The sequence below is a fragment of the Patiria miniata genome, unplaced genomic scaffold (genome assembly GCF_015706575.1).
Source record: "Patiria miniata isolate m_02_andy unplaced genomic scaffold, ASM1570657v1 HiC_scaffold_29, whole genome shotgun sequence".
Taxonomy (NCBI): Eukaryota; Metazoa; Echinodermata; class Asteroidea; order Valvatida; family Asterinidae; genus Patiria; species Patiria miniata.
The window spans coordinates 1,214,240-1,442,945 of record NW_024037068.1 but is presented as its reverse complement, the minus strand read 5'-3'; the positions used below and the strand labels follow the sequence as shown (position 1 = coordinate 1,442,945).

Here is a 228,706-nt window from a genome sequence, read left to right as displayed (position 1 = left end):
CATCATCAGACTTTGTGTTGCGTCTAAGCGTACATGGGCCTCTACGCGATATACGCGAAGAGAAGGATATATCAGTCAATATTTAGCAGAACACATAAATCTGTGTGAAAATGATTACCTTTGTGGTACAGCACGGAACTCCCAATCAGGCGACCCAGGTTCGAGTCCTGGCATTGATACTATTAAAAAAATTATTTTTTACCACCCAAAATGCAACTTTTGATACTTACAGTCGGCTAAAGATATTTTCTATTTGAATATCAAATACATTGGAAATGTTCTATCAATATACCATCAGTTTTACATCTAAATTCCTTCAAGTAGATTTTCGGATCAAAAAAAGGTGTTTTTTTTTTAGGATGTCCGTTTTGCACTCAAGGGAGAGACATTTTGGGGAGAAGGCATTCAAGGACACTGAGAGTGTTTTTTTTCTGTAAGGTAGTTGAAATTTTAATTCTTTCAACTGGGAAATAAATAAATAAATAAATGAAAAATTGACACCAAGTCATCACTGGTTTGACACTTTGCTGCTTAGTGACGCTACACTTTATTTTGTAGCGACAACTCAAATTTTTACATGCTTCACAAAAAAAATTAATAATAAACAAATATTTAACTACATTTGTGTACGTGTATGCAATCAGTACTACTCAGAGATATTCATGATATAGCCATTTTTCCTGTCTCTGTTAGCTTGGTACTTTGTTATTCACCATTCAAGTATCATTAAGAATGACTTCAAATTATTTTATTTGTTGGGCAGGTAGTTGAGTTTTCATAATCACTCTTGGAGGACGGTCAACCCCCCCCCCCAGCTCTATCATTTTTTTTTTCATGGAAATTCAGTAAAAATAACGCGAACCCCGGCGGCCCCCCCCCCCCCCTCACTCTGACATCCAAAAATATTTATACTGGTAATAATATACGCCTGTGCACAAAATACGGACAGAGCCAGCTGGGTTACGGGGGTATTTGTACACTATTATGTAATAGTGTTAATAATCGTCGGATTTGAACAGCGCCCCCATTTAAAGTATGGTACGAGCACCCCCCCCCCCCTCACACACACACCTATTGATTTTACGGTCAAATGTACGGACAAAAAAACCTGTCTACATTTCAACACCCCCCCCCCTGCAAAAATTCCTGGATCCGCCCCTCAGGCAACATTGAACATTACGCAATCATTTACGCAATCATGTTTTGCCATCTCAATAAAAATAAAATATGCAAATAACTTTTTGTCATCTGATATAAGTAATTTTCCAAATAAGTGTATGCCACATGCCATATGCAAATTGTGTGTCTTGGCCAATCCCAGAAATTTCTGTTGACTTTCGACCAATCAGAACCCCTCATTCACTTGTTCATCGAACATCGACAGTTTGTGTTAGTCCGCGGGCGACGAAAAATAGGACCCTCTTTTCCTGATTAAAAAAAAGGTTTATGGAAGTTCATTTTTAGAATGAAGCGCTCTATCGTTGTCATTTTAATAAAAAAAGAAGAAAAAAAAACATGAATGTGCAGACATGTAAGAAATTAAAAAATAAAATGAAAAATGTGTATTTTGTTTATGTGCGGAGAGATAAAAAAGTGATGGGGATTTTTTAACCGCATTACGCCTCGTACTCGTAGCTGTCGTCTGACTTTCGCCCACTCTGCTTGCATTTCAAGATGGAAGCCGTGCATTTACGCCTCGTAAGTACTTTTTTGTTTCAGTATTCCTTTCTTTTTCAGCGATAAACTATTTCCGAAATTGACTCGCATGAGAAAAGCGACGATATTAATGTTTCTAGGTAATCCAGGAGACATTTTAAGCTGTCGTCATAGCTTCGTATTGCTCCGTAATTCACGGCAATATTGGAGGCGAAATGCAGCGCACGGTAACTTGAGAAGCACAATCATTAATGACACACTTGGTTCTTTGCACCAGACTGTTGCTTGACTTGTTGAGTTCTCTCGTAAAGACTTCTACCTCCGAGTATTAATTTTCTCTACATAGACTTACCTTTGAAATTCTAGGAGACCGAATTTCACGAGTCCGCCATAATAGCAGAAGAAGCAGAACGCAGGCCCAGTCTATTCATGATTAACCTCCACAATACCAGGACATTACATTACAGGGTACGGGCAAGTTACTGTTGCTTTTTCAGTATAGAGTGTAGAGACAGATAAATGGAGATTTCCATTGTAGCCATGAGACATTCAAAAGGGGAGGTGGCTGAGTGAATTAATTAAAAAAACAACACCGTTCATCAAGAATTTTTAAAGAATAAGGATGAACTGCAATTCACAAACAAGAGCATTTTGGTAAAACTCGTAGGCCTAGATCAAGTTCTTTGAGGCAGATGTTTTACACAAAACCCATGCCATGACATGCATGAGGCAGTTAACCCATCTCAGAAGAGAAGTATAATGTTATAATGAGACAGAACAGATGACGACGACTGTTTAACTATAAGTATCATAATTAAGATCAGGGATCAGAAATCTAAGGTCAAGGGTCAGAGATCTGAGTATCCTGAATGCGACCTAAGATGAGAATCCCACAAGGTCAAGATCATGAAGTTGTAGGCTTAAAATTGATGAATGACGTAGGAATACAGTGATAATGTAATTAGATTAGATATGGATATGCTTATTAATTAGGCATGGATATGCTTATTAATTAGGTAGGCATATGTTTATTAATCGTATGCATGTGTTTAATGGTGTAAGCATGTAGACCAACATGTACTTCTGCCATATTTGAAAACCTGGGCATGTATTAATGACATTTTATATTAATGACGTATGACGTAGGCGACAGCAGTGACGTCGACTGATGTCATGATGAAGATCAAGGTCAAGATCACGATCCTCTGTCAGCGTAAGACACAATGAGACCGTTCCAGGCTGCACATGATGTATTTCGCGACTGAGGTCAACATCATGACAGACCTTAAGGCACAACTTCCGAAATTATTACCAATGAATACAGAATATCTTGAGATAGGCCTACTTAAATTTGGAAGAATTGTCATATCAAAAGATGCCGCCTAATTATTCCATGTTTACTTTGCCAATGAGTTAACATATTCAAATTGTGGTCTATTTTCACAAGGTATGATACAAAATCAATGCTTTTGATTTTTCTGTTCTTTTGATTCAGATAATACATTTGAAGAGCGCCATCTTGCGGGCACACGTGTCTGAAGATCAGTCAATGGAACAACCAAGTCAAAATGACACTGATTAATATAATAATAATATTGTGCCTATCATGTATTCTCGAAGGGTGACCCAAGCATGACCCAAGCACAAGCAAATAGCAGGTCGACCCGAGGATTCGCTCATACCCCCGTCCTGCAAACAGGACGCTGGGATACTCTGATGAGCTTCACAGAATCTTATGAAGGAAGTGGCCTATGACCTATGTATAAAGCATCTGGCTGCAGCTGTTCAAGACCGCAGTTAGACAATGTGCACAAACACTATCCGAAAACTTCCCATAAAAATGCGCACATTCCATACCGGATGTGATTTCTGTTTCATTGCGGACCATGTGGACAAAATTTTGAGCGTCACATGATGCAATCCGACCGTTCGTGATTCGAAACGGAGCCTGAGCAAGTGACGGGAAGTACAAATTTACAACACAGATAAGTTTTACAGAATTTCCTACATTATTACGTCTTTCAACGAGAATAAAAACATCTCTAAACTGGAATAAAAGAGTAATGAATCAGTCTTAACTGCCGTTTTAAACCTTGCAGAGTCATGACCTTGATGACGCGCAGGTCACTGGTCACTCAAAATCCAACCAATCAGAGCGTGAATTCATCAGAGTATCCCAGCGTCCTGTTTGCAGGGCGGGGGGTACGAGCGAAACCCGAGGAGAGCTTCAAAGTTGACTTTAATTCTGATTGTATTTTTCGTACCATTTACACTCTACTGTATTAGCCTGCATTAAATTTATTGGTTGACATTTCCTTTTGAAATTCATTAGGTTTGTTTCAGACTTCACGTCCAATCATTAGACTAAAACTCAATTCAATACATCAGGTATATCTTGATCTATTGTCTGGACAACGACTTTGCGTTTTTGTTCAATTCATGTTGACTTCAGGTTCTAGCCAATACGTGTTTTCTCATGTCCTTTATTTTGCTATAAACAAAACATGACACCAGATGTACTTGATTCTCTCAACTTATTGTTTATTTCTTCAATTTCTTTTATTGTCATGATAGGATTCATACTTCAAAAATTTTGCATGTACAATTCCGCATGTCTTAACCCGAACAAAAACAAATTTCAAGTGCATAAAAGTTTACCAAAACAAAATAAAAATACCTCGATGTCTTGCATTGGATACAAAAATGGCAAATAAACTCTGCATGATTGCTAATGCTAGACCGACTTTCAGACCCTACGTCTGCTCATCGAATTGAAACCAACATATGAAAATTAAATGAGATGTCTTATCTACAAATATCTCATTTGTGCTTTCTGGGTATAAGAAAATATACGGATTATACAAACACACATAGTATGTGATACTCGAGTTGTAATGTGCAACTTTAAGGACTCTGTGCTTGAACAGTAGGTGGCGCTTCATCACTATCCGGTTTGTAAGTGTGACGTCATTTCAACTTAACCACTCCCACTGCACACGGAGTAGCATTGGAACCATTGGAACCAGAAGTAGTAAAAAGTGGCAATATTGGAACCTGAAGTAGTACAAAGTGGCGTGTTTAGCCAATGGGGCCAGTAATCACTGGTGCAGTCACTTACGAACCGAATACTCAAAAAACGCCAGGAAGGGGGACATGGTTCATGTGCTCTTACATGGCTTTACGACCGAGGATCACACACAAAGGGAGCACAAGGGTTCTTCTGTGGTCTCGATCGAAGGTCCCTTTGTCCTCGAATGCCGGTTTGTGCACTTAGTCTATGGGAAAGGTTTAGATAAGGGAACAAAGGAAAACACAAAGCCGATCCTCGGAAGCATAGCAAAAAACGACTGCGTGCACACAAGTGCATATTTGCCTGCAGTTGAGGACCCCTTATTGTCCCTGTTTTGTTTGTACTTGAACTTTTTAGCAAGACCTCCCATATGTTTTGTACACGATTGCCAAATTGGGGACCTTCAGGAATTGGGGACCCTATTGTCCTCTATTGTTCAATGTCCCCTATTGAATACAGAAACAAACTCACCCTGGTTTGCGAGTGTATAGCACAAACTGCGCACCATTAATTTTATTCTGAATGTGCACAACCCCACAGCATCTTTGTGAGCATCAGGTGCTGTCGGAAATACATTTTATGAGTCCCTCCAAGTAGTTCCTCCCAGTGGTCCCTCCCAACTTTAGCTTTTACCGCTGAGGAGGTACTTATGCACAGATACATAATCTTCTTCTTGTATGCATAGGTGACCAAAATTTTATGGCTCTGCTTACCTGAAGCGAAAAATTCCTTTGGTGAGCTTAAATGGTAAGTACTAAAAAGCATATTTCACAAGTTAGCTTGTGCGCAAGCATACATCAATGATTCTGAGCTTACGGTTAGCACATAATTTCTGTGCTAGAGCTGTTAGCACAGAATGGTGATTTTGAAACGCTCAAGTTTGTGGTTACCAGGGTTGTGATACAGGGCTCAGGTTTGTGCTCATTCAGAAAAAAAAATTGTCACACTCACAGTGCACACTCTTGTCCTGTAGCCACAAAGTACAAACTACTGTTTGTTCACCGAGTCCATGCTTGGTCACATTTAAAAGTGCTTTTATCTTTAAAAAAATACATATTTTTAGCATAATGAATGGTTGACAGTGCTTTAATGGAAAATAAATCAAAACATGATCAGAAGCCTATATACAGACTGTGGAAAAAACACCCATAAATGATAATAATACAAACTTTAAAGCAAAGCAAAATAAACATTAATTCCCTCCACAAGTGCAATTTCATAAACAGAGAAACTTTAAACTGATAATTTATTTTAAAAATTCAGCATAATAACCTTCGATAAAATAGAGGCATTTCTCACCATGTTCCATGCTGTATAGGAAATATTCAACATTTGAACATGTGATCACCATAAGCTGGACTCAATATAACCCTGTTTTAATAATGGACTGTCCCATCCTATGCAGTATGTTCTGTGTTTGGGAAACAGGCGCACGTTGCTATAAATATTCAAGCTTTAACTATTTAAGGGAAAATTCCTTTTATTTGATACTACATATTTTGCATTAGGCAAGAATATGTGGAATGGGAAAAGAGGAAAAAGGCATAATTTTTAAATCCCCAAAAGTTTGTCTTATGACCACCTCCTTCCAACAAAATTGTGATTGTGCCTCATACCCAGTAAACCCAGGGAAAACCAATCAAACCCAAACTATCCAACAAAAAATGTGATTCGGCCCCACACCCAGAAATCCCATCAAACCCCAGCAAACCAAAATGTTATGACCTACCATTCAGAGTGGAAAAAAATAAATTATCAATTGGTGTGCACAATCAAAAGTCACAGCTTAAATGTAAGGCTCGTGAAAACCACATTTAAGGGAAAATTATCTCAAAATGCGACATTACTGATTCCTACCAAGCCGAACCGGTCCTGTTGGCGTCAGCTGATTTTGTTCATTTTCTTGGCGTGTTTATTTCGTAAGTTAAAATTTCCTGATTAGCAGTTTTTTTGTCAGATGGAATGGAATCAAAATTGTAGAAAGACTTGGATGTGCTTTTTCTGGGGTTCCAGTTACTATTTTTGTTTCCATTTTAGAATGGGAAATGGACATCAGGGGCTCCCACCGCAAGATATGCAATATCTCGCAATCTAAGCCTCTGGAATATACCCTCCATTGAACGCCTTTAAAAGTCTCTTTTGGTAAGTCCACGTTGTCACACTTCATCTCTGCCTCCAGACGGAGCTGCCTCCTTCTGATGCTGCCTCCATGGCAACGCTCCCGAGGATGTTCTGCATCTCTTGCACATGTTGCCAGTGGAGGTCGGTGCCCTTTAACCCCTGACCTTGCAGGTAGTGCTTCTGGCACTGAATGGGGACGGCGGTGTGGGTCATGGCAAGTTGGAAGCAGGAAGCGTCAAAGTAGTAGCGCAGGTCACTGCCTATGCAGGACTCCAGGAAGCGACGCAAGACCAAGATGTGACTGCAGATAGTAAATACGGACAGTAAAAATGGATGACCTATAAACCACATGTGGTTTATATCTGCAGTCAATTACTGAGAATAACATGGTGCTTAAGCAGCGCTTTAAATGAGTAGTGGTGTACCCTAATCTGGCTTTAAACATTAGGGGGGGGAGTGTGTGGCCTAGTGGTTAGGGTTCGTGACTCATGATCAGAGGGTCCAGGGTTCGAATCCAGCTGCTGGTCATATATTGTGTCCTTGGGCACACCACTTCACCCCCACTTGCCCCTCTCCACCCAGGAGCATAAATGCGTACCGGCATTAGCTGGGGAGTAACCTGCGATGGACTAGCATCCCATCCAGGGGGAGTAGAAATATTCTCAGTCGTTTCATGCTACTGAAACCGGAGATAAACGCCAGCCTGATGAGCCACATTGGCTCGCGAAAGACTTTACTTTTTACTTGACTTAAACATTAGGGAATGTTTAGTTACAAATGTGAAATTATTCATTGAAGCCGACTGGCATTAATCAGTAATTAACTTGCTTTCAATCCTCTCTTCGCAAGTTCCAAAAATTAAGATTTTACCTACTTTCAATTCAATTGGCCGACTCCTGCATAAGGCCCATAAGACCAGTTTTCTCAAGCAAATCAGCACAATGTGGTCTCCACCCTCACAGGTACCCAATTATACAGGCAACTACAGTAGAGTGTCTTGCCCAAGAACACAAACACCATGCTTCCCTGTCAGGGTTCTAACCTAGGTACCATTGCACAGAGGCATTGTGGTCACCTGACCGTTAGTCGTATCTGATTGGTCAATAAGCACTGTTGGATTGACAGGGCGAGAAGGGTCCATTATTGACTTGGCTTTACTACAGACCTGACTGGTGCGGTCCAGTCCGTCAAGAAGTCTTCCACGATGTGATGAAGGCGATCTGGGGATGGAAGGACTTCCTTGGGGTCTAGGGCGGACATATCTCTTTCTGACGAGAGTGAGAGAGAAAGAGAGAGATGAGAAAAGGGAAATTTGTGATTGTTTCTTTTAATAATGGCTTGTATTAAAGGCAATGAGATCTGTCAGATTATGTTCTGCATGAAAACCATAAACATGAAGTCCATACAGCTTAGCTGCGATAACCTTTCCATTGCATGTACACTAGTTAAAGGCATACTTATAAGATCATTTGCTGTTCATGCATTTTGTTCGTTTCCAACAATAACACCACTCAAAAACCAGTAGATATTACAATTTTTGAAAAAAAACCCGTGAAAAACCATGCACAACCTTTTGATCACGAAACACAAGTTCGTCAATAGCATTCTTGATTCTAAAATTTAGTAAACTGATCGTTGGAATTGCCTACATTTCTTGATTTTTTTTCTAAATAGCAACAAGCCTGACAGAATAGTTTAACGGGGTGCTAGTACGATCTCTAATCCAAGTAAGCTTCTTGATAATAATTCGGTAGGTTACTGTTGGGATAAATGCAAATGGTAGATTTACCTGTAGGTAAGGCACTGTAGTAATAGAGCACTGATAATTCGGTAGGTTACTTTTAGGATAAATGCAAATGGTAGTTTTACCTGTAGGTAAGGCACTGTAGTAATAGAGCACTGATAATTTGGTAGGTTACTTTTAGGATAAATGCAAATGGTAGATTTACCTGTAGGTAAGGCACTGTAGTAATAGAGCACTGGGTGAAGGAAGTTGGAGAGATGGGCTAACACTGGCAGGGCGGTGGCTCGCATCGGCCCAAAAATGTCCTTGCCAGGTCCTGGAGACAAAATCAGAAGAGAAGAGGTTTGGGAAGCGGAAGACTACACTAAGAGACTTCACTGTCTTGTTCACTTCGGTGTGGAGTGTCATGGCTGAGCGGTTAAGAGCACCAGACTCAAGCTCTGCTGGTGTTTCTGATCAGCAGAGTGCGGGTTCGAGTCCCGGTCTCGACACTTGTGTCCTTAAGCAAGACACTTAACCATAATTGCTTCGGGAAGTAAAGCCGTAGGTCCCGTGTGTAATGCACGTAAAAGAACCCAGTAACACTTATCGCTAAGAGAAGGGGTTTGCCCGGCGTTTCTGGCAGTGCGTTTATCTTCAACCATATGAAGGCAGCACTTGTAAGGAAGGAAGGAAGAAAGGAAGTTCTACATCAGGAAGAAGTAAATTCAATATTGGGTATTGCCAATCATTGACAAGGAAATGGATTTATCTAAATGTAATTGAAAAGAACAAAAAACTGCTTTGATGTTGCCAGAGTGATTTGCCAATACAGGCAACATGGTACCCATCTGTTGGTTTCTGTTTTAAGTTTGAATTTTGTGTTTTCCGTTTATTGGTAGCACATGGGGTGCTCGGCTTGTCGTGGTCTAGAGCATCAATTGTTTTTGTTAATTTGCTGACAAAACATCCGCAAGACATTAGTATAAAAACGCAAAAGTGATTTTCCAATACAGGCAACATGGTACCCAACCTAGTGATTTTTGTTTTAAATTTGAATTTCGGTTTTCCGTTTATTGGTAGCACGTGGGATGCTTGCCTTGTCGTGGTCTAGAGCATCAATTTTTTTTGTAAAATTACTGTCAAAACCTCCACAAGATAATACAAAATGTAGTATAAATTGGCTTTGCACAATAAAAAATAACACAGCAATGACAATGGGAAAAGTGTACATGAAGGGGGCAGCTCCAAAGTACTGAGACTTGTTGGGCAGGTAAACATTACTTTTCCGACATGTCACTACTGAGACTGCAATTCAGAGGTACTTGGTTCGCATCCCTGTTTCCTACCCGAGTATTAATTGGCTTTGCACAGTAAAAAATAACACAGCAATGACAATGAGGAAAATATACTTGAGGAGGCAGCTCCAAAATACTGACATTTGTTGGGCAATGTCCTGTAGGCATTATTTTTCCGACATGTCACTACTGAAACTGCAATTCAGAGGTACCGGGTTCGAATCCCGGTCTCCTACCTGAGAAATCTTTGCCGTACTCCATGGAGACCACAATGACTCGGCTGGCATTCCTGCCAGTAATGGAGGACAACTCAGGCAGTAACTTGACTGGAAACTCCTCAATGTACTCACACTCCATACCATCACTGCAGTCAACAAAATACAAATAAACATCAAAAAATAAAAGCAACTAAACAACTTGTGAAAACTGGGCTCAAATTCATAGCGCTGCTTAACAGCCGACTTTGTGCTTACCGAGCCTCCATCTATTTCATAGGGACCGTTAAGCAGTAAGCACAGCAAAAGCACGCTTAACCCCAGAAAAAAACTTTGCTTAAATAAGTGACGTAACTATAGAAATCTCCATGCGCGCACAACCGTTAGCATGTTGACGACATGAGATAGTGCTTAAGCAGCAGCATGATTTTCTGCTATAGTAAGCACAACTTTTCTGCTTACTGTTAAGCAGTGCTATGTAATTGGGCCCTGAATGAAATGTGACGTACACTGTCCAAACCAGACGCTTCTTTGCAGAGTTTGAATCGGAGATACAACCCAAACATGATGTAAGGGTCACTTTAATTATATTTTCATTTTTTTTTCTCAATGTGAGATACTCAATGTCTTTTGATATACTGTAGAAGTTTCAGACCATAATTTCACTTCTAAAGGTGAAATTTCGGTACGATTTTTAAGGTGTAAAGTTCAAGAAATGCAAAGGAAAAACTCTAACGGGCAATTTCTCCATTTCCACTTTTGTAAAATCACAAACTTCAAATGGCCATTAAGTTGTCAAGGCAACTTTTTTTCAAAAGTTAATGTAATCATTAAGGGGACAATCTCTTTTCTTTTAAATAGCTGGGGAAAAAATCAACCTGCCAGCTACCCAGAGGAGTCTGCTTTTGACAGAACACATCACAAATAAGGTTTCATGAAATCATGAAATTGACATTTCATGTAAGCTTGCAGGATCTCTGAAGATTGCAACTGAAGTGTTGGGTGTTAAAAATGAAACGGCTCATCTGAATGGAAAAAAGTATTAAGCAAGGTGTAGTGTGTAACACCGAAACTTATATGTTGTTCCCCATTTATGTATCTGAAATTTATGCAAATCTGGTAACTGAGTGTGTGATTTGTTTGAGTACATCCGATCATTGAATGGCACTATGCATGAGCTGTTTTCAGTTCTGTACCTTCTTGTGGGATCTGTTCAAATTTGGTTTGATTCAATTTATTTGTATCCTGTTTAGTCTCACCCATGTAAGATAATGACATCTGCGAGGACGCTAAACATCTGATAGGTTCCTGAGGCTTCGTTGATTCTCTTGATGATGTGGTTGACGAGTTCTGTGATGGGTAATCGGACCGAGGGCCAGGGCACGGACTGGTAACGAACTTCGAGAATTCGGAATAAGGCACGAGCTAAAAAAAAAAGGGAAAGAAAATGAAATCAAAGAATTGATTATCAATCAGGGATGTACATATATGTACATATATATATATGTCTGCCACTTCGCAGGAGAAAAGTACACACATATGGATGGTGCCTCTACATGTACATGTACTGTTCTCTCCACTTTTGAAAAAGCTGGTGAAATCCTGAGAATTCCACAAAATTAGGTCTTAAAGCCCGAGTCCATCATTTGCAGCTATCCAGAAAGTAACTGGCGTAATTATTGTTGAAAAACATACTTGGTTGAAAGATAGTAAGGGGACTAAACTCCCTGTGAAATTATTCTTTCTAGCAAGCTGTCTTTTTCAAGAAATCAACGAAAGAAGGCCTTTCCAATGTTGCGTCTTAAGAAGCACCGTTGGAAATTTCTGTAAGTAGTTCGTTTTTTTTATTCGGCGAAGCCTGCGCAAGCGTTGGCACGATGCACACGCGCGCGCAGTTGCTATAATTCGTCGGATTTGTGTGCGACATCGCGTAGCTGCAATTGGCAAGTGAGAACGTGTCTCGGACGCTGAATTCAGGCCCAATTCAAAACATGATTCAGCAACTTTTGATTTGAAATCGAGATCCTAGAATGTTGTTTTCCTCGAAATGTACAGCTGAAGCTGAGCTGAAACTTCATCATGTTAGTTGTTCAGCACCCTGCTTCAGATTTTGAGCACTTTTGTTGCTTCAAACGAAAAAAATGCACAAATTACAAATGATGGACTATACCTTTAAAGGCATATGGACTCATTTGTTATTCATGCACTTTGTTCGTTTCCAATAATAACACCACTCAACATCAAGAAGAATGTTCAAAACCTAACCTGTTGAAGTTTCAGCTCACCGGATATTACAATTTTCAACAAAACTGTGCAAACTCACCACAACCTTTTGATTACGAAATATAATTTTGTCTATAGCACTCTTTATTTCCAAAAATAAGTCAACTGACTGATCGTTAGAAATCACCTACATTTCTTGATTTCTTCTAAATGACTGCAAGCCAGACAAACCAACTCCAAGTAAGCTTTTTGATAATAATTTGATAGATTACTTTTGGGATAAATGCAAATGATATGCCTTTTAAAGGGAAAATACAACATTTGCAAACATCAAAAAATAAAACTACCAAATCATTTTGAAATACCTTGCTGGACTGTTAGTGAATGACAGTGTAAAGCATCCTGTAAAATCATGGCACCTGGTATACTGTCATTTTCAAGAAAACTGGTATTTTTGTATCAATTTCCAACGCTGATCGGCCGATCAGCGTTGGAAAAAACTGGCTTTTTTTCAAATACTGGCCCCAATTGACCATCGCACTTGTTTGCAATCGATTACAAACCTATGAACGGGTACGAGCCAGCTAGACTGGTTCCCTGACCTTACAATTCCCCAATGTATGTAAACTGCTCTGTTTCTTCTTATATGGAGTCAGGGAACCAGACTACATATATATATTTCCAACCCCCCAATTCCATCCATTTCTGAAAATTACAGCAAAAGCAAATGATGTATATTCCCTTTAAGGATTGAGGTTCACATAAAAACAAAAGTAAGTGACTACTCCTTTGAATTTTGGCTTGTTCCATTGTACTGCAAAATTGCAACTTGGGTCATTCTATAAAATTAAACTTTGGGTTCACTTTTTTCCTGTCCCTGTTACATCTATGATTTTATAATTCTAATGCACTCCTTAATGCAGTCATCCTCCAAGAGTGATTACATATCTTATAGAGATAGTTATTATGCCCTGAAGACTAATCTCACTGATGTGTCAATTTTAAAGTCTTAAGTCCGACACCAATACATTTTGTAGTTTCAGATTATACTTTATTCCCACTTTCCTTTTAATGCCTAATTCAACTAACTTAATAAGTTTGTTCCTTGCTTCGTTAGAATTACATTTTCATTACTTTGTTTGATTTACTCAGGGCAAATGCAATGATGACGGCCTCAAGAATAGCTTTGGAGGGAACCTCAAATTTTGATGCATGTTCACATTACAACTTGTTTGTAACTAGTGCCTCAGTTACATTACTAAATTATCTACTAAACGTTTACTTTTGATTTAAAGTCTAAATATTGTTTTATTTTATTTCGGATTTATTACCCATGTCATATACAAAGACCTGACAACATGTGTTTTGTCTTCACTTTGCAGGAACTGAAAAATCACTACAGAAGCCACTTTGCCGTTTCCTGAATATTGCATGTTTAAAAAACGACTCGTCACGTCTGAATCCATGGGTCTCGACCAAAGACTAAGTGACAGGTCACGACTGTGCAGCAATGAACCGTGACCCTGACCAACCTACCGGTGTATCTGAATCCATGGATGAACCCCCCAGCTGACTTGCGGTAATCCACAGCGTGGGATATTGCCCCGGCAAAGAACAGGTCCGGCACATCCGTGGACTCGTAGCTGGCTAGCATCTGGGGGTACTTGCTGAGTTTCCTCTGTCCCATCTCTGGTTTTGAATCACTGGGAAAAAACAAATGAAAGTGCATATCCACTGGTGTTAAGTTAAAGTTACTTCCCTGTGCAACTTGCTGGTTTGGATCATCCCCCCCACTTTTTCGAGTTGAGAAACCACAAAAAGGCGTAATTTGCAAACTTCTTAACAAGCAAAATGTATTGAACAGTGCTGAAAAAGGGAAAGTACAAATTTTTTTAAATGTGTCGTTTTGATGCAAGGTTAGGGGCTTAATACAAAACATGTACATCTGTATCACAAACAGCGCCCCCTAGAGTCATGTGGTATCCAGCAAGCCCCCCCCCCCTTTCTAATTTCCACGGCCGGAAAATTGTGTGATTTTAGTCATCCCCTGGCACAGAGTTACCCCACCGTTTACAAGTGATTGAAGACATGGGGATTTGATGCCAAAAATGACTAGTCTGTCATTTGTGAAACCATAGTTGAACCAAAATATTGTGCCTTCTTTCTTAAATTTAAGGGCCCGTATTCCTTCAATTTTACAAACACTATTCAATTTTCACTATATCCACTCAAACTTTACTTGGGAATAGTCTGTTTTACTACACCACGAGATAAAGCAGTCAATGTGTTTTTTTTTATAACACCTCTCCCACATACTCTGCTTGATTTTAAACGTATAACTGATTAATTTAATCTAAATACAATCAAAATGTACATGTACTTCTATTTGCATACAAAACAAGTTGAAAATTTGCTTGTACTTGTCCAAACTACCCCTTCACAAAAGGCTTGAACCCAGCTCTGTAATGCTAGCAATTGGGTACAATACGTGCAAGGCACACACCTGTATGCATTTGCAAATCTTGCTGTTATGCGTACTTTGGTACCGGTACTATGGTTGCCATGGGTATAGTACTTTTGGCCGTGCACAGCAAGCAGTGGCGGCGCTATGGGGGTGGGGGGGGGGGGGCATGGTGCCCCCCAAGTTTGTTCTTTGCCCCCCACGTTTGCCCCTCCCCCCAGTTGTCTCCCAACACTTTATCAACAAATAGATTAAATATGTTTATTTTCTTCGCGGTTACAATTCATAAAATGTGAGACACATTTTGGGCCAATGAAATCATTATAACCATTGGTACGTTGTAGACAAAACATGCCACAAATGCTTTTATACAGCAGTACATGGTGTGCAGCCAACGTCTTTGTACATTTGTTATACACCATTCTGCGGTTTGATACATTTCTCATTCATAAAAACGACTACACTTCGAAGTTGCTCTAGTGGCTTATTTCTGGACCATTGACAACGGGCACGCGTGTGCATACACAAGATTTTATTTTGATATTTCCTTGCTCCCCTATTGGAGCCCCCCAAATGTTAGAGTCTGGCGCCGCCACTGACAGCAAGATAACCAAAACAGTGAATGCCATGTGCCTCGCTCTTGGCCAATCAAGATACAGAATATGTGGTTGAGGTGTTATAATATTGATTATCCACCCTCAAACTATGTTACAATAGTGTACAAGAACACCTTCGTTAAAAACGTAGAGTCTGGTATTTAATCTTATGTGGTTGAGGGGAACTCACTTGTTAAAAATGTCGTTGTCGAACTTGAAGCCCATGCAGCGTATGACCTTGTCATAGGGCTCCCTTAGCGCAAAGTTGTCGGGCATGTTGCGGGTTACGTGACTGTTGATCATTGAGTCCGTCACGTTCTCTTGTAAGACCTCCTCAAGCTCGTACCGGTCCACCAGGATCAGACGGCCGTCGGGGCGCTTCAGGATGGCCATGTCCTCAATGTTGCCCTCTAGGATGCCATCTAGCGACTTCAGCTGGTACGTGTCCAGGAGGCCATTGTTGACCGCTCTGAGATTTTGAAATGAAGTAAAAAAAATATTCAACAATAAGAGATGCAAACAATGACCAAACCAAAAAACCAGGAGAGATCAAACCAAAAAACCAGAAGAAAAAGTGAAAGAAAAAAAAAAGGGGGGGGGGTGTCCCATGGGGGGCATTTCCCCCCCAGAATTTTTTCTTTGCCCCCCCCCCCAGTTTTCTCCCAACACTTTATCAATAAATAGATTAATTATGTTTATTTCCTTCGCTGTTAAGATTCATAAAATGTGGACACATTTTGGGCCAATGAAAGCATTATAAACATTGGTACTTTGTGGACAAAACATGCCAAAATGCATTTACACAGCTGTAGATAATGTATCAAACCACAGAAAATGGTGTATAACAAATGTACAAAGACATTGGCTGCACACTATCTACGGCTGTATAAATGCATTTGTGGCGTGTTTTTTCCACAAAGTACCAATGCTGATAATGCTTTCTTTGGCCTAAAATGTGTCCACATTTTATGAATCTTAACAGCGAAGGAAATAAACATAATTAATATTATGTTTAACTGGGGGGCAAAGAAAAAACTGGGGGGGGGGGGGGGAAATGCCTTTTAAGTACTTTTAAGACCAGCTCAGGGGCCTGGTCGCTAATAATGTCCCTTGCCCTTGTCTCAGACAATTAGCAGCGTCCAGTCCCCGAGCCGATTTTAAATGTACTTGTTTAAAACCGGCAAAGCACACACATTTATTCCCTTATATTAATACTAATACTTTCAGGAGAATGAAAAACTGCACAAAATATGTGCCACTGTAACAGTCATGTCATGATCCCTTTTTAACACCCAAAACTGTCGCAGCACTGCATGAATTAGTGAATTCATTTGGGAATAAATGCAATGAATAGCTAATGGGTTAACCTCACATTTGCTGATATGTACAAATACATGTGCACATTATGTCCCTGCTACCGGTACCTTTTTGTCTATTTTGCATAGTTTTTACCAATATGGTATAAGGTTTATGAGATTACCTGCAATGCGATATTTGATTGAATGAACTGCCAAGAATAACTTATGGAAAAGAACGAAGCAATGGGAGAAAGAGAAAATGTTGGAAAATGAAAAAGAAACAGACGAATACTAAGATGGATAAGCATTTTTAAACTGACAGATGGGTCATTCCAGAAGTTTGGGTCCAGAAGTGTGAACATTTTTTGGTGCCCCCCCCCCCAGGGCACAGGCCCCCTCCCCCGGCACTAACCTGTCTGGATCTAGTTGCCCCCCCCCCCCCCCCAGTTCAGCCACTGACATGTCATGCTAGTATTAAAATGGGCCAAAAATAATAAATGGTACATGTATACTAAAGTTCCTAAATTTATTTTCAAATTGCCTTAGAATACAGGATAAAGCATTGCAAATCCAAACCAGACCCCCTAGGGCTCAGGCGTGCCTTCAACCCCCCCCCCACCCCCCTCATATCAAACCCCCTCCACCCCTCTTTCCTGAAAGCGAGACCCGTCCCTGATGTTATATCAGATGTATTAGGGACACTATACAAAAAGGGACTCAAAATGTATGGAATGAGCCAAACAAATAATTTGAGACTCAATAAAATAGAACTCAAAGATGCATTATGACATATGCACGAAGCAAAATTAAAAAAAATCTTAACAAAAAAACTAGAGGTCTATGTCTGAGAACAGAACATATGGCTTGTCCGCATTATGATTTTATTTTATGAGTTTAGGCTTTTTTGTTGATGTACAGTCAAGTAAATAATTTCCTGTACAAGGTGCATTTGGTAATTTAAATTTCTGCTGGTAGCAAAAATATATAATTTTCCATGGTATAAACAGCTTGACACTTCAGAAAAGAATTTCATTTTCAAGTGCAAATAGCATACCCACATTTATTGTTTTGAACAAAGTTTTATTACAGGTGACAACAGGTCTACCACCATTATTACAAAACTAGGCGGTTACCCGGCTTTGGCAGTTTGTAGAAGCGTAGAGTTGCTGGATGTAGCGATTAATTACCATTAGAAGTCCCACTACTGCGATCATTTTGCACCCGAAACCGCCCCGCTGTTTTTGTCATACAGACCCATATGAACAGCGACCTCTATAGTCATATTGGTGTGTAGCTTGGGAGTTCCCCTTTCAGATGCAATCACAGCGTGTGTACATGTATGCGTTCATGTACGTGCGTGAATGTATACACGTACACAAACTGTACGTATGTATACGTACGTAAAGGAGAGGACCCCTGGGGAGGGGACCCCTGGGGAGGGGCCCCCCGGGGTCGCAATCGCTTAACAAACGTTGAAAAAATCTAAGCTAGACAAAGTCTCACCCACCCACCGAGTTTGAGCACCGTGCAACCTGCACACTTCCGAGAATAAGCCCGGACAAACATCCAAACAGCCGAACAGGCACTTGCGTGTTATTATAGATAACATTTCAATTGCTATAATTCTCCTAATCAGTTTCCCTGTGTGGTTCATATGGCTCATAAAAAAGTGTAAGTTTGATAGTGCATTTGATGTTTGACAAACATAATCACCGTGATACCTGTCTGTCTAAATAATGTTATCAAAACGTTATCATGTTTTGTATGTTTACAAAAGTTTACAAGTTTAAATGCAATACATGTATATACTTTTTAAGGAGTACTGTGGCCTCGTGGTTAAGGGCACTGATTCGTGGTCTGTGGGTAAAGCTACAGGTTGTGGGTTCGAGTCCAGCCGGGGTCATGGTGCGTGTGCCCTTGGGCAAGGCACTTTGTCACTCATTGCTTCTCTCCACCCAGGAGTAAATGGGTACCTGTGAGGGCAGAGATGGTTATTGTGATCGAATTAGCTTCCTTGCATTAGGCTGCATCGAGCTGTATACTCCCCAGGGAGCTGAGATGGTATTTGGAATGTTTCATGTGCCTAATGAGCAGGGGTAATAATGATGTGGCGCCTTGAGCACCAGTCCTGGTGCATACGTGTGCTTTATAAATATCCACTATTATATACGTGTACTTACTTCCCAGCAAAGACATAATGCTGGTATTATAGAAACATTTACATTGTATTTTATAGTATTAGTACTTGAGTTTTGCAGTCAAGTAAATAATAATTTCGTACACAAAGTGCATTTAATGTACATTTTTGCTGGTAGCCAAAAATATAATTGTAAACGGTATAAAGGCGTGACACTTCAGAAAATATTTTCACACCTCAAGTGCAATTAACATACCCACGTTTATTGTTTTGAACAAAGTTTTATTACAGGTCTGCCACTAATTATTGTTGCAATTCACCTAGTCAATTTCCATGTGTGGTTCATTTGAAAATTAGTAATACAAAGCCTTATCCTCTCCGAGTGACCCCTGTTTGCTATTTCCCAGGTCTGTATCGTGACTTTGGGCGTCATCCTCAAGTGGCTATTTGGCATACTGGTTTATGGTTTATGACTAGCGCCCCTTGAACAAAGATATTGACTAATTGGGGAACTGCCAACATAGGGCTGGAATAGCTCAGTTGGTAAGAGCACCGAGACCGTTATCCGGAGGTCACACATTCAAGCCCAGCTCCAGTCAATTTCTTTGTTCAACTTTCAATTGCTATCATTCACTTAGTTAGTGTGGTTCATTTAAAAATAATTTAAATGCCTCAAATTTGGCGTTGTATATTAAAGCAATGTCATCCAAATGTTATTACCAAATACTCTAAACAGGTTTTATTTAGGAAAAAGTATTTCACTAACGTGATATTTTATAACATTTGTTAGATGTTATCAAATTGGTACTTAGGATAGTATAAAAACATGTATTTATTGTAAAGCTTGAGATGTCTGAAAAAACTGTCTTCAACATGTTATGAAGAGGTGTTGATAAAGAAGATAAATCACAAACTGTTGAAATAAATTAACTATCAATAACATTTAAAATTGTTAAGACATCACAGATTAATGTTTGAAACTCTATGGGATTTGGGATAGAACAAGAAGAAGAGGAAAAAGAAAGAAAAAAATCAGAACAAAAATAAAGGCTTTTCCACAACCTTGCATAAAAGCCAAAAACATACTGAACAAAACAAGAAACTGGCCTGATCAATCAGTAATTAAGTAACCATGATTAGTTTATGTCATGATAAGACATCAGAAGTATCAAAGCCGGTTCATGCTTCACGCGAAGTTAACTGCGAAACAAATTGGTTAGGGTAATGGCAAAGTCACAATGAAATTTCAATTGTTGACGTCATGACTTTTACTTTGTTGTTGCTTTTGCGTGCAGTGTGAAATGGCCTTAATACATGTACATGTATAATTACTGAAATATATCTCTTTCCATTATTGTCTCAGCAAGGCACAAGCACTAGTCCAGATATTTAAATTAATAAACAGATGCACCCACCCCCCAAAAAACCTACCTCAAATCACCAACATAATGCGTCTCCCAGGCCATTCGCAGACGGGACTTAGCAACCATGTGAATGACATTGGTCGAGCCCAGGATGTGGTCGGCCGTCTCAAACGCCGAGTTGCCCCTCCCGAGGATGAGAACGCTCTTCCCTTCAAAGTCCTCAGGATCTAAAGAGACAGTACGGTAGCCCTCTGTGTGCTGGATGCCTTCAAAGTGGGCATCGTTGGGTAAGGACACGCCACTGCTTAGAATCATGACTCTAGAGAGAGACAAAAAAATGGAGACAAAAATATACATATGATAAGTTATCAGACTTCAAGGTAAAGTCCATCATTTGTAATTTGTGCATTTTGTTTGTTTGACCCAACAAACATGCTCAAAATCTAAATAAGGGTACTGAAGAACTTACCTCACGAAGTTTCAGCTCGGCTTCAGCTGTATATTTTGAGAAAAACAACATTCTAGGATCTCGAAATTCGAATCAAAAGTTGTGGAATCATGTTTTGAAATGGGCCTGAATTCAGTGTCCAAGAAACGTTCTCACTTAGCTGATTGCAGCTACACGATGTCGCGCACTGATCCGACGAATTAAAGAGGGCGCACGCGTGTGTGCTTCGTGTCAACACTTGCGTGCGCTTCGCCGGATAAAAAAACGAATTACTAACGGAAATTTCCAACGGTGCGTCTTAAGACGCACCGTTGGAAAGGCCTTCTTTCGTGGATTTCTTCAAAATAACAGGATGCCAGAAAGAATAATTTCACAGGGAGTTGAATCCCCTAACTATCGTTCAACCAAGTATGTGATTCAACAATAATTACGTCAGTTACTTTTTGGATAGCTGCAAATGATGGACTGTAGCTTTAACTAGAATAGCGAACAAGATTACATGGTACCTTAAGTTTTTTTTTTTTCTGTTTCATGGAGGTTTATTATTTTGATTTTTAAAGTGTTAATGAAATTTCGAAAGTTTACTTTTATTCCAAAGTACATGTCACTTTCTCAAGTGTACATTTTATCAATGAAAATGCTACCTTGTGATTCTTCAGACATGTAACTGGGAAGTAAAAAAAAAAAAAAAAAAATCAAAATTCCAAGCTATATAATCAAAATAATAATAAGTAACATTTATATAGCGCCCGAAAATCAATAATATGCTCTTAGGCGCTGTACACATTAAAAAGATATTTCACATTTTAAAAAAACTGTTTACCGGTATCTATTATAATAAATAATAGATAAACAGAGAAGATATTTCAACCACAATATGCTTGAGATGGTAATGTAAAAAAAGTACTTTGTAAAATACACAGAAAAACATAAAAACCACAGTGGGACAAGTCTCATTCGAAAAACATATCTTGCAAGATACACACTTTGATTCAATTTCCCCGGCTGTTGCCACGACAACACTGCACAGCCTCATCCATCCTTCCGGGACTTGCGGTCCCGGACACTTAACCCTGTTTTCTTCACACGTCACTTCGCATCATACCTGTCTCCCCCGCTCGGAGCCGAAATGTCAGCTCTCAAACTCGCGGGGGATTTACGTTTCCATTTTGGGGAGAATACCATTCCGTCAGCTTTCTAGAGGGGCAATTGAAAACAGCTACAGACATCATACACCTGAATTCATTTCCACGGCGGAATTTAACGGCGTGAGCTGCCACTGACAGGCACGCAAGGTATTGGAACTGTAGCGGGATTTTTCTGAGCTCCAACCGTAAAGCTATTACATGAACCTCCTCGACTCCTTATAAGTTAAAGGAAAAAAACCCTCTTTGTATTAGCGCAAGGCCGTAAACTAATGGAATATTTGATCGCTGTCGGAAAAGGGAAAAACAAGAGAAAGCGGGGGATGTTGTGCAAAGCTATGAAATACCTGGAAGATTGAGGAGGCATTGCTAAAGATGCTGTTCACTGAACCAGAAAGTTAATCAACGGTGCCTCAATCGACGGCAGCATTAATGGATTTTGTTTTTCAGAAGGGGTATTTCTGTACGGCGTGATAAAGTTCAAATCGCGTGCGATTGGCTGGAAGCCGCAGGCAGTAGCTCGGTGAAATGAAGTCATTTAGAATATATACAGATTGTTTTTCCGTCTTCCGAATCAATACTTTTCTTGCAGCACGGTTTTACTGAAGTGACCTCCAGACAAATTTGTTTTCAGCCTTACCATTTCTTAACCATTCTTACCCTCCAAATCTCCCACCCCCTCCCCATCAAATCTTGATCAAAACACTGACAAAACAGCAACCCAAGGTAAGGTAAAGGTAAAGGTCCCATAGCCATTACTGACGGTGGGGGCAGTGGGATGTTAGAGGTCGTCTGTGTCTTGGGCGCGGCATATGAGTGGCGGGGCCCAGTCCTCTCCTCTCGCCGTCTTACCTTCCCTGAACGAATCAGGTACCCATTTTACTGTTGGGTCGTCTGAGAGAGTTTTCCACTTTTTTGTCCGAATGGGATTCAAACTGCCAACCTTCCACTCCGTAGCTCCAGGCTCTAACCGCTCGGCTATGAGGCCCCTCAAAACAATTAACCCACAAAATTCTGAACTACTACATTGTCATCATCATTGTCATCACCATGACAACAATGACAGCCAAAACTATCAATAACCAACACAATTGGTTCATAAACATTTTAAAAGGATAAATCTTCATTGTTGTAAATCTGCATGAAAGTAGAATGCACTTACCGTATTATATTTTTGCAGATCTAACAATTTCAGAGAAAAAGTCCCGGATCATTTAAACAGACACCATCTATACCAGTCACAGGCCAGTGGATGTCTAAAATTAAACCGGCAAAAAATCCAAGTCCCAATTAAGGAGATTCTACTTGACACCTGGTACGCTGTTAAGATATTGGCTTTTGCTGACTCGACCAACAATTGTGGCAGTGATTGAGACAACTTGTCAAGAGAAAGAAATGAGATGGCTTGGCACAGATGCGAGACCGTCGCCGGGGGACCAGAGGGTAATGATGCAATGACGGAACAGTGTCCAAGGGGAGGAAAGCTGATCGCCTGAAGGAGGAATGATAATGATGAGCCAGAAGGAGCAGTTACCTAAGATGAAACCTGACAAGTAATTATCGGACGTCATCTAACCGACTGCGGATATACGTCCAAAAATATACCTCCCCAGAACATGTACAGGTCTATTATAGGCCTAGAACCATGTTTTGTAATAAGTAGATTATGTGGCCTGCCACCATGATATGAGCCTAAAGTTGTACATATGTAAACATGGTAAATTGCCAGTTTTCAGTACAGTGGAACAAAGCTGAAACTGGAAGGATGCCAGGATGGTCATTTTTTTTTTAGGTAAACCTCAATCCGAAAGTCCTCCTTTACATGTATCGTCTTCATTTTATTTTTTTTAATACACTCAACCAAAAAGAAAGTCTCCCTTAATACTTTTTTGTCTAACTCAAAAACTACTGGGCACATCTTGCTCAAATTACGACTGATCAGTAAAGAAATTCTCTAGCAATCCAGCCATACTCTTTGTTTGGCCCGAAACAGTGATAATGTGTACAAAATTATGCAATTTATGACAAATGGTACCGAAAAAAGTTGCACTTTTGTATACGTGCAAGGTGAGTGTGAACCACAACTTCCACGTAAACAAAAGTGCAACTGTTTTTGATATCATTGGTCATAAATTGCATAAATTTGTACATATTATCACTGTTTTGGGCCAAATAAAGAGTATGGCTGGAATGTTAAGGAAAATCTGTACTGATTAGTTGTTATTTGAGCGAGAGGTGCTCAGTAGTTGTTGAGTTAGACAAAGCAGTATTGAAAGGGGGGGGGGCTTTCTTTTTTGGTTGAGTGTAAGATCTATTTCAAACCATTTCATGAGTTGCTTTATACACTTTATATCCACAACAGCTTTTGAACCTTTGTAATGTTATAATTGTATTTTATTTGTAGAAGCTCTGGAATCAAATATCGGTATACATTTGAATATTTATAATAACATTCAGCAAAGAGACGGTCAATTCTGTACTCTGTTGCTGTGCTGACTTCATGAACATTCATCTCAGAATAAACAAAATCAAGCATGTCCATGGCTCTTCTTGTTGTTTTGTTGTTGCCAGAGGAAGTAAAGGTGCACACAATGGAATTCAATTTCTGGGACAAAGAATGCAATTTCCAAAGAACGACACAAAAAGTGGAAGCACAAACATTCAGTAAATTCCTCACATAGACAAGCCAAATGAATACATGAATGTAGCAAAAAGCAGGGTAGGTTCGACTAGAGGTAGAGAAATTTGTGATTTATATCAGTCGCTGTCCATCTGTAAGTAATTATTTAAAAGCCAAGCCACTCTTATACTAAACATGCTTCATGGGGTTGGATGTCTGAATTTTGTTGAATAAATGCACAAGTTTCTTTCTTCTTCTTCAGATTTGGCAGATAAAAAGCTTTTGATCAAGATGTGTTTGGAGTTAATTATACACTGTCAATGAGGTTAGCAGCCAGTAGTCAGGGTAGTAGCAGATGTGAAGGGTGGTTGAGAATTGCCAAAATTTATTTGTTTTTTTCCCCCAATTTTTTTTAATGTACCATAATAGGGCCTAGAGCTTGAAAGTTCACCCCTTGTGGCACACTTCCGGAACCCTGGAATAGGAAAATCAACATGCAAACATTCCAAAATGTGCAATCACCCTCGAAAATTACCCTCGAAAAAGGCCTTAATTGTAAAATTATTACTAGCATCTCAATTTATGGAAACTAAAAAATCGCAGGACGTGGAAGAGAAATATTGTGCTAAAAATTGGCCTCTCACTTCCGAAAATCTAAAATACATATGGACTAGTGGAACTCGGTGTACTCCAACAAAGATGAAAATTTATGAAATAATTTTGTGGCGGTCATTGGGTGAAAACTGAAACTTAAATAGGAGACTAAAATGTATTTTAGGATAAATTGACAAGAACTTGAAGGACTCAAAAACAAATCAAAATTGATCACTAATAAGGACTGCATTCAACTTCAAGACTAAATCTAGAACCCATCGGCTGTACACAATATAGGTAGGTCAATCTTTGCGTCATTATACGTTTTCATTCTCACGTACATGTATACATACATGTAAGTACGCGATGTGAAAACAAACGTGAATGAACAAGGAGAACTAGGAACGAAAATGCCGGATTTGAAAATTTGTAAGTAAAATTCATTTTTACCCATCTCCAAGTCATTTCTTATCATGTTTTCTTGAGGAATACCAAGATAAAATTCCAACATGAATGTTTCTTGGGGTGATTACGGTTAGAAATCATTCTGTCCGAAATTTTCAGCAAGCAAAAGGGCAGCCCAGTGTAAAATGCCCATAGGCGGGCCGCACTCACCGTGTGACCTTTTACTTTCAGGCTCTTTATATGTACAGGGTGAGTAAAAAGAAAGGGAAACCCAAATGGTGCTCCCTATTTTTTAAAGAATTTCTGCATGTAGCATTTTCCTAATCTAGGCTATGACAGCCCAATTAAAAAGTCTATTAGTGAAAGCATAGAGCAAGGCATGCAAGAATCATTCCAATTGCTCAAGTACTTTTCCAGTTGTGGAATTTTGAACACAAACACCGTTTTTGTAACCTTGTCCACGGATCTCATTTAAGGAACGTGATATTTCAGTAGAATTGAAACCTTGTCGTCTCCTGAAAATGATATCAGAATAATCCCATAAGTCTCCGGGGTAGCCAAGTACCCGGTAGAAGGTAGGGCAAGACTATAAACTCTCGACATTGTAAAGCATGTTATTTTAACATTGGAAGCAGGAGGTTTATAAATAAATGTTATGATAAGTGCCAGTTATCATGGTTATGAGAGTGTTCTGTGTTTTTGGATAATAGTTTTCGGTATTTGTGTTCAAAATTCCATTACTGGAAAAGTACATTTAGCGATTTGAATGATTCTTTCACTAAAAGAAATTGGGCTTTCATATCCTAGATCTGGAAAGTGCTACATGCAAAAGTTCTTTAAAGAATAATGGGCATCATTTGGGTTTCCTTTTGTTGGACTCACCCTGTATAGTGCAATAATAGTGCTGATGGGTTTAAAGAATAAAACAAATTAAGGTTGCGCTCCCAGTGCTATTTCTTAGTGTCCTGAAAAATAGATTTCTTTTCTCAACTGCTATTTTCCTAGCCATAAAAACATTATCCACTTTTGAATGAGACATCAACCCAAAAAAAATCTATTTTAATTTTATTCTCAAATTCCCTGAAAATGCAGGAGAAAGCATCGTAGATTTCAAAATTTTCTCCAGGACGCCCCTCCAAGGCGTGCCTTGGGCACACCTTCACTCACCCCCCCCCCTCCACCTTCATATCAACCCTCCCATTTCATGAAAGCTAGATCCACCCCCCAACACTTAAGGACCCCAAATGTATGGGATGACCCACATACATTAAATACACATGTATGGACAGCAAGATGCTTTTTCAGAATGCGCTGACAACGAGATGATGTTAAAGCAGTGGAACAAAATTCAACAAGAAATTAAAGTGCCTGCTTCTTAAATCCGTCGCCGTTTGATGCTTCATTTGCTACATGCTGTCTCACTATGTTGTCCACCCGACCGGAAATTGATTTTTCATTACACGTTCCCGCTGAACACGACTTCCTTCAGGCCTCGTGCCCCCGAAAAATGTCATAATCTAAAGTCCCGTTTCTAAAACACGCTGACGTTACAAGTGCACGGGGCACTTTTGTGCATATTTGACCCCGTTTTGTGTTCTGACGGAAACTCAAAAGCGCAACTCGGATCTCAATTGTGACAAATTGCATGGAGCGTCCGAGATGCACAGCTGAAAAGTCCTCATGAAATATATATTAACAAAATCAATAACAATAAAGAAAAAGGGGTAGAATTTCAGATTTTTCCAGATTTGTTCCCCTTATTTTGATGAATTAGTTAATGAAATTGCGTCGTGGTTGAAAGCAGGATTATATGCGGTAGTACGTGTGGTTGTTCAATGGAGAAAGATTAAAGGGTTAACAGTGCACCACGACACTGCCTGATTCCGCCCACCGTAAAACCTCAATCATGTCTCTTGGCAGTTGCACGGTATCAGATGTACATTTTGGACAATTCGACAGTGTGCATAATAAAAGTTATAATCATAAAGTGGATTTTAATTATGATAAAACGTATCAGTTACTTTTTACAATGATTTAAACAAGAAATTATTCATCCAACTTGTTTTTGCTATACTACAAAGTGGCTCGAAACACCATGGTGCTGGATGTATTCAGAAAAATCGATTTTTCTTTTTGGTGAACTGATTAATTTTTTTCAGTAAAAAGTAATAAGGAACTGTTGAACATTGTTGGATATAAACAATTATTTCAATAAAATACAGATAACAAGCTATAAAAAAAGATTTAACACAAATTGTCAAGGTTTAAAGACATTCAATTCTGTCGAATTGCCTCTCTCTCATTTTGGTTGTTGTTGTTTACTTTCCATCCTAAGAAATGTTGGCCTGTCACCTATGACTGTTTTACTTTATGTACACTTGCATAATAGTATATTAGCATAATACCGGTAAGTACCGGTACCGGTGTAGCATGAATTTAGCTTTTATGAAATACGGACTCTTTGGTGGTATTGCGCATGCTCCTGCATAGATAATTAGGAGTGGGGCCGGTCACGTGAGAGGGTTTAACCAATAAAAGGGAAAAGGAGACCGGTACATGTATATTGGCACACATGTACTATTTCAAATTTATGAAAAACAGTGTTTTTCCCCCCAATTTATAAAAAAATATTATTACACATATATTAACCATGCCCATATCTGTACACAAAGTATTTCTTGTACAGTATTTCTTACCTGCATTTGTAACTGTGGCCGTGTTGGTCCAGAAACGTGAAGGGCCCATTTCTGGACGAGCGGCTGATATTTTGCACGTTGGTGTTGTACTTGATGTTGAGCTTGAGTTTCTGGGCATAGTCCTTGAGATACTTAACGTACGTGTCGGCGTGTGGGAAGAAGTCCTTGGAATAATGTCTACAGAGAAAAAAGAGAAAATTCAAAGACATACTTTACTCAGAGCTGAGGAGATTGTTTGCATTTCCGAAAGTTTCTATATCGTGGATGTTCAAAAAGTAGAACAACATAAATTCTCGTTTGTATGGACATTTTGGTTTCAATTTTTAACTTGGCACGATATTTCAGTATCCTCCTTATCAGGTAATGGACACCATTTGCAAACGTTCAAAATGAAACTGCCAAACTATTAGTAATGCAAAATATCCTACTTGATTGTAAGTAAATAACAGGATCAAGCATTCTGTCAAATTGTTGTTTAGGCCAAAATAAAAAAGTCTCCGGTTTCTAGTATGGAGCTTGCCCAAAAAGTGGTGCGGCGACGCGGCTTTTTTTTTTTTTTTACCTGATTTTTTTGCTTCAAATGTCGGCTGATGACTGCAAATGGTGCCCGACTAAACTTGGAGTCCAGAGAGGCCACAGAAAAGCTTATTCTCGACCATAACCCAATCTAAAAACACGTTAAAATTTTGCAGCAGCAGGATTCCAGTCAAACCAGTGAGTTTGGCGGTTTTGAAACATCATCTTTCATTGAAAAAAAAAAACTTTTTCATTTTGCCGACGCGCATGGCTACGGCGACGCGCGCGCACACCAGAAACCGGAGACTTTTTTTTTTGGCCTTAGTGTGCTGCCATTTTCAAGAAAAGAGGAATTAACATCATTTCTTTACAATGTCTGAAACGTTTTGTTTTTTTTAAGAGAGAAAAAAAGCCATTTTTCAAATATCCGTGAATGAAATTATTCTTCTCACATGACAATCTGGGATCATAACATTGGAAGATGGAAGTCAAAACCACTTTGAAAATTTCAACAGAAATCTTGCTTTCTCAGTTTTTTTGCTTTGAGTTTTCTCAAATAGTATGATATTTTACTGATCTAAAATTTCGACAGGATATTCTTTTTTAATAACCTGCTTCAGATTTATTGTAAACAGGTTTTTTTTGGGTGAATTATGTCCATTACCTTTAACTGAATAAAAGCTAGTGTTCCATTCTTACATCAAATAATATGGGTTTCATGTCTACAGGGTGAGTAAAACAAAGAAAGCCCAAATGGCGCCCCCTATTTTACAAAGAAGTTCTGCATAGCGCTCTCCAGATCTAGGATGTGAAAGCCTAATTAATGAGCTTTCTTTTAGTCCTGGAATTTTGAACACAATCACAGCTTTAAAACTTTGTCCATTGACCACATTTAAGGTACGTGATGTTTCCGTAAAATGAAACCATGTCGTATCATGAAAACGATATCAGAATAATCCCATAAGTCTCCGGGTAGGCAAGTAGAAGGCGAGCGAGGCTATAATATCTTGACATTATAAAGTATGTTTTTTTAACATTGGAAGCAAGAAGGTGTTCAAATAAAGGTTATGATATAAGTGCAAGTTAGGCCCCCCAAAAAAGTCTCCGGTTTCTGGTATGCGCGCACGTCGCCGTAGCCATGCGTGTCGGCAAAATGAAAAAGTTTTTTTTTCAATGAAAGATGATGTCTCAAAACCGCCAAACTCACTGGTTTGACTGGAATCCTGCTGCTGCACAATTTTAACGTGTTTTTAGATGGGGTTATGATCAAGAATAAGCTTTATGTGGCCTCTCTGGACTACCATATATTTTCACTAAGTTTAGTCGGGCACCATTTGCAGTCATCAGCCGACATTTGAAGCAAAAAAGTCAGGTAAAAAAAAAACCACTTTTTGGACAAGCTCCATACCAGAAACTGGAGACTTTTTTTTTGGCCTTATCATGGTTATGAGAGTGTTCTGATGCGTTTTGATTTATGTGTGAATTGTTTTCATTTTGCTTAAATATCACTTTCTGTTATCCGTGGACAAAATTATAAAACTTTGCTTGTGTTTAAAAGTCCATAACTTGAAAAGTACATGAGTGATATGAACAATACTGCGCCCTCACTTGCTCAAGAATTAGACCCAATGAGAAACAATTCCAAACTGAACTTACGTCATCTGCAAGCTTTCGTCGTCACTCAGCAACGAGTTCCAATCGTGTCTCAAGTTGAACTCCTTGTTGGTCTTGCCCGTGTGTCTCTTATTGATGCTGATCAGTTTCCGGTGTCGCGGGTAGGTTTCAAAGAAGACCCCGCTGGTGTTGGCGCGCTCTAGGATCACGTAGTCCCGCCCTGCCCGATCAAGGAAGAAGCCCATCTGAAGACCGCCCGGGCCGGCGCCAACAACGCAGTACTGCCAGGACTGTCCGGCGGGCGGGGCAGTACCGGTATGCCACCCGGCCTGCAGGTTGCCGATGAGCTGGGACAGGAGCACCAGGAGGAATGCATACCAGGTGGTTGTCATGACGACCTTGTGTCTGATGAAGGCCCGGTTGTCAGAAGGCACTGTCCGCAGACTTTAATTCTGCAAGCAAATCAAGAAATAGTTATGGTTAGTAATTACAAGTTACCGGTACTAACGTTTGTTCTGGTAGTGCAAGTATACCGGGATACATGTCTTTCAATCATCATGTAACACCAGAGTAACCTTACTTCTGTTCCTCAGCAAGATACTTTACTGTAACCACTCCCCTCTATCTAATAACTGAAGTAGCCAGTCTTTTTGACAGTCTTAAAGTTAATGGATATTATTTGCATTTGTCATAATTTCATGGAATGGACTGATTTAAGGGCTATTTAGTTTATAGCAGATATCGTTCCACTAGCTGTTCAATGTTCTGTGTCCATTGGTGCTAGGAAAACACGCAAAAACGCTGTTCGCTTTCAACTGTCAAAGTGTGCTCGCGGGATATGTCCTGCATTGAACCCATAGCGTTAGGTCTCCTGAGTGACAGCTCCATCGTGGGAAAGTAATACATACAGATACCTAGGGTACCCAGGTGAAGTCAACAGCTGGCTCGCAGGCCGTTTAATGGATGTAGTATTTGAGAAAACTGTTTTGTTCTCAGCAAAATGGTCACCATACAAACGTTGTTAACAGTGATACAAAATTCCTCTTGTCTTGAGAATGACAGCATGCCAGGCTCAACGATTTCACAGGATGTTTCAACTACTAGTATAATTTACTTACAATCAAGTGGGCTGTTTCATAATATTATTTTGCAGTTTTGTTTTTTGAGTGTTTGCGAACGATCCTATATGCTTTAATAGAACTGTGAATTGTGAAATGCTTGATCTGGAGCACTGTGCAGTGTCGGAGACATGGACGTTGAGAAAAGAGGGGATAGACCTGTGAAGTGCGTTCGAGATGTTGGGATTGGAGAAGGATGCTGATGATCAGCTGAGTTGCTTCAAGAGAAGTATCAATGTTGAAGTTCTCAGTAAGAGTTATCGAAGAGAGAAGTTTACGAAAGGTTACTGAACAAAGACAGGAGAAGGGATTGGACACATCTTGAGAGGGAATATTCTAGTGAAGGATGTCCTGGAAGGAAGACTTGAGGGAACTTAGGGAGGAAGAGGAAGAATTGCTGGATGGGATCAAGAGAGGGAGGTACGTGGAGACGAAGAGAATGGGCCGAGACCGAGTGGCATGGAGGAATTCATAATATTTACGCATCTGTAGCTCATGTACAAGGACCTGCCTACGGCAGACTACCGATGATGATGGCGAATGGAAATATAAACATGTATATAAAGAAAACCATTTAGATTAAAAGACTTTATTGATGTATCTATGACATGCCATTCAAATACTTGGAAAATCGTCGATAGTACATTCTGCATACTTATTACTTTCACATGTAAAAGGCATAGGATATCATGCATTTATCCCAAAAGTAACCTTCCAAATTATTATCAAAACGCCTACTTGGATTAAAGATCGTTCTAAGGATGTGACTTTGCGTTTGATTTTGTAAACGTTTAGCAAATATTTTACGAACTGTTTAAACGTTTAGGTGTTTCACAAAGGTTGACGCCTGGCCATTATGTCTGCAGACCAGAGTGATTGGCATGATAAATCAAAAGTATTGACATAATACATTGTAAATAGCAGGCAGTCATCAAGTAAAAACTTTGAATGTAATCAAGTACCGAGTGTTTCCAAGGTTTTGTAAATTAAATAGGTTAATTATTTGTTCTACCAGTATGTATGTTTTTTTCATTACATAAAGGAAAATCAGGTTACGAGCTACGTTTGAATGGTGTGGAAAATATGTACATTTGTAAACGGATTGAGATTTTTTTCTCATTTAAATCCTGCAGTACCACTAGGCTTACTGTCGTGAATCCATCACAATCCCCCAACTTTTTCCATATGGAGCTATAGGTACCGATATCCTTAATCCGCCGAAATCCTCCAAAACACGGGTGTGGATTTTGATGGATTCAGGTACGTTAGGGTTAAAAACATTAGCAGATTAGCAGAATTTTACAAGTACTACATATATTTCGTGCCTTTTTATTAAGAAATTTGTGTCTTTAAGTGGTTTGCATTTTTTTCACATAAATTTGTACAGCCTTTTAACAAATGCTTCTAGGCATGAGCAAGCCTCAACACACAACAATAAATAACAGTAAAACCAGACACAATAAAACAGTTCCACAACAGATGGTCACAATCGTTAACTTTCATGCACGCTTGAATGATCATAGTCTCAGTTTCTTTTCGAGCTTGGAAATCAATTATTTCTTTTTCTTCCCAATATTCAATGAATTTTAAATTTCATTATGGCGACACAAAATATGAATAAATCCTATGTCATTTGCATGTTCACCAGGATAATACTAGTTTATGCACTGTTAAAGCTGAATTCAGTATTTATTTAAATTCCAACTTGATCAAGTTCATGTAATCCAATATTCGAAATGCGCTGATGATTTTAACATGTGCCAGACTTAAAATGGATTTGCATGCACCTGGGGTTAAGAAGAGATAACGAAGAGATAGCGGAATAGTTGATATTTGACCATTTTTAATGAAAAGAAGAAATTTGAGCCAATACTGGAATGGAAGCTCTCAAAACATTGAAAGTGGATTTCAACAAAATTGTAGCATTTGTAGCATCAAGCTAAATGAGTCATTTGTCTGGAATTTTTAAGTGGAGATACAGGCCAAAATAGGGCCACTTCATCACATCACTTCATCACATCTCTTGGTGTTCCGACTTCCATAATTTTTGAACTAAAGATGGTATCAGCATGCGGTTTTCACAGCAGTAATGCTGAGATTGTGCTCTTTTGCAATCTGTAATAAATTTTTTTTGACCAGGGTCAACCACTGATCTCTATATAAAGACTGGATAGCGGATAAAGAGCCGCACAATGAATGAATTTGACGCCATATTGGTGAGACCAGTGAGACGGCTGGTGATCTACAACGGACAAGTTGCCGTCTTCATAGCATCATGATTTCTTTTGTAACATCGCAGTTCACTTGATTTATATTTTAACCACCACCACTGATCACGGTTTACAATTTTTCTAACGTCGTGGTTTACTTTTTTTTAATGCCGCAGTTCCTTTTTCGGCGATTTGGAAAAAATAATCACTGCGGAAATGTGTCCTTTTTAGAACATCATAATACGTGAATGTGACCAAAATGCGCGTCAACTCTTGATACAGCGCGCGCGCTTTTTACGCGTAGAACGTTCGTAATATACGAGGCCATCTTCGTGAGACCGGGGCGAATTGGTCAATATGCAAAGTTTACTGTGTGACTGGTGTATGGATATCCGCTATCCAGTCTTTATATAGAGATCAGTGGGGTCAACAAACGACTCATGTAGCTTGATCGCATCACATTTAGACATAACGGTAAAACCGCACAACTTATACGATTAAAAGAACATCATGGATGTTGCTGGCATCTTCCTAAGACATCCCACATTTAAAATTCTGTTACATTTTTTATTTGAACAAATGTTTTTAATTTTTTGTAATTATTTATTTGAACAAAAAAAAATAGATGATATTCAGACGATCGGTTATCAAATATTTGAATATTTGGTATATTTATCACAACCCTAACCAATACAACTCGTGTGCACGATGACCATTAGTAAGTAGCACCATTGCCATGGAAGTTAAAAGTCCAACTTTAGAAGTCGAAGAATAACCCCTATCCCCCTTCACCAAGTTTCATGTCAGAAATAATTAAGCTTGATGTAATGGTACATTGTACATAAAAAGAAAAATATTTGGGTGATTTTTATTATTTCCCTGCATTTTTCATGATAATCACATTTGTGGGGCACTGTGGTCCAGTGGTTACGGTGTTCGACTCGTGTGCTGTGGTGCATGGGTTCGAATCCTGACCATGGGAACATGGTGCTTGTGCTCTTGAGTAAGGCACTTTACCATTATTGCTTCGTCCTTCGGATGGGACGTAAAGCCATAGGTCCTGTGTGTTGTGTAATGCACGTTAAAGAACCCAGTAACACTTATCGCTAAGAGAAGGGGTTTGCCCCGGTGTTTCTGGCAGTGGCTGCAATATGCGCCGCAGCACCTTGTAAACCATTATAAGGTGCTACATAATGGGTCTCATATTTCTCATAAACTTTATTTACCTCGTATTTACCTAATGTGCGCTATATAAGACTCCATTATTATTATTATTATTTTTCATCAACTTAATCAATCAAAACAGTACAATGGAACATGCTGGAGGCTCTATTGCAGAAAAAAAAAATCAATTTCAGGACAGTTTTGTCGGGTTGTATAAAAAAAGCAAGCTTTATTCTGTTTGTTTACATAACTTCCTCATGTAATTATACATTTGTATAAAGTGCAGGTTCCTATGCACGTAATGACAATGCTGTCCTTCTGTACAAACATGTGTGCGTCATCCGTGGATCCAGCCAAACAAGAATTTTTTAAAATTTTTTTTAAAAATAAGTCGGCCACACCTTGCAAAGTACCATACTGGCGCATATGCCGCGCCTCTGCCTGCCCAAAAGTTCAGTGGACCGTTTGCGGATTTTAAGAGCACAGATACCTCTCCTACGGCCGCATAAATTACGTTGAGCGAATGTGGCAGGAGTAGATACGGTAGCATTAAATTAATGTGATCATATGGAAACGCTGGTCTCATCAGCTCGTTGTGCGCTGTGTACATGGAACTACCCATTTTTTTTAAAAAGTTCGCGCAATGCCAGCATATGGGATAAACGGATTTCTCTCAAGAAATCATTACATGACTCATTTACTTCCTTTTGACAAAACATGGAGGAAAGAATATTATATATCTCAGAAAGCAAGAATTTACAAATAATGTCAAAGGCTACACATCACTTTCACAAAGAAAATATGGAAACTTATGAAAATGCATGGCTTTTTGTACGGAAGAAACAAAAGTATATTCCAAACAAATACAAAATAAATTTTGCTTATAATCTTAACAGATTTTGCTCAAAAAGAGTAAGGGGAAAGTTGCCAGAAAATTGCCTTAGATTGAACCACAGAGCATCTAGAATCCAAAATTGTCTGGGGCCTTAAACGGGCTCCGGACCCTACAATGCCACGGCTTCACGCTCCACAATCACAGGGTCCGTTCTCAAGCGATTGTGAATGCTTCAAATTGGCCCTCTGAAAATGGTGTGCATACATGTATGTCTGCCAGGAACAACTGTACTTACCGGTACCGTACATGTTATGGTTAACCGTATATGGTGCAAGTTGGTTTGTATAATACAAAGATCAGTTTTATCCAAGCAGATTTTAAAGTTGTCTGACAATGATCAGTTTTTTTATAGGTGTAGCAAGGTCATTTTTATTGGGGGTTAAACATTTCTTGAAAAGGGCACTTGCACATCCGCAGTCTTTGGGGGAGTAAATACACCCCTTGCCCCCGCTGGCTAAGCAACTGGTTTTACCCAATCAGATTTTAAAATTGTCTGCTCCTTGTCTTCAACATGTTCATTTTTTCTTTTCAAACAAATTTTCATTTCATACATGTTTTTTTAATAGAAAAACCTACCTTTGTTTTTGGGATGCTTTTGCAGCCATATTGCACAAAAGATCCACCTGAGTTATCGATTTTAAAATGTCTAAACTAAATATTCAATAACTAAATGCGGGTGGATCTGTTTGCTCAATGTCTCATTCAAAAGTGAATAATGTTTGTATTGCTTAAATACATGTTGTAAATGTATTTTTCTACTTCATATTAAGTAGATTCATTTCTTGTTTTATATAAATGTACTTTTAAAATAAATGTTTGTACAATGTAATAAACAACATTGAATAAATGTCTATTACACACTGGGGTTATGCATCGGAACCGGGTACCCGACCGATCATGTCAGGAAACGGTTCCAGATTATGGAATCGATTACCCGCAATCAACTTTACAAATTACTTTCTCAGACAATAAAGAAGAAAGTTTTCAAATGTCATTTGCGGAGGATTTAAAAAAATGAAAACCAGGCTACTTGGGAAAACAATACATATTTTAAAATATATGACACTCGTGAAAGTTGCAATTTACACCGTAAAGCTGTAGGCCTAAAGCTCACTCTACACACTTGTATCTTACTGCATTGGCACACCGATGTGGCAGTATTATCGTGCGGACCTTTATGAACAATCTAAACAGCAACTTCCGAGATTTGATTTTCGGATTGGGTTTCTGTCATCGGTACTCGGGTATCCGTGTTTTTTTTCCAATCGGGTACCAGGTTCCCGTTCTATCCGTAAATGCACACCCCTAGCACACACACATTGATTTAATATTTATGCGTTTAAAGGGAAAATACAACATTTGCAAACATCGAAAAACGAAATGATCAAATTACCACGAAATACCTTACTGAATTGTTAGGGACTGACAGTCTAAAGCATCCTTTAAAATCGTGGCTCCTGGTGAGCTGACATTTTCAAGAAAAACTGTATTTTTCCAACGCTGGTCGGCCGACCAGCGTTGGAGAAAACTGGCTTTTTTTCAAAAACTGTTCTTAATTTTCCATATTTAGTTATTCTGACTTTTCTTTGCAATTGATCACACACCTGTGAAGGGGTACAAGCCTGCTAGACTGACTCTCTGACCTTACAATTCCCCAAAGTGTATTAATTGCTTCGTTTCATCTTAAGTGGGGTCAGGGAACCAGACTACAAGAACATGATAGGTTTTCTTGGTTTTTCCAGCATCTACAAGCCCAAAACATGAAACAAGTCAGTGACCTTCGTTAACGACAAGCGCAGGTGGTTCACTTGCGAGCGTTAACTAAAACTTGAGCTGATTTGCCAAAGTCACAAAGGCTTGCACGTCCCAAACTCTACCTCAAATAATCACTCTTGTGTCATCAACATGTTGTCGTGCTTCCATCATCAACTCGTACCGGTAAAATGGCCTCGTCACGTTTCTCAATTTAAAAAAAAAAGAGAATCCCTGAATTTTGTCCGGCGTGGGGCTGAGAGCTTGATTGGTAAAATCTAAATCAATTTGGCAATGCCTGAGGATGTAGTGGATTGGCATATCTATTAAGACTGTGTGAGTATTGAGGACAGACAATTCAGGGGTGAAATTGCTGAGACGAAGTCCCACCTGTTCCCAGCAATTACGTATTGTCCAGTACACTTGTAGCCAACAAGATTTAGGAGATGTACGTATACATCAATGTAAAATCATGCAAGTGTTAGAAAAGCTACATTTAAATACCATTTTTAAATGCCCTTCGTCGCTGACATATTTACATGTACGGTGTGTATACTCAGTGTCGTCCGAAGGCTTGCTAGTAAATGTGAGAAAAAATTCACAAGGGTGGGACTCGAACCCACAACCTCCTGCTTACTAAGTAATGCAGAAGTCTTATCAATTGACCACCAAGATTGCCGGGGTCGGCTGGCCAGTTCGAGTCTGATGTAGCAGCAGGTACTGCAACTAAACTTTTTATAAGAGAATTTTCCTTGGGGAAATACATAATCTCTATGATGCAAATTCCACCTTGATCCGAGGGAAGAAAATACGTTTGTTTCAAACAGAACGTAACTTTTTATGTAGCAAAGGAAATTTGTCTTTATCTACTGGTACATGTATGACAGCTATATGTGTGGTCTCTTACACCAAAAATGTTAAAACTAGAACAAAAACCTTCCCATCCAAAAAAATGATCAATCAATCAATCAATAAACATAAAATTTAATAAAACGAAAAAATATATAACAAAAAGGAAGAAGATGAAAAAATGGCAAAAACCTTCAAGCAACAGGACCAATACCCATTCATCAGTAACTCTCCTAAACTCCCCCCAAAAAAATACAAAAAAAAAAAATATGCTTATGTTTCTATAATTTTATGAAATGTAAAATAAAAAAAAACTAAAACATAAATGTTTGGAAGAAATGAAAATTAATGAAAACTTACCAACTGGACGTCTTATCAAGTTTAATAGTGAAAGATGCAACACAAACTTAACTTGCAATGTGTAGATACCTCAGCTACAGAGATGGCAACGACTGAGTGCCATACCAGTGCAATGCGTTATCTAAATGTACACGTACTCTAATATTACAGGATATTATAGTACATGTTCATGTACAGTATGTAGTTCCCTCAGAGGATCTCAGCTTTTTTGCACTGTGTACTGCATGCAGCTGTGCTGTGTACAATCAGGTGCATGCAGTGGAGGTGAGTGACTAACTGGACTGTGATTGGATGAGAGGAAAAGGGGGCGGTGCTCTATGGCCAATACTGTGCTGTGATTGGTTCAAAAGTCTGTGGCTATTTTGCATGTGTTGTGCAACTTCAAGTGGAAACAAAGATTGACAACTGCAGAGATGTACAAGAAAAATCTGATGACAGCCAAACATGGATGAAGAAGTGTCTTGCAAAGCACAGATTAGAATCCATAACAATAAATTTCTCTGTTCCATCTGACATTGTTTAAAACAAACCTTAAACATAAAAAAATTGCTGGGATTTCCAAGAAAAGTTTAAAGATTTGTTTTTTAAAATGTAATACCTAAGTTTTGTCATGCAATAGAAGATGGCAAAATACATTACACTGTAGCTTTAATGAAATCGCAATGAATGATCTTAAACTCAACAGATGACAATAACAAGGAATGGCGGCCATATTACAATTTGATTTAAATGAGTTTTGACAAGCTCCAATTTTCCATTTCTGGATGAATTTCCACTTAGACTACAGGGTAAAACTGAATATTAGCATATAGTTCGGACATCTTTATTTCTCAAAATAATTAAAAACCAAGAGAATAAAACATGTATACATGTGTATGCTTGTTTTTTTTAATTGCAGTAAAAAAAAATGCTTTAATTGATGACTTAGGTTTTCTTGGGCACTGAAAGAAAGCAAATTAGCCTTTCTAAAAATGTATTTAAAGCAAATGTGGACTCTCATTTAAAATTTAAGTCTTAAAGGCACATAGCAACATTTGCAATTACCTGGAAACATACCCACAAATTAAACAAGAAAATTCTTGCTCAAAGTATAACCAAATATGCTGTGAAATTATTTTGCCTGAAATGATATCATTCAGACATGTCAGAAGAATGCAATCATTGAAGAAGTTTTAATAAAATGTGCCCACAGGCACAGGTTTTCCTGCATTAGCAATTGAATGCAGTTGCCAGACCCCAAAAATTGTGCGTACATTTCTCTGTTTTCTCAAAATGTACATGTATAGTATCCACTGAGCTGAAACTGCATCAAGTTATTGTTGCAAAACACCATTCTTAAGATTTTGAGCAATTTTGCGTCAAACGGGGGAAAAAAATGCATCACAAAGCAACTTGTCCTACATACCTTAACAGATTGTATCATTTCATTCTGATTTGAATAATCTCCTATTTACCACTTTAAGCTACATAACTTGCACCCCAAGTCTAAATAATGTCTAAAGGAAATATCAAGCATTGGACATTTAGGACCAGACTGAGAATATGACTATTTCCAAGATCAAAAACAAGGGTCTCATAAGGCTGATGGACCTTTTTGAAAGACAGCATCGCTGTTTTTTAATTTCTCAGAAATGAAAAGATGTCACAGTCGATACTGCAACATATAATACATGTACAAGTACCCAGTAGCTAAGACTCTGTCCAAAGACTGAAAATCACACTAATTTGTTTGCACCCGTTGTAACTTGACACCATTTGCCATGTTTTCTTCTCCACACCCAAGCCGTCAGATTGACTTAATCCGATCCATTTCTTGGGATTCCGTTACCACGCTCTAATCCATTAACCCAACGCCAGACAAAAGAATCTTGCTAATCCCAACGGAATGAGAAAGACGCGGAACACCGAGAGCAAACAAAAAAAATATCGCACCGATTCAATACCGGTAATGGACACAACCCTGTAGATTATTATGAAGCTAACAACAAGCTCCGGTGATACGAAACTTGTACGGTGTGTTATTATGAAGTGCCCCGAAGGCACATCAAACATCTCGGATGAGGAGAGGTTTGAAAAGGGCAAGCCTCTCCGATCCCCGCATGCGGCTCAATTATCCCTGGCATACAAAAGGAAGCCAGAATCTTGTCCTTGTGATAGGTATCTTGTGCATCTCCCAGGTGGATTCCCGCAAAGGTTGACAGGTTTCTTTTGAGGCTGAAATAGTACACTGAGGAAATATTTTTTTGAGACTCTGTTTTGGAAATCACAAAGCATAAAAATAAAAGTTGTAAAGAAAATAGTCTTGATAGGAATAATTATTTTCACCTCAATCTTAACAATTCTTTTTATCCTGTTATAATTAGTATTTGTTTTTTAAAGGAAACGATACTAAATCACAACAAAATAATAATGTGTATTTATAAAGCGCACGTATCCACTAGTCTTGGTGCTCAAGGTGCAACATCATTATTACCCTGCTCATAAGGCCAATAAAACATTCAAAAGACATCTCAACCCCTTCAACAGCCAGAAAAGAAGAGTTGGGGGAGACCTAGACTGGTTCCTGGTCCATCCACTGCGTATTTGGAATGATCCAAAGTTATTGGGATCGGGGATTAGTCAGGGAGACAATCGCAAGTTAAATTTGAACGAATTCGCGCGCCGAGGACGCCTGACGCTCACGCAAAGACGCTGTGGCTAATAGCTTTGGTACATTCAGGAAGTCGTGCGTAATTCGCGCACGATCACCAGTACAGTACAGCACGTTACACGCTGTGTGACCCATCCAAGGTGCTCTCAAAAGTGGTAAAAACACTCCCTCTTTGTTGGCACACAGAGCCCATACAGCTCCATTCTGCCACTTTGGTGCAATGCAGCTAAAATCAATCACAAACACCATCTCTGCCCTCACATGTACCCATTTTACTCCTGGGTGGGGAGAAGCAATGTGTGACAAAGTGCCGTGCCCAAGGACAGTTTTGTGTGTTGTTCAAGAGTTGAACACACAAGAAACAGGCAAAGCAAAGCCATTACGTTACATACACATGTACGTAGTGTGGACATTCCTTTGTTTTCGTGTAGTGAAGAAATACCTACTCACACTGTGAAAACTCTTTCAACCCAATTTTTTTTCCTATGATTTCCCTTCAGTGTTTCTCTTCTTTTTGCCAGAGATAAACCTAACCCCAAAATGCCTCTTAACCTGTTTTCCAGAGAGGGGAAAACACTGTGTGGAAGTGGGCAAGTCCACACAACGTCGCTGCTACCTGGTTTATGTGGACATCTTTTGTTAGGAAGTCCATACAGTGAATTAATGTAATGCTAAGTACACCCATGCTTCTATTCACCTGTAAAAACAAAACAATGGAGAATGCCACATGTATCTCTGCAGTTTCCCCAGTGACAACTTCACTTCAAATTGATGTAGTTGTCTAACTTGAAAATGCATCCCCCCAAAAAAAGGACAGAACACTTGTTTACAAAGTACCTAACAAGCAAACTGTAGGGCCTAATGAAATGAACATTTTACTGATGACAAGAAATAAATGGCCAAACACTGATACTACACTAAATGTACAGGCCATGCAGCGTACACGCATTCAAATTGTAATCAAGCACAAGGCGGCAGGATACTCTTCTGTCAACGATCCTGTAGTGTTCATTTCCGTAGCTCTTTAGAGGTAATTGTCCCATTCGGCGGCGACTGTTTTATACCAAGGCCAATTAGTCCGTTATTAACATTGATTAATACGACGGAAATACATCAAGCAATTGAATACCCGGAGCATGCACAGTGCAACGTACAATGTCCCTCCCCTGCCGTTCCCAGGCACTTATGTGCTCCATCTATCATTCCTCTTTTGTCAGTCAGAATGACTTAGCCGTACTTAATAATGTTCTAAATTCCTCTACAAAAGAAACCCCAAAACACAGCTTTGAAAATAAAAACAGAGCCAGCTTGCCTCCACTATGTGAATTTTTAGGACAAAGAACCACACCAAACCTGAAAAATGGAACTTTAGAGGCGACAACAACAACAAGATGGCCACAAAAAAATCCAAAAAAAAATCAGGCATAACAAAAAAATAGAAAATCTTTAGGGCCTATAGACTTGTACGCAATGCACCTTTTAAGAAAACAGACTGCAAATTGTTTTTAGGATCATTAGATTCACTTGCGTAATACAGGAATTGAAAATTCAAATGAGCAGCGCCTTGTAGCTTTTAACCCCCAGATGAATTTTCATACACACGATGCCATTTCAATCAGCAAAAACAGCTCCAGGAAAAATACATGTGTGTACCTTGTGAGAAATCCCGAGGTACATTGTACTAATGCATGCGTGTGAGGGGCAGAAGTGTCCATAGCTAAGGGTCATCTTCGTCATAGCGTCCCCGAAGATCGCCAGTCTTGTTTTGCCGCCAACTCGTTTGCTGCCAAACTCGCTTGATCGTGGGCACAGCGCTCATCATGATTATCATTGCCGCAGCCAGCCGGGCCTGCGAGCCACGCGCGCCAGCCAGTAATCAATTTACCCTTGAATGATTGTTTATGGTCGTGACTGCCTACTGGCACTGAGTAATTTGCCGGGGCACGGGGAGTTGCTGTTCGTGGCGGATCCGCCGGACTCGGGACGTGATTCGACATGAAGTGAACTGGTCCACAAGGCCAGAACATGTAACCGCCGAGCAATTTAGGGACTTTTTCTTTCTTTTCTTTAGCTCTTAATTCAACAAACAAAGCATTTATTAGTTTGCAAATAATAATGGAAACATCAAGGGGAGACAGAAGAAGAAAAAGAAAAGATCAAAGAGATAAGGGAGAAAGCATGTGGCTGCAAATTCTCCCAGTGTTTCACTCAAGGATATTAAGAATCAAGATTCTCTTTTTCTGTTTACAGATACCAAGTTAGGATGAATATGGCAGTGATTAATGCTAGGACAGTAATATTATAATGGATGTTTTATGCACTGACACGATCAAGAGGAAAAAAGGATTAAAATAATGCAAATACATGCAGGGAATTATTTTTGTTATAGGTTACAGGTTAATTAATGCCTCTGAGTTTGATCTGATCTTGTCATCGGTGTTTTAAAAGCAACATGGAAGTTATATTACTGCCAAAACTTGACTAAAATTTGGATGTATCAGCGATTGTATTGGCACGGACAAAGTGTAACGTAACTAACCGTAACGTAACTAACCATAATTTTTTTAAAAAGCTTGATATTGAAAAATGATAATCATTGCATATTTTACTTCAAAATACTTGCCATTTAGCAGGAAATGACAGAAATAGTAAACTTTGTTTCAGCTGTTTTCTAAACGAGGAAACTTTTGATGAGTAGAGATACATTTTTTTCCGTGTCCATTCTTTTGTAACGTAACTAACCGAAAATAAAGTTCCTGTTACAGCTAACAGAACCAGTCTATAGTTAATTTGTATTCTGCTCAGGTGTTGTGGGTCTAGGTACCATGCATCTGTGATACCTTATTCAGAATTGTTAGGGAAGCTTCTTGATAACACAGCCCCCAAAAGCTGTGCTAAGTACCTAAAAAATGTAACGAAACTAACCGTGGAATTGCCCAAATGATCAAAACCACCATCCACACAACCACGACAACACGACATTTTAGATCAACTTCACATGGCATGAATCAAAACTGACAGATTTAAGGATGTTACAATACCGGTAATATAGTTTACAATGTTTCCTGCAGTATAAATGTACATGAATGCAATGCAGAACATGAAACATTCATGTGTCATTCATGTGTCTCACAAAACAAACACACCGACAGACAATCCAAATTGACATCATCCTGACAGTAAGAATGTTACAATAAGTTTACTTTTACCATGGAGTTATACACATACACGGTAGCTCCATGCTTTTACAATGCTCTTTTGACATTATAAACAAACTCACACTAATGCAATGCACAGGTTCATACAATGTATTCAACTATGTCTCACTGAATAAACACACAATTCCCAAGACAAACATACCTGAATGCAATATCAGAACATGAAACATTTATCCGTTCCACAAAACAAACACAAAAGCTCTCTCGGGACACCCCTCCCCCCCCCCCCCTCCACCGACAGACAATCAAAATGGACATCATCGTGACAATGTTAAGAATGTTTCAATACATACTGGTATGTAATGTTCCCTTTGGCATTAGAAACAAACACACTAATGCGTTGCCAGGTTACTGTGGGTAGTAAATCTTAGCGAATGGCTAGCGCCCTCTAGAGAATAATGCATAAATATGTAGAAATACTCTGGAAGTAAAGCGCAGTAAAATCAATATGTGTCTCAAGGAACAGTGCAATTCCCACGACAAAACTTTTTGGGAAGCGTAAAGTTAAAATGTCAAACTTTTACAACAAATTATATGCTTCTCCGAAAACAACCTAAAAACAGGCCAATATCGATCGTGCAACTTGCATTCACAAAACTTCAATAAAATAACAGTCCCTTTTCCCCCCATGCCATGAAATGTTCATAATGTACATGTACATGGTACTTATGGATACTATCACACAATGTGCACTCTGTATTGAATCGATGCAAGCAGAATTCTAAAAAAACAAGTCGTCTTCACACACAAAAAAACTCGTGGGTTGCAGAAATTCTCATGAGATGTCTTTGGAAATAACTTACCATGCACACACAAAAACTGCCATAGAGCCCACACCCCAAAATAGACTGACTGGACTATACAGGCCACGTACATGTACAAGTGCAACTACGCTGGTTTAGACATTTTTATACAAATTAAAAAAAGATATCCAAATATTTATGCAAGGTTGGGTTTCTAAAATTGTGATTTTATACCACATGTATTATGAGTAAACAGAGAGTTGGGGAGACTAAACTTTGGTCGAGAAAGATTAAACAAACATCACGCACAGCTTCTCAATGCAGACTTTTGAGGGTCTGAATTGCTGCACTAAAAAGATCACAAAGAATAATACAGAGTTAACAAATCAGGAACAATACAGATCCAAACCGGGTCTCTAGAAGTTGTAAAGTAATAAAACTGACTCTGCTAAGTTCAGTAAACTCACTTACAAACTAGACTTATACTGTATGTTTGTGGGCTGTTTCGGCAACTTTTTTTGTGACATGTGACATGTAACACATCTGTGGGTGGTGGTTTAAGTGTGTGCTAGGTATAAAGGCAATTGGATTGCTTTTAGAGTCAAAGTGCTGGTAACCCCAAAAAACGTGTACAAATGCTATGGGCCGATGACTGAAAAGGAAAAGAAATTAAAAAGAAAAATCTTAATGAAAACAAAGGCTGTTACACACAAGCACCCCCTTAACAGTTACAAAGGGTGACGGAATTATAAACCTCAGTGCCAAAACTTCAAAAAAATCGAGTTGCCACAAATGCAACATGTGTTTCGTTTCAAAGCTCATTATCTGTATTTGATTGAAACATGGTGTATTTCCACCAATGTTCTACTATTCAGCCATTCCTTTTAGTTTTAACTGAAAAATTAATTACTAAGTGCCAAATAAAAATTAATTTGTCTCAGGAGTACGTCTAACACCATGGTGTTTTGAGCCGATTTCTACAACAGCAAAAAAAAATTAAAAAAATTGGATGAATAAATTAAATTTTGTAATCATTTAAGTACTAACTAACTGGTTATACTAATGCTTTATCGATGTTAAAATCCAATTATGATTGTTGAATTGTCGTGCCTATTTCATGGCACTGCCCAACGGGAGAGTTGGGGTAGACCATTAACGGGAGGGACATTCGAATGCATTGACAACGAAGCCCAACATTACGCAAAGAAGCTTCTCAAACGAAGATCAAAAAGTGGGGTGGGATACTTGTTCATAATACACACTATGTACATGGGTCATTCCACAAAGTTGAGATACAAAGTGTGACATTGGGGTCAAATTTTCAAATTGCTTGTACAAGTTTAGTTTATGCATTTTTTGATAGCCCATACACTGTTGTTTAACAATTCATTCAAGTTTATGTCACATGATTTTGGAAAGTTGGTAAATTTGTACACAGTATATATTTACAGACATGTAATGACTATTATTATTATTATTATTATTTATTCGGCATTAAAAACACAAACAACAAACATTCACATATAGAGAAAACCAAAAACCAAGAAAACAAAAACGAACATGACGAAAGCCAGGGGCATATGCCCGGAATTAAAAAAGTTTACCTAAAAACTGTGGCCCGAAGGCCTTCAATTCCAATACCTCTGGCTACACAAAGAATATATATAAATCTATAAAAATCTATAAAAATGTGTTAACAAAAAAAGCATATATTAAAAATGGCAGAGGTATAAATGCTAAAAAGTTATCGTCCCCTAAAATTAACATCAAAATACCACGTTGAGAAAAAAACAAGATAAAAAGCCAAAAAAAAAAAAAAAAAAAAAAAAAAAAAAATAGTCCAACAAAAAGAACGGGTAAAAAAAAGTCCCCCCCCCCCATTATAGTTCAAAGACCCAATTATTGTGGATGTCCACATTAAACATTAAAAAAGTTAAAAAGTTTCAATACACGCAATAAAAAAACAAATATTAGAAAAAATAAGGAAAATAATTCAACAAAACATGAGAAAAATGCCACCCCCCCCCTGTAATAAAAGTTTCGTTGCAAGTAAAAAGACATAATATTACCCTGGAGAAAAAAAAACAGTTGAGAATTAGCACACACAAAAAAAAAAAAAACACGACAAGTTCTTTTCAGAACTAAACATCTATGGAGAAGTTGTGGATGTAACCCGAAGCCACGTCCTGTTACATCCAAACCTTGTTTTGTTCATAATTAATACTTCAAAATGTTTCTAATTCACATCAAACTTGAGTTTATCATCAAATAGCTTCATTTAATAATATCCATACTTATATATACTTTTAAAGACTGCTAACATTGTTATTTCCAACAAAACAAAAAAATAATGGTTGTGGATGTAACATGTGGGACACCACTACATCACAATGCGGTATTCTTCACCTCGATATGAATGGAACTAAATGTTGTTTGTGTTTAGAAATGTTGTCCCCAAATCTCTGTTTCAAGGGCAATTGCAGATTGCAGGTCATGATTTTCATACTTATTTTAGGCATGACCATGTCAACCGGTTGTGGATGTAACACTGAACACCATGTGCCCACAGGCATAAGATTTTCTTCATATTTGGCCAAAACATTCATTTGCACAGACTACCGACCGGTACGATCACATTATTTTACAAATACCAATTCAATCATGAAATATTGGGGTCAATCCGACCTAAATTGCTGCAAAAAGAAAACTTTGCACAAGCCAGTTGTGGATGTAACATACATGTAATATGAAACACGGGACACCATATGTTACATCCACAACCCAATTTAAATTGTGCATGCCATTATGGCAAAACATTTTAACATCTGATATTTATTTTTTTCAATAGAAAGGGTACATCTTCTCGCTATAATTTGTGTAAAACCTCAACTCCAGTCCACTTGTTTTCTTTTCAAAATGAGTTATTTTTTTAACTGTAGGTTTCTTTGTCACACTTTTTCCTCATTTTTCATGCCGGACGCCATAACATTTACAGAATTTGGGTATGAAAGTTATTTTTGAATATCATCGAGCGTGGTATCATTTAAAAGCTTATCTTATAGCCTTATTGTCAAATGACATTTGTTTTAGAAATAACCATTCCATAACAAAGAAAAAACTGCTTTATAATCAGACCTCAGAAAATTATGGCCTGTTCCTCAACTTCATGAAATGACCCACATGTATATAAATTGGGGTTTTTTTGGTTTTTTTGTGGGGGGAGGGGGGGGGGGAGGGGGATATGATCGGATAAAATTCCCTCAACATTCATTGTGCATTGCTGATACAGGTATGATTTATACGGATGTGCCCTGAATTGAACTCCCCACCCATCAATTTACATGTCTGGGCTTAAATTAATTTGGTGGAGCGTGCTTTATTTGAAACCAACGGCTTCCCCCAATCATTCTCAGCAAATAGTAGCTAATGGGCGAGGCTAACAAGAGAAGGTAAATGATAATGTTCATGTGTATTCCCGAAGGTCCTAGTAATACCGGTAGGTTTGTGGACATCCACAATTGATTTTTTTGGGGAACCAACTTGCAGACCTCAACATTATTTTTGCCATATTTGGCCAAAAATTTAAAATAAAATTATATTTTGAAAATATAAAATCTTCCCTGATGGGAGTTTTTTTTGCATGTTATTGGATTACAATTAAACAGTCACAGATAATCAGGTTAATTATTAAAACACAATATTGTTAAAGGATCCCTAAGGTGACAAAGTAAAAAGACCGATCGACAGAAAAAACATTTTAAAAAGCTGCAAAATAAAATTTCGCATACATGAACATGTACTTACAGTACCTACAGTACGTGGATAAATTTTAGGTCGTTATTGTAACAAGTACCAAGTGGTACAACCCACAGCGGCCGGGTCATGTGTAAAGATGGCTATACGACGCCGTCTGTGCACCTGGGCCGTACCGGTACCTCGAGAGTACAGAAAACGAAAATGGGGCGTGATCTAATATGCAAAAAATATGCTAATTGGACGCATGCGCAACAGTGTTTGCAAAACCGGTCTTCAAATGCAAAGCTGTAAAACTTGAGTTGTATGAATGCAAAATATATGGCCGAGTAAAGTGTCCACCAACCAACCAACATCTATAGCTCAAGTCCACGGCGTGTTTCACACTGCAATGGGAAAAACATAACTTCTTTTCATGCTTCCTAAAACCAACATGACCAAATTAAGGGGTCTAGCATGATTTGGAATACACGTGTACAAAAACAATACATCCCCCCCCCTAAAAAAAAGGTGGCAAGCATAAAATGTTATGACTTTAAGGTGATTTCTGCTAAGTATTGCAGTACAGGTTTGCTAACAAGTCATTGGTTGCAGTCCTTCAGAAAATCAATCCTGCAAATTTACAGTAAAGTCTGTCACAAGCCAATATGGCCCACCATGCAGGCCGGCGTTTATCTCTAGTTTCCTTGGCAAGAAATGACTGAAAAATATTTCTACTCCCCCTGTATGGGATGCCAGCCCATAACAGCTTACTCCCTAGCCATATGCTGGCACCCATTTATACTCCCGAGTGGAGAGAGGCAAGGGGGGGGGGTTGAAGTGGCTTACCCATGGACACAACATATGGCCAGCAGCTGGATTTGAACCCCTGACCCTCTGGTCATGAGCCACAAACCCTAACCACTGACTATAGGCTGTGCACACTCCCCCATACATACAGTGTAGAAAACAGCACTGTTCCACTACAACTCAACTGATTCATGTCAGTTGAGATTTATACAAAACAAGTGCAAGTGCACAATAAGCTCTGGCCATGTTGCGTGAAAGTCTTGCATGGAATATATCAAAATGATCCCTGCCAGAGCTTACAAACTATATGCAATGCCCAAAAATTTGATGCCGATGGTACACATACATGTATGGAACACCACACTTTAGATTTATACCTAGATTATAGCAATTGGTGATAAATACCGGTACCACGTGACTATAACCGTGTGCCGTGTGCTTCGGGGTACCATCCTTTGCTAATGCAACGTGAAAGTGCAGACACAGGGCCTCGACAGACAAAAGTTCGCCAAGGTGACTGATGGTGCACAGGTGCATTCCAAGGTCTGTTAGCGACGAAGCCCCCTAAGTTTGTAGCATGGTACGGGTACACCACAAGACTATAACATATCTGCACATACCGGTATCTTGCCCCGATTCACACAATTTTCATAAACAACTTCATGAACTGTTTTTTACAGTTAAAATTTTTGTAGTTACTGGTACATTTCTATGAGACACTTAGGGATTCGTTTTGGTCATTTGTGTGGTTTTTTTTGGGGGGGGGGGGACAGACCGACCAACACCCAAGTGACATGTAGAAGCTCTACTGCCAGAGCTTATAAACACAAGTCCATTGCAATTATGTATGTAATGGTACAGAGGGCATTTTCCATTCACCGATCTTTTTTCATTTACGGATAAAACTTTGAACAGCTAGCCTTACGGCTGATTCTTCCAACAGGTAAGCAATTGTGGCTGTAAGTTCCCTTCAACATGTTCAATCTGACAACAAAAAGGGCAACTCAGAGCCCATTAGCAAGCCAAGTGTGTATCAAGAAGCAGGTGCATTGCACAAGCCCTTATAGATGTCACTTACTGTATCACTTAAACTGTCACAATGGATGAAATCTTGTCAAGAGAAAATAAATTCACTGGTGTCCTGGAAACACTTCAACATCTACCACACTTATCAGGTGCATGATGCCACAAGTAGAGTTAAACGTGTTCAACATGCTGAAATGTCACATGAGATCTCTCAGGTTTTAATCACAAAGCAGTCAAACATCTTTGACATTGTGACAAATAAGTATGGTTAAAGCCTGCAGCCTCCACTCCATGGGCACGTGCGCATTCCTTTACTAACCCCTGGCCGTTATGAACACGTACATGTACAAATGTAGGCCTTAACGACGCTGACCGGCTATTGAGAGCGTACTGCACGTGCATTTCGAAGAGTGCAGACCCTACATACGTCGCTCGCGCGCTATGCACGTCACGTCGCGTAAGAACATTTCTTTTTTCAAAACTGCGCGATGCCTGTACGATATGGATTATGGTAGCCTCGTTTTTTTGCCCAAAAGAACCTGTATCTTTGGTTGTAAAGGGACGAAAGAGGTACGTACATGTACATTAAATACAAATCCTTGCTAAATAACGCTATGTCAAAACCTTATGTTTGAAAGGATCGATTCTTCAAAAAAAAGTTTAAACATTTTAAACATGGTGTATTAGATACATCGACTGCAGTCGTAATGTAAATGTGCCAATATTTAACACATTTAAATGAGACAATTCCAGGGGTTAAGATCGCGTAAGGCATGATGGGAAACAACGCGGCGCAGCAAGATCGTATCCATGGAAACGAGGTTGGGTTAGAGCCGATATGGGTTAAGCATGACAAGGTAGGACTAGTATTTAAAGCTGGTCCCAGAGTGCCAGTGTTAAGTCCAGTACATTTCCATGAGTACGATCTTTACGAGTACTTTTCCATGAGTACGAGTATGGGTACATGTATTTTGTATTGAGTACGAGTATGAGTACGTTATTCTTCTCCATGATAAGAGTATGAGCACCAAAAAGTGTACTCAAGTACGAGTACAAGAACCAGTACGAGTACTTTCCACAAGTAGGAGTAAATATCAATGTGTCACAGATTTTTAGGGCTTTTCTGCTGTCAAACTAGGAATTATAAAACAAATGCTGAAGCCTCCCAAAGAGCAGAAAACTGGTTCTTTTAGTGCCAGTCCTGGTAGCTCTCAACATTGCAAGGGTATGAGTATGGGTACTTTGTCACGAGTACGGGTAATTTTTTTCTTGCGATATGATTATCTTATCATTTATACGAGTACGATTCCCCCAAAATGTACTTGAGTACGAGTACAACACTGTCAAAGTGCACCAACTTCTCTTAATAAAATTAATTGAGACTGGTTATTCACTGGAAGTCTTTTCATTTGTCTAGGGTACACATGAGGTTAAGCCCTTAACAGGGAATTCCTATACCATAGCACTGCCCAGCCCTCTTCACCAACCAACAACCAGGCTATATTCACAAACGACAGTCAATCGGGGAGTCAGTCAGTCAGTAATTCAGTCAGTCACGTACATGTACAAGAGAAATGTAGGCTGCCTCCTCTAGGACCAACCAAAAAGTCCACTCGCCAAACATCTAGGTTTTTTCCTTCTAATTAATCATCTGAATGATTAACAAGTCATTACGCTCTTCAAATATTCTTGTCTTGCATTTAGGTGATGAATATATCCCTGTCGATATGTGACTAAGACGGCAATTTTCCTGGGCATCATTGACAGCGTAGCGGACAATCCCCGTGGGATCGAGTGTAAATCACACTTATACAGACAGATAATTCCCCTTGCGTTTGTCATGATGCAATGCTAGACCCTACTTGGTCTTTATCCCACCTAGTACTCCCAAACCATGAGAAATTGCCAGCTCGGTGTTATTGATGGGATGTGGTATCGTGACCACACGCATGCACGCTTACGTGCCCACAGACCTGACAGAAAGGAAACAGGCTTTTTGGGGATGGTGAGGCATCTTTATCTTAAGAGGGGCACACGTGCATCGATCCTGGCTTCATACAGGCACCAAAAGCTACAAATACTTGATCTTGTGTTAAAGGGACGCTTTCGTCTTGAATTTAAGCACTTTTGGGCCCTGAAATGCAAATTTCTCACATAAAAGACAATTAGTTGGAAAGACCATAAAAAAAGAATGTTAAGGTTCACACAACAGTATCTTCACAATGTACGGTTTCTTTGTAATTGAGTATGCAAGTTGACCTAAAAAAAACCAGCGAGATTTTACAAGAATCTGGCCACCCTTTATGGGATCTACATGTAGTACATGTACAACCTGTGTCAAGTCCTGTATTTGGAATTACTTTGTGTCCTGACTGGGCCCATCCAATCAACGGCTGGATAAATGGGTACGTTGATTGGATAAATGGGTATCTCGAAAGAAAAGAAAGCATTGCAATCTACGACATATATTGAAAAAAATTTGTAAACTGATGATTATAATAATTAAAAAATTTACAGTGTTGACCTCAATCTGTTCAATCCAACGCGCAGATAACAATTTGGTAAATTGTAACACAGGAGTCTGCGATTAGACTAACTCAGAGTTTGGTACCAAGATGTTCACAAGACGTTCACATAAAAAGTAAACGCAGACTGGCCAGACTTACACACTCTGCTATCGGGCAAATCAATGGAAACAAACATGACTGTTCTAAAAAATTGGGCTGTTTGTAGCGCAAGTCATCATTTTTTTTTTGAACACTTTTTCAAATTCGCATGCACTAGCATTGTGATGTTTGTATACAGAGATCTGATATCAAACAGTGAATTGTCGCGTGATATTTTGTGCGGCGCCAGTCGTATGGTTTGGCCAAATTAATGCATCCAAGCTGAAAATATATGTTCTATACACAGGGTGAGTCAAAAAGAAAATTCGAATTAGAAAGAATAGAAAAATATCTGGCTTGCTCCATTTCATAAAAATGTCATAATAGGGATAAAGTTCAGATTATTGACTAGGTTGTGAAAAAAAACCCCGTAATTTGCATACTATATTCCCACGTTATGTCTATTTGAATAAAAAGATTTTTTTTTTTTATATTTGAACAAAATGCAGCTGTCCACCACTGATCATTTACTGTTCTACGAACTGATGGATACCCAAATACCGGTACAATGAAAGACAGACATTTTCCCAAGTGCCCCTCCATGAATGAACGTATGTACATTGTACGTATGTATACTTGCAAAGGAAAACACACAAAAATCACCATCAATGTTTCAGAAAAGAAAGAGTTGACTTGTGCCTCATGATCAAAACACAAAATCTGACCAAAAAACGGTTCAGTCTTGACTCAAAATGATTAAAATCTCATTTGTAATTAAAGCTAAAGTATTTGCAGCCATCCGAAAAAGTAACTGGCGTATTATTGTTGAAAAACATAGTAAGTGGTTGAAAGATAGTAAGTGGACTAAACTCCCTGTGAAATTAATCTTTCTTGCAAGCTATCATTTTGAAGTAATCAACAAAAGAAGGTCTTAAGATGCACTGTAGGAAAATTTAAATTAGTAGTTCGTTTTGTTATTCGGCGCAGCGCGCGCAAGCATTGGCACGACGCACAGGCGCGCGCGGTTGCTATAATTCGTCGGATCAGTGCGCGACATCGCGTATAGCTGCAATTCAAAACAATTCAAAACATGATTCAGCAACTTTTGATTTGGAATTGAGATCCTAGAATGCTATTTTGCTCGGAATATACAGCTGAAGCTGAACTGAAAGTTCATCAGGTTAGTTGTTCAGTACCCTTCTTTATATTTTGAGCACTTTTGTTGCTTCAAACGAACAAAATGCACAAATTACAAATGATGGACTATATCTTTAAATGACTGTGTGCAAAGAGAAATGAAAGCAAGTAAATTCCTAATTAATTCCAGTCTGCTTCAATGAATAATTTTAAATTTGTAATTAAAAATTCCCTAATGTTTAAAGCCAGATTAAAAAAAAACCAGTAAAATAATGCTGCATTGTGCCTGCATAAATAGTCTGGCGCCATCCCATTGGACAGTTAACACTTAATGAAATACGTTCAGGGAACTCAACAAAAAAGGCTAACTCGTGAATAAGGCCCATGGATCAATTTCAGTGATTCCTTTTTTACAGATGAGTGGAAGAACATTCTATTTGAAGACATACTTCATTGGTGTATCAAATGTGATTGCTTTTTAAGAAAAATAAAATCATTAATCCATAATTACTTTCTTTTTGACTCCCCCAGTATAGTCAGCTAAAAAAATTGCTCATGGGTCTGATTAAAAAAACAAACATTTGTTTTAAACATTTCTCCGTATGTACAAATGTACATTGGGCCTGCCAACTATCACGCAATGAGCGTGAGACTGACGCTTTTCAGGTTATTCCCACGCTCTCACACCCACACGGGATTTCTCAGCCTAAAACAAACTAATAAATAATTGATTCCAAACTCGAAAGCGATGTTTAAATGATGATCTTTTGCTCAACAAAATTGGTTTAAAAGTGGTCAGACATTGCCTCAGATTGCACCACAGAGCGTCTAGAATCCAAATTTTTCCGGGCCCTTTAAAAGCGAACCCCACACTGTTAGGTCTTCGTGCTTCAAGTTAATTAGCATGAGTCCTGGGCCCAATTTCTTGGCTCTGCTTATAGTTAGCAAAAAATCCCTGCTTACTATAGCAGAAAATTCCGTGTTTACAATATGGTAAGCCTATTTCATGGGTTAGTGAGGAATTTTGGCTTCTGCGCATGTGTACCGGTACATCCCATAACTAAGGATTCTTTGCTTACATGGTTAACACAGGATTTTTCTGCTAGCGTTGTTAGCACAAAATGTTGATCATAAGCACGGAATTCTGTGGTTAGCAGAGACATGAAATTGGGCCCTGATCAAGCTCCATCGCCAAATTTCCACTCTCAGCTCTGACTCAAAGTTGGCAGCCCTGTTAGCCCAGGTTGGACGTACTCTTCATTGCAATACCACCTGGGCTAGCAGCCCTGTGTACATGTACTGTATACACGTGGATTTTCTGCGACCCACACCTCTAAAATATGGCTGGACAATCTGAAACACTAAATTTTGGTGATCTCTCAGACTGATGAAAGTACACCTTTAAAGAGATTGCTTTTTTATACGCGCAAAAACCTACTTGGTCTGGTGTTAAAGACGATAGTGACTTTGTACGTGGGCGTTCGCCGGCTAACACACACACACACACACACACACAAAATAGATGAGAATTGTCACCTCCCGACCCCGCAAGTTGAGCTGTTGTTTTCCAACTCAGTGCGGTGTGTGAAAAACTCATCAGGAAGCCACCTTCAGCAGGGGAGGTGAAGTGTTTACTTCTTATTCACGAGATGTGACCTGTCACTGTTAAAATCATCAGGCATGAGCTTCCAGAATGGAAGCTGTTTTGAACTAAGCTGAATCTTTAGACAAAGATTTATAGAAGGCATCTGGATTTCTTGAACATACATGTACCTGTCAAATTTACACATGAACATTATGTAGGGTCATTTGCTTTTCATGCATTTTGTTCGTTTCCAATAATAACACCACTCAAAATCCAACGAAGAATGCTCAAAACCTAACCTGTTGAAGTTTCAGCCCAGGGGATATTGCACTTTTTGAGGAAAAAAAAGTGAAAACCATACGCAACATTTTGATCACAATACAGGATTTCATCCGTGTAGTACTCTTTAAAACATTTCATTTGAACATTTTATTTGTTCACTGAACCTTGAAGAACATGAAGAGTAGGCCTACCTTGTACGTGTATGCAGTGAAGGAAAGGGTGTAAAGCTAACCAACAAAATTTGAAATTATTGAAAAGAAATGTTTGTTGCAAGATTGCGTTAGCAATTACATGTAAATGTCATGTGTACACAACTTGCCCAATGCCCACACACAAAAGTGCAACTTGTTTTTGGCATCGTTTGACATAAATTGCATAATTTTATCATTGTTTTGGGCCCAAATACAGAATATGGCTAAGAAACAATTTCTGTACTGATTAGTCGTTAATTGACCGTTACATATTTTTGAATTTTCCCAAAATTATTGGGGGGGGGAAACTTTCTTTTTTGGTAGAGTGCATGGGGGTTGTCGTATAAACTGCAGGTTCCAATAGTGAATTTGTGCAAGCAAACCTGCACTGTTTTTGATGCCTCTGGTAAAATTTGGCCAACTAAAAATAAAATTGAATAACATGTCAACATGCAGATCAATGCGAACCTCTGGAAGCTTGCTTGGAAAAAAGAATGGCTGTTCCGTTTGTATGAACTTTTAAATGTAGAGCATTTCATTACAGGAAACAGTACAAGGCCAGAAATTGTTTCCCATTGAAGTTAGTACATGTACATGTACCGGTAGTAGAGTCATATTGTTTTGAAACTGTACAATTCAACACTTAACATGGCCAAAAGGTACAATTGTTGCTCTTCACATTGGATGCATGTATACATTGTACGTGCAAAGGTTTTGTGGTATTCAGAACGGATGACGGATAAACACGCGACGAGCGAGGCCGGATTCATCTGTCAGCGACAGATATCGCTGCGAACTCATTAATACATTAATTTAGTATACATTGTACATTATTAAATTTGTTCATGATTTTTTTTACACATAGACAGCACATGGACTTACCTGACACTGACAGTACACGTTGTAAATTTCTTGCAAAGTTTTACGTTCCAATTCTTAGGAACGATGTCACGGATATTATAGCCTGGGTACATGCACTTCGGGAATATAAACCGACAATACGTGTCACATTAAAAACACTTTAGACATTTAAAGAACAACATATTTCCTCAGTGCGGTTATCTCCACCGGGCATATTGCATCATACTGAATCAATTTGACTTTTGCAACAAGACAACCAGGAAGTTGCAAAGTGCAATATATTTGCGTCTGGAAACATGACACATGTATGTATACGTGTCTTTTCAAAACTTGAAAATGATATAGTGAAACCATATTCAGACTTAGGCCAAAAAAAAAAAATATTCGGTCTCTGGTCAGACCAAAGTTCTGGAATTGACGTGGCCACGCGGCTTTTTTTTTCGTTTTCTTCAAGCTTGGATTGTACAGACAAGGTGGGTACTATTTTGCTTTTTTGGTGTCCTCATGTACATGTACGGTACATTGGTGTCCTCCATAATTTGCCTTGGTGCTTTCGATCATTTGCCTTGGTGCAATTTCCCATTCCTTGGTGCTCTTTGGTAAAAGAAATTGAGGAGGTGCGGAAATAGAGGGCGCTGTTGGAGCTACCGCGGAACATTTTGGAAAAAAAAAAGATCGACGCGCATGATTAAAATCGACGCGCGTGCTGACCAGAGACCGACTTATTTTTTTGGGGGGGCCTTATAATCACAACTGTATCCTTGTTATTGTTTTCAGGTTTAGGCTAAGTAAAAAATAAACCAGTTTCTTGTCCCCACCCGCTTCCTTTTCCCCCCGCCCACCTCCTTTTCTGTTATTAATTGATCATAGACTAGTGCAGGGCCCGTCGAAAATGTGCCTGTTCAGAAGGGACAGAGAACTGCTCATACAAATAACACACGAGACAATGGTGTTGTTTTCACAGGTTTAACGCACACTCACACGTGGACAGAGATTCCTAGTAGGAAAACATGAGGAAGAAAAGTGTGCTATTGTTTATTTACCCATAGTTGATGATGGAATAGCCCCCCCCCCCCCCCCAGTGAAGTATCCATTGTTGATAATGTCATAGGCCCCCAGTGGAGGTCAGCTTTCTTTATGCTATGGCATAGACACACAAATGACGAGACAAATATAAATGGGGCCAGCTACGCGTCTCTTTTGTCTACCAAACTTTATGTACGTAGTGTTAATTGTGACGTCACGCAACTTCAGTGGCGCCATATACGCATGCGTACACATGCAGGCCAAATCTTTCATGAGACAAATCATGCATGGGGCAAATGTGCAGCTTTTTTGCAGCTTTTCAAGAACCGCTCGTCCAAACAACTTTAAACTTGGCACTGCACATTCTGTGGTCCCGAGCAATACACCCGCTGATTTTCAACTTCATACGGTGCCCGGTTCTGGAGATAATCGACGTACAGACAGACAGACACACAGACACACAGAGATTCCTGGAATTATGGTAAGGATTTGTTATCTTTTGTATTTAGTTCGTTTCCAGCAAAACTGTAGCTATGTAGATGCGCATTTTGCAAGTTGACACTCAAAATGCCGATCGATGCACTAAGCTGGTCTGTAGGAAATGAAGTCATCTGAGAGAGACCTACCGGTAGGCCCAATTTAAAAGGATTTTTCACTCAAATTCACAAACTCTATCTTTCAATTTAATCCATGACAAATTTCACATGCTTTTAACAAAACCAATTGTCATTTTTTTAATACCGGTACCATTCAATTTTAAATTTTGGGTCACATTCTTTAGTCACTGGGTTGAGAATACACAAATGTATTCATTATTACGGATCAAATTCGTCAAAGTTGTTGCCGAATGGCAGCATTCAGAGAATTCGTCTTAAAAATCAATTAGACAAATTTGATTTCTGAATAACAAGGTTTGGCGTAGATGAGACAAAATCAAATACTCCGGGATGAAAATGTGTGCTCATTGTTTGAATTTGCTTGAACTGAATTTGAAACTGTCTGACAAAAGACGAAATTAAACATTGGGAGTGCACTAAATCGATGTTGATGGACGAATTTGAATATATATCATGTATAGAAACGGTGAATTCGAATGATAAACGTTTTAAAATAGCTGGGAAAACCTATATTATACAACAGGTCAATAAAATTGGAAACGGCAAATAAATTGCTTTTAAATCCCCACCCTCACAATGTTCACAACAAGTGTTTGACAATTAGTGGCAAAACAAACAGTTCTGCGTTACATTGTAATCATCCCCGTTATTTTTCACTGTTGCTATGGAGACACTGATGTCAAATTCCAGTCAGTGTCTCTCATGGTAACAAGTCATTATCCAAAGCAAATTAACAACCTCCCTTTGCTCGTAATTGCTTGCTCAACTTAATGCACTTTTGTGTGGATACACTTTTTTTAAACAAAATTTCAATCAATTTTGAGCTGTCATACATGTATGCACACTATTTTGAAGTACATGTACACAAAATTTGTTCTGAAAATTATAAATGGTCTAAGAGCCATTGATCAGAATTTTCACTAATCGTTATAGTGGAATTCCAATATTGACACTATTCGATATGGATTATCCCATATCAGAATTTTCACTAATTGATTGGAAATCCAATATCGAGTATATTCGATGGATTATCCCGTGTAAAATGTTAAAGACCATAAAGATGACACTTTCATAAAAAAAAATACACAAAGTCCCACTTTTCCATGGCCTTCTATCTGGAGCATATTGCTCAAATTTTTAAAACCAAATCTCAGCAGTGCGGGTTTGTCCGGAACATGCGGTTGCTTTTGAGGTTTCACATTGGGGGAGACCACGAATTCTAGCGAACGCAGAGCACAAAGCGACGCCACTAATTTGCGATATTTTCATTTTGAGTCACAAGCACAAGTTACGTCCAAGTTTTATTTAATTATGTTACACACAAAGTAAAAGCACAAACCAGAGATTTGTTTTGACAATGATCTGACGCATTCTCAAAATGTTCGATATCGTTCTTCAACGACGAAAATTTCGATATTTTGATACGATTAAAAAATTGTTATCGGTGATATCGTTATCAAAATAATATTGAATAATCGAGTAATATCGACTACTACGACTTGAATCTGTTCAATTGAATTTTTGTCACGACTATATCCCTATCTCCTTATGACTATGTCCCTATCTCTTTATGAGATTACTGACAGAGTATTGACACAATTGATTGAGTACCGACACAAAAGACCGAGATGCCATAACGGCTCCGAAACAACAGAGTGACGTCATCTTCGGAATTTCATGCTGTTATGGTCATCTCAAAGTCGCCTACTACAAAAAAAATTTGGCTGACCATGTATGACCACTGCCGACCTCATACCAAATATTACGATTTTGTTACGAATTCGTTGAGACTTCGTTACGACAAAACCGTTTGAGTACAGACAGACAACAGACGTTGATCCGTTTTGGATTTTTTGCCGACCATCACGATACGTTTCAACTGTTGAAACTAATCGTGGCTTTACTGCCGACCATGCACCACCTGTAGGATGCCGAAACGACGCTCAAGAAGTTATTTCGATAAAGTCAAGACATCGTTCCGAGTTTCACCGTGTCGTCGAGTCTTGCATCTCAGCGCTGTCTCATCGTGATCGGGAGGCTACATCGCGACAGTGAAACAGGCGCCTAAATCCAGTGTTAGGTAAGGTTCTATATAAGTTCAATAGTAGGGCCCCCTCATAAGATTCTGAGAGAGAACGGCTCAGTAAAGTTTACGCAACAAATGACTTTCTTCTAGCCAAAAGTAATCCAAGTGCGGATGCACGGTGGAATACCCACAATGGAATGTTAACAATAACTCACAGTAACTTTTTACACAATAATTAGTGTGAACGCAGCTTTAGTTGTTAGTGCTCAAAAGTATTACTGGTACTTAGCAAAAAGATTTAACGGCACAAAAGGAGGTAACGCCCAACAATGTTACATAAATGATGTGATTGGTTTTGAGCTAACTTGTGTTTTGCAAAATGTTGGCAAGATTTTCTTAACACAGAAAAGTGGTCCCTGGATGACACGTGGGCTGTATTTGAAAGGCTATTCAATAATTCACTTCAACCATTTTTGTCTCCAGTTTTAGATTATAAAAGGGTCACTCAAATAAAAACAAATTCTAACTGAATCAAATCTCCTACGCACTTTCCGAACTGAAGGCAGAGGCGCAATAGCATTTGTCTGATTATTGTAAGTACATATGGTATTATTGTTCGGCATTTTACAAGTACATGTAACATGAGCGGCGCAAACAATGAAAACAAATACTTGGAATAGCTGTCGCTTGCCAAAAACTCTTTCTTTACAGAATCTCCTATTATATTTCAACTCAACGGATAACAAGAGATTTGTACCTGTTTACAAGCATCCCCTCAGAATCGTGCGCTATCAGCATGCCCCTGGGGAATAGCACTGCCTGGATCTTTCAACTACCGTCTGCAATGAGTACAAATACAAGAACAATTACTGAGGATGGAAAGCCGGCGGGGGCGTCAAAGCCATAATTGTGTTGTTTTTCTTTCCGGTGTAGCAATGAATTGAATTTTCCAATCTGCAAGCCGTACGTTGTTTGCTTAAATTGCTGTAATTTTTAGACATGGATGGATTTGGGGGTAAGTATTTTATAGCAAATATGTTACACTGACCTGTTTAAAGTTTTGTGTTCATAGCTGCTGGAAAAACCAAGGGGAAAAAAGTTGTTCTTGTAGTCGGGTACCCTGACCCTACTTGAGACGAAACGGAGCAATTTATAGACGTCGGAGAATTGTCAGGTCAGGGAACCAAACTAGCTGGCTTGCACCCTTTCACTGATGTGTAACCGATTGCAAACAAAATGTAGACAAACTAAATTTGGTAAATTTGGAAAAAGACAGCCCACCAGGTGCCATGATTTCACAGGAAGCTTGAGACTACACACTGCAAAAAGAAAGAAAGCCCACACTCATTGGAGGGGACATAATTTTGAATTTGATCATCTTATGATGACGCCATTTACATAGACCTTTGGGGAATTGTGTTAGCTACATTTTGATAACCCATTTGCTACCAAAGACTGTAAATCATCCACGATTGACAACAGTTTATGAAAAAACGATGCAGTTTGAAAAGTTGCAAATTTACGGCTACATCATCTACCAGGAGAAATTGCTAAGCATATCCACACATGCCCGTAATTGGCCCCCATCGACTGCACAGTGCTCGAACAAAGCGTGGGAAAAAAAAATTGATTCGCGTGCTCCCATGCATGCAAGCACTAGCTGTGCGATCGATATTTCAGGTAGTGTAACATTGTCACGCAGCAATTTCTACTAGCGTAATCTTGAAATTTGCAACTTTTTTCAAACCGCATCATTTTTCATAAACCATTGTCGGTGTTGGACGATTTACAGTCTCTGGTAGCAAACGGGAAACGGGGTATCAAAATGTAGCTCACAACACTCACCAAAGGTCTATATAAATTCGTTCGTATAGGGCTCCACTTTTTTCCCTCAAAATTCTTTGGAATGACAGATCCTGTGCCAACGGAAGTTCTTGGACATGCAGGTGCTCGTTAAATTTCGGAACTGTAAATAAAATTCATCCAGGCTTTCAAAAATCTAGACAAATATGTGACCTGTTCTGTCAAAATCAGACTTTTCTGGGCCTAAGGTCAAAAATTAGATTTGTGCATATTGTTGAAATATGTACATTTTTCTTTTAATAGGTGGTTTAATTTTTGAAATTGGTCATTCCTGGGCAAAGTTATGCTATTTTGAAGTTCATCGTGTCGAAAAGTAGAAAATGGAGAAAATGGCAGTTCAAGTTTGGGGTCTATTTTAAGACTTGTTTAAAACTTGTTTTAAAACTTTTATTGTATATTTTAGACATGTTCAAGATTACAAATATACAAAAATTTGAAAAAAAAAACACCTTTGCCCAGAAGCGTCTACTTTTGACAGAACAGGTCACATATGGCCATGTTTACGGGTCTAGAACTGCCCAAACTATAGTTGGGACAGCCCCAACTATAGTTGGGACAGCCCCAACTATAGTTGGGACAGCCCCAACTATAGTTGGGACAGCCCCAACTGTTGGGACAACCCCTAACTATCTAGGTGGGCACGGACATCCGGCAATTTTTAATAGGCTTTCCTATTTTGTTGCTCCCAGACCTACCAGTACATGTAAGTTCTTGAAACTCAATTGGTTCTTAACACACAGCAACTGATGAAAACTGGTGTGCAAATGAATAAATGTTTTCATCAGATGACGTGAGCATGCACGCCCCTACCTGTAGTTGGGGCATATAACGTGTAACAGATATGAACCAATGAAAGAAGGAATACATGTAGGCATATACGGTATATTTCCCATTTATGTTAAAGGGAATGTACATTTGCTTTTGCTGCAATTTTCAGAAATAAATGGATTTGGAGGATTAGTATAGCAAATATTGTTACACTAACTTGTTTCACGTTTTGGGTTTGTAGATGTTGGATAAACCAAGAAAGCCAATCATGTTATTGTAGTCTTGTTCCCTGACCCCACTTAAGATGAAACGGACCAATTTACAGACTTTGGGGATTTGTAAGATCAGAGAATCAGTCTAGCAGGCTTGTAGTCTTCACAGATGTGTTATCAATTGCAAAGAAAATGCAGACGAACTAAATATGAAAAATTAGAAGCACTTTTTGAAAAAAGCCAGTTTTCTCCAACGCTGATCGGCCGACCAGCGTTGGAAGAATACAGCTTTTCTTGAAAATGTCAGCACACCAGGAGCCACAACTTTACAGGATGCTTTAGACTGTCATTCCCGAACAATCCAGTAAGATATTTTGTGATACTTGATCGTTTCGTTTTTTTTGACGTTTGCAAATGTTGTATCCTCCCTTTAACAGATCAAATCCAATCCAACCCTTGTTTTTGCCAAACCTCATCAACTGTTGAAGTTGAGTAATTAAACAAGAACAATTACTGAGAATGGAACGCCAGCGGGGGCGTCAAATTTCAAGCCATAAATTCTGTGTTGGTTTTTTTTTCCCGGTGTCTTTATTGAATTACATTTTCCAATCTGTATGGCGTTATTTGCTTTTGCTGTAATTTTCAGAAATGGATGGATTTGGGGGTTTAATAGTGTTTTGTAGAAGTAGAGCTGTTACCTGTCATTCAGTAATCATCAGTCTGAAGTGCGCCCGCATACGTGTACTTTTGACCAGAATTGAATGACTGGCAACAACCGTCGATGCACTTTGGCGAGGTCATGAAAGTTGACGCACGCTCAGTGGAAAGCACGAGTGTCACGACCCATGACCTCAAGCAGATTACAGGAATATGGATGCCAGTACAGCCGTCCAAATTCTGCCCCAAATTACAGGATAATTAAGGCCAAGTAAAAAAAATTCCATTTGGTCTTCCCCGCCCGCTTCCTTTTTTGAGGCTGCATCATTTTTTTTTTTTTTTTTAAATTTCAGGCATGTAACATTTTCTTAAAAGATGTTTCAGAAGTTCAGATGCTTCTAATAGCTTTACTAATGTTCAATTTAGCACTTTAAGAAGGTTTTGTGGTCATCAACTAGTAGACAACTACCCAGAACTATCAAATAAAAAGGGCATCCTCCTTTTTAAGGCACATATCGCTTAAGCTAAATATGGCTATTTTAGCCTATTTTTCAACAAAAAAAATAAAAAATAAAAAGGCCCTCATCCTCCTCTTTTTGAAAAACCTGGACGATCAACTTGTGTTTTTTTTACTTGTCCTAAAACTCTGGGGTACGGAATTCCACTTCTTTTTGGCTAATATTTAATAAGCAGTTAATTATCCACCTGGGTGATTAGGCCGGAAAAAAAATAGTTCTGCTTCCGATTACATGCATTTCAAAAATAGGGTCGGTCATTTTTTTGTTTTTTGGGGGCCAATTTTTGCATGCAGATTGAATGGGGTATTCAATTATATGCGAAGTTTTAGCCTGAACTATTTCCATTGCACTACGAAAGCTATACACAAAATGGCCACAAAAAGTGAATAAAACCTACCTTAATTATTGTCAATATATTTACGTTCGATAATTCGTAAAAAATAATGGAAAATTCAGGTCGTTCGCACCATATGCACAAAGCTAGTCAAGACGGGCAGCTGGCCAAAACTCCGAAGTGTGTGATGCACTGTGCATGTGTGGCGCGGCCAACAGACCTCGTTTTTACGGTCAAAAATTTCGGGAAACACGCTGCATTGTATCACGTCAAATACGAGTAGTGCGATCTCAAAATGAAATCTTGAACACGGAAAATACATACACAGACAAGCTAGATCAATTCTGTGAATTAACTTGCAAAAATGTTCTTTCTCCATCAGTGTTTTCTTGGCATTTTTACGATGTCGAATCCGACCAGTTGACAGTGCACGTGCCCAATGCATAGCCATGCTAGCGCTATCGATCGCATAGTTGGCACAGACTAGTTACTGCATTTTCATCATGTCTTCTAAATTGGCCCCTGTGCGGCGCGGCGGGAACCAGTCGTCGCCGCATTGAGCTAGGTTACGCACGTGATTATTGTCACCGTGACATCGAATTGCGAAGTAGTTATATCGCGAAGCGAATTTGTAAAAATAACAGAGGTTTCTTTTGAAAAAAATAGCGAATGTAAGTAAGAAAACAAATAAATAAAAGCATTTTTTGATGCAAAAGGGTTGTTGAGAGGTATTTTGTGAAGACAGAAAAGACAACAGGTTTTTATTTTTATTTATTCAAACATTATTATTTTTATTTTTTTGGAATTGCCGATAAATTTTTTAGGGTCACAGCCTAAAAATAGGGTCGGTCGGGTAAGGCCAAAAAAAAAAAAGTCTCCGGTTTCTGGTATGCGTGCGCGTCGCCGTAGCCATGCGCGTCGGCAAAATGAAAAAGTTTTTTTTTCAATAAAAGATGATGTCTCAAAACCGCCAAACTCACTGGTTTGACTGGAATCCTGCTGCTGCACAGTTTTAACGTGTTTTTAGATGGGGTTATGATCGAGAATAAGCTTTATGTAGCTTCTCTGAACTCCCATTATATTTGCACTAAGTTTAGTCGGGCACCATTTGCAGTCATCAGCCGACATTTGAAGCAAAAAAACAGGTAAAAAAAAAAAAAGCCGCGTCGCCGCACCACTTTTTGGGCAAGCTCCATACTAGAAACCGGAGACTTTTTTTTTTTGGCCTAACCAGAAGCAGAAGTATTATTTTTTTTGGCCTTATCAAGTGACAAAATAATTCCATTCTTAATATTACTTCCTGTTCAACATGGTTGTGTGACTAGTGAAAATCACGAAAATACCGAAGCAAATCGTATAGTTTAGGACCCCGTTCCATATAATTTAGAAAATGAAACAACATTTTGAATGTTTGGAGACTGATATACAATGTACATTGCAACTAAGTATGTCTTTGGAATCATCTTAATTGTTCGCTAAGAAGTAAGATACCATATAAATGAATATATCAGCTACCTTATTGTGGAAGAGTCTTGTGAACGGAACTTGTACATGTTGTAAGACATAAGAGGTGTTCTGAACTACAAGATTACCAATTTATAAATAAAAGTTTGAAATTGTAAAAAAATACAGGTGTGCTAAACTACATGATTGCCACAAAGTACCAGAATATTTATTCCGGGCAACTAGGACTCCACGGATCGCCTTTTGTAACATTTGACCATGTCCAAATGTTAAAAAAGGCGGGCGATTTGTAGAGTCCTAGTTACTCGAACTGCAGAATATTCCAGTAATTCTGGCATGTCTGATTTCTATGTAAAAAACTAAAACTTAAAGTTAGAATTTTTAATTAGGAAAGAATGTTGCATCCTGACACCACTTTTTTCATCATATCATCTGAACAAAAGGTCAGTCATTGCAAAAATGTTGAAAAGACATGAATCTGGGCGATCGTGAAGTGTAGGGCCCCTGTTTTGTTTTCATCAAATTAGAGTCAGAAATGTTTTTTATTGCTCAAAAATCACCTTTACAATCAAAAGCAGACTTTTTCTCAATTCTATTGACACCCCGCGTTACTTTTGCAATTTTTAGCAGAAACTTGGGGTAGAAATCACAATTTTCCTGTGCGGTTTGTGCCTTGTGATTCATCGCGCCGTGCGTGCTCACAGTACATCACGCAGTGATCGCCATCTTTACTTTTGGGTCGCGTTTTGTCGCCGCACTGTCATCGTCATTTTACCCCCAAATTTCCTTAAAAAAATTTAAAACCCTGCCATCTATCTATGACATACCTGTTTATTGAGAATGTCGCCAACTAGTTTGGTAGGTCCAATAATTTTAAAGTGAATTTTGTTCCCTTATAGAAACTGGGCCCTACACTACACGATCGCCTGAATCTGGGACTGAGAAACATTTCTAATTTTGTTGGAAAAACTTGTTTAGTTGTTAGAAAATGTTCTTGACTCTCCATAGACTTTGTACACAACCGCTGACATGGCTGAAGTGGCTTAGAACGGGATGTGGTGTCTGGATGGATCCTACATTCTTTCCTTGAAGGAACATTCTTATAAGTTCTAAAGTAAAAACGAAAACCTTACTTAGCCTCGTGTCGCCATAAAGAAAGCAAAAACAAGGATAATTCGTTCATAAAATCATAGTTCCTTCAGACGTTTACATCACGGCCACACACTGCTTACTTCCTGCTGCGCTGTCAAGTTATGATTGTGTATTGTGTTATGTGTACATGTACTTCGTTATGGAGAGCGAAATAGTCAAGACATCATTATGGCTCGAATACCAGAGTAGGCCTAATATACAATCGAAAGAACCCCGAAACGAAATATATCCGCTCTTGTATTTCACCCATTAAATATTTCGAACTTTAACTTCAATAATTTCTTCTTCGTTTAGTCTGGGAAAACAAAACCAGGAAAAAAATCCTGGACTACATCCATTTTTGAACATCGCTCCGGCCTATTGTTGTTTTCTTAACAGCCATGAAGGATCTTTTGCTGAACTGGTCTAATTTTCAGGGGGCACTCGAAGATTATTGGATGCATATATTATTTCATAGTCTTCTCAAAGGATTTCAATTATTAAAAAGCTCAAATCTCCAAAAAGAAAATCTGTATCCCTCCGGGCACCCCCCCCCCCCCCCCCCCCCCCGCCATCACACTATGTACAGACACATCTTCACTTTTGCTTTTGGCGTATGTTTCTTGCTCAGTTTGAGAGAGATAAAGATCCTAATAATTTAAAATTAGGTTCAAAGCCCGCTCCAATATCAGTTTCTTTGTTCTACCACGGAGGAATAAGAACATGCAGTGGCCTAGCCAGGGGGAGGGGGGCTGCCGGGGGGGCTGGGGGGCACGTCCCCTCCCACAATTTGCAGTGCCCCCCCCCCCCCCGGTGGACCCCCCCAAAAAAAAAAATCTGAAATTTCGCACTTGTCAAGGAAGAGTCTGTTGAAAGTATTTGTATAAGTTATTAAAAGGAAGAGGAATCTAGATGACATTTTTTTGACTTCCCTGAACCGCAACACGTACCTTTATGAAATGTGAAAAAAAAATTGTTATGAAACAAGAGCGGCCTGTAGCCTCAAAAGAGGTCCAGCTTCCCCCCCCCCCCCTTTTCGAATTTGCAGCACTTACGGTGGCCTGGAAACTTGGGGAAATGTTGTTGGGTCCACCCTTGGTGCCCCCTCATAACATGCTGGTATATCCCACTGAAAAAAATCTTGGCTAAGCCACTGTCTCCAACTTATTTCACAAATTGTAACATTTTAGTATTTTAAATCTTTGATAATGTTTATCTTGTAATCTTCTTATTTTTGTCAGCCAGTGGAAGAGCGTAATAAACAATGTACTTTTCAAATCTTATAATGTACCTGCAGTTCAGGGTTTATTTGATGTTTTGATTTGGATTATAGTTTTGTTATTTTGCGCCCGCCATACCATTCACATGCCTGAACACGCATGCGTGGTAAACTTGGTGATCAAAATGGCGGACATAAACAGGACAAACTCTCCCATGAACTTGTATCGAGAAGATATTTTAGACACCAAAGAAGAGCTAGATAAAGCAAGAGAAAAGCTCATCGGAGAGCAGAAAAAGACCGCACGTATCCTTTGATCAAGTCAAATTGAAATTGGCGAATAAGATGGAATGATTTCACCCAAAAGCCGTAGACGGATTTTAACGTTAATTTTTGCGATTGCTTTCGCACATTTAAGCTTTTTCGTGAAAAAATATCCGGGTCCATTTTGCTCCCATTAACATTAATTAACTTTAGTTGGCATTAAAATTCATAATTAAATTTATTTCAATTTAGGACCGCTCGGGACAGTTCTTTTTTTTTCGAAGTGGCTATCGTTATGGCAGCCGTTGTTTAGCGCCCTCTACGATACTTTTTTGATACGCACGCAGGTATATAATTATTTGTTTCCCCACATTTTAGCGAGTAGTGCGACAGCTCAGTCGATAGTGGGTAGGATTTAGCACCGCGAGGTTGCAGGTTTGCATCTCAGTTTTGCACTCCAATTTTTTTCCTTTTCTAACCTGAGGCTTTGGAGGATTTTTTTTAAAAGGGAAATAAAGTCCGAATTTCATAACGTTCAAATTCACTTTTTTCCTTCTAATTTTATATTTTCTTCTCATGCTTTTATAAAAGTTGCAGTACTACCGTAACGATAGAAAATGGGAAATGCGTTACGGCTGCCGTAACAATAGCCACTGCGTGTTTTTAAAAAAGTAATCCACTTGGTTCATCAAATGTTTGTGAAATTGTAACTGAAACTGCAATTATTTTAAGCATTTTTCTTTTAAAGTTAGGCCTAATCATCTATAAATGAATTTTTTTTTAGATTTGCAAAATGCAGATCAAACAATTTGGAAAGGCATGTGGCCTTTTCCTTTTTCACTATTCACATTTTTTTGGTAAACATGTAGTTTAGGACCCTGTTCCATATAGTTATGTTTTGTAACAAACATCATCTGGATAAAACTTTGATACAAAGTCAAACTCAAAGCAGGAAAAGTCACTTTTTATGTGTTTGGATAAAACACGTAATTTTGTGGAAAGAGGGCAGGGTTTTGATTTGAACAAAACTTGTAAAAACATAATATTATACATGTAAGAGGGGTCGTAAACTACACGATCACTATTATTATTACCTTTTTTTTAAGCGAGTTGTTTCCATCAAATTTGGATTCAGATGTCTCTTGTCTTACATTTCAAGTTAGACGAATCAATACATTGTGTTGTTCTTTCATAAGGCTAAATAAAAACAAACACCAGTTGATCATCCAGGTTTTTTTCAAAAAGAGGAGGATGAGGGCCTTTTATTTTTAATTTTCTATTTAAAAATAGGGTAAAATAGCCATATTTAGCTTATGCGATATGTGCCTGAAAAAGGAGGAGGCCCTTTTTATTTTATAGTTCTGGGGAGTTGTCTACTAGTTGATGACCACAAAACATTCTTAATTAAAGTGCTTATTGAACATTAGTAAAGCTGTAAACTTCACCTATGAAGTTAGCAATAACACTCAATTGAAACTTTGGAAGAAGTAAGAAGAAAGCTAGTATAAGGAGCGTCTGAACCTCCAAAAAAATGTTATGCCTGAAATAAAAAAAAAAAAAAATAGATTGATGCAGCCTCAAAAAGCAAGTGAGCAGGGACGATCAACTGGTATTTTTTTTTACTTGGCCTAATGATTAGTATTTTAAGCATACAAAATATTGACAGATGTCTAAGTGGAGTGTTGTTTTTGAAGTTGCTTCTGTGTGATGGTAAGTTTTGTGAAATAGTTATTCTTTTAAATAATGATTTCTTTGGCTTAGCTTCAAGGGGATGGCCCAGAGCTGCCAACTCTCCCTGATTCTGCAGAAAGTTCCCTGAAAATAAACCAATAGGCCTATTTCCATGTTCTGATGAACAAATTTGAAAATCTGGAAAGATTTCCATACTATACGAAGTTCACTAATTTTCCTCTGTATTGACTAACAAACCCCCAGATAACAATTTCATGTCATCAAAGTCAATTTGAGCAGAGAGAAAATACAAGCATTTTCTTAGAAAACACTTAGAATTTTTCAGTCCAATCTCATAGGGTTTGTACACAGGGTGTTGAGTGAACTTCGTATATGGAAGTCTTTCCGAAAATCTCCCTGATTATGGAAACCTTTTCCCTATTATGTTGAATGTAATTCTAACTATCTCCCTGTCAAGATTGTAGTACACAATCTCCATGATTGCAAGATGCAAATGTTGGCAGCTCTGGGATGTGGGTGGTGCAATCAAATTTAAAATTCATTCTCACTCATGGCCTTAGACTAACACTACAAAGTGAGATAGTTTTTGTGTGGTTTTTCGTAACTGCCATTGCTCAGCATTTCTGGTTGGCAGTATTGAGCGAGTTAACGAGAGGATAGCAACCTTAGACAGGGAGCTTCAGGGGTTCTCAGAGCTTGTGATTGAGAGTAAAGCCACCAACGTTCCTGATGATGTCCTGCCAATGTCGGCAAGGTTCCACAAGGGCCCTCAGAAAGGTTAGCACCCATGCTGTTGTTCTTTGATTTCAGATTACGAGTAAATAAAACTCAAAAGACAATGACTTCTCTCAGGGTTCGACCTTAGCGGTAGCCTGCTTGCCGAATGCGAGTAAAAACGGTGGCAGACTAGTCAAAACCATTCTCAAAGTAGTCCACTTGGCGAATTAAAATTTTTGTTAATAACATGAATGTTTATGACATTTTGGTGCAAATTAAACAATTCTATTGCGGACTCGTGAAAAGAGTGTTTCACTAGTCTGGCTGGCTAGTGACAACAAAAGTTAAAGGAACCCTGGTTCTCTGACAGTTCTATTTGAAAATTAAACAAAAATTTTGTATGAAATACAGCAAAACTAATTAGGCCAAGTATAAAAAAAAGTATTCTGGGCTTTTTGAAAAAGGGAAAAGGCCTTTTTTTATTCTTTGTTTTCCCCCAAGATGGCTTATTTTTCAAGATGGCAGATTGATTCTTCCATTTTCTTGACTTTTTGCCGATACTTTTGTGTCCGAAGGAACCGTCGCCCTTTCTACCAGATTTGAACTTGCATACATAAAGTTTTGCTTTAAACAAATAAAAAGATGAAATATACATGTATTGCAAATGTATGAATAAAAAGAAAGAGGCGGGTGGGAAAAAGAAAGCAAGCGTTTACCAGAAACTGGTTAATTTTTTTACGTACTGTAGCCTAAAACTGAAATGTTGGAAATTTACTAATTGTCTTGTATTTTAACTTTTTCATACTGGCAATAAAATCAAGGGGATCTTTAAAGGCACTGTGGAGTTGCTTAGAATTCTAATAAACCTAATAAAGAGAGAAGACCATCAAGAAATATTCAGTTTTGTGGATGACTCAGTTGATAGAGCACCGGTATGGTGTTCCGGAGGTCACAGGTTCAAACCCCGCTCCAGTCAATTTCTTTGTTCAACTTTGAAAGTTTTGGGCTTAAAATGTCAAAAGTGTTTTCTGACTTTACATAATAAGTAAATAGAAGCCAAAATGTGTTTGTAACAGAGTACAAATTTATGTGATGATTTTGCAACGTTATGTTTCCAATTTTGTTTGTTTAATTTAGTGTAGATGGATACTTTTTTGCTCTTTTTTTTTTTTACTTGAAGATCTTGTTTTTTTCAACTTTCATGCTGCTAAGCTTGTTTTCAACCTAATATAATAAGCTTTTACTTTGTACTTTAAATCTGCAAATCTTACTAAACTTGCTTACTGCTGCCGAAGCTGCTTAGTCTTAAGCCATTTATGCTGTGGTCTAAAAGAAAGCTTTCTATTCCTTGCTCTTCCCTTGCAGTTTCTCGTAAGTTGCTTGTGCAGCCAGCTTGAGCTAGCTTTTTTTGTGATATGTGTGCTCGCATACACACTGTGGTAAAAGCTTTTTGAGTGTGCTGTGAATTTTCCTGCTTTTCTTTTTGTTTCTGAAGAGGTGTCTCCATTGTTTTCTGGGAGTGAGCTGGCTTATAATATATAAAAAGTTATAATGTTATGTTGCCCACATTAGGGTAGGACATTGCTGGTTGGTAGGATTTGTTGGGGAAAAAATTGGTGTTTTTGAGAAACGAAAAGGGGGAAAAAATGTTAATGAAGTTTATTCCCCCCCCCCCTCAAATTTAAGTACCTGCTCCTGGGCTTTTTGACTTCCTGAACATTGTCAAGTCCCTTCGTCTCGATCTCTAAAATTTGGAAGTTGCACTTTTAGTGTACTGACGAAGTACAGGGTGAGTAAAAAGAAAAGGGAAACCCAAGTAGCGCCCCCTATTTTGTAAAGATCTAGGATGTGAAAGCCCAATTAACAAGCTTTCCTTTAGTACAAGAATCATTCAAATCACTCATGTACTTTTGGAGTTATGGAATTTTGAACACAAACACAGTTTAAAAATTGTGTCCACGTGTCACATTTAAGGTACAGGTGTACGTGATATTTCAGTAAAATGAAACCATGTCGTATCATTAAAACGATATCAGAATAATCCCATAAGTCTCTGGGTAGCCAAGTAGAAGGCAGGGCAAGATTTTACTCTTGACATTATAAAGCCTGTTGTTTTAACATTGGAAGCAGAACGTGTTTAAATAAGGGTTATGATAAGTGCCAGTTATCATGGTTAAAGAGAGTGTTCAGATGTGTTTTTTTATATGTATGTAAATTGTTTTCATTTTGCTGAAATATCACTTTATACCTTTATTGTGATCTGTGATCAAAAATATAAAACTGTGTTTGTGTTTAAAAGTCCATAACTTGAAACGTACATGAGTGATTTGAATGATTCTTTTACAAAAAGAAAGCTTATAATTGGGCTTTTACATCCTAGAGCTTGAATGCGCTACATGCAGAACTACTTTGAAAAATAGGGAGCACCATTTGGGATTCCTTTTTTTTTTTACTCACACTGTACAGGCGAAAGGCCAGTTGCACTTTCACTTGTAACTTTGAACATTGGCAACAGCTTTCAGCAGCCTAAACCTGCCATTTTTGAAGATGGATGGATGTTTCAGGGATGTTTCAATGACAATCATCAATTGTGAAAAAAAAATCCATATTCGTTACACCTCATTCAACATATCAAATTTTTTCCCCCCTGAAAACAAATGGGGACACCGACTTTCAAGACTGTAGAAAAGTCAGTTTAAGGTTCAATTTAAATGAAATCTGTAGAGTTTAGACATTTCTGGTTTTTAACGATGCTGCCTATCTCTCACCACTGTTGAGTTTTGTCTCAAATTGGAGTTTCCCAATTCAGAAGCTTGTTCTAAATTCTCTTCATTAGTCAAATTAGCGATTATGCAGGATAACTGAAGTTTTTAGAACTTTTAGAATACATTCAATACAACAATAATAACACTTTGTTGTTACATTGCATAATAACTCCATATCATACAATGTACTTAATGCACTGTACTTGTACAAATTCATCTTTTCAATTTTTTTTTTTTACATACATGTAGTAAGGCCAAAAAAAAAAAAATCTCCGGTTTCTGGTATGCGCGCGCGTCGCCGTAGCCATGCGCGTCGGCAAAATGAAAAAGTTTCTTTTTCAATGAAAGATGATGTCTCAAAACCGCCGAACTCACTGGTTTGACTGGAATCCTGCTGCACAATTTTAACGTGTTTTTAGATTGGGTTATGGTCGAGAATAAGCTTTATGTGGCCTCTCTGGACTCCCATATATTTGCACTAAGTTTAGTCAGGCACCATTTGCAGCCATCAGCCAACATTTGAAGCAAAAAAATCAGGTAAAAAAAAAAAAAACCGCGTCGCCGCACCACTTTTTGGGCAAGCTCCATACCAGAAACCGGAGACTTTTTTGGGGGGCCTAATATACAAAGTAGTTTTTTTAGCATAGTATGTTCTAGATTTGTAGATTACATTGTACATGTACTTTCATTTACAGTCATTAAAAAGAATTCCAGTAGATAAAATTGAATTTGGGAATGTGACAAACTTTGGCATTTATTTGAAAAAAAGATCGTTAATGTCCATTTCCTTACAGTAATGTATGCACATAACATGTACACTGTAATGTAGTATACTAAAAATAAGTCATTATCACCACTTTCATGTCACCTACATGTACATACAGTACTCATAATCAAAAGGGGTCCTATCCACTGTAGTTATACCTTTTTCAACTAAGAAAGAATACCAAACTGATTTACAAAAACACCATGAATTAAGAAGCACTTTTATCATCCCCTTTATTGGTACATCGTTGTACATTGTTTCCTTTGTTCTCTCTTGTTCATTTTATTTCATATAAATTGACCACAAAACACCAAACAGCACCAAAAAAGCTCAGTTGTTGGAGCATTTTAGTTTGAAATTGTCAAGTTGTTTTGACGTGTCTATAGGGTGCCAATTGTTCTAATTTTCTAGTGTGTCCACTTTGGGACCTTTGAATGAAAAAAAAACTGAACTTATAAACATGTACTTGAGGGTCCTAAAAATACAGAGCTAGGAGTGAAACTGTTCAAAATCAGTCAAAAAAGTAAAATCTTCAGTCAAAAATATGAGTTAAATTATGAATCAACAGTGAAACAAAAGCCGGAAAAGATATTGCAACCTGACGGCACTTCGGCGGTTGTGTACAAAGTCTATGGAGAGTCAAGAAAATTTCTAAGTATTTCCTAACAAAATTGGAAATGTTTCTCAGTTCCAGATTCATGTATTATCATCATTTTTGCAATGACTGACCTTCATGATAGGCCTATATGAAGAAAAAATTGGCGTCAGGTTGCAACATTTTTTTCCGAAAAGCCTTTTTTCAAACCCTGACTTTATCTGAGCTCTTACTTAATTCTGTATTGAACCCAGAGCCTTTTTGGAAACTACAGCCTGAATCCACAGCCACGGTTTCAGAAATTGTTGAATATTAACCAAAATGCAATTGTAGTGATTAGTGAACAGCAATGTGGTGCCTTGCTGGATTGACTAACGTACTTTCATCCTTGCATTTGCTGTGACTAACAAACTGTTACAAATTGCTGGTAAAAATGTTGGTGGATTAATGAGTATTCCTTTATGCAAACGTCTACCCCCGGACAGCCTCCGATGTGAAAGAACTGAATCTATTTGCGGGTGTCTTTGCTGCTAAAACCAGTAAGAAATATTTTTCACTAATACAACCCCCTCCCTAGAATTCTTGTTTAGCATTGTACTTAGCTACAGTTTTTTTCCCCCAGAAAGTAGAGCTTGAAATAGCTACAATACACACAAAATTTGAGATTCAATTTAAAATTGACAGAGGAGTATTTTGCAACTCCTCAAGTTTGTGTTTGTTGGTAGTTTCTTTTGGTGAAATTTGGTGAAAGTTTTTAAAATCAAAACTCCCAATTTTAGGAAAGGTGAAACTACAACCCCCCCCCCCCCGAAAAAAACACAACATGTGTGAGGCTTTCTGGCAAAATGAGACAGAACTGGGCAGAGGTCAAAATGAGGGTTTGCGGGTATTAGGAAAGGGTAAAATTCTCCTTACAATACTGTTTGTTGAACTTCAATCAGACATTCCATTGACAAGTTATGGCTGTTTAAAGTTTGCATTTTATCAACATGTCAAAAAGTAAAATACTGAGTAAAAGACCTTTAAAGTTTCGAGTTTTGTATTCATGAAAATGAAAGACGCCAATTGTTTTTTCCTTAAAAAACACTTTCTTTCATTCCATGATTTTTTACTATTTAAAATATGTGTAGTAGACATATCAAAGACTATAAATACATGTATCAATACTTCTGAAAGTCGAAAAGAAAAAAAATTCCTTTTCATTTTTTTGAATTTTTCTCCACTAGGCTCTAAAGTCTTTGCCCAGTTCCATCTCATTTTGCAAGAATGCCTCACATGTCACAACATCAACTGTTTATAGACATCAAAGGAAGCAATTCCTTTCCCACTAAACTCTCGTTCATTTTTGGCATTTAAGATTTTAAGTCATAGTGGCTCCAATTTTACGCACTACAATGTACAATGTTATTCATGAATAATATAATAAAAACATTTTATGTTATGCCTCAAACACTTATATTTTTTATTGAATATTAATCTGACTGCTAATATGCTTGCTTTTGCAAACAGCAAGAAAAAAAAAAGTTATAACAAGTTCAAAAACTTTCCAGCAGGATTTGTTTTCATTAAAATTGCATGCTCAAATAAGCTGGTGAATTTAAACAAATCAGAAAAAAATAACACAATTAACAAAACATGATTAAGTTATTTACTGATATGATATTTGGACAATTTATTTGTTGGACTGTTCTCAAATAAATATATTTCTTTAGGTAGTGTACCGGTATGTAGCATGCGCATGGAATGAGATTGTGTACAAAATGCATGTTTATGCATGTTTTTATTTTGCGTATCTGGGTCATTCTATCTGTATAAGTTTAGGGTCCAAAGTTTGACATATGATGCGATCAAGCTACATGAGTCGTTTGTGGGGAACTTTCCTTTGAAAATTCAGGCCAAAATAGGGCCACTTCATCACATTACTTCATCACATCTCTTGGTGTTCCGACTTCCATAATTTTTGAACTAAAGATGGAACCAGCATGCAATTTTCACAGCAGTAATGCTGAGATTGTGCTCTTTTGAAATCTCTAAAAAAAAAATTGACCATGGTCAACAAACGACTCATTTAGCTTGATCACATTACATATTTCCTGTCCCTGCTACCTTGGTACTTTGTAATTTGCCATTCAATATTCAGTATAATTACATAGAAGGACTTCAAACAATTTTGTTATTTGTCGGTTAGGTAGTTTGCTATTCATAATCACTCTTGGAGGACGACTGCATTAAGGAGTGCATCAGAATTATAAAATCATAGATGTCAGACGTGACAGGGACAGGAAAAAAGTGGACCTAGAATTTATAGAATATGATCCAGCTAGAAATGCTTGAAATTGCTTATATTTTCCTTTTTTTTCTTGAGTATATTGTTTGTCTTGAAAAATTATTTCTGAAATGCATCTGATAATTATCTGATTAAATTGCCATTTTAAGATTTCTTGTTTTTTTCCTACAGTATAATTTTAAATTCATAAATACCTAAGACAGTTTACCCATTTCCTATTGGTCGAGAGCCTGTCACGTGGCTGGCTTTGAACGGTTGATAAAGACCGGCTGGCTGGCTGCGCGCTTCGCCGAATAACAAAACGAACTACTAATTTGAATTTCCTACGGTGCTTCTTAAGAAGCACCGTTGGAAAGGCCTTCTTTTGTTGATTTCTTCAAAATGACAGCTTGCCAGAAACAAGCGCGCCGATATCCATAAGGAATTGTTTACCACATCTCCTGAGACTGGACATACCATAATATAGCTAAAGGGGTGTCCCAAAAAACATGAAGTAAACTTGTTGACATTTTTTTTTTAAAACTTGTAATTTTTGACTTGTTTTGACTTTTGGACCGAAAAGTTTTGATTTTTTTTACCAAAAAGGTATTTATGAATGGGAATAAATATGTCCTTGGTCGGTATTAAACACTCTGTTTATTACCAGTTGGAGTCTGGATGCTGATAATTACCCTCGCATTCGGCTCGGGTATACAGCATCCAGACTCCAACTGGTCTTAAAACACAGTGTTTAAAACAGCCTGGTATATATTTATTCCCTTAATTATACACCTCATTTATCAATTGATTAATTAGGCCTAAGTCCTTCCACCTCCCACTTTTATAATTCATCCACAAGCCCCACCCACCCACCCTGCCTCCTTCCCTTAAAATTTTCAGAGAGATGTCATTGAAGATTAGATCTTTTATCCATCTCATCTACTTTTTCATTCCACGTTTATCATTTATTCAGATGTGTCATTTTGACTTTTATTATTTTTTTAAAATTTGTTATCAGTGTAAGTAGGCCGACTTGTACCTTAACTCGGATTAAGTCTTGAAGAATAAAAGTCAAATACTATTTTTCGCAACCCTTATGAATCGTTAATGATCGGATTTCTGGACAGGTCACCATGACGATATTGTCTTACAGTTTCAATTATAGACCCTAATCAGTCAATAATACCCATGCACGCGGCCGACGTATGTCAGACCCTTCGAAATTTTGAATCAATTTTTAATGTGTTTCGGAAATTTGAGCTGGAGCTTAGGCTACAGGTAAAATGTCGTTCGTCCTGGGGCTTCACGCCTAGTAATCGAGGTCGGCGTGTGAACGAAATGTGAGGGGGCGACTTACAGTCAAGCCGTCATCGGCGATGAGGGAAACAAACCAATCACGGGAAACCCATCCCAATGGACTAGATTTCCTTTGAAGTAGTGGTTTTGAAATCAAAAACAGACTGCGGTTTTTGAATAGATGAGTTAGGCCTACATACATTAAAGGGAAGATACAATATTTGCAAACATCACAAAACGAAATGATCAAATTATCACGAAATACCTTACTGTATTGTTACGGAATGACAGTCTAAAGCATCCTGTAAAATCGTGGCTCCTGGTGTGCTGTCATTTTCAAATGGGATTTTTCCAACGCTGGTCAGCCGACCAGCGTTGGAGAAAACTGGCTTTTTTTTCAAAAAGTGCTCCTAATTTTTGCATAATTAGTTATTCCGTTTTCTTTGCAATTGATTACACACCTGTGAAGGGCTACGAGCCTGCTAGACTGATTCTCTGACCTTACAATCTCCCAAAGTCTATAAATTGCTCCGTTTCATCTTAATTGGGGTCAGGGAACCAGACTACAAGAACATGATTGGTTTTCATGGTTTTTCCAGCATCTACGAGCCCAAAACGTGAAACAAGTCATTTTAACAATATTTGCTATAACATAACAATCCTCCAAATCCATTTATTTCTGAAAATTGCAGCAAAAGCAAATGTTGTACGAGATTCAAAACAGGTGTTGGTTGGAACATCAAGATGCATTTGTAGGGTTGTAAAATAGAAGAAAATTGAAAATTTGTTGCAGTAAAATGGATAGTGAAGTTAAAACTGTGTGGTGACTTTGTCTATGGGTCATTCTTTAAATTTGGAGTGCACTTTTTTTCCTGTCCCTGTTACATCTGACATGTGCAATTTTTGAAAATTCTGGACGTACTCCTACGGTAACTATATCTTTGTGTTTGCATTTTAAAGCAAAACAAAACAAAAATAATTTGGGAGGCTGTAATTTGGGAGGCTAATCATCCTTTAATACAAGCAGCTGAGAAGCTGAATTGCGAAGGATATGCGGCTACAACGTGGTAGAACTGTTTAAAAGTGCCTTCGGCAGCCAGCCACATCAACCCATATATGACCACAGAGCACAGCCCGAGATCGAAAGTGTTGGATTTTTCAATGTGAATCGCATTCAGACATATCTTACTTGTGAATTCAAAAAGTTGACTGATTGTTAAATTTCTCTAGTTAAGTCATTAAAGTTATAGCATTTTTGAAATTGCAATATCTGAAACCAAAGTAGAAAACTGATTTATATTTATGATGTAACAGTCTTGAATAAACATTCAAATATATAGGATTTTCCACATATATGATATGTGTTTTGAAGTCTTGATGAAAGTGTACTGTGTATTAAATCTAAGAAACATACTTGTATGTATATGACTTACAAATTTCCCCTTGTGCTTGTGTAGCCTTGTTTCCAGTAGTCACACCCAAGATGAAGCACCTCTCCAAAATCAACGAGTCTAGCAAGAAGGTAAAGGGAGATTTATTTCATAAAAAACAATCAGTTCAGTTTGTTCAAAGATAGCTCTTTTGTAATATAGCCCTTTTTCAAATTTGCAGTACGTTTTGGTCATGTAGGCCCTATGTTAGTTGGGACATTCAAATTTAGTAGAATCCTTCAACTGCCACTTTGTATAATTTACTCAAATTGTGCTATTATAGATTGTTTTTTCCCTAAAATGTTGAGGGTTAGTATTTTTCCTTTTCAGATCACTAAAGACAAAGGAGACACCAAGCCCAAATTGGTTGAGGTAAGAACATTTGTGAGGTGTTCTGGCAAAATGAGACAGAACTTAGCACAGGCCGTAGTGGAGAAAAATGAAAAAAACCGAATGGGTGTGATTTTTTTCCGATCGTCAGATTTATTGATATTTGTAGAAATCTGTGTCTACGACACAGTAAAGAATGGTATAAAAATTGTGGAATAAAAGTATTTTGACATATTTGAAGGAAAAACAAGTGGCACCATTCATTTTCACGACTGCAAAACTCGAAACTTTAAGGTCCTTTTTCTGAGTAGTAATTTTCAACTATTTTGGGATGCGGAACTTCAGTTTAAACAGCCATAACTTGTCAAGGGAATATCTGTTTGAAGTACAACAAACAGTAATGCGAGGAGAATATTATGCCCTTTCCTAATCACCACAAACCCTCAATTTCGACCTCTGCCCATTTCTGTCTCATTTTGCCCAAAAGGCCTTACATTTCATACACACACATCTGTTACACTAGATTTTTCCAACAGCCTATATACATGTAATTAGCGCGTGTATAGCCCTGTGGTCTGGTGCTGTGGATTGTGGGTTTGAGTGTCCTTGGGCAAGACACTTTGTCACTATAATTGCTTCTCACCCATGAGTACAATGGGTGCCTGTGAGGGTAGAGGTGCTTATTTTGTTTGAAATTAGCCATATATGGCTGAATCAAGCTATCTTGGGGGCTAAGATGGTAGAGGGAAGGTGGTTTAGATGGTAGAGGGAAGGTTTTTATGGGCTCGATGAGCAGCGGTGATGATAAGGTAGGGTGCTTTGAGCTTTGTTAAAAGCAAATACTTCTGATTGTTATTCTTATCCGTATAGATTATGTACTTTCTGCTATCAAATGGCATACAGCCTTTACAGGGGTATAAGTCCTCAACCGAGCATTAGTTTCTTTTTATACAACTCAACCTATCAAACTTCCTTAACACTTCTGACATTTCACCATTATAATACTCCATTGCAGTAAAATACTCTTTTGCAAGGTTTAATGTTTTGCACTTTAATAGACCTTATTCACGAGGAGGCCATTTTCGATCATGTTTCCTGAATGTATTTGATACATTGTAAGCTGTTGCATGGGATGGTGCCAGACTTTATATATGCGTTCCAAGCCTCACTTTTCAATTTTTTTTTTAAAGTGGCTTAAAACATTTGGGTGTGTAATCACAAATTTTAAATTATTCATCAGAGTGGAAAGGTATTAATTTGTAATTAACTTTATTTCATTGCTTTCATTTCTATTCGAAAGTTCCAAAAATGAAGATTTTACCTCACTTTCACTTTAATATGGCGGACCCGTCAATAAAGCCTATGGCAGCACAGGCTAAAAAAAAGAAGACAACTTTCCAAAACAACTTTTTATTTGCATTACAGCCGAAAGAGCAGATAACATTTGAAATTCTACACCTTGTCAGAAATGTAATCGACCCCAATGTGCTTCTAAACTCCCTGAGAACAGAAAATGAGACGATCATGTATCAGATTTTCATTTGAAGAGAGTTTTTTTGGGGGGCGCATGCGAGTATTAATTTTCAAGCTGTATCATGGTGTTTTCCCTTTGGGTTCGTTGTTTTATTGTTTTTGCCCATAACCGATCCCATCGCTCACTCTCCACGACACTACTTTTATTTTTCCCCCAGCTTGAAAGACAAGTTAATTTCCTGTCAGCTTTGCTGGAGAAATGACAAACGTATCTAAAAGTCTACATGCAGTTGAATGCCTTCTGGGATATAGATCACATAACCCATTTTGTAAATGTATACGATTTGTTAGGATTACTTGAGGCTTTGTGCAGTGGAGTTCAACGTTTTGAGAATTTTGTGGATATGCCATTAGACATGTCAGAGCGATGGTTCTGAAAAAAACCTGAGTTGGTTGCCAAACATTTCGAGTCATTAAATAGGCCTGAAGTGAGTAGGCCACAGATGTATCGCTTGTCATACCGGGTAAGTGCGAAATGCATAGAACAGTGCTGATTTTCACCATCATCTTGGTTAATTTATTGAGTCATGTGTAATTTGATTCAAGGCTTAAAGGGGCATTTGCAATTATCCCAAAAGTAACGTACTGAATTACTATTCTAAGCTCACTTGGATCAACTTGAAAATTTTCCATCTAGCTTGCTGTCACTTTAATTCAGAAGAAATCAAGAAATGAAGGTGATTTCCAATAATCAGTCAATTGACTGATTTTTGGAAATAAAGAGTGCTATTGACAAAATCCACAACCTGCATAATGATCGGCAGACCACGAATTCAGTGCTCAAGACCACAAGGTATGGCACTCCCCTAGAATGCCGACGGCAAATGAAACCTCTCTTCTATGCATTGACCATTACCAGGAAAATAATTCTGAAGTTCTCTCGTCCCATTAAAGAAAAAAAACGAACAACCTTTTTTTTGTCTTTCACAGAAAGTCACCTCGCATGGACAAGTCTGCAAATAATGCAAATTGTTTTGTTTTTTTAGAATTTCTTTTCATTTTACATTTGAAAATCCCTTCCTATAAAACACAGCTTCATCAGTACATGGGCTACGACCCCCACCAACTGACCCCCCTGCCAGACCTGGAGACACTCACCATCATCAAGAGGGTGACGGAAGCCCAGACAGGTCTGCTGCGCAAGCCTCAGTACAAGCAGGAGTTCAAGAGGCTGTTCTTCTCCAAGATGTCTGAGGCCGTCTTGGTTGTAAGTTGGAGATGTTGTCTCCTTGTGGGTTTCTTCTTCATCAGATATTGTGCACTGTGGATATGTTTTGTTTATTCCCCTGTGCGGTTAACAGAAACATGTATGATTGGCTATTGTCAAATTTAAGAATCCAATTTGAACTTCACTTTGCCCACAATCTTAAACACAACTTATACAGTTTATGATGAAGTCGTACTTTTGCTTTAGGGCCCGTCTCATTTCATATCCAGTATGAGTTTCAGACGCTTAGCAAATAGAATCATTCACTTTGTCCGGAGAAGCTCTGCATTGGGGGAAGATTGCGGGGAAGCTCGATACAATGTCCGCCACTTGTCCCTTATTTCTGGGCATTTTACTACATATTTTTAAAATCCTTGAAATACAAATCAAAATAAAAGACACAATTTTACTAAGAAAAACAACAAAAGCAGTGTGAAAGACAATCAAACAAAAGAAAAAACAAAGTTTAGGGGTCTGTTGCCTGAGAGGCCTTTTTTATATAATTAACAAATCCAAATTTTCATACTCAGAATTGTAAGTGGGTACCAACAATTCCAAATGTATGTGTGATCTTTTTGCTTAAAGGTATAGTCCATCATTTGTAAATTGTGCATTTTGTTCGTTTGAAGCAACAAAAGTGCTCAATATCCGAAGAAGGATGCTGCACAACTAACCTGATGAAGTTTCAGCTCAGCTTCAGCTGCATATTTCGAGAAAAACAACATTCTAGGATCTCAATTTCAAATCGAAAGTTGCTGAATCATGTTTTGAATTGTGCCTGAATCCAGCGTCCGAGACACGTTCTGACTAGCCAATTGCAGCTTCACGATGTCGTGCACTGATCCGACAAATTATAGCAATTGCGCGTGCATGTGCGTCGTGCCAATGCTTGCGCGCGCTTCGCTGAATAACAAAACAAACTACTAATTTGAATTTCCTACGGTGCTTCTTAAGAAGCACCGTTGGAAAGTCCTTCTTTCGTTGATTTCTCCAAAATGACAGCTTGCCAGAGAGAATAATTTCACAGGGAGTTTAGTCCCCTTACTATCTTTCAACCAAGTATATTTGTCAACAATAATTACATCAGTTACTTTTTGGATAGTTGCAAATGATGGACTATAGCTTTAACCATGATATTTGCTTGTGAACATTTTTTGGTTAACCCTTCTGCTATTTAAACAGTCACAGACAGTCAAAATTCACTTCACATCCCCTGCTATACTTAACAAAGACTAGTCACCAGCAGTCAGATCATATGTCAAGCAAGCACTGTGACTAGTCAAACTACATGTAGGTCAACAGACAAAGCAGGCAAGTTGTTTTATCACTCACCCGGAGTCAAAGCATAGCCGAATCAAGTAACTTAAACGGTCCCAGCCAGTCAATCCTGCTTTATACTGGATTGACTGCATAGAGCATTGACTGCATAGAGCCGGTAGGCTGGGAATTCTGAACTGTTATAAACAGTCACTTGATTGATTTTGACTGAAGGACTACTTGGCACAGAATGTATGTTTGCATAGAAGGGTTAAAAAAAAAGTCTTGCAAAGTTCAGGACTTCATGCACCAAGTCCATTGTCTCAACCTTCCTGTATTTGTTTCATCTGTCCAGGATACATTCTGGTGGTTTTTCCTTCATCGTTACCACCCGAGCAAGAAGACGCAAGAGCGACTCTTCAACCGCATCGCCCACAACTACGTCAAGCTCCTGCTGTTTGCAAAGAACCCCAAGCACAGGGATGTCTTCTTCCAAGTAAGTTGGACTTTGGTTTAAACATGTCAAAGGATCATTTGCTTTGCATTCATTTTGTTCATTTCCGATAATAACATAATTCAAAATCGAATGTAGAATGTTCAAAACATAGGCTGTTGAAGTTTCAAATCAGGAATATTACACTTTTCGAGAAAACAAAGAGAGACCATGTACAACCTTTTTATCAAGAGACACAGTTTCCACCATAGTACTCTTTAGTTTCAAACATCAGTCAATTGACTGATCGTTGGAAATCACCGACATTTCTTGATTTCTTCCAAATGACAGCAAGCCAGACGGAATAATTTCACAGGGTGTTTAGTACCAGTGCAATCTTTAATCCAAGTAAGCCTTTTGATAATAATTTGGTTGGTTACTTTTGGGGATAAATACTTGACTAGATCTGCCTTTAAATCGGTAGGTACGTTTTTAGGTACATGTAATAGCCAGTGTTCCTACGTGCCTTTCAAATGCTTCTTTTTTTCTCATAAAGGACTACAGTGACACCCTAGCCCAGGCAATCTACAGTGCCTTCTGCGCCGCCTTCCCCAACTCCTGGCGGCAGTTTGACCCAGACTTCAAGAGCGACCTTTGCTCTTTGACCTCCCAGTGGGTCGTGGGGACCAGGCCGGCGCCAAGGACCTGGCTGCGATGGAACTACCCGGGGCTGGAACCACCCAACATGAAGAGGGAGGAATTCATGAAAACGGACAATAAAAAAGGCAACAGAAATGTTTGACTTTAATCATTAATACACATCTCTCAAAAACCCACAAAGCAACCACCATGGATCAACATGTAAAAGGGAATATACAACATTTGCAAACATCGAAAAATAAAACTACCAAGTTTTTACGAAATACCTAACTAGGATGTTGGTAAATGACAGTCTCAAGCATCTTGTAAAATTATGGCACCTGGTGTGAAGTCATTTTCAAGAAAATGGTATTTTTGTAAACATTTCCAACGGTGGTCGGCCGACCAGCGTTGGAAAAACCTAACTATTTTTCAACTACTGCTCCAAATTTACCATTTTTTCAGTCCAAATTTTGTTTGCTATTGGTTACTTGTTCATGAACGGGTGCAGGCCAGCTAGACTGGTTCCCTTGCCTTACAATTTTCCATCATCTATAAATTGATCCATTTTATCTTTTGTGGAGTCAGGGAACCAGACTACTTGAACATTTTTGTTTTTCATGGTTTTTCCAACCTTTTCGAACACAAAACTTCAAAAATGTCAGTGTAACAATATTTGATCTATTATACTAACCCCTCAAATAGTTCATTTCTGAAAATTACAGCAAAATCCAATGATGTACATTCCCTTTAAAAGTAACGGACACCATTTGCAAAAAAATGTACAGGTTATTAACCACTTCGCGCCGGGATTATTTTGACATTGACCGGACCCAGACGCAGGGTTGTTTTTCACGAACCTCAATGCCAGACGTGTTCAGGCCATCATCTGTGGGTAGCACACCCTGATATTTCTGGCCTCACTCGCTGCGAGCAACAGATATTTCCAGCCTTGCTCGTTGCGTGTTTGTGTCCGTCATCCATTCCGAATACCACAAAACCTTTGCGTGTACATGTATGCACGTCATCCGACGTGAAATGGTTAGAAAAAAACTGAGAAAATTGTGCCAATTCATCTTCATTTTCTCATTGCAAAGTAGAAGTTTCCATTGAAAGTGCATTCCCTTAAGAATGATAGCACACTAGCCGCAATGGTTTCACATGATGTATGATCCTCTTACATATTTACAGCGAAGTTAGAATATTTAATGATATTTTGACAGTTGCATTTTTGAATGTTTGCAAATGGTTCTCACAAAAAGCCAGCCACTTGATGTCCAAAAACATGCTTTACATTTTTTTATGATTTTGTTTTGAATAAATTACAGGTAGACTTTTTGACTTTGACATGTTGACTCCGGAGGACAGCAGTCATTCCAATCCCAGTAGAACCGTCGACCCCACCAACACCCATCAGCAACCACCTCACAACCCGCTAGGCAAAGCCAAACTTTCCCAGACGCCAAGTGAGTCGTCAGTCCCCACCGCCGCGACCGGTTTGATACCCCAGGACTCTGACTTCATGTCGATTTCCACGGTGGCACGGGCTCAGCACGCGCCCCTGCCGCTCAGAGGGGGTGCAAGGGTGCTGTCCGGCCAAACGGAGCTTGGGAAGGGAAGCACGAAAACAGGCGGGTTGCTCCCAATCAGCGAAACCTCATCTGAAGGCCCGGACGGAAGCGAGTGTAAAACCACAAAGACACGGACGGGAAAGAAAGGACGAAACAGTCCGAGAACTGATAACGTCATGCCTAAGAATAACAGGGGGAAGGCCAAGGTTAGTAACAGCAGTAGCAGGCTCACCCTGGAGGCACAAGCATCAAAATCAACGACTCAATCTGTGATCAGGCCGCGGAACAACGGACAAGCGGTAGAGGTTGGTACTCGTCATTCTTGTTGTAAACCACTGAATTTGTCTTTTCACATAAAACCCCATCTCTGAGTGATGCTCAAACTGCCGCTTTCAAGCATGCATCAGAGTTCAGTTGCTTGCCCAGGTGAAAATTCCAGTTGATAGAGGCTTGACTCAGACCCGAACCAAGTGACTTAATTGTGACTCAGACTTTGACTCGGACTTCAATCAAGTTACTCAGGACTCAAACACAGATTCCAGCTTTGACTGGAACCAAAATTACTCAAGACTCACACTCAAACCAAAGTAACTCAACTACAACTCAATCCTGATCAAACATGTTTGGATCAAACAGAAATGTCTCGAGTTTGAAGACGCTTACGAGCCTGACCACCTAAAATTGTTATTTCTCATCAGCTTCACACACTAATGGTTCTTTATCACATTCCTCGTTGACAGTCCCACCCTGTTGGTGAGGGTGCCACTTTCACCAAGGTCATCTTCAACAGCAACGGTCAGAGCCCGCTAGTCCTACACTTCCTAAGACAAAAAGGACTGGACCAAAAAGCCGGCATCGACAACCTCCTCAGGAGAACCGAGATCAAGAAACTGCCTCCATATCCTTTTGATACCACAGCCGTAGATTTTGACAGTTTTTTTTCCCCCAATAATAACACCACTCAAAATCCAAAGAAGACTGTTCAAAACATAACCTATTGAAGTTTCAGCTCAGTGGATGTTACACAGTACACTGTGATCGCGAATCACAAATTTGTCTGTAGCACTCTTTATTCCCCAAACTCGGTTAATTGACAGATCGTTGGAAATCTCCAACATTTCTTGATTTCTTTTAAATGACAGCAAGCCAGATGGAATAATCTCATGGGGTGTCTAGAGCCAGTATGATCTTTAATCCAAGTAAGCTTTTTGATAATAATTCGGTAGGTTACGTTTAGGGCTGTCCCAAATATACCGAGTATTCAAATACTTGATCCTCGACCGAATATTCGAATAGCTTTTTGCTGGTTTGAATATTCGACAAGAAAAATCTGTGTACATGCACACACGACTGTGATGTTAATTCAAATGTAAAGTTGGGTTTATAATTGTCAGATGCCACTTTTCTGTTGACAGTAACTTTTTTTGTAGACGCCTATTTATTGGTCCCATTCTTTTAGATGGGTAAAGTCCCTATGATAGTTATACAGTGCTTACTGCAAAACACTACAGTGGCCAATAATATGCATCACCGCATGCATATTTTAGCCAGCGCGCTTTGTATGCAACTTTTGAACAGCAAGGGCAGCTGCAGCATGTGTAAATCTTGATTGGCAAGTTTCCAATATTTGAATATTCATTCAACAGCAGTTTCGAATAACTGAATAGTAAATTCGGGCGATTCACAATGCAGTGCGCCACCAAGAGTTGGCTATGGGAGTCCATTTTTCAAATTTACGGTCGACAAAACATGGCTCATTTGAATGAGTGTCAGTAGGCAGCTTGAGCTAATTTGTTTATGGGGCATGGCGTTCTGCCGCCTTACAAAAAACATCATATTGATAAAAAGAAAAGAAAAGGGCAAACAAACACTCGAATCATACGCTTACGCAACTGGAAAGATTTCCATATACGAAGTTCACTAAACACCCTGTGTACAAACCCTATGAGATTGGACTGAAAAATTCTCAGTGTTTTCTAAGAAAATGCTTGTATTTTCTCACTGCTCAAATTGACCTTGATGACATGAAATTGCTATATGGGGGCTTGTTAGTCAATACAGAGGAAAATTAGTGAACTTCGTATATGGAAATCTTTCCCAAAACTGCTTACCAGAAAAACGAACAATTTCAAATGTCCCGTGTTGCGAATTTGTCGACCATCTCCCACAATGCACTGGGAAAAATAAACTCTCTGTGGCAAACTCTTGGTGGTGCACTACATTGTGAACCTCCTGAATTATTTAAAAATGGACAGCCCTAGTTAATTTTGGGATAAATGCAAATGATCCTGATTGCCTTCAAGTCTCACAAATTGCAGCTTTGCATGCATGCACTGATAATTATATTGTTTGGACTTAACTCCCTATGCACGATGGACGCCCCTACCTACAAGCAGCTGATCCAGGACACCTTCCATTCCATCAGGCATGCAGACGACACCTACCAGATGATGTATGACGATGGACTCAAGACCCACACACACTTCCTGAAGAGACAGAAGCAACACCTGCAGGAACACATGAGGTAATTTCTTCAAAACCATTATTCCTCCCCCCCCCCAAAAAAAGGGGAAAACATTCCAAGCTCTCGTAAAAATGTAATCAGGACATTTATCACAGGAAGGATATTTTAAGCAGGATGTGCTCATTTCTTTTGAAATTTTGTTGCATTGGTTAATAAAAAGTTTTCCCAATATCAGCAGGGTGACCATTTTAGCCGATTTTCGGCTAACTTTGACAGAATTTTTGTTAAAAAAACGAGTTTGACAGAAAATTTGACAGAATGGATTTTTTGGCAGATTTCTGGCAGAATTCTGCAAAATGGTTATTTGACAGAAAAACAGCAAATTTGAACAAAAAAAGTGTACATTTGTTTAAAAAAGCTTCAATCCTTTCAAACAAACCCTTGCATAATGGGAGAGGTTGGCTGGTCTAGGTGCTGAGGTTCACTGGGAAACGGACTTCGTCGTCACGTGGCCGGATCCGCGTTTTGCCCAAAATTCACCAATAATTTTACATCTTTATGTGACTAGATTGTTTATTATGTAATTTGAACCTCAATTAAGGCAATACTACCAATCTGCATGTGATTTTAAGTGTATTTCGAGTAATTCTGGAGAATTTGGCAGATTTTTGATAAATCTGACAGATTTTTGAGGTGCATTTAGCAGAATTTGGCTCTGACCTTACGGTCACCCTGAATATCAGTGTTGTTATCAAGTATCAACTGAACTACTAGTCATTTACATGTCATCCACTGGGCATAAAATTAATAGCAAAATAGAAGTATGCTAATCTTGTGTATTGGGCTGAGTTGTAATTGAGCCAGTCATGACTTGATTTCATGTAACAATTTTTTTTCATCAACTTAAAGACAAGGCCAAAAAAAAAGTGGGTTTCCGGTTACATCGCCCAAAAAATAAAGGGTCGATCGGTCAGGATTTTTGGAAAAAATGTTGCAACCTGACGCCACATTTTTCTTCATATATCATCTCAATGAAGGTCATTCATTGCAAAAATGATGATAAGACATGAATGTAGGACTGAGAAATATTTCCAATTTTGTTAGGAAATACTTAGAAAATTTTCTTGACTCTTCATAGACTTTGTACACAATCGCGGAAGTGGCGTCAGGTTGCAACATTTTTTTCCTATTTTTTTTAATGTGGTTTGTACCTGCCCATCATGCCAGTCTTTACACACATGTATTTCCACTGAGGTATGTTTTAAATTGTTAATATAAAGACAGATAATGTCCTAAGAACGACTCTTCATACTTGCATCAGAGGGCTCGAAATTAGCGGGAGCCAGTGGCTAAAATGCACCCGTAAATCTTGCAATATGCTCCTGTATGCTCTGATGTCGACAGCAACCGCTAGAGCCCGTCTCTGTTTCACCATGGAGGAATTCCTGATTTCATTTGCACCACGAAGGCTATTGACACTGACACACAAAAACTTGCCTTAATTAATACAGAAATATATTTTAAGGTTGATGATTCTTAAGAATAATAGAGGATTTAAGTTGTGCACATCAACATTCTCAACATTAGTCACAACAGCTGCTGGCCAACACCGCCCATATGCAACAAACCATGTGCTGCAGCAGAATTTCGCCGAAAAATGCAATGCTGTATCGCTTCAAGTACGAGCGCAACAACAGCGAGATAATAACATAAAAAATGGAAAATTACATATACAGAGAAGAGAGAGTACGTTCTGTGAATTTAACCTGCAGAAATAATTCAGGTCAAATTCGACAGTGTATGCTGTGTCAACCATATACTGGTTTCCGTCTTTAACTTTGGCCAATTTAGCGCGTGCAGCGGGAACCAGTCTAACATTGCTTTCACCACTGCGAAGCTTGCATAGGTATTCGTTATCCTTAGGAAAAGACTCACCAAAACAGCTGTCTAAATGACACTCAAAAGTGACATTCTGATATTTCTTGACACATCTGATGAACAGCTAGTAATGATACCTTCTTAAATATGGGCAGGTTTAATTTTGTGTGAAGAGGGCAGGGCTTTGATTTATGAGCATGATGCGGAAATTATGGGGTAAAAGATGACGACAACCAGAAAACAGGCTCAAAAACCAAGATGGCAACTTGAAAGCTCAGTGCAATGAAAGCTCGATGCTGATTGGCTGATAACAAAATAAACAATTTTCTATTTTTTTTCTATCAGCCAATCAGCTTCAGGCTTTCATTGTGTCGGGTTTTCACGCGTGTTGTGAGAACTACAACTCTCCGACTGCAAAAAAGGAAAGTTACATTTTCTTTGAAAGTGCATTTCAAATTTACAACAAAAGTGGTGTGTCCTAAAGATAAGGATTACCCTTGCATGAAGTGTGGACACCCTTATGACATACTGGTTTGCTTTGTAACAAATTGAATTGCGAGTGTTAACTTGCACCTCATTCCTGTTTCTGTTTTCTCTCCATTCAGACGAGAAGAGTCCCTCATGGCACAGCCCAGGGAGATGAAGCGACTGAGCGATCTTTTAGTCCTGGAGTTACTGGTAAGATTCTTGAAACAGTCTCATCCTGTCAGTAAATAGCGCCCTCTGTGGACAGACTTTGAACTCACATATCCTTTTTGGTGGTTCACCTATCCCTTACATGTACATTAAACATGTGGAGGAATATCAACTCAAGTCCATTCATGCCAGTCAGTTTAGGATTTTTTGTTCAGATTGTGAACCCAAAAATTTGCTCATTGAAAGCATGTGGGAGAGAAGTTTGCTCACGGGCTTACTGCTATGTACAGACACAACAATTAAGAATCAAAAATTCAGGACAGGAAAATATCCAAAAATCTGAAAAAAAATTTGTGCTGATATAGCTGTAACATTGAGGTTTCTCAGTGCCTGAAATGATGTCACACATTTGCTCATGATTATGGAAATTTGCATCAGCATAAAAACCAAAAAGGCACCAAAAGACCCTTGAAATGGCAAAACACAAATTTTTAAATAACGTTAAATGGAATACAATTAAATGTGCATCTTCAAGGATTGCATTAAACACATAACATTGCATGGGCCTGTAATTACTTTTGACTGTAATGACTCTGTGATGACTTGACTGCAGCCCTGGGTCGATGAGAGCATTCTAATAAACAATATTTTGCACCTCACACAGTTTTTGGGTCAATATTTGCAGAAAGACCATGATGAAGTCAGTACGGGTGCAGCGCTGGCCGTTGAGGACGCCTTGTTACAACAAGACCAGGTCTATACATAACACCACTACAATAGTGTCTGGGTCCTTCAAAATGACACGCAGGAAAACTTGACCCTTACTTCATAGGAGTTAGAACCTAAATCTGTCCCAACTTCGTTTTTATTATTCATGACCCGCTCTGTGAAAACGATTCATAAAGGAGCTTGACATCATAATGTTGCAGTATTTTAAAAATTTTAACTCAAATGTTGTCATATTTGATGGTATGTTTCATTTTGTTTTGATATTATGAATATTTTCACACGATAATATTTTGCATAAAAGAAAAACATACAAGAGAAATTTACATTTGAAACTTTCATTTGGAAAAACTGTTTTCATTTCATAGCTTCTTATCCATACAGTGGGTTTTTTTTTAATTTTGACAAAAGCAAACATTTAAAACCGTTTTATACCATCTTGAAATCCAGACAAGTTGGCATATTTTAGTACAAACCACATTTAAGCTTTGTATGTTGTTTTCATTATTAAATAAAGTAAAGAAGTCTTTTGCATTTTTTTTATATTGTAAATATTTTGTATGCATATTGCTGTGGTGTTTGTAAATGAAAATCAAGCTATTTATAATTTTTCTCTTACTTGTACACAAATATGTAAATTTGATACAGATCGTGTATTTATTCAGAGCACACCTATAATAAAATATGTTAGGGAAAGTAAACTGTACTTCTTTTGTGAAACGATTTTATTCCTTTTAAGTCAAGACAATAGACCCATGTATTTAGAAGAAAGAAAAAAAAATCTCAAAAATATCACTCAACGCTCCAAGACCGCTTAAAACTGAATACAATCTACTGATCTGAAAATCAGGCAAAGCTTAAAAAATAAATAAATAAAATTGAAAGAAACAACAAACACTTAAGTACAATGCATGAAGGTCAGTACTGGTTGTGGAATCAAAATTTAACACGACTGGAAAAGATGAAAATATAATGTCCTAGCACACAGCCTAATATAAACTTGACGTCTTAAGCCGCCTTTCCATATGCACGTTTTCAGTCTTTTTTTTTCTCCGTTGCATATTTATGCCTATAACCTATAGGCTCAAATATGCAACGGACCAAAAAAAAAAACGGACTGAAAACACGCATGGAAAGGCAGCTTTTATCAGGTAAAACAACACATACAAATGAAAGAACCATTCTTTAAGAAAGTCTATAGATTTAAGTGATTTTTTTTTGTTTCTGTACACAATGTACAATTCTTATTCTTTTCTACAAACTTCCTCACTAAGGAACCAAATATTTACAACAACTTTAAAATCCTAGAAATGCTGACAACAGCACTATTCCTTTGGTACAGTAAGATGAATGTTTCATGAATAATTGAGAATACATGTACTTGATTTCATTTTATGTGAATACAGACACATGTATATTAACATGAAAGTGAGACATGCGGCTTGTTTTTCTTACGTCTGAAGAAAAATGCTCTATCTTTTTGACAATTTACATTGATACCAAGTTTTTAATTCCCGTTATATTCCTGTTTCAGTATGGGTTATTCTATCAATTTGGGGTTCAGAGTGTGACATATTCCCGGTCCCTGTTACCTTGGTCCTTTGTAGTTTGCCATTCAAGTATCGTTATGAGCGACTTCAAATGATTTTTTTAATTGTTGGGTAGGTAGTTTGCTATTCATAATCACTCTGTAAGGACAACTGCATTAAAGATATAGTCCATCATTTGTAATTTGTGCATTTTGTTCGTTTGAAGCAACAAAAGTGTTCAAAATCTAATGAAGGATACTGAACAACTAACCTGATGAAGTTTCAGCTCAGCTTCAGCTGTATATGTCGAGAAAAACAGCATTCTAGGATCTCAATTTCAAATCAAAAGTTACTGAATCATGTTTTGAATTGTTTTGAATTGCAGCTATACGCGACGTCGCGCACTGATCCGACGAATTATAGCAACCACGTGCGCGTGTGCGCCGTGCCAATGCTTGCGCGCGCTTCGCCGAATAACAAAACAAACTACTAATTTAATTAAAGACGCACCGTTGGAAAGGCCTTCTTTCGTTGATTACTTCAAAATGACAGCTTCCCAGAAAGAATAATTTCACAGGGAGTTTAGTCCCCTTCATATCTTTCAATCAAGTTTGTTTTTCAACAATAATTACGTCAGTTACTTTTCGGATGGCTGCAAATGATGGACTATAGATTTAAGGAGTGCATCAGAATCACAAAATGATAGATGTCACATGGGACAGAAAAAAGGGACCCCAAACTTATAGAATGACCCTTAAACAGAAGTGTATGACTCATGACCTGGACTCCAGTCTGACTCGAGTCCCATTTTCAGTGACTCGGACTCAAGTAATGATGACAAATGACTCGGATGTGGACTCGGACTTGACCCTGCGGACTCAGACTTGGACTGGGACTCAACCTGCGTAACTCGGGACTGGACCAAAATCACCACGTATCACTTATTTTTTTCAATGATATGATTACAAATTAGTTTGAAGATGACCCTTTCCTGAGTGAAACAGTCAGTGAAGTGCAATAGAAATGCATATAAGTAATGTACATAAACAGCGCATGCGGCTGGCTTGTTTCCGATATATTGATTCGGTAAATCAATGTATCGAAACATGTACCCCAGCGTCCGCACTTGATATTGCGTAAATAAATGCAAGCTGGATAGTGTTCGGTACTAGATTATCCTTTCCAGACACTGGTGCCTGGCCCAGCAGTATCTTCCAATCATTTTTAGTGCTATATGAAAGTGACTCGTGACTCAGACTCGGCCTTTGTGACTCGTGACTCAGACTCGACCTACATGACTCGGTACTCGGACTCATTGACCCAGCTCGTTGATACAGCTCTTGACTGGTTCTCGGCAAATCTTTGTTCAGCACGTTCTCAACAAAAACCCTCATCGTCCTGAAAGTCCTCCTGCACGTCCTCCTCCACGTCATCGTCCTCCCCCTGGCCAGCGGTAGTCTCCGCCCCCATGCCGCGTCCCAGCGGGATGTCCAAGGCCCTGTGTACAGCCTCAATGGTGCGCATGTTGACGTAGTAGGCCATGTTGACTGTGGGAATGCGGCCGCGCATGTCTTCCATGAAAGCATAGGCCTAGGGGTACAACAGAAAAAGCCAACAATGTCAAAAGTGAACTCAGCTACATCACAGGTGACTTTCTTTAAAACAGGATCGAAAGTTGAAGTCAAAAGCAAGAGTGCTCAATTAATTTTCTTGAGCAAAAGGGTTGTTACAAAACCATGTGTCAATGAAAATTGCATTTTGCAATTTGAATTAAGTGTTCAATGTTTGTTTAGAAAATGCAATTTTTTGAATTCTAGTCAGAAAATGGACAAGAACTTTTTGTTGATTAAGGTTTATACTCAGCATAAAAAAACACACATTTTGTGATATTACAGCTAGTTTTGATGCTGCAAATTTGCAAAAGTTGAACACATTGCAACTCCGTTAAATTTTGCTATAAAACGTTTCACGTCATTACAAATTTGCTTTGTACACGCATAAATGTGAAATATGAATGGCACTTAATGGCATTGTAGTGGTTCAATGAAAAACAAAATGAACATTAATGTGATGATGAACATTAGTTAATACAATGAAAATTTCACTACATTAAATGGGCCTTTCAATGGAGAAATTGTTGTACCGGTAGCTTATCATGATCAGTACAGTGAAAAACACTGCATACTCACTGGTCTAGTTCGGTTACAGAAAGTACTAAACTATGAGTTAAACACCAAACTCTGTCCAGCAGTTGTGTGAATATTTATCATATTATAGGGAGAAGAGTATTCAGTGACGGAAGTAAGTGTTGTATTTTGTACCTTCTTGTAGTTTTCCTGCCTGGCATAGTGTTCAATCATCATGCCAAACACATCCCCAATCCTAACAGCATTGTCTAAGTCTGGCTCCTCCAGCAGGACCTGGCACTGCCTCATAGCCTCATCAGGATCCTCATCATACACCCTATGGGAGGCCGGGAACAAGACAGAGATTTAAGTTACAGAGGCCGCATCCCTATTGGTTGGTTACAGCTGGCTGTAACACATGGGGCAACCTTACACACTACATGTGTGCAGTGTACTTTCAGTGGCGTTTTCAAAACCATGGCTTCGATTTCAGCTTTGGCTACGGCTGGAAGTAACATATGTGTCTATATTGGACTGTGTCTTCGGCAGCTTCCATAGGTGCATTTTCTATACATCCTCAAAAATATACTCAGCACCCCCAAATATTAAATGGCAATGGAAAGCTTTGGTTCTGAAGAATCCACAAATACAAATCTCTCAATTCTTAACAGTTGAAACAAAGAATTGACTGGAGCAGGGTTTGAACCTGGGACCTCCGGATTGCTGTTCCGGTGCTCAACCAACTGAGCTATCCAGCCCATGCTGGCATTTCCCTAGTTTGTCCATTGATGTCTTTGTTCAAGGGTCGCTAGTCAGAAGCCTTAAAGCCATGTAGCCAGGGATCACGCCCAAAGTCACGATGCTAGCAACAATAGCAATGCTGCAAACCTACGAAATAGCAAACGGAACGGCAATCCGGAGGCGGCAGGTTCAAACCCCACTCCAGTCAATTTCTTTGTGCAACTTTTAAAATTATTACAATGCACCTAATCAGTTTTCCTGTGTGATTTATATGAAAATTCTTTCAAAAATCTTATTTTAAGCTCATTTTGAGGTGAATGGTCATATTTTGAGTCATTCGTATTTCTAAGGAGATATGCTACCTGCGTGCGGTGACAAACTTCTTGATGAGTCCAATGCGTGACTTGAGAGCGCCGAGTTTCTCCTCTTGCAGCGAGGCGTTCTTCATCTTAGCTTTGCTGAGGCACTTGTAGGCCTCGCTCAGCGCTCCCAGGGCCTTGTCATAGTTCTGGTATTCATCTATCTCCACCTGGCAATCACAAACAATGTCACATTCAACATCAAAGGATCATCCAGCTGCACCTCTAGCAATGTGATTTCTTCAATCACCTGTCAGCAATGCCCCACAGCAGTATCCATTGGACAAACTGGACAGTCCCTACGATAACATATGAATGGCCTCAAGTTTGACGGTTCATGGGTTCCCAACGAAATCTTAAAATGTAATTCCATGACTTTTCCAGGACAAAGTTGATGCTTTCCTTGACCAATTTGTAGGCTGTTTTGGCATCTTAGGAGCCTTTTACAATACAGTGGTCAGTCATCAAGTCACACAACTCAAGCTGAATCATGTTTTTAAAATTTTTCATGAAATGGCACCAGACTATCTCTGTCATAAATTTGAAAGGTCTCAGATATGCACAATTATTCTACCAGGGGCAGTTCCACCAATTTTGTTGTTCCAAGAATTAAAGGGCAAGAGTGCACTTCATTTTTTTATATCCTGGAATTTATCAATGGAATTTACTTCCAAACAGCATCAAATGTTCCAACAATCTTCCTCATTTTAAAAGGGCAGTGAAAGAAAATCTCTCTTCGTGTTAATTTTGTTTTTTAAGCAGTTGAGATTTGTGTGATTTCTGTGATTTTTTCTTTAAATTATTTTTTTTTCTAGATCCAGTGCAATTTTTTTTTGAACTCTTTTTATTTGTACTAAGCCGTCTTATAAACAGCTTTTCGGGTTATCCTTGGCTTTGTATTTACATGAAATACGTTCGTTTTTTATACCATTGTATGTTTGTTTGTTTGTTTTTGCCAAAATAAATAAATAAATAAATAAATAAATAAATAATCACACTGAATATAAAGGTCCATACAATGTGCATTACCATCATCAAGATGGCCTCCACCTCCCCTCACAGCTTTCCGATCCTCCCATTTGTTCATGTTAAACTTTACATATCACCAAACATAAGGAAACCTGTCACCATCTTCCGAGCTTTCATGGTACAACAAAGCTCTGAACACTACAACAACTATAGAAACTGCATATCACGTATGCACTATAAAATGCAACTAGAACTGAGAAGGCCAAATAGCCCAATATTATGCATCATCACGTATGGGTTGTGCAGGATTCCATGATTTTTCCATGACTTTAAAGCTATAGTCCATCATTTGTAATTTGTGCATTTTGTTCGTTTGAAGCAACAAAAGTGTTCAAAATCTAATGAAGGATACTGAACAACTTACTTGATGAAGTTTCAGCTCAGCTTCAGCTTTATATTCCATGAAAAACAGCATTCTAGGATCTCAATTTCAAATCAAAAGTTGCTAAATCATGTTTCCAATTGTTTTGAATTGCAGCTTTACGCGATGTCGCGCACTGATCCGACGAATTATAGCAACCGCGCGCGCCTGTGCGTCGTTCCAATGCTTGTGCGCGCTGCGCCGAATAACAAAACGAACTACTAATTTAAATTTTCCTACGGTGCTTCTTGAGATGCACCGTTGGAAATGCCTCCTTTCGTTGATTTCTTCAAAATGAGAGCTTGCCAGAAAGGATAATTTTACAGGGAGTTTAGTCCCCTTACTATCTTTCAACCAGTATGTTTTTCAACAATAATTACGTCAGTTACTTTTTTGGATAGCTGCAAATGATGGACTCGGGCTTTAAGTGTTAGCTATAAATTCCAGGATTTTCAAGGTACCATGACTGTGGGAATCCTGCAAAAAGTTTTGAGCAGTACAGTAAGTAAAATGTTGTACAGTTTTGGCAGGTTTTGAAGACAATGTAAAGTTTCATCTTAGCACCAACCTGAGCACAGGCATCATAGAATCCAGCCAGTGAGTCCAGCGCTCTCCCCTTGGTGTAGAACCCGATGATATTCTTCATAATCTCTGGGTCTTTCCGCCAGTCCAGGGACTGTAGATAGTTGGCCGCCATGACGTAAATCTCCTTCTGGCGGGACACTCCAGCGAAGAAGATGATCTTCTCTGTGTCGCCGGACTTTAAGAGCGCCCTCATGGCCTACGACAAGAGGACGAACAGCGGAAGCCATCTTTAATTGATTAGTATCAGAGTTTCTGTGGAAAACAGCTTTCGTCTGAATAAAGTTGTAAGCAAAACTGTAGCTCATTTTCCGGACAAATTTTTCGGTGTTAATCTGTTTAAAAGCCCTGGGCCCAATGTTCTGCCCTTTTTACCACTGCTGATGAATCTCTGCAACCTGAAACAAATTTGTGTGGCTTTTAGCGGATTAAGGAGTCCCTGGGCAGTCCAAACCAAAATAATAGTAGTGTTGTTGTTGCGCCGATTGCAAGTCCAGCCACAAGTATATCACAAGTCAATCCCAATTTCTGTCACAAGTAACAGGGGATTAAGATCACAAAGAAATGCCTCAGTAACAGTTCATTTATATAGTTTGCAATTCGACTAAGGACTGGATGGCTTTTGACGGACTTTGTGTTGTACTTGTGGTAGGCTTGTGAAGACGTGTAAGGATTTTTGACAGACTTGTGGGGACTTGTGGGGACTTGTGAGGACTTGTGGGGACTTGGAATGACTTGTGGGGACTTGTAGGGACTTCTGAGGGCTTAGGAGGACTTGGGAGAACTTGTGGGGTCTTGGAGGACTTGCAAGGGCTTGTAAGGTCTTGTGAGGACTTGTGAGGACATGTGAGAACTTGTGTGGACTCGTGTGGACTTGTGTGTACTTGCGTGGACTTGTGTGGACTTATGGGGACTTGTGGGGACTTGTTATTACCTGAGGACTTTTGATGGACTTGTGGGGACTTGTGAGGGCTTGTTGGGACCTGTGGGGATTTGTGAGGACTTGTGGGTACTTGCGATGAATTCTGAATTCAACCCACCTTGGCTTTGTTGCCAGCCTGCGTGTACTTCTTAGTGGCCAGGTGATAGGAGCCTTGCAAGAAGCAGATATCGGCGACCTTCTCCAGCAGCTTGAGACGGACCTCATTGTTCTTGTTGTCCTTAGAGAGAGTCATCTTCTCTGCCAGGCGTTCTGTGATCGGTACGCTCTGAGACTGGCAGAGGTCCAAGGCCTCGTTGTACTATGAATGGAGGAAACCAAAATAAAATTTTGAAATTGGTTTTGATAAAAAAAATTGGTTTTGATAAAAAAAATGGTTCTGATAAAAAATTGGTTTTGATAAAAAATTGGTTTTGATAAAAAATCTTTATTTAGGGCTGCCAGACACTCTGTCACAAGTTTTGCCCCGATGGTGAAAAAAAAAAAAGAGATTCTGTGTGACAGAAAGCGAAGTGCCTTTGCTACTAAGTGCTCATACAAATGAGCATTCCTCTCTGAAGATGTAAAATAACCAAATTCTCTATCAAATGGCATAATGGTCACTACCTGTGCCGTGTACAGTTGTCTTAATCGTGCCAACCCAGCACTGGGTGTTGGCTCTGCGTTTTTCTCACAGTTTTTGCCATCCATCATAGATTTGAAGGCTTGCCTACTACCGTCTGCACACGGCGCTATACGATCTTTGCCTACTATAATGGCGACGCTGACTTCCTGGTGCCCGGATGTAGGCTGGGTCACATGGGTAAGTGAAAAAGCCCTATAAATTTTTTGTATTTGACACAATGCGTTTGACGCAGTATTTTGATATACTCTGATATTGAATTTTCCATTCAATACTGCAGTTATAGAGTTGTGTGGGTTTGGAGTGGGGATCCTAAATCCTTTTTTCTGTTTTAAAGAAGACCTAGGAAAACTTTTTTTTTTTTTTTAATAATTAATAAAATTATACCCGAAAAATAAACAAGTATTTTCCAATCTTAGCGAACCTTTTTGGCCACCACCATCAGATCCACAGCTTTGTCGTACTGTCCATGCTCCATGAAGAACTCGGCGCAGCGGTTCAGCAGGATGGGGTCTGTTCGCTCGTCAAGGTCCTCCGCGATCAGCTGGAGGGCACCAAACTGCTGGGTCTTGAAGGCCAACTCCAAGGCCTTGGAGAAATGCCCACCCTGGAGGAATTATGAAAAGCTCAAAATGTCATTCGTACTATTATTGACCTTATCCATCACAGCAACGAAACAAGAATGATTGGCATATCATGTATAAATTTTGTCCATTGGATCGACAACCACAGGGGAAAAAGTGAGGTATGTCTTGAGTCAATATTGCTCATCAGGCCGGCGTTTGTCCTCGGTTTCCATGGCATGAAACGACTGAGAATATTTCTACTCCCCCTGGACGGGATGCTAGTCCATCGCAGGTTACTCCCCAACTCATGATGGTACCCATTTACACTCCTGGGTGGAGAGAGGCCGGTGGGGGTAAAGTGGCTTGCCCAAGGACATAACACATGGCCAGCAGCTGGATTCAAAGTGCATCAGCCCTTACTGGCAACAACTTAGAATGGGCTTTATTTTTCCTTGTTTCATAATTTGATACATTTTTTATTGATATTAAGTAGTTGTTTTTCAATAATAAAAACCCTGATACTAACCATTGCCAATTGAGTTTCTCAAGGAAGAACTTGGAAAGTGTCTTACTTTTCCATATTGCAAATGAAAGGATTTTTTTTAATGATATGAGGTGCTTGGTTGTTTTTATAATTAAAGATTCTGATATTCTGATATTGTAAAATGGATTATTGTGATATTGTGATATTGTAATGTTGTAATATTGTGATGTTGTAATATTGTGATATTGTCAAATTGTGATATTGTGATATAGTGATATAGTGATATTGTGATACTGTAATATTGTGATGTTGTGATATTCTGATTTTCTGATATCAATATATATTCTGATATTCTGATATTCTGATATCTGACATTCTAATAGTGACAGAGCCAAGTGCTGTCTTTAATGCTAATCCCTCCATGAAATCGTATTTTATATTAAGGTATATTCATTTTATGGGCTGTGACTGTGTAGGTCTTTACCTTATGGAACAGCATGACAGCTTTGTCCATGGTGCTAGAGTTTGTCTCGTAGTAGCGAGCTGCCTCTATCATGTCCTCATTAGAACTCATCAACGCAAGATTCATCAACTGATCCTCCAGGTTATTCTCCTGCAAAAACCAATCAGCAGACGTAAACATAAACAAAAGACTCCCATGTCTTGGATTTTTCTAACCTGATTGATATTGGGAAATAAAAAAAACAATTCAGCGATGAGAGATTCGGGAACATGAGGTAATACCCATCGAGTATCAAAACCTTGCAGTTGAAAACTTCATTCAATTTGGATGTCCATCGTTATTTCCGCATTGCTTTACCATTATTCTTGTCTTTATATCCCTAGGCAATTTAAAGTTATCTACTAAAGGTTGGTATACAGATACTGAATGTTTATGAGTGCAATGGTAAGAATAACTTCATGAGGAGACAGATGGAATGTTCCATTCCAAGAGGCGAAGCCCAGTGGATGAAAATTCCATCAGTCACTGAATTAAATTATTCTTTCCACTGCATGAATGTTAAACATTCATTATTTTGTTTTATACGACGCCTGAATAAATCCTCGTAATCTGATTGGTAACTTGTAAACTGGTACTATGAAGATACAGCATCAGAGTTATCATTGCTATGTGAAAGCCCAACCAATAGTGTGACCGTGCAATGGAAGTTCTATTTACCGTGGAATGAAACTTGGGACAAATAATTCAATGGCACGTAATCAACGACCAACCAATGAGACGACTGGGATTTGTTCAGGCGTTGTATAGTAGCAAATGTTGTTCTCAGATTTCTTGAAAAATAGAATCCCTTCACATTATCGGATATTACCACAGCTCAACAGCTATTAGAAACCTCTTTTACTTTTCTCTCACATCCTTTACATGTTGTTAACTGTTATTTTCAGTGTAAAACAATTTAAAACAAGGACAATCAATCAGTCTAATAACTGCTATTGGTAACTTACGTCAAAAAGGTTTTGCTTACCATCTATCCATGGAATTGTAGTCAATACTTGCTTTGAAAGATGTAAAATGAAACTTAGCATAAATTTTGTTGTCCGTTTACCTTGCACAGCCGAATTGCCTGACTGTACGCCTGGGCTCTGGTGAAGAAGTGAATGGCCTCCTTGATGTTATCCTGAAACGAAACATTGACATCAATTACAAAGTTACCACACAAATTGATAAATAAAATATAAAACTTTTTAAGAAAAATTTGAAACCAAACAACCGCTTTGGTCCTGAAGCATGCTGTACATTTCTAAACAGGAAATCTCTGTTAAAATTTACAGAAAGGGCAACAATGGAAAAGAAGTTACAATCTTACAAATAACAAATACTTCCAGAAGACACCAGTTGCTTGACCCATATTTATAAGGTCCGAGGACAAATGCACAACAGAGGACAGATGGCTTTTAAAGGTAGAGTATAGCATTTGTAATTTTTTTTCTTCGTTTAAAGCAACAAAAGTGCCCAAAATCTAAAGAAGGGTGCTTAACAACTAACCTGATGAACTTTCAGCTCAGTGAATGCTGTGTATTCCCAAGAAAACAATATTCTAGGATCTCGATTTCAATTCAAAAGTTGCCGAGTCATGTTATGAATCGCACCCGAAATCAGCATCCGGGACACGTTCTCATTCAGTCGATTGCCACTACGCGATGTCACACACAGAACTGACAAATAAAAGCAACCACGCGCACGTGTGCGTCGTGTCAACGCTTGCGCACACTCATTCACGGCTTCGCCGAAATAAAAACGAACTAACAGAAATTTCCAAAAATGCATCTTTAGACGCATCGTTGAAAAAGGCCTTCTTTTATTTGTTTTCTTCAAAATGACAGATGCCAGAAAGAATTATTTCACAGGGAGTTTAGTGTCATTTCTATCTTTAAACCAAGTATGCTTGTCAACAATAATTTTGTCAGTTACTTTTGGATAACTGCAAATGATGTGCTCTACCTTCAAGTCAAAATAGTTGTAAAAGGTTGTTTGGTTAACTCGATGACAAATAATCGCAAAAGTCATCCACAGACATCCAGCAGAACCAATTATAATGTTTGCAGCAAAGTTGTAAAGTAACAAGTCAATACAACACCGTTGTAACAGAAACACTGGGTTTTTTTATTACACAAAACTGATTCTAAAAATCTCTGAACAATGAAAGTCAAAACCAAGTTCAACAGTGCAATTGCACGGTGTGGCCAGCAGTCGTGTTCTAGTTATTTTCTCAAATGGGTTATTGAATGAGTCTGTGGAATGGAGTATAGTAGGCCATCAGCCTCGGTCCAAAATTTTGGCCACCGGTATCAAATGAGGTAAATAATCGTCATCGCGATTTTTGGCAAGGTATACACCTCCAGGGTTGGAAAATATGTGATAGCATTGCAGCGGTGGCAGCTTTTTGGGTGTTATCACCCTTTTTCTCAAAATGTCCATCAAAATGCTTGTTACCACTCTAGGGGCGGTATACCTTGCGCATGCGCACGATAATCATTTATGCCCTGATTTGATACTGACTAAACCCCCAGGCTGATGGCCTATAGGTTCAAATTTTAAATTACATAACTGCTGTCTACACCAGAATCAAGCAGATATGAAGAAACTGTGCGGAGAATCTATTTAATCATAACTTTCAAAACAGCTGAAAATGCAGTGTACACAGTATAAATAAGAATTTTCAACACAACAGTTGAAAGTTTTCTATGAAGATAACGCATGCAAACAACTGTAGTATAAAACACGAGTAAGAGAATAAAAGACAACATATTATACTCAATAGTGCAAACTTGCAAAAGACAATATCTAAAAAGTCAAGTGTTGAAAGCAGAATTATGGAGTTTTGTCGCTGAGAAATGGGACACAAAAGGTCACCACTAACACTGAAACAAAACTAATGGCAAGATTAATATTAGAAAAGAAGAACACATTCAGTTGCTTTTAGCTGAGAAAACAAAATGTTCTTGACGGCTGAACGAGGTTCACATACTGACCATTCTGGTTTCATCATCAATGGCTTCGGAGCTGCCCTTTTTGTTGCTCTGAGTGACAACAGAGTCAGGATTGAGATTATATCTTGCTGACTTTAGTCACTTACTTTACATTTTAGTCAATGTCAAGAAATCCTGTCTCAAGTCAAGTCACGAGTTATTCAAAAGAGCTATGAAAAAGGCAATTCCTTTGTCATTGTTCCTTAGTAGTTACTTATGCCCCAGACTTAAAATATGTAGCACCAAAATTAGTGACTGGAAAGCCAATTTCATAAGCTACTTTTAGATGAACAATTTACTGAAATTGCTCAATCCGTTCAAAGGATATAACCATTTAAACCCTAAAACCTCCTTCATCCAAAAATGCGATTTCAAGAATCGTTGTCACAATTGTCTTCAAACAAACAAAAATAATAAAATTGTACTGTTGTAGTTGGAGAGCCTCTCGACAAGCATATTTTATGCTTTTTAGGCAATCCCTCAGGTCTACATATGGTTCAATTTAATGTTGAATGTGTTTTAATGTGTTTGTTTGATAGTTTCATGTATAGTAACCTTTTGTAGTTTGTCCTTATGATATTCATTGTCGTGTCTAGCAATTTTTATGTATTGAATTTTAAAATTGTCTTATATTTTTATATTTCAATTGTCTCGTGCCTGAGAAATTATCTAATAACTAAATAAATAAATAAATAATATATAAACATCGCCAGCGATAAAACCTCAGTTTAAAAGTTAAAAATATTCAAATATTCATAAAAGTATGCTAATGATAAATGGTCAAAGTTTATAGGTCAGAAGTAGAGTTCAAGGGTCGAGGGTACACAAAGCATTCAAGAATGTCCTACCTGGTTTTCATACTGTCTTGCAAGATGGTAGCATGCAGCTTTGTCGCCAGTCTCGTTGGCAATCTCAGCAGCCTGGGGAAGATACAACAAATACTAAATACGAACTTCATTAGGGTAGTCTCAACCACGACCAAAACAAAAATAGGGAACCTGCCCTTAATAGTGGGGCAGATAGGGGGAAAATTTGGGGGAATTGTGCCTTTGATGATACAAGCATGACATTTGGCACACTGTCAGAGTATGTCCTAAGAAAGATATTTGGCTATAATAGGCATTTGCAGATTTGTCCTTTGCAAAAATATAGGAAGAATAACAGGCAATGGCAGCCATTTTTAAAATGGCTGCCAAAAATGTTTTCTTTTTTTAAAGAGAACATATTTCCGAAACTTTTAGGGAGGTTTTTAGCAAGAAGGGCTAAATTTGAGGCAATTTTCATTAAACTGTCTTCATAAACACACAAGTCAAAAACTGATACAGGGGAGTCAGAATTTATTTTTTTCAGGTTGTTTTGGGGTTTCGGGAGCTTCGCCCAAGTCTTACACTAAAAATACCCCTGCAATGTCAGCACATAACAGCAATAAAATTACTCAGAATGTTTTTCAAGTATGCACCTTCTCCAGGTTGCCACAGTAACAGTAGACTCTGACCAGAGACAGAAAGTCTTGGCCCGCCTCATAGAATTGAAGAGCCGTCTCCATCTCACCGGTGCTCTCCATGTACTGAGCCCACCACCTCCTCAAAGATCTAGCACGAAAAATAAATTAATAAATAATTAAATAAGAACTAAATGAAATACATCTTGTTTTCCAGAATTGATTCTAAGATATTTACTGTTAAGTAAAGACTCTAAGCAAGACCAGTGCATGGGGCTCTTTGACCATGCATGAGTGTTGTGTGGGAGGAACAGTGCGCAAAGTACGGGTGACAACTTATATCTTAAATGTGAGGTGTTCTGGAAAATTGAGGCAAAAGTGGGCAGAGGTCAAAATGAGAGTATTAGGAAAGAGAATAAAATTCTCCTTACAATATTGTTTGCTGCGCCGTGAATGGGTGCGCGCGCAAGCGTTGACACAACGCACGCGCGCGCTGTTGCTATAATTCGTTGGTTCAGTGCATGACATCGCGTAGCTGCAATCAGCTGAATGAGAACGTGTCCCGGACGCTGATTTCAGACGCAATTCAAAACATGACTCGGCAACTATTGAACTGAAATCAAGATTCTAGAATTCTCAGATACAGCATTCAGTGAGCTAAAACTTCATCAGGTTAGTTGCTAAGCACCCTTCTTTAGTTTTTGAGCACTTTTGTTGCTTCAAACGAAAAAAATGCTTGACAAATGATGTACTCTATCTGATTAATGATTGCGTTAAGAAAAACATTTAGTTCTTACTTGTCTTTGTGTTTCATGATGTACGCTTCCAATGCCTGGGGTTCGTCAAACAACATGCGGGGAACCTCAAAACGGTGGGTGTCCGATTTCTCGTAGCTGTGAAGAAAGTGACAAAATATGGAATGTAAATGGTTTATGTAACGATTTCAAAAATGAAAACAATAAAAGTGCTGGTTTTTAATGTATATGCCTTGAACCACTTAGACACTGAACTTGTCAGGGCAGGCTAAGCATTTTGCAGCTGAAGTTGCAAGCGGGTGACACAGAATTCGTTCTGAGGAACACGTTGCGTGTAACTTTCTACTCACTTTAATGAAAACTATTTGACATCCCTTTTGGGTTTATTTATAAATTGAAAAGTGGACTTCTTGAAACATTTGAAACTGAGGGAGCTGTTGCTGTGATGTCATTTCAGGAAGACTCAGTTTGGGAGTTTTCTGTTCAAATTGAGAACCCACACTTTTCTCAGTGAAAACGTTTGTGAGCAAGGTTTGCTCCTTGGCTTACTGCCATGTTCTGACATAACGTATCACCAAAGAAATGAAAATTGATGAAAGCAAAATTTACAAAATTCTGGCAACTGTTTGTGATAAAATAACTGTAACATTGAGGTTTCTGCCCGGATTGACATCACAGTTTTGCTCATGAATATGGAAATTTGCATTAGCATAAGAACAAGAAAGGCACCATACAGCCCTTGAAAATGGCAAAATGAAAATTGACAATAGGGTAACATTGAGGTTTCTGCCCAGAATGACATCACAGTTTTGCTCATGAATATGGAAATTCGCATTAGCATAAGAACAAGAAAGGCACCATACAGCCCTTGAAAATGGCAAAGTGAAAATTGAAAATAAGGTAACATTGAGGTTTCTGCCCAGAATGACATCACAGTTTTGCCATGAATATGGAAATTCGCATTAGCATAAGAACATGAAAGGCACCATACAGCCCTTGAAAATGCCAAAATGAAAATTGACAATAGGGTAACATTGAGGTTTCTGCCCAGAATGACATCACAGTTTTGCTCATGAATATGGAAATTTGCATTAGCATAAGAACAAGAAAGGCACCATACAGCCCTTGAAAATGGTAAAATGAAAATTGACAATAGGGTTAAATGGGACAAAAAGGTGCACTTTCAAGGATTGAACCCTTTAAACCACCCTCAGGCAAAATTAAATATTGAGAATAAGTTGGAGCTTCGAAACCCAATATTTTGCTAGGAGAGTAAACCTTACTTTGGTATGGCTCCATTGATGTCACCTTTGGCCTCTAGGTGTTTAGCATAGTTGTAGTAAGTTGTGCGCAGGTGGATTCTATCATGCAGCTCTGCTGTCTCCATAGCCTGGACATATGAAAATCATAGTATCGGACAATTAGGGAAATACCAACTGTTGAACAAGGCTAGATCTAACTGACATGGCCAGAGTTTATTTGTAAACATAACAAGTCCGTTTAAGATCGGCTGGGGGAATGGATGCTGATAGTAGCCTGAGCCAAAGGCGAGGGATATTATCGGTGACCGGGCCCCCAGCTGGTCTTAAACGGACTTGTTTAATACCGGCCAAGCACATATTTATTCCCATTGATAAATACCTTTTGGTCAAAACTCAAAAACAGGTCAAAAATTATAAATTTCCAACAGTTTTGTTCAAAAATATTGTTCAAAACTTCATGTTTTTTTAAACACCCCTTTAGCTATGTTATGGTATGGGCCTCTCATGAGTAGTCGTAAACAACTCTTTATATGGATATTGGCATGCGCGTGGCGCGTACTGCGTGATGTGGCGCAGAACACAGCGGTGCGAGTGTAGTGTGAATTTAGATAATATATTCTTGACCCTACCTTTCCCCATTGCCCACTAGCTATGTTATGGTATGGGCCTCTCACGAGTAGTCGTAAACAACTCTTTATATGGATATTGGCGTGCGCATGGCACGTACTGCGTGATGTGGCGCAGAACACAGCGGTGCGAGTGCAATGAATTTAGATAATATTTTCTTGACCCTACCTTTCCCCATTGCCCACTAGCTATGTTATGGTATGGGCCTCTCACGAGTAGTCGTAAACAACTCTTTATATGGATATTGGCGTGCGCATGGCACGTACTGCGTGATGTGGCGCAGAACACAGCGGTGCGAGTGCAATGAATTTAGATAATATTTTCTTGACCCTACCTTTCCCCATTGCCCACTAGCCTGGTAGAACTCATTCAGCAGATCATGTCTGGTGCAGTTCTTGTACAGTCTCTCCGCATCCTCCTACAAAGCAAACACACAGTCAGAAAATATATGTATCTCCTTTGTGCATGACCTGCTGGTTGCGCCGTGCAAGGCAATTTACGTTTGAGTATTTCCGAGTAACACTTCTTGTACAGTTACAGTGGAACGTCGCTATACCGTGCATGGCTTGACCAAACATTTGGAGATACAGAACACTGTCCTTGGCTCCTGATTTTTGTTGTAAAAAAATGTCAACAGAAGGGTGAAAAGAGGCTGTTATTTCCCCACGGAATAGAAGGGAAAATCCACGCATTGCTTTAGGTAGTAAGCTCAAATATTGTGTAATAATGTAATTCAATAGTCAGCATGTGTTCAAAGTCATCTTTCAGTATTAAAGGGAATATACAACATTTGGTTTTGCTCTAATTTTCAGAAATAAATGGATTTGGAGGATTAGTATGCTATAGAAAATATTGTTAAACTGACTTGTTTCATCTTTTGGGCTTGTAAATGCTGGGAAAAGCAAGTAAACCAATTTTGTTCTTGTAGTCTGGCTCCCTGACCCCACTTAATATAAAACGGAGCAATTTACAGACTTTGGGGAATTGTAAGGTCAGACAATCAGTCTAGCAGGCTTGTATCCCTTCACAGGTATGTAATCAATTGCAAAGAAAAATGCGGAATAACTAAATATAAAAAATTAAAAGCAATGTTTGAACAAAGCCAGTTTTCTCCAACGATGGTCGACCGGCCAGCGTTGGAAAAATACATGTTTTCTTGAAAATGTCAGCATACCAGGAGCCACGATTTTACAGAATGCTTTAGAATGTCATTCACTAACAATCCAGTAAGATATTTCGTTATAATTTCATCATTTCGTTTTTTGATGTTTGCAATTTGTATTTTCCCTTTAACTACCAGGGCGTGCAGGGTGAAGTTCTGAAGGGCCCTATTTATTGATATGTGAGTATCGGAGCACCAGTAACTTAAAATCGTTTTACCGTACGATCGCCATTATGAACATTTCTGTGGATCCTACGATGTTCGTTATCGCAGCGTTCCACTGTACTGCAATGAAGGGAATAACCCAGTTTTTATATATCTTCAAAAATATTCCATCGATAGATCCCTTGCTGTAAACTGGTCTTTGTTCCTCTGTGCACTTTAGCCCTCCTAATGGGAAGTCAATATTCAGAGCAATAGGCCAAAAAAAAAAGTCTCTGGTTTCTGGTATGTGCGCGCGTTGCCGTAGCCATGCGCGTCGGCAAAATGAAAACGTTTTTTTTTTCAATGAAAGATGATGTCTCAAAACCGCCAAACTCACTGGTTTGACTGGAATCCTGCTGCTGCACAATTTTAACGTGTTTTTAGATTGGGTTATGGTCGAAAATAAGCTTTATGTGGCCTCTCTGGACTCCCATATATTTGCACTAAGTTTGGTCGGGCACCATTTGCAGTCATCAGCCGACATTTGAAGCAAAGAAATCAGGTAAAAAAAAAAAAAAGCCGCGTCGCTGCAGCACTTTTTGGGCAAGCTCCATACCAGAAACCGGAGACTTTTTTTGTTTTTTTGGCCATATGTTGGGGTATTTTATTTCTTATCCACTTACCAACTGTCCCAGCTGTATGCCCAACATGGCTACCTTGGCGTCCAGCTCGGCTTCGTTCTCCACCTCCCGCATCGCCCTTGCTCCCCGCGCATGGCCCATGTTACCCAGGCACACCTTGGCCACGTCCAGTCGCCGGGTCTTCACGCACATCTTGGCCATGTTTTCCCAGACTGTCTCGCTGCGAGAGAACAAATTAATTTTCCAAATAGGCCATACATGGGATGGTGTGGTCCAATGGTTACGGTGTTCGACTCGTGTGCCGTGGTACATGGGTTCGAATCCTGACCATGGGCACATGGTGCTTGTGCTCTTGAGCAAGGCACTTTACCAGTATTGCTTCGTCCTTCGGATGGGACGTAAAGCCGTAGGTCCCGTGTGTTGTGTAATGCACGTTAAAGGACCCAGTAACACTTATCACTCCCCGGTGTTTCTGGCAGTGGCTGCAATATGCGCCACAGCACCTTGTAAACCATTATAAGGTGCTACATAATGGGCCTCATATTTCTCATAAACTTTATTTACCTTTCTTTAATAATAGACATAATTTCCAGTGCCTTGAGTACCTAATTGTTGGTAGATACGTGCGCTATATATGACTCCGATATTATTATTTAACATTTGATTGAATCAGGGTACTTTAACAATGCAATTTGGGGTACAAAGAGACATGAAGCACAGAGCAAGTTTGATCCACATAGGAGTACAGTTTGACTAACTCTGGTTTATCAACTCTGGTGATAGCGGTTCGTCGTGATAACCTTGAGGTGATTTTCCCTTTTAAAAGCCTGGGCCCTTTTTATACCAGGATTTTCAATGTTAGTGAGAGTTACACCACAGGAGGCCAGTCCACGCTCTTTGGATAGGCATTCATACACTCGAATTCTGCAGTTCACGCATGCATGAATGTAAATCGTGTGCCGCAGCGATCACAAACACTTACAGTTGACAGTGCATCAAATTCAGGATTTCTTTTGTTTGTGCAATAATTTAAACAATCAAAAGAAGAAAACATGGTTTCATTACTTGACAAAAACAAATATAACGTTGGATATTATGAAAAATCCATGTGCGTTTAGGCCTCTGAGGAATGAATCAGGCATGCCTAACAAGTCGTTCAGTCAAGCGGTACTAATTGTTCCCTGCTGCCTTAAGGAGATAAATCTTGAGATAAGAGAGATCAGTAAGCCGGTTCTCTCAGGTTTTGAGATAAAAGAGGATTCACGGCATGGCCCTCTCGCGGCGGCGGGCTATCGCTGCTGTGGGTAATCATGTATCTACAACAACAACACGTATCTGGGTCATTCCACCGGGTTGGGAACCAGTGCATGTTACATCCATATATTTGGTTATATTATGAAAAGTATCAATGCATTCTAAACAATTGCTCAACATGATATTTGTCTGAGGGTGTTTCAATACTTGAGAAAGTTTGAAATCATTTGAAAGTACTTTGACAAAAATATGAGCAAAAATGTATTAATTCGGACGTAACATTGACACCGTGTCAATGTTACGTCCAAAATGACATTTTTTGCTCATATTTTTGGCAAAATACATTGAAATGATTTCAAACTTTCTGCAGTAGTGAAACACCCAACAACAAATATTATGTAGAGCAACTGCTAGCAAGGCATTCATGCTTTTCTTAATATGGTCATATGTCACACTTTGTTCCCCAACCCGGTGGAATGACCCATCTAAAATAAACGGTTACATGCTGTTTATATTCAGATACCTGAATATAAAATATCCGTCCCTTCCCAGTGTCCCGGATTCCAGTACTCACTCCAAGCAACAACCAAGACCTACCTCTTAATGAGCTTGATGGCCTTGAAGGCCTCATCCATGTTACCTATGGTCAGGAAGTAACTGAAGTTCATCATGGCCTCCTGGGCATTCTTGTCTCCTTCCTCCAGCCCAACAAAGTCCCTCATGACCTGCTTGGCTACCAGGGACCCTGGGGACAAGGAGGTGACTCCGTCGCTCTTCTCGCCAGCCTGTTGATGGAAGGAAATGTTTCAAAATTGCACTCAATAGAAAGATCAATTCAGGCAATTCACAATGCAGTGCGCCACCAAGAGTTTGCCAAGGAGAGTCAATTTTTCAAGTTTACGGACAAAACATGGCTCATTTGAATGAGTGTTAGTAGACAACTTGGGCTAATTTGTTAAAGATTGGGGCATAGCGTTCTGCCGCCTAACAAAAAAACACCATATTGATAAAAAGAAAAGAAAAGTGCAAACAGATACCTGAATCATATGCTTACAAAAATACCGACCGCAAAAACTAACAATTTCAAATGTCCCGCGCTGCGAATTTGTCGACCATCTCCCACAATGCACTGGGAAAATTTAACTCTCCTTGGCAAACTTTTGGTGGCGCACTGTGAGAATCGCTCGAATTGGCGATTGTATAGTTACGGGTCCCTCTTTAGTTTTGGTCAAATTAGAGTTAAGGTTATTTTTATCATTCCAAAATGACTTTTGACCGAAAGTATACTTCTCTTAATTCTAATGACACAATTTTCTGTAATTTTGAACAGTTTCTTGCGGTAGGAAATGGGATTTTCATATGCGTTTTACAGTTGGCATGGTTGGTGCCGTGCGAATCAACGCGGTTTTACACGTTCTCGGTGTGTCGCAGTGATCGCATTAATGTAAAATTTAGCCTTCTTGCCAAATTTTTAAAGAAATCCAACTGCTTTTATGAAGTAATTAAGTATGAGTGGTTACAATGATAGGAATAGGGTCGGTCTAGTTCCTCACCTTCTTGATGAAGTAGAAGTATGGTACTTTCAGTCCAAGCAGGTGGCTAAAGGCTGGTGCCAAACCAAAGCTGTCTTGTAACACAATGCCGTGCTCCAGGGTACTAAACAGCGATATAATCATTACATCGGGCTATGTGAGGGGAAAAATGACAAATATCCTTGAATAGTAATTGTAATTCTTTTGATGAAAATAACACTATAATACTTTTTCCATTTGCCAATAAATATTTCTTTGACAAAAACTGTTTGCACGTATAGGGTAAAAGAGTAAACATGGCAAATACCATGTGACTTGGTTTTGGCCAATCAAGAGACAGCATTTGTGGGTGAGGTATTATCCATTATACAACGCCTGAATAAATCCGTCATCTGATTGGTGGGTTGTTGATCACATGTCATTGAATTATTCACCCCAACCCACAGCACGGCCGCACCGCCAAAAAAAGAAGTTCTATTCCACGGTAAATAGAAGTTCCATTCCATAGTGAATAGAAGTTCCATTGCTCGGTCACACTATAGATAAATCCAGCTGCAGCCATTTTCTGCAGTGGCATCAGGCTCACGTGAGTTGCGCTCAGTTAGTACACACACACTCCTGGCTCTACCAACCAATAGGAATACCAAAATGCGTGTACGCCTCGTCTTTAAGAACGCGTGCAGCATGCGTGTGAGTATAACACCACCGCAGTACAAGCTTCTAATTCTGTTATAAGATGGATTTTTTTTAATTTTTTTTTCGAACCAGCCAACCGAGATTCGAACCAGCCAACCGATCCCGTTAGCTCGGTGGTCAAGTGGTAAGACATCTGCACTAGAAAGCAGGAGGTCGTGGGTTCGAGTCCCACCCGAGTGATTTTTTCCAACTTTCACTCGGGAGGTAACACACTGAGTATACAGTGTTTAAACGTCGGTGAAGGGCAAAACCTAATTTGACTTCTAATTCTGGTTGCCGGATTCCACTTTTGGTGGCACTGACCAATCAGATGACGAGGATTTAATCAGGTTTTGCATAAAACAAATAATGAATCTTTCACATTTGTGCAATGGAAAGAATAATTTCATTCGGTGACAGATGGAATGCTACAAACATTCATTATTTGTATACTATCCACTTTCCAACACGTAATATATTTGTATTACAATCACATAGACCACAATATATGATGGGATAGTAGAGGTGAGTGAACAAAATGCTTGTGACTGACTTGAATATTATCGACTATCCACCCTCCAACACATACTATATTTGTATTATAATCACACAGATTGAAAGATGTGATGGGGATAGTAGCGTTGAGTTTAGCAACTGGCTTACCGGTGAATCTTTCATGGTCATTAGCAGGGAGGATTTCTTGGTGGCGGGTTTGTCGTTGGACTCTGACAGCTTGGCCTGACAGATGAGCAGCTTGGGTTCGTTGGGGTCCCAGTGGACAGCTTGAGGGTAGCGACCAGCGATGTCATGGGCAGCTTCTGCACGGCCCCTGTAACGCAAAAAGGAGACGGTTGTACAATAAAATCTGGTGGTACAGTAGGAATTTTCAGGGGAGTACAGCCTAGCGGTTATGGTTTGTGACTCGTGATCATCAGGTCAGGGGTTTGAGTCCAGCTGCTGGTCATTATGCTGTGTCGTTGGGCAAGCCACTTTATCCCCACTTGGCTCTCTATGTGCACCCAGGAGTATAAATGGGTACCAGCATTAGCTGGGGAGTATTAAACTTGCGATGGACTGGCGTCATTCATTCATTCATTAGTTTTACTGCAGTAGAGAAAATAAGAGTTTTTCTCCTTTTCGATACCAAGTCCTAGCAGGACGATTTTGAAGTCGTCAGAAAATCCTTGCGCTCAATGGCTGCTTGGCGGCTGCTTGGCAGAGCTTGTCTAGGGTCAAGCCTGTCTGTAAGAGAACTTGCTGTTGTAAAGTCCGACGACCCAATTTTCTGTAATGCGATCAAGCTAAATGAGTCGTTTGTCGACCACGGTCAAAAAGTTTTATTACAGATTTGAAAGGAGCACAATCTCAGCATTACTGATGTGAAAACCGCATGCTGGTACCATCTTTAGTTCAAAAATTATGGAAGTCGGAACACCAAGAGATGTGATGAACTGATGTGATGAAGTGGCCCTATTTTGGCCTGAATCTCCAAATGAAACTTCCCAACAAACGACTCATTTAGCTTGATTGCATCACAAATGTTATTGGAACAATGTTATGGGAGTTTAGCGTTGACCATGTAGTTCTGGTGTTGCCCCAAACCTCCCTGCCTGTTACTCCCTGCAACGCCCCAGCACTGTATGGATCAATGATTTAATCAGCGAGTAAATACAACGTTATGCAAATCTTAATGGGTTCAGCTAACCTTTCTGCATCGCTTATTTCATCGTCTTGACTACTGTAATCTTCCTGGTCACCTCGGCCAGTAGCCAGGTCAAACACGGTGACAGTACCCAGGTCACAATCCCACACGTACAGTTTACTATCAGGGGTCCCGTTGGACTGAAAGACAAAACAAAATGCACACAATCAACGTAGGCAAGGGCAAACATTTTGGGAGTATTCAGGAAAAAAGGAATTCTGGATGAAAAAAAAAACAACCCGCGGGATTTAAAGGTACAGTCCATCATTTGTAATTTGTGCATTTTGTTCGTTTGAAGCAACACAAGTGCTCAAATCTAAAGATGGGTGCTGAACAACTAACCTCATGAAGTTTCACCTCAGCTTCAGCTGTTTATTTCGAGAAAAACAACATTCTAGGATCTCGATTTCAAATCAAAAGTTGCTGAATCATGTTTTGAATTGGGCCTGAATTCAGCATCCGAGACATGTTGTTACTGAGCCGATTGCTGCTATGCGATGTCGCACACTGATCCGACGAATTATAGCAACCACGCGCACATGTGCGTCGTGTAAATGCTTGCGCGCGCTTCGCCGAATGGAAAAAAAAAAAAAACATATCGTTGGAAAGGCCTTCTTTCGTTGATTTCTTCAAAATGACAGCATGCCAGAAGGAATAAAGTTCACAGGGAGTTTAGTCCCCTTACTATTTTTCAACCCAGTATGTTTTTCAACAATAATTACGTCAGTTACTTTGTGGATAGCTGCAAATGATGGACTGTAGCTTTAACAATCTGTTGAACTTTCCACTCAGTGGATATTACATTTTTTCGAGAAAACAGTGAACAAACATGCACAACCTTTTGATGATGAAATACAATTTTGTCAATAGCACTCTTTATTTCCAAAAATCAGTCAATTTTCTGATCATTGGAAACCCCCTACATTTATTGATTTCTTCTTAATGACAGCGAGCCAGATGGAACAATTTCTCGGAAAGAATGTTGCAACCTGACACTGCTTTTTTCTTCATACATCACCTCAATGAAGGTCAGTCATTGCAAAAATGATGATAAGACATGAATGTGGAACTGAGAAACATTTCCAATTTTGTTAGGAAATGCTTAATTTTCTAAACGCTCCATACACTTAATACACAACCGCTGAAGTAGTGTCATAATGAATACTGACCTTATTGGCTATGACGCAGACCTTGGTGCCATTACTGTTGATCTTCCCCATGGTGATAGTGCCAAGTCCTGTTACGGACTCACTCAGGTTGATGGGGCTACAGTGTGGTTTGGCCTCTCTAATAAATGAAAAACAAATCAGTTTTTAACTTAAGGGTATATTTACCGCACGTCATATAATGGGAGACTTTTGAGACGTTGGTGGCAGCAAACACACCGGTCCTTTTTCAGTTGTTTATACGTCATGTTTAAGCTAAAGCACGCATGCTTAATATGACGCAAACAATGGAAGGACTGGTGTGTTTGCTGCCACCAACGTCTCAAAAGTCTCCCATTATGTCACATAACATTTTTTTGGCTTCTGACTAGCGCCCCTTGAACAACGACATTGACAAATTGGGGAACCGCCAATAAATGACTGGATAGCTCAGTTGGTAGGGCGTCGGAACGGTAATCTAGAGGTCGCAGGTTCACACCCCGCTCCAGTCAATTTCTTTGTTCAGGTTAAAAAAATTCCTCTATCAAGATTAGCTTCAGAACACATTTCCAAACAGTGGACCAAGATTTGTGGGTAATTCGGCAGACTGTGGGTCCGAGCCCAGACTTATGGCTGGAAATGTGTGTCCTTATGCATACTTTATCACTTATTGCTCCCCACATGGTCGTTGTGTTAGATTTTGCCAGTTGGGCCAATATGGCCGAGTTGAGCTGTATCTTCCAAGGGGGAGCTGAGACAGCCTTTTGGCAAACAAAATTAGAAGCCATTTTTGAGGTGGAATGATGTCCACGCGCATGCCGCACGCGTTCTAAAAGACAAGGCGTGCGCGCATTTTGTTGACCCTATTGGTCGAAGGTAGGGGTGTGCATTTACGGCTAGTACATGAACCGGGTACCCGATTGAAAAAAACACGGGTAACCGGGCACCCCTTAAAGAAACCCAACGCCAAACATGCCAAAATTCAAATCTCGGGAGATGCTTTTAAGATTGTTTGCAAAGGTCCGTACGATAATACTACCACATCAGCGCATCAATACAGCAAGATAAAAGTGTGTACAGTGTGTACGGTGTCAACTGCAGCTTTTGCGAGCGACACAAATGTGAAATATGTTTTGTTTTCCCATGTGGCCTGGTTTTCATTTTGTGGCCTGGTTTACATTCCCAACAAATGACTTCAAAATCTTTCTTTTTCATTGTCTCAGAAGTAACCAAGTAATTTGTAAAGTTGGTTACGGGTACCCGATTCCATAATCTGGAACCGGTTCCTGACATTAACAGTCGGGTACTCGGGTTCCCCGTTCCGATGCACAGCCCTAGTCGAAGGAGCCTGGAGTGCATGCATACTACCTTAGTGTGACTCAAATTGGTCTATAATGATCCTATACCTACAGCATCAATATTGGTAGATATATATGCATTTTATAAATACACTTCATTATTATTCACAGACCTTCGGGACACATCAAAGACTTTGACAAAGCCGGTGGTTGTAGTGACCACCAAGAAGTGACCGCTGACGTCCATAGTAGCCGGTTCCCCTTCCATCTCATTCAATGGGATCAGCTGCTTCACTGTGCCCTGAATACAAATAAAATGTCCGACATGGGCACCCGTGAACAACCCTTGATTTTGACTGTGTTGGTTTTATAGGAAACATAAGTTGTAGTAGCTTTGTTAAACGCAATGACCCTAAAACCTGTCTCGTCCAAAAAAAAACAATTTATTGTGTGTTTTCACTGTTTTGAACAACCAAAACACAGACACAGAATACTTGTTTCAACAACTGTCAACAACTGTAGTACACAATATCTGTATTTACAACCCTGGTTAGGCAAACAATATGATTTATAAAATCCACTTTTTTGCAAAGACAGGCCTTCAAAAGGACTTTGTTGAATATTTTTAACTTTTACACTAAGGTTTTATCGCTAGTGATGTTTGAAGACAATTGTGACGATGACTCTTAAAATTACATTTTTGGACGAGACAGGTTTTAGGGACATTGTGTTTAATGGTTATATTCTCTGAACGGATTGAGCAATTTCAGAAATTTTTCATCTAAAAGTAGCTTATGAAATGGGCTTTCCAGACATCATTTTTGGTGCTACATATTTTTTTAAATATGAAATATATTTTGGAGGTTTGGATTCCCCTTTTTGGACTCACCCTGTAGAACAGACCGAGGGTGGCCACCCTGAGGTGGGTAAGGGGTTGTTATGATGAGCCCGACCACTCACCAACCAAATTAACGATTCCCTTCAAGGTTCATTTATCATATCATGTCACTTTATTAAAGAGTGGGGTTGAGATTTTATTTGTGACCGACTTGTGGCTGACGTTAGATGATTTGTGATCGACCTGATTATACTTCTGGTAGGAAACATATAATATGGATTTGTGCATGACATCTGACTTAAAACCAAATTATTATTAAAGGGTGTAATAAAGTGAAAGACAATGATGGACATAACAAAATCTACCTGGAAATTTCTGACTTGTATCTTGCCTGGTTCGGTGGTGTATGCGTTTTGCTCGTACAAACACACAAGGTTGGAGTCCGTGGAGAAAGTACCTGAACAGCAAGAAAAGGAATATTACTACACACTTAAAACGAATTGTTTATAAAAGATTACGTCATATTTAAATCATGTAGCCACACTTGAAACTGACCCAAATGTACTTGCATATCGTGTGAAATAAGGCTGTACCAAAAATATTTAAAAATAATTTTCCTTTTTCTTTAATTGAATATTTATGAAACAGGTATTTGTAGAGAAACGACCAGACTTGTATTTGTAGTTTCTTGTATGGAGCGTGGAAGTCTTGCCAGTCCACGTTCACTTTTTCGGTGAACGTCTTGGTACCAAACACTGACTAATAAGTGAGAGGTTTGCGGTAACACCATGTGGAAATATCTCTTTTGTGAGTATGTGTGGTTCTGAAGAGAACCTGTTGTCTAGTCACAGACTCCCGTGTTAGAATTTACCCACTTGCTATCTGTGTGATCTACTGAACAGAAGTTGAGATTAACATTTTAAATTTTATACTAATCAATTCGCAATATTTTCAAAACATTGTAAATTGTCATACTTTCCCTTATTGAGAAATACATTTCTCAGTAAGTAAGGGACAGCATTACAATGCTTTCCCTTATTGAGAAATGTATTCCCTTATTGAGAAATGTATTTCTCAATATGGGAAAGCATTACAATTTACAATGTATTGAAAATATTGCAAATTGATTAGTATAAAATTGATTGCCCTGGATTGGAAGGGCCCAGTCAGGACACAAAATAAATGCACAAAAAATAGGACGTTACACACGTTGTAGATCCTATACATGGTGCCCGGATATGCTGTATTCTCGTAAAACCTTGCAGGTTTTTGAAGTCAACTTACACGCTCTATTGGCTAAGACCTTGGTTAGGTTATTCCTTGCAATCAGCAAATAAAATGACAATGATTACCATGTACAGCTGTGTGTATAATTAAGACAGGAGTGCTCCTTCAAGTGCCACAAATTTAAAAAACTCAATCATGAGGAAATTGGGAAACGTGTTGCCAAATTCAAATTGATTCAGACCCGGTGTCAAATGCCCTTAAAGCAACCACTCTCCTTACCAGCTGCCCTAACAGCGGATGAGATGTCGTACACAACTACCTTCCTGCCGTTCCAGATAGCTACATGTTCCTGAAAACGAGCAAAAAGTGGCATATTATACAACAGTTGTTGGACAAGTCTCCTATTCAAATTGGGTTTGTTTAGAGCTCAGCCTATGTCTCATTAATAAGGGAATAAATATGCGCTTTGCCGGTTGTATACAAGTACAATGAAATGCCACTATAACGAACACCTCTACAAAGAACATTTGGATATGACGAAAATCCCCATTTGGTTGCCAAAAAAGTAAATTCTTTTATAATGCACATCCCTATTAAACAAACGACCACTATAAAGTATAAGGAACATTTGTTATGGACTCCATCATGTTCATTATAGTGGTGTTCTACTGTACATTTAAAACCAGCTAGGGGACTGAACGGGGATAATGGTGCGAGGGCCATTATGTTCTTGTTTAATAGTGGCCAAGTACATAGTTATTCCCATTCATTAATACCTTTCGGTCAAAAAATTGATACACTTCCAATGATTTTTTCAACACTTTCCCATGATTTTTTCAACGCAGTTTACTATATTTGTCTTCAGGAGGACCTCATTTCTTTGAGTTACCTTGGTAGTGTAGATGCCCTTGATGTGAATGTCTGTCTTGACCTCGTGGTGCGACCCTGACCCCAGGATGTCTAAGGTCATGGAGCTGGGTCCTGTCTGGACAGCAGCAACCTACATAGCAGTGGGAGAAATGTAAGTTATACATGATTCCTAATCGAAAATTGCACTGAGCCAAATTATTAGTGAGAGAGGAATAAGTACATTGAAAGTTTGACATTTTAAACAGTTGGGAATAAATACGTGGAAAGGTCAAATGTTGCAATCATTCAGTATGAGTGGCTTGATTTCAGATGCTGTTCTATAGAAGTTAGTTAATATATAAAAGTAATACTGCCTGTGCTCTTCGACACATTCAATTTTGTTTCTTTCAACGAATTTTGACATCTAAATGGTTTATTTTAACAATAAACAATTGCTTTTTCCCCCTATTTTGGGGTGTCTGCAACCCTCTGATAACATAACATAATTCAATAGTCGGCACGTGTTCAAAGTCGTCTTTCAGTAACTACCAGGGCATTCAGGGTGAAGTTCTTAAGGGCACTATTTATTCACAATTGAGTACCGGAGCAATGGCAGCTTAAAATCGCTATACCGAACGATCACTATTAGGAACAATTTCTGTGGATCCTGTGATGATCATAATAGAGGTGTTTCACTGTAGTATCAAAAGATCAATTACTATACCATTTTACATACTATACCACTTTTCTTACTACACCATAAATCAATATACACAGTACATTGGCATTTTTGGAGAGTTACCTGATCTTTGATGTGGGCATTCATATCGAGTGCATGGAGAATGACCACACTACCGATGCTATTGAGGGCCAAGTAGTCCCTACTGGTACCCCACTTGGCCTGCAAGATGTTCCCTTCCAACACAGATGGGGCCTACGACGGGGTATGAAATAAACAAAAATGTTGCCGTTTAAACACTCCAAGGGATTCAAAAACCCCTAGAGACCCCACAAGTCCATTCATAGTCAAATCACCAAACATACACCCTTTCTTCTTTATAGTGTAGCGGTGATACACAACATGCTTTTGCTGTAATTTTCAGAAATGCATGAATTTGGGGGTTAGCATTTTATAGCAAATATTGTTACACTGACCTGTTTAAAGGGAATGTACAACATTTGCTTTTGCTTCAATTTTCAGAAATAAATGGATTTGGAGGATTAGTATGTTATAGAAAATATTGTTGAACTGACATGTTTCACGTTTTGGGCTTGTACACGTAGATGCTGGAAAAACCAAGAAATCATGTTCTTGTAGTCTGGTTCCCTGACCCCAATAAGATGAAACGGAGCATCATACACTTTAGGGAATTGTAAGGTCTGAGAATCAGTCTAGCAGGCCTGTACCCCTTCAGAGGTGTGTAATCAATTGCAAAGACAATTCAGAAAACTAAAATATGAAAAATTAAGAACAGTTTTTGAAAAAAAAGCCAGGTTTTTTTCCAACGCTGGCATTGGAAAAATGCAGTTTTTCTTGAAAATGTCAGCAAACCAGGAGCCACGATTTTGCTTTAGACTGTCATTCCTAACAATCCAGTAAGGTATTTCGTGATAATTTGATCATTTCGTTTTTTGATGTTTGCAAATGTTGTATTTTCCCTTTAAAGTTTGTGTTCATAGATGCTGGAAAAACCTAGAAAACAATGCTGTTCTTGAAGTCTGGTTCCATGACCCTAATTCAGATGAAACAAGCAATTTGCAGACGTCGGGGCATTGTCAGGTGGTCAGGGAACCAGACTAGCTGGCTTGCAACCATTCATAGATGTGTAACCAATCGCAAACAACAAGTGGGCTAATTAAAATTTGTAACTTGGGGGCAGTATTTGAAAAAAAAGTCAGTTTTTTTCCAACGATGGTCGGCTGACCATCATTAGAAATTGAGACAAAAATTTCACTTTTCTTGAAAATGACAGCACACCAGGTGCCATCTGCTTGAGACTATTATTCACCTACAGTAAAGAAAGCTATTTCATATTAATTTGGTAGTTTTGTTTTTTGATGTTTGCAAATGCTGTATATTACCTTTAAAAACAACATTGCTTAATAAACATTGAAGATTTAGAACATTGGGAATAGCTGAAATCGCTCTCTTCTTAAAGAAAAGGAAAACAATTTAAAAGCATTTAAGAAGACTTCAAATGGTTATATCAACTAAGACTCTTTTGCTAATCCAGTAGGACTCAAAAGTCGGAGTTTATGACATTAGCTATACACAGTGACTCGGTCTGTCAGTCAGTCAATCAATCAATATGTCAATCAATCAGTGACTCTGTTGGAGGATAGTAATCTAATGGGCTGTCCTTTGGCTCAAGCTAAATCTGAACACTTCTATAGCTTTACAATACCTGCAGTTTCCACTTGGTTTCTCCGTCCTGTTTCCGTGCCATGATGCCCTGGGATGGGGCAAACTTCCACATGGCAACGCGGCCTTTGTCCGTCCCACCAGCCAGAACTCCTGCAACAGGTGGAGGTTGAAAACAAACGATTCAAATGTTTAGGAAATGCATCATGTGCAAATGAAAAGCAAGTAAGGTTTGCTCTAAATGCCGTGCCACTGGTGTGCGGTACTCAATTGATTTAGAATTGGTAATAGTTTGTCTATAGCATGGCAGTTCCCTAAACGCCGAGCCAAATTAGTTGAACTATGAGAGTGGTTTGTCATTATTACAATGAACTTCAAGCAGTTCAATGCACTTCCTATAAAAAAAAATACCACACAAAAACTCTTGCTCAAACTTGTCAGTCTAAAAAATTCAAGACAGTCATATACTGAGACTATCTATGTAGTGTTCAAAATTAACAAGAGAGCACGGAAAAATTGTTTCCATATTAATCGTCTGTATTTTTAAATCATTCTACAGAGTGGCGCAAAAAAATGGAAACCCACTTTAGACAGGAACTTTAACCTACTTACTTAACTTATTTGAACAATTTTTGGTATAATGTAGTGAAGTATAGCTCTTCAACCATACATAGTGAATAAAATCTTTGAAAAATATTCAAAAATAGTGTTATTAAGCTAATTTGAATACAAGTCGCCAAAATCACTGTTTTCCACACTCAAGTCTAGTGTAGTGTTTTTTGTCTTCAAATCAAGCTCTGGAGCTCAGTCAAGCGGATGGAATAAAGCCGTCCGTCGACAAACAGGTTTGGCAACTGACATTTTTAAACTACCGTATCTCGGAGACAAAATATGCATTTGCAATCATTTTTTCATCACTTATGTTTAAAGATCAATTTTTTTAATACCATTAAATTGAATTTTTGAAATATGCTCAACAAGTAGGTGACAATTGCTGTCAAAAGTGGGTTCCCTTCTTTTTACACCACCCTGTGTAACAGTGCATAGCCTCCCTTGGTGATTAGTGGTGATCCCTTCCACATGTATTTGCACTGGATCAATGAGGGAGGTAGTTTCACTGCACCACTGAAAAGCAGGCAGTATCTTTCATAATGTTCACCTTTCTTGGAAGAGTAGGCAACACAGTTGATGCATTCTCCTGTCTCAAAGCCTTGCTGTGCATCCAGACCCAAGATGTAGTTATCGTCTTTGTCTAAATCCCACATCCTTTCAAAAGATTGTTTTATAAAGTATGTTTACATTTGTTTCTCTCAACATGGCAATTGTACTTTAGAAAATAGTGTGTACAATATTATACACATATATACTGGCAATGAGGTCAGGATAAAGAACAAGCAAGAGGTGTGTTATAAACTGGAGTATGGCACTTGACCAGGGGTTTCCCTTTACTTTTTCCTTTACTGGCCGGCCGGGACAGTAAACCAGAGTTTTCACTGGCCCGCAACCTTTTTCACTAGCCCACATGTTTTAATAGTAACTTTCAATCAAATCACCATAAGCATTTTTGATAATAAATTATGCAATATGAATACAATCGGCAATTATCTTAATCATGAACATAATATTGCATGTAGTTCCTTTTTAAGTGATGTCAATGTTTCTTTAATCGTCCATGCTTTAACATAGAGCAAGGCTTTAATTAACAGGAATCAAATAGGGGGAGAAGTTATAATCAAAATTTATGCAGTGTGCTTCGTTCCGAACTTAAGGCTTTAGGTGTTCTATTTCCGACATGTTTTGATAAAACACGAACTAAAAAAGCGTTATCTTGAGGAACAAGAAAACATTGCACACAGTCGTGGTATTAATGGGAGTTTACCAAGTTAGTAACTGAACTGTTTTAACTTGTTTGAAAATGAGTGAGAAGGCCAGTATTTTCAAAAAAACATCTCTCGCGCGCGCCATGCATTTCTAGCGAAGAATGGTGCAATCAGCGTGCCTAGCCAAGAAACGCTGCGGGCGGGCGACCCATGAACTTACGCTGGTCACGTCAATCCATAACATTTTCCGGAGCACGGTCCACTTTACATTCACTAGTCTTTACATTCAAAATAGGCCCCTCAAATCTCATATTGTCCTCATCTTTTCGGTACATTCGTTTGATAGTGTTCAAGAAATCATCCCAAGAATCCGTTCGGGCACAAGTTTTGGCAGGGAAACTGTCATGAAAGTTTTCTCCTCACCACGTTGTGTGATACGAATACGAAGTTAACGTACGTACGTCCGTACCATGTGGACTGCAGACGAAGTAAATCACGTGCGCTGCATGTGTGCACAATGTGTAATGGCAAATACACGTTGATTCGCCTCATGTTCGTCGTTGGGATTTCAATGCACAGCGCACTGCGAATATACATGGAGTGATACGAATTCGAACTACCGATGTTTTTATTTCGGTCGGCGTGGCAAAAGTATTCATGTGTTGTATCACCCTTAACTTTTTATTTTGATTGATTGAAAAATACTGTAGGGAAAACTTCGTTATGTTTATTTTTTTTAACAGTTTTTTGACTCGCCCGTCGGACTACGGAGAGGAGGGTTTTGACTCGCCCGCCGCTGTTTTCATTCGCATTTGGCGAGCGGGCGACCGCTAAGGAAAACCCCTGACTTGACTATAAAATGCATAATTCACCTCTTCACTTTCAATTCTCTCTTTAGTTATTTGATGGATGATGATGGAGTCTCACGTCGTTGCCGACGCACGAGTACCCAGCAATTCTGTCGAGTTATGTCCTATTGTGGGCTTTTGAATGGGAGTGGAGTCCAATTCTTGATCCACACACTCGACCACACATCAGGCAAGTGAAGCCTGGGATAGGGTCTTATGTGCTTATGCACTACAGCTTCAGATTGATTTAGGTACTCTTTTATACTCCTTGGTGGAGAGCGGCAATTGTAGTAAACTGTCTTGCCCAAGAACACAGTTACAAGATTCAATGCTCCTGAAGCATAATATGGCCCCATATGACAAAGCCAAGGGTTTGAACAAACTTTCCAAAAATAATGCCTCTTGCTTTCATGCTGAAGACCTACCTGATAACACATTCTCCGCTAGCCGTTGCTAGCAGGCCCTTGCCTGCCCAGACCATGTCACAGTCTGTCTCGGACGCTTTACCACTCAGCTTGACCTGTTCAACAGAAACAGAGAGTATTTATTTCCAGAGGCCAACTTTATAAACCTGTATAAGAATAAACAGTATATAAGTATAAAGTATGTCAGGATTATTCAACGCCAACTTCCCTAAATTTTTGAAAAGTTGTCAGGTGACCATCTCAGATTTGGATGAAACTTTTTTTTTAAACTACCTATGTGGTTCTTATAAATACACAAGGCTTATAGCAGTGACTTCAGTCTTTACTGGCTTCATCACTCATGATTAGCTGTGGAAGATGGTAAACAAAACGCGATGCTGCGCGGAAGAGGACAGTGTCTAGTTCGCGGGGCTTGACTTCGTAATGCACATAACACCATCTGACTGGACCACATCGTATGAATGGGCAATTTATAGATCATGTGCTGAAAGTGTTGTTTACTTAAACGCGATGTTTTTCAGCACCAATCCAATCTGTGAGCGCGTTCCTACAGCGCGCATGCTCAATAAGTGTTTACAATGTAACAAAACTGTCCCCATGTGTATGTACTTACACTTCGCACATACAGTTTGCAATGCACAACGCTCAACACTTTTTTCCGAAGCTGTTCTTCTGGAAATGAGATCGCTGAAGTTCGGCGACGTACTACCACATTTCTCGTGGCATGTCTTTAGAATTAATTGAGCTACAGAAATAAATTTGGTACCATAAGAAAGCTAAAGAGTTGTTCGTTTACATGGTATGTAAAACTCAAAAAGTCACCCGTGGGAGTTATTTTTCATTATGCATGGCAGGTCACATATATGGCCCTGGCCCATTTTTCACTTTTTCTATTGTGTTGGACAAGTTTATTGCATTTTTGAAGGCCTTTATCTCAAAATTGCAGCCAGATTCCAGCCTGAAAATTTTTTGATGCAGGGTCCAGCCTGAAAATTTTTTGATGCAGGGTGAATGGCATCCAATGTACATAATTTCACTGTCAGAAGTCCACTGCCATGTTCCTGATAGTGTGACTATCCATAGCCACAAAACAACATTTGATCTGGCTACAGCTTTTACCTTCATTGTCTCTGTGGTCTTGCCATCTGATGACAGACTGTACTGAGTTAGCATGAGTGACTGAGTGACTGCTACCAGGATATTACGATGTCTGTTGAACAGCAGCTTCTTAATTGGCCCATCTGTGGTCAGGACCTGGTTGCAGGCTCCTTTATCATCGATGAAATAGCCTTTGCCTAGAAACAATGAGCAAAATATCAACATTTGTTTTCGTGGAAAACTAAAAGTGTCCCTTTGCAGCCACCTTAGAGGTGTTATCTGTTATTCATAAATACCAAAGCAGTTTACCCATTCCTATTGGTTGAGAGTCCGTCACATGGCCGGTCTTAAACACTTTTTCAGTGTCACATTAACCTTGGATTCCTTTGAAATCCGGTCCCTTTTACCCTTTTATTAGTTGAACGTATACAATCCTCCGCTAAGCATGTGCAGTATTACCAATGAGTGCGTATTTCAGTCCAAAATTCGCACTACATCGGCACAGCTGCATTCTGCGCGTGCCCATCTCCATATAAGGAGTTGTTTACAACTACTCGCCAGAGGCACATACCATAACATAGTGAGAGGGGTGTTTCAAAAACTTGTTGAACAAAATTGTTGGAAACTTAACATTTTTGACTAGGTTTGACTGTGTGACCGAAAAGGTATAAAGCCGGTTTTAAAGGCTATGTTTAAGAACGGCTTGGAGTCTGGACGCTGATAATGACCCAAGCAGAAAATCAGCGTCCAGACTCCAAACCAGTCTTAAACATGTGTTTAAAACCGGCCAAGCACACAATTATTCTCTTATTTTGATTCAGTAAAAATAAGTACTATTTATATCACACTTCCAAGTAGTGACCATCAACGTAAATCAGTGTATTGCATACTTTTGGAAAAGCACATTTACCTTCAGAGCCGCCGACGTAGCAGGTTAAGCCATCCGTATTAGATCCAGGAAGCTTGAGGGAGCTCTTGTCCCACGCAAACATGTCTAGCGCCCTCTGGTCTCCGCTGACGGCTGCTCGGGCAAGGGCTGACGTCTCACTACAGGAAGACCAAACACAAGTACTTTTGGAGGATTTTCGAGGATTGAGGCTGTTTGCAAAGCGCACGATCACCCGCAAAGAGAGGGTAACAAATATGTGGCAAAGCAGCCTCCCCCGAGGAAGGGGGGGGGGGGGAGGCAAAGCCTTGTACTAGATATCATTCTCACTGCTTCTGGGTATTATGTGCAACATCTTGTAAAAGTGTTGGATTTTTTTTTAAACTGAGGCATTGGTCACCTCTAAGCCGAGCAAATTCGAGAAATAGCACATGATTTTGGCGAGTTAAGGCAGTATCAAATTCTACATGGGGGCAATGGAAGGATTTTTGTAGGATTAGGAATGTATCCTAGCCAAAAGAGCCCTCGGGCTAGGGTTAATGTTCACAATTCGCCCAAAAACAAATTGCCGCTTTTCAAGATGATGATTTTTTTTTGCTGATTACCCAAGTTTGGAATTGAAACCATAATTTAAATGTAAAAAGTGTAGAAACTAAAAGTACACGTATGATTGTGGTAACTAGCAAAAGTGCAAAACACAACACCAACATCATGCAATAAATGCAACTACCCAACAACAGTAATCATTTCTACTTGCGTTCATTAATAGTCAATACGAATAGGTGGCTCAGGCTGAAACATCATCCATTGGGAAATTGTGGTGACCTGGCGACTCTTATGTGATACGTAAAAACAGACACTAAGCAATTGGAAACACTCTTTGTCATGTACCATTTTTCTGCTTTCTGAACACCCTTCAAAGCTAGCCATTGAAGCATGCTGCTTGTGTCCCCAAGCAGGACACTTCACTGAAATTTCTCCTCTGCAAACCATGCCAGGAGAGAGGTACATGTATCTGTGATGGTCCACTGAGCGGACTTATTATGTTAACTTACGCAGAAATGTCTGTGTCGATGCCTGGCTGGAACACACACTGTGTTGGTACCTGGTTCAACTCTTCCTTGCACAGTGGGGTTGTTGTGAAGCGCCCTCTTGTGTCACATTTCCACATGATCACCAACCCCGTCTGTAGAACGGGTTAAATAACATGAAAATTGTCATTATCAGGAGCAACAGCCAGGAGATATACGTTATTTTAGGCTTACATGTAGTGAATCAAAAAAATTTGAATTAGTTTGATTCTGTCAAGGATAAATGATTTCCTCCAGAATCCATTCCAAATTAAATCAGCAAACTAGAATTGGGCAAACTCCATACCATCACTGAAACACTGAATGCAAGGTCATGAAAGGATGTAATCCCTCTCCTAAGAACTTTTTGGGGGCAATGGGGCTGTACCCATCACCCTTTGATGTACGATGTTTTCTTTGTTCTCCATAGTTATTTCAATGGGATTTTTATTCTGTACAGTAATTCTCCACGAGTTTTCTTCTAAACAGTACACAGCATGCACATGAAACTTGGAATAAACATCAAACCTGATCCCGAGGTGTGCATATTACTGTGACATCATGATGACGTCATCAGGTATCGAATTACAAGCAATTTTAGTTCAAAAAATGACCATCTTCTATCATTCATAACTCATAAATGATATGAACAATCACATTCAAACTTTGTGATCTGATAGACCATGTATTGGTTAACACTTTTTGTTTACCAATACTGTTTGGACACATTCACACAGAAAGCTTACCCTATCTGCCGTCAGTGCACGGCTCCCTGCATCGTTCCAGACTATCAAGCAGACCTCTCCTTTGTGTAGCTTGGGTGCTTCAAACAGCTCGTGGTGCTGCTCACTCCATATATGGATCTCGCCATTCTCCCAACCGACCGCGACCGACTGCTTGCTTGGGTTCCAGGCTAAGGCTGATGGGGAAAAGGACCGCTGGACATTGGAGTTCTCTATGGGCTCACCCTGTGTACAGACGTCAAGGGAATTTTGAAATAATGTTAAAGTACCATTTAGAGGGCATCTGCATCCAACTTGAGAGTAAACTACAGGGGATTCCACTTGCTGCACATGTGTGTGTGTACTTGTTCTACATTATCCCGAGGACAGACACACAAAGGGAGAACAACAGCTCCTTTCAGTCCTTGGGAGTTGGGTCTTTTGTTCAAAATGGTCCTCTGTAGCAGGTTTGTGTGCTTAGTCTATGGAACAGTGTTATATTACAGGGACGAAGGAAAACACAAAGAATTGTCCTCGGGAGTATAGTAAAACAAGAGTGTGTGTGTTGCAAATGTGTGTTACAAAACTGTGTTGCTGTGCTGCCAAATTGTGTTGCCAAACTGTCTTGCCACTGCCAACGTGTGTTGTCAACATGTGTTTACCAAACTGTGTTACCAAATTTTGACAATCTGTGTTGCAAAGCTGTGTTGCCAAGCTGTGTTAATTGCCAAACTGTGTTGCAAAACTGTGTTTCAAAACTGCGTTGCTAATCTGTGCTGCAAAACTGTGTTTCAAAACTGTGTTGCTAATCTGTGTTTCAAAACTGTGTTGCTAATCTGTGTTGAAAAACTGTGTTGCAAACAATTATGTGCTCAGCAAACCATTATGTGTCACAAGACTGTGTTTCCAACCTGTGTTGCAAAATGTAAATCTGTGTTGCAAAACTGTGTTGCAAACAATTATGTGTTCAGCAAACCATTATGTGTCACAAAACTGTGTTTCCAACCTGTGTTGCAAAATCATGTTGCAAAACTGTGTAGCAAAAATTGGATAAACAACTGCAATGTTTGTACATCAGAGAGAAGACTGTTGGGTTCGTTTATGTGCCAAGCTGTGTTGCCAAACTGTGTTGCCAAGTTGTGTTGCCAAACTATGTTGCCAAACTGTGTTGCAAAGCTGTGTTAATTGCCAAACTGTGTTGCAAAACTGTGTTGCCAATTTGTGTTGCAAAACTGCTCTGCAAAACTGTGTTGCAAACAATTATGTGTTGCAAACCATTATATGTTGCAAAACTGTAATAAACAACTGCAATATTTGAACATCAGAGAGAAGACTGTTGGGTTGGTTGATGTGCACGGTGCCCATAACAAAAAGGGAAACATACATCTAAAGGACCACACCATTAATACCTCTTCATTGTAAAGCTGAACGTAGCCACCCCCTACTTCGCCCCTCGTTGCCACAGCCAAGTACGGATGGGTGGGATGCCATGCAATGTCCACATTAGCCCCTGCAGCAGGAGGCTGCACACGATGGTCAAAATAGACTGTCATGTCTATGCAAGTGCACTATGCTAAAAAAAAAAGAGAAGAAGAAAAAAAGGCAGGTATGTCAGACAATCTTACATTTCTTAGAAATAGAAGATGGCTGCATTATCCTTGGCCCATGCCTTCAATACAAAATCTGGAGAAATTCTGACTTTTTAAAACTTTTGCATCTACATTTATATTTTACACGTTGACTTAAATACTCATGCATATGTATGTGTATGCACATAAAATGGACTTCCACAATTTCTTCTTTAATAACCAGTTCAATGCTAGTGTGAGGAGAGAAAAAGGACGATAATACTATTAAAAGGCAAGGGTTTTTTTCCCCTTTTATTTTTGGCGGAGAGAGGGAAAGGGTCTCCTTCTTTTTAAACCTGAGGTACTAAACCCCCTTTCATGTCTCTAACCCCAAAAATAAATGTTGTCCCTTTTAATTTTAAAACCTGTCAGGGGTCAAAATTTATTGAAAAAAGTGGCGTCAGGATGCAACATTCCAATCATCATGATCATATTGTTTTGAATGCGCTACTGAATAGTAATGTTTGTTTTTGGTGGGTTTTTTAATTAATAATAGAAACTTGATACATGATACTTGATGGAGTAATCCCTTTGCAGCCGGTGACAGCTAAACTGGGATGCTTAAACTAGAAACCTTAATTAAATTTAAACTTTAATTAAATTTAAAGACTAAAGTGTCCAAAACTAGAATGACAGACTGGCTCCGGTTCCCCAACACACGTATTGTCAATGTCCATTCGGACTGGTTCCTGCCTCCCACTATCTTGCCAATGACGGGTACATTCCTCAATCACGGAGACACCGCCGCACACGTACACAAGGATAAATTCATCGTGTTAATAAAAACAGTATTCATAATCAACACATTAAGTGTGATGAAGTAAAGTCTTACCTTTCTAAAGGCAGTCTCAACCCCGAAAAATTAGGCAGATTTTACCATTTCTTTTTGAAAACAATGAACGACGTCTGTGCACTCTCCGAACTGCTGTCTAGCATAGCAACACAAAATATGTTGTATGTCGGGGTCATAGGTCACTTTTGCAACGGCTGATGCATGTCTGTGTCTTGTATTGGTTTTTGACCGCTTGCGCTGTATTATGCTGGTGTTAACCAAATTTTCAACATAACAGTCGTCGAGCGCTAAAACGTGCACTAAACAACGCTTGCACAGTCGAGTCGCAGATCGGCCATCGCATAGGTTTTTCTGTGAAAGATTTCTTCCAACGAGGGTGAGTTTGATTGTTGATTACTAGTTTTCACTGCAATCAGTTGGGTTGTGTTAAAACTTAGCATTTAAACCCTTGAAATGTGAAGGAACTGCCTACATTGGTTTCGATCCAACTCTGACCCAAACCAAGTCGGACCCAAGCCAACTCGGACCCATGCCAACTCGGACCCACTACCAACTCGGACCCACGCCAACTCGGACCCACTACCAACTCGGATCCACAACCAACTCGGACCCACTACCAACTCGGACCCATGCATGACCAACTCGGACCCTACTCCTAGAACTATGAGGCTCCACGTAGTGGAGCCTCATAGGTTCAGAAGCCCGCAAAATTGTTGTCAGCACAAAACACTAATTAAGTACAAAAACGTCCATCCCAACCAGGCCGTATTTCACAGAACCGCTGCACAGTTTGCCCCTAAACTCCATACAATACCTCATGACATACTCACGTTATGTGCACCCAACAAACATCGGTGGATTCTGTCTGTTTTTCGGCAAAAATGATGAAAAATATGCCCTTTCTGCACTGAGCCAACCTAACACTTGAAACGAGCACGCGTACAGAATGATCGCAGTCATTTTCGGTTCGATCGCTCGGAGCGCGCCGCGCGGGGGGTATCCGGTTCGTTAGTAAAAACGTCATACACGCGCGCCCACCATTGATGACTAGCGCCTATTGGCTACAAACGCTCGAGATGCGTTAACTTCCGGTTCCAATCGTACAGAAAAGTGATGGAGGTGACGTCACACTAACGAACAGGATGGTGTAGGAGCGGAACGATAGTATGCACATGCGTACAAGTGCAAGTACGTACCCCCCGCGGCGCGCTCCGAGCGATCGAACCGAAAATGACTGCGATCATTCTGCAAGCGTGCTCGTTTCAAGTGTTAGGTTGGCTCAGTGCGGAAAGGGCATATTTTTCATCATTTTTGCCGAAAAACAGACAGAATCCACCGATGTTTGTTGGGTGCACATAACGTGAGTATGTCATGAGGTATTGTATGGAGTTTAGGGGCAAACTGTGCAGCGGTTCTGTGGAAAACGGCCTGGTTGGGATGGACGTTTTTGTACTTAATTAGTGTTTTGTGCTGACAACAATTTTGCGGGCTTCTGTACCTATGAGGCTCCACTACGTGGAGCCTCATAGTTCTAGGAGTACTCGGACCCATCGTTTACAATCATTTGACAGCGTTTTCAATCATTCGACAATTTCATAAAGTTTGTCCACTTATCATCTGTTAATACAGTTATGCTGTTAAGTATAAATTTTCATTGTAGTTGTCAGGTAAAATATCTGTATTGCAGCAGTTTGTCGTCGTAAAGCGCATTGAAATGCTATTTTGAAATGCGCTTTAAAAGTGTAATTAATTATTTATTTTTATTATTTGTTTCCATTGAAACATATTGCGCTTTAACCAAAAGTAATTAAAATTAAAGTTTAACCAATTATTCATTTTCATATTTTACATCGTTCACGCCATCTTGCTCAATTTAACATTTCATTTTTAATTCAAACCACATAAATTCAAAACAGATCTTCATAGAAAAATAAAATTGGAAAGTATGACATTGAAACATAAACACTTTCAAACATGACATTATTAATTCAATAAATATAAGTAAACATTATAAGTCATTAAATAAAATAAATAAGGCATAAAAACGAAGTCTATTCTAATCTCGGTAATCCTTACTTTTAGGACCCCGTTCCTATAAGGTTAAAAGACTCACCAAAACAGCTGACTAAATGACACTCAAAAGTGACATTCTGATGTTTCTTGACACATTTGAACAGTTGGCAATGACACCTTCTTTAATATAGCAGGTTTAATTTTGTATAAAGAGGGCAGGGCTTTGATTTATGAGGGGTTAAAGACGACAATGACAAACAGAAAATATATTTAAAAAGCAAGATGGCAAACTGCAAAAAAAGGCAGAAAAGTCACATTTTCTTTGAAAGTGCTTTCAAAATGACAACTAACATGAGTTTATCTGAGGAAAAATGACTGCTTTAGCCTGCAAAAGTCACTTCGGTACTGGACAGTCACCTGCAAAAGTCAGTTTTGAACAGAACTCGAAAAAATAGAGGTGTCCTAAAGATAAGGATTACCCTAATCTCTACATGTACATGTATTTAAAAAAAAAATAACCACATAAACACCATTGCATACACTGCAAGAAAAACGAAGGTTCCATATTGAACAAAAAAGGTTAGTCAAAAAAGTATAAAAAGTTACACAGTTAAAAAAACACACAATTCAAAGCCAGCATGTGAACTAAAAAAAAGATCAACTTATTAAAAACCCTACAATTATGAAATGTCAATCATCAAAAAGGAGTATTGGAGCTCTGGGAAGATTATCCTTCAATTAAGGCCTTACAGGTAGCTGCCTGTATACTATGATGTTCCATTGGGTAAAAAAGTTAATCAAAAAAGTATAAAAAGTTAAACAGATTCGTAAAAAAAAAAACAATTAAAAAAACTAACAATTACATGAAATGAAAGGCCTATTTCAAATTAATAACTTCCTCACTGAACAACATTTTTGTGACATATTGAAATCCTTCATTGAGTGTGATTTAATTTGGTTTATTATTTGGCACACACACAAAAAGCAGATGAAAAAGGAAAACATTGCACATAGATATCCATTTCTTCACGTGAATGAGTAATAAGAGAGCAAAATCAATGTAGTATAATCAAACAACAAAACTAAAAGCCCCATTCTGACCAATATAATTACAAAATATCTTCACTATATAAGCACTGTAACATTAAGATGACCTATAAATATAATCTCTGAAACTAATGATTAAGTCATTGTTGGGTCCGAGTTGGTCGTGCTTGGGTCCGAGTTGGTAGTGGGTCCGAGTTGGTCTTGGGTCCGAGTTGGTAGTGGGTCCGAGATGGTAGTGGGTCCGAGTTGGAGTGGGTCCGAGTTGGCGTGGGTCCGACTTGGCATGGGTCCGACTTGGTTTGGGTCCGAGTTGACCTGATGCCCCTACATTTGATTTGAGAGTTGTTGGCGGCTAACTTGGAAAAATGGGGGGGGGGGGCTGGACCGGCTACAGACCCCCCCCCCCCCTTCCTTCTAAGTTCTATCCAAACTATGTATGAAAATTAATGTTGTTTATTTGCCCTCAGTGTAAATTATGACATAATTTTTCCCCCCAAAATGGAAACAATTTTCGGCTTTAATTGTTGTTCAGCATGCCAGTTCAGTTCGGTATTCCAACTCAACTGCCTTAGTCATGTTAGTAGTGCCTAATACTAGTAATAATAATATGGGCACATCAAGATTTGACAATTTTTCTTTCGGGACAAACATTTCATCGTATGCGTTCAAAAGCGTAGCAGAGTACCAGCAAAATTAAAGAGATCGTCGTGTTCTAAAGTGACATTTTTCAAAAAACGTTTGGACATGCGATGTGTTTTAGGTGTCTTTATGGGTGTCCAAACGTTGTGCGAACGAAAGTTTCCATGTCTTTTCGATTGCATAAAAAATGGCACTGAATACAGATTCGGTTACCACGTCCCCCATAGCCTTGTGTGCATTTATCTGCCGCATTTATCCCGGAAAAAAATAATCATAGAATCTTGTTGTACACATGCGCAGTTGGAATAACGAACTGGCTAATATTAATTAAATTAATGTCTTTGATTTCTCTAGCAAACTAGCGGGAAGCCAGCCTGGTCGATATGACGTAGATGAGCAAATGCCAATCAGAGAAAAAACTTCTGTGAAAATAATACGGTCTACTGCCTTTCTGGGCCAAAATCACAAATTTTCCAAAACGTTTGTGATTAAAACTACATACATGTATGTATCATCCATTTACACTACCATGACAACTAATAGCTTCCATGCACCTCGATCGCTCAAGGTGACAGATCAGGCATTGCCGGCTATTGACTGCATGTCACTTTGTGGTTCCACAGCTATTCATGATTTATCACTTTGTGGTGCAACCAACAAGTTTTTCTTTTTCTTGTTCCCACAGGCCTTGTATTGTAAGTTTGTTACTGTCATCAATTCAAGATGCCACTTCTCCCCAGTAATAAATTCAACACAAAGAAGACGCCGCCCCGGCGATCGCTGTCACTCAACAACCTCAACAAGCTTGAGAGTTCCATCCGGGAGGAGGAGTATGGAGCGGACTATGGTCAACCTGCTATGCGCATCGCGGGCCAAGTCATTAAATTTGACTCTGAAAACGGCATCTGGATATCAGGTATGGTATCAACTCAGCTATAATTGATTCATTTGCAAGTCAAATCACAATGAGGGCACATGTAATAAACTAATTTGAATAGCTTGAGACTACATGACTTGTGATTACAGGACCTTTCATCAAACTGTCCAAAATCTCTATGTTGGACCCTGCAGTCTGGGAACTTCGTTCACACTAGCAAGAGTCCAACATGGTTCCTACAAGGGTCCGGGGTTCTACACAGTTCTGGTGCCCCAGCATTTAGTTCAATTCGGGCGATTCACAATGCAGTGCGCCACCAAGAGTTTGCCATGGAGAGTCCATTTTTCAAGTTAACGGTCGACAAAACATGCATGGTCCATTTGAATGAATCAGTAGACAACTTGAGCTAATATGTTGTACATTGGGGCATACAAAAAACACCATATTGATAAAAAGAAAAGAAAACAGCAAACAGATCCTCGACCCATAAGCTTTCGAAACTACTGACAGGAAAAACTAACAATTTCAAAGTTCCGCGACTAGAATTTGTCGACCATCTCCCACAATGCACTGGGAAAAATGAACACTCCGTGGCAAACTCTTGGTGGCGCACTGCATTGTGAATCGCCCGAATTTAATACCCTTCCGTAACGTCACACTATTGTTTTTTCTTGCCACTATTTTGCATTATTCAGCATCTGATGAATGGCCTAGGTGGGTGAAGCCACTTCATATAATTCAGTAATTTAACAGAATCACAGCAAGACACTTAATGCTTGTGTCATGTTTGTTCTCCTTTTTTCCCTTCAATTAACAAAATGGTTGCAGGAAAAATTGACATAGCAGGATTCGAACCAGGGACCTTTCAATCCATAGCTCATCTTGTTAACCAATGGGCCACTGCAGCAGCTTGACGACTACCATTCTTTTAAATGCTTGAAATGTAACTAATTCACTAAATAATAACAAAGATGTGACGTCATTGTTCTTTTTTCATAAATAAACAAACTTGATTTTCCCATTTTAACAAATTCAACAATGAAGATGTGCAAAGGCCTTCGTTCAAGCAATAAAGAGGAATTCTTGGAGGGTGTTAAGTGGGTAAATACACTCGGTAGCGTGCCGTTCGTAGGTGATGAGAACACCTACGAATGGCGCGCTCCTCGTGTATTATCCTTAACCAAAATTACCCTAAACCCACTTGCAGATTCTTTATTGATCAGTTGCTAGTAAAAACTTGTTTTTGCTCCCACATGTATTTAGGAGTATTTTGTTTTGTGTTCCCAACCCTACTTTTGATTTTGGAGTGCTTGCTGACACAATTGGATAAGGCTAGCGTCATTAAAAGGCATAGCTACGTTTAGACTCCGCTTGGTGGAGTGTCATGGCCAAGCGGTTAAGAGCACCGGACTCATGTTCTGGTGTTTCAGAGGCAACAGTGACGTGGGTTCGAGCCTGCCGGCGGACACTTGTACCCTTAAGCAAGGCGCTTAACCATTCTTGCTTCGTCCTTCAGATGGGACGTAAAGCCGTAGGTCCAGTGTGTTGTATAATGCATGTTAAAGAACCCAGTAACACTTGTCGCTAAGAGAAGGGGTTCGCCCGGTGTCCTGGCAGTGGCCGCAGCACCTTATAAACCCTTTAAAAAGGTGCTACATAATGGGTCTCATATTTCTCATGTACTTCATTCATCTAATAATAGACATAACTTCCAGTGCCTTGAGTACCTATACTCCGTTGCGATAATGCCTGAATAGGTTTCTGTAACGTAATCATACAGATACAGATACAAATATGGAACGCATATGATTTGCAATTTTTCTGCTTAGAATTTTCAGATTACAAACCGTTACCTTGATTTCTATTCTTTGTTTCAGAAACGTCGGGCAGCAGTGGCGGCGTCAGTCAGAGGGAATTCATCAAACTACGCAAGCAGAATGAGTCACTAGCCGAGGAGAATAACCTGCTCAAGCTGAAGATAGAAATGCTGCTGGACATGGTATGTTACAAGTTTTAACTCAAAAAGCAACATGACATCGACTTCGAGCTGTGATATTGGAAGGCTAGTGTTGGCCCAAGGCTTGATTTGAATTTTGTTCCCTTAACTCTAACCCTCCAGGGTATTTAGGCTAGAAACCCTGCCAAATGCAGCAACATGCAACACTTGTCTAAGTGACAAGCCTGCCCAGTGCAGCAAGATCCATAAGGTCAAAAGTCTCAAGGCCAAACTGCCTCAGAATCTGTGGTCACCGAATGCAGCAGGATACAACTGTGGCGTTGTTCAATGGGACTAGCTGCCATTGTCTCAGGACTGGCAGTTTATGCACTTGTGTTGGTAGCTGAATGCATCAAAGTGCACCAGACTTTTCCACCTGATGCACTGTGTTGCGTCTGGCAGGGTTAGGGTTAATACTGATGATCTCGATCCCTGGTAAGCCTGATCAAGCCACTGCGGCAGTAGAGGGCGCTATCATCAAGATGAATCAAATTCACTCTTTGGAATTTGGAACTCGAACCAAAAAAAAAAAAGAGACTTGCCTTGTTTTGTTCTGTAGAATGGTCATGGTAGAGAAATCATTTTTTTCCTCTGTGATTCAGATTGAAATTTGATGGTTATTTTTATTTCCCAACCTCAGCTGGCTGAGACCACTGCCGAGAAGCAGGTGTTGGAACGAGACGTGGGACAGTACGGATCTAGAAGCCAAAAGTCAAGCAGGAAGAGATGATATCCTCGATTTGAGAACAAGGACTACAGACCATTATCATGTAGCAGCCATTTGGAGTTTCCCATTCAAATCAACGTAACCAAAGCGAGGCTGGACGGAAAAATAGTCTGGGTCCTTTTTGTACAAAAAACATTATCACTCAGTACTGTTATTGGATACAGGGAACATGACTGAAATGGTGGCAGCATACAACTCAACCAGGCCAATCGTGAATGCTTAACTGGCCTATGCACACTACGAGAATAAACTCATCACTAGGTTGTTGTAGTACTACTACATGTACTTCAGTAGTATTCATGTGCTATTAGTACTTTAAATGCTTAAACCTAAAGTTTTTGCAATTTAATTGGCCGAGAGGGAGTCACATGGCATTTGCTATTTTTACTATCTTGCTAGCTGTGCACAGCCAAAAGATTATAAAACGTCTGCCTCGGTCTGAAACAAGTACTATTCGCATTGACACCAACGTAGCAACCAGAGGTCAGTGTGCACATGCATACGGTGGCGCGTATTGTTTCCACGCACTAGAAAGTTTGGCTCACTAAAAACTTGACAGGAGGTTCTTAATGAGGACTACTTTCAGAAAATAGATGAGTTTGGTGACAGTACTGAAATGTTTAATAAAGATGCGCGACCGTTCAGGTCACTGCAGTGTACACAATCAATCAGGTCCATAGACGTCCTCACACAAAAATGGATATCATGAATTATTCTGTAAATTACACACCAATATTGAGATAGCTAGTAAGAAGGTACCTCAGGGAAAAGCTGTGCTGTCGATAAATACTCAATCAGTAAAAACGATCCAAATTTGGAGGAAAAGTGAGTGTGACATCCACACAACTTTGTCGTTGTATTCACACATTGCAAAGGGTATACGTGTATAGCATCTGAGAATAACACGTAATACAGACCACTGTATTGTGTATATCACACTGTTATTGCCATTGATCGACCAATCAGGATCAAGTAGTCGAGTTTGCTTGACGACAAAGTGCGTTCACTTAAAGGTGCTCATTCCTGATAGTTTGAAATTGCTGTATGAAAACAATTCTTGTATAAAATATGTAAATAAACAATTTGTAGAGACAGTTGTAAATAAAATTTGTTGAAACATATTTTATTGTCAGACATTCTCTTCTTTACAAAGTGTCAATTCCTTCATAGAAGCACAACTCAGGCTTGTGAAATACTGCAAGTAAAACAATGACATAGAAACCATATAAAAGAATGCGTCCATTACTGAGATTATGTACTGAGCATGTGTGTTGCTGATGAACATTTCCCCTAAACATGCCCTGGACAACCGCAGAGCTTATTGGGGACAAAGTGAATGATTCTACCAGCAACTTGTCCGGAAGTCGTCCTGGATATGGATTGAGACGGTTCTTAATTAACAAAATAATATACAAATAATGAATGTTTATGAGTGCAATGGTAAGAATAATTTCATGAGGTGACAGATGAAATGTTTCATTCCACGAGGCGAAGCCGAGTGGAATGAAACATTTTATCTGTCATCGAATGAAATTATTCTTTCCATTGCACGAACGTGAAACATTCAATATTTGTTTTACATAACACATGAATAAATCCTTGTCATCTGATTGGTTGACTTTTAATAGCCAATTTACTTAGGTTAAAAACTGTTTAAAAGTTTGACAAGTTCATCATATTTAATTTATGCAAACTGTTCAACAGGTTGAGAACCATCATATTCAATTTATCTCGATTTAAAACAGCGCCACCACCGGCAGCAGTGACACCGTGCAATGGAAGTTCTATTCACCGTGCAATAGAACTTCCATTGCACTGTGCGCTGCGTGTCGCGCGCGCGCCGTGCGTTGGGACGAATCATTCAATGACGTGATCAACAATCCACCAATCAGATGACGGGGATTTATTCAGGTGTTGTATAATGATTGATGTATGACCAGAATAAGAAATATGGCCAGAATGGGACTTGGGTAAAAAACGACAGTGCAGGAAAAGGGCAGAAAGCACACGTAACTGTTTGTCATGATAGAATCAAAGTGGGGCACATATTCCATTGGGGATTGGAAAGACATTGTGACATATCGTCACCGTTTTCACGAAGAGCCACATATGTCGATTTTGAAGAAAAATTGTTTGAGATAATCGCAAAAGAAGTTTCTCATATTTTAAAACTGCAAACAATACCACTTTGCAACAACTTTGTGAAGCAAGGAAACCATCACACTATTCTGTGTGAGCTGAATTTTTACATGAACCCAGTAATTAGACTTAATGCAGCAGTTAAGTAGTGAAAATTAATTAGTAAAGATATGTGGCTCTTCGTGAAAATGCAAATTCAGGTTTCCGACAAATTGGCCCTTTCTGTTCAATGTGTATTTCCATAGGCGCGCGTGAGTATGCGCGCGCAGCTGAAAATGTAACAAAGATATGTGGCTCTTCGTGAAAACGCAAATCTCATTTGACCTACTTTTACGTATTTCTGTGCAATGGGTTTTGTACGCGTTCAAAGGGCCAAAATGTATGTGGCTCTTCGTGAAAACGCAAAATTCATTTATCGAGATTTTGGCCCCTTGCAACATTAATGTAACTTGGAAATTAATGATGTTTTGCTTACAAAAACATGTCAAAATGATTAAGTACATTGTTTTAAAGCAAAATATTGAAAAAAAATCAAAATCGAAAAAATGGTAATTTTTGACATTATGTGGCTCTTCGTGAAAACGGTGACATATCAGACCACCAGAAGGTACTTCGTATCTCTGCCAATTGTTTTGTCTACATAAAAAAGTGATACACTTTATTGAAGCTTATTCACAAAACCATTTTAAAATACCAAGTTATACAAATCTGCTTCCCAACACCCTCATAAAAGCAGTCGTTTTGTACATCTGCATCATCCGTTGCACTATTTGATACAAATAATCTTAATGTTGAACAAAGAAGTTGACTGGAGCAAGGTTTGAACCTGCAACCTCCGGATTGCTGTTTCGGTACTCTACCAACTGAGCTATCCAGCCCTATGTTGGTGGTTGCCCATTTTGTCAATGTCTTTGTTCAAGGGGTGCTGTACATGTGTGTCTGGTTCTCTGACCCAAAAGATTCTGATTATTTCCGACAAATCTTAGGTCAGGTAGGCGCCACAGCACACGAGAACAACAAGCAGGATCCTGGCCATTTCTAAAAAGTCTTGAGGTTTGCTGGGCAGGGCTTTATCGCATTAAGATCTCTTTTTGAATGGGACGTTTACCTGACCTATTTGTCAGGAGATTGCGAAGTCAGGGAACCAGACTCTACAGATATCAACTAGAAGCACGGTCCATAACGGTGTATATATTGCCTTCTATCTTGGCATGCCTGGTATGGGTGGCGTCATTCCTCCTGGTATACCCCCTGGACCAGACATAGCAGCATTGGGCCCAAGAAGAATCTGTTGAATGTTGACAAAAAAACACAGATAATAACTGTTCATTCTTTGTTGATTTCTCAAGGGAAAAACCCATCTCTATTAACTCTATTGACCCTAAACCGAACTCAACCCATCAAAGTCTAACAGCAGGTGTTGTTAAAATCTGTTGGAATGGGTACAGAACCCCTACACTGATGGTCAACCACTGGGTTTGGCATTCATCCAGAAACTAAGTCCAACAGTGTGTGTGTGCAATTTCCCATGTGGGTGTTGGAATTTGCCAGAACGGGTATGGTTCCTAGTAAATTATGCTAGGGAGTTGGGGTTAAGGAAATCAAATATTATAAGGGAATAGAATCGGATACAAAATTATTTTAATTGAAAATTTCACATCATCTGAAATTGGATTTTGTTTTCTTTTGGAAAAATATTAAAAGGCAAGAAAATAAACACATTACATAGTAGCACCCCCGCCCACTATGAAGTTTGTTCAGAAACAGTCAGTGGTACTTCTTTACTGCTTGTAAGCACTCTGTCGGAAGCATACTAAGCGAGCATGCACTGGTACAGCCTGACTGTCTCTGGCGCTAACAGCGCTCCTCTTTAAGTTTAACAACTCATGCTTTGTACAGTTGCTTATTAAGGCCCGAGTGCAGTTGCCTCCTCAATCACTAAAAATATCATGGTAGCAAATTTGATAACTGGAAAATGTCTGATTTCTCACTTCGTGAAAATCGTTCTGGCTTTAGAACATCATTAACCCTAACTCCCTAGGTTGATTTAATACTAGGAACCTTCCTCATCCTTGCAAATCCCAACACCATATGGTAAACTGTGCACAAAGACAGTTGGACTCTGTTTATTTGTGGTATGCCTAATCCCACGCAAAGCACAGTCAGTTTACTAGTGCAGTACTCATCCTAACAGATTCCAACACACCCTGTGTTGGAGTTTGGCTGGTTGGGGATCGTTAGGGTCAATGTGATCTACAACTATTTGCGGAAAGATTTCCATATACGAAGTTCACTCAACACCCTGTGTACAAACCCTATGAGATTGGACTGAAAAATTCTAAGTGTTTTCTAAGAAAATGCTTGTATTTTCTCACTGCTCAAACTGACTTTGATGACATGAAATTGCTATCTGGGGGCTTGTTAGTCAATTCAGAGGACTTCGTATATGGAAATCTTTCCCTATTTGCCATTACTGCAGTTGTTCAGTTACTTAAAAAAACATTTCCAGGTGAATTTTCTCTCTGATTCTGGGATCTTTTTTTTTTTTAACACGCTTCAACTTTCTCCGATCATTGAAGTCCAAAGTTGCATGACTCCCATCTTCTGAATACATAGTCGCAATAATGATGCAAGCATGGCACCAGGGCCCAATGTCATGGCTCTGCTTACCGTTAGCGAAAAATCCCTGCATAGCAGAAAATTCCGTGCTAACGGTTAGCCAATTTCAAAGGTTAGCAAGGAATTTGGGCTTCTGCGCTTGCGTACATCCCATAACTAAGGATTCTGTGCTTACAGGTTTAGCACAGAATTTTTCTGCTAGCTCGGTTAGCACAAAATGGTGATCGTTAGCACGGAATTTTGTGGTTCGCAGAGCCATGAAATGTGGGCCCAGATGGCAAGCCGTGAATACATGCTTGCCATTCACCGTTGCTCTCTGTTGATGCACACACCACTCACCTGTCGCTGTTTCTGCAGCTGCGCTTGCTCCATCTGGGCCATCTCCGTCTCAAAGATGATTGGCAGCATCAGGACCATGAAGGACGTGCTGGCAATCCACAGGGCGCTGCGACTGAAGTTGTACGACACCTTGACGCCCGTCAAGGAAGCACTCGTCAGGAGGGACACCCCGTTGCGCACGCTCTGCGGAACCATCTCGGTCAGGCCATACAGTCGCTCTGCTAGAGTTTCATCCTCAAAGTCCTATGCAAAAAAAAGCAGGGAAAGTAATCAATAAGGGAATAAATGTGTGCTCTGGAGGCTTTTATCACTCTGTTTAAGACCACTTAGAGTCTGGGTGCTGATAATTACCCGAGCCGGAGGCGAGGGTAATTATCAACACCCAGACTCTAAGTGGTCTTAAACAGAGTGATAAATACCGATTGAGCACATATTTATTCCCATTCATAAATACCTTTTTGGTAAAAAAATATCAAATAATTCGTTCAAAAAATACCGATTTGTTCAACAAGTTCACTTCATGCTTTTTGAAACATCCCTCTAGCAAAATAATGGAGTGTTCAGCTGGCGAGTAAGATGTAAACAGCCATTTTATGGAGATTGGCGCGCGCGTGGCATGTTCTGAGCGATGTCGCGCAGAACGCACCTGGCGCGTTGCGTTTTGAATTTAGAACTATAAAATTCTGACTCGCTGGTAGAGTTGCGCATGCCTACGTGAGGATTGTGAACGTTCAACCAATGAAACGGTAAGAGGCACTGGATTTTTAGGGGTCTACATTTTATTGCGACACTGGAAAAGTGTTTAAGACCAGCTAGCCATGTCTTTATCATCCGTTTAAGACCTGCCACGTGACGGGCTCTCGACCAATAGGAATGGCTAAACTGTCTGAGGTATTTATGAATGGGATTTAAAACATTTGGAAACACAAATTGTCAATGCAAAAAAAAGACTCCTGTAAAATTGAATTGAGACCTCAAACTAAGCTGTAGTACCCGAATTCCTAGATATTTCTTTTGGCACAGTCAGCTGACAGTTGATTGATGCAGTACTGATGCGGTGTTGGACTGGTTGTTTCAGGTGCCAGTCTATTTTCTTGTATTGCAGGTTTTCAATACACTTACCTTAAGTTTTGGGACTCTCATACACAGTATTGAGAGTCCCAAATTTTCGGACTATTTTATAACATGACAATGACAACGACAAAATGCAACACGAAAATAAAGATTACCGCGATGTACCGTGAGCGTGCAAGGCCCGCTGGATCGCACCAACCATCAACCGCATACGAAAATTGTTATTTCTACCCCTAACGTTAGAACTCAGAAAACTGTTTAAAATTACAAAAAAGGTTTCATTTAACATGTTTAATACTCATATTATGGCAATTGTGTAGTGTAGGGCCCCTGTTTAGATTCGATAAAATTAGAGTCAAGGGTGTTTTTTACAGTGTTGTAGTCGAGTACTTTTCTGAGTACTGAGTACTTCTACTGCAGAGTACTTAGGTTGCTGAGTCTGAGTACTTGTACCTCCGAGTACAAGTACAGGTCTCCGAGTACGAGTACTTGTACTTCCGAGTACGAGTACTTGTACTCCCGAGTACAAGTGCGAGTACAAGTACTTGTATTTCCGAATACGGCCATACAGCAAATGGTTCATTGTGCGTAATTGGCCCAGGCCCAGTCAGACCGACAGACCCACTCACGGCTAGCTGTTTGCGTTTGTCTGGACGTACACAGAGGAAAATCAGTAAACTTTGATTTCTCCACAAGCTAATCAACCATTTCAAACTGAAAGTAACGATAAAATAAGGCCGTGGTAAGTCAAGCTATACCATTTTTTCCACCGAGTACTGCTATTGGAGTAAGAGTACTTTGATGATCGAGTACAGTCAGTTCGAGTAAGAGTAGGCCTACTTTGGCATTCGAGTAAGAGTACGAGTACTCAAAAAGTCCTTGAGTAGTACTGAATCGCATAGTCGGTTGGTGCTGTGCGATTCAGTACACCTTGCGTATTCACGGTACATGCATCACGTGGTGATTGTCATCTTTATTTTCCTGTTGCGTTTTGTTGTTGTCATTGTCATTTTACCTCCAAATTTCCCTCAAAAATTCAAAACCCTGCCCTTTTATCTATGACATACCTGTATTTTTAAATGGTCATTTTTTTTTTAATGATAAAACAACACCCTTGACTCTAAATCGATCGAAGGTACTAATGGCCCTACACGATCGCCTGACTAGTTGGTGACATTAATAACAACATACAGGTATGTCATAGATAAAGGGTAGTCCGAGTAACTGGGACCCAACTTATCGCCTTTTTTAACATTCGGACATGGTCTGGCGATAGCAGGGCGCAAGCTAATCCTTATAATATGCCGAGCAACACAATTCTGTCATTGACCCAAAAACCCAACATTGCCCAACAAAACATTAGATTTCACCCTCAAAACGGCCTCCAAATTCAAATTACTAGATACGCCACCTGAGGTACAAGTAGACCATATCCGAATGTTAAAAAGGCGATAAGTTGGGTCCAAGTTTAATACTCGGACTATATTGAGAGAAGTCTGCTCTAGGTTGAAATGTCAATTTTTGAGTAATAAAAACACCACTGACACTAATTTTATCAATACCAAACTAAACAGGAGCCCTGGCCCTATAGTACCTACACCTCAGCGTTAACATCCAGAAGTGGACTTTGCTGAGTACCCGCGTAGATGTAGATGTAGACTACACGATGGAAAACCTACACGATCGCCTATACTTGTCCCATCACCACTTCGCCCCATCACAATGGGCGCAAAATGGGGCAATATATGACTGACACCCGGCGTCCAAAGTTACCTTCAATTTTGGGCTACAGTTTTAATTGGGTTTCCCGAGCTTTTACTAAGCACTAGCTTCACAAAGTATAACAATGGCAATATAGCATTATACTTACATCATCTGCTGGCTCGATGGCTTTGACACTTTTGTCAGAATCTGCCATATTTTGGGGGGTTTATAACCAAACCTACGTAGGCCTACTTCTTTACGTATGGAGCTAACTCGCGTGTACATTATGCATGTATGCACATGTGCAACACATGTTTGTGTATTGAGGGCGCACTACTGTTTAGGCCGCACGTGGTTATTTTGGCGGACGTCGCGTGCAATTAGTTCAAGTATTTTTGTCTGTATCTGTATCTGTATCAGTTGCTCCAGCTAAACGGTAGAATCCGCATCCCGCTAGAGTTGGGGCGGCTGTGCTGGAGCTAGTTGACTTGAGTTTTTGTTCCCTCCCCGATAGGCCGATGACGTGGTCTACTAAGGCTTGTTTAAACTGGTTTAAGTCGGGTATGGTGGTGATAGTGTTTGGCAGGTCGTTCCAGATGGGGATCGTTGACGGGTAGAAACTGGTGCTGTAGAGCTTGGATTTAATTATATTAGCGTTGGGTCGGTGGTATGAAAACTGGTGCGAGCTCCTAAGACTTTTTGTTTTGGGCCTAAGTTCGTGTTTGACTTCAACGAGGTTGTGAGAGATCTTGTACATCATGATTAGTCTAGCTATGGAGCGACGTGTTTCTAGTAGAGGGCAACCAAGCTGGTTCAACATATCTGTGACACTGGCAAGCCTGGTGAAGTTGTTACAACACATCCTGGCAGCGTATCTCTGGATACCTTCAAGTTGATTTTTTTCTTCCTCAGTGAAGGTGGCCCAGCCGCAGACACCATACTCTAGTTTTGGGCGGGCGGGCGAGAGACTGGTAAAGTTGGGATTTAACCTTTCTGCTACAGGATTTGAAGTTTCTTCTGATGATGCCAATATGATCTGCCTAGCGTTGTTGGTAATTTTGTTGATGTGAGACGACCAGCTACAGTCAGCACTCAGGATGAGGCCAAGATATGTATAAGCTTAGGCTTTTTTCCTGATCCCCCATCTGTCACCATTTACGTTTAATTGATCAAAGTGTTGTACATGTATTAGTATTCTATTAAGTTTAGTTATTGTTGTAGTAAATAATCTGTTGCATTTGCATTATATTAATTTGTGACAAATGGAAATAAAACAATACAATACAATACAATATGGGTGATTGGTAGTAGTTTGGAGAGGTCTCTGGTTGATTTTATACGTACTGATAAGTGGTTCTTTTTTGGTGGTGATATGCATGACAAAGCATTTGTCTGAATTGAATTTCATTTCCCATTCACTCTCCTTGCTTATTATGAATGTTATCTGGTCCCGAAGCCTTGGAGGGGTTCAAATCATGAAGTTTCTCGATACCCTCAGCCACAATCTCAAGTGATTCAATGTCTGGAACAGACTGCTGTAGATTAGGGAGGTTGGTTCTTGGTTCTTGGTTGGTTCTTCTCCTAAATACTCCACGTGGGAGTTTATACAGGAGGGCAGAAACACCGGGGCAAACCCCTTCTCTTAGCGATAAATGTTTACTGGGTTCTTTTACGTGCATTTATACAACACACGGGACCTACGGCTTAACGTCCCATCCGAAGGACGAAGCAATAATGGTTAAGTGCCTTGCTTAAGAGCACAAGTGTCCGCCGGCGGGCTCGAACCCACGTCACTGTTGCCTCTGAAACACCAGAACGTGAGTCCGGTGTTCTTAACCGCTAGGCCATCACACTCCATGTGGTTGGATGTGTTTTCCTTGGTGAAAACTGATTTGAAGAAGGAGTTGAGGATGTTTGCCTTCCCAACTTGGTCTGAAACGGTGTCAGTGCCATTCTTCAGCGGGACGCCTACATTGTCAGTTCGTTTTGATTTGACATATTTCCAGAACTTTTTTGGGTTGTGTTGGAGATCTTCCTCAAGCATATTGGAGATATATTGCTGGTGAGCTCTGTTGAGGTTTCTTTTATACATTTTCCGGGCGCTTCTGAACAGTTTGGAGTCCTCAGCAGAGTTAGTTTTCTTTTGTTTATTATACATACGTTGAAGCTTTCTGCTTTGACGACGGAGCGCAGGAGAAAACCATGGCAAGTTAGATCTCGACCATCTCGTAGAAGAGTACTTGGATGGAATGAACTTTTCAGTAAGTGCGTTGAGGGTGTCCCTCAGAAGAATCCAATTTTCATTAACTGTCCTTAGATTCAATTCATGGAGGAAATTTTCACCAAAGTTCTTCAAATCATTACGGAGGTCTTCAAACTTCCCTTTTTTGTACAGGAAGAATTTGCGACGAACTGGTTTGGCCGAAGAGTTACACATCCAGCGTAAATCAGAATTTTCACCATGCTGTGATCTTCACAACCAAGAAGCACCCTGGTGGATTCAACGATGGTGGGGTTGTTTGTCATAAACAAGTCAAGAATACTTTCCTTCCGGGTGGGCTCAAAAACAAATTGGTCCAAGTTGAAGGAGTTACCAATCATGTCATGCGAGCTACGTGCATCGTGTATTCCTCTTTCAATCTCTTTGCAAGTGATGTTCATCGTTCTGCTTGTGTGGTGAATTTCTCTTGATATACCAGCTTTATGCATGATACCTTTTCGATTTTCGCAATGCATTAATTCTGTAATATAGGCCTACGGACAAACAAACCAAAGCCAGACGCTAGTGATCAAGATCGAGCGACAGTAGTCTTGGCCCAGGACGTCAGTGATCAAGAGACCGATAGTAGAAATGTTCGGTGGCGATATTTTACGTTCTCTCACTAATGTCTTGGTCATTTGTGCAGACATGGTGACCAAGAGTCTGCCTTACTCTTTCTTTGTCACCGTTGAGGGGAACTTAATTACGTGCGTGTGTGGATTCCATACAGGATATTGCCATACAGAAACATTCAAGAGGTAAACAGCACATCAACACATTGTCTGGTGTATATGTACCCCTACAACACTAAGAAAGAGTTAGGCAGATATGTTTGCCATTGTAAACCTTGGGCGCATACAAGGATATCAAGCCGCAAGTGTTTGTGCTCATTCCAAAGGAAACTAGTGACGGTCAAACAATATGTTGTGTTCCAAATGAAACCAATTCACACTTCATGCCTTTTTTTTACCATCCAGGAACCAACAAGACAATATACTGGTAGCTACATTCCAATCTTGATTACACATACGTGCATCTCTGGCACATATCTACAATGAGTTCCACCAGCGAAATCACCATCAAGCAAGAGGTTCAACCGGAGCCCAAAGTCGTCAAGGAAAGGAAGCAAAGGCATCATTCAAGCCACATCAAAGGAACGACATTTGCTCGCGAGAGTCATGGAAAAGAATTATCTACAAGTGATAACCGGCTTCAAAGACAACAGCGGGTCCATGAGAAAGCATTCATTTGTGATATTTGTGGCAAGTGCTTCTCAGCGAAGAATAGCCTAATACAGCATGACAGGTTCCACACCAACGCGAAACCATTTGTTTGTGACATTTGTGGCTGGGCATTCTCAGAAAGTAACCTACTAAATCATCAGAGGGTCCACACAAATGAGAGACCGTTCGTTTGTGACATCTGTGGCAGGTGCTTCTCGCGAAGTGGTAGCCTAACAAAACATCGGAGGGTCCATGCTAATGAGAAACCATTTGTTTGTAACATGTGGCAAGGGCTTCTCGCAAAGTAGTGGCCTTATACAACATCGGAGCATTTCCAATTTTGTTAGGAAATACTTAGAAAATTGTCTCGACTCTCCATAGACTTTCTACACAATCACGGAAGTGGCGTCAGGTTGCAACATTCCTTCCTTTTGATCACCATATTTGCAATGACTTTCTTTTATTGGGATGATAATATGAAGAAACAAGTCAGGTGGTTTACAAACACAAACGCCCCGTAACCGTGACTGTTCCCATGACATAACACCACTCTTTTAACATCAACTTACATGTACCTTGGTCACATGGAACGTTCATTGACAGCATTAGTGTTTTCTGTAGGTTTTATATGAATAAATCCTATGATCTCAGAATAAATATAAGATTTCTATTGTTTTAGCCACTGTGACCTTGACCTTTCGACCTCCAATGCAATAGGCTTCTTCGGATTACCAAGAACAATCCACATACAAATTTGAAGTTCACATGTAAAGTATTTCTCAAGTTATCGCGCTGACAAAATTTCTTTTGTTTTAGCCACTGTGACCTTGACCCTTGACCTTTCGGCCCCAAATGCAATAGGCTTCTTAAGATTGCCAAGGACAATCCACAAACCAAATTTGAAGTTCACATGTAAAGTATTTCTCAAGTTATTGCGCTGATATTTCTTTTGTTATAGCCACTGTGACCTTGACCTTTCGGCCCCAAATGCAATCTAGGCTTCTTAGGATTACCAAGAACAATACACAAACCAAATTTGAAGTTCATATGTAAAGTATTTCTCAAGTTATCGCGCTGATATTTCTTTTGTTTTAGCCACTGTGACCTTGACCCTTGACCTTTCGGCCCCAAATGCAATAGGCTTCTTAGGATTACCAAGAACAATATACAAACCAAATTTGAAGTTCATATGTTAAGTATTTCTCGAGTTATCACGCTGACAAGATTTATCCGGACACACCCACCCACGGAAGGACAAGGTGGAAACAGTATGCCCCTTCGGCTTCGCCGCGGGGCATAAAAAGTGGCGTCAGGTTGCAACATTATTTCCAAACAAAACTCACTCTACACAGATCTTTTTCCTGGTTCTGTTTTCAACGTTTGTTTATTCCCTCAACTGTTCATATGGTCTAACATGGCGGCCCATCTTTGCTTTTATTAAACAAGTGTACAATTTTATGGGTTTTCCCTTTATAAAGTTGTTGCATTCTGCTAGCCCCCCCCCCCCCCCCCCCCCCCCCGCCCTGTCGGCTCCCTGTCTTGTTAAGTTATTGAAGGAGTATCGAATCAGAAAAAGAAACCCAGCATTTTTCCTCCGACGTGCTTCCGTCTCGCCTCTTCGTGATCCATGATGCCACTGGATGTTGTGAGGACGACATATCTAGAAGAAAAATGAAGAAAGGAAAACTGTGTTACTGGATGGCTTCATTAAGTGCAACAGCAAGTCAAAATCAGTCACAAACATACCTGTACATGTAGTTTTGCAGTAAATGCATGTCAAAGCATTAGCTATCTTATGGACCAATTAACATGCATTTTTTATTAATTTTTTTAACTGAAAACATACACTTTAACTCGACTGCTTTTCCAGATTACATATACATGAACAAGTTGGGTTTGAACTTTTGACCTTTGGACCTTGTATCGAGTTCGTTAGTGACTTCGTCATACGCGTGCGCACCACTGATTACTAGCGCCCATTGGATAAACACTCAAGTTGCGTGAATTTCCGGTTACAATGGTTCAAATGCTACTTAATGTGCAGCGGGCGTAGTTTAAACTGATGTGATGTCACAATACTGAACCGGATACCGACAACTTGTAACCAGACTTGTGATGGACAAAAAGCAATAAATGGGGTTTTTTTTGGGGGGGGGGGGTTGGGCTCACATTATCTTTAACTTTCACTGATCGGTCCATATACTCAAATGCAAATGAAAATGTACGACAGAATTGAAGAAACAGACTAAGGAACTGTTTAGATTACAGAGCCAAGTTATGCGACAGTAAACCAATCATCTTCAAGCTCCACACTCACCCAAACTGTCTGGACGGAAGCAGGCTACCGGTCCAGGTTTCTATCTCCTTCAGCGATACGTCAAAGCGAGGGCTGATGACACCACACTGAAATCACATACGAGACAACGTCAGTGTTGTAGTCGAGTACATTTCCATTATTACGAGTATGAGTACTTTGTCATAAGTACGAGTACAAGGCAATGTTTTTCCCTTGAGTTCGAGTATTAAACAAAAAATGTACTCGAGTACGAGTACAAGGAGGTTTTTTTTTAATGACAAAAGAGTGTTGGTCGATTTTGGAGGATGCATTGTGTCGACCTTGTAGGCTTTACCCAGCATTGTTTAGGCCAAAAAAAAAAGTCTCCGGTTTCTGGTATGGAGCTTGCCCCAAAAGTGGTGCGGCGACGCGGCTTTTTTTTTTTTTTTACCTGTTTTTTTTTTTTTTTTGGCTTCAAATGTCGGCTGATGACTGCAAATGGTGCCCGACTAAACTTAGTGCAAATATATGGGAGTCCAGGGAGGCCACATAAAGCTTATTCTCGATCATAACCCCATCTAAAAACACGTTAAAATTGTGCAGCAGCAGGATTCCAGTCAAACCAGTGAGTTTGGCGGTTTTGAGACATCATCTTGTATTGAAAAAAAAACTTTTTCATTTTGCCGACGCGCATGGCTGCGGCGATGCGCGCGCATACCAGAAACCGGAGACTTTTTTTTTTGGCCTTATGTTCAGTCATGCATTTATTGAAACCTGCATTATGCTCAAGAATGTCATCGGCACTGCCCAGGTATGAGAATGAATTTCAATAAAATTAAAAAACCCAGAAAAACACGAAACTTGTGCAAAAACACGAAAAAGTGTGAAATCAGGCCCCCAAAAAGCCCCAAAACAGGCTGAAAACAAATACAAACACGGAAATTTGGGTCAAAAAAAAAATAAAAAATTCCTGATTAAACATCAAGATTCTCATGCCTGCCCGACAGCTTCAACTTGTTCACAGTGATTGTTGAAGGATTTTGAAGGAATGTGGCAACGGTTGCCCTTCGACCGAATAAATTCAAGAAATAAGGGATGATTTTGGAGGATTGAGGCTGAATCCAATTTTCACATGATGGCAATTGGAGGATTTTGCAAGATTGAGGATGGTTCCAAGCCAAAAGGGCCTAGGGGGTTAGGGTTCAACAAATGCAGAAGCCTCCCAAACACCAGCAAATTGGCGCTTTTTCTGCATGTAGCTCTTAACTTTTTTTAAAAGTTGTTGTGGCAGAACTTATGCGAAGAAGTGTACGAGTACTATAACACTAGAAAACTTTAACTCAAGTAAATGTGATGTGATCAAGCTAAATGAGTCGTTTGTCAACCCCGGTCAAAAATAATTTTTATTACAGATTTTAAAAGGGCACAATCTCGGCATTACTACTATGAAACCGCATGCTGATACCATCTTTAGTTCAATAAGTATAGAAGTGATGTGATGAAGTGGCCCTTTTTTGGCCTGTATCTCCAAATGAAAATTCCTGACAAACGACTTATGTAGCTTGATCCCATCACAAATATAGTCTGTGTCAATAAGGCCTTTTCACACTATCTCCGTTTCGAACCGTGTTGAAACCTACCCGGATCCAACCCGGTTCAGCCCGAGTATTTTTCGACACGGATCGGAGAGACGCGACGTTCACACTGTCCTTTACAGGAACGGCCGCTACGTGAACCGTGTAACGTTCAATCCGGCTACGGCCCCTGTGAATTCACACTACAAATTCTCGACACGGATCGCATTCGGCACAGGGCGCTGCGAGGATTTTCTCAATCCCATTATGCATTGCGACGCACGCGGCTGCTGCGCGCACAAGGCTTACGGACAGGCCGGTGTGCAGCGTGAATTTACTACTCTGTGAAATACGGACTCATTGGTAGTATTGCGCATGCCTATTAGGAGAAGGACCTGTCACGTGAAAGGGTTTGACCAATAATAAGAGAGTAAACGAATCCGATTTGGGAGTCCGATTTTTGTAAGACACCAGCGCAGCTGTGTGCAATATTTCCAAAATGGCTCCGGTCATTTCGTTAGACGATTCGTTCTATTTAACATTAGAAATGTACATTTTTGGGGTACATTTTGCGGACCTAATACAAGCCCAGACTCGGTAAAGGATGCTCCATACACCGATACATTATTGGATGATAATTAGGGAGCGATTGTTTCGGGATCGGTGTTTGTGACGGCAATAGTGGTGGAGGGAAATATTATGCACGGCGTGTCAGATTTTCGGTAAAATGTCGGCCTCAACTCAACACGGATCTGCCCTGAGTGACTCAATCCGGGGCGGTTCACACTATCATTTTCGACACGGTTCACGCCGAAAAATGCAATTTCGATCCGGGTTGAGATTTTCAACCCTGGTCCCTCCCAGGGTTGATTTCGATCCGGCTAGAGCACGCTACCCGGGTCGGAACCGGGTTGAAATTTTAGAAGTGGGAAAAGGGTTGAAAAAAATCTCGGGGTTGGAACCGGTTCCAACCCGGAGATTTTGGACAGTGTGAAAAGGCCTATAGTGGCATCATGCCAACAGACAACTGACAAGCTCAAAACAAACTTAAACATCATTCTCCAGTTATTTTTTCGCGTTCAACAGTAAAATGGCAACACGTTTGAATAAACCACTTATATTTCAAGAGATATAGCGATGTGGCATTGTCTACTGAGAACAATTCACATGGTTTTGAGAGGATTTGAACTAAAATTCTTGGAGTGGTTTGTGAATGCCATGCAAGCAAGGGGCTTCTCTAAGTTTCGGTGTGAAAGGCAACATTTTGTCAAAATGAAATGAATGAAACTGCATATTTAGAAAAAAAAATCCAATGATATTTTGATGAGAAAATGCAAATGGCAAGTTACACTGAAAGCACATTAATCCACGAGTCCCTGCACTGCGTCAAACCGCCCTCCCTTTTGCTCTCTGTACCGCTGGATATAATTATTGCGGGAGCACTCTATGGTTTAATAGATTCTTTAAGGAATAAACACAATGTAATATAATGCCAATGTAATATAATGTAGTACATTGTAATACAGTGTAATACAATGTAGTACACTGTAAAACAACTTTCTATAGGTTGTGCATATGGTTTAACATGGTGTGTCCTGGATGGTCTGCTTCGTGAACCACATGGGGCAAACATGTCAAATTGAGCATCTTCAGAATTGTTCTGCTGATTTTTCACAGATCCCAAGCACTCTATGGTTTTAAGGATTTCTTCAGGGAATAAATACAATGTAATGAAATGTAGTACATTGTAATACAATGTTGTACAGGTGCTATGGTGTGTCCTTGATGGTCCGCTTCAGAAAACACAGGGGGGCAAATGTTACAAAGTTCAACATTTTCAATTTTTTCTTCACAGAAAAGCCAGGTAACCATCAACGTACCTTGTTGAGACGCCCAGTCAGGTTGACCACAATCTTGCCTCCTCTGTGGTCATCGATGATCTCAAACTCACCGATGTAGCCTGTGACAAATAAAAAACAACAACATTCAGAGGAATTTAATACAGCCATTGAAGTACATATTTACTGCTTGGAAGGGCTACCAAAACAAATTAAAGAGAGAAACAAAGTTACTGCACTTTCTGCTTAACCACTTCAACGTTCCAGCCAGTATGCTCTGACCGTCTTCAGGAGAGTCAGACGGTCAGAGCATACTGACCGAAACGTCGAGTTTATACCTCTGGTTCTTTTCAGAACCACTATCTTAGTTGAGAAATTATTCGCACGTGGTGTTTCCGCAAACCTTTCAGTCATTAGTATCTCCACCATGCAAAGCCTAAATCTTACTCAAGACTTACAAGAGCAACACTCTACCCCATCCAAGAACTTACCATGCTTCATCATGACCATGAGAAACTTGATGATGACCTTGGAGCAGGGTCTGATCATCACTTGGCGTTTGCAGCGCTTCTCTGCATTGCAGATGCACCGGAGTGCGTCTGCCAGAACACTCATCCGAACCATTGTGGCTTGGCTATAAACAAACAGATAAAAACTCTTGTTATATTTTGTTTCATTTCATTACTTGGACGTGGCTTAATTCATTAAAATTGCATTGCAAACCTCCGCCAGGTTCAGTCAACAAAATATTGAAAATACATGTAAGCTTACAATGAGTCAATTATCTGCGATTGAAAAATATTGTATGAATTCAAGATTTAAGATGCTTGGTCTAGCTCCATGTACAGGTGATTGTGTAGTTACGGGCCCCTCTTTAAAGGGAATGTACAACATTTGCTTTTGCTGCAATTTTCAGAGAGAAATGAATTTGGAGGATTAGTATGTTATAGCAAATATTGTTACACTGACTTGTTTCACGTTTAAAGTGAAGATAAACATTTGCAAACATCAAAAAAACGAAATGATCGTATTATCACGGAATACCTTACTGGATTGTTAGGGATTGACAGGTATCCTGTAAAATCGTGGCCCCTGGTGTGCTCACATTTTCAAGCAAAATTGTATTTTTCCAACACTGGTCGGCCGACCAGCATTGGAGAAAACTTGCTTTTTTCAAAAACATGCGGAGTTGTGCCGAAAAAACAAAAACTCCGCACGTAGACCGCGCGCAGTCGTGTCCCGGCCCCTGCTTCACGTACGTGTTTGTATGTGTACATGATGTACGTCCATACTACCATATACAATGCGTTGAAAAGATAAAAGCCAACGCTTTTGAATGATCGCTGTGTGATGTCTGTTCAATAGTGGTTGAATTTCACGGATTTTCAACCCAAAAAATATTTGTGAGTATCATTGAAGCCCCATTACTTCATCTTTGACATGTGGAAATGCCAGTAGGTGCTTTCAAAGGTATTTTTTTCAAGTATTTTGCGTGATTTTTGTGGTGAACTTTGAAATTGTTACTTTTTCCGTTGTGGGACGCTAGTACGACAGACCAACATCCCAAATGTCAAAAAAGTAGTTCTAGCGCCCCAGTTTGTGGGACTAACTTACCCTCATTATAGGCTAATCAGAAAGTGCTGCCCTTTTCAGATGTCTAATTTTCATGAAATTTCATGTTGAAATTTTGATACGCAAACGTGTGCAAACGAATCTGGAAATTTCACGAAAAATAGACATCTGAAAAAGGCAGCACTTCCTGATTAGCCTAGTATAAAGAGGGCGAGTATGCTTCTAAAGCAAAAAAACAAAAACAAATTAGGCCTAAGCCTAAATGTGAAAATCAAAATTTGACAAAGTTCGACTGTTTTTGTACATGGTGGAAGTGTGGCCTTTATTTACGAAGGTAGTCCAGTAAATTGGCCACATTTATGGGGCTATTTCCTAACAAAATTGGAAATGTTTTATCATCACTTTTGCAATGAATGACTTTCATCGAGATGATGTCAAAACTCAAATGTCATGAATGTGGCTTCAGGTTGCAACATTTTTTTTCCGATCAAGAAACTGTTCAAATTAAAAAACAAAATAGCAATTAGCATGAACAGTGTCATTGGATTTGAGAGAAGTTGACTTCAGGTTGAAAAGGAATTTTTTAAATGATAAATAACACCCTTGAGCCTGGCCTTGACTCTAAATTTGATCGAATTTAAAAGGGGCCGTAACTACACGATCTCAAAATGTACTGTATATATCACTGTACAACTGTACAATGTATATCAATTATCATGTAGGCCTAACGAGTGTACGGCATTGATAAAAAAAAAAATAACGCACAATTTTAGTGATCAGTTGGGGAGTACCTTAACCAAAACACATCTCTTGGGGGAATAAAATCCAGATTTATCAATTCCTAATATATTTCAATGGAAATGTTGTTTAAAATACAGGATGTTTTGGGATTTCTATCCCTGTTCGTAAGATCACTTACAGGCGAGCTGTGGGAAATTGGAAAGAGGGTTCAGACAGGCTCCAATTTTTACAATGACAAGTTTACACAGGAAACTCGGGGTATGGAGTCTAGGTCTCAGACTAAATTTCAACCTCGTATAATTTATATTTCGTTCATAATGTATTGTTATGAGAAAGGAAATCCTTGGCACTGAGTATGAATGCAGCAACAGCAACAGCAACAACAGCAGCTGACAACCGACAACAACTTTTTCCCTTCGAATTGCGACGAAATTTGTCGGTAATTCTGTGTGTTTGATAAAATTATGCCCTATAAAATAAGGCAGTGTATCTGGTCTGGGAAAGAATTCCATATACGGACGTCACTTGACACCCTGACCCTGTGTATAAACCGGTACAAACTGGTCTGAAAAATTCTAATTGTTTTTCTCACTAAAATTAAAAAGAAAATGTTTCATTTAATAATATTGACAATATTTTCCCTGCTAAATTTGACTTTTTTGGGACATGTTATCAGGTTATCCCTTTCTGATGGCTGATGCCGGGTCATTGCAGGGAAAAATAGTAATGTCCGTATTAGTTGGAGTAACTTGGACCCAACTTATCGCTGTTTATTGGTAGATCCGAATGTTAAAGAGGCAATAAGTTGGCGGGTCCAAGTTACTCGGACTACGTCCGAATATGGAATATTTTCCGGCCGGCCTGGGCCAGGGTCATCTGGTTGCAATTCAACTCGGTCCAAAATCAACTACTACTAGGTTACACAAGTCAACCCGGTCCCAAATCAACTCGGTCCAAGTCAACTCGGTGCCGCAGTCTGCATCTGATAGTCCAATGACTAGCTGGAGTTACCCAGCCCTGAGTTTTATCATTGGGTTGTCTATTAGGTTGTCTATTATGCCTAATAGACAACCCAATGATAAAACTCAGGGCTGGGTAACTCCAGCTATCCAATGACCAATAAGTTGCCATCAATATTCCAGTTCGGTATTTCCATCATGCATGCAGGAAATTATTGAGCCCCAGGCCACTCGGGGTAATCGAAGGCATATGAACGCACTTGAGACAGGCGCTATGTGCTAATTACAACCAGAAGGGGCATCCGCGTAACATCGTGTATTATCACGTCAGCGATTTTATCCCAAATGACCTTTGACCTGGGCTACTTCATTGAGATACCGAACTGGGAAAGAATGTTGCAACCTGACACCACTTCAGCAGTTGTGTACAAAGTCTATGGAGAGTCAAGACAATTTTCTAAGTATTTCCTAACAAAATTGCAAATGTTTCTCAGTCCCAGATTCATGTCTTATCATTTTTGCAATAACTGACCTTCATTGAGATGATATATGAAGAAAAAAGCAGCATCAGGTTGCAACATTCTTTCCCCGACCTGGCTTATTAATTTTGGGTCAGGACGTTGTTGTAGAAACCAACCACTGCGATCATGATCACCGGCTGCCGCAGTGTTGCCAATCCTCTTTGTTGACAAACTTCAAGTTCGAGTTACCTTGTTGTTAAACCCTTGTGAACAATTTCAGTGTCGTGAAATTTAGCCTGAAATTCAAATACAGTCAGTGGGACAGTTTCGGATCATCGACAGTTCCGGATCACTTGATTCAATAAAAATTAACTCAAGTGTAACCAAACTTTTTTTATTTGAGATTTTTTCTCACCAATTTGCAGGTCTATCATTTTGTAGTTTTTGGGGAAAGGAAATTTGGGAAATCGCTTAAACATTACCTATGATCCAGTTCAGCGAAACATCTGCGTGTTTTGTAACTGACCTGTGAAAGGAAGCGCGTAAAGACAAAAATTAAGTAGGGACACATGGCAAAATTCACGTAAGGGGTCGCGCCATGTTTAATAGGGGACATCAACAATAAAAGACCTTAAAATTATCAGACCTTTATTTATGTACATATCTTTTTTTCTATATGGACCGAGTTGACCATGAGACATAGTTTGTAGTTGACTTTGGACTGAGTTGACTTGGGACCGAGTTAACCTGAGACCTAGTTTGTAGTTGACTTGGGACCGAGTTGACTTGGGATCGAGTTGACCTGAGACCTAGTTTGTAGTTGACTTTGGACTGAGTTGACTTGGGACCGAGTTGACTCGAATCGAGTTGGTTTGGGACTGAGTTGACCAGCACCGGTACCATCATCATCATCATGTCACCTCCACCACCAGTGTCTACTCACTTTGTCTTTGCACATGTACATGTAGCTGTTACGCCCCACCACCACCCCCCCCCCCCCAAAAAAAAATTGTTGGGTAAAGAGAGCTAGAGAGTAAAGTTAGTCTGATTTGGTTTTGCAAATTTGTTTTGCACTCAGGGTATCACTATCAGTCTTATGAATAATCAAATTGTTTTCTGAGTTGGACAGTTTCTCAATTCAATTATAGCACGGAGAATGGCAACTTTGACTGATGTCCAGCACAACCGGCGAAGGGAGAGGTCATTCGCTGGCAAGCCAAGACCTGTCAAGAGTGGCATTGCATTGGCCAGAGTCAAACCAGTCTCGCATCGCTCAGAAGTACTCTTAGATGATCAGGTATTAATTAATGTCTGTATAATTAGTGGAAGACTAGTCCAACAATTAGGGACTCTCATGAACATCTTCATCCCTTAAAAATTCGTTAAAGAGCCATTTTCCCTTGAAATTTCTGCTAATTAAATTTTCACGGATTTTTCAACATATGAAAACATCCTTAGGAAAGTCCTTTGTTTACCCATGGAGATAGACCCAGTGTACCGTTATGTATAACCAATGATAATCCTCAGTGGCCAGGGTCATTAAAAAAAACGTGAAAATAGCCTTACAGGATTAGTCCTATATAAGCCCCATGTAAATGTCCGTGAAACATCTCTTAAAGATTGTTTTCACGGAGAAGTGGACTTTTAATAAAAAATTTAAGGGACCAGATGTTCATATGCAGTCCCAAAACTTAAACTTTAAGGTACTGGTAATGAAAACATGCAATACAAGAAAATAGACTGAAACCTGAAACAACCAGTCCAACAACCCTTCAGTACTGCATCAATCAACTGTGCCAAAAGAATCGTGGCATGTCTGGTACTAGTCTCTATTTTTATGCATTTTTCCCATAGTTAGCAACCAGACTAATGAGTCCTAATGAATAGGTCAGTCTTTTCAAACAGTTGGACCATGGTTTGACATGTGCCAGTCTAGTCCTTAGCCTCATTTTGAAATCACTTGACTTTCCTCTAATGTCCAAAATATTGAAGAAAAGTCTCCTTTAAAAATTGAATTGAGTCTCCAAACTTAGTTGGTGAAATACTGAGGACCTTTTCCCTCGGCTGCCCAATGAAAATTTTGGAGAATTTTGCTGGCTAAAGAGTGGGTAAAGTTGGCCTGCATGATTTTGTTTTGCATGTTTTTCAGCACTCAAGATCCCATCTGGTGGAAGACCAGAGTAACATACATTTATCCCAACTACTGAAGACTGGCCAAATTCCTATTACTTGTTTTTGGTTGAGTTTTGACATTTTTATAAGTGAGAGAAATTGTATTTGCCACATTTTTAGTGAAGGCAAGCTAATATTTTGCCATAAGATTGAATTTGTGTCTGGGTGATGTAAATGTAATATTGGGTTTTGTCGAGTAGTTTGTAAAAATTTTTCTTGCAGTCGCTTGTGAAAACACTGAGTATATAGTGTTGATGAAAAATATGTTGGTGACCACCGAAGTAGTTTGTGATTTTTTTTCTTATTAATCACTTGGAAAAACATTTGAGTATTTACAAGTAGTGTTGAAAAAAATATGTCCACGAAGGGCAAAACCCAATTATTAAATATTTCGCCAGTTCAGATGATTTCCAACCCTCTTAGGAGATTTCTACGGGGTTAGCACAACTGCATTGTTTGCAGGTTTGTTTATTTGATTACTAAAATGCCTGGAGTTTTGGCAAACATGGCAGATATGTTCACATTAAGATTTCAAGCCAATACGCTTAATTGGCAAAAGGTTGATATTTTTAGACTGTAAATGTGAACATCCGAACAGACCCTACATTTTTTAAAGGCCCTACATTGCAAGGGTCGTCGTACAAATGCTGCGCACTTGTATAAGTTTGTGTACTCACACATTTAACTTGCCTTTTTCACAGATTTCCCTGGTAACCCAAACCCAAGATGAGTTGGAGCGAGCCATGGTGTGTCTGACCAATGCCAGGAATGACCTGGAGCTGACCCAGTGGAGGTCAGAGGTCGGTAACCTTAAGGCCAAGTGCGACGAGATGATACTCATACTCACGGTGAGTAGTGAAGATTAAAAGCACTTGAGTTTTGCAACTAAGGCCAAAAAAAAAAAGTTTCTGGTATGGAGCTTGCCCAAAAAGTGGTGCGGCGACGCGGCTTTTTTGACCTGTTTTTTTTTGCTTCAAATGTCTGCTGATGACTGCAAATGGTGCCCGACTAAACTTAGTGCAAATATTATGGGAGACCAGAGAGGCCACATAAAGCTTATTCTCGATCATAACCCCATCTAAAAACACGTTAAAATTGTGCAGCAGCAGGATTCCAGTCAAACAAGTGAGTTTGGCGGTTTTGAGACATCAACTTTCATTGAAAAAAAACTTTTTCATTTTGCCGACGCGCATGGCTACGGCGACGCGCGCGCATACCAGAAACCGGAGACTTTTTTTGGGGGGGGCCTAATATGGTCAAATTAAGAGTTCAAATTGGTTTTAAAAAAATGTCTGGAGTCCATGGATGCTTAAAGTCTCTTTGATTTTGACTCAGGTGGTATCCAAGTTGAAGGCGGAGCTTATGTATGCCAAGGAGGAGCTGGAGAAGGCGGGGAAGGAAGGAGGCGACATCCGGGAGCCCAGAAGACGAGTGGTGATGCTGGAAGATAGGATGGAGAATCTACTCAGCAGATATCGCAAGATGCCCAGAAAAGTGCAGGTATTACTACTGTTGTGAATTTCCATATGCATGAGTAAGAGTACGATTAAGAGTACTTGCTTATGCAGTCCTTCTGTTTTGAGGCGTGCGATCACACCCCCACGCCATCACACGCCTAAATGCTTCCTGAGAAGTGCGAATAATCACACACCTGAATCCCTCAGTACCGCACACCTCGACATACATTTACGGCATAATTATACTTCATAATTTGTGAAAAATAAAGTACGTCAGTGAAGAAAATATGGCTTTATTGTAAACCAAGATGAATATTTTGAAAAACAATACCAGATTGTTCAGTCCCAGCTTGAACCACAGAATCACACACCTAGAAAAATCACACGCCTAGAAAAATCACACGCCTAGAAAAATCACACGCCTAGAAAAATCACACGCCTAGAAAAATCACACGCCTAGAAAAATCACACGCCTAGAAAAATCACACACCTAGAGAAATCCAGGTGTGCGTTTTTCCACACACCTGTGATTTTCAAATCAGAAGGACTGCTTATGAGTATTTTGCCATGAGTATGAGTACTTAACCATGAGTATGAGTACTTAACCATGAGTATGAGTACTTTGTCATGACTCATGAGTATGAGTACTGTGCCATGATAATGAGTATTTTGTCATGAGTATAAGTACTGTGCCATGAGTATGAGTACTTTGTCATGAGTATGAGTACTTTGCCATGAGCACGAGTAATGTGCCATGAGTACTTTGCCATCATAATGAGAACTTTGCCATAAGTATGAGTACTTTGCCATGAGCACAAGTACTGTGCCATGGCCCATGGGCATGGGTAGTTTTCTTCTGTATGTAAATACAAATTAATTTTTTCCTTATGTTCATGCAAACTATCAAATGGAAGCAAAACTTATTTCATGGAATCCATTCACTTTTATTAATGAAATGCCAATATATATCAAATAATTAAAAATACCAAAAGTATGTATATTCCCCCGTGAACCAGACTTCTGAAAACTGAAACCTGTTAATAACATTATTGCTCATGAATATTACTAATCACTTTTAAATTCTGTGTTAATGAAGCCGTCTGCTGACATTGAAAAGAATGACCAGCCCCAGCCAACTGATCAACAGGACGCTCACATTGACAGCACAAACAAAACAGAACCCCTCCCTTCAGAGGTAGAAAAACCACCCCCGGAAAATGAGCAGATCCAGGAAGACGGTGGAGGGGATAGGAGGGAAGTGCCTAAACCAGAACGTTCCATTCTGAAGCAGGGGGTTTTAGGCAGCAGGGGAGCTGGTGATGGCACAGCGACACCCTCTGAGAAACGTGGGAGCGAACGGAGGCTGTCGTTTGGGCAAGGTGAGAGGTGTTGCCGTCTTGCTGCTGCAGCTTTTATTGCTGCTGCTGTTGTTTTTGCTGTTGCTGCTGTGACTGACTCTATTGCTTCTGTTGATGATGCTGATGTGATGTTGTTGCAAGAGTTGTTCATTTCTTGCAGTGGATCCTGTTGTTAAGCTACTGCTCTTTTTTGTGGTTATATTAATTTTTTTATCCTTGCAGTTAACAAAAAACTTAATTTCTTTCAATTTGGAGATGTTATTTGCTGCACTACTGAAAAAAAATACATCATTGAAGACACTGTATTTAATATGATTACAAGTAACATGTCACAGTGATAAATGAAAAAAACTGATATAAAATAGGCAATACTTTTGCAGAAATTTCAAAGATAATTGACCTCTCTTTTGTCTTTTTTTCCAGTTACTCCCACTGGGTCAAGACAAATCCTTGAAATGGGCCCAACTGCTTCTGGAAGTGAGGTATGACCTAACAGAGATAAACAAACAGACTCTATTAAAGGCATATAGGATCATTTGCATTTATCCCAAATGTAACCTACCAAATTATTATCGAAAATCTTACTTGGATTAAAGATCGTACTTGTACTTATTAAACATCCTTTGAAATTCTTCCGTCTGGCTTGCTGTCATTTAGAAGAAATCAAGAAATTTAGGTGATTTGCACCAATCTGTCAACTGACTGATTTTTGGAAATGCACGAAATTGTGTTTCTTGATTAAAAGGTTGTGCATGGTTTTTCACTGTTTCCTCAAAAAGTGTACATTCAACAACCACTGAGCTAAAACTTCAACTCGTTCGGTTTGAAACATTCCTCAGTGGATTTTGAATGGTGTTATTATCAGAAACTAACACATTGCATGAAAAACACATGATCCTATATGCCTTAAAATAGCTCTGCGCTTCAAAGGCCCTTCGTTGTTTTATTCAATTAAGTGTTGGGTGTATCTGTGTACATCTCGTAATGTACAGAGCACTAGCTCGCTGTACAGAATAAATGTCAGAAGTCACCAAAGTGTAAATTCTTGTTGGATGTAAGAAACACAGAACTGAAAACAATCCATTTAAAGGGAATGTACAACATTTGCTTTTGCTGCAATTTTAAGCAATAAATGGACTTGGAAGATTAGTATGTTATAGAAAATATTGTTAAACTGACTTGTTTCACGTTTTGGGCTTGTAGATGCTGGAAAAACCAAGAAAACCTATCATGTTCTTGTAGTCTGGCTCCCTGACCCCACTTAAGAAGAAACGGAGCAATTGATACACTTTGGGGAATTGTAAGGTCAGAGAATCAGTCTAGCAGGCTTGTACCCCTTCACAGGTGTGTAATCAATTGCAAAGAAATGTCAGAATAACTAAATATGAAAAATCAGGAAATGTTTTTGAAAAAAAGCCAGTTTTCTGCAACGCTGGTCAGTCGACCAGCGCTGGAAAAACACACTTTTTTTTTAAAATGACAGCACACCAGGAGCCACGATTTTAAAGGATGCTTTAGATTATCAGTCCCTTACAATCCAGTAAGGTATTTCGTGATAATTTGATCATTTCGTTTTTTGATGTTTGCAAATGATGTATCTTCCCTTTAACATAACAACCAGTTTGGAAAATTGAAAATTAAATTGAACTGTACGAATTCTGATGATTGGATGATTGTTGTTGTCAATAGGGAGTGGATTCAGGAGACAGTGATGATGATGACGATGAGGATGACGATGAAAGCTTTGAAGATGGTAATCAAGACACCAATGTCTTCATCACAGAAGGATCCCTGTCAGCACTGGACGGACCCTATCATCAGCTGCTGGCTCCTATAAACCAAGGTACGCTGTCTGCACATCACAGGAACACAGGGTTTTTTTTAGAGAAAGAGGTTTTCCCTTCTGGCGTCATCATCAGATGTGTCTGATAAACAAGAGGATGTGACATTTAAATGAAAACATTTCACAAATGTTCCCAAACAAGGATGAGAAGTCCAGTGTGTTTCCCAGTGGCTATATAGCCCTGTTCACACTACAAGTATTTCCCGGGAAATTCCCGGGGAATTTCGGTCGGTCTGTTCACACTACCACAGAAACTCCCGGGAAATAGCTTTTCCCTGGGAAATAATTAACCCTGTTCGGGAGCAAGGTTAAGGGAGATAACCCCGGGGTTAAACATTTTTCCCAGGAAAAAAGCAACTAGTGTGAACAAAAGTGGGTTTTAACTGACCCCACCTTGTTCGATTTCCCCTGTATCGCATTTTCGCGATGCAATATTCACAAAGTGGTCCGCACTTTGGGAATAAATCGCACAGTGTGCGATGCAAAACTTATGTGATTGTGAATATAATAGTGTGTTCAGTTTGTCGATCGGGCCGTCACGTTACTGAAAGACTCCCAACTTCGCGTATGCTGCGCCTGGAAAATCTCACCAACTTTTATCCCCTAAAACAGACAACTATTTTGCTATCCAACAACGTACGTAGGCACGGCATTCTCCATGAAAATTTCTTTGATGAAAATCACGTGCTGAGCTGCCGTGCACAGTGTGTGTGTGTGTGTGTGTACACATGTCACCAAAGTGGATCACACCATTTACGGTCTAGGGGTATACTAGCCTGCCTGGCTGCACAGATCCTAATTTCTATCAGAATCTCTGCTACTTTTGTGTTGTTTCCTCTCAGCATAGCTCTCAGAGAATTGCATTAAAAAAAATGGAGTTTTCCAAGTTTAGTTTTAACTTTTAGGTCGCACTAATGGGCATATACATGTATTTTTACACATGAGCATTATGCACAGTTAGTCTGCGCACAGCTCACACATGCATATTTATACAGTACGTTACTTGGAATGTGTGGTGTTAATTATTATTCATAAACTGCACTGTCACAAAAGCGCATGCGTAACTTTGTCCCGCTGGCGTCAGATTCGAATTAGGAGCAGGACGCTCCTAATTTAAAAGTTAAAATTAATCAATTGCTTACTTATCGTAGGCTGATTTTTTCGTGCAATATGTCATTGGAAAACTCATAACTATTAATGTAATGCTAGAAAATTATCAATAAAATTGAAAATCTATTTTTCAGGGTGCTACACCCAAACAGCACGTAATAATTTGATTGGTTACTTTTGGGATAAATGCACTGATCATAAGTTTGTTTGTTTTGCTGTTCACAGATGAAGCAGACGGTGATGGTGATGATGGCAGAGATTTAGCTGCAGAGTATTGGATGTCGCCCCACCACAGGTAGCTCAGTCAACGATTGTGTGTATTTTGGATGCTGCCTTGCACTAGTTTCAGATTGGCAATTCCAGGGTCATACAGATTTCTACACATGAGAGTCCTCTAACATTGACTGTTGCAGTTGCTCGGAATGACTCCAGGGTCCAGCCAATGGAAAGGTTCCTTGTGAAGTCTGCTTTTTATTTGGGTTGACTTGAGTTGCTCTTAAAGCTATTTTGTTCCGGTATGACTCTGGAATACTAGTCAGAAATGTGTCCAGTTTAACAAATCTTATGCCTCTCTTTTTTAAAACCTTTGCGGAATGTGTTGTTGTTTTTGTAGTGCAAATGTGGGGGTGTGGCCTAGTGGTTAGGGCTATTGACTCATGATCAGAGGGTCAAGAGTTTGAATCCAGCTGCTGGCCATATGTTGTGTCCTTGGGCAAGCCACTTCACCCCTACTTGGCGCTATCCACCCAGGAGTATGAATGGGTACCGGCATTAGCTGGGGAGTAACCTGCGATGGACTAGCATCCCATCCAGGGGAAGTAGAAATATTCTCAGTCGTGTACACTACTGAATCAGGAGATAAACGCAGCCTGATGGGCCACATTGGCTCATGAGACAGACTTGATTTGTTTGCTTGTAGCGCAAATTAATTACTGGTTGTAGAGACCAATATCAAAAGGACAATTATCCTTCGGATGCATATAGTAGACCATTGAGGTCACAAATTTGATGTTTTAAAATCTTGCAATTGTGCCAGCAGACAGGATTGATTACTACAGATAATCCTGATCTGATATGACTTGATCTGATCACATGTGATCATTACAGTTATGTTTCACTTTTCCAACAGGTTTGAGTACAGTGAACAACGAGATGTGATCACTCGAGAAAATCCTCTGTCTTATCATAACCTAGGCTTAGCCGTCCAGTCTTCCTTCATTGAACCAGGTAAGGCACGTTGCTTTCATTTACTTCATCAATGCTAGAACTCCGTAAACTAATCTGAAAAACACAATGCAGCGATGTCAGTTTTCCAGCTATAGCCATAATTCTGGCTTTAGCTGGAATTCCGGCTGTTTCATGTTTTTTGAAAAAACTCTGGCATTCCATTCCTTTGCAAGTCCGACAAATGTATCCTCATGTTTAAAAAAAATACAACGTGATATCGTTCAGCAAATAGAAAAATCCATTAAGCGTTGTTTCATCGTCGTTCATGAGCCAATAAGAATATTGGTTAAATGCGCTATTTGTTGCCAGTGTGCTGGACTCATACAGAGTGCAGTTTTCTGCATGGACGCACGGCATTTACATGTGTACAGCAAATGATAGTTTAATAGCTAGATTTATACGCTTTAGTATTTTCTGTCATGTTACAGTAACACCATATATGACAACAAATCTCTTTTATGAGTTTGTGTTGTGTGAAGAACTGGTAGAACGTCCTCATAATTCCTCACGAGTCAATTACAATTCAATCACAAGTCCTAAGTCAAGTCCATCTTCTTAAGTGAACTGTAATTAAAGGCATGCCTTCGTTATTGTTCATCCTCTTTTATTTGCATTGTATTTCTGCCTCAATTAAAAAGGAAAGAAACTCTCCCCTAAGCGATCCCAAAGCCAGCCAGCGATGTTCCTGAATAGTAGTAAGTGAGGAGCACAGTGCACCCCTGTCACATGGACATAAACCACCGCACTTACAAACAAGCACCATCATATTACCTCACCAGTTGCCCACACTGTCAACCAACTTAAACAAAAGGGTGGTTGCTTCGGCGTTAAATTTGTTATTTTTCATCCTTTTTTTTCAAATAAACAGATTTCAGTTCTGCATGAGTTTATTTCTGCATTCAATAGAGGATGTTGAACAATAGAGGACAATAGGGTCTCCAATCTCCGAGAGGTCCCCAATTTGGATTCGTGTACAAAACATATGGGAGGTCTTCCTAAAAAGTTGAAGTACAAACAAAAGAGGGACAATAGGGGGTCCCTGTTTGCAGGCAAATACACACTTGTTTTGTAGGCTCACTCCCATTTTTATATGAAGATGCAAATTGATATTTTGCATATTATCACAAATTTTACCAAGTTGTCATAACATTGTCATTCTTAATTACCTTATTTAAAAAGTGTTCAGTGATCATGACAAATTAAATGTGTATTATACAATTATTGTTTGACTCACATCGCTGGTGCACCTTCACATGCATCCTACATCTACATTTCCCACCAACATCAGCTTCTTGCAAAATTTCATAATTTGTCATACGGGTTTCGCAAAAATGTACCTTCTCCTTACAAGCCCATACCAACACTGCATTTGGTCAGTTATACGCACAACCAAGAAAAAGCAGATCTATGACTATGACATGTGATAGTTTTTCAATCAATGTGTCCATAGTTAAGAGAAGTTTGCCGAAACACCATGTGAAGTGACTGAAGCTGTGTTAGAGTTAGGAATTTCACATGGTGTGTCCATAAATTCATCCTAACTTGTCCTAAGCAGTCTCCTGACGATGACTAGAGCAGGTTAGTTGAAATGTTGAGACCAAAGACAAGTTCTTTTAGAACTTAAAGCAGAACTGTTCTTATCAGAACTAAAACTATTTAGCGAAAGTTGATAATAAGCAGGACTAGTTCTTATCAGAACTAAACATCTACTGAGCGAAAGTAGTTATTACCACACGGGGTTACCGCAAACTGAAACGATACTAACTTGTTCTCATATACAAACCTTCAGTTTATAGTTATGACATGTCCACCTATTTATAAGACAATGAACAATTTTGTTCTTTAGGATACATTTTATTTAGACCAATACAATTTATACATTGGCTCGATTAAACTAAAACACACAGGTGTCTTCATAAAATCCAAATGAGCTACTCGATGCTTAGAGCCAATTTTTTTCCTTGACTCACAGAAATCTCCCTTCTGGAAATAAAGTCAGTTTTTTGCCACATTTTCTTCAGCCCTAGTCACACAGTTATGGTTTGGAGCTACGAATATCCACGGTTTACCAAGAATCAATCGATCACGGTGAACCGTCGAGATTCGTGGAGAAATCGACTTTCTAAGAATTCACTACAGTTTCAGGATGGATAGTCACGACTATCCTACGATTTCTGTACGAGTACAACACGGTATGTCAACTTAAATATGGACGGATCGGTGAAGAATATCGACGGTATTACTAAGAATAATGACGTTGTCTGAGATTGGGCCATGGATGACCAAGGTTCTCCTACGAATAAAGCGTGGATATTTGTGGTACAACCTCAGCAGAACCCTAGCACATCCGGGAATATCCATAGGTCATTCGTTGCGAATTCGTAGAGATTTCTACCACGAATGAGCTACGAATCTCCAAGAATATGTACGAATAGCCACGAATAACACTATGAATCGGTACAGTTGTCTTACGGATGTCCCACGGTTTGCACTCCAGATTGATTTTCATGACGTTTCACCACGGAAGTTTTAAAACTTTCGTATTCCCTCCACGAATGCCCAAGGAAGATGACGGATAACCACGAATGTACTAAGGATGAATACGGTACTCCCTCGGTTTATCACAAATTTCAAACCATGGAGATTCGTAAATCCAAACCGTAAAGTGTGACTGGGGTTTTATTGATTAAATATGAGCTCTTTATAGCCTCACTCCTCTATTAGTAATATAAACTCCTTTTTATCACAACTTTCTTTCTGAAGAAATTTAAAAAAGAAATTCCCATACGCCTTTTTTTCTCATTCACCCTCTCCTTGGCACAATCCTAGAGGAAAATATGTCTTGCGTCTAACAAGCACAAAGTGGCCGAATTGGTCTTGAGCTTGCACTTCATCACTATGAACATCTTCATCCCTTAAAAATTCGTTAAAGAGCCATTGTCCCTTGAAATTACAGTTAACTACATTTTCAAGGATTTTTCAACATATTAAGCCAGATTAGGAGTCCGTGAAAAAACCCTTAAGAAAGTCCTTTGTTTACCCATGGAGATAGACCCAGTGTACCGTTATGTATAACCAATGATAATCCTCAGTGGCCAGGGTCCTTAAAAAAATGTGAAAATACCCTTACAGGATTAGTCCTATATAAGCCCCATGTAAATGTCCGTGAAACATCTCTTAAAGATTCTTTCCACGGAGAAATGGACTTTTAATGAAAATTTAAGGGATCAGATGTTCTTAAGTTCAGTGCTGATAATTAAGTTGTTACCCTTTTCTCTTTGGTAATTTCAGCTCCGCCTGCAGTTGAAGAGCTTCCATGGAGGCCGCGCAGACGAGGCAGCGATCTACCTGACGTGCATGTGAGTTGGAAATTCAAAAGAAAGCAATCAAGAACGAGCCTCTTAGTGTTGATTTTGCAATAAATGCTACCAAAATCTACCTTATCCTGCCGCAGCTGTACGGTTGCTTTATATAACCCTGGTTCTTTTCCAGTAGACCCCTCCCAAACCTACCTTCTCTTGCCCCCTTTTTACTGCAGAACCAACCCCGTCTCTGACCCATCCATCTCCTACCAAATATAATTTCCTGGCTTACCCTTTCACGGGAATTGCGTCTATCCTAATACCCCATTCCACCCTTTTCGAGAAAATGTCTGATTCCCTTTTCCCTGAAATCCTTTTTTCAACACTTACAGAACAACAAAACTTCCTTAAAATCCTGCCCCTACTCAAGTAGTGGTGTGCATTTACGGGTAGTTCGGAACAGGGAACCCTATTGAAGTAAAACATGGGTACCTGGGTACCCGTAAAAGATACCCAACCCGAAAATTCAAATCCTGGAAGTTGTTTGAAGGGTTCCATAGCTTTACGGTGTAAACCGTAACTTTCGCGAGTGTCATATGTTGCACGTTAAAATACACATTAACGTGAAATCTGTTTTGATTTTCAATATAGCCTGGTTTTCATTTGAACATTCCCACAAATGGCATTCAAACCTTTCTTTTTCATTGTCTGAGAAATAACTAAGTAATTTGTAATGATTACGGGTACCCGATCCCATCATCTGGAACCAGTTTTTGACCTCAGCGGTCGGGTACCCAGGTACCCGGTTCCAATGCATACCCCTTTACTCAAGCAAAAAATGTCACCGGTATCTTTCCCCATTCGAAGAAACCATCAATCCCAATCTCAGCAAAGAGAAAATTTGCCTTTTTTTCATAAACCTTTCCATAGACACCTCCTTAAAAATATCAACAAGATAAAAGGAGAGTTTTATGTGTAACTATCCACAAAATCTGCGTCCCAGATAAACAGCGTAGTAAATTGCATCATGTCTTCTGTACATTTGTGTACAGTGAAATCTCGATTTAAATAAGTCAAAACCTGTGGACTCAAAAACTTAACCGCCAATGGGAGACTTTTGAGACGTTGGTGGCAGCAAACACACCGGTCCTGTTTCCATTGTTTGCGTCATATTAAGCATGCGTGCTTTAGATTTAAAGTCTCCCATTGTTGTTGAATAGAAAATCTGGAAAACTCAAAACCCTACTTAACTCAAAATTTGAGCCAACTCCCCTGTTTATAACCCAATTAATTAAAGAGGTTGCTGCGTAGCACTGATAAATTGTATGGAGTAACCATAGAGCTATATCAAATTACTAGAGCGCTAACTCGTCGTTCTGCGCGCGGAGACGCTTTGAAGCCGTCCTGAGTGCAGACATTTTGAATTCATGTGCGTGTATGTAGAACATAATGAAATTAGATGGATTGAATTTTGAAAGTGTACTCTACATGCAACGCGCAAGTAGAACATACGCAAACAACTTAAGCGCGTCATTGACGGTTAAAAAAAACGTGACGGCAAAAAGCATCTGCAGCGAATACGCGCACGCGTTGCGCTGTTTGCGTAGAGTAAAATGACACGCTCATTTTGCTGATCGTGCATTTTGGTTTTGGGCGTATTGGCTTCGATAACGCACTGGTATGGAATACAAACGCATATATATGCAAATAGCCGTACAAAAGCCGTACAAAATTGCTAGGTCTCCATAGGTTTGTGCACAAACATGGATGCGCCCAGCAGGCATTACTTTGTACACGAAGTTAGCGCTCTAGTAATTTAATATAGCTCTATGGGAGTAACATAAAGATTAAACAATTAAAAGAGGAGCCAAATTTTCGGACGGTGTCTCAGTACACAGTCTCCGTGTGGTATCAACGTGGAATTTACAGAGTTACATCTGCCTGGCACGGCAGTTGCTATCCAGCCCTGAAGAAGGACTGACCGTCGGAAAATTTGGCTTGTCTTTTCATCTTTTCATCGGTGAGCAAGTAACCCATTATGGTACCCATTATGTCTCAAGCTTTTTAAAGCTATAGTCCATCATTTGCAGCCATCCGAAAAGTAACTGGCGTAATTATTGTTGAGAAACATACTTGGTTGAAAGATAGTAAGTGGACTAAACTCCCTGTGAAATTATTCTTTCTGGCAAGCTGTCATTTCGAAGTAATCAACGAAAGAAGGCCTTTCCAACGGTGCGTCTTAAGACGCACCGTAGGAAAATTTAAATTAGTAGTTCGTTTTGTTATTCGGCAAAGCACGCGCAAGCATTGTCACGACGCACACGCGCGTGCAATTGCTATAATTCGTCGGATCAGTGCGCGACATCGCGTATAGCTGCAACCGGCTCAGTGAGAACGTGTCTCGGACGCTGAATTCAGGCCCAATTCAAAACATGATTCAGCAACTTTTGATTTGAAATTGAGATCCTAGAATGCTGTTTTTTCCGGAATATACAGCTGAAGCTGAGCTGAAACTTCATCGGTTTAGTTGTTCAGTATCCTTCATTAGATTTTGAACACTTTTGTTGCTTCAAACGAACAAAATGCACAAATTACAAATGATGGACTATATCTTTAATATACATGTAATACTAAACCGCATAATAATATCCCCATGATTAATACTGTCATTTTTTTATCGCCTGGTTGCTGCCTGACAATCTGCTTCTAGATGGAGGGTGTAAGTTTTTTTTTCCAGTTCTTTTGGTCATTCTCCATTCGTTTGTGCATGGTGTGATCTGTTCAACAAATTTTTAATCTGACATGTTTGCACTGGACATAATCACATTTTTGAGGGAAATTAAATGTGCACACTTCCAAATCATGGTTGCATGTACATGTAGGTGTTTAATGGTTCTACTTAATTGGTTCAAAATTGGTTTTAATCAGATTGTCATCCTTGTTTTGTTTTTTGTACTACTTATTATGATAAAGGGCGATACTATAAGTGTGAAAGGGTACTGGTCATTTCATCCAAAACAGTAGTCATTTTCCGGCGTTTTTAACATGGTAAAATTGACTTGGTCAAATAAAGTGTGCAAATGATGATTCCTTAACCATGTAATATGGGCACGTTTGGTCCTAGCCAAAAATTGTATAATTATAAGGGGGAGTGCTTATTTGGAAATGGTTGACCAGTGCAAACCAGATTTTTTTTGTAACTGTTCTGAATTTCAGAAATATTTTTCAGATAAATTAAGCCTATACTATTCATAAGTTTACCAAAATAATAGGTTACCATTACCCATCAAAAATCTACGCCTCCCTAGTAAACGCCCCCCTCCCAATTTTTAGTCCTATAAGTGACCATGGTTAACATTTTTAACAGAAATTGGGCAACACACAACCCCCCCCCCCCTGTAACATTGCCCCCATCCCCACTCGCCCCTGTGGTGAGAACCCTCCCTGGCTACAGGCCGCTGCCATTAATGGCAACTGTTTGGGGCTTTAACCTCTTTCCGCGACTCTGGAAAACTGCCCGTTTGTTTTGGTTAATTTTACAGGGACTGTATGTCAAACTTACATGTACTCCCACGGAGGCCCCCTTCAATGGAAAAGCATTGTGCACACGACGGTGTAAAGCTACTGCCCCGTGACGGATTATCTGAACAATAGCTAGCACCATGACAGAAGCATAGTGTGATTGGTCTATTCAGGCTTTCTTCATTCGACTAATAGAAAAATATCAAGTCATTTTCCAGTTATTTTATTGACTTTTAAAGTGTCATGGACCACTGGTATTTCTGTCCATAAAAATTTACACAGCAAAAGTTGGGATCACATGACAGTCACCCTAACCTAAATAATTTTATTTTAATTTTTTTTGTATTTCCTGGGAGTACTAAGTCCAGTGTAAACACGGCTCAATCAACTTTCAAACTCATTTTTTTTTGTTGACTGCATTGCCATTAACCATTTTGCTGTGTTTTGTAACCAACTAACTGTCTGTGCCTGTGTGTGTGCTATGTTTCCCAGCTTCAACGCCATGCCGACTACAGTCCACCACAGGTTGGTTGATCAAAAGCTCATTTTTTTCTTGCAACAAACTACCAAAACAAAACCCCCAAATATATATATGTGATGCGATCAAGCTAAATGGGTCGTTTGTCGGGAATTTTTAAGTGGAGATACAGGCCAAAATAGGGCCACTTCATCACATCACTTCATCACATCTCTTGGTGTTCCAACTTCCATAATTTGTGAACTAAAGATGGTATCAGCATGCGGTTTTCACAGCAGTAATGCTGAGATTGTGCTCTTTTGAAATCTGTAATAAAAAATGTTTTGACCAGGGTCGACAAACAACTCATGATCGCATCACATATACATGTACATAGGTATATTTCCATGGAATTGTGCTAGAGGATTCTTGCTTACATCAGGTTTGTTTGGAAAGAGTGACAACATTTTACAAATTTCAAATCAGTGTTATCAGTGTAGTTCTACGTTATAATTTTGTTAGCATGGCATTACAACTTACAGAAAAAGTTCTTTATTGCAGAAAAGGAAAAGTTTTCTGTTTTTGATTTTGTCAAAATCTGGTCCTGCCAGAACAGATTTTCTTCTCACAAAGGATCCTTTAGCACTAAACAAATGGTGTGAAAATTTTCTTTTTTTCATATTTCCTCTTTGATTTTATACTCATAATGATAAAAAGTGAGGCAGAAAAAAAGAAAAAAATGTTTGCGAACTCATTTAATAATTTTTTTTTCTCCAAAGTAGGTTTTGACTTTCCTCATGCAGAAAATGCATGTCAGGCACTCAGTTCATCACTGTGATTTCACTGATATTATCGGAATCGTGACTGTTCATTTGTGCCTGTGTTTGTCACAAAAGCTAGTCAAATGCCATTGCATAGATTTTTTTGTGTTACATACTTTGCAGTGGAACTCATCTATTTTATTAAAAGTGGGGTTGGTATAAACTTGGTATTTGGGTGTTCTAAGATAAGTCAAAAAACGTTGATGGTAAGAATTCAACTCGATTTCTGTGGCATCAATAATGTTTTTGGCCAAAATCATTTTATTAAGTTTAATGTGTATGTACAGGGGGTCCTGAAAAAAATGGTGCATGTAAACCCCTCAATTTTTGCTACTTTACAACCAGAATTTTCTGCGGATGTTTACACCATCTTCAAGGTAATAGATTTAGCTTGAGAATACTGTTTGTTTCATTGAGATTGCTTTTGTAAATCCAAAAATATGTTTGAAGAACGGCAAAGCCAAGAAACCCAATTTGTGCCACTTTCTGTGAAGCAGTTAAAATCAGTATAGTCCTAGTCCAAAACCAAATCACTTTACTGTAACAGTTAGTGATTTTAACATTTTTTAAGCAGAGTTTGCAATATTTATTTATATTTAATTGAACTCTTTCATTGAAGTTTTAAAGAAGTGAACCTGTCTGTACTATTAAATTGTTTCAACATAAGAGCAAAACCCTATATCGTTGTGTGAATGGAATGTTTGTCTTACACCCATACATGCCATAGGGATAATCTTATCAAAAGAGCCATACTGGCACTGTCTGATCTTTGAAGCACTCGCTTCCTAAAAGTGGCACAGAGTGGTTTTTTTTGGCTTTGCGGTTATTCAAACATCTCTCTGGATTTACAAAAGCAATCTTAATTAAACAAACGGTATTCTCAAGCTAAATCTGTAACCTTGAAGATCGTGTAAACATTTGCAGTAAATTCCGATTGTAAATTGGTGAAAATGGCAGGGTTATAATTAATACATGCACCATTATTTTCAGGACACTCTGTATGGTCTTTCATGTACAAACTGGCTTCAATAGCCCACGAGGAAAGTGTCAAGGGAGAATTAGATAAAGGTGGGCTTTATAAAATATTGGGTGCATGAGAACACAATGTGAACAGAAGAGTTTTGTTAATTTATGAGCCGAGCTCCATCCATTTTAAAACATTGTAATCATTCGGTGACGTGCCTGACAAAATTGAACATATATGGGAAAACCAGATGAATTTTTGTACCAAAAAATAAATCAAAAGGAAACTTTGCCAGATGTAACAAGAATGAGTTTTGAGACCATTTCAGAAGCATTTTCTGAGCCTTTCATAATTGTGTGATGCACTCACCCCGTAAAAAATGCAGAAAATTGCCCTGGACAAATTGTCGGAGCGGATCCACAAGATCTGGAACAAGATGGAGGACGCCACAAGGAAATCTATCGACTGCAGTAACAGTCAGATCAGTGAGCAGAAAGGATCTATCATCAGACACGTCGAAAGTGAGTAACTCCTGAACAAAATTCACTATCATGATGGAATTGTGTGTGTTTTTTTCCGGAAAGATATAACATCAATACTGGTTTTTATTCAATCTTGCTTTTTCAGGTCGCCTGAGTGAAGACTCGGCAAGCTCTTTTCTGAAGGTGAGATTAGTCACAATTTTGGTTTGATACCAGAAACTGTATTTTTTGCCATTCCGAGGAAATTTCTGGGTTTTAAATGAGGCAAACCCACTTCTCATTTTCTTGCCTAACAGAGGCAACAGTGACGTGGGTTCGAGCCTGCCGGCAGACACTTGTGCTCTTAAGCAAGGCACTTAACTATTATTGCTTCGTCCTGTGGATGGGATGTAAAGCCGTAGGTCCCGTGTGTTGTATAATGCACATAAAAGAACCCAGTAAACACTTATCGCTAAAGAGAAGGGGTTTGCCCCAGTGTTTCTGGCCTCCTGTATAAATCCCCACGTGGAGTATTTAGGAGAAGAACCAACCAAGAACCAAGAACAAAAGTCTGAAATGTCTGTAAGCGTGTATGACATGCACAGCTGTAACATGCAGTGTGGCGTTGGAGAGGAGAATGTGTTAATTGCCCATGTGCGCAGTGGGCGCGATCGACCTCTCTTTACCCCTTTTGTTGGATTGGTTCATATATTGTTTGCTTTTCTTCATCAGAGCGACTCACTCAAGACAAGCAGGTCCTCTGCCCGGGGGTTTGGCAAGGGTCCTGCACCCCCATCTGACAAGGCCTCAGGGGAGAGTGTTGAGGTACCCAAGGGGCGTGGCAGAGTGCTTCCAGGAGGGCCTATGATGGTGTACCATCCACGCCCGGTGCCTGAACCAGAGATGCTACCACTCACAAGAACGGTACGATTGTCTTCCCTGTTATCTCCATTTTTCTGTAATAAGTCACATGCATGAGAATGATAATAGATTAACACATAAAGACGTGTATCTCTTTAAAGCATAGAGTTATATTAAATTACTAGAGCGCTATGCAAAGAGCTGCTTTTCGCCGTGACGTTTTTTGAACCGTCATGACGCGCTTAAGTTGTTTGCGTATCTTCTACTTGCGCATTGCATTTAGAGTACACTTTTAAAATTTAATCCATCTATTTTAACTATGTTCTTCAAACAGGCACATAAATTCAAATGTCTGCGCCCAGAGCGGCTTCAAAGCTTCTCCCACGCGCAAGAATGAAGAGTTAGCGCTCAAGTAATTTAATATAGCTCTATGCTTTAAAGGCATATAGAACCATTTGCATTTTATGCCAAAAATAACCTACTGAACTATTATCTAAAAGCTTACTTGGATTAAAGATCGTACTGGTACTAAACACCCGTGAAATTATTCCCTCGGGCTGGCTGACTTTTAGAAGATTTCAAGAAATGTAGGCGATTTCCAACAACCAGTCAGTTGACTGATTTTGGAAATACAGAGTGCTATAGATGAAATGGTATTCCATCTGTCATGTTTCATGATCAAAAGGTTGTGCATGATTTTTCACTGTTTTCACGAAAAGTGTAATACATGTATCTACTGAGCTGGAACTTCACCAGGTTAGGTTTTGGACCTTCGTCTTTGGATTTTGAGTGGTGTTATTATTGGAAAAAAAATAAAGTGCATGAAAATTGAAAAGCAAACGGTCCTATATGCCTTTAACCAGTTCACACCGGGAATATTTTGATAAGAACGGAACGAGGCGCGGGATTACTTTTCACTCGACCTCAATGCCAGGCGGGTTGAAGCCATCACCCTCGGGCAGCGCAATCACATTTCCGGCCTCGCTCGCTGTGAGCAGGTCGCTGACAGATATTTCTGGGCTCACTCCCAGCGTGCTTATCTGTCATCCGTTCCGAATACCGCAAATCTTTTGCGTGTATACTCGTCATCCAGCACGAACTGGTTAAATAGAAATATGTAGTTGTTGTGCATGCTGTTTGTAATCAAGGTTAATAGTTGACACTGTTATGTACATCAAAGTAGTGCATTAGCTTCTTTGAAAAAATGAAGGATGTCTTCAAATCTTCCCAAAATGAAATGTAAATCATGTGGAATTGATTTGTCCAAATTTTCTCACACATTTTACTGTGCATTTTGTTGGTATTTTTTTGCATCAGAATCCATCCAAGAAGTTCCCTCGAATATCGAGCGACTGGAACGACACGCGCCAAGAGTCCATGGATCCAACGCTGCGATTGGTCAATCAGATGAACGTCGCCAAGGAAACCAACTTGTTGGTGTACAAGAGCAAAGATAAGAAACGGAAGAATCTGACCATGTCTGCAGCGGCCAGACAGCAGGAGGATACTGTCAGGTAAACAAACACAAACAAACAAACAAATTTTACCGGCAGAATCTCAGCAATTTGCTTGTTTTCATATTGAGTTTAAGTTTACCCTTCGTCAACGTTTTTTTTAAACACTGTATTCTCAGTGTTGTCCTACATAATTAAAACTCTAACATACAAATAATGTTTCAGTCTTGACTCAAATTATTGAAATATCATTTGTATTTGAATGCCTGTGTGTATCTAGACTGGATGACAAGTCGTTAGATAGTCATATTTTGTCCGTGAACTTCAGTCGAACTCCAACGGCGCGGCTGGTATAAGACTAGAACGTAATCGGCCGGGTTGCGACATATCTAAGGACTTGACGATTACGGATCATACCGTTATTCATATATGCAAGCAGCGCAATACATATGCAGTGCATGTTTGCGGTGAGATCCAATGGCGCAACGCTATGCAAATGAGGACTCATTCATTCCGGATACATGGGGAGTTCTTCTCAATGCGTCGGGGACAAGTATGCAGATCTGGCGACGTTTTAAAGACCAAAACAGTCAGCTGAAATTGTGAGGTCAATTGTGTATTGAAATAAAATGTATCATTGTGATATATACTGATTTATTTGTGTTGTGCATGCCCTAAAGTGGTTTTTGTAATGTTACACAACACAAAGTACAAACCCTCGAAGTAATGAGAACGATCTTCCGTGGCGGCCTAGAATACGCTCTGGAATCTGAACTAATCAGAGTGCTCGCATAGAATTCGCTAGCGATGCAAATTACTCCCATACGTTGTGTTCAAAATTGAAACGTATTCGCCAAGTCGGTAATTGAACATCATTTGGTCTTGGAACCAGACTACGCGCATTCCAGCATTTATTTTGCGTGTGTGGAGCCAGTAACTGGTACCGTACGCAAAACAATTACTGACTTGGAACCAAGTCTAATGTGTATCTGGTTCTCACTCGGCTGAATAGCTTCAAAGCATTTAGCATTTAGCTGTAAAAATGGGTTTGTTTTGTAAAACATGCATAACTTTTGAAAGCATGGATTAATTTCAGTAATTCTTTTTTTCTTCACATGAGTGGAAGAACATGCTTGTTTTATACGTGCTTCATTGGTGTATCAAATTTAATTACTTTTTAAGGAGGAAAAAAATTCATTAATCCAGGTCACTTTCTTTTTGACTCACCCTGTATACTAACCATTGAAGCACCTGTAGAATCCACAGACCTTATTCACATGGAAGCCATGTTGGACTGTGTTCCCTGACTGGTTCCCGCCCCACAACCAGAAGCCAGTCTGCTCACAAAGCAGATCTGTTCGTGCCAAAAACAAAACCCCCTTTTTTCAGGGTTTTGCAGACATCAAAAGAAGGTGGTAAAAGGAGATTTTTTGGGGTTGGAATAAAACACACAAGTTGACATTTTTAAATAGAAAAAAAAAATGGAATTTGTTGGGGAGCACGGGGAGCGAAACATAAATGCTTCAAATTTTTCTAAAAATTCCCTTTCCCTCATTATATTTGGATTTTAGAAGGAGATGGAAGATAGCTTCCAACCCAGCAATCACGGTAGCAGCAGCTGTTGCTCACGTCAACACAAGTAAGTCTTGAAATTCCTAAAAATTCCCATCATCATAGAAATTCTCTTAACAGAATTTGTGTCGAGCAGAACTTTAGTAATTATGCTGTAAACTAACGGATGGGTGTGTGATCTATTGATCAGAGCTTTTAAACTGTTTTCAAAAGAATGTTGATCCTTAAGTATAAATTCGAACAAAGAAATGGACTGGAACGGGTTGTGAACCTGCGACCTTCGGATAGCCATTTTCGGTGCTCTACCAATGAGCTATGCAGTCCTATGTTGGCGGTTCCCCAATTTGTCAGTTGCGTTGTTCCAGGGTGCCAGTTGAAACCCATGAATCTGTGTGTGTTTATTCTTGTTAAAAGAAGCTTGAAATGCTTTGGTTTAGAGCCGACACTTGCCCATGATTTCAAGACAAATTTCACTAGTGTGTAATTAAAGTATCTTAAAACAAGAACAAAAAGAGACGCGTATATATTTAATGAAATAATTACAAAGTAAAGCCTTTAAGGAGGTTACTGTAAACTCTCAGCAAATTATTTGGAGGGATTTCCTCTACTTATACTCAAGTCTATCAAACAATGTAATAATTTTTGTTTGTGTTGAAAAAAAAAAGCTTTAGAGGCTGTAATTCTGATGAGCATTTCTTCTTCTTTTGTTTACCCCAAACTGCAGGGAGAAAACTCAGCACCCTCAACTTAGATAAAGACAGCCTCAAATGGAAGAGAATATTGGTAATTAATTTATCAAGTTTTTGTTTTGTATTGTTCGAAATTATATTCATTAATACCTAAGACAGTTTACCCATTCCTATTGGTCAAAAGCCCGTCACGCGGCCGGTCTTAAACGGATGAAAAAGACATGGCTGGCTGGTCTTAAACACTTTTTCAGTGTCAAATGCAATTTGGACTCCCATGAAATCTGGTGCCTTTCAACGTTTCATTGGTTGAACGTTCACATTCCTCACGTAGGCATGCGCAATGTACTACCAGTGAATCAGTATTTCATGGTCCGAAATTCACTCTGCACCCGCCCAGCGGCATTTTGCGCGACATCGCGCAGTACCTCCCAAACACACATGCCTTAATAATAATACTAATTTATACTTTTACATTGCGCACATTCCACATGAATATGATCAAATGCGCATCACAATTATTATCCATGTTCGTCAGGAATGAGGCCACTTTTTCTGCAGCAGCTCGAGATCAGTGCATTCTGGTCTCAACCTTGACAGGTACCCATTTCTACTCCTGGGTGGAGAGAGGCAATCGTAGTAAAGTGCCTTGCCCAAGAACACAAGCACCATGTTCCCTGTCAGGGTTCCAACCCCTGTGCTACACACACAAGTCGAACACTGTTACCATTGGACCACAGCGCCCCACACATCGGGGCAATTCCATGGTAACCCACGCAGGGGGGGGGGGGGGGGGGGGGGGACGACAGCCCCCCCCATGAAACCTTGTCGCCCCCCCAGTCGCCCCCCACTGAGATTTTGAGTTTTTAAAAAATTATCATTGATCTACATGACACCCCCCATAAAATGTTCCAGCCCCCCCCCCCCCCCCCCCCCCCCCCCCCCCCCCCCCACTGAAAAAATCCTGGCTACGCCACTGAACCCACGTAACGTTTGGAGAGGGACTTCCATCAAATTTGTGCTCTATAAAGTAAAAGCATTGTGGGTGGATTTTTCTCACCGAAGATTCCCGTGAAATTAAGAGACTAAACTACCAAAAAGGGCCAACAAAATAAATTTCTTTTGGTTTCACTTTACAGAAAAGGACATGCCAAAAATGTCAATACCCTGCATTCGAAATCTTCCTTAGTCTGTGCAGTGCACTGATGGAAAAATCTTTTTAGTGCCCTTACATCATTAGGGTGTAAGTCGTGGTACCATTTCATAAAAAATATAATCAGGCATAAAATCTCATAGAATCTCATGTTTTGGTAACTCATGTTACAGTTTTTCCCACCCACATTTTGTACAAGTTAAAACATATATGAAACTAAAAATTAAAAAAATTCATAAAATATGAACCTTTTTTCCTGCCTTAAAAACAAAAACCCATAATAACCGTAAGTGACCTTTTTTGTATGTAAAAACAAGGTTCCATTATCCAAAATGAATACCTAAACTCCATAATATTAGCCAAATTAAAGATTTGTTTGGGACAAAAATTCATAACCATATTCCATCTCAATGCCATATCACTAGATTGTTGTCCCCTTTCATTTGATACCACAGTTGAGGTTGTGATGCTTGCAGTTTGAGTATTTCATACATTTTTCATTTTTCAGCCATGTCCACATTCTCATGGAATAGTCCATTGACAAAATTTCTAAACTACACATTTTAAAAAGCAATTACATGTATAACATTTGCTTTTGCAGCAATTTTCAGAAATAAATGGATTTGGAGGAGTAGAATGTTATAGCAAATATTGTTAAACTAACTTGTTTCACGTTTTGGGCTTGTAGATGTAGGAAAAAACGAAGAAAACCAATCATGTTCTTGTAGTCTGGTTCCCTGACCCCACTTAAGATGAAACGGAGCAATTTTTTGACTTTGGGGAATTGTAAGGTTAGAGAATCAGTCTGGCAGGCTTGTAACTCTTCAAAGGTGTGTAATCAATTGCAAAGAAAATGCAGAATAACTAAATATGAAAAAGTAGGAGCAGTTTTTGAAAATAAGCCAGTTTTCTCCAACGCTGCTCGGCTGACCAGCGTTGGAATATACAATTTTTCTTGAAAATGTCGGCACACGAGGAGCCACAATTTTACAGGATGCTTTAGACTGTCATTCCCTAACAATCCAGTAAGGCATTTCGTGATAATTTGATCATTTCATTGTTTTGATGTTTGCAAATGTTGTATCTTCCCTTTAAGCCATTTGATTCTGTAACTATATAGCATGACATTTATTTTTTTCCCGCAGGATATTTTGCAAAGGCTATCGTCAGAACGGGTGGATGAACGGAGAGATGCTGCCATGGTAACAACCCTCATTACTCAGAAGTCAGCCATTTGCATAGGAAAATACAGCATCATTGCTACTCGAAATAGTTCAGAATTTAAGAGCGACATCAATATGTCAGACAGAGCCTGATTGGATATTAGGCCAAATGAAATAAAAAAGTAATAGGGTTTTTTTTTTTTGCCAATGACTGATCCAAGATGGCAAATGGTTTTTTTTTTCTTCAAAACATGCACTGCTTTCGTGAGATTTTTTTCCAAGACGGCGGATGTTGTTTTATCTCAAAATTGCCATCACTTTTCTATGACTAGCTTTTTAGCCTCAAAATGGCTAGGCATTTGTGTTGGAAACAAATATTAAGACACAAGATATTTCTGATGGTGAAAGATTTCATCAAGATATTAGATTTCGTCATTAAAAAAAGGGAAATTTAAAGATAATTGATGTGGCAGGAAAAAGGATGAAGCAGGGACAAGAAACTGGTATATTTTTTTTGTTGACCTTGGCCAAGGGGTAGAATCTAATTTTTTCTTTAATAATCTGGTGTTGAGAAAATTTGGTGGTGTACTGCGTGATGTGGTTTAACAGCCATTTGAAGCTAAAGTATTGGATGCGACTACCTTTTCAAACATCCTACTTGATGTTTGTCTCTTTGTCCATATAGCATCTTGGCTCATTGGACTGCAGCCAGAGAGAGGTCTTATCAGCCCTCATGAAAGTGGTGAGTAGGCTACTTCATTGATTGATTCATTGCGTCAATTTTTTCAGTCATTTATTAAAGGTATAGTCCATCACTTGTAATTTGTGCATTTTGTTCATTTGAAGCAACAAACGTTCTCTGAATCTAAAGAAGGGTGCTAAACAACTAACTGTAGCTGTATATTCCGAGAAAAAACAGCATTCTAGGATCTCGATTTAAAATCAAAAGTTGCTGAATCACGTTTTGATTTGGGCCTGAATTCAGCATCCGAGACACTTTCTGACTGAACCGATTGCAGCTACGCGATGGCGCACACAGATCTGACAAATTATAGCATCCGCGTGCACATGTGCGTCGTGCCAACGCTTGCGCGCGCTTCGCAGAATAAAAAAAACAAACTACTAACGGAAATTTCAAACGGTGCGTCTTAAGACGCTCCGTTGGAAAGACCTCCTTTTGTTGGTTCCTTCAAAATGACAGCTTGCCAGAAAGAATAATTTCACAGGGAGTTTAGCCCCCTTACTATCTTTCAACCAAGTATGCTTTTCAATGATAATTACGTCAGTTACTTTTTGGATAGTTGCAAATGATGGACTGTAGCTTAAATCACCTGATCCTGGGGTGGACTTCAGCTTGCAATTCAGCTTCTGCTGCGAGTAAGGATGATAAGCCTCCCAAATATATTTATTTATTTATACAGGAATGTTAACTTTTGGAAAAATGTCGTATTCCTGACTTCTTCCATAACGAACAGAATTTGCAAAACTGTAATCAGAGCAACTATATTGCCAAACATGAAAATAACACCACCTACCTAATTCCAGAGCAGTGTCGGAGGCGAGTCCACAGTAAGTCATCAAAAGTCTATCACAAGTCACACAGCCCCAAGTTAAAAATAATCACAATTTATAACACCTCACCCACAGATTCTGTGTCTTGATTGGCCGAGAGCGAGTCACATGTTACTTTCTAATTTTGCTATCTTTCTGTGCACGGCCAAAAGTACTATACCCGTAGCAACCAAAGTACTATACCATTAGCAACCAAAGTACTATTTCCACGGCACGGTATTTGTGTGCAAATGGATGCTGGTGTGCGCGTTGCGCGTAGCGCGTATTGTTCCAAAGAGAGCGCGCCACAGACTTGGGTTCAAACATTTCGTGAAGGGGTAGTTTGAAAGAGAGAAATACATTTTCCACCAATTTTGTATTGAAATTGAAGTTTGTTTCAACTGTGTTCAGATTTAGATAATTTAAAATATTAAAATCAAGCAGAATCTGTCGGTGAAGTGTTATAAAACAAATATTGAATGCTTTATCTCGTGGTGAAGTAAAACTAGCCTCCCTCAGTGATCCATGGACCATTCTATTTTCCCTCGGCTTCGCCTCGGGAAAATAGAATGTCCATGGATCACCTCGGGAGGCTAGTTTTACTACACCACTCGAAGCATTCAATATTTGTATACTATTCAAATACCGGACTACAGGGTGAGTAAAAAAAACGAGACCCAAATGTTGGGACCATTGTTTTAGGGAAGTTCTGCATGTAGCAGTTTAAAAATCTAGGATATGAAAGCCCAATTCATAAGCTTTCTTTTAGTACAAGAATCATTCGAATCACTTATGTACTTTTCAAGTTACGGAATTTTAAACACAACCACCGTTTTAAGGTTCTGTCCACGGATCACAGAAAAGGTGTCCGTCCTTTCAGCAAAATGAAAACAATTCACGCACATCCCTATGTGATTTGTTTTCGTTTTACTGAAAGAACACTGAACATTTTTGTGATCCGTGGACAGAACCTTAAAACGGTGGTTGTGTTTAAAATTCGGTAACTTGAATAGTACATGATTTGAATGATTTTTTTACTCAAAGAAAACTTATGAATTGGGCTTTCATTTCCTAGATTTTGACAATGCTACATGCAGAATTTCCTTAAAACAATGGTCCCAACATATGGGTTTCGGTTTTTATACTCACCCTGTATAGTGAAAGGACCTGTGAATTAATGTGACCAGACTTGTAATGGATTAGTTTAAGGATTGTGGTGTTTATTTTTGTGATGTTTAATGTTTGTTCCTTCGTGTTTGTTTCATAAATGCAATATTTTGGTTCATGTATCTTTTGTGCATAAGACTAGTAAATTACTGTATTTTTGAATTGGTGTATTGATGTATTTTATATATTTTTTATGTGTAACATACATGTAATTTGGCCATCAGGCCAAGAGATGTATGTGAATAAAACCAAACCATTCAAATGAGCTGTGACAGAGGCATTCCTTTGTAATTGTTCATCCCCTGTTACATGTGACCGGACTATAGTAAAAGGACTTGTGAACTAATTGTGATCAGACTTGTCAGGGATTAACGATGGACTAAAACACTGACCCAGAGGGAATAGCATTTCCAAACATGAAATAACAATGTCTACCTCTTCTTTGCCATCAGGTTCAAAACGACTCGGATTCGCGGGTCCGTTACGAGGCGGCCAAGTCCATGGTATCTCTTGGATACTGGAGTGAGCATGCGCTGGAAGTTATCGTCCAGCACATGGAGGAAGGGAACTGGGATGTGCGGTCAGATCTGGTCAAGACCCTGATCAATGCCAGGCACATACAGCTGGCTAACAAGGTAAGAAAGAAATGTTCCTTGCCTCGTCCATTTTTAGACTGGCACTCTCCAACATCACTCCCAGAGTCCCTGTGTGATTCCAAGGGTCCCTGCGTGATTCCCAGGGTCCCTGTGTCACTCACAGGGTTCATATCTGATTCCCAGGGTCCATGTGTTATCCTCAGGATCCATGTGTTATTTCCAGGGTCCATGTGTTATTTATTCCCAGGGTCTATGTGTTATTCAAGGTTGTCAATCGCTTTTAAAAAGTGGAAGGGGAGGACCATATAACTTGATTAGAACTAATGCGAGCGCAAAGCCCTAACGGGGTTTAGGCCCACTTAAGGGCCCCTCAAAATTTTTGGATTCTATTATGCACTCTGTGGTACAATCAGAGGCGATTTCTGACCACTTAACCAATCCGAGGTCTGTGATCTGCTGTGGCAATGGCGGTCTGCTCAAATTCTTCTATGAACATGTTGGCCAGAACCAGGGATATAGGAGATCCCATAGAGGTTCCAGCCGACTGCTCGAAGAATTTGTCCCGCCATCGGAAGCTGGATGAGTTGACACATGCGAGCAGCAGATCATGAAGCTGGTCAGGGGTGAGGTCGGTGCGGTCCTTGTATGAGGGTGAGGTCTGTCCTTGGCGATGGTACTGGCATCGGAGGTGGGGACGTTAGTGAAGAGAAAGACGACATCAAAGCTGACCATGATGTCTGGCTGGCGGGTGAGGTCTTTGATGAGGGTGGCAAACTGGTCTGAGTTCTTGATGTGGTGCTAGGTGTTTCCTACCAGGGGGTGAAGTATCCTTGCAAGATGCCTGGCTGTGTCGTAGGTGGGGCCTCCCCTGGAAGTTTTGATGGGGCACAGGGGAACACTTCATCGCTTCCAGGCATCATATAACCCCTTTTCACCGTTGGAAGCCCTCAGTCTCCTGACAACGGGCAGAGCAAACTGTCCGAAACGTTGAGTACCCTCCGGTTCTTTTCAGAACCACACATACTCACAAACGAGATTTTGCCACATGGTGCTACCGCAACAACTTACCTTATTATTGAGTAAAACAAGATAGAAACAAGTTGTAAAACTTGACACTGCAATCCTTTTTTATTTTCGTTTAATAACAGGCTCATAATTGTGGAAATTTTTGTTATTTGATTTGCAGCTATATAATGGTTAACCGTAGATTATGCTCAAACCTGCTACAAACTGTAACCAGTTGCAGCTCAAAACTTTCCTGTTTTTTTTTATATACAGAAAAGCCCCCACACCAAGAAGCTGATCTCAATCCTGAGGGATATCTGTGGTTCCAAGGATTCAGGAGACCTAGGCTTTGACTGCGCGGTCTGCCTGGGCTGCTTTGGTGTCGCGGACGCTGGCGCTAAGAAGAAGCTCAAGGGAAGCTTGACCAGCAAAGACACTAATGTCATATCAAGGGTGGGTTTTTGTTTTGGTTTTCAGTTTGTTTTTTTTTGGGGGGGGGGATGGATTTTTTTAATGGACATCATCTATACACAAGGAAGAGGGCCACTCAAGATTTGAGCTTAGAACTAGAAAGGAAAAAATAATTGAAACATGACCTCTTGGTCTAGAGCATTGAACTTGTGGTCTGCGGGTACTTCTGCCGGTTATGGGTTCGAGTCCAGCCTAGGGTTATGTCAGGCGTGCCCTTGGACACTTTGTCACTCATTGCTTCTCCCCACCCAGGAGTATATGGGTACCTGTGAGGGCAGAGATGGTTTATACTGTGATTGATTTTAGCTGCTTTGCGCCGAAATGGCAGCATTGAGCTGTATTCTCCCCAGGGAGCTGAGATGGTATTTGGAATGTTTCATTGGCCCAGTGAGCAGGGTAATAAATGATGTAGCGCCTTGAGCACCAATACTGGTGGATACGTGCGCTGTATTGAATACATTAAGGAGGTACATGTATCTGGACTCGGACCCCTCTGCACCGCGAGACAACTCCATTGCCTATGGCAACTCGCCCACGACAAGACCAGGTGGCCGAAGACCAACGTGAAGGACTGATTGCGGCTGCGGGATGTCAAATCCGTCTACCGCAGCTGCAGTACACAGTTTATATGTATATGTATCTTAACATTTATTTTACTGTAAAGGTGTTGCTTTTACCTATAAAAATTAATAGAAATTGGTATTGGGGTGCCTTAAGGCAAATACAAACATATACCACAGACCCCACGGTGCTCTGTGGGCCTTGTTGGTGACCCTCAAACCCTCTCTCGATTATGTCATGGATTTTTTTCATTCCCCACCCCTCGACCGCACCCCTGATGGGGAGGGGAATACTAGTACCATTTGTGCCTCCCTTTCGGGATACCCCACTGGCCTTGGTTTGCAGTGCGGCTGATCCACATGGTAACCGTACCCTTGTTTGCATCATTCGCAGTCTCTAGAGATCCTCGTCAGACAGATGGATGCCAGGGAACCCGACGTTATCAAGATGGTCCTACATCAAATGCAGTACTCCAAGTCCTGGAAGCATAGGGCGGCTGCAGCCAGACTACTGGTCCTTATTGGTGAGTACAGACATATGGGGTCCTTGCATGGATAGAAGATTGTGAGAGCTCCACCAATTGGACACATTGCATTCAGTATGCAAGACTATCGTAATTTTCGGAATATAAGCCGCGGCTTATGCGTTAATTTTGCCCATGAAAATGTTTACTGCAGCTAATACGCCGGTGCGGCTAATACGCCGACTTCAAATCTTAATTTGCAGATTTTTGCGTGCTGCGGCTTATACTCCGTGCGGCCTATATTCCAAAAATTACGGTAATTTCTATGTAGCATATAGGATCAATTGCTTTTCATACATTTTGTTCATTTCTATTAATAGCATCACTCAAAATCTAAAGATTAATGTTCACCTGTTGAAGTTCCAGCTCAGTGGATATTACTCTTTTCGAGAAAACAGTTAAAAACCATGCACAACCTTTTGATAATGATCTCTCGTGATATTCCGTCTATAGCACTATTTTATTTCCAAAAATTAGTCAACTGATTGATTGTTGGAAGTCACCTACATTTCTTGATTTCTTGTAAATGACAGCAAGCCAGATCAAATAATTTAACCAATCATTTCAATGAAATAATACTTGTTGATAATAATTTGGTAGGTTGCTTTCACAATAAATGCATCTTTGATCTAACATATTTGCATAGCTGCCAACTGTTACTAATTTTTCGTAATTATTACGAATTGTTTGTTAAATTACGAAAATACGATTTGCCACTAAAACATTACAAATTTCCCATTTTCTACCTAACGAAAAAAAACCATACTTGTAAAGTATCGTTTTTGACCGAAAACCTCTGGTGAAATGTCGCGATAATGGATGGACTGGTGACAAGTCTAATAAGAATGCAGTCAAGCACCTGATAGACATCAATGCAGTGTGCGCAGTGGAGTACTTGAGGACCAGACTAAAACTATTTTTCAATGGTGTGTCATTTGTGTGCATCTCGTGGATGTGTGGGTGTGTGTGTATGTACTGTATGTGAGTACTTTTCAGTGACGATCGTGAGCACATTTGGTCGCTTATTGCCGGGATGAGACCCATCAGTGCCAGATTTTAATCATGGAATTTAAAAAGAGTATGGTTGGAATAATTGGTAATAGAGTTTGAGTTTGTCACAACGTCCAGAAAAGATAAATCAGCATGCGTTTGCAAGGTATGTTGGCGGGATATTTCTATTGCATACGATACGGTGGCCCTTAAATTTTTCATTGTGTGTAAAAACATTGATACAAACTCGAAACTCCACATCGATAGCATGCATCTCAAAAAAAATATGCGCACATGTTATTATTGTTATTATTTATTTGACTTCAACAAACAAATACAGACATTAAAACAAAATTAATATTTAAAATAAAAAAAAAATAAAAAATATATATTTTTTTTTAATTAGCTTTTGGCCTACAGTACAACAAGAAGGGTATGCACATGTATGTGTACATGTAAACCATGTACCTGTACTCGATGTTAGTAAAGCTTTTGATAAAACGAGAAGTTGAAAATGACCGCGCGGGTTGATTACTAATTGGGATTTTGAAAAGTTGGCAGCTATGTATTTGTCATACCAGTTTGTGTGTCTTTATAATAGAGGTGGTCCTGCTATTTGTACAGTGTTTGTTTTGCTGAATTGGAGTTGATTGGTTGTTTCTTGCAACCATTAACAATTTTTACAATGATTGTTATATCTATTGTATTTTCTCCAGGAACCAAGAGCATGAAGACAGATGAAGATGTACAGATGGTGTTCAGTATCCTAGAGAGAAGACTGTATGATGATCCTAGTAGGGTGAGTACGGTCAAGCTGCCATGACAGTAGAGGGCGCTATCAACAAGATGAATCAAATCCAAGTCTTGGGAACTTTGGCACTTGGACCCGAGTGCACTATAAAGGGACAAGCATGTCAGTTTGGAAGAGAAAAAGGTTTCGAGATGATCCAAGAAGTGTTTGTATTTTCAAAATTGCAAAAATGCCCACATGAATCTTAGAGAGCTTACCTTATGAGTGAACCCAGTTTTAACCATTGAAACTTTGGTTCGTTAGACACAATCGCCAGCAAAGATATCCGACTCTTCGTAAAATTTGAATATTCTATTTGAACTCGTTTTACAATTTTCTGTGCAATGTGTTTTGCCACAGGGAGAGGACACACATGTTCATGTGTAAGCGTCTGAAAATGTATCGTAGATGTCCGTCCCTTTGTGAATGTAGAAACCTCACTTATTCTACTTTTATGCCCTTTCGTTCAATACATTTTGTGCACAGCATGTTTGCGTCTCTTTGTGAAATAGCATAATGCAATTATGGAGATGCAATTACTGGCGTTTATCTCCAGTTTCCTTGGCATAAAACAAATGAGAATGTTTCTGTTCCCCCTGGATGGGATGCTAGTTCACGGCAGGTTACTCCCCAGCTAATGCCGGTACCCATTTACACTCCTGGGTGGAGAGAGGCAAGTTGGGGTGAAGTGGCTAAACCCCTGACCCTCTCATAATGAGCCACAAACCCTAACCACTAGGCCACACTCCCCAGCCAATCAAATTTGAGACAGCCTTATGCAAGGGGGAACGTGTGGTCTAGTGGTAGAGCACAGGATTGATCGTGAGGTTGTGGGTTCGAGCCCCACCGTGGCCATGCGTATTGTGCCCTTGAGTAAGGTGCTTTACCTCAATTACTCCTCTCCACCAAGGTGTTAAATGGGTATCGGCATTATTCAAGGCTGGGAAGGTAACAGACTCGCTGTGGAGGAGGTGTGGCGATCCCCCGCAGCAGCATATGAGTCTGGCCCAATTGCTGAAGAAAGAGAGATGGGAACTCCGTTCCCGTTAACACAGGTTCGTCCCCTTTACCTTAAACTTTTTAATGCAAGATACTTTTTGTCACACAGGAGGTGCGCAGCGAGATAGCCACTACACTGACATCCCTGGATCTGAGAGAACTAGCCGCAGATCTTGTGGAGAAGTAAGTGGGCCAAGATAATTAGCGTGAGAATTCATCTGTGTTTAAAGAGATCTTAATAGCTAAACCTTCGATCACATCACACAAAAAATTTCTACCTGAAATTTGGACCAAGATCATTAATTAACCAACATCCAACATGCACTGCATACATGTACCAGTGCCAGTGTAGGGCATTTATTAAACTGTGTGAGATGTGTACAATGTATAAAGAGTTTTGTTGAAACAAATATACAAGTAAGATGTGAAAATCTACTATTTAAATATTTTTTTTTTCTTGGCAGGAGGTTAGAAGATGATGATGATGATCACAGAGCACATGCAGTCATAGCAGTGGTAAATATGTTCTTTTAAACATGCTATCAAGATTACTTGTACGGTTGGGTTCTGCGTGGCACTTGAACCCTGGTTTTGAGAGCAAGCGGGCACTCCCTGTGACCTATGGGTTCTATACACTATAGATTCCGCAAGCTGCACTTCGACTGTTGAAAACAAACAGCTTTTTTTTGCTGTTGTTTTTTTGATGGACACAAAACATTTAACAGCGCAGTGGAACGATGTCTGCGATAAATTAATACCCTTAAATCAGTCTATTCCGTGAAATTACGACAAATGCAGATGGTGTCCATTATCTTTAACAGCTCCCTGATATTAGACCCTGGTGTGATAATACTTTGAGCTACTAACCCTGCTTTACCTGAAATTGGAGCCTTATTTGAGATATTTTCACCACCTACTTCCTAGGGCGTCTTGGGCATGAAGGCAGATAAGATCATCCGGACCCTGCTGGAGATGCTGGAGCTTGACTCCTGTGACTACGTTCGCCTGCAGATCATCAGGACTTTCGCAAGCCTGGGCCTCACTAACATCAAGATCATGAGAGCGCTGAAGGAAAGGGAGAGATCCGAGGGACCGCTGGCAAGGTATGAAAGAATAGGCTACCAAATTGAGGCCAATTACATTATGCTGCTTTACACAGAAATCATTTGATAGGGGATATGGTTACCTGTCAAAATGCCATATGATACATATTGCCATTGACTGTTACTCGGCTATAATTTACTGTGCACACAAGCGGTGAAACTGGCCCCAGGTTTAGGGGAAGTGGTGTCATTGAACCACTGCTTCTTATGAATATTCATGATGAAGTTTAGCTCGGACCTGTCATTGGTCAAGGCATGATGCGCTGTTTAGTCTACAAAGCAGTGCTAAGTATTTTATTATGAATACAGCACAGCATGTATACAGGGTGGTTCCAAAAAAAAGGGAACCTACTTTTGACAGCAATGTTTACCTACTTGTTGAGCATATTTCAAAAATTGAAATTCGTGGTATTAAAATATTGATCTTTAAGCATAAGTGATGAAAAAATGATTGCAAATGCACATTTTGTCTCTGAGATATGGTAGTTTAAAAATGTCATGTGCCAAACCTTTTGTCCACGGACGACTTAATTCCATCCGCATGACTGAGCTCCGCAGCTTGATTTGAAGACAAAAAACACTGCACTAGACTTACACATTGACAACAGTGATTTTGGTGACTTGTATTCAACTTTTTAAAGATTGTTTTCCACAATGTTGGTTGAAGAGCTATGCTTCACTACATTATAAAAAACAGTTCAAATAAGTTAAGTACATTTGTAGGTGGGTTAAAATTCCTGTCAAAAGTGGGTTTCCTTCTTTTTGCACCACCCTGTACAGCGCAGTTCTGTTGTATTGTACTGACACTGTTAATGTCTGTTGCTTTTGCAGGGAAGCTGCTAAATCGTTAAGAATCCTGAATGACCTGAAAGCTTCTCAGGGCTCACGGAGTGCCACCCGCACCCCTGATCGACTGAAAAGCTCCTCTAAATGATCACATGGATCTGGACAAGGAGGTGGGCCAGCAAGGGGCTGTGAAGTCACGTTCAGAACAGTGGTAATGTGGTATGGTTTAAAGGGTCCCTGTGTGATGTCCAGGGTCCCCATGGGATGCCCAGGTGCCCTGTTTTATTCTCAGGATCGCTGTGTAATTTCCAGGATCCCTCTTAAATTCCTAGGGTCCCTGTGTGATCTTCAGGGTCCCCGTATGATTCCCACAGTAACTGTGTAATTCCCAGGGTCCCTGTATGATTGTCCCTTTATGATTCCCAGGGTAATTATGTAATTCACAGGGTCCTTGTGCGATTTCCAGGGGTTTCATGTAACTCCAAGGGCCCCGGATGACATGGATCTCCCAAAATGCAGAAAAAGTTGTGGTTCATTGTAGATGGAATTTTATTATAACTAGTGCAGAGCCCGTCGAAAATGTGCAGTTCAGAAGGGGCAGTGCTCATATAAACAACGCACACGATATGTGTGTTGTTTTCACAGGTTGAATGCACACTCAAAGGTTAAACACAGAATTTGTACATCCCCTGGCACTGATATTTACTCATTCTGGACAATTGTATTGCCCTACAGTTAGGGTTGCTCAGTTGACTGCTTCTACAGCGATGGTTGCTCAGTTGACAACAAAATGCATGTGCCCGTGCAGCCACACACGTACACACGTACACCACACACGTACACCACACACGCACCCAGTCGTTTTTTGCTATGCTTCCGAGGATTGGCTTTGTGTTTTCTTTGTTCCCTGATCTAAACCTTTCCCATAGACTTAGTGCACAAACCGGCATTCGAGGACAATAGGCACCGTCGTTCGAGGATGAATGGCCCCTTTGTGCTCCTTTTGTTGTCTGTCCTCGAGTGTAATACAATACAGAACGGCAGTGCGCGTCACATTGAGCACGCGCGCTTTGGCTCAAACATGACGTAAACAATTGAAAATTACTGTGCGTGTTCTAGGCTATACTCTGCCACGTTGAGGCTCAGAAAATGCTGCTTTTTTGCAGCTTTTTCGAGAACCGCTCGTCCAAACAACTTCCAACTTGGCACTGCACATTCTGTGGTCCCGATCAATATACTTGCCAATTTTCAACTTCATACGGTGCCCGGTTCTGGGGATAATCGACGTACAGACAGACAGACACACAGAGATTCCCGGAATTATAGTATAGATTCAGCAGACCTACCAAGTCTTACGTATCCGGCATCTGTCACATACCTCAGAGTCCATTCACAGCTCACACGCCGAAGAATTGTGCTAAAAATATATTTTGGGAGTTGTTTTTAAGGGACCAGAATACAGAAACATTTTTGTGCTTTGGTTAAGCGTTTTTGCGACTTTGGTTCTGCGCGAAGATCACATAGTGGCATAAAGCATGGTAGAGAGACACCCTCATCCCCAGGGCTAGCCAATGGCCCGGTAAAAAAATTTGGTTCAGTGCTGCACCTGCAGTAAAGTTGCAGCTATCATGTGCCAACAATGTGTTGGGTGCAGACCAGTAAATCGACTCTCATAGACCTCAGCGATAATTACATGCACTAACTTCCAAAAAGTATTAAAACAAATACTCACAACTCTACAGGGTGTTTGAAACTTCCATCAAATTAAAGCTTATTTTATCATCCTTTATTTTCTTTGCTGGATCGCTACAATTTCATCCGAATTTCACAGAAATACGAGCTCGCAGTCCTGTGCACGGCTTCCACCCATCTTTTTTGCAAACCATCAAGTTTATGGCCCACAAAGTGTTCTAATAGCAAAAAGAATTGAGGGCATGCAAATCGTGATTTGGCCCGTGTGGGCCTATTACTGGTCTGCAACCTGTTGTGCAGTAATTTCTCCTAATGTTGATGTCCCCTAAGGCCAAAAAACAAAGTCTCCGGTTTCTGGTATGGAGCTTGCCCCAAAAGTGGTGCGGCGACGTGGCTTTTTTTTTTTACACTTTTTTTCCTTCAAATGTCGGCTGATGACTGCAAATGGTGCCAGACTAAATTTAGTGCAAAATATATGGGAGTCCAGAGAGGCCACATGAAGCTTATACTCGATCATAACCCCATCTAAAAACATGTTAAAATTGTGCAGCAGCAGGATTCCAGTCAAACCAGTGAGTTTGGCGGTTTTGAGACATCATCTTTCATTGAAAAACAAACTTTTTCATTTTGCCGACGCACATGGCTACGGCAACGCGCACGCATACCAGAAACCGGAGACTTATTTTTTTGGCCTAACAGGCTTGCACCCTAACATGGCGCACCCCTAACTTGGCACACTTGGATTTGTTTTGCCTCTTGTGCTTTGTTGTAGAGCAAAACTTTTACCTCCAATTTTTACTAGTGAAATTGCATCAAGCTCTGAACATTCCCTTTCATATATCTTGAGTTTACAAACCGGTTACAAAGTTAACAGGAACATTTAAGTTTGATGTGATATTCCAATTTTTTCTTAAGTGCACAATGAAACCGTTTGAAATTCGCCCCAAAATAAGAAAATAATTTGCTAACAAACTTGTAGTTTGGTACGGGAGTGCATATAATGATTTATCAGATTTTGTTCACTTTTAGAAATTCTTAAACGCTAATTTTGGGATTTTTCAAAGTGCGCCACGTTGGGGAACACTCGGCCGATTTTGTGCCCAGTTTCCGGACGCTACCGTTTGTGAATTTCTGTCTTTGCCGCTCGCACTGTCACTGGCCAAGCTTGTGTGTGATCTTGGTATCTCTGATTCAGTGCATGTGTAGCAAAAGCTATTTCCATGGTGAAATGTCAAATACCATCCTGGGACTTTATAGTTTTGTGACGGTGCTTCAAACAAGTAAAAAAAAAAACTAGTTGCAAAACTCGATACTGTAGTCCTTTTTAATTTGTGTTTTAATCAGCTTTACATTATATAATTCGATGTTGCAGTGATGACATTCTCAGTGATCCGTCCAACTTGCATTAAACCAAAATAGCCCTTTGGTTATTATTTTTCTCATCAAAATAAAATATCATTGTTTTTGTAAATATATTTTTTTGTATATTTTGTACATGATGTATCCACATTTTCAACAAAATAGTTTCAGTCAATTCCAGTTTAAAGTAACAAAAATAGTTTTTGCAGTGTACAGAGTGTTTTTTTTTCCTTCCTATTTTTCATTTTTGCATAATTTTTATTTTTTTAATGAGTAATTTAAAATCCATCATTGTATCATGTAGAACACTGGAATAAACTAAAATATTACGGAATTGTAATTATAGAATTTTCAAATATAATGTTTGCTTTTTTAAACGGTGGGTTTTTTTTTCTGTCGTCCAATAAAGTTTTCTAGATTCAAAATAAACTCCCGTGATTTTTCTTTTGTGCCTCATATCGTCACCGTTTTCACGAAGAGCCACATATGTGGATTTTTAAGAGAGCGTTTTCGAGATAATCGCAGAAGTTTCTCATATTTTAAAACCAACAACCTTCTGCAACAACTTTGTGCAGCAAGGAAACCACCACACGATTCTACGAGAGCTGAATTTTTACATGAATCCAGTAATAACTTAAATAAGACTTAATACAGCAGTTAATTGGTGAAAATTAATTAGTAAAGATATGTGGCTCTTCGTGAAAACGCAAATTCAGGTTTCCGACATATTGGCCCTTTCTGTTCAACGTGTATTTCCATAGGCGCGCGTCAGTACGCGCGCGCAGCTGAAAATGTAACAAACATGTGAAAACGGAAATCTCATTTGACCTACTTTTACGTATTTCCGTACAGTGGGTTTTGTATGCGTTCAAAGGGAGAAAATGTATGTGGTTCTTCGTGAAAACGCAAAATGCATTTGTCGAGATTTCTGCCCCTTGCAATATTAATCTAACTTGGAAATTAATGATGTTTCGCTTACAGAAACATGACAAAATGGTGAAGTACATTGTTTTAAAGCAAAATATTGAGAGAAAAAAATCAAAATCGAAAAAAATGGTAATTATTGCCACATACATGTATGTGGCTCTTAGTGAAAACGGTGACGAAAAACATATGTTTTGCACATAACTTTTACTTAGTAGATTATTGAAACAGACGTAAGTACCAAATGATCTTAATAACTATGAACATTTCAAAAGGGCAGGCTGCTTTTTAATGTTTGTTTGGTGTGAATACATCAGGCAAGTTCTTTTAGCAGTCCGTTTGGTAATGTTCTGAATAAATATTCATGCTGTTTTCTTTGTGTAATGAGCAAATGAAATTTACTGCAGGTTTTTTTTTTTTGGGGGGGGGGTGCTAATTCTATAGATCATTCCATTGCTGTCATATTTAAAGTTCCATTCAGTATGTTTGACTTTTGACATTCCAAACATTGTGTTCTCTCAGCAGTATCATTCCGATTCCCTTTTCTGTGCGTCCTGTACAACTTGACCAACTGTTGTTATTGTCGACTTCGTCAACAGAATCGCTTCTCAAATCAATATTTTCACGTGCTTCCCTCCGTTCTGTATTGACGTCATTCCACACATCTGTCCGGAAACATCCGCAATTGCTGGCGCCGTCTGTTGCAATGGCGGGAACATTTCCCGCCAACTGACAGATATCGTCCGATGGCGATCCGCGTATTGACGTTTCGCGCCTCGAACCATCCGATTGACTATCGGTAAACTTGAGGCCATCCTCTAATTGTGTTATCTCGCGAGAGGCCAGATTCACTCTCTTGCCGATACAGCCCGAAGCCGGTTTTGCAGGAGTTATTCTCCCGATCTGCGTATAATCCGATCTCGTTGCCTCCTGATGCGAGTCCCTCAGGAGGAAGGGAGGAATTACCGCCGAGATATTGGTCCCGGAGGCAGGCGAAGTCAAGGCATTGACGTCATGCCTGGTGAAGGGCGCGCTGGTGATGACGGGCCGTGCGAGTTCGCCCGTACTTGTCGGCCTGTCGTTGTACCGCCAGCCAAGTTTAAACTTGATCCCTCGCAGGCAGTCCAGCTGCCGTGGGGCCGTGTTGGCGTTTTCCCGGTCGCTGTCTTCCGTTTTCCGCTCGGTGGTCGCGCTGATAGTGTCGGGTACTCGTTGCTGATGGACGGTAGTGGATAGATAGGTGTCAGTTTTGGAGGTTGAGTGACAGCGTGGAGACGAAGCGGTCGCAGTCTCGTGTCGATGAGGTGATGGCTGTGATTGGGTGATGGAACCGCGTGATTTACTTCCCGTCCGATCCTTCTTAGTAGCGTAGCATCTCTTACCATCCTGAAAGAAAACAGGGGGAAAATTTATATCGATCTTAGAAAAGCAGGCAAATGACGTAGCCAGGGGGTGGGTGGGAAGGGATGGGTTCGGCTGGTAACGTAAGATTCGAACTGTCTGTACCCTTCTAGTATAACCCTCAAAAGCAATTGGCCCCAAACCAAAATAGTTATGATCTTTTACCGAATGACCCAAAGGCCCACGTAGAATGCCAAATTTTATATTAATTTTTGCTTTGCTTCCAAAAGCTGATTATTAATTCGCATATACGTTGGCGTGGCATCCCGGAATTGTTTACATCGGATTATCTAGCGCCCAGACCTATGTTCTTGAAACTCAATGGTTCTTGAGTCTGGAGTGCTGATTGGTTACACATAGCAACCGATGAAATCTATTGCAGTGGTGAATGGAAACACAGGCCTAATAGCAACCGATGAAAACTGTCGTCACTCCAAAAAACATTAACAACTTGCTGACAATGTGAATTGAGTCACGCGACATCGATCGAATGTTGCATGTAATCGTCATTACGGTGATAAATTTGATTAACTAACTGGCTGTAAGTAGGTGCGAACACGGTCACAGCGCGTGCAGATGCAACAAGGCCATACACGCGCCTCACAGCTGACGTACACGGGGCGCAGGTGTAGCGTGAATATCCGACTCCGTGATATGTGGACTCATTGGTAGTACTGCACATGCGTGAGTACGATAATATGCTATTTTTAGGATCATTATGGGAGAGTGACCTGTCACTTGCGAGGGATTAACCAATAATTGGGAAAAGGGGTCCGATTTTCATAGGAGTCGGATTTCCACATGACACCGGCGATGTCGAGGCGTTGCATGCGCTGCGTTTGACTCCCACGGTGAAGCGTGTGTGTGTGTGTGTGTTCGCTAATTAATCATTCAAAATAATAAGCGCCCGCCCACGATAAGTCGATATATGTGGGCGTTTGACTTACGACAATCAGGCATGCCGGTTGAAACAGCCATATGGCAAAAAAAATGTCTGGATCGTTAATTTTTAGGGTTTACTCTTCTGGTAGTTCACTTCATTTTTGCATTTTTGATATCAAGATGTCCTAAATTTCATTACGCTGGCACAAAACAGACAGTGGCATATCCAGCAGGAAGGGGGATCGAGAGGGGCAGAACGTCAGTCGTCCCTGGCGACATTTTACAACACAACACAACAACCCCCCCCCCCCCCCCCCCCCCCAGTTTAGGACCTAAAAGTTCTAGCAACTGGATTAAGAACTTATGTCGGATTTACTGGTCATTTTGGAAAGGAAACACCTCATTTCTCCCCGGCCCTGAACATAAAATCCGCCACATCAAACGCATAACATAAGCCTTACTTTTAAAGGTAATAGACAACATTTGCAAACATCAAAAAACAAAACTACCAAATTATTAAGTTCCTTACTTGACTGTAAGTGAATAATAGTCTCAAGCATCCTGTGAAATCATGGCACCTGGTGTGCTGTCATTTTCAAGAAAACTGGAATTTTCGTTCCATTTCCAACAATGTTCGGCCGATGATCGATGGAAAAACACTGACTTTTTTTCAAATACTGCCCTCAATATTATTTACCAAATTTAGTTAGTCCACATTTTGTTTGCAGCCTGTTACACCCGAGAACGGGTGCAAGCCAGCTAGTCTGGTTCCCTGACCTGACAATTCCCCTACGGGATTGCTCCGTTTCGTCTGAATTACGGTCAGGGAACACACAACTTTAAAAAGGTCAGTGTAACAATATTGCTATAAAATACTGACCCCCAAATCCATCCATTTCTGAAAGTTACAGCAAAAGCAAATGTTGTATAATTATTACCTTTAATATTGCTTGAGTGAATTTGCCCAATGGATAACGGGTATTGTGGAAAGGGAAAAGGCACTGGCATTGCCCCCTCCTTCTCACTGCTTGTAGCTATTGTGTAAATATCACTCGGGCATTTATTAGCAATTCATTCTGCATAGTTTTGAATGGCTATACAAAGTATAGGATACAGAGTGATATTGGAAGGATTTCGAAAAGTCCTTTTAGAAAATCTTAAATTTGGAAGCAAACGGTGATTTATTGGAACAGAGCATCGACTTCACGAGGAAAGTCCGGGAATTATTTTAGTCTTCAAAAATAGGCTCTGGACCCAAATTTCGTTCAACTTTCTCAGCTGTTATAGTTGCGGTCCAGTATGACGAATGAAACCTTATAATTATGATTCTGTTTGTAAGAACTATTCTTCGGCCAACGTGGCACTGTATTCTCCAGCGGAATGGTTTCGCGCGCGTGGGAGTTCGGGAAATTTATCTACCATAAATAACGCGTGCTGCCTACGTAATGCATGATGTTATGTTGATGCATTACTAGTACATGTATAAACACTGAAGGCTTTTAGAATGTGTTGATAAACACACCACAACCGCATTGTAGTGGTTCCTATAATTTGCAATTTACGTGAAATAGAAAATAATAGTTCCATTGCACACGGGAAACGCTTTGCCATTTATTAATGTTTATACGAATTTAAGGAGCTAGGAGTCGAAGCTATATCCGATTGCAATAGGACTGTATATATATAGGCCATATTGAAAAACAGTGTTATACCGCAACGATATTGCTTGTACCACATCTTTAAATTCTAAGAAACAGGTTGGGTATTATTTTTGTTGTATAATTCTATCCCACCCGAACTTGGCTTATATACCTATGTTGTGTTAATTTGGTTTTTACGTTGGAGGAAAATTGACGAAACGGGATGTTGTGGTCACGTGATGCTATCAAACGGTTCCCTTCTGCACTGCATGCCTTGAAAAATAACTGGTTTAAAGGTGTTGACACAGGCCTATACTATTTAGCCTATAGGCAAAACAATCTGCAAAAGATGTTTAAATGTTTGGGCTGCCCGGGGGGTCTCTCGGCGTGACGTTACAGGGCAGTCATCCAAGTCACAAAATGATATTTGAATGATTTCGGGTATTAACATGATAGGCCTAATGACAAAAAAATGGCTCAATATAAATATTTACTTCACTCTCAAAATGTAGAATTTTTTATATTTAAAATATATTAAAGGGGGGGGGGAAGGCTGTAGTTTTTGCCCAGTATATAATTTACTCACTGAGAGTTGGTGTTTTAAATTTAAGGAATTATATTTGGTATTTTCCACGCCATGTTGTTTTTCTTCTTTGTTTTTCACGCTATTTTGGAATGATATTATTTTCTTCAATTCATTGAATCCTACCACCGATACTGATAATTTCTTGCACCTCTATCAGAAACTATTTCACAGTTGCTTGATTTGACCCACATTCATCCAAGAAAAACCGCGATTGAGCCATCAGATTCAGCCAGGCAGAAAAGAGCCTATAAATAATTACCTTGAGCATCACCGCATGCTGTGGGCGTTCGCCCGCAGATCGGCCCCCGTGGCACGTCCCACGCCGCACGTTGAGTTTACGCTGTCGAGCCCTGTCATTGGCAATAAACGAACCATGGTAATTGATACAAGTAGATTGCAAGTATTGCTGTGTTTTTAAGATGAGCAGTTGAGTTATTGCTGTGACTAAAAACTGTCAACCTCTTCGGGGGATGTTCAAGGGAGACACTCACTTATACCGGATATTAATATTGGATGCCGTTTTCTTATGACGATATGATGGTTATTTCGTAATAGCGTGGTTCCCGGTATTTCGTGTAGTCTTATATCGATATTGCAGATTTCGTACGTTGTGAAACAGCTGTTAAATTCTACCGACAATTTGAACTGCCTCAGGGATAAATTACGTTTTACCACACGGAAGAATGGACTATATTGTTCTTATCATTTATTTTCTCGATGAGATTTTCGTTTTTGAATATATCCCGAATTCTCAAAGATGTTCCACAATCACCATATAGATTTGGTGATTTGGCGATGGGTCATTTATTTGATGCATTTTAATAACCATTTTATTTTAATAAATACATCTGTGTACTTCAGGGCACTCACATACAACACATTTGTGCCCCAAAAAATGAGATTGCGGGGGGGGGGGGAAGCAATATCTTATGAATTGAACCGCCTTTAGCAGTATGGACAGCAGTAGTCGTATGCATCGGCCTCATCAAACACGATACCGCCCACATTTTGAACAAATAAACATTCTTTGACGGCACTATAATGAAAATGATTAACATTTATCATCGACCAATAATGACGTCAGGAAAATAGCAATATTGACAACAAAAGTATCTTTCGATTTACATAAATACATTGCTGCACAGGGTGAGTAAAAAAAGACACCCAAATGGCAGGGCCATATTCTTAATAAGGCTCAGCGTGTAGCATTTTCAACATCTAGGATTTGAAAACCCAATTAATCAGCTTTCTTTCAGTACAAGAATCATTCAAATCACTCATGTACTTTTCAAGTTACGGAATTTTAAACACAATCTCCGTTTTAAAGTTCTGTCCACGGATCACAAGAAAGGTGTGTGTTTTTGTTTTGCTGAAAGAACACTTACCTTTTTTTGTGATCCGGAGACAGAACCTCAAAACGGAGGTTGTGTATGAAATTCCATAACTTGAAAAGTTTATTGAATGATTATTATTGTACTGAACGAAAGCTTATGAATTGGGCTTTCATATCCTAGATTTTGAAAGTGCTTCATGCAGAACTTCAGTAAAAAAATTGGTCCTGCCATTTGGGTTTACTTTTTTTTTTTTTACTCGCCCTGTGTACGTTTACTGAACACAGGCAGCATGCTATACCCAATTTCAATATGATTTAAAGCCTACCTTTCTTTTCGTTGCTGGAACAGTTTGATCAGTGTCACATCCAAAATGTTCTCCTCGGGTTCCCAAGTGTTGAATCTTCATAAAAAAAATAACAAATGAAAATCAACATTATTTTCTGCAACTTACTACATATGTACCGACATCCATCTCAACTATGTTACAATGTGCAAACGTAATTTATAAGGGACCAGAACATTTTTTTGGGGGGGGGGATTGGGTTTTTTAGTTTGCTTGTTTCCTTAGTTCTTTATATCTTTGCTTTCATTTTCGTTAAATTACATTTTTATTCCCGTGCAATATCTCCAGATTTTACTAGTTGTTCAAAGCAGAATTTTTAAATGACATTTGATTCTCCAAGTTATGTTTAATACAGACATTCATTTACCATATCATTTTTCCTCAAGTATAAGTTAGAGTTAGAGACCGTTACTGTCCTCATTTCTTGGTTTGTTCGATTTATTTTTTTTGAAGAAACGATTAACGACTGGTTGTTATTACTTTACCCATTTCTCTAATTTGTGCGGCGGTAAAAATACATGTCCTATGCTGGCTTTTCACAGCAAAATTTAAACACTAAAATTTTTCGTGATTGAACACTTTCGATCCCAGTTAAAACTGATTGATATATGTTTTCCAATGTGCCGCAACAATCTCGAGACTGGGGTTTGTTGTGGCCATCGGAGGGTTTATCATTAATTTTTTTTTCACAAAAGTCGGTTCCCTCACAGAAGGAGAGGAATATACGACGATGTTTGTCAATCAACTCTTTCCATGTCAAAACTGAACGTTTGACATTGCATCCACAAAAACAAAAACAAACGCCGGGACCAAAAAAACTTACTTTGTGGGCCATCCTTTCCATTTTACTAGGTACTCCAACCCGCCCTGCAATAAACAAAAAATGGGATTATTACAGAGTTTATGAAAAAGATGACTTATTTAGGCCTAAAAAAGGAACTTAAATGGCGCCCTCATTTTTTTAAAGGCATTCTGAATAGCACTTTCCAGATCTAGTATATGCAAGCCCAATTAATAACCTTTTTATTAGTGAAAGAATTATCCAAATCGGTAATTTACTTTTCCAGTTATGGAATTTTGAACACAAACACCGGTGGTTTTTTTTTTTATCTTGTCCACGGATCAAAAGGGTATATGTATCACTTCAGTAATAATGAAACCATGTATCCTGTAAATGATATGAGAATAATCACATAAGTCTCCGGGCCGGGGCAGCCAAGTAGAAGGTAGGGCAAGACTATAAACTCTTGACATTATAAAGCATGTAATTTTAACATTGGAAGCAGCAGGTTTTTAAATAAATGTTGTGATAGCAAAACGAAAACTGTTCATAATATATCAAAACACACATCAGAACACTCTCATAACCATGATAACTGGCTCTTTATTGTGATCCGTGGACAAGGTTAAACAACGGCGTGTGTTCAAAATTCCGTAACTTTAAAAGTACATGAGCGATTTGAATTATTCTTTCACTAAAACAAAGCTTATTAATGGAGCTTTTATATCCTAGATCTGGAAAGCGCTACATGCAGAACTTTATATATAAAATGGGTGAGCCGTTTGTGTTTCCCTTTTTTTTTGACTCACCCTGTAGGCCTGTGCAACCATTGTGTGTAAAAATAACGCAGTTGTATTTCTGTTTAGAAGGTCATGTCTGGTGTGGTGAGTGTGTGATTCCAAGAATAATAGGCGATGTCGCATTCTTCTGTTTGGTGATTCAACCCCGGTGTATAATTCTACCAGTGTTGTCATAAAAAGTAGGCATAATTAACCCAAATAGGATTTTTTTTCTCCAGAATTTTTAAAAGTCATATGAAACCGGAATGCAGATTTTCACAATGCTTTGCAATAATAAACAAAACACATTTTGTGGTTTGGGACTATTTTCGACGCACTGCAAGTGAAGTTAATGTAAAGCGGACATTGTTGAGGAAATAGTTGGTGTCGACCGCAGAGATATTTGTATCAACACACAACCCTTGGTTTTTGTTTGTTTTGTTTTACCGCAAACTCATCGTAATTTTCAATTATAGGGTATGAAAACTACCTGCTTAATTTGGAATGGACAAAATGAGAAAATTTGTGTTAAATTGAAATCCTTTGCATAAGTTATTATTACCGAAATTATTTTCGCAAAAGTGAATCGAGAAATTATATATATCAAAATTATTTTTGCAAAAAAATGTATCGACTTTTTTTTAAAAAACGTATGTTAAGTTAAGGCTTGGGTGAGCGCATTTAAACTTATGTTATTGTCATTTGTTGATGAGTTTATGGAAATATTACATATTCCCTGTAAAGAAAGGATTTTAACGTTCCAAACCCACCAATAAAAATGACTTTTTTTTGTCTTTCATTTTGAGTGCTTAGATGAAGCATCTTCAACTTTTTCAATAAAATATGTGACCGATTTAAATCTCTTCCAAAAAAAACCAGGCCAATTATTTAGTTCTTATTTGGGAGCAATCTAAGTCATCTTCAACCTTCCAAGGTAAAACATACCGATGGAGTGTGACGTGTAAATTCGTACTTTTCAAATGAAACAATAATATTCTTTGCAAACCCTCACCTTTCTGCGGCGTGTTTTCCTGATGGAATCCGCGATATACACCGGTCCCATATGGTGCAGAGAGTCCGTAGCCAGCACCGCATCGCCGGTTGCCATCGCGCCGTTACCCGGTAACACAACCTCCGTTCCTCTCATTGCCCCTTGCTGCCAAAATTTCTGAAACTACTTCTCTTAATTCTGTCTCCTTTAATACTTCTACCGATTCCTGCGCAACCAAGGATGGAATTGGTGACTGCTCGACCGATCCCGATCGTTTATGCAACCCACGGACTGTTAAATAAAAACATATGCCTTCGTCATGATTATCTTTATCGTTTGCGGTATTTCGCGCGTGGAAGCGCGGCTAGCAGTATGACGTCATTACATCGACGTGACGTCATCCACTCAAAATGAGGCCGGCCGCGTTTGGGAAATTGATGGTGCGGAGTTGAAGTGCGATCGAAGGATCGAGATTGCTTTCAAGTGGGTCGTACTCATATGGTCGCATACCGGGGCTGGTGTTTCCGATTTTTGTATCGCGGCTGCTGATAAGTCACCAACACTCTCCTTATGCTGATTAAAGTCAAGAGAAAGGGAGGCCATGACGTGTTTATACAAATCAATTACAGTATAAATTGCCCGTGGGGAATGAATGCAATTGTATACAGTACATAATTTTAATCAACGATATCAGGTGGGCTTCTTTTTGTTTTCCTTGGCCGTTCGGGAGATGGTTAGAGGCGTTTTTTGTTGAGATGCCGCGGTGTTTCTTAGAAAATTATTGACGGCACACGTCTTTGCGGTTTCACCTAAGATCATATTGCCACTCGGTGGTTTTAGTTATGTCTTGTCAACAGAAGATTGCTTTTGTATACACGCACATACCGAATTCGTATAGTCAATTAACGTCGTTGTTGTGCTTTTCGCTATCAAAAACGAAAAAGTCAATATACAACACATTAGCCTAACTATACGGCAAAGCATGTTTAAGAACTGTTATTCGGCACTCAAATTAAACTGTCATGTGCTTGCTTGCAATTTATTAAATAATTTTGCAGACATGTTTTATATATACAATATGGATAGCTACGTTTCTTGGGTAGTAATACATTTTGCCCTAAATTTCACGGTTAGACTTTAAACTTGGATGCTCTTTGCTTGCAAATATTGAAATGATGTCTTGCGCAATCGTTAGTTATCACGATGATGTAATTCATGAACTGAGCGTCCGCCTATCTCAAAATGCCAACAGTTTCAGCGGTTTCAGCCCGCCTCCACGTCAAATTATACCCAGCACGAATTGAGACGAAGGGGTACCCCCCCCCCAATCTCGCTATACCCTATGAAAACCATAGACTATTCCCCCCTAGAATTATCTCAACAGAATTCCTGAGATTCTGGTAACACAATGACCAACACAAAGGAAGGAAAGGGGGGGGGGGGTTCCCTCAGTCTCATATCGTGCTACATAATGTGTCAAATGGGACCCATTATAGTCCCCGCCCACTGCGCAGGAAACGACATGTCGTCAATGGTTGACGTGACTATTATGCAAATTGTTGCCGTATACAATAATATGCCTTATGCCTCATCAGGTTCAATTCAGTCGTCATCGGGTGAATTGCTGAATTTATGACTGTGCATGCAATAATTTTCGTGCACAGTCACTGCACACCAGCGTATATACTTGCTGCGTGCAAAATTTTGGAGAAAAAACATTGGTTACATGACATATTCATCAAACAAAAGTCGAGCTTTTTCCGAGATCTTTCCAGACCAACCAACATCGTTTTAATTTTCCGCTGCAGATTGAAGTCTAATAATGAACCAATGTAGTGCAAATATTAACGAAAGACAAGTTCCCGGTATTTCACCCCCTCCCCGTCAACATTTAACCTCGGGCAATTTGTTTTCCAGAGGAGCGGATTGAGAGTGCCCCGTTTAGGTCTGATCAAGGTCATTGCGAGATCCTTTTACTCCACGAAATGTCGAATCGAGCTTTTTTGGTTGAACGTTCAAAACCCAAGCACTGTGAGTCTTTCATTTCTAACACCGGAAGTAACTTTTATCTGAAGTCATGGAAAAGATCTTGACGACGGGGGCATAGGGGCATTTGCCCCCCCCCCCCCAAGTTGTTTCCTTGCCCCCCCCCCACCCCACCCCCAGTTTGCCCCCACTTACCAGTTCTCCCCCAACACTTTACAAATAGATTAATTATGTTCATTTTCTTCGCTGTTAAGATTCATAACAAGTTGAAGAGTGAAGAATCATAAACAAAAATCATCACCAAAAAACCTAGTAATTAAAGACGTTTATGCTGATGTGATGGTGGATTTTCATTTACACTTGATACTTCCTTTAATTTCCCCTTCCCCTAGATATCATCAGATTCATTTAGACTGCCCCCCTCCAAAAAAAAAATTCCTTGCCCTCCTGCCTCCAAATTTTTTTGGGGAGTCTGGCGCCGCCACTGACAACTTCAGTTATACTTAAACGTTAATGCTTGTGGTTATTTTTTATTCCACAGCTGGCCGCGTGTTCGTGTCAAGTCAAACATTATTTTTCAATTGACGAGTGTCAATTTTGAAGATTTTCTTTGCCCACGGGTGACGGTCTGTCATTGTGATGATGACGTCAATGTACTGTGTGTCCTTATTAATGTTGGTGTTTCAATGATAATGAAAGCAATGACGAAAATGTTGCCAATGGCAACGGTAAGGTAAATGCTCGCCGTACAGTGGATTTTTGCGTATTTTTGTCTCATTTTGTCTTTCATGTGGTTCGCGGCGTAACAAAAATAAGCCTCTGTACTGATGACGTCACACTTAGTTTACATGTGCACTTTCCTATGGGGCCAGTGGGGGCCACGGTCCACTGAGGCTTATTCCTTACTAAAATAGACTGAATCAGATGCAGAAGCATTGATTTTACTTGGCTCCAGTGCTCCTGGAAATGTCATAGGGCGTTAGTCGGACCATAGCAAAATAGGACAGATTATTACTCTGCATGTTGTGTTATGCATCGTTAAGCACATGATCACTGCAGTACACCCACACACAGCAGGAATGCGGGCGATCCACGCTCAAATTGGCAAGAGTTCAGTCCATGAAATCCTAAAACTAGTCGTGGATTTTCTGGCCTCCCCCTCCTGTTATTTCTAAACGGGCGGTGAGCGGTGACTAAAATAATCACATGAATACAGACTGAAATATTTAAAATCTGTTGTATTTTCATATTTCTTGTAAACGGATTCTTTGAAAGTAACATCGTGTCCGACATTGACATTCTTTGTTACTCCTTCCTGAGTAAGCACATTCCCCATAGCACATTTTTTAATGATTTTGTTCAGATCATGTTCAACCAGACATTATGCAAATTTTGCCTGGCACAGTTGAAGAGTTTTCCTCTTAATTCAGGATGAAGTACGGTGCTTTCGTTCATCATTTCCCACTTTTTCAATTTAGTCCGCAAAATTAATTTCCATCGGTAAAGTGATCATGAACTTCAGAATTTACGTTAGATATCATGTTTTTACGGGTCCAATATTTAGCGCCCTCTATCGACAAAATGAACAGCGCCCTCTACCGATTATTAAATTCGGATCGGTCATGCGCAAATAAATAGCGCCCTCTATTACATATAACAGCGCCCTCTACTGACCTTAGCAAGCACTATTACCAACTCGCCCCCCTTTTTGCCCCAAACGCGGGAAGTCAATGGAGGGCGCCCTTCATTTTATCAATAGAGGGCGCTATTTATTGGATGTGAAAACTGAAAAAAGGGAAGACGTCAACGTGATTCACGAAGAAACAAATTCTGGATTTTTTTTGTTTCCAAGCAGGTGTTTTGCTAGCTAAGTTACCAGCAATGACATCGACAGGTGAACAATGCTATCCACTGAATTTGTCATAAAATGTGGCCAATTTACTGGACTACTTCCGTAACCAGGTAACCAAGGCTACACCCGCGCCAGAACGTTTTTTGTTTGGCGATCGTGTGGTGTAGCTGTAGGGCCCGGGACTATTATTAAAGGAAGGGAACAAAATCCATTTAAAAATTATTGGACCTACCAAACTTGTTGGCGACATGCTCAATAAACAGGTATGTCATCAGGTCATAGATAGAAGGCAGGGTTTGATTTTTTGAGGGAAATTTGGGGGTAAAATGACGATGACAGCACGCGCGGCGACAACATGCAACCCGAAAATAAAATAAAGATGGCGATCACTGCGCGATGTTCCGTGGGCACGCTTGGCGCACTGAATCACAAGGCACAAACCTTGCAAGAAAATCTTGATTTCTACCCCAAAAATCTGTTCAAAATTGCAAAACGGGTGTCATTAGAACTGAGAAAAGATTGCTTTTGATTGTAAAGGTGATTTTTGAGCAATAAAAAACATTTTTGACTCTAGTCTAATTTGATCAAAACAAAACAGGGGCCCTACACTTCACAAATCACCTTTTGTTTTCCTTTCGATATTCAAATGCAGACTTTGTTGCAAGTTTCTTTACGCTTTGGAAGCACACTCACCTTCTTAATACTAAGACAAATGGCTCCTTTCTTTCTGAGACGTCTACTTGTCATGTAATTTCCAAAGGTCAATTTAATGCTCATATGTAATGGTATACATGGTATAGTGAAATGATTTTCATGCAGAATCACGCTAGCCACAATGCCTACTGTTAGTGTGACCTGCAGATCAACATGTTTGATGTCAGTCACGCAGTCACGCAGTGCGCAGCCGGTTCGGCGACTGTCTTTAGTAATCTTGATGTATAGTACGCATGAGCAGATGAGGGTGCACTAAACACCGAGGATTACTTGCCGAGCCCTAAGTCTACCTCCATGCTCAAAAATAGCACAGCAATAATTATAAGATGGAATTTTTGCGCCGGGGTGATATTATTCAAATTAGGTTTTGCCTTCACCGACGATTTGAGCACAGCAATATTTGTTTTCTCTAGCGCGTCCATTATTCCAAAATGCAGCCTGGGAGTCTACTGTAATCTACACAATTTGAAAACTTTATGTAGTGAAAAGCCTGTTTATAAAATTGTCTTCTTTTTTTAACAGTAATTAGAGCGAGAAGATGAAGAGAAAGCAGCCGATGAGGTGAGGGAGGAGGCAAACTGGCAGTCCAGACTGCGAGGGAAGGAGCAGCAGACATGGCTGGGATGTGAAACCACACCCTGTGGGATGATGCAGGTAGGCTTATCTATTATAGTAAGGGAGCAGGGTAGAGGCAAGGAAAATTATATACTCTCGTTTTGCTCTAGTGGAAATTTTTGAACATGGACACAGACGATGGGAGCTTTTTGTTTATTAAAGTTCAATTTGTTTATGTTAAAAAGAGTGTGTGCGTTGGGTTTTTCTGGGAGCTTTTGGGATAAACTGTCTGCTCTCTGGCTGGAAAAAAATCGTGACACCTGTGGCAAACTGGTCCAGGTGAAAGGCAGTCTTTGGCTTGTCAGATTCAAGATTCAGATTTGTGTAGTATTACAATTTTGTTATGATGTCATTTGTCAGGTTACACTGGGCTGAGCCAGGAGTCATTTGATGATTGGGTGAGCAGACAGCAGCAGAGCAAAGAACGGCAGCAGCGATGTCAGGGGCCCCCACAAGTCTTGGTATAGCCACGCGGGCCTTGACTAAAGGCTACAGCTGTTGCGGCATCTGGACAAATTGCTGCAGGAATGTGGCAGCAGGTTGGTGGAGAGAGACAGTGATAAGGTCATGGAGAGGTTCACCCAGCTATCACAGGCACCCAACCAGTTAGGAGAGGAGGGGAAATTGCATTGATCCTGCCTTTAGATGAACCCCTATGCAATTCAGGCTCTGTGGTTTATATTCCTATTAGTGCAATTTATGTGGTTTGAGCAATTTACCAAAACCCAACATTTGCTTTTGCTGTAATTTTCAGAAATGGGTGGATTTGAACGTTAGTATTTTATAGCAAATATTGTTACACTGACATGTTAAAAGTTTTGTGTTCATAGATGCTGTAAAAACCAAAACAAAAGTGCTGTTCTTGTAGTCTGGTTCCCTGACCCGACTTCAGATGAAACAGAGCAGTTTATAGACGTCAGGAAATTGTCATGTAACAGAACCAGACTAGCTGACCAGATGGATGTGTAACCAATTTCTTTTTTTTGGGGGGGGGGGGCAGTATTTGAAAAAAAGCCAGGTTTTTTTCCCAACGATGGTCGGCCAACTCACCATTGTTGGCTGGCCATCGTTGGAAATTGATACAAAAATTTCACTTTTCTTGAAAATGACAGCACATCAGGTGCCATGATTTCACAGGATGCTTGAGGCTATTATTCACTTACAGTCAAGAAATGTATTTCATAATAATGTAGTAGTTTTGTGTTTTGATGTTTGCAAATATGTTATTTTACCTTTAAGCTCTATGTAACTACCAAGTGTCGTTATTCCTAGCTGGTTGATCTTTATGGTGGTAAACAATTGTTGAATGGTGCAATGTTGTATATGGGTGCATTATATCCATACATGTAATTTGAACATGAGTTTATATCTTTCATTTGGATATAGAGTCTGAAAACAACTAAAACATCATTGTCCTGATGACCTTTGTCACCACTGTGCCCTTTATTATTTGAATATGACTTTTCACTAATCCATCCAGTGTCCTCATTAAGCATGTCTTAAACTGGATCTAGGATGTATTGATGCTTTTTTAAACTAAGTAACAAGGCTTACATCAATCTTCTTTGCGGGTCCCAGAGTGACCAACCTGTAGTCCATTTTGTACTTGATTGAATCACTGACAGTGTTGAAGTCCCTGCAAGTTTTTACAAGTCCATCACAAGTCCTCCAGTCCCAATTCAACTCGTACCAGCTATTCAAATGATTTATTTGTCACAGACATTCCCTTGTTATTGTTTATCCCTTACCTGCAACTGAACTTGTGAAAGGACTTTTCATGGACTTGTGATGTACCTGTGATGGCCTCAACTACAACACTCGTCACTGACTCACTAACTCACTCACTGACTGTCATTTGTGAATTAGACTTGCTTAAGTCTCACCTTGGCCCTAGAGTTTGAAATGGGATAAACCCTGTAATGCCAATGACTGGGATAAAACCGACCCATTGTGTAGCCTGAGGCCACATGCATAACAAGGCTTCCAGTGAATAGCCATTCTATACTGTTTGAATATAAGTTTGTGCACTCGTAGACCAACTTACTAGGCTTTGCCCTGACTTGTTATAACAGTGCAGAAAATCTTCAGAAAGTTGCTTCAAAGGGCTCTTTACTGATTACAGTACTGATTACATGTTCAGTCGACTCTTGTTAACCGTAACTCCCTAGGGGGTGTGCAAAATTATATTAAAATTGGAGGATTCAGGACTGTTGGGGCTAATACAAAGTAATCCGGACCTAGCCAAAATGTTTATTTTATCAGAATTTTGTATCAAGCAGAGTGCCAGTCCCATTCAATGTTTGATGTATTAACCAGAATTTGTATTAACAGAGTTTGTATTAACGAGAGTCAACTGTATTTAGTATTTGGTCATATTAATTCCTTTTTTTTATGAAGCAAGGGAAATTTGAGTTTTTTTAATACAAAATAAAATATTCTGTGACTAAAGCAGTACAGTACATGTCTCAATTCAAGTGTCAAATTATTGATGGTTTGGTGTCATTTGTTTCATATAGAATATCCAAGTTGAAAAAATAGAAATTTCAAATTCGTTGAAGGAAACAAGCCCAATGTTCCTGGAGGTTTTTATTCCCATTTTCTCGCCTTCATCTTCAAAAGTGCAAAAATGATATACCTAAGTATTTTGAAAACAATTTGAGAAGTGAAACATGAAGGTATATTTATTATTAATTGAGAAGGGAAACATGAAAGTATATTTATTAGTTATGTTAATATCAATTTATTTGATATTCCAAATAAAATATAAAAATATAAAAGTATTCAATATTTAGCCGATTTCAAGCATAACATTTTTAAAGGGAAAACAAAAACTGCAAAGCCAGGACTCGAACCAAGGTCGCCAGATTGGGAGTCCCATGCTGGACCACAAGAGTCAAACCGGTTTCACATAGGTTGCTTGTTCTGCTAAATGTTGACAGTAAGATAGCCTTCTCTGTCGCTTTACACAATCAGGCCGATGTACGTTTAGACTCAACACAGTCTGATAGTGTAATCGCGCGTTAAATTTAGTGATTTGTAGTAAATGAAACTGGTTTAGCTGATAAGAATTTGATTGGAAAGGGTAGAAGGTGCAAACTGAGCTAAAATCGTGTAATTCGAGAGCTCATAACAGATACAATTCTTGGTTTCAACACGAAGCACACGTGTTCAACGGATGCAGGAAAGCCCATTTCTTTTGTTAATTTCCTTTGTTCGATCCTGCGTTAACAATAAAATGTTTCCATTGAAGGAATCGGATTAGAGACCTCGATCTTTTTTTACGCTGGAATGCCTCTGAATGGGGAATATTCAAGCGGAAAATCACGAAATACAGCACTTAGGCAGCGTTTTATCCCACATAATGATACTTTTTGAAGAGGAAATTACATACTGAAAACAACTGTAGTTTCAAAATGCGAAAATTCGCCGTATTTAAAAAGTCAAGGTAAAATTTTTGGAAAAATTTTGCCCAAACTTTCCTCTTTCCAACGTAGGTGGCGCTATATAATATCACACCCGTCCAGTGCGCTAAGTTGGTTAGCGCATTAGCTACAGCGTGTGTGTACGGCAATAGGGAGGGTATTTATCATGTTGGTGGTTGGGCTGGCTTTAATTTTGTATACATTTATGATTTGAAATCATAAATGTATACAAATCACTGATTTACAGCTCACACTTGATTGCATCTGAATGGGAATTTTTGAAGCAGAAAATCTCGAAACCTTATGCAGAATTTAACCATCGGGAGCTATACCAACAAAAAGAGGAAATTGCACACTGAACATAGGCGTAGTTTGTTAAGGCCATTTAACCAGCTTCCCCCCCCCCCTCAATATTTTGTAAAGAGTACCCTTTTGTTTAAGAAGTGCCTTTTTTTCTGAACAATTGCCCTTAAAAAAAAAAAAATGGGCCCATTTTGTGAGATTTCGGCCGCTCCGGGCGCCCTAAATTTAACGCATGTATCACCCTAAAAAGCAACATAAATTGTATGTTAGTGTGCATAATCGTCGGTTTTTGAACAGCGCCCATATCGACAGATGGTACCAGCCCCCCCCCCCGCCCCATTTATGATTAAAAATCATACATGTATACAGAATTCAAGCCAGCCCCACCACCACCATGACCAGGACCCTCCCTATTGCCGTACACACACGCAATAGCTTATGCGCTAACAAACTTAGCGCACTTGATGCGGTGAGCGCGAATGAAATATTATATAGCGCCACCTACGTTGGAAAGAGGAAAGTTTGGGCAAAATTTTTCCAAAATTTTTACCTCGACTTTTTAAATACGGCGAATTTTTGCATTTTGAAACTACAGTTGTTTTCAGTATGTAATTTTCTCTTCAAAAAGTATCATTATGTGGGATAAAACGCTGCCTAAGTGCTGTATTTCGTGATTTTCCGCTTGAATATTCCCCATTCAGAGGCACTCCAGCGTGAAAAAAGATCGAGGTCTCTAATCCGATTCCCTCAATGGAAACATTTTATTGTTAACGCGAGATTCAACAAAGAAAATTAACAAAGAAAATGGACTCCCTTGCATCCGTCGAACCCCGCGTCTTTCTTAATAGCCCATTAGGCTACACGTGCACCGCAGAAGCACAAGTTCCAAACGCTTGTAAAATAGACCACTATTGTAGCGCTGCATGCAGATTACAGAATAAGCGAAGGGGTGTGTTTTTAAACCTCGGACTTGTTACCAGCTTCAGAAAATTTTTCGGCTCAATAAGGGGGTTTGGGTTCAGCTTTAGGACAATCAATCAAGCCGAGATTTGGAAAATGGCCCAAATGCTCAGTCTTTCAGCGCAATTAATGATTTGAATAATATGAATATTCACATCAGACCTAGGTACACATTCACTTTAAATTAGAGATTTGGAATATATTTAACGAATTTTCTATATCAAAGCTTTTTAGTGTAATATCTAGCTTGCTAAAATAATTGGGTTTTTTTTCTTATGGAGATTGGTACAACCACATAAAGATGTTAAAATCCCAACATATAAAATGAACACAAATAAACAACAAACTGTTTACATGCTGTGTTACTACTCTCCGGCCGTTACTCTTTAATCATGCTTTTATTTAAATCACGTACAATTTAAGTATGAAGGCAGATTTTAAAACAATTCAAATATAAATATTGATATTATAGACATCTGTGATTCTATTTAACAACCATAACATTTTCATAAAAGCATTCAATGTACAGAATTAAGAAGTGAACCGTTCCATTTGGTGGGATGTTTCAATTCAAATATTTCTTTTATGCATTCCAATCTTTTCCTATAAAACCAATCCACTGCATGTCCTTAGTTAACTTTGCTCACATTATATAGAACGCCGTTGTACCCAAAAAGAAAAAAACCCGTGCGAAACAACATTTTTGTATATAATTCAGTCAAAGGAACAAACGTTTTCCCGCAAAAGTCAAATGCGACAATATAGAGCATTTGCAATTATGACATATCTACATTGCATTAAAACATTTTGTATTTCTGGAGTTGTTGCCCCCCAAACGAGTTTGGTCGTGGATAATTATCGAGACCACTATTTATGTAACGCACCCTTGAAAGAATATTGGTGCGGATGCTGCACTATTGAACAAAAATAACCACTCAGTTTCCGATCAATAACTCAAGAAATACAAGATGTATTAAACTGAAAGTTCGTGCAATTGTTTTCCACGATGTGTAACAGAGGGGTATTGAATATCATGAGAAACAGTCCAACGATAAAAATAATATGATCGTAACAATGTAGTGTTTTACACGCGAAAAATACACATTGATTTTCATTGGGATTGCATTTGTGGCGCTTAAAACACTGTATTATTACGGTCAATGTTGCTTCTTTGTTTGACGGTCTCTTATGAAATTAAATCTCGTAATGACAAATCACTAGACGAAAATTCAGTTTAAAACATCTTGTATTTCTGGAGATATTGCACCCCCACAAAAAAACCCCGAGTTTGGTGGTGGATAATTATCGAGACCACTATTTATGTAGTGCGCCCTCTATTGAAAGAATATTGGTGTGGATGCTGCACTATTGAGCAAAAATAACAACGCAGTTTCCGATCAATAACTCAAGAAATACAAGATGTATTAAACTGAAATTTCGTGCAATTATTATTCACGATGTGTAACAGAGGGGTTTTGAATATCAAGAGAAACAGTCACATAATAAAAATAACATGATCGTAACAATGTGGTGTTTTACACGCAAAAATACACATTGATTTTCATTCGGATTGCATTTGTGGCGCTTAAAACACTGTATTGTTACGGTCAATATTGCTTCATTGTTTGACGGTTTCTTATGAAATTAAATCTCGTAATGTTTGATCATGATGACAAATCACTAGACGAAATTTCAATTTAAACAACTTGTATTTCTGGAGTTGTTGTCCCCCAAACGAGTTTACTGGTGGATAATTATCGAGACCACTATTTATGTGGTGCGCGCCCTCTATGGAAAAAATATTGGTGCGGATGCTGCACTATTGAACAAAAATAACAACTCAGTTTCCGATCAATAACTCAAGAAATACAAGATGTATTAAACTGAAATTTCGTGCAATTATTATTCACGATGTGTAACAGCGGGGTATTGAATATCATGAGAAACAGTCCCATAATAAAAATAATATGATCGTAACAATGTAGTGTATTACACGCGCAAAATACACATTGCTTTTCATTTGGATTGCATGTGTCGCGCTTAAAACACTGTATTGTTACGGTCAATAAAGCTTAATTGTTTGACGGTTTCTTAAAAAAATTAATCTCGTAATGTTTAAACATGATGACAAATCACTAGACGAAAATTCAATTTAAAACGCCTTGTATTTCTGGAGTTGTTGCCCCCCAAACGAGTTTACTGGTGGATAACTATCGAGACCACTATTTATGTGGCGCGCCCTCTGTTAACTAAAAGAATATTGGTGCGGATGCTGCACTATTGAACAAAAAATAACAAATCAGTTTCTGATCAATAACTCGAGAAATACAAGATGTATTAAACTGAATTTTTTTGCAATTATTTTCCACGATGTGTAACAGAGGGGCATTGAATATCATGAGAAACAGTCCCATAATAAAAATGATATGATCGTAACAATGTAGTGTTTTACACGCGAAAAATACACATTGATTTTCATTCGGATTGCATTTGTGTCGCTTAAACACTAAATTGTTATGGTCAATATTGCTTCATTGTTTGACGTTTTTTTATGAAATTAAATTTAAACATGATGACGAATCGCTAGACGAAAATTCAATTTAAAACATCTTGTATTTCTGGAGTTGTTGCCCCCAAACGAGTTTGGTGGTGGATAATTATCGAGACCACTATTTATGTGGCACGCCCTCTCTTAAATGACGTACATTTCTCAAAGTGGAAATATAACCTGTATAGGCCTAATAGTTTATACCAGTCCTAAAGATACATTACTCTTAAAATCTTTATGTACAGTAACAAAAACTCTAAAATTACTACATTATTCCACGTAACAGTTGAGAAATAAGAAAAATTGTTTGCTACTGCTTTGTCGTTTTAAAAACTTAATCTTACATTTACAAAAACGCACTTAAAAATACCATGCTGATCCCATTGTAAAGGAAGACCAAAATAACAAATTCTAAGATCGTAATGAACTCTGACCTCAGTCCAGACACTGAACTTTGACATCACTTAAACACTTAACTTTTAGCCGAGTCTGAAACAGGAGTTCTTGTTAACGGCTACGAACGGCCGTCGATTCTCTGTGGTGCGCCAAATGCAGCTTAAAGCAGCAAAACATGGCCTATAAGAAATTCAATTCTAATCGTTCAAAAATAGCATCTAGAATATCTACATTATGATACGATTAAATCTTACTAAATAGCCAAGAAGCCGACATAAAGCGTCTATTAGTTAAAACTTGCTCCACAAAAGGCTTCACTAATTATTAAACTGTATTTGCTAATTTTTTGCTATATTTGCATAGTGATCTGCAGTCTAACCAATAAGCAAATTCAGCTAGTATTTCCTTATTATTTCACTTCCAAAAATCGTTTTCCCCATAGTTATGAAAATATAAACCAATAAAAGTACATCAAGTTAATGATAGAAAACTACCTAAACCACTAGAAAGAAACTTACCGAAACTCGACCAAACTATCCTCGCTCTCAGTACATGTAAGCAAGTAATGATACCAAGGGAGTGCTTCCTATAATGCTCTTCTTTTCGGCTCAAATTCCTCCTTACTGACCGGCCAGCGGCTCTCATAACTGATCACCAACGGAGGACCTATATAGGGGAAAGGCAAAACAAGAAAGCAAATACTTAATGGAGTGGTTAGGTATACGTCTTTTGAATATCGAGAGAAATCCCCAAACAACAACAAATAATATAGCCAGGACAATGTAGTGTGTTAAGCGCGAAAAATGCAGTCCACAATGAAGTCAACTGTCATGAAACAAAAATTCTCATGTTCCGGACAATAACTCAAGAAGTACTTATTGTATTGAACTGAGACTTCTTCTATTGATTGTTCATGATATATAACATTGAGAGAAATTGTCAATCAATAAAAGTAATACAGCCAAAACAATGTAGTGTGTTAAACGCGAAAAATACCATCCGAATTTAAGACAACTGAAACAAAACTACACACTTGTTTTTCAGACAATAACTGAAGAAATACATATTGTATTGAACTATATAGTGCTAAATGCCAATACTTCTAAATTCGTTTTAAAATACTCCAAACTCTCACATGTATCAAAGCTGCACAGAGAAATGGCGATCAATATGTCATCTTTTCTTTTCTTTTCAATTTTCGGTTGGTTGACCATTGACTTTTCAAGAAAATCTCACCCAAAAAAGACGACCACTATTTTGTCGACAATATGAAAAAAATAGCGCCACTTTCGAGCTCAATTTGCATCCAAAATGCTCAAAATTGGAAGTCCCAAGTCTGGGCCAGAGGTTCATTGCCATATTTGTTTTCAATTTCCAAATTGTATGGCTCTCAGAACTCTCTATTATAGAATATTTTGAGGGCATAACTTTTATTCATGATCTCGGCGGCGGATATAAATAATATACCCAAAACAATGCAGTACGTGTGTTAAGCACGAAAATACACAATCCCAATTGAAGTCAACTTTCCTGGAACAAAAAGAACTCACTAGTTTTCCGGACATTAACCCAAAAGATACTTATTGTATGAAATAGAAACTTTGTCTCTTGTTTGGTCGTGATATATAACGCAATTCGACAGAATATAGCCTATTATAACCAACCAGCTTTAATGTGTTGAAACGAAAAAATAGAATCTGATTTAAAGTCAACTTTCATAAAACAAAAAACAACACACACGTTTTCCGGACAATAACTCAAAAAGAGCCTGTTGTATTGAATTGAAATGTTGTTTATTGATTGGTCGTGATATATAACACAATTCGACAGAATATTGGGAGCATTTGTCAAAAAAATAACCAAAACAATGTATATATGTGTTAAGTGCAAAAAGATCAATCCGAATTAAAGTCAACTTTCATGGAACAAAAGCAACACACTCGTTTCAAAGACAATAACTCAAAAAGAGCCTGTTGTATCAAATTGAAACGTCGTCTGTTGATTTGTCGTGATAGATAACACAATTCGACAGAATGATAAGAGAATTCGTCCCCCAAAATAACCAAAACAATGTAGTATTAGATTAATGCGAATTAAAGTCAACTTTTGTGGAACAAAAATAACACACTCGTTTCAAAGACAATTACTCGGAAATACCTGTTGTATTGAATTGAAATTTCATCCAGTGATTGGTCATGATGTTTTAAATAAGCCTATTAAAGGAAAGGAAATGTCAAACATTAAATTAAATACAACCAAAACACTTGAAAGAGTGTGTTAAGCGCAAAATATGCAATCCGCATTAAAGTCAACTTTCGTTGAATTGAAATTTTGCCTATCGATTGGTCTTGATGATAAAATTAAGTCTGCCGAGTTTCCAAAGGAAATGTCAAACAATCAATCAAATACAAATCTCCAAAAAGAGTGTATTGAGCGCGAAAAATACAATCCGAAAATATACAATGTGACAAAAGAAAAACCCATACCCATTGTGCAGACGATAACTGAAGTACCACAGATGTGTTGAACTGAAATTACCACCGTTATCTAAAAAAAAAAACCTGTTAAAACTTGCTGTAGAAACCTTGTGATCAATGTTAGTGTGGAGTTTAGTCCGAAAGTCAACCAGACAATATGCAAGCCTAGTAAAGATGGACCAATCTGGTCTCATATTAGGGTCTATGTAGTTATCCGAGTAAAACTGGATGTTCTAAACAATCAAATACATTGTATATGATTGTGTAACTATCTCAATTTATTAAACTACTCTGTGGCAGGAAGAATAAACATTCTAATTCAAAATATAAATTATTTAAAATAAACGCGCAGTGAGAACGCGCGAGGGTGTAAATCGAATAAACGCGCCAACTGAAGAAGCCAGGATCGGTCAGGGCCCACATCAGACGGGTTCCGACACAAGCATGTGCTTTTTTCACTGATCTCTATATCTTTTCCCCCTCTGTGGCGACAAGCTTGTGTGGTTGTTTCTGCTGTCACGTGTGGTACCATACACTCAATCAACACGATCGATTTAGCGAAGAAAATGACGTTGGATGCGTGGTTGCGATGATGTTACATCCAGAACATCTTTGACGCTCGTCCAACAAACTGTCATAATTCTGAGTAGCTCAATTCATATGCGACGCTCTTCGGAGAATTAGACATCGATGATTGATTTTTTTTTTCTGAGAAAGAGTCAGACAAGCTGTTTGGCTGATTGCAATATGTCTTTCGGTGGTTTGAAGTGGTTGACTGTCGTGTTTACCGTGATATTGGTTTGGTCCGGCGAATGTTACGGAGTGAGCGAGTCCTGCGGGGAGTTGGCGCACCGCGTGGTGCGAGCTCTGGACGGGGCGCTGGGCTTCTTCGACCGGGAGTACGACAAGGTGAACCTGGACGCGGTGGTGGGAGTCCGAATGGCGCAAAGTAAGTCCAACAACGTCCGAGTGATGAGGGTGCATTTAAATAGGGGTGGTTTGGTAGTGCTGTGGTCAGTGGTCGAGACCGTTCCTGACAATTCCTCACAAGTCCAAAATCGAGTCACAAGCTGTTCCAATTAACTGTGCCTCATTTGTACATTGGTTTGTTATTGTTCATCCCTTAATGACTTGACTTGCGAAAGGAATTGTGAATTTCTTGAGACTGGAATTTTGATGGACTCGGCAACAAAACTTGTTTGGGTGGCTAAATCCAATGTTAATTATTTACGTATTTTCTGGATATATATATACCTTAATGCCAAATGTTCTTTCTTAACAAAAAGCCATGCTGCAACTGCAAATTCTGGATCATTGAGTTATAGGCTTACATGTTTCCAGTTTACGTTTTACGTTTCACCTCAGCACCACAGCCACTTTCTTGAAAACGCTTGATCCGCCACTGGCTGCATGTATATATTGAGGTATTTGACTGAGAAACTTGTCCAATAGAGGCCATCACCCATACTCTCTTATTCCCAAAGAATAAACCAGACAATTTTGAGTGAAAGTTATTCCAATTCTAGATTGAAATAGGGCCTACTTTGTAAAGATAATAAATTTAGCGGGAAACTGGAATCGAGTGAAAAAAACTCGATTTATTTTGATTGAACGAATTTCACAATCGTTTTGTAGGCTACTTTTAGCCCGATAGAATGAATTTTCACTCGAAAGGAGTGAATTCCCGCATTTGGAAATAAACGAGAAGTGTGAACTTGCAAGACTTATAAATTGTAACGCCGCTATGAAAGAGATCATTTTGACTTCGGGATGAGTAACTTTGAATTACTGCTGG

At 39.4% G+C, this 228,706-nt stretch overlaps 9 protein-coding genes, 1 long non-coding RNA gene and 2 other non-coding genes across 21 annotated transcripts in view; 5 read left to right on the top strand and 7 right to left on the bottom strand.

Annotated features, from left to right (window-relative positions):
* Positions 1–5,694: 5,694 nt before the first annotated feature.
* Positions 5,695–68,142, bottom strand: LOC119735764 (FAD-dependent oxidoreductase domain-containing protein 2-like). 2 transcript variants are annotated; one of them, XM_038209681.1, is made up of 12 exons: positions 68,008–68,142; positions 61,816–61,897; positions 30,243–30,652; positions 28,071–28,247; positions 20,230–20,481; positions 15,554–15,832; positions 13,843–14,009; positions 11,343–11,508; positions 10,105–10,232; positions 8,797–8,907; positions 8,013–8,115; positions 5,695–7,148 (listed from the first exon to the last, which is right to left on the bottom strand). In XM_038209681.1, exons 3-12 carry the CDS (start codon positions 30,590–30,592, stop codon positions 6,890–6,892), a joined length of 1,992 nt encoding a protein of 663 aa, XP_038065609.1. In that variant the 5' UTR covers positions 30,593–30,652; positions 61,816–61,897; positions 68,008–68,142; the 3' UTR covers positions 5,695–6,889. The 2 variants fall into 2 exon arrangements, with proteins under 2 accessions (XP_038065609.1, XP_038065610.1); XM_038209682.1 differs by lacking the exon at positions 68,008–68,142 and adding an exon at positions 62,107–62,227.
* Positions 68,143–69,368: 1,226 nt separating this feature from the next.
* LOC119735762 (protein FAM227B-like) lies at positions 69,369–94,070 on the top strand. Of its 4 annotated transcripts, XM_038209677.1 has the most exons (14): positions 69,369–69,530; positions 71,799–71,957; positions 73,263–73,268; positions 76,509–76,562; positions 81,043–81,107; positions 81,346–81,387; positions 83,912–84,085; positions 85,698–85,838; positions 86,332–86,560; positions 87,743–88,290; positions 88,726–88,883; positions 90,357–90,509; positions 92,933–93,005; positions 93,649–94,070. In XM_038209677.1, exons 1-14 carry the CDS (start codon positions 69,371–69,373, stop codon positions 93,727–93,729), a joined length of 2,043 nt encoding a protein of 680 aa, XP_038065605.1. In that variant the 5' UTR covers positions 69,369–69,370; the 3' UTR covers positions 93,730–94,070. The 4 variants fall into 4 exon arrangements, with proteins under 4 accessions (XP_038065605.1, XP_038065606.1, XP_038065607.1 ...); XM_038209678.1 differs by lacking the exon at positions 73,263–73,268; XM_038209679.1 differs by lacking the exon at positions 76,509–76,562 and having other exon boundaries at positions 93,649–94,069.
* A 1,798-nt stretch (positions 94,071–95,868) lies between these two features.
* On the bottom strand, positions 95,869–134,874 carry LOC119735761 (intraflagellar transport protein 140 homolog). Its single transcript, XM_038209676.1, has 33 exons — positions 134,764–134,874; positions 133,713–133,876; positions 132,328–132,549; positions 131,567–131,697; positions 130,536–130,672; positions 129,647–129,822; positions 128,528–128,622; positions 126,594–126,700; positions 125,478–125,587; positions 123,875–124,006; positions 123,113–123,223; positions 122,503–122,572; positions 121,362–121,453; positions 120,332–120,459; positions 118,885–119,002; positions 117,719–117,855; positions 116,677–116,842; positions 115,360–115,491; positions 114,404–114,591; positions 112,595–112,772; positions 110,940–111,023; positions 110,000–110,106; positions 108,759–108,854; positions 107,980–108,112; positions 107,369–107,440; positions 104,597–104,668; positions 103,513–103,641; positions 102,403–102,585; positions 101,457–101,657; positions 100,403–100,615; positions 98,448–98,614; positions 97,540–97,681; positions 95,869–96,808 (listed from the first exon to the last, which is right to left on the bottom strand). The coding sequence occupies exons 2-33, from the start codon at positions 133,854–133,856 to the stop codon at positions 96,596–96,598; spliced, it is 4,386 nt and encodes a 1,461-aa protein (XP_038065604.1). The 5' UTR covers positions 133,857–133,876; positions 134,764–134,874; the 3' UTR covers positions 95,869–96,595.
* Positions 98,030–98,102, bottom strand: Trnaa-agc. The gene has a single exon. It is a non-coding gene; the product is annotated as a tRNA-Ala (tRNA).
* A 4,240-nt stretch (positions 134,875–139,114) lies between the features above and the next one.
* On the top strand, positions 139,115–143,144 carry LOC119736151 (protein chibby homolog 1-like). Its single transcript, XM_038210169.1, has 3 exons — positions 139,115–139,339; positions 141,178–141,299; positions 141,937–143,144. Exons 1-3 carry the CDS (start codon positions 139,147–139,149, stop codon positions 142,024–142,026), a joined length of 405 nt encoding a protein of 134 aa, XP_038066097.1. The 5' UTR covers positions 139,115–139,146; the 3' UTR covers positions 142,027–143,144.
* Positions 143,145–144,792: 1,648 nt separating this feature from the next.
* Positions 144,793–150,143, bottom strand: LOC119736129 (mitochondrial import receptor subunit TOM22 homolog). Its single transcript, XM_038210142.1, has 3 exons — positions 150,065–150,143; positions 147,121–147,363; positions 144,793–145,450 (listed from the first exon to the last, which is right to left on the bottom strand). Exons 1-3 carry the CDS (start codon positions 150,110–150,112, stop codon positions 145,364–145,366), a joined length of 378 nt encoding a protein of 125 aa, XP_038066070.1. The 5' UTR covers positions 150,113–150,143; the 3' UTR covers positions 144,793–145,363.
* Trnaa-agc lies at positions 144,968–145,040 on the bottom strand. Its single transcript has one exon. It is a non-coding gene; the product is annotated as a tRNA-Ala (tRNA).
* A 4,593-nt stretch (positions 150,144–154,736) lies between the features above and the next one.
* Positions 154,737–161,695, bottom strand: LOC119735638 (40S ribosomal protein S15a). 2 transcript variants are annotated; one of them, XM_038209428.1, is made up of 5 exons: positions 161,560–161,695; positions 159,560–159,702; positions 159,111–159,190; positions 155,699–155,784; positions 154,737–155,041 (listed from the first exon to the last, which is right to left on the bottom strand). In XM_038209428.1, the coding sequence occupies exons 2-5, from the start codon at positions 159,690–159,692 to the stop codon at positions 154,948–154,950; spliced, it is 393 nt and encodes a 130-aa protein (XP_038065356.1). In that variant the 5' UTR covers positions 159,693–159,702; positions 161,560–161,695; the 3' UTR covers positions 154,737–154,947. The 2 variants fall into 2 exon arrangements, with proteins under 2 accessions (XP_038065356.1, XP_038065357.1); XM_038209429.1 differs by lacking the exon at positions 161,560–161,695 and adding an exon at positions 161,539–161,557.
* Positions 161,696–161,709: 14 nt separating this feature from the next.
* LOC119735636 lies at positions 161,710–199,700 on the top strand. 5 transcript variants are annotated; one of them, XM_038209423.1, is made up of 28 exons: positions 161,710–161,820; positions 163,950–164,098; positions 165,675–165,821; positions 166,309–166,473; positions 167,527–167,809; positions 168,212–168,270; positions 169,478–169,631; positions 170,967–171,036; positions 171,871–171,968; positions 172,607–172,663; positions 175,260–175,327; positions 179,285–179,317; positions 181,420–181,555; positions 181,662–181,699; positions 182,228–182,419; positions 183,674–183,870; positions 185,382–185,449; positions 186,107–186,165; positions 188,367–188,423; positions 189,070–189,126; positions 191,555–191,737; positions 192,977–193,156; positions 194,129–194,258; positions 195,965–196,047; positions 197,147–197,220; positions 197,502–197,553; positions 197,962–198,140; positions 198,972–199,699. In XM_038209423.1, exons 2-28 carry the CDS (start codon positions 163,958–163,960, stop codon positions 199,072–199,074), a joined length of 3,063 nt encoding a protein of 1,020 aa, XP_038065351.1. In that variant the 5' UTR covers positions 161,710–161,820; positions 163,950–163,957; the 3' UTR covers positions 199,075–199,699. The 5 variants fall into 5 exon arrangements, with proteins under 5 accessions (XP_038065351.1, XP_038065353.1, XP_038065355.1 ...); XM_038209424.1 differs by having other exon boundaries at positions 161,735–161,820; positions 163,944–164,098; positions 198,972–199,700; XM_038209425.1 differs by lacking the exon at positions 179,285–179,317 and having other exon boundaries at positions 198,972–199,700.
* A 3,337-nt stretch (positions 199,701–203,037) lies between these two features.
* Positions 203,038–212,097, bottom strand: LOC119736299. Its single transcript, XM_038210340.1, has 5 exons — positions 211,660–212,097; positions 209,911–209,954; positions 209,070–209,144; positions 207,670–207,760; positions 203,038–204,287 (listed from the first exon to the last, which is right to left on the bottom strand). The coding sequence occupies exons 1-5, from the start codon at positions 211,792–211,794 to the stop codon at positions 203,379–203,381; spliced, it is 1,254 nt and encodes a 417-aa protein (XP_038066268.1). The 5' UTR covers positions 211,795–212,097; the 3' UTR covers positions 203,038–203,378.
* Positions 212,098–215,390: 3,293 nt separating this feature from the next.
* Positions 215,391–217,496, top strand: LOC119735393. Its single transcript, XR_005272157.1, has 3 exons — positions 215,391–215,586; positions 216,713–216,844; positions 217,166–217,496. It is a non-coding gene; the product is annotated as an uncharacterized LOC119735393 (long non-coding RNA).
* Positions 217,497–227,389: 9,893 nt separating this feature from the next.
* The window catches only part of LOC119736000 (UPF0764 protein C16orf89 homolog), a 16,939-nt gene continuing 15,622 nt past the window's right edge, over positions 227,390–228,706 (top strand). Inside the window, exon 1 of the mRNA XM_038209986.1 lies at positions 227,390–227,860. Coding sequence (XP_038065914.1) covers positions 227,602–227,860 — 259 coding nt within the window. The 5' untranslated portion in view covers positions 227,390–227,601. The remainder of the gene's footprint in view (positions 227,861–228,706) is intronic.

What these genes read in the sequence shown, in the direction of transcription:
- LOC119735764 (XM_038209681.1), bottom strand. Translation starts at nt 30,592, where the DNA reads ATGACAACCACCTGGTATGCATTCCTCCTGGTGCTCCTGTCCCAGCTC. An exon ending in GGCCACAGTTACAAATGCAG is followed by an intron (nt 20,482 to 28,070) that starts GTAAGAAATACT and finishes GTCTCTCTCTAG; the next exon opens with AGTCATGATTCTAAGCAGTG. An exon ending in CTACAGTGCCTTACCTACAG is followed by an intron (nt 8,116 to 8,796) that starts GTAAATCTACCA and finishes CACTCTCGTCAG; the next exon opens with AAAGAGATATGTCCGCCCTA.
- LOC119736129 (XM_038210142.1), bottom strand. Translation starts at nt 150,112, where the DNA reads ATGGCAGATTCTGACAAAAGTGTCAAAGCCATCGAGCCAGCAGATGAT. An exon ending in CCATCGAGCCAGCAGATGAT is followed by an intron (nt 147,364 to 150,064) that starts GTAAGTATAATG and finishes TTTTTTGCATAG; the next exon opens with GACTTTGAGGATGAAACTCT. An exon ending in AGCTGCAGAAACAGCGACAG is followed by an intron (nt 145,451 to 147,120) that starts GTGAGTGGTGTG and finishes AACATTCAACAG; the next exon opens with ATTCTTCTTGGGCCCAATGC.
- LOC119735762 (XM_038209677.1), top strand. Translation starts at nt 69,371, where the DNA reads ATGCCTGAACACGCATGCGTGGTAAACTTGGTGATCAAAATGGCGGAC. An exon ending in TGTCTTTGCTGCTAAAACCA is followed by an intron (nt 76,563 to 81,042) that starts GTAAGAAATATT and finishes GTGCTTGTGTAG; the next exon opens with CCTTGTTTCCAGTAGTCACA. An exon ending in TTTTAGTCCTGGAGTTACTG is followed by an intron (nt 93,006 to 93,648) that starts GTAAGATTCTTG and finishes CAATATTTGCAG; the next exon opens with AAAGACCATGATGAAGTCAG.
- LOC119735636 (XM_038209424.1), top strand. Translation starts at nt 163,958, where the DNA reads ATGGCAACTTTGACTGATGTCCAGCACAACCGGCGAAGGGAGAGGTCA. An exon ending in GCTGGCTCCTATAAACCAAG is followed by an intron (nt 169,632 to 170,966) that starts GTACGCTGTCTG and finishes TGCTGTTCACAG; the next exon opens with ATGAAGCAGACGGTGATGGT. An exon ending in TCCGAGGGACCGCTGGCAAG is followed by an intron (nt 198,141 to 198,971) that starts GTATGAAAGAAT and finishes TTGCTTTTGCAG; the next exon opens with GGAAGCTGCTAAATCGTTAA.
- LOC119735638 (XM_038209428.1), bottom strand. Translation starts at nt 159,692, where the DNA reads ATGGTTCGGATGAGTGTTCTGGCAGACGCACTCCGGTGCATCTGCAAT. An exon ending in CATGGTCATGATGAAGCATG is followed by an intron (nt 159,191 to 159,559) that starts GTAAGTTCTTGG and finishes TATTTGTCACAG; the next exon opens with GCTACATCGGTGAGTTTGAG. An exon ending in CTTCCGTCCAGACAGTTTGG is followed by an intron (nt 155,042 to 155,698) that starts GTGAGTGTGGAG and finishes TTTTTCTTCTAG; the next exon opens with ATATGTCGTCCTCACAACAT.
- LOC119735761 (XM_038209676.1), bottom strand. Translation starts at nt 133,856, where the DNA reads ATGACAGTCTATTTTGACCATCGTGTGCAGCCTCCTGCTGCAGGGGCT. An exon ending in TTCAGCTTTACAATGAAGAG is followed by an intron (nt 132,550 to 133,712) that starts GTATTAATGGTG and finishes GTCTGTACACAG; the next exon opens with GGTGAGCCCATAGAGAACTC. An exon ending in TGATGGTGGTGGCCAAAAAG is followed by an intron (nt 101,658 to 102,402) that starts GTTCGCTAAGAT and finishes CTCCATTCATAG; the next exon opens with TACAACGAGGCCTTGGACCT.
- LOC119736151 (XM_038210169.1), top strand. Translation starts at nt 139,147, where the DNA reads ATGCCACTTCTCCCCAGTAATAAATTCAACACAAAGAAGACGCCGCCC. An exon ending in AAACGGCATCTGGATATCAG is followed by an intron (nt 139,340 to 141,177) that starts GTATGGTATCAA and finishes TCTTTGTTTCAG; the next exon opens with AAACGTCGGGCAGCAGTGGC. An exon ending in TAGAAATGCTGCTGGACATG is followed by an intron (nt 141,300 to 141,936) that starts GTATGTTACAAG and finishes TCCCAACCTCAG; the next exon opens with CTGGCTGAGACCACTGCCGA.
- LOC119736299 (XM_038210340.1), bottom strand. Translation starts at nt 211,794, where the DNA reads ATGAGAGGAACGGAGGTTGTGTTACCGGGTAACGGCGCGATGGCAACC. An exon ending in GGAAAACACGCCGCAGAAAG is followed by an intron (nt 209,955 to 211,659) that starts GTGAGGGTTTGC and finishes TGTTTATTGCAG; the next exon opens with GGCGGGTTGGAGTACCTAGT. An exon ending in TTCCAGCAACGAAAAGAAAG is followed by an intron (nt 207,761 to 209,069) that starts GTAGGCTTTAAA and finishes TGCCAATGACAG; the next exon opens with GGCTCGACAGCGTAAACTCA.